Source organism: Orcinus orca, chromosome 8 (genome assembly GCF_937001465.1).
Source record: "Orcinus orca chromosome 8, mOrcOrc1.1, whole genome shotgun sequence".
NCBI lineage: Eukaryota > Metazoa > Chordata > Mammalia > Artiodactyla > Delphinidae > Orcinus > Orcinus orca.
The window spans coordinates 62,480,977-62,718,781 of NC_064566.1; the positions used below are offsets into that span (position 1 = coordinate 62,480,977).

Consider the following 237,805-nt stretch of genomic DNA (forward strand, 5'->3'; position numbering starts at 1 on the left):
ATAAACTTAACAAAGGAGGTAAAAGACTCATACACTCAAAACTACAAAACACTACTAAAAATATCAAAGAAGATACAAATAAATGGAAAGACAGCCCATGCCTGTGGATTGAAAGACTCAATATTGTTAAAATGTTCATATGACCCAAAGCAATCTACAGATTCAATGCAATCCCTATCAAAATCCCAACGGCAATTTTTGCAGAAATAGAAAAAAATCCTAAATTCATGTGGGACCTGACTTGCCAAAACATTCCTGAAAAAGAACAAAGCTGGAGGCCTCGTACTTTTTGATTTCAAAACATACTACAAAGGAACGGTAATTAATACAATGTGATACTGGCATAAAGATAGATATATTAACCAATGGAACACAATAGATAGTCAAGAAATACATCCTTGAAAAATAGGCCAAGTGATTTTTGACAAGGGTGCCAAAACTACACAATGGGAAAAGGACAGTCTCTTCAACATATGGTGTTTGGAAAAATAGATATATTTCCACATGCAAAAGAATAAAGTTGGGCCTTTTCCATACTCCATATCCAAAAACTCTTAAAAGAAGACATGGCAGAGAAACTTGAGGACACTGGAAAATGATTTCTTGACTATGACACCAAAAGCCCAGGCAACAAAATAAAAAACAGACATATGGGAGTACCTGAAACTTAAAGACTTCTGTACATCAAAGGAAACAATCAACAAAATGAAAAGATAGCCTATGAAATGGGAGAAAGTAATTGCAAGTCATATATCTGACATGGGGTTACTTCTACAGGGCTTCCCTGGTGGCGCAGTGGTTGAGAGTCCACCTGCTGATGCAGGGGACACAGGTTCATGCCCCGGTCTGGGAAGATCCCACATGCCGCGGAGCGGCTAGGCCCATGAGCCATGGCCGCTGAGCCTGCACGTCCAGAGCCTGTGCTCCTCAACAGGAGAGGCCACAACAGTAAAAGGGCTGTGTACTGCAAAAAAAAAAAAAAAAAAAGAAAAGAAAAAGAAACTTCTACAACTCAACAACAACAAAATCCATTTAAAATACGGGAAAATGAATTGAACAGACATTTCTCTAAATATTATATGCAAATGGCCAATAAGCACATAAAAGGATGCTCAACATCACTAATCATCAGGGACATGCAAATCAAAACCACTTTGAAACATTCCCTCATACCCATCAGGTGGTCACTATCAAAAGAACAGAAAATAACAAGTGCTGGCAAGGATGTGGAGAACTTGGAACTCTTGTGCACTGTTGGTAGGAATGTAAAACGATGTATCCATTGTGGAAAACAGTATGGAGGTTCCTCAAAAAAATAAAAATAGAAATACCATGATCCAGCAACCTCACTTCTAGGTGTATAGTATATAGCTCAATAGACTTCAAAGTAAGGTCTTGAAGATATATTTACACATGAATATCCATTACAGCATTATTCACAATAACCAAGTGGCAGAAGCAACCCAAACATCCATCAAAAGATGAATGGATAGGGCTTCCCTGGTGGCACAGTGGTTGAGAGTCCGCCTGCCGATGCAGGGAACATGGGTTCGTGCCCCGGTCCGGGAAGATCCCACATGCCGTGGAGCGGCTAGGCCCATGAGCCATGGCCACTGAGCCTGCGCGTCCGGAGTCTGTGCTCCGCAAAGGGAGAGGCCACAACAGTGAGAGGCCCGCGTACCGCAAAAAAAAAAAAAAAAAAAAAAAAAAGAAGGGAATCCTGTCACATCCTATAAAATGGATAAACCTAAATAAAATAAGCCAGTCACAAAAGAACAAATAATGTATGATTCCACTCACATAAAGTATATAAAGTAATCGAACTCATAGAAAGTAGAAAGGTGGTTACCAAGGGCTGAGGGGAGTGAAGAGGAGTAATTAGTGTTCAGTGGGTATAGAGTTTCAGTGTTGCAAGATAAAAAGTTTCTAGAGACCTATTGCTTAACAATGTGACTATACTTAACACTACTAAACTATACACTTAAAGATGGTTAACATGGCAAATTTAATGTTGTGTGTTTTTTACCATAATTTTTAAAACTAGGACAAAATACCTTTTAGATTTCCAAAATGTGAAAGATTTCATCACCAGAGATGTGCTTTCTAAGAGAACACTTTAGGTAGAATTATACCAGATGTAAATGAATCTATAAAAAGAACAAAAAACACCAGAAATGGAAAATATGTGGATAAATATAAATTTTCTTATTTTTAAAAGTTACTTCACAGACAAATGACTACTGATATCAAAAAATGATAACTATGTGATATGTGGTTTATAAAATATGTAGAAGTAAATGTATGACAACAATAGCATAAAGATTGAGAAGAAATGAAAGTACACTGTTGTAACATTCTCATACTATATGTAAAGTGGTATATTACTTGAAGATAGATTGTGACAAGTTAAAGACGTTGTCATGAGTTGAACTGTGCCCCTCCAAAATATATTTTCAAGTTCTAATCCCCAGTACCTGTGAATGTAGCCTTATTGGAAATAGTGTCTTTGCAGATGTAAGTTAAAACGAGGCATATTGGGTTAGGGTGAGCCCTTAACCAATGGTGTCCTTATAAGATAAGAGAAATTTGGGTACACAAACACACACAGTGGGGAAATGGCCATGTGAAGTCACAAAGACACGGGAAGAAACGTCATACGAAAATATAAGCAGAGATTGGAGTGATGCTTCTACAGGTGAAGAGACACTAAGGATTGCCAGCAACCACCAGAAGCTAGGAGAGAAGCATGGAACAGATTGTCCTTCAGCACTTCCAGTAGGAACCAACTCTGCCAATACATTGATTTCAGACTTGTAGCCGCCAAAATAGTGAGTGAATATATTTGTTATTTTAAGCCACACAGTTTGTGGTACTTTCTTAGAGTAGCCTGAGGAAACTAATAGAGAGGTATACTGTATATGCTAAAGCAATCATTACAATTTTTAAAAAGAATTATAGCTAATTGGCCAACAAAGGAATAAAACAGAATAAGAAATATTCAGTTCGTTCAAAAATAAAGGCAGAAGAAAGGGAAAGGGGAATGTAGAACAGGTGGAACACATAGAAATCAAATAGCAAGATGATAGATTTAAAACCCTAGAATATAAAAATCATATTAAATATAAATGGCTTAGACACCTCCTTCATTAAAAGTCAGAAACTGTCAATTTAGATTTTTAAAAATCCAATTATATACTGTATTTAAATATAAAGACACAAATAGGTTAAAAGTGAAAGAATGGGAAAAGCATTGTCATGTTAACACTAATCAAAAGAAAGTTATTGGAGGGACTTCCCTGGCAGTCCAGTGGTTAAGACTGCACTTCCACTGCAGGGGGCACAGGTCCAGTCCCTGGTCAAGGAACTAAGATCCCACATGCCGCATGGTGCAGCCAAAAAAAAAAGAAGAAAGAAAAAATGTTATTGGAGTGGCTATATTAATATTATATAAAGCAACTTTACTCCAATAAAAGTTAATTTAAAAAATATTAAACAAAGTAAATTGTAAAGCAAAACATATCACCAATTATTAAGAAGCTTATTTCATAATGATACTGGGATCAATTCACCTTAAATGTTTATTCATATAATAACGAAGCTTCAAAATACAAGAAGCAAAAGCTGATAGAACTGAAAGGAGAAATAGAACAATTCCCATAAAAGAGAGTTCAACAAGCTTTTCTCAATAATTGATAGAACAAGTTGGTAGAAATTCAGAAAGAATAAAGAAGTCTTAAAAAATGCTATCAACGAACTTATGCTAATTGGTTTTCAAACACTTGGCATAACAGCAGCATATACATTATTTTCAATCACACGTGAAACATTTACCCAGATGGACAAGAGTCTGGGCTATAAATATCAATAAATTTAAAAGGATTCAAATCATACAAAGTATATTCTCTGACCACAATGGAATATAATTAGAAATCAATAACAGAAAGATATTTGAAAAATTTAAACTATTAGCAATGTAACGCACTTCTTTTTTTTTAATAGATTTATTTACTTACTTTTTTAAATTTATTTATGGCTGTGTTGGGTCTTCATTGATGTGCATGGGCTTTCTGTAGTTGCGGCGAGCGGGGGCTACTCTTCGTTGTGGTGCATGTGCTTCTCATTGCGATGGCTTCTCTTGTTGCAGAGCACGGGCTCTAGGCATGTGGGCTTCAGTAGTTCTGGCACGTGGGCTCAGTAGTTGTGGCTCGTGGGCTCTAGAGCGCAGGCTCTGTAGTTGTGGCGCACAGGCTTAGCTGCTCCTCGGCATGTGGGATCTTCCCAGACCGGGGCTCGAACCCATGTTCCCTGCATTGGCAGGCGGATTCTTAACCACTGTGCCACCAGGGAAGCCTAGGAAAGTGACACACTTTTAAATAACCCACAGGTCAAAGAAAAAAGCAGAGAGAATTTTAAAGTATTTTGAACTGAACTAAAATAATGAACAATGTTTCAAAATCTGTGGGAAATAGTTAAAGCAGTACTTGACAGGAAATTCATAGCGCTAAACTCATAGATGGAGGAGAAAAAGATCTTACACCAATAACCTCAGCTTCCTCCTTAAGAAATTACGAAGAGGAACAACTTAAATCTCAGGTAGGAATAAGAAAGGAAAAAATACAGATCAGAGCAGAATACAATCAAACTGAACACAGAAAAAAGCAAAACAAAAAAAATCAATTAAATATGAAACTAGTTGAGAAGATCAAAAAAATTATAAACCATTAGCCAGATTAATCAGACATAAAAAAGAGAAGACACAGATGACCAATAACAAGAAAGAGAGATGTGGCCTCAATACAGATTCTGCAGACTTTAAAGAATAATAAAGGAAAGTTATGAGCAATTTAAGCCAATAAATTTGAGATGAAATTTGACATTTCATCTTGACATTTCAAAAGAACTGATTTTTTTATAAAATCTCAACGTACAAAATTGTCTTTATTACTTCAGAATGGCATGCTACAGACACTGTACAGTATGCACATTTATTAACTTCAAAATTAGCTTCAAACCATTTAAAATTAAATTGGAATAAGAGTATAAAATGGAGTGTGGGGGGAAAAGATATTCTCACACACACACACACACACACACACACACACACATACACACGTTAGAATCTAAAAAGCTGGTTTTCCCAAACTTTCTCCTCATTTACCTCGGAAACTTTCCGATTGGGATGTACGCTGACTTTCCACCTCAGAATATGAGGACCTGTTTTTATTTTCTGGTTCGTTGACAAGCCACGATTTTGACATCAGATAAATCTCTCTCAGCGAAGGAGTGGGGGTAGCGGAGTCTTCTCCTGATCACCTCTTCTATGAAGTTTTCCCCGTTTATCTTTTTTTTTTTTTTTTTGGCGGTACACGGGCCTCTCACTGTTGCGGCCTCTCCCGTTGCGGAGCACAGGCTCCGGACGCGCACAGGCTCACGGGCCTAGCCGCTCTGCTGGATGTGGGATCCTCCCGGACCGGGGCACAAACACGTGTCCCCTGCATCTGCAGGCGGACTCCCAACCACTACGCCACCAGGGAAGCCCCCCCGCCCTTTATCTTGAATACCACTTTCTCCCTAGATAAAGCTCAATGATTTTCCAAGCAACCTTGGTAAGAGCTTTTATAGGATCCTCACAACTTTACAAAATAATTAGTGAGACTGTTTCCCCTCCTGCTTTATAAGTGAGGAAAGAGGCTGCGAAGGGGAGACCTGAAACAGAGGTCTCCAGAGGTTTGGTCCAAGACTTTGATTCTCAATTGTCCTGACTGATGGAGCCACAAGACTCCTTTGCTCTCTAAACAGTTTTTCTTTCGTCTCATTCACCTAATCATCCTTTTATAAGCAATACTCTACAGGGGCCCACAGATCCTCAGAAAAAAACAAGCTCCTGCTTGCTCTTGAGGTGCTCAGATTATGGTGGCACAATCAACCAAATCGTAACATGGCACAAGGAGCTCAAGGTCCAGGGGAGAATATACTATCGATGGAGCAAAGAAATCTCAGGTACTTTTAGACTTCTTTTTAACTGAGTACCTATCTCGTATGCCAAGGGTTGTGCAGTTTTTATATATCCCAAGTCAATACACGAAGTATAATGTACTGGCCAGGAAGTTTTAAGTAACATACCTAAGGTAGATTTTCAACGAATGGGGCAGGTTTAAGATCACTCAATTTTCATCCGGAAATTTCACAATTTTCTGCAGTCTCTATCCTGAGGCGTGGATAGGCTGTAACCAGTACCCTCCGCGGTCTCCAAACCTCATTGCTGCGCGGCACAGCACCTCCCACTGCTAGAAGGCCCTTGAGCGCAACCTCGGTCCTGGAAGCCCAATCAGCGGCCCGGCAGCGACCCAGTGCCCGCCTTGGGCCGTGTCACGTGGTAGCCAAAATGGCTGCGCCCGGGCGACTTGAGCGAAGGTTGGAGTGAGCACTCGCGTGGCTGATGGAGGCAGTGACTGCTGGTCGGAGAGCGTAAGGTACCGGCATTCCGGGTAAAAGGGTGCAGTAAAAGGCGAGTATCAAGAGAAGCACAGCGTGGTGACATGCTGTTCAACCGCAGCGTGGGAATGAGATCCCGGGACTGAGTCGCAAGTGGAGGAGGGGAATCGGTTCTACCGCACCGAATCGGTCCCTACACTTTCCACCCTAGAAAAAAAGATCTTATATTTAAATTAAGCCTACAAGGGGCAAAAATGAAAAGCCTGTGCTTGAATTTAATGCCGGGTTTACTGCCAATTTACAGGGTGACCTTGGCCTAGTTTAATTTTCAGAGGCCCCACTTTCCTCATTTGTCTATCTCGGGAGCTATCTTGAAGATAGCTAGTGCAAAAGCCTTTTGAAATGTTTGTAATATTTAAACGTGGCATTGTCTTTGATAGGGATTTATTATTAACCGGGATACAATGGCCTACTGCGGGCTGCCAGATCAGAACTTTTACCGAATTAAGGGTGACTTTTAATAGCGACACCTTAGAAATGGCTAGTTCACAGGACCAGGAACCTCACCAATATGCAGAGCACAGAACAGAAAACTAGTGATAGCATTAGGCTGGACTTTATGATGTAACAGTATTTCAGACATATACACTATACACTTTATATATACTGAATTTGATTACTTGTTTTTATCTCTCTCTCCACCACACCCCCAACCCCCCAACATAAAATTATTCAAAGTTCCTGTAAGGCAGAGATCTTAACGTTATTGTAACCAAGGCCCTCAAAAAGTTTGAGTCCGGGAAACCCAGACGTAAATTTCTAAGCCTGCATTGTACTACTTATGTTAACTTTAAGTTTAGGGATATGAAATTCAGTGTACTGAATATTTTCCAAGCCATCTAATGGCTACCCAGTAAATATTTGTTAAATTAATGTTATAAATTAATCTTGTAGCAAATGAATAGTGAACTAAGAAAATTAAATTTCAGAGTCATGTTGTCTGTTCTTTCTGAACTTTTTGATTTTCATAACTCTGCTACCCTGAAATCTTATTTCATGAGCTAAATCTTCAGGCTAAGATTAATCATTCACCCATTCCCTTAATCTTTTATTCACCTCAACTAGCGCAGAGATCAACAAACTACCTGCCTGTGGGCCAGACGAAGCCTATCGCTTGTTTCTTTACGGCCAGCCAAAATGTTTTTTATATTTTTTAAGTTTTTTTTTAAGTATTCGACAAAAGACCATTATGTGACCCGCAAAGCCTAAGATGTTTACCATCTGGCCCTTTTAGAGAAGTTTGCTGACCTCTGCTCTAGGGTATACCTAGATGTGAAATTGCTGAGTGTGTGTCTTCTACTTATTAAGTACCAAATCCTTTTCCAAAGTGGTTGTACCTATGCTTCCACCAGCAGCACATGAGTTTCAGTTACCCCACATTCTTGCCAGTAATTGAAATTTAATTTCTATTTTCCTGATTATAGTGGTTAAGCATATTTTCATATTTATTGTCTGACTTTTCTCTTTGTGAAGTGCCTGTTCAAACCTTTTGTCAGTTTTTCTATTGGGTTGGTTGCCTTTTTCTTATTGATTTGTACTATTCAATACTTTACATATTCTGGGTACCAACTACTCCTTTGTCAGTTACATTGCAAACATTTTCTCCCCAACTGGCTTATCTTTATGGTATCTGTAAATGAACACAAGGTCATTTTAATTGGTTACTATTAGTTTAATATTAGCTTTATGTGTTTTATGGTTAGTGCTGTTTGCAAATTTACAATATTTTTAAGGGTTACAAAGATATTCTGTATTTCCTATAAGCTTTATGTGTTGTCTTCCATGTTCTGGTTTCTATTTCATAGAATTGTGGGGGTTTTTTGGGGGGTGTCTAATGCATTAATTTTTCAGATTATGAAATAAAGCTATGGCTGCTTCTTTTAAAATTAAATATTTATGGTCTTCCAAAGGCTTTTTATAAGCTCTTTTGCTGTTTTTCTATAGATACACATTATTGAAAAATGACATTTTAATTTAAGGCTCAAGATGGAAAATCATAAACCAGATGGTACTGTCAAGAAGAACTTAATTGAAATCATAACCAGAAAAATTAACCAACTTCCAGAAGCAGAAAGGTAAGATCCCTTCTTAATTAAAAAATTCTTTTATCAGGTGGACTTTCATCATTGATTCATCTCAAATTTATTTGGTTTGAATATAAACAAACATAGAATGTCAGAAGGAAATTGAGGTTTTTTTTATTACGTTGATGAGAAAACCAAGGCTCAGAGAGATTAGCCATTTTCCTTTAAGTCAAGGCTAAAATTCATTTCTCCCAGTTTTTCCATCTGGCTTAGAGTATAGGCAGATGTATATATTTATGGACTAATTTAAATAACAAACCTTTAAACTGTCTTCTTTCTCAATTCATTTCCATCACTACACTTACCAGTCTAAGAGAGTGCCATGTAACACACATAACTAGACAAGGAATGTCAGAGAAATGGGATCATGGCTAAAAGATCTTTAAGATATTATTAAATTTATATAGGAAACATACTGATCTTCGAAGACAACGCTGAGTGAACTCCAGTACTCTCCCACAAAATGTTCTTCAGGCAGCCTCTCTAACATTCCATTTAAACTGAAAATCTGAGACCAAAAAGGATGAAGAAGAGTCAGCCTGGGGAAGAGGAAGGAATGGCATATGCCTAGGCCACAGAGAGCAACGAGTTTGTCATATTTGAGGAACCAGTGTTACTAAAGTACAAGGGAAGTGGGCATAAGGTTGAAGGAACAGGAGGAGTTTTAAGCAGGGAATGATCCAGCTAACATTTCCAAAGAACATTACAGTTGCTTTTTGGAAAGTAGATTTAAGGTAGGCGAGAAAAGGAAGAAGACCAGTAGGAAAACTGGCATAGTAATCCTGGTGAGTGTTGGTGGCAGCTGAAGTGAAAAAAGGATGGATTTGAAATACATTTTGGAAGTATAATCTTACTATCTTGCACAAATTCCAATCTTGCTGACACCAGCTCAACAAGGGAGAACCCATAAACCAAGAGCAGTAATAAGATGTATATCCAACCTCCCTTTCCCCCCACCACAAACACACAGTGTACATCGTTTTTGTTATTGTTTTCCAGAGGTAAACAAATTTTTTAAGCAAATAAAAGACATATGCCCATGTTTCCAGGCCAGTAAGGTAGGGAAAGCCAGGAAGAATAGAGATGTGACAGCCTTGAAGAGAAGCAAGCAGGCTGTGTTACTGGGACTTTCACCAAATTAGAAATAATAATCAATGGGGAAGTAATCTGGAACTGCAAAGTAAGCTTTAATTTGGAATAAACTGCTTTTGAACAGTGGCACCTAAACAGGGCAGATGACAGCATCTCATCTTTGTTCGCTGTTTTTCCTCTGCTTCTATTTTATCTATCCTAGTTCTCCTAAGTTTGAATCTTCATTTCTTGCATTACCAATTTAGATATGTTTAATAGTTATTTGAAAAGTTCTTAAGTGTATGAAACTTTAGTATCAAACACTTCACTTTCTAATCTACAAAATAATTTCATGTGCCATCTATTTCATTGCCACTTGTTATTTCTGGTCTTATATTTCATGTGTTAGTTCATGTATCTAGTTACTTGATGGGTATTATCTTGCCAAAAAATCTTGAGTTCACGTTTCTAATTGTATAGGCACTTTTTGGGAACACTGACTGGCAATGGGGCTGCTAGATAGTAACAATTTTGTATTGAATTATTAACTGAACAATGTGACTTTAAGCCACAGGAAATTAAAATCTGGTTGGAAGACAGCAAACATTGCTATTCAGATTCCAGTTACACTCCTTGTTATATTTAGGTACTTATTTATGTAATTTTTAATAATATTTAACATTAATATATCAACATATTACAATGTATATAATTATATATATAATAATATTACAATGTATATAATATGTAATATATATGGGCATTTGTTCCTATGACTAAAAATGAAGATAATACATATTTCACAGTATTGTTATGAAGATAAAATAAAAATATTTTAGAGGAAGTGCTCGAGTTTCCCATTCCCTCAGCTCCCACAAGAATACACAGGTCTTTACACATTCATGTGTTTTGTTTGGTAGCTCTCTAGGCCCTCATCACAATTTAAATATTGTCTTATGTACCCTAAGTTTCTAAACTGCCTCCCTTGTACTAACATTACCATTTTAATACTTTTGTTATACTGGGTTGATCAAAATGTTTGTTCGCATTTTTCATGGAAAAATCCGAACGAACTTTTTGGCCAATCCAATATATCAAGTTTACGTATCTTTCATTCTCCAATAATAAACTATGAAAACACCGAAGATAATTTTTTGTGCCTTCATCACCAAGTCTGCGGCATGCAATAAGTGCTCAATGATTGAATGACAAGTACCATTGTGATTGCAAAGTGACAGGTAAGAAAAGTAGTACCTTACACAATGTAGAAAGCTCAATTAGGAATTCCTAGAAAACCTGTCTTGAGTGTTAACCATAGAAGTTAGAGGGGATATTGTGTGTGGCTAGTTTGGCTAATTAAGAGTAATGAGAAAATTAAGAGGTTGACGCCTGTGTTACAGGAAGCAAAGCAGATGGTAAAGAAGTTAAGTGATAGGCTGAAGGCTTTGAATTGGATACTTTCAATATTCAGCAGTTTTAGTTTTTTTCCCCCAAAACTAAAGAATGCATAGAACATGCATTTTAAATCTCATACATGCCTTCCTTAAAAACCAGTTCTACCACTTACTATCCCAAAACATCAATTTATTCTTATTTCAATGAGCTCTTATAAAAAGTACCTAGCATAGAGGATCCCTTAAATGTTAGTACTGCTCCACCCCCTAATCCTGACTCTAATGCTTCAAGGAAGAGTAAAAGGAAACATCAATTTCACCTTATTGAATGCCTTCTGTGTGCCAGGTGCTGTTGAAACCAAGATATTTATATCTTTGTATCCACTGTCTTCAAGTTGTTTACAGGCTAGTTGGGAAGCCTGACAGGTAAATCTGTGATAAGCTAGTACCACCTTATAATGTGTTTTGCTACAGAAGTTAAGTATTGGGTATTGTGGGAGCCTAGAGAGGCATCCAAGTCAGACTCTTCAGAAGCTCTTCCCTGCTATATACTTGGTGGGGGGATGGTGGAATTTCCATACCAATATTCTTTGCAAATTCCCACAATACATTTAGCAAAACTAAATGTATCACTGTATCCTTAAAGTGTTGACCAGATTCAAAGCCTTTTAGAATAAAAATCTATATGTAAAACAATGATTTTAAAAGGTTTCTGTTTTATGGAGCTATAAGATATAAATGTTGGATCCTGTTAATCCTAAAGTCCTGATAAGTTCTGTAACATATGCCAGAATTGTTGGAGAGCTAACACATGCAATACAGCCAAAAAGAGTTACTGTTTTTTCTCACCGTCAGGAATCTGCTTGAAAATGGATCAACATATATTGGACTTAATGCTGCCCTCTGTGGCCTAATAGCAAATAGTCTCTTTCGACGCATCCTACATGTGACACAGGCTCCTGTAGCTGCTGGCTTACCAATGGCAGTGATCCCATTTTTGATGGCACACGTATCTTTCAAAGGTTTTGTAAGTTTACCTTTGAATACAGGTAAATTCTATTTCACTGTCACCAGCAAGTTTGCTTTGGTATATGTACATTATTTGCACCTTACATTAATCCTTAAATAATTGTAGCAATTGGCTATATGCTGTAATACAGTCACTGCTTGGATAAGACAGAACCTTGCTAGCCTCTCTATGTAAAGCAGCAATTAATTCAGATTAGCATGGTCTACCAAACAAGTAAAATATATACACAGTAATTCTAAATACTTTCCTTTGTCTAACTTCTCTCTCCTACAGTGTTTAGTAAGAAATATTTGGAAACTTTATTTTTTTTAAAATGCTGACTGCCTTAATTTTTTAAAAATTATAGAATTTTCTTAAGGGGAAAAAAATTTTTATGGGAACAAGACTCTTTATCTTGTTCCCATAAAAATCACTAAATCTCTAAAAGCACTAAATGTGTATATGTGCAATAGTTATCAAATACATGGAGACTTGATTTCCTTTGGACAGTTCACCATATTTGCTCAGTACTCCAAGTATAGCTAAATCATGAAAGAATTTCTGATTAATAATTAAAAAAAAATTATTACCATAGGTGGTAGTAGGGAGGCAGTCCATTTAAATTCTCTTAAGTGCTACTTCAGATTTGTTTAAATTAGATGAGTATTTGCTTGAATCCCCAAGATCAGTGTGGAAAGAATTTTTATGTGCAGGGAAACCTATTGCACAATAAACTGAACAGAATGAGTGAAAACATAGGTTAGCGTAGCTTTCTATTTTTAATACCTTGTACTAATCTGGAAATGAATAAACAATTTTATAAAAATGAAATCACACTGCATAATGTAAAAATGTAAGATAAATCAAATTGCTAAATTTCCCATGGGTTTAAAGTTTCTTAAAGACAAAAATATTAGCTCAGGTTTGTTAATACATGCGCAAAAAGCTAGAAGCTGTGCAAACTGAGTATTATATTCAAGTTCAAAACAAATTAGGGAATTTTTCCTAAGATGGTTTTATCAGTTATTCCTGGCTGTTTTAGATTATCCATATGTGTAATTATACCTTTTAACATGCCTTGTAGAAATGCATTTGCTGTATTACTGCCTGAAAATTGAGTATCTGTGATACATAAAAGGGGACCTTGCATTCTTTAAATGTTTGCTTGACTATCCATTTGCAGAACTAATTTATTTCCTAGGTGATTTACATTGTGAAACCTGTACCATAACACGAGGTGGACTGGTTGGTCTTGTTGTTGGTGGCCTGTACCCTGTTTTCTTGGCTATCCCTGTGAATGGTGGCCTAGCAGCCAGGTAGGATTGCTTTCCATAATTATCGAAAAACTTTAGTAATATATATAAATGATTGCCTAGAAAATGCAAACTTTAAAACAGCAAGTACATTTTCTATTTTTAAGGCAATGTTACCTGTTTGACTTGAAAGAGTTAACAAGACTTGTTTTTTCTGGGTAATCAAAGAATACTTCTCAAGAATTTGAAAACACTTCTAGAAATTTATCACACTACCTCTTGGGTGTGTAGTTCAGGTTCTTAGCTTTATATATTGAATACTAGCTACAAAGCTGCAAAAAGTACTGTGACTAGCATGAAAACTACATTATATGCATAATGTTCTTAGGGTTTGAGTACTTCCTCTAAAAGAAAATTCCATCAGAAAATGTCTCGCTATAAGCCAAAATAATTCAGTTATTCTCTGATGAACTCCTGTACCAAGCAATCTATACTATATGAGCTTCCAGAGGTGAAACGGAGAAAAGGACAGTTTTTATGACTAATAGACATTGAAGAGAATAGCATTACCTCAGTCTTTACCTAAGCTAGTTTTAAGACTTCTGGAATTAATATGTATTGTACACAGATTTGCCACTTGATACAACTGTCTTTTCTAGTGAACTGTCTCAATGTTTTCTTACAGGTATAACTCAGCCCTGCTACCCGAGAAAGGAAACATCTTAAATTACTGGATTAGGATTTCTAAGCCTGTCTTTAGAAAGATGTTATTTCCCATTTTGCTCCAGACTGGGTTTGCAGCATACCTTGGGTCTAGACAATACAAACTACTTATAAAGGCTCTTCAGTTACCTGAACCTGACCTAGAAATTCAGTGATGGTTAAGCAAATCTGTACACAAAAATAAAACTGTAAAAATAACCTACATCTAAGTATGAATAAATAAGACTTGTAATTTATTACATGAGGTACAATTCTGGGATCTACAACAAAAGGCTGAATAAATTATTCAACACTACCCACTTAGCCAAGAGCCTACTTCTCTAGTGTTCCCAATACCGTCTCTCCCACATTGCTTGCTCTACTCCTTTACATTAGGCAGTTTGGTCTGTAACAGGGAAAAAACCACATAGCAGTTTTCACTGAAAACCTCAAAGAATCCAAACAGGAATGAAAATGGCAGTGGCCAGGGTGGGGAGTATCAACACACTACAGAAACGTTACACTTCATTTTCTCAATTCACTGTTTCCATAGGTATTATTCTTTCATAGAATCTTAGAACATATTTAAAAACATTCCTTACAGAGGGATCGATTCCCAGTATTCTTCACAGATGATTATTCAGACTTAGCTTGAGCTGTCCTAATGATAGTTACCTACTTCAAAAGTCATCTTATTTATATCATTGGAAAGCTATACTCATAAGATTAAGGTAAATTCTATCTTTGAAGCTTTCATCTAGTGTGGTATAGTTCTTTAGAAGCACATAGACCTGAGCCATTTTTTTGGCTGTATGATGCTAAGCAAGTTAACTGATCTCTCTGGCCCTCAGTTTCCTCATCAGTAACCTCACTCAAGATTGGTATCATATATGTAAGTTGACTTAACGTAGCACCTGTCATCAGGCACTCAAATTTGAGGTAGCCATATTCTTCCTATTGTTTCTGGTTTTGTTTTTTGAAATATCCTAGGTCTATTCCTCAATTCCTAAGATAGATCATTTAAATTTTTGAAATGATCTATTGTGTTTCCCTTCCTAAAAGTTTTCATCTCAGTTCTTGAAACCATTTTCTCATGTAACAGCATCTAAATCAGCATTGGCCAACAAAACTTTCTGTGATGATGAGGAAATATTTTATATATGACTGATATGTTAGCACTAGCCGTATGTGGCTACTGAGGACCCAAAATTTGACTAGTGCACCTGAATAACTGAATCTTTTATTTTAATTAATTTAAATTGTTTAGCCACATGTGGATAATAGCCTCAGTATTACACAATGCAGAGCTAGACCAACACTTTCTTATGAAACAAGCCAGTCATACCAAACAATATTTGTGTCATCCAAGACCACATTCACAAGCATCTTAACCATTCTTTTCAAATATAGTGATATATCTGTTAAATAATCTTATGCTACTTAAAATTATATGAAAGGATTTAGCCTGTCACCTAAAAAAGGCAGCTCTGAGAGTGGGACAGGCTTTCAGTGGCCCTTAAAGAAAGCAGTGCAGCCAAAGATGTAAAATTTAATTAATAAAATACAAGGGAATTCCCTGGCAGTCCAGTGGTTAGGACCCCACACTTTCACTGCTGAGGGTGCAGGTTCAATCCCTGGTCGGGGAAGTAGAATCACGCAAGCCACGTGGCGAGGTCAAAAAAAAAAACGAATTGAAACAAATTATAAAACAAAATTCCCTATCAAACTATGTTTGATAAAAAAAATGATCCCAATTATCAGACAAAAGAATCTGTATTTTACTGTGGATATTCTCTGGGTTATAAAATTAAGGCTGATTTTTCTTTTCATTCTGATTCCTTTCTGGATAATCCCAGCTTTCTGAAATGAATATGCTTTACCTTTACAACTAGGAAAAACATATATAAAAGGCAAAAAAAAAAACCAAAACACTTTATTTTACAAGCTAAAATACCACGATAAAGCTGTCTGACCCAAAATTATACATTTTATGTGTGCTGTCATTTTTATTTAAAGCAGAGTTCTACTTATCACAGTAATAAAAAAATTAAAATTCCTAACTTCAAAAATAAGAAACCCAAATTACTGAATTAGACTCCTTTAAAAAGAGAGAATGGTGTAATGAACTTAGATAATTCAAAACCCACTGATATTACTAAATGGATAATTTAGCACAAATTGTTTCCTTACTTATCCTTAAACACTCCCACCGTACTTACTCCCTAGCATACCACCATCTATAAACATACAAAAATTTACAATGGTTTCTGCGACCAAAAACGATTTCTAACATCTGTCTTCTACCGTATTTTTCTTAAATCATCTTCCCAGTTAGTAGAAATGGGCAACATAAGCCAAAGAACATGTTACTTTAAACCTGTTGCTACAAATGTACTTTACCAAAACTTTTGGTCAGGGGGCAAATTTGTGCAAGCCTGCTGTGATCTGCATTACAATTTAAAGAAACAGTCATTTTTAGCTAAGACCTGAAGAACACTGCCTCAGTCAGGAAAACAGTTTATTTCAATTCTGTCACAGTAAACAAACTATTTAAACCTGTCTTTCAGAATTTATTCTGTGCAGTTATTTGGCTTTAAAAAAGAAGGTTCATGTTATACTATACTTAAATTAAGATATTAATTTGTAAACCCCAGACTATGGTACATTAGAAGCCAGAGGGGTTTGACCTCAGTGGGTAAAAAGGAAACAATTTTTTTTTTTTTGCGCTCACTGTTGTGGCCTCTCCCGTTGCGGAGCACAGGCTCCAGACGCGCAGGCTCAGCGGCCATGGCTCACAGGCCCAGCCGCTCCGCGGCATGTGGGATCCTCCCGGACTGGGGCACAAACCCATGTCCCCTGCGTCGGCAGGCGGACTCTCAACCACTGTGCCACCAGGGAAGCCCAGGAAACAGAATTTGATGGCACATATTAAAGGAAGTTGGGCCACCAATAAAATTCAAATCTGTACATATTAACAGCTACATGAATGTTCAAAACACCAAGTGACTAGATTTTTAAATTAGATTAACTGAAAATTGAGCAAAAGATGAATTCCAGCAAATTTTGGGTCAAGAAAACTACAAAAAATTGGGAATTCCCTGGCAGTCCAGTGGTTAGGACTCCACACTTTCACTGCAAAGGGCCCGGGTTCATCCCCTGGTTCAGGAAGTAAGATCCCACAAGCCATGTGGCATGGCCAAACAAAAACTACAAAAAATTATGAAAGCCCACTGTGACCCGGTTTCTTTTTAAAAAGTGGGAAAAACGGCTAACTAAGAAATCCTGAATGTACAAATTGGGGAAAGGTAAAAAACTAGGAATAAAAACACTATGAGTAACCAAAGCAATGAACAGGGCAACTTTCTTTTAACCTTTATCTTTAAAAAATATTTTTCCTCTAATATTACAGGATTTACTGAAAACGATAAAGAAATTTACTTTCTGAATAAAATTTAAATTATCTCCAGTTTAATTTTCCTGCACTTTAAAACTGCATGTAAATGACCACTTGCAGTCTAGGTCAGAGCTCTTGAGCTCAGTCTGGTATTATAAGACAATAGGGAGTGACTGGCAGAGAGTATTGAGGTATTCAAGTTCAAACATGTAAAAAGTACTGTGCTGGCCAAACAAACACTTTACAAGTTTCTAATGGAGGACCTCCCCTTTGTGATCCCTGGCTTAAATGGTAACTACCTGGTTTCTCAACAAAGAACAGTACAGTAAAATATAAAAATATAACCATTTGGGAAGGTCTCAAAACTTTGTATTGATAGCCTGGGGAAAAAAACTAAACACTTGAAAATATTTTACTACCTATTCAACCTTAGTCATAAGATTGTTTAGCTTAAAGGCATACCTCCAAAATACTGAACTAGGTAATCACATACTTTAAAAGGTAATGACTCATTATCAGTGAATTATCCACTCTATTCTATCAAAGCAGTAGTTATAGTCACCAAATAGTGTTGATGCCTACCTGATTTTGGTTACAATACAACCAGCTGTACTGCTCATACTGTAGGAGCATCCATCAATCACATAAGCATAAGCCACTGGGAATGCGCTTTGCTGCCTGGCATCAGAGACACCAAATACACTTACAAGAAACTGAATGGATTTAATAAATTTTTTGTATCACCATACAATAACCAAACTGTATAGTTATTATGATGAATCATTCTGGAAAGAAGATTAAGAGCCTATCTCCTACCCCCTCCCACTTCTATCATCTGCACACTTCCCAAATGAGTCAGTAAGATAAAACGACTCAGTCTAGACCAGGTGAAAGAATGTATTAACATAATCCAACAAAAATGAAATAAAACAACCAGAGTTTTGAGTGTTTTTTCACACTTGTAATGAACTGGAAAAATGTTTCAATTAAGTAAAACAACCATATTCCATGAAAAAAGCCACTCCCATCATCCAGAATACTAAAGCCCTTACATACTAGAGAAATTTTAATATAAAACAGTAGAAACTAGTATACCATTCATTAGAAACCTCAAAATATTTTTAATAAGTCCTCGGAGAAAGCTCAAGAAGCCAAAAACCTCAGAATCCACACATCTTGGCATTACCCTGAATCGCAATTAACTACCCACACATTTAATAATAATCAATTTTTCAAAGATATACAGACAAATCAATGCATCTATTTAAAAAGACTACTCTTTAAAGACTTTACATTAACTTTTATATTCTACTCAGCAACGTCTGTCTGTACTTCAGATTAGTTCTCATGTTCCAGGAAATAAATACAAACTCATTATATGCCTGTGATCACTGATGGCCTGTTTATGTAATTCTACTCCACTAAATCTAATTCCACGGAATGTGCGCTTGATTATGTAAAGAATCTAATATTCCTTGATGAAATACTATCATTCTCTTCTCCAATGGTTGCAATTTTTAAAAGGTATGCAAAGAACTGAGTATCACTCCCATGAAAGACAAAAATAAGTATAATTTTGTTCCAAAATTAACTTTGTCTCATGTATTTCTATTAAGTCTTTCAAGGATTCCAGAGAATCTTTTCATATCTCCATTTCTGGAAAGTGAAATCAGTATAGAAGTAATTTGGGAACTTGAAAATGGCATTCATTTTTTTCAGCAGATGCCAAATTTTTGACCGACATGGCTCCCACAATTACTTTGTTACCATCAGTCCAGTCAGTTAACAGGTTGTAGGAAAAGATTCGTTTTTGCAGACACTGCTAAGCTGTTTAAAGAGAAGAGAGAGAGATTAATTTAGTGATTATCAAATGCACAAATATTTAAAATATTTCGAACACTTTTTGTCGGATTATATCAGAGGTGTGACTACATTTTAACAAACGTGGACTTTTTAGTTAGGTTTGGTCAAGGAAGTGCAGAAACATTAAGTCAATATGATGTGTTAGTTCAATTAATGTATAAATTCCTGTCACCATCGGAAGACAAACATTAAAAGCTACATCTTTAGTACTTGCTGTATCATTTTGCCACAGAGGCACAATTAGGAAAAAAAAAATTAAAAAAAAAGATTCCCCAAACACTAAATTGCTTTCATCCATTACAGTAAATAGAGCCAAACCTGAAAATTTCTAAATCCATATTATATTCCAGAAATCTCCTTTATCCAACTACTAATCATTCAGAACACAATTTTCTAAAAATAGTAAGACAACAGTTTCATATTAATCATAACTTTTTTAATTAACAAGTAGTGAATAGGACACTTTAAGATATTGTTTACTACATACTGAAATAAACATATCTGTTGTAAATTCAGAAACCCAAACATTTACAGTAAAATATGTTTACACATAAATATGACCAAATTTATTTAAAGCCCCTGTTAGATAGGTCCTAAATACATGCAATACCATGTAAAAACAAGACCATGACGTTGATGCAAAAAATGACAAAATCACTAATTTACCAAAATTAGAAAAAAAAGAGAATGAGATGGAAACTAAGAAAAGACAGTTAAAACAGAAGCAACCTAACAAAGCAGCTTTTAAAATAGTCGATACTAATCTCCATTTTCAAAAGTTCTTAATCAAGTATTTCCAAAAACTGCCATTTATAAAATGACATTCTAAAAATCTATACTTGGAATGTCAAATCATCCCAATTCAGAAAGCTTTGACTACTGTTTCTCCCCAGCCCCAAACTTCAAATAATGCAGGAAAATCATTGACGTTAGGAAGAAAATATTCCAAGGGAATGGTATAATTTTTAGAAAAACGCACTTACTGCTTCCAGAACCTTTTAAAACCCACAGCATTAACAACAATCATTTTTCCTATTTTCATCCGTTATTTTCTAATGTCATGTTAGAGATGAATAAATTATTTGAGCCCATGACTGAAAGATCAACAAACCTGGTTTTATTATGACACCATATTTTTGTCATTGGTACTGCACAAAATTATATACAAAGAAATATATACAAAATGTTCAAGTATTAATTAACTTTCAATTCAAGGCTTCTGTTTCAAAAAGCTACATTAACATATTCCATAAAGATAGCACAAATTAGTCATTTCAAATAACTTTTCCAACTACTTTTGGTTTTTATATATATTTATATATATAATTCAGTAGGCACTAAAAATCCATGCAGCTGCATTGTGAGGGGCTTGCTCCTGCACTTAGGTATAAGCAGGTTCATCACTCCAGGTTGTGAGTTTGGCTACTATCCATTCATGCTCAAGTGCAGTAGATGATTTTACAAAATATGCTGTAATGCACTGGAAACCAGAGACCAAGTTAGGTCTCAAAAGTGTATTATCTAGCAACAAAACATTTACAGTTCTGCAAGAACAAGATTCCATTTTCATAACCAAATAACAACAAAATAAAACATTTTATATGTAAGATAACTTACATCTTTGGACTGCTGGAAAATACTTTTTAATTATGAACATTTTAAAATAAAAGCAGAAGCCCTGATATTACCTCTTTTTCCTCATTTCTTATACTACCTTTTAAAATAAAGCAGGAAATGTGGCCAGCAGCTGGTCCCGTCTCTTCTGCCCCAACAGCTGTATCCACTTTAGCACAAAGAAAAACAAGGATGCTAAATACGTATATACTTTATCAAACAGTGATGTTTCACAAAGAATTTCTTAATGTCTCTTACACTGAAAGACACTGTGACTCAATCTATACAACTGGACAATAGATAATAGAGTACTTCAAAGGAAGACTATGTCCCAACTTTGGAAAAAGTGTCAATCGTGTCATTAAGTCACTCAATTTTAAAACTTACTTTTAAATAGGACAAATACCCTTGAAATATGGAGAATAAGATTCTTTGTGAAGCCTCACTTTACACGTTTTCATTCACATTTCATAACCTTCAATATCTAATCATACATAAATTTAACCTAAAATTTTAATACAACAAAAATAAAGGTGTTCAACAATTTATTCATACTCAGTGATAGGGTAAATCACTGTGCTGGTCCTCAAAGAAACATTTCATTAACCATTCTTATTCTTCCTTTAAGTAACTAACACAGGAGTCTGATATGCATGTTAATTTCCAACTTCTCTAATGGTGCGATATAAAAATCTATTAATCTGAATAGACTGTATATCTAGATCTATGAAAACTAAAAGGCATTCTTGAATATTTAAGAGATTTCTGTCATCTCCACAAAATAACTATCACATTTGTGTATGCCCCAAGTACTTATTGTCAACCTCTGAAAAGTTGCTCTAAAATTGGAATTCCAATTTGCACCTTGTACAACTCGGAACTTCCATTCAACTTCACCTGTGTCACTTTCTCCAAACTGTATCTCTATTAGCAGCTTTCAGTGTACAGTTGGAACCGATGTCATCCAAGGCCATGTCCACACTGGGGACAGAAGAGCTAGGTACACGCAAGTCTGAACAAGGGGACACATTAACAGCTATTTCAACCAGAAGAAGCAACTTGAATACAATATTGACCAGCACAAGTCTGTTTCCAGGGTGGACAGGGCCCAAATTAGATTCCCCTCCCACCTTCCAAAAAACAAAAGAAAAAAAAAATCACACACACACACACAAATTGAGATGTTGCCCATTAAAGTAGACTAAGCAGCAGAGCATGAGCGTTACGTGAAGAGATGGATCCTTACCAGGTTGTGAGGCGGGAACGACTGTTCTGTAACCCCTACAACGGAGCCTGGCAGGAAGGAAATCACCTAAAAAAGAAACTGTCAGAGAGATTTAATAGTGACATGTTATCATTAGGAGTTGGTTACAGTGTCACATTCATGCTTTTAGCTAAACACTTAAAGATTCAATATTACTTTTTTTTCCTCCTCTGAAATGTGTCCAGTGAAGATGTCCCACTAAGGTGTTTTACATGGTGTAAGGGAGTTGAAAGGGGTAAACGCGGATAAAGAGCAGATTACTTGACCCTACATTTTAAGAGAAGACGACGCCTTCCGGGCGCACGCCGAGCAGAACTCCACCGACACCTTATCCTTGTCCACATGAAGACACACTCCTCCGGCTGAGTCGTCCTCTTCCAGCAGGTCCTGCTGCTGCTTTCCCACGGGCAGAGCGTAGTCATGGTCACCGGCGGGCGAGTCTCTGAAGAGCGAGGTGGTCAGCCGCAGTCCCACGCCGCTCAGCCGGCTCAGCAAGCGAGCCAGTCCGGTCTCGTTGGCTAAGACGGCCCGTAGGTAGCGACTCTCCTCCTGCAGTGCTTGTACGCGCTTTCCCAGCTCCCGATTCTCGGCCCGCAGCTCCTGGTTCTCGGCTGCCAGACCCCGTACTCGACTCTCCAGCCCCATCACGTACTCCTTCTTCTTCAGCCGATTGAGACGGGCAGCAGCCGCCGCCGCCTTCCGGGGACTCTTTGTCGCCGCCTGGTTGTTGTCGTTGCCGCTGCTGCCGCCGCCTCCTCCCGGGGACTTTCTCCGCCTCTTTTCGCCGCCGCCACTGTCACTGCCGCTGCTGCAGCCTCCGATGCCGTTTAACAGCCTCTGCAGCAGGTCAGAAAAGCGCTGCATCTCGGCAGCCGCGGCCTCGTCGTCGTCGTCCCCTCTCCACAGGCCGCCGCTATCCGAGCCTCCGCCGGACGAGGAGAGAGGCCCGGGCGAGTTGAGCCCGGGCTCCAGATGCCAGTCTGGTTGCCGGGGGTCCAGCAGATCTGCCAGTTCCAGGCCGGACAGAAAGTCCATGTCCTCCGTCTCCTCCCCGGGGACGCTGGCGATAGCCTCCTCCTCCATCTCCTCGGGCGAGGGCGCGCGCGCGGCCACGATGCCGCGGCCCCCCCTCCCGGCGTCCGACTCGCCCTCGTCGCCGCGCGGCTGTTTGCGGCCGGGAGACCCGGCCGCCGCCGTCCCCTCGTCCTCCGCTGCCGCCCGGGTCAAGTCCGGGGGCAGCGAGCAGGTCGCGACCGGCGCCGGGCTCTCGCTGCGGGTTGGGGAGTCGCTGCCCGAGGCCGCCAGCAGTTTGGTCAGGCTATGCCTCATGGGGCCCGACGGCGGGCCCACGTAGGCCCCGGCCCCTCAGACCGGGCCTCGCTGGTCCCAAGGACCCAGAGCGGGTAGCCGGGCGGCAGGCCAGAACGAAATGAAGAGGAAGATCCGAGTCGCCTCCCGCCCCACTTGGCTGGTCGACCCCCCGCGCCGGGGCGGGGGGAGGGGAGCGGTGGAGGGAAGAGAGATGGAAGCGGCGAGGCCCAACGATGACTCGACCGCGCCACCCAGACAACGGCCTGGCCGGAAGTCAGTCGATCTCGTTCCAGCCCCTCCCACCGCATTTCGCGCTCCACCGGGCTCTAGTATCGCGAGAGTTCGAATGAGGTCTGGAGCTGGAGTAGCTCCAGACCTCCAGTGATGTCATAGTAACAGCGGCAAAAATAACAACAAACCTGGGAATTATTGAAAAAGTGGTCGGCCCTCACTTCTCAATACTCTGTATTCTAGCTTCCACCCCCAGTGAAGCCAGTATCGCTCAGAATTGATCTTTTAGATACCTAATTTTTGAATAATCTTCGTTATCCTGGAACTTAAGACTGCTGATCAGATTCTTCTTGGAATTGCTCCTTTCCCCTTTCGCTATATCACAAGATCTTTTCACTCAAACACTTATAGAGTACTAGAAGAAAAAAGAGGTGAATAAGTCATTCATATGTAATTTAATTTTTCCAAGTTTTTATTATAAAAATTTCCAAATATACAGAATATGTGAAAGAATATTACAGTATCCACTCTAATTCAACAATAGTACACAATACCCAGACTCAACAATTCAACAATTAACATTTTGCCATATATGCTTTATCTATATATAAGTGTTTGTAAAACATTTTTTTTTTTGCAGAATCATCCCAAAGTTACAGACAAGACACACCACCCAAACATGCTGCAGTATGCATCTCTAAAGATAAGAACATTCTATTTCATAGTCATAATACTATTATCAGGTCTTGAGAAAATTAACAATCTTGCTAATATCTATTACCCATACCATATTCAAATTTGCTCAGCTTTCCTCAAAAATCAGCTTTTATAGTAGATATGTTCTTTTGAACCAGGATCCAATCATGGCTCACTTATTGCATTCGATTGTTTTTTCCCCCATTTGTCAAACTAGAATAGTCCCTTCCACGTTTTAGTTTTTCTTAATATTGGCTTTCTGAAGAGACAAGGTCAGTTGTCTTGGAAAATGCACCACGTTCTGGATTTGTCTGTTTCCTCATGGTGTTATTTTGTTCCTCTAGTCCCACAAGGTATTTCAAATTTGAAACAGTTCACAAATACATTAGAATACAGTGAAACAACTCAAATTTTTACAGAGCAAGGCCAGTGAAAATACAGATGAAATAGGAAGATAAGGAGTTCTGAAAGGAGGAAAGGTTTGTATTATAATAGGATGGACATAAAATCTTACACAATTCCTCAAGTTGAGCTAACAATAGACTAAGCTTCCTGGTAACCCAAACAAATAAATAAACTTTCCTTTATTTGCTTATGAGTAAAGTATACATGAATTCCTCAACTACTTTTCCAGTTCTCATGTCTTAAAGAAACTTCTCTATGGGATACTGAATAAAGTAACAGATAGCCTCACCAATAGCTACCTTTATATGGCTGTTTCTTAGAACGATAGAAAGCAAGTTCCAGGAAAGCTAGACACTGATAGGTTCCAATTTTCCAGAACAGCACCTGGCACAGGAGAGCCTTCGATAAATATTTGTTGAATGAATGAATGAAGAAGGTCTCCAACTTTTAGCTGAAGGCATTACACAAAGCTCAACCAAATGAAAACAATTCTTCAAGGGGCACAAATAAGCATAACATATGGTATCTAGAAGAAGAAATAAGTGGCCTCCATGTCCTTCTTAACCTTCCCATTAGGAAAGGTTTTGCTAAAGTAGAACAGCAAACAGTTTGAGATAATAAATATTCTGGCATATTTTGATCTACAGGTGTTTTGTGTGGCTGGTAATCCCATCGAACTGCATTTTCTCCTTGGGCAAAATCAAGATCATGGATTGATTTATCATTTTTCCCCTAAATTACAAGATTTTGGATTAAATATACATTGTTTAAGAGCCTCTCCAATTGGATTAAGAGGAAAGTAGGAAACTGAAAGAGAAGAAAGTTTTTACAACGTAGCCTCAGAAGACAAAAAAAGCAACTGAAGCAAGGGTAAAACTCCCAGAAAATGCCTTTCCCTCCCTTTCACCGTTCCTCCCTTTTCTTCTCCTCATTCTTCTCATTCTCTCCTTCTTCAGAGTTGGTTTTTCTTTTTTCTGGTTATAATGATCATTGCAAAAGATTCAGATAGTGCAGAACTGTACAAATAAGTAGAAGGATATTACCCATAATCTACCTCAAAATAACTGTTATTAAAATTTTGGTGTATAATAGAGTTTTTCTATGTACAGACATAGAACAACACATTGTTTATTTTAGTTCTTTGAACTCTACTCTTTTGTGAGAGTAGACATCTTTTGTGGACATCTTTCATACAACTAAATATAGGTCCACATGCTTATTTTTATTTTTATTTTTTTTGCGGTACGCGGGCCTCTCACTGTTGTGGCCTTTCCCGTTGCGGAGCACAGGCTCCAGGCGCGCAGGCTCAGCGGCCGTGGCTCACGGGCCCAGCCGCTCCACGGCATGTGGGATCTTCCCGGACCGGGGCACGAACCCGTGTCCCCTGCATCAGCAGGCGGACCCTCAACCACTGCGCCACCAGGGAAGCCCCTGGCTAAGTTTTTATACATAGGCCCTTATTACATATGGGAAGGTATCTCTCCCCAGTGGTGGTCACGGTATGTAGTTCCTATGCACTCATGAGAGTGGATTTGTTCTTTTTAGAATGTGCCTATCCGAAAATTAAAAATGATATCCTTTTTTGTGAATGTGCATTTCTTTGATTATTAGAAGGTTGAATGTTTTTCACATGACCAATTGATTTCTAATGTGAATAGCCTTTTTACCTCCTTAGCCCATTTTTCTCTGAGGAGAAAATGTTTTTCAGGGAAAATATCTGTCTTTTTCCTTCTTGATTTATATGAACTCTTTACATTATAAGGAAAACATACCTTTGTCTCTTATATATTTTACAATTTTTCCCCCAGTTGATCATTTACTGGGGGAGGAAAGGGGTAAAAACTTCTTGTTTTGCTATAATTTTTAAATGGTCAATCTATGAAAATTTTCTTCCTGGTTTCTGGCTTTGATGTTAAGCCTAAAAAGGCTTTATTAGCCTAAATAATACTGATATTTACCTATATGTTTTAGAACTTCTTTAATTACTTCTATTTATAATTTACTAAGAGTTTTTAACAAGTGATTATTTCATTTAGCTCCAAATGGAATTTATTCTAGTATAAAATGTGACATAGGAATATAATTTATTCAAAAAGTTATTTGCCACAATATAATTTATTGAACAATTCATACTTGCCACACTGATTTCCCAACATGTATACCAGATATTAAATTCTTACATAAAGTTGAATCTATTTCTGGTCTTTTTCTTCTATTTCATTGATCAGTCTAGCCATTCTGGAAGCAAAATCACTACATTTTTATGCAATTTTATAATATATTTTAATATGTCATAGGACAAGTCCTTTTTGGTTAGTCTTACTTTCTCAGAATTTTTAATCTCTATTTGAATATTTATTCTTCCAGATAACTTTATAAAATTTTCCAAGTTCAAAAGAAAGCTGGAATTTTCATGAAAATTGCATTAAATTTATGAATTTATTTTTCCCAGTGACTTCATGCATTTTTTTCCTACTGGACTAAATTATGTCTTCTTTTATATTTTCTAAATGGTTATTGTTGCTACATAGGAAAGCTATTTTTTTTTGTTAAATTTTTAACTGACTTACCCACTCAACTTTCTTAATAGTTTTTATTTTTAGCTTATTCATTCAAATTTCCCGGTAGACAATTATATCACCTTATTATATATAATGACAATTTTGGCTCCTTCTTTGCAATACTTATTTCGTTATCTTGACTTATAATGAAACAGCATTTCCAGATCGATATCAAATAATGTTGTTAATAACCAACTTACTTGTCTTATTCCTGACTTTAGCAGGAATGCCTCTAGTGTTTAGTTGTTGCTTTGAGATGGGTATTTTTATTTGGTTAAGCTCAGTTGCAGGTAACAGAAACCAATTCAGCTATTTTAAGCAGAAAAAGATGTAATACAGAGAAGGTGTTTACAAAGTAATTGGAAGGACTGGAGGAGTGGGCATTAGGCTGGGTGATCAAGAATGCCTCTCAGTACAATGTGGCCAAACAGGCCTGATAGGTCACTGCTATCTCTGCCCCAGTTGGGAAAGTTGTAAATAGAAAGCTGGAATGTTAGCTTCAAGAGCACCGCTGCTGCCAAAACTCTCAACCTGTTGTATTAATTATCTATTGCTGCCTAAAAAGTTACCCCAAACCTAAAAACATCAATAAAACAACAATAAACATGTGCTTATTGTTGCAGCTTAAAATAACAATAAACATTTGTTATCTCTGGCGGTTTCTATCAGTTAGAAATCTGTAAGTGCCTTGGCTATACAGCTTAGCTCTGGAATTCTCATGGAATTCAGCCAGATTTTGGCCTGGGCTGGAGTCATCTGAAGGCTTGGCTAAAACTAGAGGATCCACTTCCAAGGTGGCTGACAGGTTGCTCCTGGGGGAAGCATCAAAAGAAAGAAAGGGGGCTTCCCTGGTGGCGCAGTGGTTGGGAGTCCGCCTGCCGATGCAGGGGACGCGGGTTCGTGCCCCGGTCTGGGAAGATCCCACATGCCGCGGAGCGGCTGGGCTCAGCCATGGCCGCTGAGCCTGCGCGTCCGGAGCCTGTGCTCCGCAACGGGAGAGGCCACAACAGTGAGAGGCCCACGTACCGCAAAAAAAAAAAAAAAAAAAAAAGGAAGAAAGGAAGGACTAATTCGAAAAGATACATGCACCCCATTGTTCATAGCAGCATTATTTATGACAGGCAAGATATGGTAGCAACCTAAGTGTCCATCAACAGATGAATGGCTATATACATATATATACGAATGGATATATAATATATACATATTTATGGCTGGTATATTACTCAGCCATAAAAAGAATGAAATTCTGCCATTTGCAACAATGTGGATGGACCTAGAGAGTATTATGCTTAGTGAAATAAGTCAGAGAAAGAAAAATACTGTATGTTATCAATTATATGTGGAATCTAAAAAAGTAAACCAAACTAATGTATATAACATAAGAGAAACAGACTTACAGATACAGAAAACAAACTAGTTGTTACCAGTAGGGAGAGGGAAGGGGCAAGGGGCAAGATAGAGGTATGGGATTAAGAGATACAAACTACTATGTATTAAATAGATAAGCAGCAAGGATATATTGTACAGCACAGGGAATTACAGCCATTATTTTGCAATAACTTTAAATGGAGTAAAATCTGTAAAAATATTGAATCACTATGCTGTACATCTGAAACTAATATAATATTGTAAATCACCTATAATTGATAGATGATTGATAGATAGATAGATAGATAGAACAGGATGAAAACCCAATGTCTTCAAGAATGTGCTTGGCAGCAAAAACAGCCAAAGCAGAGGGAAAGGATCCCTGCCTCATTTGCATCTTCCAAATATAACTGCAGAGGTGTCTGGCAAATATAATTTGTTTTTGTGTTTCTTTTGTTTTAGTTCTTCCATTTGTGCCATACAGGAAAGCACATTAAAAATGATGAATTGGGAGGCTTCCCTGGTGGCGCAGTGTTTGAGAATCTGCCTGCTAATGCAGGGGACACGGGTTCGAGCCCTGGTCTGGGAAGATCCCACATGCCGCGGAGCGACTGGGCCCGTGAGCCACAACTACTGAGCCTGCGCGTCTGGAGCCTGTGCTCTGCAACAAGAGAGGCTGCGACAGTGAGAGGCCCGTGCACTGCGATGAAGAGTGGCCCCCGCTCGCCGTAACTAGAGAAAGCCCTCGCACAGAAACGAAGACCCAACACAGCCAAAAATAAATAAATAAATTTATAAAAATAATAAATAAATAAATAAAAATGATGAATTGGGAGATTGGGATTGACATATATACACTAATATGTATTAAAAAAATGGATAACTAATAAGAACCTGCTGTATAAAAAAATAAATAAAATAAGATTCAAAAATTCAAAACAAAAACCACCCACATTAAAAGAGGGACTGAAATACATTATGAGTACCAATCTATCAAATCCTCCACAAAGACCATGACTTTATGGTACTTCATCACCAATACATACATTTATTGGCTTTCCTATAACAGAGGGTTGGCGTAGAGATGGTAGGGAATGCAGCTGAATCAGGGTTGGGATTTTGCTGAATAGATACAGCAGAAGGATAAGAGTGCTACAGAGGCCGGGGTGCTCATTTTAATATAGTTTGCCTATGCACTCATGAAGTATAATCTGTAAAAGGTAGGAACTAAGACCATGAGAGGATTTTTATGATTGGATGAACATTAAAGACTCAAAAGATTGACATTGTCTAGGGTACTATAGGATTATGTTTACAAGTGCTACATATTTGCATGGATTATGTTCAATTCTCAGTGTGCTAGCTGTATTTCCATTCCTTTCCTCTCAAAAAACCATTTCTGAATGTAAATGAATGAGAATTATAGTATTGTGGACTAATCTGGAATCTGATTTATTTTATTTTAAAATGACCAACATTTGTAACCAACTAAAATAGTAACAAATTACTGGTATGCCTCCCAACTAATCAACCCCACAGTTGCAGCCCCTGAAGTTGAGATTTGCTGCTCTGTTGGGGAAAGGGAGAGCAGGTGTAGAGGAAGTTTGGGCATTAGAGATTTGGAAGGGTAGGACCAGAGCTTTTCGTGTTCTGTTGGGAAGGACTCCACTTCTCAGGTGGGAAATTGTCTTATCTCTCACCCCAGGCACCCCAGAGCCGGACCTTGGCTGAGCTGCTCTTGCTTCCCATTGCCAGTTTCAAATCATTTCTCTTCCTCTCTCCTTCACAAACCTGAGCTCTTTATTAACTTTGATTTTTTAAATATTGAAAATCTGCAATCATACAGAGCTAGAGAAAAAAGTATGCTGAATCCCTTGTATGCTCCTCCAAATTTAAGAATTATTAAAATATTGCCACACTTGCTTCATCCCCCTGCCTTTTTTTCCCCCTGAAATATTGGAAAATAAAAATTCTTGACATATGTCATTTTACCCCTACACACATCACTATACATTTTTAACAATGAGGTCATTATTTCTGTAACCACAATGTCATGATTGCAACTAGTCAAATTATTATGAATTTCTTGGTATCATCTAAACCCAGTCAATATTCAATTGTGTCAAAAATTTCCAGCTACAGATGGCTTGATTGAATAAGGACCCAAAGAATTCTAATACATTCCTTATATCTCTCAAACCTCTTTTAATCTAAGACAGCATTCCTCCACCCCTTTTCACCAATGCCATTTGATTTTCTGAAGAAGCCAGGTCAGTTGTCCTGTTCAATGTCCCATTATTCTATATTTGTCTGTTTGCTTTCTGGTACTGTTTTACTTTCCCCTCATCCCCATATTTCCTGTAAGCGGGAAGTTAGTTCTCAGGGCTTAGTTAGCTTAAGGTTCAACATTTTTGTCCGGAATACTTCCAAGGAGGCGCTGCTCTTCATGGCGAGTCACCTCAGGAGGCATATAACATCTAGCTTTCCTGTTTTTAGTGATGCTAAGATTGATCAATGTTTTCAAATGGTGACAGTAAAATTCTCCATTAACCTTTCTCCTAATGGTTTCATCTAATGATGATCAGTGCCTGAATAAATTATTTCACTACTTTTATTACCTGGGATTCTTTTATTATCTGGGATTTTTCAGTGAAAAGCAACTTTATCTCACCATGTATGGGCCATTTCCCCTGTGAAATACAGGGGATAGGAAAAGTAGGATAAATGCTCACTCACTGAAAGCTTTAGCTCTCTGATTTCCTCTTCACCCAGTAAGATCTTATTTAAGGATACCCAGTAAGTGACATGATTTGAAACAAGGCAGTCTGATGCCAATGCTCCCCTTCACTCACTGCACTAATACCTTGACTAGTTTGTTGATCACAGATTTGGGTTTCTAAAGGGCGTAGTGAAAGGATTTGAGTGGGGATAGGGCATGGGGAGGATTGAGCTAAGATTTCTGACAGGGATGGAGATAAATATGGATGTGAGCATAATTGGATTAATGTAGCCAGAGTCTCTTGTTAGAGTCTACTGTGAGTGCTTATTCTGCAGCCCTAGGTGGTGTGGCTATTGTGAAAGCAGTTTTCTTGCCAAGAACAGGAAGTGCTATGAAGGCTTCTGAGCTTCTTTTTAATGTTTTCCTCCTCTCTGCTCTTGGACAATTCTTATACATTATATAGGCTTTAACTTAAATGCCACTTCTAGGAAAAGCTTTCCCTAACCTCTTCTACCTTATGTTAAGAAACCCTGCTATGCACTCCCATGTCATCCTATCCTTTAGCATTTTCTTCTTACCCACTAGGATGCAGATTCAGCGAGGATACGGTCTCTGCGTTGCTCACATTGTGCCCAGCATTTAACATAGTGCCTAGACAATAATAGGCTCTCAATAAATATTTGTTACATTAATGAGATATATTAAATAAATTAGTTATTAATTAAAATTGAATATCAGAATGGCTTGGCCTGCCCTACCTCTACATCTTTTTTTGTCTGTTAGGGCAAAACCAAAAACCAACACCCAAAGCCTAAAAACTTGAATAGATGAGAAAATAGGCTTTCCAAAATCTAAAATTTAGGTCTCACACAGACGTGTGAAAATCCATGAGAAAAGTTAATACATTTAAATCTTTATACTTAGGAGAGAAATAGGAATCATAGGAGGCACTCCTTAGGGTAGAAAAAGATACTGTCATTAGCCGTATGTGGCTGAACATTAATGAAATCAGCAGCTTCCAGCTGAATGGCCTGACCCAGATCTGTCAGGCCATATTTGGCTCTATAGAAAATATGTCTTGTCTACTCAGTTCTTGGGGAAAGAAAAATCTGTAGGCTTTTTGAGTCATCTGCTCAGAAATACAGCTTATTGGGAAGCAATTATGCAGAAGATATTTTTTGTTTTTAATTTTAATATACATGTGCATATATATTTTTTTTTTTGGGGGGGGGGGCGGCTGTGCCGTGCACCTTGTGGGATCTTAGTTCCCTGACCAGGGATTGAACCCAGGCCCTCGGCAGTGAAAGCACAGGGTTGTAACAACTGGACTGCCAGGGAATTCCCAATTTTACTATATTTTTAAAGAGGTGATATATTCACATGGTTCAAGAGTCAAATGATACAAAATGGGATAAGTTGAGAAGTTTCCTTCACACTCCCATCCTTTACCAGCCCTGTCCCCACACTCATCCACACCACTAATAAACACTTTCTTTTTAGCATTTCTTTTTTCCAATATTTATTTATACAGATGGGAGTACATATGTTTACATTCTTATCCCCCCCATTCTCTCCCCCTTACACAAAGTAATATATGATAGATATTCTTCACCCTGTTTGTTTTTTTTAATAAATTTATTTACTTAATTTATTTATTTTTGACTGCGTTGGGTCTTTGAGCTGTGCACAGGCTTTCTCTAGTTGTGACAAGCAGGGGCTACTCATTGCGGTGGCTTCTCTTGTTGTGGCGCACGGGCTCTAGGCTCTTGGGCTGTAGAGCACAGGCTCAGTAGTTGTGGCACACGGGCTTAGTTGCTCTGCGGCATGTGGGATCTTCCCGGACCAGGGCTCGAACCTGTGTCCCCTACATTGGCAGGCGGATTCTTAACCACTGCACCACCAGGGAAGTCCCTGCACCCTGTTTTTTTCCCCTACATATATCCTGGAGATATTTCTATTATCAGTGTACAGAGAGCTTCCTTTTTCTTTCTTCCTTTTTCTTGCTTTTCTTTTTCTTTTTTTTTTTTTTGCATTTGCAATGTATTCCAAGGTTTGGAGGGCCCACAGTTTATTTAATTGTTTCCATATTGATGGTATGTAGGGTATTTCCAATCTTTTGCTATTACAAACAATTCTGTAATGAATCATCTTAAACATGAAAGGGAAGATTATTTTACACCAGTGCAAATAAGAGTGGATTAGAAGCATTAAATAGGGAGAGTCTGACAAATAGCTAGGATAAGTCCCTTTGTTGAACTGAGGAGTGAGGGGGTTGGAGAAGGGGCATTGTAGTTAGTTGAATGTGTAATGAATGACCAGGGAGTTCTGTCCAAGGGGAAATTTTTTTCTTGGATTAGTTTTTGCCAAATGGGATAAACAGAAGGTTTGAAAAGAACATCAAGTAGCCCTAGGCCCTTACATTTAATAAGATGTTCTTAATGTTTGGAAAATAATATCCAGTTTGTCCTTAAGGAGATGGACAAATGATTAGAAAAGTCCATTATTGGCCACCTCCCAAAATTCCAACAACTTTTTTAAGAGGCTGAGATTGAAAGAAAAAAAGACTCCCTGCCTGATAAAGCCCTGTCAATCTAAGTAGATGTGGTACAGCAGACACTGTTGGTGGCCCACCCAACATCCATCTCCCTTCAACCTCACTGGCAAAGCCCTGCTTTTGTCAGGTAGCCCCATGTACTATATACCACAGAGATTGGCTTCATTCCTATCCTATCCAGGATCCAGGCAGATCCTGATTGGTCCAAGTCAGTCATGGTGGCAACATTGCCCATGAAGATGTTTGGTTGGGGTATTTGCATATGGCCCAATTTTGGCCAATAATAATGAAGACAAGTCATCTGGTCAGCTTTGGGGAGAGTAGTTAGGGTCGTGGCCCTTTTTCCTTTATTCATGTGCCAAGAGGTAGTATCTCAAATGTCTGCCCAGTTCTCTTCATCTTGTCATAGTGGGGAACAGAGAATCATTCCTGCCCCGACCAAGCCACCGCTACTCCACAGGTATCTGAGTCAATGAGGGCTGGATAGAACAGCAAGCACCCACGCAGGTATTCCTTCAAACAATGTTCTTTAAAGGTCTAACTTCAATGTAGTGGAGTTGGGGAGAAATAGATATTCTATCAATACTTTGTTCATTAGAAACAAATTAACTTCAGTTAATTTTCACTAAGTGAAACGGAGACAGTGTTGTGAAGACATCAGCCAGTCAGTTCATTTTTCCTGTAGTTCTCCTTCCTTTTCTAGCTCTCTTTGATTTTTTTTTGAACCAGACAAGTTCCTTCGAGGCACACTGAAGGGCTTACAGTGTAGGTAACACAAAAGATCACACTTAGCTACACAGCACTAGTCACACGTTATTTGCTTTTAGAATCTCTGTTCTATGGATTTTCATTTTAGGGTTACTGCTTGTGGATGCCACAGACAAATTCACTGGGGATCTAGGTCTGCTTTAGAAAGGTTTGTTGTTTTGTTTTTAAATTTCTCCTCAAGGGCAGTAATTTGGAGGTGGCTGATTTACATTTTGACAGTTTGTTCCAATGATAAGCATGGCTTTACAGATGAGCATACCACAATAACTAATCTAGTTGCCCATGCCCTAATCTGGTCTGGGTCACAGATTAAATACAAGATAAGCACTGAGAGTGGAATTACAAAGTGCTGTGGAGCACAGAGGGGGAAAAAAAACCCAAACAAACAAACAAACACACAAAAAACGTTGCCCTTTTGTGACTGGTTAGAAGGTGGTTTGTATACTGGGAAAAAGCATGGATTTTAGAGCCAGAAAGCAGGTCCAGCTACATAATTTGCTGTGCCCAGCATAAAATGAAAATGTGGAGCTCCTTGCCACACAATTATTAAGAACCTCAAGGCAGCAGCAGTAGAACCAAGTGCAGGTTCCCCGTGCAGGTGGCACGCCCATGAAGCCAGTCCTCCCAGAGGGGCTTGGGTTCAAATCTCACCCCTGCCACCCCAAAACCTGCTGGCTTCGGGCGAGTCACCCTCTCTCTGTGTGTCTCATTTTTATCTATGAAATAGTGATAACTGAACCTCCCTTGAAGAGTTGGTATGAGGGTGACATGAAAAGCACTTGACACATGATAGGTTCCCATTACTCTTACTTTCTTCCTTTGTGTTGTGGGCTCCTTTCCTCAGCTGTTCTCTAGGCATCCATCTTTAACCTTCTATTATCATTACCCACTTTCTTTTCAATATCTTTCAAAAGGGTATTAGAGTGAGCATTATGAAATGGCCCACATCTAATCATTTGTAACCTACAAAGTGGCAATTTTATATGGTTCAACCTAACACAAACTCCTTAGCATGACTGAACAGTATTGTCCTTAGACCCGGGCAACTGAGACCCTTTCTTTGCGCCCACGTTTTAGGGAGCATGCACCTTACCCATCCCCCATGCTCTTCCAGACGCACCCTTCCCTCCTAATGAAGAGCCCAGGTGGCAAGTCCTCTACTAGCCCACACTCCTGTACGAGGATCCTAGAATTCCCTGCTCAAATAGCCCTCAGGACCCGCTTGGCCTTTGCCTAGGAGCCTCTTCCTCCTCCTCGCAGGCTGGGCACAAAAGTTGAATGGGAGAGATCACCACCCCACCCGACAGCTGTTTGGGCGGAGCTTGCACGGGCCAGCGTGGGTGGAGGAGGGGGCGGGAAGAGATGCTGGCACGCATGCGCACCAGTCTCTTCGCTAATCCGCCCGAACCTGCATGGGAGGAGGAAGAGGGCTCGTCTGTGGCTCCTGTTTGTGCACTTGCCAGTCTCCTCCCGCCTCTCTTCTCTTATTTCTATCTGTAGAGATGCTTCTCCGCACCTCCTCCCAACTACTTATGATTTCCAAGTATTCTGGACATTTTTTAAAACCTCTGTGACTTTCTACACGATGCTGTCTGAAATCTTTCTCCCTTTTCAACACCTGATAAAATTCTACTAGTTATTTAAGAACCAGCTTATATATCAACTTCTGTGTTAGTCATCCCGGGCAATCCTCTCTACCATCCCAACCCTTACCCTCAGGCTCTTAACTGGTGTGTGTGTGTGTGTTTTACCCGCTGTGATCTCATAACACCCCTTGTGAAAACACATTACACTGTATGTGACTGCTCTTTTGCCCCTGGGCTAGACTGTGTGGGAGCTCTTCCAGGGCAAAAAACATGCTTCTTCATGCTTATTCTCAGTGCCCACCCCCAGAGCTTGGTACTCAGTAGACAGTCAATAAATCTTTCAGTGTGATGTTGTCATCAAAATCCCGGCTCCCCAGGGACCAACTGGCCTTGAGCAAATTGCTGAATCTCAATTTCCTCTTCTTTGAAACAGAAATGAACACTATTACCTTCTTCAGTGTTGCTAAGGATTAAATAAAACAATATATTGAAAGTGCTTCAGTTCAATGATAAATAGTATGGACTCAGTAAAGGGTAACCTTAATCAGCTCCTATATATTCTGATTCTTGGTAATGTGTAAGAGGAAGTAAATAGTCCTTTCATGCCAGCAAGGTGGATCCTTGGAATTTGTATTTAATACCACAATCTTAATAGAACTGTGAGAAAATAGGTTTTAAAAATTACTTTAGGTAAGGCAAGTGATGCTTAAAATTGTTTATTAAAAAGGTACCAAGTAATATTTTTTAATAAATTCAAATCATTAGGTAACTCTTGGCACTCTTGGCACTAAATGGGTGAGAAAAATACTACACTGCAATCTATTTTGGGAAGTATTCATAGTAATGCTTCTATGTCAACTAAATACAGGGAAATAAGGAAGCATAAAGTGTAGTTTTACATCTACCTCTTTAAGAACTTTGCATAAATATAATAACTATTATCTGTTTTTATCATTACACATTTAAGTATTCCTACAAAAATGAGGTAAGTATACATATATACATTCCATTTAGATGGGTTTTTTTATAAAATGAAAGAGTTGCAAGAAAGTATGTTAAGAGAAACACAATCACTATGTGTTGCTATAGGTATCATATCCAGTGTGCTATGATCTATTACCCCAAACTGGGGACTTTTGTCTATTAGCATATTGTGCAATATTAAATGAAACTACTGATATTTGCTTTTTTGTACCTCTAAGTCCTGTTTTTATTAAGGAGAAAAAACAAGAAAATGGAATGTGATCTAAGCTTGCAGGAAAAATTAAAATGGGTTGATTTTACTTACTTGAATCTTATTGCTCATATAGACTGACTATAATAAAGTTTGCCTACTTTGGAAAAGAATTTAACTGACTATAATAAAGTTTGCCTACTTTGGAAAAGAATTAATGAGCTCAATTTCTGTTCTCCGAGCTAGTGCAACTAAAATAAAATAGAAAGGATACTGCCATAAAGCAGGTGAAGCAAGCAACTGTTTGGTCCGTTGCAAAATCAGACACTTTTCTGCAAGTTATCCATGCTATTAATATGCTATTAACTGTTATAGCTTACAGTCTCAACTACGGGAGATTACAAGCCTACCTATCTACAAGGGCTAATTATGCTAGTTTTTTCTTTTCACAGTAACACATCCCATTGCACTTTTAAGATTCACTCAAGGGGACTTCTCTGGCGGCTCAGTGATTAAGAATCCGCCTGCCAATGCAGGAGACATGGGTTCGATCCCTGGTCCGGGAAGATCCCACATGCCGTGGAGCAACTAAGCCCGTGTGCCACAACTACTGAGACTGCACTCTAGAGCCCTCGAGCCACAACTACGGAGCCTGTGTGCCTAGAGCCCGTGCTCTGCAACAGGAGAAGCCATCACAATGAGAAGCCCACACACCGCAACAAAGAGTAGCCCCCGCTCACCACAGCTAGAGAAAGCCCGTGTGCAGCAATGAAGACCCAACACAGCCAAAAATAAATAAATTAAAAAAAAAAAAAAAGATTCACTCAAGTCCATAATGGCTGCTAATTTTAAAACTTAGGACACATGAAGATACCTGAGGTTGAGAATGAATGAGTTATGGGGGAGGTGGAGATACTGATAGCAAACTTAGGGAGATTTCAAAGGCACAGAAAGAAATTTGGTTAATCTCGTGTATTCTAGGTGGTAGGACTGAAAATTGGTGTTATCCTGACAATGGCAACAACAATGTCATAGTAAAGTAGTTTTTCTTTGAGTGGTCTCTTGTACTTAAAAGTAGAATAAATGGAATCCCATCTTTACTCTTGCCACAAGGCACAAATACTTGATTTCTAAATTGGAGGCCAGAGGAACCAGAAGCTTCCTTATGGAAAGAGATGGCGGAGTTTGGCGTTGAGTTCTCTCTCCTTGCTTAAAAGATCCAGGTTGTGCTTTTTGAAGGCTTCTGACTGCAGCCTGAGTTCATCGTAGGCCTTCTGGATCCCATCTAGCCTGCGCTGGAGTTCCCGGACTCTCAAGTTACTGTCCACGGCCACTGCCTCTTGTTCAAACCGCTCTAGCGCACGCCTCCTGGCCACATCGGCCGTCTCCAACTTCTCCTCAAGCTGGCGGATCTCTGCTTGCTTGTTCTGAAGCACCTTGCCCCTCTCCATGGACAGCTGCAACAGCTCGTCTTTCTCACAAGTGACGGTCTGCAGCCTGGCCTGCAGCTCCTGGTTCAGCTGGCTGTGTGCCTCCTCGGCCTTGGCCATCTGCTCCATGGCCTGTTGGTGCTGCTGCTTGAGGCTCTGCAGCTGGTTGCGCAGTTGCTCTGTGTCCTTGGTGTGGGCGCAGGCCTGCTGGCTCTGGAACAGCTCCAGCAGTTCCTTCTCTCGGGCCTGGGCCTGGCAGGCCTCCTGAGCGCTCCTCTGTTTCAGAGACTCCAGCTCCTTGGTGAGGGCCTCACTCCGGGCAGTGAGCTGCAATACTTTGGCCTCCTGGTCCTTCAGAGCCTGGCTGAAGAGGTGGTCATTCTCCATCCTCAGCTTCTCATTCTCCTCTCTCAGCTTGATGTTCTGACTTTTGTGTTCGTCCTTGAAGCGGATCATCAACTCATGGTTGGCTGCCAGGGTCATAAAGCGTTCCTCCAGCCTCTGGGCCTGCTCGCTCTTGGCCTTCAGCTTCTCAGCATCCTGCATCCTCTTCTCCTCCAGCTCTGTGTTGAGCAGCTCCAGGATCCGGCAGCGCTCCAGGGCCTCGTCTGACCTCCGCTTCAGTATGCAGATGAGCTGGGACTGCTCCTGGATGCGGGAGTACAGCTTCGCCTTCTCACTCTTCTCCTCTTCGGACAGTCCCCGGAGGTTTGCCAAGGCTTCCCTCAGACCATCCAGTTCCTTAAACTCCATCTCCTCTTCCTGGTTTTCTAGATTTTTGTTTTGCTTATCTAAGGGTTCTTCAGAGGGTGGGGTGTCCATCCTGAGAGCCGTCTTTTCCTGAGGCATCAGCACTCTCCTCTACTATCGGCTGACTGCACGGCCTCCCCCTCCAGATTTCAAAAGCCGTGGTGTTGCTAGGGACTCCTGGCAATGTCTAGCAGTCGTTTTTTTCACCCAGTAAGGAGCCCTGTGATTGGTGGACAGGTCTTCAGAATGCTGTGAAGTAACCACAGGGGGACTCCGGTGAGTCCAGAACCAATCTGGTCAGGTTATACTTGCCTATCTAACCAGTCACAGCTCTCAGCCCAGTGTCTGGCCTGTACTGTACAGAGATGCCAAGCCCACCTGATTTCCAGCCAGCATCAGGGGAAGAAGCCTGACTCCACATAATTTCTTGTGGGAGTAAACAAATCAAGCAGTGGTGACATATTCCTCTTCCCTCTCCCGGCTTCAGTGGTCATGAGAATAAAGTCCTCTCTGTGGAAAGTGTTGGCTCCTTAAAAAATTTGCAATCTATAAATACAAAGTAGCAGTAGTACTCTGAGAGCGGTGATCCTAAATGGCTGTGAGTTTGTACCTGTAGTGTTTAACACACCTCTGAGAAAGAGCAAACCCCAGAGAAATTTCTTTTGTTTCCTGAAGCATTGTCCCCAACTGGGAATACATTTTATTAGCTATTCAGCACTCCCTGTTTTACCCACTGGCACAATAGGGTTATGGAGAAAAGCTTAATGGACAATATAGACGTGATAAACATTAAAACAGAAAAAAGAATCAAATGAGGCTTACCTTATACACACCAAAGTCAATTCCAGATGGATTAAACAGTTAAATGTAAAGACTAAAATGAAAACAAAGTATTAAAAATGGAAACTAGAGGAAAACAAGGTAAGTATTAAAGTTTTGGGTCAGGAAGGACTTTCTTAGCTTAAATATTATGTAAGAGATGAATAAGGTAACACTCAATTTGACTTAAACATCTAAAGTTATATATAATTTAAAAAATTATGTGACTCTGAGGTCTGGAGCCCCTTCTTTCTCAAGACCTGCCTGACGTTTTAGTTTTATTCCCTAGCCTAACACCAGCTATTGACGTTTCCCTAGCAGGCCCTGTCTGTAGGTGTTCCCTCTGCCTGGAATGCTTTTTCCCACTTTGTCCCTTGTCGCTCTAGTAATTTACCCAACATTTTATACTTAGATAAGAATCACCTCCTCTGTGAAGCCTCTCCTAGCCGGTAAGTGTAGACGTGACCACTCACCTCTTTTAGTGCGGCCACTCTAGTCTATTTGTACTTCCAACAGAGCATTTGAAAGCCTTACTGCACTCATCATTTACTCCCCTGCCTTCCCCTGTTAAACTCGGAGATCCTTAGGGGCAGGAACTGTGTCTGTTTCATCCTTGATGACTAGACCAATGCCTTGGGGAGACTCAGATAAATATGTGTTGAATGGATGTTGAAGGCAAAAATCGAATAGAGAAAACTATCCACCATAAATATGACAGACAACAGATTTATATTTTTACAAAGAGCCTGTACAAATCAATAAAGCGTTAACATCTTAAAAGAGAAATAAACAATTGAATTCACAGATGAGGGGACAGAAATGGCCAAGAATTGAACCCTATCAGGGATCCAATAAATATAAGTTAACATTAGATATCATTTCATCTATCAAATTAGTCAAAAATTTTCCCCTTCTTTTAAGATGACCCAGATACCTGGTATTTAAGATACCTGGTATTATTATTTAAGATACCTGGTAAGGGTATAGTGAAATAGGTGCTCTCTTATACCATGGTAAAAGTCAATTGATGTATTGAGAACTTAAAACACCTTTATGCCTTTTGAATTAATGATTGTCCGTCTGGGGGAGATCTTTGCTGAAAGAAAGGCCTTTTTCTGAAAGAAAAAGTTTTGCTCCAAGTGTGGTTTATAACGGCTAAAAGTTGGAAACCAAAATGTCCAAAAAAGAGAAAATTTAAAGAAAATTATGATATTTTCATATAATAGAATATTATGTAGACATTAAACATTATCATGTTTATAGGTAATTTAATGGCATGGAAATACTTGTGTTTGAAAGATAATTGAAAAAAGAGAGATAAAAGAGTTAAAATTTAGAATGATCTTAATGATGTGAAAACTTAAGCACAGAGCAAAGAGTTAGCTATTCCTGCAATCACTGTTAAGTCTGTGGTCAGACTTAATTTCTCAAGTCATGATGATAAGGAAAAAGCCTGGGGTGTTACTATACATGGATGGATTTTTAAATGCTTCAGGTTTCACTTAGAGCAAAATAGATCTGAAAGAAGAGTTTGAGATTTTTGCTTTGGTCTCAAAGATCAGGATCTCCTGTCCCAAATCCTGAATCTGTCTATCAGGGAAAGCTTTCACCAGCAAAAGGCTCGGAAAATCTCCTGAACTAAAATTTTAATAACTTAAATTGTAGGTTATTTAGGGTTTATGAAAGTGAATTAAAAAATGTGAGTGAAACTTATTTTTAATTTCCCCCTCACATCTCTTCTTCACTTTTCCTTCAATTTCAAGCTTCGTATACTGAAATGGAACTTGAAAAGTTGAGGCAAGTGACTAGAAAATTAGAATAGTCCTCTTCATTTAAATAAAAGGGTCAGACATACATTGAAAATTTTATTTGCTGATTATCATATATGGTTGTCTGATGTAGTAAAGTGAATTCACAGAATATGTTTCCTAAGAAAAGAAAAGAAAAGAGGAAAAATACTCAAGATGTTAATAGCAGTTGTTTCTTGAGGATGAGCTTACCGACGCTTTCCCCTCTCTTTGTACCTAAGTCCCTTGCACATAATGGCTGCTCAATGAAATCTGTTGATTAAATACATTTTCTACATTAGGAATATTTTATATATCTCTTCTACATTAAAATTATTTTAAATATTAAATTCATAGATCACTTGTCAAGGTTAAGAATCTCAAAAGATCCTAATCAGTATTCATTCACTGATTTATTCAACAAACATTTGTAATGTATGGTGCAGCGCTAGATGCTAAGTATACATTAATAAATTAGGTATATCACTCTTCTCAGAGAACTTTCAGTTTAGTAATAATGACTTTTGGCTCCTTTCTGCCATGGTTTTCTTTGTTATGCCATTTTCCCCCCTACCTTTGACCCTGAAGGTATCCAGTATATATTCCAGAGGTCCAAGTCATGAGCCTTGGCCAATGTTCTCCCTAGTGGTGACCAACGAGTTCCCTCCACTTGTCTTTGTTAAGTCTTTTAACATCTCCTTTTTAAAGCTGCTATTTACAGAGTTCTTCTATATGCCCTACATAGTACTAGGCATTTTTACATCTTCTCTCATTTAATTCTGACAATATTCTTGAAACATAGGCATTATTATCCACATTTTATAGTTGGCAGGGAACAAAGAAACTAATGCACAGAGAGGTTAAGTTGTCCCAAGTCACTCAGAGAGTGATAGAGACAGAATTCAAACCCAGATTTTTTGATACTGAACCCCATGGTCTTTAGTTCATCATTCATTCATTTGCTTAATCATTCATTCGTTCAATTCACATACTGAGAAACTGTTATGTCCAAGGTTTGCAGTCCCAGTTCTTAAGATAATTACCATCTAATGATGGAGACAAATAATAGAAAAACAGCAATTCAGTATGATAACTGCTAACATAATCATGGATCAATTGGACACATCACTCTTCTCAAAGAATAAAAATAGGGGCACAATGATCTGAAATCTGATCCCACATCCTGACTGAGGTGTTGAATGTGAAGAGTGAGAGTCTTCTTTTTGTAAGGCTGAAGAAGAACCAGTTCTTTAGGAACAAGTCAGCCAAGGAAGTGGAAGGAATGTTCTGTGATTGGATCAAATGTGTGGGAGCATTTGTTTTGTAAAACAAACTAGTGAAATTAGTGAATGAGCCTGCGGGGGAGTGGAGACAGGAGAGGAAATAGGAGAGTAATCCCAAAGGAGAATGGGGATTCTTCTTGGGACAAGAATTCTTCTTGGGACAACTTAACCTCTCTGTGCTTTAGTTTCTTTGTTCCCTGCCAACTATAAAATGTGGATAATAATGCCTATGTTTCAAAATATTGTCAGAATTAAATGAGAGAAGATGTACAAATGCCTAAGAGTACAAGAGAAGGCAGATGTTTGGGGACTTTTTACTTAGATGGTGAGTATGGATGAGAGATGTACAAAGAAGTCCAAGCAAGTTCCCTGGACGTAAGCCTAGGCTAACAATAATCATGCTTTGGTGGGCTCCTAGGCCATGTGAACAGGTTATGCAGTTCCCAGGATCCTCACCATCTACTTAAAAGCTGCAGCAGTCATGATGGTTGGGGAAATTTCGGCCTCCCTGGAAACAGTCAGCAGTGACTCTTTGGAATATTATTTCATTTTTTAAATAATGGAATTTTGAAGCATTTTCACCAAAGGGGGAAACAAATTACATGGCTACCTAGCTCTTGATTTCTCCAGTGCCCATGTGTATGATACCCTATTCTTCTGAAAATGGATCACCTCTCCCTGGCCACAGGGCGGACACATAATCCACGCAGGGCCAAGCATAAGATCTTACCCTATCCATTCCTGGCTACCGTGAGTGGTCCAATAGGTGGGGACGTGACCCAAGCCTGGCCAGTTTCTCCCAGAGCTCTCTCAAGCTGAATCCAGGAAAGAGAAGTGCTTTAGCTGAGAGCTTGTGATGCTGGAGCTGCCTGTCCCTGAGGAAGAGGAGAGACAGTATCTGAGTTCCTGGTTCCAGCCCACGAGTCCCCAAAGTAATCTAGTTCCTGTAGTGCTTCCTTAATTCTCTGGGCTAACAGTTTATTTCCAATAAATCTCCCTTTGGGGCTTATTTCTGGTTGGGTTTCTGGAAAAAGAAAAAGAGCCCTAAAACATGCAGTTCAAGGAAATGCCTCCAGTTTAAGAAAATAAAAAATTTCAGCAGGGACTTTGCCTAAAAATCCCACTGGATGAAAAGTCTGTCAACTTGAGTTCACCAAAGAATTCAGGTTGCCTACACTTTATAATGCATGAAAATCCCATTTAGCCTTCCTCTTGTAGCCAGGTGAGATTAAAGCTTTTATAGATTTTTTCGGAAAAACAATGTGACACGACATCCCCTTGGATGACCCGAGGCAGTTGGAAGTTCTGTGGGCAGATGCAACGATGGTTCTATTGTCCCCTCTGGTGTCTTGGGGATCTGGGGATGTGGGAGGCGGGCATTCCTAGTCCTAGATGGGGAGATACTAGGACTCATCTCATTCATGCTTCATAGCTGGCTGGATGCTGGCAGATGGCTGAGCAGGTAACTGAAAAAAGGGCTGAGAAAGTAGCTTGTACTATGAAGTGGCAGGAGCTGGAACAGGATTTGTACTTCTGCTATGGCTCCAGCCGATCTTGGAGATGTGCCTCCTTTCACCTCATCTTGTCCCTCCCTGCAGCCAGAACAGGAAGAGGAAATACAGCTAGATTAACCACCCTCCTAAAAGACCTTGAGAGACAATGAGGGAAGGGCGTTGTTTTAGGTTAGCTGCTCTTACTGGCCAGTGGGTCGAAGGTTCTAGCATCTGTTTCGGGGAAAGGAGGCAAGCACTCCAGATGTTTTCAATGACATTCGTTAGATACCTGTTGTAAGATCTCACCCTCCCCTCACCACCCAGGCTTCCCCCAACCTATATTAAATCAGGGCTTGTTTTGAGATGGTGAGCTAGTGGGGTTCTAAGGGGGAGTAATGCTTTATGTATCAAATGACCCAAAAATGTCTTTGTGGAAAACTTTAAGAATAAATGTTAATGTATCTTCAAAGCTTTTCAACTACTTTTTTTTTTTTTTTTAAATTTTTGGCTTCATTGGGTCTTCATTGCTGCATGCAGGCTTTTCTCTAGTTGCGGCGAGCAGGGGCTACTCTTCATTGCAGTGCGTGAGCTTCTCATTGCGGTGGCTTCTCTTGCTGTGGAGCACAGGCTCTAGGCACGCGGGCTTCAGTAGTTGTGGCACATGGGCTCAGTAGTTGTGGCTCACGGGCTCAGTAGTTGTGGCTCGCGGGCTGTAGAGCACAGGCTCAGCAGTTGTGGTGCATGGGCTTAGTTGCTCCAAGGCATGTGGGATCTTCCCAGACCAGGGCTCGAACCCGAGTCTCCTGCATTGGCAGGTGGATTCTTAACCACTGTGCCACCAGGGAAGTCCCTCAACTACTTTTTAAAAATAAAAGTTCTACTCTTAATAACACAGCTGAAGCTTCCCATTTAGAGGAAATGATGCCCAGAGTTGCAGTAAAGACTCTGGAGAAATATTAGCCCAAAAGTTCTCTAGCCTTGCTAGGGAATTTAGATTTTAGGGTTCTTAACATAAAGTATTTCATTTAAAACAAGAAGTAAGATTAATTTGACAATTAAATCATATAATAATTTATTCTAAGGGTTTTTACAAAATACTTTATGAAAATTATACAGACACAGGAAGTACAGTATAATTTAACAATTTACATTCTAATTAAAACTTTGTTGCAAGGCATGTCTGAGACCACTCTCATGCTCTTTTCATATAGTAGAGTTATAAGAAAAACAGAATTTCATATATGCAAGGTTTTTGTTTTATATACGGCACCCTAGTACAAAATACAGGCTTGAGACTTATCTTAGGAGAAAATTAAGCCCAAAACTAAATTCCACCTATGGCCAGTGGGTGGCACCAAAGCACATTTGGGACTTTAACACTGGGAAAAGGGAAAGTTTCTCAAGGCAAAAAATATACGTACGCAGTAAATATAGTCTCATTGCCCTAACATGGAATTCCATTTTCAATAGAGATTACAGAGTAAATAGCTTTCTTATGAACAAATTCTTCATCATCACTGATATTCTGCCTTTTTTTCCCCTCGTAGGAGTATCTTTCAGTCACTCTTCTACAAACCAACATTTCTTCAGTTCATGCAAGGGTTTTCAATGATCAAGTGGCAGGCCCTTCTAACTGTAGCACAAAACTGTGGTTTGAAACACATGGTGGTGGGACTTCCCTGGTGGTCCAGTGGGTAAGACTCCACGCTTCCAGTACAGGGGGTGTGGGTTCGATCCCTGGTCGGGGAATTAAGATCCGACAAGCCTTGTGGCATGGCCAAAAAATGAAAGAAAAAAAAAAAAGAAAGAAACACATGATGGCAAATTGGAAAACTCTTTTCATTAACAACACCCCACATTTAATTATTTTTGGCAGCTTTTTCTTTGAAGCAGCAGCAATGGTTTGATTTTCTTAACTTTCTCAAACATCTTCTTTAATGTTGGAGTCACAAACACATTACATGTTTTGTTATCATTTAAGTCTCTTGGGCCTTGTAACCAAAGAAGTACATGCAGGTTGACTTTAACATGCTGTGTAGCATTTGTTATGGCAATAGATAGAAGGTGAGGATCTCTGTCTACATAGTAACATTTTTAAGATCAGATTCCACGTGTTTAGTAGTTTTCAGTGGAGGAGCCAGTGGACTTTGGGTTCACTTGGAAATCTTGGCAATCACCAGCATTCTAAGAGGCAGGGTTGCTTCAATCCAAGTGTTGGGGGAATTTACCATCTTTTCCCAGAGAGCAACTTCCTCTGAAGTAGAGTCCATCCAATCCACTTCAGTACCATAGCTTTTCCCTGGAAAAAAAGGGAAGCTTTGCATTTAGAAAGGAATAGCTCATTGGGAAAAAACTGAGTCATTCCCTAATTATAATCACCAATGGAAACAGCTAGGAAGAGTTTTAACATCACCAGGAGGGCAGAGAAAGAACTGTTTAACCATCTGAGATATCCAATAATGGGACCCACCACAATTGGGATTATTCTCATTATTCTCAGAGTAATGATTTCTCTTTACATCCATATAAAAGTTAGATGAGAATCTGTCAGGTGCATAAGGGGATAGTAGGGAGGATTCCAGCATTGCGTTGGAAGTGACAGTACGTGATCTCTAGGGAAGTGTGGTTACAGCTTTAGTGTCTAACAGACTCAATTTTGAATCCTGGCTCTGCCACTTATTAGCTCTGTTTCTTAATTTCTTGGAACATCAGTTTCTCTGGGGCTAACATTAGAAACAACTCATAGAACTGCTGTGAGGATTAAATGAAATAATGCAAATAAAGCACTTAGTACAGTGATCAGTGCTCCATAAATATTAGTTACTATTATTATGCAAAGCACACTTTTAGCCATGAAGGGCCACAAATGTTTTTTCAGGAAAGAGTAGTGATGAAGGCTTTTCTGGTTTCCCCCACAATAACTTAAGCTCTGTGTGGACAGACATTGCATCCCGTTAATCTTTGTATCCAGAGTCCTTGGCACACAGCCTGACATTCCTTCACTCATTCATTTCATTATACTTAACAGAAACAATATCTGTTTTCATTAGGAAGAAGCAAAACAACAAACCAACCAATCTCTAGTGTCTCCAGAAGCATTTGACTCATGGAGAATTAAAAATGTAACAAATGTTACCTGTTCCAAAGCCAATCCGAAGACCTCCCAAAAACTGGTTGGTTAATTTGTAATGGTCCCAGACAGTAAGCTCGACACAGGCTTCCGTCAGGTCCTCAGGCCTGAACCCATCATACACCATGGTGTGGTTGAAGACAGGGTTGGTGGTTTTCCCCACAGCTCTCGTCTTCTGGCGACTTTTCCTACTTGTATCTGGAAGGATGGTACTATGAAAGGAAACATTATTGTGAGAACATTTTAATAAGACAGTAAACTCATGCTTTCAGTGTGCTTCAGCTACTGGGGATTGGCGAGAGGAAATGGAAGAAAAAAAGAGCGTAGAGAGATGGTGATGGTGATGGTGATGGTGATGGTGATGGTGATGGTGATGGTGATGGTGATGGTGATGGTGATGGTGATGGTGATGGTGATGGCGATGGTGGGGCATCCTGCCGGAAAGACTCTCTGCACCAGAGTGGACCACACTTGCTTGGAATCCTGACTTTGCCACTTAGTGGCTGTGTAGTATAGGAAACTGACTTAACCTCTTAGACACTTGCTTCCTCATCTATAAAATGGGAATGGTGATGCCTACCTCAAAAGGTTAATATTAGAATTACATATTAAGCAAACAACTTAGTTCAGTACCTGCACTTAGTGTTTACTATGTAGCAATTGTTTGTGGATTCCTCCAAAATCTATTCCTGATTATCTGTGATAGCCTAAGAAATCAGTCTTGTACAGAACTGCAAAAGAAGAGAAACCTCTCCAATTTGCTAGATTTGACTTTGGGAATGAATTATATTACATATTTGCAATTATTTATATTTACTTTATGGTAATAAGTGAAATTAATTTAACCTACCATGTCTCTTGTGCAGACAAGAAGGGCCGGGACTAGTCTTGGAATGGGAGACTGACCTGAGCTGAAAAACTTATCAGTTGACATCCAGGAAGATTATGTATAGGGAAAATCATAAATAAGGTCATATAAACTTAAATAGCTACAATTGGTCTTCTGGTAGAATCTATATAGATAAAATTAGTCAGAGAGAGTTAGGACAGCACAATAATATCTGTTTAGGTAAGATGCCAAGCATTTATATTACAACAGAGAAAAAGGTTGCAACTTAAAAACCCAAATTGTCTTAAACTCTTATGAGCTAATTATTAGTATGGGCCTATTTAGCAAATAACTTCCCAGATATTTAGAGACTGATGCAAAAGACCTTTTGCAAATGGGCCACAAAACAGATGCTCCACAAAGGATCCAAGAGTTGTGGCATCACCATTAGCCATTTCATAAACTCCTTAGTATTGAATATTGTCCTCATCAGCAGATGTACCTCCTAGAAGACATTACGTATCTGAGTATGTGATCTCCGGTTTCGATTGTATATATTCCCTCTTATCTTTATGATTTTAAAACTAAATGAAGTACTTCCCTGGTGGTGCAGTGGTTAAGAATCGCCTGCCAATGCAGGGGACACAGGACACAGGTTCAATCCCTGGTCCGGAAAGATCCCACATGCTGCGGAACAACTAAGCCCGTGCACCACAACTACTGAGCCTGTGCTCTAGAGCCCGCGAGCCACAACTACTGAGCCTGCGTGCCGCAACTACTGAGGCCCACGCGCCTAGAGTCCGTGCTCCGCAACAAGAGAAGCCACGGCAATGAGAAGCCCGCGCACCACAAAGAAGAGTAGCCCCCGCTCACGGCAACTAGAGAAAGCCCGCACGTAGCAGCGAAGACCCAATGCAGCCAAAAATAAATAAATAAATTTATTTTAAAAACCCCCAAAGCAAAAAACTAAATGAAGCCTTGGAGAGGGTTCATGTCAAAGATCCCTCTAGCTCAAGTCGCCACTGTCTCAAGTTATTTTATTTATACTACTAATGACGACTTTCAGCATCACAGATACAGAAAAGTAAAACCAAGCAGCAAAGGCCAGGCTATTGTAGAACTGAGGGTGGAGAGTTATCAATGCTGTTACCATTTAACAAAAGAATTTAGATGGCTGCCCCTTAGCAGTGGTAGATCAAGGCATTCCTTCACCCAGATGTGCACTTCTCCAGTTGTAGGAAGCTTTTTACCTGTAACAGAAAAAAGAGAGAGAAAATGAAATTCCACTGCCATTCCTCTCTTGGCAGTACTGCATCCAAAGATGCCAACCTAAAGATGGTCTGACATAGCAATGCTAGCTAGTGTTTGATCATATGATCCTAATTGATTATATCTGTTCTTAACTATATCTTTCATAGTCTGGCTGTACTGAGCTCAGATAGCTCTATGAAAATAATTTAATTGATTCCAAGTACAGAGTGTTACATCATTCTTTTTGGGTTTTTCTTGGCTCAATGAGATCAATTATAGATATTAGGTAGGTGAATCATCCATTTACAGTTATATTCAAAACTACTCAGTGAAATGCATATACCTTTCAAATATTAATACCAATATCAATCGGTGCTGATAGGAGGCATTTTAAACATATTTGAGTATAGAGTAAACGAAACAGGTACTGGTTAAGGTATAGTCACTCTTCTTGTTAAAAGTAGTTACAAATTTTGTAGGACTATTGTATAGACACACATAACAGCCAGTATTATGGACAGGGAATTACTGAGAAGTTGGCTTAGTCTGAAGTTGTTGTCTAGGTTGGGTGCACATGGATGGAGGAATACTACCATACATTTCTGGATGGGTGGGCCCAATCAGTCAACCAACCAGTATTTAATGAGCATCTATTATGTGCTCAGCCCTATGCTAGGAATGTCATTGGACATACAAGGAATACAGAAAATCTATGTCGCTGGGAGATGTTTACAGTTAAGCTAGAGAGAGAAAATCAATAAAAACTATAAAAATGTAATATAAGAATGAAATGCAAAGTTATTACTGTAATGTTCTAGAAGATGATGTGATCAGTGAGGGTAAAAACATTCAGGAAAAGCTTTAGGGAGGAGATGGGACTTCATCTAAGACTTGGATAGGCTACTGAAAGCACCTGAGTTTGCAACCCCTGATTTCAGTCCTAACATTCATATAGATTCTTAAGGAGGACAACTTGGGGAACTGTGTGGGAAATGAGAGGGGGGTTAGCACAGATTTCCTGACAGTCTCTTGCTCCTTAACTGTGCGGGAGAACTGAGGCCTTAACATCAAGGATGCAATTAAAAATTTTGAAGAAAAAGCTTTCTCCCCTAATGAGACCTTGAGAGTAGAGGACAAATGAGCTCTAATTTCTTAGGGGCTTCATATGAATTCTCCCAATTCCCACCTATGGGGGAAAAAAACACACCAGTTCCATTTGTATCACAGCACTATACAGGAAAGGCCATTCACGCCATGGAGATACAAACTTTTGGGAGAGTGAGGTAAAAGTTAAAACAAGGGCTGTAAGCTGGACTGAAAAAAAAAATGAGAATTTTTCTCATAGAAACAGAAAATAGAATGGTGGTTACCAGGAAGGGGAATCTGGAGGGAAGGGGAAGAAAGGAATTGTGGTTTAATGGGTATAGAGTTTCAGATATACAAGATGAAAAAGTCCAGAGATCTGCTTCTCAACATTGTAAATATACTTAACACTACTAATGGTACACTTAAAAATGGTTAAGAAAAATTTTATGTTATGTGTTTTTACCACAATAAAAAAAAAGAAAATTTTGTAGTTTACAACTGTGGATTGACTCATTCGGTCTATACGATTACTAAATTAGTAAGTTTATTTAGGGCTTCACCTTTGAAAAAATCATAGAACTCAAAGAAATCCTTGAAGAGGGGAGACATAAGGTTAAGGACATAAATCTGGACAGAAAAATCACTACATACCAGGCATTGGCTCTGGGACATACTGGAGAGCTAACTTCATTTCACCTCTGTTTTCTGCTTCAAACGCAACTGGTGCTGTCTGGAAAATGAAGGAATGTCAGCAGGTATGAGACACAAACCATTTACCCTGTTTGTTGGTGCTCTGTTACGGGACCATATCTGCCTCATTTCTCGGATTAGGTATCACTCATGAGTGCCCTGGATTAAAATTTCCCTCCTCATCAGAGCCAGACTGTTGCTTTTATATTGTGTATCTTTGTGGGGTACCCAGAAAACATTTCAAGGCCTTTAGTTCAGAGAAATCAGAATGGCTTTCTTGGAGACAGGAGTGGTGTTCTGGGATGCTTTGGTTTTTATAAAAACACATACATTTTTTCAGTCATTCAGCCAGCACATAAAACAACTTATTTGTATTCTTTCTTTGAAGGCGTAAGAAGAGTCGGGGGCGGGGGAGAACAAATATTACATTTTCAAAGCTGCATTAACCTAATTATTTTAGACCAAACGAGGAGATGCCTGTAAGAATAACAAAGACTGAACAATAATTTTAAAACATATCTATTATAAGAGAGAGAGAGTTCTACTTTCAAATTCTGGTCTTAAGAGCCTTATTTCCAAAACATGGCTACATGTTAGAAACATAAGGGAAGTTAGTTAAAAATGAGATGCTTTTGACAACTTCTGAGGAATTCTCATCCAGCAAGTCATGGGTAGACCTAGAAATAAGTGCTTCAGGTGATTCTGATGTGATATTTTGGAACCGTTTCTTAAGTGGAACTGTTTTATTGTGTAGATAATAGTTTGTATCAATAATAGTTTGTATTAATTGTATGTATCACTTGCAGCTATGATGGACTAGCTGGGATCACACCAACCCTCCCGATGAGGATAAAAAAAAAAAAACTGGATTAAAAGAATATATTTGAAGGTGATGAAGAATTATTACGATAGACAGGACTCAAATGGACAAGATGTTGGAGGCTGACATTCTCTGCTTTCCACTTTAAGGCATTAGCTGATTTTCGAGTAGTGCCAACTGAGAGCACAACAAGCCTAGCAGAAAGAGACTAAGAAGCTGAGCAGGGCTTCTCACAGTGCTGGAGAGGCAAAAACTGGCTGGCTAAGGAGAGATGGTCTCAGAAAATACTCTAGACCAGTAGTTCTCAAAGTATGGTCTCCAGACCGGCAGCATCAGCAATGCCTGGGAATTTGTTAGAAATGCATATTCTTGGGTCAGATCTTACCAAAACAGAAATCCTCGGAACAGGGCCAGAAATCTATGTTTTAATAAGTCCTTCAGGTGAATTGGATACCTGCTAAAATTTGAGTACTACCTAGGTTTTCAGTTGCAACCCATGAAAGACCACAGTCTAGGAATATGGGCAAAGAAAAACTAGATCAGACCATGTGGAAGCTGAACTCCAGCTTCTAGTCAGTTCATTACCAGACTAGATTAAGGCGGTGTGTCCCTACTCTGTGTGTCAGATGCAAAAGTAAACCCTCTCAAATTATCCCTAGAATTTTTCATATGCAATGTCCAGCACGCAATAAAAAATGAACAGGCGTATCAGAACAAAGGACCAAATGACCAAACTAAGATAAAAAATTAGATAAGAGGGACTCACAAACGTTTAAGATATTGGAGTTTTCAGATACACACTTTAAACAACTTTGATTAATAAATTCATAAAGATAATGTGAAGATGGAGAATTTTAGCAGAGAAATGGAATCTATAAAAAAGAATGAAGTGAAAATGTAAATCTGAAAAGTATAATTGAGGACCTGTAGCTGGGTGTAACAGCAGATTAGACACAGCAGATAAGAAAATTATTAAACTAAAAGATAGGTTAGCAAAAAATAGCCAGCCCAAAGAATAGAGAGGAGAAAAAAAAAGAATAGAAAATATAGAAAAGAGCATAAGAAACATATGGGACAGAGTGAAAAGACATAATGATCCCAAACTATGGGTAAGCATTCTGAATGAAAACGCAATTATACAACAGCTCTCTCCTGTATCCTAGGCCCCAAACCAACCAACCAACAAACCAAACAAAAAGCTCTGCACTTACCTTCCGCTTTAGAGGGTACCACTTCAATTGTTTATTCTGTTTGTTATCCCAGTCCCAAGTTTCCAAATCAAGTTCCACTTCCCCTAGAAAACTATTGCGCTTAAATGTATCTCGATGCCAAACAGACAGGTTCAGTTTCTGTGTCTTTAAGATTTGCCTGTCGATTTTATACTGCAGTTCAAAGAAGGAAATTAAAGTGGTAAATAATATTATTTTATGCCAAAGTTATGACATAGAGATGAAGAAAAAAGTCATCTGTGTAGATCAGATTTTCTCATCTGTTAGGTTTCAAGTCTCAAGAATATTGCAAAGTCATCTTATTCTAAGTGTCTTGTTTCAAAGAGCTCAAATTCATCTTTCACAAAAGCTCATTTTTCTTTCCCCCTCTGGAAAAGCAAATGATGGCTCAAATATCATAGCTGGTAATAGCTCTCTAAAAACAAAAGCCAATTATTCAATTTTTACTGGATGTTTTTAGTTCTAACTAGATATAACATAAAGCAAATTCAGTCTAAAAATACAAACGAAGTTTAATCCAATGGTCTGTTTTCTACCTAAGGACAAAGTATTTTTTTAATAGACTTTATTTTAATAGACTTTTTTTTTTAGAATTCTAGATTCACACAAAATTGAAAGTACAGAAGATTTCCCATATGTCACCTGTCCCATATACATACAACCTCTCCCACCATTATCCTGCAAGGACAAGATATTTTTCAACCTGTTTTTTTTGGCATGCTAATAGTTTTAATCTAAAATGTAGTCAATCCTTGATTATATATAATCATGGAAGGGATAATAGTCTTTCTAATCTAAAAATAATCTCTATTTGGCTTTATGATATACTACTTGACTGTCCATTTTGGTTGTAGCAGGCTTGCCTTTCTCTGAGTTTACCATTTAAACTAGCTGGCTTTTCCTGAGTATAGGGTTGAAGTAGCTGACCTAGAAATAGCTAGGGTTCTGAAGTATATCATAGTCAAGTCATAATTAAAAACTTGCTACAGAAAATTCACCCATGGATGACTGAGGTTAATTTAATGTTGCTCCTTTTCTCAGAGGATAACCAAATACTTGGACAGAATTTTCAGAAAGAGGGAATGAATAATCCTTCTCATATTTGTAGTTTTAAATAATCTTTTACTCATGACTAAGGCAGCATAATAAAGTTTGAAGGAAAAAGGAATATGGGCATTTGAGCCAGGTATATTCTTCATTAATCTATCCATCCATCTATCCTTCCATCTATAAACATTTTTTAAGTACCTATACCAGACACTGTGCTAAGAGCCAGCATTTACTAAGTGTTTAATGCATACTAATTACTTCATACATATTGGTAGGTAGGTACTATTCTTATCTCCCTTTTGCGGATCTGAAGTGTAGATGGGTTAAATCATTTGCGTAAGGGTATGCAGTTTACAAGCAACACAGAGTTGGTCCCTGCCCTCATGGAACTTACAATTAAACCAGTAGTTAAAGTGCTGAATGTTAACACAGCCTATTGTAAAACAAGGAGACTGAGGCAGCAGACAGCAGGGAATCTTAGGGGTTAAGGACAGCTTCTCATAGGAAGAGGCATTTCAGGCTGTGGGAAGTAGTTATGGACAGAATGTGGGGAAGAATATCCCAGTCTGAAGGAACAGAAAGTCCCAGCAGTGTGAGAAAATGTAGTTCCTCCAAAGAACAGAAAGGAATCAGGGTGGCCTGAAGAAAGACTATGAAAGTGGAATGATGAAGCTGGAGCTCAGGTTATCAAGGGAGTGGTATGCGTGTTAAGATGGGTGTACTTGACCCTAAGGATAATGGGAATCCTCAAATATTTTAAGCAAAGAAATAACATGATCAGAATTAGGCTTTTATAGATTGTTTTGGCAGCAATGCTCAACTTTATCAGCTGTGTATCCTTGAGCAAGTTCCTTTATTTCTCTAAGCTTCATTTGCCTCATCTGTGAGACGCAGATAATACTATCCCCCTGGCAGGGTATGGAGGACATGCATGAGATAACGCATACAACAGTCATGGTGTATCATCTCATACAAAGCAGATTCTCAGAAAATGGTTATTCATTTCCTTCTCTCTTGGTGACTGACTTCCTCTGTAGAGACACTACCCAAGATGACATGGCCTTTTAAATGCATAGGTCACCATTTAGGATTTTCCTAGATAGAGAGGTCATAGATACCCGCAGTATCTCATTATACACAGGATTCAACGTTTTCTTCACCACAAGCGTTTTCTTCTTGCCCATTTTGCCCTTGTCTGGTAACAGATAAGTCTTTACATATCTAAAAAGAGAATTGAACAGACAAGAAGGTCAGAGAAAATAAAAGTGATGTGTCTAACCTCCATTTTAAAAAATGCACTGGAAATTGATAGAAATAATTATTTCATGACATTAGGAAAAGCAGTATGTAATAAATGCTCTCACCAACACCTTTACACTTAAGCTTTTAAAGTGATTTCAGTGGAATTGATAATTTTATATTGTTTTGAAGATTTTTAAGGGATATTTCCTGAATTCCTTTCTTCCTTTGACCTTAACTAATGTGGGGCAGGGGGAAGACGACAGACCTCTAACGTGATGCTTAATTCTATTGGCTAGTTTCCTATTAAGAAAAGGCTTTGATGCTTGCAGAATTAAAAAAGTTTTTGTGACTGTCTTTTGAAAAAAAATAATCTGGTACATACCTAATCAAGCCATATGAATATTAAAAAAAAAAAGAAGAAAAAGAAAAAACAACAAAAAGCCTATTAAGCCCAGTTCCTTTTAGGATTGGGCTTATGCTAGCAAAATAATTAAGCATCAGACTTCTGCATAGGGATAAGTAGGGAATACCATTCAACTTTGTAACTAAACTGAAATGCAATTAAACCTGTGATTTCAAAGATGAGTTGGTAATTCCCCCTAAAGTTCTATAGAATGTAATTTAAATATGGAAACTACCCTATTCTAGAATCTTAACTATTTCTGCACCGCAGAGCATTATAAAGTATGTCCCACGTGTCCCTAATCTTAGAGAAAGTTTGAAAGTCTGTGGAGAGAGACTGGGGCTCAATCCATCATTCCTCATTTTGCTGCTGAATTTATGTAAACAGTCGCTTATCTTCTCTGTCCCTTGTTTCCTTATCTGTAAAAAGAAGGAATCAGGACAAAATGACCTCAAAGGTCCCTTCCAACTTGAAACGTTTTGTGCTTCTCTGATATTTTTATAATTTAGTAGGTTTGGCATATGAATCTATAAAGTAAACAGCATTTCCCCCCAACTTTTTTTCCCAAACGTTCCTTTTAATACAGTCACACACATACCCTCCCTTCAATTACTTTCTTTCCTTCCCAATTTCTATAAGATTAAGAGTAACTAAGAGAAAATAGTGACTCCAAAATGTACTTACGGGTCCGAACGCTGTTTTTTAATATCTGCTGCTGCTAAGTCTTTACACTGGGCCACAAACACATGCAACTCCTTCAGTGAGTCCACATAGTCGATTGCAAACTGAATATTTCCCTTCACTTCCAGATTGCCAAAGTCTCCACTATAAACACTCATCACACTGCCGCTCACCTGAAAGCGTCGGAAACACGCAGTGTTTGTCTCTATCTCACTCTTGAACCCAACACAAGGATCATGGATGTAATCTTTGCTTGCCATTATTTCTCTAGTTTGCACATAAAAGCAGTTAATTTAATATGGCATCAAAAAAGCATACCAACACAGACAACCTGACATGATATACATGACATGATGACTAGTGTTTAACAAAAATTGCCTCTAAGAGACATAGACGAAAAGTGAAATGCAAAGTTTTTTAGATGCTGACTCATTTCAAAGCAGGGTGATTTTATGGTAGGGGGCATTCAGAGTTCCATTTTTAGGCATGCTTAGAGTTTAAAGTGTTAAAGAAAGAGGATGTGAGAAACCTCAGGCACACAAATCACAGTGACACATTGCTCTATCAAATTTCCAAGGCACTAAAAAGGAATTTTACTATGTTACCCATCCGCTGAATCTAAGAAAATGCTTACTGAGCCATACACTTTTAGAGGTCAGGAAGGGCAGAAAATGGATGATTGATGAAGGAAGTTTAAAGCCTTCCCAAGGCCATATATTTGATTGTCATCAGCAGAAATTCAATTTAAATAGATTTTTTTACAAAGAGTTTGAAAAATGCAAGGCTAGTAAGAATTTAAGCACAGATTTATCATTTGTTTAGCAGACCTGGTGAGATATGTGCATGTGTATATATATCAGAGATATTTGGATAAGTGTCTGAGGACATATTTACATATATATTTCTACACACATCTTACATGCACACACAAAACTACCTCACTTTATGAAAGTTCTGTGTAAAGTCAAATTCTCTAAATCAAATCTGAGCAACTACACTTAGGGAGCTTTCCTTTGAAAACTCCATTCTGAATCCCGCTATGGGGCAAAGAATCGCCTCTCCTATTCTTCTATGTGAATTAGTACTTTCATTCATCAGAATAAAAGTCTTGCTAAAAGACAGGTACAATTCTATACCTGCACACAGTATATAAAAGCATATCAGATATAAGCATACTTTGTGATAGTTACCCCATTTGTTGCACAGAAAAATTTAGTGGTTCATTTTGTTGGTAATTTAGGTTTATTTTTTAAGTACTTACATCCAAAAAACCATATTTATTTATTTTGGATATGAATTCTCTTGTGATTAAAACAGAGAAAAAGGAAGATTTGGCTAGCCAGAAGCCAACTGTGGGTTAGAGAAAAAGCTCTCATGCCCCTGGAATCTGAGAAATACAACAAAAGGCCCTTTTACAGTAGCAGGAGCATGGTGGAGCAAGGTTCGCAGAAGCAGAGGGATATTAACATGAAGCCTTTGTTTACATACAGAAGACAAGGACGTCATGCCAGAGGAGCTGCTAAGATTGGTTAAAGAGCTCGGGCTCTTCTTGTGTCTGCTGAGCTGGTAACTGCCTTCTGATGTTGTGTCTGTTTCTCTGTCATCACTCTACAAAACATCATACAATATATACAAAATTTAAATTCAGAATGAGTCAAGATCAAAATCTGTTTAGATAAAGATAATATCTTGGTATCCCACTGATCTATGACATTTTCCAAGGTCAAAGTGCTAACTGCCAAGGAATGGTGTTCAAGATGGGGTGGGTGGTCTGCCTTGGACCTCATCGTAGGAGGAGAGCAGTGGTTAGGTACTGAAATAACAAAGCGATTTGTTTCACCTACAAGGTGGCCCCAAGGTGCATTCTCTTAATATTATACATTTATATTGCTTGGAAAACTTTGTTGATACATATGAGAAATTAACTTTACCTAGACAATAAATGGTCTAACATTAACTGTCAAATCATAAAATGTCATGCCTCATTCCTCTCGTTAACATAGGCTTAACTTCCCTAAAAATCAATAGTCTCATTTTACTTGAGACACTATTAAACTAGGGGAAACAAATGCTAATCTGATCTGTGTTTCAAGTTTTTTATACATATGTATATATGTGTGTATATATAATTTTAAACCACCTCTTAGGTATTTCTATAGTGCTATTGTGCTTATCTTTTGTGTTGCTATAGGGAAGTATACTGATTTGTACATTCTGCCCACATTAGATTTTAACAAATTAAAAAAAAAAATAGCAACAAGATACTTATTTTAAATATGTCCCAGGAAATATTTACCTGGGTCAAGAAAGAAAAGTGACAATAATAAATTTTATTATATTTAGATCTATAGTTTATTAGATGGTAGCTTTAAGAATTTATGCTTCAGAATGAGTTCCTTTTGGGGTTAGAGAGTTTATGGAGCAGTTCAGTGGCTCCTGGGGTTAGGGAAACACCTTTATGGAGGAGTGATTAGTTCATGCCAATATATTCCAGGGCCCATGCAATTACATGTCAATATAACAGATGCCAATCCTAACGCAGATTAAGAAAAGGGTTAAAAAATTATGATTTATATGGATGAGAAAAGAATCCTTCCTCAAGGGTGAAAAAAAATCCATACATTTTTCATGTCTCTATTATCATACTCCCTTCCCACATGCTTACAGACCATTTCCCCCTATCATAGCCGTAATACATTCTACCTGGTACATCAGATCATTAGTGATTATTGGAAGGATAGGACCTTGTCTTGATGACCTGGAACACTGATTTTCATAAAGTTGGTACTCAACAAATGTGACTGACACTAAGCCTCAAAGGGACAGTGGACAAAGCAGCAATGTCTGATTTCATCCCACTTCCTTTAACATTCAGTCCAACCCCAGGTACTTTGAAAGGTAAAATGATGCAGCTTAATTTGGTATCTCTGATGTACAAACTCAAACAATTTGGACTGTCTTTTGTGCGGAGCAAGTGAGGCAGCAGGTTAAAACTGAAGGGAGGAGAAAAATAAAAAATCAGGCTAATCAGGTATCATTGGCCTCTCAAATTATTAGATGGTTCATTCATATGACCAACCAAGACCAAAGCATATCTACAAAGGTATAAAACCATAGGAACTCCACAAGGTGCCTATGCTGGCTTCCAGCTAATGAGTTAGTTTCAAAGAATGAGTGATTCTTTCCAAAGGAACTGTAATGTGGGCTCTTAAGCAAATGCAGGGGCTGAATACTTGCAACTATAGTTCATCTAAGGCTCAAGAGTAGATAGAACGGTGCCCAGGCGGTGGGGGAGAAGGGATGTAATTTATATACTGTCCAGAGCTTTCCTTACATTCCATCTACTAAGAGAACACTTAAGGATGAAGCTTTTATTTCGCCATTAAAAATCAGACCAAAACTGCAAAGGGGAACAGCTAACATTAAGGTACTCTGTGACAGCACTGTGCTATGTGTTTTCCCTGCACTATCTCACTGACCCCTCACAATCTAATGAGGTAGGTACTAGGAAAGCACTCAGGGAAGCTAAGGAAATTGTCCATAATCACGTAACAAATTAGTAGCATGGCCAGAACTGGGAGTGCCTAACCTCAAAGCTCAGGCTCCTCACTAGCTGGTGGCAAGAACATGGAATCTTAGTTAAGTCACAGGATCTGAGTTCAAATCCTAGATCTACTTTTTAGTAGCTGTTGGATTTGGGGAAAGTTATTTAACCTCTGTGAGGCTCTTTCTTCTTTTATAAAATGGAGAAATTTGTACCTACCACACTCTGTTTGTGAGAGTTAGACATCAGAGCGAATATCAAGTGCCTGGTACTTACTAGGTACCAAATGAATAATAGGTAATAGTCATGTTCTTACTTGAGACAGTAGGTATAGTAGTTAATAGCATGGGGGTCGGATCTGTACTCCAGTGCTGGTTTAACCCCTTTCTAGCTGAGTGAGGTTACCTTACCTCTCTTACTCTCAGTTTTCTCATCTGTAATATCTGGGGATAATGATGGTGCCCACCTCCCAGGGTTAATGGAGGATTAAATGAGATAATGTATGTAAAGTGCTTACCCCCAGTTGATATCCTTAAAGTTTGCTATGTCATTGTTACTTTACTATTTTAACATATGCTTTCAAGCTAGTCATGCTACCTAGACTTAGCTTTCACAAATCAACTGTACTCTAAAACTACAGAGGAGCTCATGCCAACATTTTTCTGCTGGATTTCTTATTTTGTACCCACTTTGAAACCAAAGTCACATTCCCAAATCTATGCACTTTGACTTCACCACCAATAAGAGTTACTGTATGAGTCAAATGAGATGTGCCTTGCCTTGTTCCAGGACTAACAACACTACCTCTATTGACATGCGAGGCGAAGGTCAGTCCTGCTGACCTCTTCGGTCTCTGCTATGGCTGAATACAGATACACCAACCTTGGCATAGCAAATCCACCTATTTGGTTCCATTTTTCGGACGGTACAAAAGACAAACTTGCCTCATCTTGGAGAAATGCTGGAACAGACTTGCTCATCCTTTTGAGTTTGTCAGGGTGGGAAAACTGATTATCAGGTTGTGAAGGCACTGTGGAAACTAAACAGTAGCATTTCCATTCAAAATTATCCTCACAGTTGTCAGACAAACATAAGGCATAAGTTGAAAACACACTTTTCTTTCGTCTATGAACAGAGATGTTTTTGTAAATTGGTTAAAGGAATAGTAGTTCACATGCACAGGACCATAAGGTAAGCAACATGCAGTTATAGAGAGAGAACTAAGCAAGGAGTTGAACCAAATAGAAAACAAAAATTTAAAAACCACTAGGTTTACTGGACTGCAGGACTGGATTTGAATTATACTGAAACCTACTACCAATGTGAATTGGTTTTAACTGATATTTTTTCACATTAGAGCTTTGAACTGCAAGATCTGTACTTTATTGGTTCATCTCCTTGAGATATATTACATTTTTAACATGCTGCAGGCTGAAAAACTATTTCATCAGATAGCAAGGATCTTTGCACACAATTCAATCATAAAAGTTTTCTGGCTATTGAGTGTCTAAAAGGAGGTTGGTTTCTTTAGTGATTGCTGGGATTACCTGTAAGAGTGTTTCGCCCTCAGAAAGTCGTGAAAGACTACAATTTCAAAACGAATTATTTTTTGAAAATGGAAATTATTTAGATACCTTTCAATTCAGAGAGTTTTCAATAGAGATATCCCAAGGCAAGTTTGAATGGTTCAATTTAAGATACTCTAAGAATTTACTATGAAAATGTAGCATATGGTTTCTTTCTGATACAGTAAGTATGTGTGTGGAAGTCACAATAAGATGATGAATTCACTTCCTTGTTTGTGTAACTCTAGTTAGAAAACTTTCTTCTTCTTTGCCTAAGAATGACAATGTCTAAGCTTTTCTTATGGTGAATCAGAGCTTCTATATTGAATGGCTTAATATTTTTCAAGGCACTTAGAACAGTGTCTGGCACATATTAGGCCTTATGTAAATATTTGCTAAACAAATAAACATTATCTGATAGGAAATCTTTAAATTATCTTTTCAATGTGATATAAATATACTGACTTGACTTTCTCATTGAAAGAGATACTAGGAAAACAGATAAATAAAAATCAAATTGTATTTCTACATATAACTCAAAAGGCTCAAATTTAGTCCTGAGCATTAGCTAAGTTCATCTTTAGTTAAAAGAAATCTAATGAAGGAATACAGAAACTTGAACTACACATATTAAATATTTGCTCATTCACATAATAGTTCTCACCTAGCTTTAGGCTCACAAATGCATCAAAATACATTCATGGTGTCTCACAAGATGAGACCTACTTTAATTACTTCCCATTAAACAATAACACATGTGTGGGTGTATTCAGGTGACTTATACTGAAGCAGTATAAAAGTAGGTCCCACAAGGGCACAATGTAGCCCAATGAGTATGTAAAAAGTATATATCTGTTACTCAAATGTAGTCAGTTTTACACTTATTGGGCTTTAGTTATTTGTGTTTTGATCATGCATTTCATTTTGTCTTGTGGTAAGAATACACTCTTTACTAGAGAAAAGGAATAACCCCAGCCCAGACGTTAAGAGTCATCTTGGAAAATATCACAAAAAAGAGAAATTAATTTACCCAGAATTTAGCACACGATTAGCCTATTTCCCTTGACCAATAACTAAGCTAATTAGGAGGTCATATATGAAGACATAGACATATAGGCATACATTGTCTATGCCTATGTTTTGTTTTCACTCCTCAAGTTAAATGTTGAACAAAACACCGAAAGATAAACTTGGATGCCCAAACTTAAGTATTCAGTTGCCAGTTCAAAAGCAACTGGAAAAGCCTCTTTACCCAACACCCCTGAGGGACAGAAGTCTTGTTTCCTCTGCAGCAGCCGGACAGAGAACACACACCAAGGGCTGAAGCCTGGATTGACTTCTTTCCTAGGTGGTTCTTAAGAATTTGTCAGGTCATGTGCCAAAGCTCAGCTCCTTCATCTCTGGCAGGAGAACCTCATGAGCAAAGTTTCAGATTTCGGATGAGATGTCACAGCTTTCAAGCACCAGCACTTCTCTACCTAATGGCTCCTTCCTTTGGCTGCTCTTCTCTTTAAGAATCATCAGCACATCCAAAGACTGTTGGGAAACTGTTATTAAAAATTATGTGGACTCCTGAGGGCAGGTGTGTGTATCATTATCTTCAACCCTCCAGTGCCTAGGATTATGAAACCACCTCAAACAGGGACGTCAAGAAGACACACATGCATATCTGCATGCTTTGCTAGCCTCCACAAACACCTTTTTAATGCACTATTTGTACTCAAGACGATAGTCACAGTTAAGAACAGCAGTCTTAAGATTGAACAGAAAATGGTAAATAATCATTATCTTTTCTTCATGGTGGATATTAATTAGTTGATGCATATTAGCTACCACATACAATATTATGTTGTGTACTAATTAATAACTTGACATTTGCATATAAAATAATCACCATAAGTCTAGCAATCATCTGTCCCCATACAAAGTTATTACGATATTATTGGCCATATTCCTTACGCTGTATATTATTACATCCCCACAGCTTTTTTATTTTATAACTTAACCTTTTAAGGTTAAGTTATAAAATAAACTTAACCTTTTCCCACCCACCATGCCCCCCAGCAACCATCCGTTTGTTCTCTATATCTTTCAGTTTGCGTTTTGTTCCGTTTTTTTTAGATTCCACATGTAAGTGAGATCATATGGTGTTTGTCTTTCTCTGACTTATTTCACTTAGCATAATACCCCCCTAGATCCAACTATGTTGTCACACACATTTACGACTTGAGATTCAGATGTTCACTTGCTTCATATTGAACTATACTAGAGTTTAGTTTTGAACCTCAGAGCTTAAACCCTGCGCATTATAAAATTTGCTCCTATAGATAATGTAGAGAGGCATATATGACCATACTACATACTAATCGTCAAAGTACAGTTCTTTCTTAGGTCCAGATACATTATAAATTGCTTCATGTCTATAGCCTTGCGTAAAGGCCATAAGAGATCCAGTACTCCAGACCATACTGCAACATAAAAGCCAAGTGATATTAGAAGGTGCCAACTTCATTTTAAGTAAAGATTCAAAAAGCAGAGAGACTGGCAAAAGTATAACAGTACTAAGCAATAACGTGTGTATATATAATACATATACATATGTATACATAAAAATTCTAAATATATATAACTATCCCTCAGTGGAATCATGAATTAATCTTTCAACACAGATAGTAGTAAAATATTTTTAATAAAACCCTTGTCAGAATGAAATAGTTTTGTAAGCTGCAAGAGTTTAGTATAATAATAAATGCTACATTAATGGGGTTAGTTATTTCAGCACATTTAACACCATGTAGAGCGGCAACATTCAGTCATTTGTGAGAAAGATCCTGCTACTCACTTCCTGGAATGCATTCATTTGTATCTGGTTCCTGATCTGCTTTTTGATCTACTCAGAAGAGCAACATTGAGAATAAATACCATTTTAACAGAAAGATGAAAGAGACACGAAAATAAAGCTCAAATGTCAGTTTCACTACTAAGACTGCAGAATACATCTGACAGTTTTTCAGCTTGCTTTCCTCCATTCCCCAGTGCAATTCTTCATTAGCCTCTTTGAGGTCTCCTGTTCAAGTAAATATCCGACATCCAGCACAGGAGATGTGCAGTGTCTTTCCTCTCACTCAATAAGCCACAGCATGGAAAATGGAACGAACACTGTACTAGGAGTGGTGAAGCTGAGATGCCAGTCCCCACCCTCCCACTGACTGACTAGCTACAAGAGCTTAGACAGATCACCTAATTTCTCTGAGCTTTTCTCTGTAAAATGAAGATAAAAATCACTGCCCCACCTACTTCAGTGAGGTGGTTGTAAACATAAAATGAGAACGACAAAACGATTACATAAAAGTAAGGAATGACCTTTGAAGAGCTCTGTTGCTGCATTTTACATGAGAAAGCTCAGTTAATATACATTTTTATCATTATAGTGCAGGCAACTTAGAAAACAAAATTCTAGCATACAAGTATAAATTATATTTATGTTTGCATAAATGCTGAACCATAAAAATCAGACTCATTTCCATCCCTCCCACCACTATTACCCTATTCATTTTATAACTGAACCAAGTAACACCTGATACATTGACAAGCTGCAAGACCTCCTGGCTCCTAAAAATTCAGAATCAGTTAATTTCACCCTTGGTCTATACTTAGTTATTTACTTGAGAAGAGGCAGGATCCCCACTCTTGTTCTGGGACCCTTTCCTTTGACCTTAAATCTTTACCAGTTACACCTAGAGAGATCTAAATGCTGAGACTTGAGAATCAAATATAGGAATAACTTAACCCAGGAACCCACTCCACTCTCCCTGCCTTCACAAGGAGTTTTGCAAGTCAGAGTAGCAAAAATCTGTTCATACCCATAGAAATACAATTTCCTATTTTTAGAAACCCTCGCTTCCCAAGGGTCTCTGATGAGATCCTCACAACAGTATCACCAGCAGAAACCTTAAGAATACAAGCAGTATTAAATGCACCAAGTCAGAACCATTTTATAATAACTTAGGCACAATTCATCACATAGCAGCAAATGACGTTCTTCTATTTCTCTAACAGCTGCATCCCGGTGACTGCCCAAACCATCCCAGAACCTAATACACAGACAGACATGCAAATACATAAAGATATTTACCATCTTCAGCACTACGCACTAATTCTTCTGGCAGATTATCTACTTTTGCTTGATCTGTGCAGGAGAAATTAACAAATGGTTAAAACGACTGACCCTTGCCGAGACAGAACAGTGAGATTGTCCCTGGAAGCCCCCGGAGTTGGAAGCAATCAGTCAAGATGCGGTGAGGGGTGCAACCAAGATGTCTTCCCCAAAATACTTTCCCTTTAGATTAGCTAGTTGAGCCAGTGCCATAGCGGGAGCTCCCATTTCAGCCCCGATGCAGCTTACATCAGCACACTGCTGCACACGGACTCCCAAGGGTTAGAGGGTTAGCTCAGAGCAAGCAATCGGCTGGCAGCAGGAGAAAGCACAGGGCTGCAACAGCCTCTTTATTCTTCTGGAAAGGGTAAGATGCTAGCCATGACTAACACCTTCTCAAACCCATGGTCATTAACAAATATTTCTGTGCGTGCATCATCATTTGTGTATGCCTCTGGGAGCCTTGCTTGGGAAGTCAACTGAAGAGATGTAACTGGGGACCAGCTGCTAAGTGGAATCTTGGCAGGCTCGTGTGAGAGTGGGTATCGGTATTTGGAAAGGAGCATGCAGGAATACCCGTCAGCTGATGGTGTTTTTTATTTTAACTCTGCGCATTCCTGAGTACTTTAGAGCTGCACCATGGAAATAGCCACATGCTTCTCAGGCAAGAGGTCTGCCAAATTGGACAATTGTTGCTGAGTTTTGGGGTTTTTTTTTCCCCTCAGGGCCCATCACTAACATCAGGAAGAACAATCAGGGCTGTCCAACAAAGGACTGGACTCGCCTTCTCTGGAAGCATTCAGGCGGATGTGGGGGGTTGGCCACCTGTTAAGGGGGCTTTAGAGGGAATTCCTGCACTGGGGGGAGTTTGGAATGGGTGACCTTCAAGGTCCCTTCCAACCCTGAGATTCCAAGATCTTTGGTAGGGTGAGGACTGCATTCCAAACTGGGACTCTATTGCCCCCAGAGCCCTGAAAATCTCTGAATTTTAAGAATTGTTTAGTGGCGTAGTTTTTTCTTTTTTAAAATCTGAGTTTTCAGTCTCAATTGCAGATGCGTAAAAATATTCTAAACATGACAATGGTCAATTTTAATCATATGAGTTTGGCAGTGGTTAACTTGCACTAAGTTTTCGCATGACCATCTATAATCCCAGGGGTGCATTTTAGCTTAAAAATATTAAGAACAAAACCCCAAGAAGTCACAATCTCTAAGTCCCTATATACATTATGCTGTATGTTAGTACTCTAGAAATCCTTCACCAGTTAAAGCAGCAGCCAGTGGGGAATAGTGTGCCTGAAGTGTTGCATGTCAGATAGCCTTTGGGCTTATAATTCCACTATCCAAAAGAAATGCATGAAAAGGGATAAAAGAGAAAGCAAAGTCCTTGAAGCCAGGGACTAATTCATCTCTATATCATGCAAAAATTCATCAGACATCCAACACTGTCATATGTAACACAGTCTCTTCATAAATGCTCTTGTTAATAGCCTGTTGATTTTGAGTCCCAGCTCTGCTGTATGATAGGAAGCAAACTACTTTACCTCTGTGAACTTCACTTTCCTCATCTGTAAAATGGGAGTAACAATTTGTCCCTCACAGGGTTGCCTATGCCAGTTAAATGGGAAAATGCATGTAAAACACTTAGCCAAGTCCTGGCACACAGTGTTCAATCAATGTTAGCTATTACCACTAGAACCACTAGCTACCACAGTCTTTTAAAACTCACTGTACTTAATAAACACTCAAACTGGGATTCTTCAAGGAAACCTAGTATTCTAGTAACCAAACCTCACGCGTTATTTTAAAAGCAAAGTTCCAGCCACTTTAGGCTGAGCCTCTTCAGCTCACTTGGGAAAAGTTATTCTCATCTGTTATCCCCCTTTAGGGTTTTCAGTGCACAACAGCATGCAGTGAGGCCACAGAAGAGCACATACGCATTTTTAAGCTGAGATGGGGGCATGAACAGTGGGGCAAACTTTATTCTCACTTGATGGATCTGATGCAATATCTTCTAGACTTTTGGAAGGCATTTTCCTAGCAGCACTCCTTTCCAAAGTTTTCAAAACAGGACTGGGTTCTTCTTCTGAACCTGTTGCAAGACAAAACCGATGAATACTGCACAAAAGAAAAAAGAAAACAACCAAACTCTTAATAATCAATGGACACTGAAATGGTAGGTTGAAAGGAGGCATTATGCCATAAGCCTCTACACTTTTATTCACTCTGTGAAGCACTCCAACAGAAGAAAATAAAATTTCTCCACTAAAGAATATTAGTATATTCTTTAAGTAACTTTCCTGGTCAAGAAACATTTGTAAGCATAAATGATACAGAAACAAGATTAACAAGATTCCCACATTAATAGAAATGTGCTCTCTTAGTCTTTTACACCTCTATTTTAGGCACATGACTTGTTCTGTGCCAGACTTTGACTCTTTCCCCTTCACTTCTAGCTTTTGAAGACAGCCACAAAATGGTTTTAGGAGCATTAAAATAATTAGCTGAAAACCATAGAAGGCAGGATTCAGATGTTTTAACATCTGTGTATAATTGGGTACACAGATGGGTGAATTCTCCAGATCAACAAATGTAGGCTTTTTGGGTTTCATGAACTGGTGAAATTTCCAACAAAATGTTGGGTAATGACATGAGGTAGTCAACTTTTTATTTTACTAAGGCATTTGTGTGTGTGTGGGGGGAGGTCTCTATTATCTACTAATGCCTTTATTTTATAAAAGGAAAGGCATTTTAGGACCACAAGGGAAAAAAATAGGAAGAAAAAAGCGCATAACCAGAAAATAAGAACAGTTCTTTAAATACATCTAATTTTATAAAAGTTTTTCTCTAGATAGTCCTTAATTGTTCCATTTTGACAGTGGAAACTCCATCATGGATAAGCCCTGGTCTGAGTACTCTCATTCATCACTGTTGTAGTCTCAGTGACTAGAACAGTGGCTGGCAACAGGCACTTCGAAAATGTTTGCTAAATCAACGAATGATTCCATTAATGAGTTGATGAATTTGGAAACTACTTCTCTAGACAATACTTTCCTGAAATGCATCCCAGTTCTGCCCAATGTTAATAGGCATTCTCCAGTAAATGGATCCTAAGATGAATTAGATTTGGGACGCTCTGTGTTCAAACTTAAATGGTTTCTTACTGCAGACCTTCTTAGCGACTTTAATATGCTTTAGTGTACTAATTATGTGCATGATCTCCCAGCATTCCCTCCCCCTTTTTAAAGGAACATACTGAGGTATTGGTTGGTTAAGAGCTCAGCCACAAGTCAAACATGTTAGGCTGCTCATCAAAGTTATGGTGCCTTGTTGTCAGGTTCTTCCCTACTCTCACTCCACCCCCACCCATTTATTTAAAAAATAATAATTTAGGTTAGAAGATACAAAACTATGTACTATTTTATACCTACTACTTGGCTTATAATTTTAAAATATCTTCTCTGGGCTCTGTCTGTCTGGGTGGTTATTTTTTTGGTGGTTTATTTATTATATTGATTATTTCTTTTTTAGATAGGCTTTTTTGCTGTTCAATCAGTTACGCTGGTATACTTTAACACAGCCATATACATTAAGCAATAGTCTGTAAAGTAAGTGCAAATTTACAAGCCCTTCGCCTCCTATAGGTCAATTTGGCCCAGTAACTCATGGGGTAGCTTAGTAAAAGTCTACTTCAACAAGTTTAAGATGTTGCCTTAACACTCTTGCATATGTCTGGTTTGAGAGACTGGTATTTCATTTTCCTTTTCTCACCAGTTATAAATGTTAAAGGGGCTTCAGCTTGATTACTTAGGATTAAAGGTGGATTCTTTGGTCACTTTTCAATAATAGGCCCTACAGCTACTTGCAAAGGAGCCCAAACCTCACCAATCAGCCACTCAGTAAAGCTCATTTGTTCTCATTGAGACTGAAGGGAGCCAGAAAATGACAAATTCTATTAATTTTCTACTAAGGAAGGTGATCAACATTAGTCGTTGTGCAACTTTGGTTAAAATGTTCCAGCCAGAGAGCATCCTTTATCATTTCATCATTCTAATCAGCTAACTTCTAATCCCTATTTGTCCCTGGGTTTCTCTCCCAAAATAGCCAGGTTGCTCAGAATAGCAAACTGAGACAAGCCCTATCTTTTATAGCCTGGCTGAAACCAGAAGCCCAAGTCCACTTAGGTGACTATGGTAATTGATTAAGATCTCCATCCACTTAGCTAAGGCTGGAGCCAAAGAAATGCAGCAGGCCAGGCAATGCCCTTATAGGTGGAATCAGGTGAGGTCATCAGACTGAGGCATACCCTAGAAGGGGAGGATCCTGCAGATAATTGCAAACAAGAGGGAGAGAGTGGCAACAGAAACACCACAGCCCAAGGTATCTCAGGGAAACTTCCAGCCTTGCACTTTGTTCCTGGTACTTAGCCACTAATGTGGTAAACTACTGTTCTTAAAAGGGAAATGTGTGACCAATATGGGAGTTTCTTGCCACAAATCTTACTAGAGACTCCTGTATGGACTGCCAATTAGGAAATTCTAATTAGCTCCAAGAGAAAAGCACACTTGGATGTTTTAGAGGTACTCTCTAAACCCCAAAAGTTCTTTAAAAAATATTTTTGAAACCTAAAAATTCTATCACTGATCAGTGAGAATAAAGTCAGATTCTGAAACACTGCCTGATGGGTAAAGCTATCTCTATGTAACTCATTTGATTAAAGAAGATAAAAGGAAATGTAGTTTTTTATTAAGAAAATCTAGGGAGAACTGAAGTACAAAGAAGAATTTAGTACTATTTGGGATTGTCAAATTAATCCCAATTCTAAAAACTACACCATCCTTTATGTCAGCATTACATAAATCAACTCATTAACCAATCAGTTAAAAACTTCAAAATGCTCGCTGGAGGTATTTCTGCAGCTTTCTGCCTTAGAACTGATGTTTCCATCTGAAATATCAAAGTCAGAGAAACCTTCCTTTTCTTCCTTTTTCTCTTGTCTCTTATATGGTGATGCCAGAATCAATTCAACTTTACTTATTTTTGTAGAGTTTTCTTTGTCTGTCAGGAGAGGAATGGGTTGCCTATTTCTGGGCACGTTCATTGCTTCAGGAGCCTCTTTGAAACCAAGCTCCTGAAAAGCCCCTTCTCAAACTACTGCAACCTCACTTTCATAATTCCTGTCCTCTGGGGGTTTTATAGTTTCAGTGGTCCCTATTTCATGGTCCACAGAAAGTTGTGAGGTTCCAGGGATCTCAACCCCACTTTCAAAACCACAGAGATCTATTGGTAAATCAGCCAGCTTTGTCTCTTCCCAACACTTTATCACGTTGCCTGACTTGAGATTTGAAAACATTACTCTTAAGTTTCATTTCCGAGGCCTTTGAGGCTGTCCAGTAAAAAGAGGGCACTTTCCCCAAGAACCTGGCCTGCTTTGACTGTGAAGGCTCCTTCTCAGGAGTTTCTTCCTTCACTGACACTTGGAGCTGATAAGAAGGACCGTTAGATGATTCTTTAAGGAGTTTCTCAAAGCCAATCTCAAAAGCACTCCCAGTAATTGATGGAGCCTCAGGCTTTTCTACTGTTTCTTTTATTTCCTTAGGATGGAATTCAGAAGCAGCCTGCCTGGGCACCTCAGTACTACCTATTAACTTTGATGAATAAAGGGTCCCTGTATCACTGTCATATTTTGAGCAGGGGGTTTCAATTGTTTCCTTCAGTAGTTTTTCTAAGACAGCACTGAATTCAAGGAGCTCTGATTTAGGTTGAATAATTGTTTCCCTCACAGTTTCTGTCACTTCCTGAGATAACTCTTTGCCATCCTGAGCAACAGTAGAAGCAGATGAGCTAAGGGTTTGCTCTGATGGAGGCATTTGGGCAGCTAAATAAGATCCAACTTTATGAGTTTTATCAGGAACTACACTGAAGGAATACAAATCCTTTCTGTCTGGAACTATGCTGTCCATCGTAGTCTGTGATGGGATAACTCCCAGAGAATTTGAGGGGCTACCTTCTACCTGCACGCCTTCAGGAAATTCTGCTTTTACTCCTCCAGAAACTACTTCCCTCCCAACTGGATAAGTCAACAAAGCTTCTCTAAGTAGCTTTTGTAATACAGACTTTACATCATTCAGTGCAGGTTTGGGTAGAAGAAGAACTTTTTCTACAGTCTCAGAAATTCCCTTTGAGAAGGTAGTGCCTTATTCTGAGGAACAAGATGAGCATCCTTAGAAGAAGGCACACCTTGGGGAGTGTTGGCCACATCCCCAGAAGAACCCTTTCTGTGGTGATAGGAAGGTTGATCCAATGGGTAAGAACCTTCTGCAGCCATCTGAAACAAGTTCTCCGTGTTTAGCTGGCACTCACCGCTTTGAGCTTTCTGGGAGAGAGCTGAATTTCCCAAAGTTCCTGCCTCTGGAAAAGAAGCTAGTATCTCTCTCTGATAGGCTGATGTGTTCTGACTCCATTCTATCCCTTTTTCATAAACTCTACTCTCTTCAGACTCAGAGTCGATCCTAGTGGTTGCCGGTTCACATTTGGTTTGCGAGGGAGAGGGTGGAGGTCCAGTGGCTTCCTTCAGGAGTTTGTCTAGACTAGCAGTCAAAGTGTTCGAATTGACCTTTGGAGGAGCTACTGTTTTGTCTATATGCTCATTAACGATCTCCTTAGGTCTTTTGGCTTCTTCCTCGGTATCAGCGAAGTCTGTCTTTCGAGGCCATGTCCTATTTTCAGAAATACCTGGTTCAAGCGCTTGTTTTTTATGAACTTTTCCACCACAGGGCTGGATGACTGGTGATGAGGCTTCTGAAAGCAGCTTCTGCAAGCTGTCATTAAACGCGTCTCTGTAGTCTTTAGAGAAAACACTTGTTTTCACGAGGGATTCTTGAATCTCTTGAATCTCTCGGTCAGAGTAATCCTTTTCTTCCTTGAACACTGGAGTAACAAACCCTTCTGTATTTTTTCCCATGTTTTCCTTTGATGACTCATATCCTGGCAACTGATGAGTGGACTTTCTGGGTGGTCTCAATGGAAATGTGGTTTCATTTGGTAACACCTGGAGTGTGCCCTTTGAATTTAATTTCTCTATTTCCTCTCTTTCCGGAACTTTTTTCTGGCTTAGAAGCGTCTCTCTTTCATGGGTATTTTTTCCTGATGATTTAATGTCACTGAATTCTTCGCGTTTCTGGCTATTATAAGGCACAGAATTTTTTTGGCTTGTGGTAGTATTCTTCTCAATATTATCTTGACTGTTTGGATTGGCTCCTAAGTCCCAAAACTTTCTCAAATTCTCAAATTGAGAGTGATTATAGACCTGTTCTGTATTGGGTTCATCCATTCTTTCTTTTAGGGATATAACTTTAAAGTTGGGATTCCATTCACCAATTAGAGATCTGTCTTTCTCCAAAGAGGTATGTATTTCACTCCCAACATTTGAAGGAAGTTGCAGTGGTGGAAAAGTAATGTCCTTTTCATAATGCAAACTGTCTGTCACTGGTAATCTTCTTATAGGCTCAGTTGTCTTACTCTGAAACAGAGACACTTTACCTGGTTGGCCAGCTGAAGGACCATTTTTGGACGGACCTGATATTTGGGGCCTGGTCTCTTTAGTTTTATTTGAGGAATAAAAATGGCAGAGATGGGCTGCTTGACCATCCTTATCTAGGACCTCTTGTTTGGCAGTGACTTGATTATTATATTTACTACAGCCTGTAGATAAACTGTCCATGGACTTCACAGGCTGATATGCTTTAGCAGAAAGTCGTTCCTGACAAAATGAAGATGTCGGTTCTTTATGAGTTAAGTTAGCAGTAGCTTTCTCACCTTCCCAGAAGGATATTCTGTCACTCACTCTTTTGTATTTCTCTCTTTGCACTTGGTTTTGGGGAACCCCACCTGCTTCTTGTAGTTGGACCTTAGGCTCCTTCCAAGGAGATTTATTGTTGGTAGCCTCAGGGGGTGACTCAACAGTCTCTGATTCTGAAGAAGCTTTTAGGATGTAACTATCTCTTCCTTTGCTCTCTCTCTCTGCCTTCACGTTGTCTTTCAAACTCCATTGTTCGATAACTGTTGAAGAGTCCAAATTCACTTCTGACTTTCTTCTATTTTTTTCATAAACACAAAGCATGGGCTCTTCTTCACTTAAACTGTCAACATCCTTAGTGTTGCATGGAACTTTGCAAACACTGTAGGAGTAGTTATTGGTTGGAGGAAGTACCCCAATTCCTTCTCCTACGTTTTTTGAAACTTGGCTATAGTCCACAGTTTTACTCTCTTGATTTGGACTGGAGATTTCAAATGGTTGCAGTATGCCTGGACTTTCCTTGCCTTGTGGGGACAAATTAATGGATTTGGGTTTGATATTCACATTTTTGCCATTTCCAAAAGGCATATTTTCCTCTACCTGGAATGTTGAATCAGATCCCACAGGTGTCAATTCAACTTTGGTGGATAACAGAGCCTTTGAGTCATTTTCTTTTTGACTGGTATCACCTGTCACCAAGGCAACAGCAATCCGTGACTTTGAGTCTGTTTTTTCTTTGGGCTCTATTTCTTGGGAATATTCGAGAGATGATTTCTTGTCATCTGAATGAGAACTTCGGTTAAACCAGTCTAGGACTTTAGATATGGAATCATCGGTTGTCTTCCTTATCTCAGTGGCATGTGGACCAGAGCATGAGGACGTCTTAGCTTTTAGGGACTTGAGAAGAGGGGGCTTACCTTGCTGATGGTCTCTAGAACTGAGATCTGGCACCTGAGATGACTCAGGCTCAACGTTAGACAGTTCATCTGCAACACAGAAATACTTTTCTAAATAAGAAAAGAGAATGCTTAAAGAATTATTATTCAATCACTCACATTATCTTTTAAAAAGGCACTTTGTGTTTACATTTTCTACACCATTAGCTGTTTTTATCAGCATTTATCTGGAGTTATAATGTAAAGCATCCTAAATAAGATATTCTACCAAAGATGCCCTATAACAGTAAAGGAAGGTAAACATAGGCCCCTGGAAGTATGGGATGTAAGCCAAATTGGGGAATTTCTTTCAAGTGTCTGTTTTATTCTAAAAAATCAAGTAGATTTTGTATTCTGACCCGTGTTACATTTTAAACATTAATTTTTCTCAAAGCTTTGCATAAAATAGACACTCCAGGAAGATACATCATGTTGATTTTATGACGCCACCTATCTACTGGCCCACTCATAAACCCTAGAGAGGGCTTATACTCAAGTTTGAGAAACACAGACTTAGGAGATTTCAGAAGTTAGAAAAACAACGTTCAAGGAAGATTAAACAAGGGGCTCCCTCCAAAACATCAGAATGGCACAAGAAGGATATTTGCATCCAAGGGCCTTACTCCTGGTATACTGAACCAGAATCTCTGAAGATGGGGCCCAGGAATCTTTCCTACCAGCTATCCCAGTAGTTGTTTTGCATACTTCAGTTTGAGGACCATGGTCTCAAGAGGCTCCCCCATGATCCCCTATTTCCCTTCTACAATCTGTAAGCTGGAGATAGTCTCTGTGAGACAAAGTAAAATGAGGACTGATGGAGAATGGGATTTCTACCTGTTCCCTGATGTTTGCCAACCAACGGCTAGGAGGCTAGGGAAGGACACTTAAATTCTTTCTAGTCTACCAAGAAAGTAGGGAGAAATTATACTCCAATAAAGATGTTAAAAAAAAAAAAGAAAAAAGAAAAAGTAGGGAGAGAACTTTCTGAGCCTTAGTCACAGGGCACATGGCACATGTGGATGAGGGAACTCAGGCATTCTTTCCCTTTAGTTAAGACTAAAGGTGTTTCAGCATTTCTTGCTCTTCCTTATAAATGCTAAGCTACACAATACATGTTCTTGAAAATTACGTGAGCTGAATTTTTATGACATTAGCTACATCTGAAATGCACCAGAGGAGATGTCAGTTAATAAAATTATCTCTTTGATTTTGATCATCAACTCTGGCTAAATGCTAAAACAACAAAGGCTTATACAATAATTGGCACATAGTGGATATTGGTTTCCTTTCATAACTACACATTATACTATTAAATATATGTCAGTGATGATAAAGTTCCTTTGAGAAATCTTTAAGAATTCTTTGTTAGTCTGTTTAACAGAAGACTAATAATGAAAAAAAATGCTTGTACTACACTGTTAGTGAAAAAAAAAGCAGTCTGGACAGTATAAACATAATTTAAATTATATCCATGCCTGAAAATTATTGGAAGGTCCTACAATTAAACATTAGTGATAGTTAGTGCTGGGTGATATCACAGATGATAACTGTTTTATTCTGTATGCATTTCTTCTTTTCAAATGTTTTTACACTTTTCAAATGAAAGTATTTTACTTAAAAATAAGAAGAGTTTAAAAATTTGATGCCAGATAATGTTTTGTTTCCTTTGAGGAATTCTTTTGTTTTCTTCCAGTATAATATAACGAGTGTGATAATGACTGTCCTAAAGCTCAGAGCTCAAGTCAAACCCTTATAATTCACACAATTAGAGTTTACCATTCTTTTTTGGTCCTGATTTTCTTCTTATGCTCCATTATTTACTTGTATATATTTCTGTGGTAAGCAGGGGGGAAAGCAGGGCATTAATGAGTAAGCAGAACTTTGTATATAAGCTCTGAGACCAGAAGGCCTATCTGTCAACCAAAATGGGTTTAGCTGATGATGGCTTCTCCCCAGACTTCACGGTGAGCTGAGATTGAGATTTAAAAATCAGAAAGCAAAAATAAATAGTTAATACAAAATTATAAAGGTAGTCTGTGGGAAAGCAGGTGCACTTTGAAAATCAGGAAAGGTTTACCATTTTTCTTCTATGGATTATAACAAAGGAAAATATTACCAAAGAAATTTTTTTCATCTTTTGGATAAACATTTACGTAAGCATCACCCAATTATTTGCTAGTGTTTATTCAAACTTTAGTAGTTTCCTTAAAATGAGTTCGTTTATATCTTGAAGAAGCTAATTTTTAATTTTTTTAAAAAAATATTCTCTTCTGTTCAAATGATTTAAAATACCCAGGGAGAGGGGTGATGGAAATGCTTTGTCCTTTAAGAAGTGGATTGATTTGAATAAGTATGAAAGTGTACGGCTGAGCAAAAGTGACTCAGGGTCAACTTAATATCGACTAATAAGGGAGGAGGAGAGTAAATGAGTTAGAAACTTGACTGTTGCTACTGTAAATTTTCCTGACTATAAAAATTATCATAGAGTTAGATTAGGACTTAGTGAAGATGGGAGAGAGTACATAAAATGATTTTTCCCATTGCTTCTGTTTTAAAACATAAGAATTGTGAAGTAATCATATAGGCATAGGAAAGCAGTTTGAGGCATCCCCTGAGAGTTCTAAGACCTTCAAGAGGGGACTAGTCAGCTAGTTAGCAGGAAAAAGCAGTACTCTCATTGCCTCTCAGCTCACACCAGCTGAAGGAGAAAGTTCCTTCAGAGCATTTAAAGTCTAAGAACAAATGGATGGAGGCCCTGGGCAGGCCAAAGTATGAGGCTTTTTCATAGTAAGAATTTAAAGTCTAGTTTCCCATCCTTTGAGGCTAAGAAGGTGACGGTTCTCCTGAAATTAAAAGAGAAACCGAAGTTTGGTTAAATGGTAATTGATAAGTTTGCATTAGGTGAGTAATAATATATTTACTCTGTACAAAGGTATTAGCATATGTTTATTTCTCACTCTGTATATACACCTTGATTTAACTCAAAGTGCTATAATTTGTTTAGTTAAATTATTGATATGATTTTTTTTTTTTTTGGATTAAGCATAATGTGCCGGAAAGTGTGCTATCCTGGTTCTTTTAGTTATTGGTGATTGAGGAAAACATGCAAACCCATTAAGAGGCATAAACATTCCCCAGTGGCATCCGCTTGAATTTTAGCGGGAATACCTAGAAAGCAAAATGGGTTTCTACCAGGCTGGCTGGCTGGCCTGGCCATTCCAAGCCCACTGGCTCAGTTTTTAGAGCCTGGTAGTGACGAATCTCTTACCAGCAGGGCTTCTGGACAATTTTGATTCAAGCCTTGACAATTCTGATGAGTTAGCTTTGTGTTCATTGATGGTGTGTGAATTCTCAGTGGACTGTGCTCTTGTAGTTAAAACTTCTTTGGGAGAATGGTGCTCATTCATTGGAAAGGAACCAGAAGTCGTTGGCTGATGCGTTTCATTTTTTGATGTACTCGGGCTTGAGGCTGATGGCTGAAAAAGCGAAGGCTTTCTGTATTGGGAAGGCTTAGGATCACTGCAAAACTCATCTATGTCCCCTGCATCTTCTGTTCCATTCTTCAACCTGTCAGATTCTAAAACACTAAATTCTCCTACTTCCCGGCCATGGACTAGCCCCAGACTCTGTGGGAGTTCATCCTTCACTGCAGAGAATCTCACGTGCTTTAATGGCTCCAGTGAGTTTGAGGAGGAGTCATCTTCTAAAGAATGCTCCTTCTCAGAAATTCTCTCATGGATGGTTAGGCCAGGTGACACAATTTTGCTTTTGGGTTCAACGTTCTGAGGAAAACGAACAGTTTCTGAGTCTGTGCTACTGGAACTGGAATTGCGTTTCAGGATCCCTCTTGGAGCCCCTCTTGTGTTCAGGGAGTCTGTCCTTTGTCTAGGAAAAGACTGGTTATCATCTTGCTTTAAGTCATGCGATTTATAGATCATTTTCCTGGCTGTGGGGATTGGAGCCTTGATTTGGGACCCATTCTCAGGGCCTGGAAAAGTCTGCTTTGTTTTCTCTAACTTTTGGCTTGAAATATCCAGGATAGATGACTCTTCTTTGGACTCTGACAATTCACCTGAAAAGTAAAACATATTAGATGATATACCAAATGCAGAATAACTCTGTAATTTAAAACACCTATCATAAACTTAATCTACATTTAGCAAAAACACTAAGTATTAAAGACAATGAAGCATGAAGCATAAATACAGACCTAATTAAAAAGCCTTAAAAAATTCATGCATGAACGTCATTAAATTTAAGATTGCTGTGCTTTACATACATACATAGTTTGTGGTATTTTATACTCAATAAAAATTTTTTTTAAAAAAGAAACTTTAAAAATTCCTCAAGGAGGGTAAAGAAAAAACACAGAAGTCACTTTAAAAAATTCACGTATGGAAACCAGAAAAGGGAGCTCAATTTTTTAAAATCTCAATACCTAAGACAAAAATTAATTTTGTTAAAAAGTTAAAAAAACAGGTAATATTCCAGTGACTTCTTTTCTGTAAAGTATTTTATGCTATCTAAAGTGTATCCAATGGAGAGGAAAATACACTAATATCAGAACAGGCTAATTGAAACTCCTAACTCTACTGTTTGTTAATTTTCTACCCCTTGTCCAATCTTTGATGCTTGTGGAATCTTCTTACAGTTGCTTTTGAAGAGATTAAATTGTCTAATGTTTCTTCTTAATGGTGAGAATGGTAAAATTCCATAAGAGGCAGGCTTCAATCAGTTAAGCAACAAATCTGATCAAATGCTCCTGGAAGACTAGGCTGATAATTACAGATTAGAGGATTGTAACATTGTCAAGTGGTCTTTTTATCTTGAGGCAAACTCTCCATTTTAAACAGAGAACTGTGTCTGTACCTGGTAGACATCCAATAAAGACTGTTAAATGAATGACTGAATGCCTCTGGTCAAAAAATTTCCCAGGTCACTGGGGGGGGACCCAAGACATGGAGGTCACACAAGTGTCAGCTCCAAGACTGGAATGCATGAACTTCCGGTTTCTAAAATTTCTGCTTCCTTCCCTCAGGCAGGAAACCAGTGGGCAAAGTAGAAGAAAACCATCAGGACTTTTCACTTTCTCTTGAAAGCTATTTTGGTTAAAGGAACTCTGAGAATTTCCCTTAGTCCATAGATAACAAAGATAAAAATATCTACCCCATAAAAATAATATTTACCCTCTTTTGAAGTCTGAAAGAAACCAGCCCATCCATTTTTTGACTGCTCATTTTTGATTTGTTGAGATAAGTGATCTTCTGGCAGCATGGAGCTATTAAATGGATTCTTCCTTTGCTGGGGAAAAATATTGTTTATTAAACTCATTTTAAATGTCACAGCAGCAACTCAGTGTCAGCAAATGCTTATTATCTCCAATAGTTGGTAGTTTTATCCAGTAAATTCTATCTGGCATGTTTGAAAAATGATGGTCTTAATTAATCTGGTTAGCAAAGAATTACCATATATATGCCATACCAAAAAAAACAAAAAAAACAAAAAAAAAAACACAGGACAAAATTGTATAAAGTATACTCAATTCCAGAGTCCTCCAAAGTTAAACCAGAACCAGGCATTCAAATCTAAATCTCACAGAAGTGGAATTTTTACAGATGTGAGAAAACATGGGCCTGAACATATCAAAGAGGTGGTCAACGTCGGGGTAAACCTGAGACTCTAATTAGGGCAGATTCCCACCCGTGCTCTTCCTACTGTATGAGACTCACTGTGATAGATTAAAGCTGTACTAAATATAATTGTAACTGACCTTTCCTATAAGGATTTAAAAGACAAGGTATCTTGAAGTGGTTCATAGTCACTATCATGATCATCAATTGTAATGACAGAAAAGCGTATCAGTAAATAGAATTTTTTTCAATTGAAGTATAGTTGATTTACAATGTTGTGTTAGTTTCAGGTGTAGAGCAGCGTGATTCAGTTATACATACATACATATACATATATATATATTTTTTTAATTCAGATTCTTTTCTCCTTTAGGTTATTACAAAATATTGAGTATAGTTCCTTGTGCTATACAGTAGGTCCTTGTTGGTTATCTATTTTATATATACTAGTGTGAATATGTTAACCCCTAACTCCTAATTTATCCCTCCCCCCCAGCATTTTTTTATTAATGTAAGACTGAATATCAATATTTGCTATCTGTTGTTTCATAAATTGACAATTCCCTCCCCCAAGCAGACCTCTAACAGAGATTCAGGAAGCCAGGAATAGGAATAAGTTGGTTCCATGATATGGAACCAACAAGCCACATTCTTATGCTTCAAAGAAGCAGCCCCCAACAGCATTAGACTTTTCATTCTTTAGGACAAAAAATCTAGGTCTTCAGCAACGCAGTAACATGATATTCATAAAATTTTCCACCACAAGAGTGATTTCTTATATTAAACAGTAAAAATTATCTATGTTTGGTAGGAAAAAAGTACTACGAAATTCTCTTTATTTCACGGTGCTTTGAAAAAATGAGAAAAATGGCACTCCTTCCCCGAATGAGATTTTCAAAGTCTGAGCTCAATCTACCTTGGCTGGAGATACAGCTGACTTCCTTGTGCTTTCCTGGGATGTATCAATCATGGTGGAAGCTGGATTTACCATGCTGGAACTGCAAAAGAAACAATTCAGCGAATAAAAACTTACCCTTTGAGGAAGCGTAAATCACGCCTCTGAAGCCAGAAGCTATTAAGGCAGGATAGGAGAGGAAGTTTGTAAAATCAAACTTCCAGGAAGGTAGAGGGAGTTGGAGCCTAGAGATGATTAAGCAGCGAAGCAAAGGCAATGGGAGAACAGAAATGAAAACAGGCAGACAAGACGAAGACCATCCATCAGAAGAAGCCTTGAAGTTTTTATCACGGTACCAGGCACACAGGAGGTTCACAGTTTAAATCTGTACAAATAAACTCACCTCAAAGTCAGGACCTAACATCAGATGCAGACTAGAACAGTGAGCGGTTGTTCTCAAGAAGGGAACATCCCTGCTGAAATAAGGCCCCAGAGCATTTTAGAGATTCCGTAGGCCAGGACCAGAAGAGCACTGCTTACTCTAACTCAGGTAGAAAATAGCTAAAGAAAAGACGCAGGTGAGACAAGTGATTGGGCAGTAGAACAGAAGAAACAGCAGATCTAAGAGATGCTGTGCCGGGAGGATGGTGGATTGGGGCAACTAACTGGGAACTTTCAACCCAACTCTACAGGCTGGCCAGGTGAGTTCTCGTTCGAATACAAGAGGAGTAAAGACAAGCAGAGCATCCAGAAGATGGTGGGAGGTCAGAAGCCTGGAGCTGGCTTAGAAGGGAGAGGAGAATTCTCTAGACCATGATTCCCTACCGGAGGGACAGGGCAGCCCTAGGGTGAGAGTGCAGGGAGGGTGAATGGAGAAAAGTGAGTTGAGCCAGCTCCCTCCTGAACAACTACTCCCTTGGCTGTTGAGTAAGAAGGGCAAAGAGGGTCATAGTGGCCCCCGAGAGGAAGGAAAACGACCCACTCAGACTTCCTCCTCCAGTGGCCCTGCCTTAGGCATAAGAGGGGAAGTCACTATTGGCTGAAAGCACCGTGCCTGGTTAAACTCCACCAGTTCTCCTAGTGGCATCACAGAGTCAAGGACTTGGAAGAAGTACCTCGGAAGGTGCTGGCTTTTTACCACGAAGCTAAAGAACTGGAGGGCGGGAGGGGAGCATTTTGCCCCAAGGCCACAGAGCCTTGCCCAAGATAGTTGTCACTAAAATTATGGACTAGATGTTCTTGCAAATTCATTTCTTTTCCTTCTCTCTGCACGCTGATTGCTACTTTTGTAGTCCCAGGAACAGGCTGAACACTTGAGGAAGCCATGCTCCCTTTTGTTGCCTTCCTCACTGTTCCAGAAAGGAATTACAGCAGATGAGGCAGCTGTATATGGAATACAGCCTGACCACAGGGCTGTGAGAAAGGGGGAGGAAAGGGATGGGGAGGGGAAGGGCAGGGAACAAGAGGAGGAACTTATAATGGAGCCAGAATTAAGGCTAATAGAAAAACACATGGCAGGAGGCCTCTGTTCTTGAAACAGGTGAGCACAAACTTGAATCAAGTTATCTAGTGGCCAAGGTGAGACAAGAATCCTGGTCACTGATAGAACTCACAGTAAAAACAGCCAATAGCTCAGGACTAGAAAGTAATGTCTCTTGAGTGTCACTTTAAGAAGCCAGTGAGTGATACGAGGAAGCTTATAGCGGATGCCATGTTCAGTTTTCTCAGTGTTTTGTATCATCTCCTTTAGTAAATAAATCAGTCACACAATGAGAGGACCTGGGCCAAATGCTGATGGTTGGGGTCTCCATGGAACAGCCATCTTCTCCTGTCATCTTCCTCCTTTCTCCTTCCCACTCACCAAGAACAAAGGACAAGCAGAGTCTCTACATCCTCCTCCCTCTGCTCCCTGGAAATCCAGTTCCTGCGCCTCTAGCCACCAGGCCCACAACTGTCCACACTGCATATCATGTTGTCCCCTCCTGCCCAGAGATGAAACCAGTCTCTCTCTACTAAACTCTACTAAACTCAATCCATGCAGCTGTGGATTTCATGTCTGCTCTGCAACCTCATTCTGTGCATACATATCTTATCTCTCATAGTAAACTGGCAGATCCTTAAAGAGTATCTTGACCATTTTTCTATTCCCCATGATGCCTTGTACAGTGCCTGGTACACAACTGGTGAACGACTGAATAACTGAAGGCCAACTGAGCCAGTGCCAGGGAAGGCAGCAGCACACAGGTGCCATGGTTTTTAAAAATATCTATGTTGTTTGCCAAATTACAATGAGGCACATTATTTAGGTTTTAAACAAAATGTCTTTGTTCCTGCTATTCAGAAATCAAAAGAGAAGAAGAAATGAGGTATTCAGAGCACGCGATCAAACACCAGAAACATACAGTATTCACTGGGTTACCTTGTGGTTGGGATTGGCGGGAAATGGGATGAGGGTGAGATACTTGGCTAAGTATAGTTCACAAGTCTGCTTACTAGAAAAAAATAAAACAAGAGTCTTATGCCTCACACTGTCTCTGAAAATATAGTTACTTCCTCAATTAAGCTCTGGCTTTGCTTCTCTTGAGGAATGCATCAATGTTTTGTTTGCCTGTCTTTTATCTCACAACCATCAATACAGCAACCATCTTATTCTCAGTTGATCTTTGCAACATCCCTGTGAGGTATGTATCCTTCTCCCCATTTTACTGGCGAGAAAACTGAGGCTTGGAGAGCTTAAGTTAGTGAAAGAGCTGGGGATTTGCACCAGATGTGTCTGACCCTGACTCCAAAGACAATCATTGTAATGGCTGGGCTCTACTGCCTCTGATTTCTCACACGAGTAAAGCAGTGGTTTATGCCAAGAGGACTGGAGTGAAGTCTGGGCGATTTCTTCCTTCCCAGTTACTCTCACATCTGTCACTTCCTTTCCACCCCTACTGATTCCTCCTTTATTTCTGTCATCTGTACTAGCCTCATATCCGACCTCCTGACACCAAAGTTCCACTTCTCTAATCCATTCAGCATTCCACCTCTAAAATGGGATGGTCTAAAACAGAACTTTGATCATGTCCCTCTTCTGCTCATTACCTTTCCTGGATCCTCAAGGCCTGTGGAATGAAGCTGAAGTCTGAACTCCTCAGGAAGGAATTGGAGACGCTCCACCATCTGCCCCACTGTACCCTCCCACTCCGCCTTCCTGTTGACCCTCATGCCAAACATGACTCACTGTCCCTCTTTGCTGTCTCCCCCAACCTATCCCCAGTCCTTCCCTCAAGCGTTTGCTCTACTCTCTTGACCCAAATCCTCACTATCACCTCCAAGTCCAGTCCAAATCTCACCTCCCTTGTGATGCTGGTCACCTATCAGCTCAGCTGGAAGTGGGTCTCCTTGTCTCAAGTCTTACTGCACATTTTATTGGTACCTTGGGATTGGGATTTGCTCTCTGCCTGGTACTATTTGTTATCATGTGATCAGATATTCATATATGGAAGCATTATTTTTCCTAAGAGAATATAGTCTCTTTATAGCCAGATACTGTGTCTTTTGTTTCTTAGAATCCCTCTCAGAGGGATCAGATTTCTATTCGCAGGGTGTGTCCTGCATACATAAGATATTCAATACATTCCATGTGATGAGTTCTTAAAACTGTACAGCAAGCCAAGGTTCACACCTTGAGCTCTGTAATTTCTTCCCTCAGGTACCCTTCAAAAACTACCTGCAATACTAGATGTAGCACTTAGCCAAAATGGGTTTACTTCCGTAAGAAGATTATTAAAATATTAGACTACGAAACTACTGTTAGGGTTCCCCTCCCCAAAGTGTTTGCATTTTAATACAAGTCTTTGAAGACTTAACTAAAAAGAAGAATAACGTTAGGTACCGTGGTAGGGACATCTGGGGAAGAGGGAGGGCTTTATAGCAGTCTTAGAACTACACCACGTGGGCAGTGGGACAGTCCATCTGCTTCCATGCCTAGCCATAAAATGTTTCCAAGCACATGCAGCAACTTTTAAAGCTTTTGAACCTTAACTAGCCTTTCCCTCTAAAGCAGTTAAAAATGAATTCCCTGGAGGTCCAGTGGTTAGGACTCCGAGCTTCCACTGCAGGGGTCACGGGTGTGACCCCTGGTCGGGGAACTAAGATCCCACTAGCCTTGTGGCACGACCAAAAAATTAAAAAATAAATAAAGCAATTACAAATAACACCAGACATACCCTCTTCTGAGGTATTTTTCAGCTTAAATATGAACTGTGTCTGGAATCAGAAGCAAATTTTGCAAGTGCTTTTTTTCCCCCCCGTGTTTTTTGTGGTTGGTTTCTCCCTTTGGATTGTTGATTTCTCCCTTTCTCCTTGGCAGCCAATGCTGTGCCCATGCCCAGTACCCAGCGCTGTGCTAACACGTATTACACTCAATGAGGCTTCAACACATCAACAAACACATGAAGAAATGGCTCAGGGATTGAGTGAAGCAAATTCAAAAATATGCTATGCCTTTTTTTAAAACCCCAAACACTGGTCCTTTACCGCTGTGTGTGCCAATACCACCATGCTGAAAATCAGTAACCAGAACTAGAGCTGGGATCACTTGTACTTTTCTTTGCCACTCGAAGGGGAACCTCATTTTCTGCTGCTCTGTTCATCAAACCTCTCTCTGCTTCCCCGTGCTACAGATGCAAACAAAGATGAGTTCCAAAATAACGCAGGTAGCTTCCCATGCTTGAATACACACTGAATACCCACAGTGTTTTAACTATTCACAGGCAGAAGCCCACAGAATTGTACCCACAACGGAAGAAGGACTCTTGCCCCAGAGTTTATTAGAAAAAACTCCTTCAGAAGCTCCAATATCCAGTCACTACTGGCTTACACTCCCCAACTCCTGACTCCTGGCTAACAAAATATTGACAGGTATTGAGTCATTCTATTGAAGTTCACTTAGTCTAAAAGTACAGGCCCCAAAATATACTTAACACACCCAGTTCCCAAATGTTAAAGTATAGGTGAAAAACATGCTGGAACCTGATACTGAGTAAAGCAGTAGTTTCTGACACGGAAAGGAGGAATTAAACAATAGTTCCTTCTGCAGTTCTGGGTGATTACCACCCGTGCCACGTAATGAGCAAGGCATGCTGGATACATCTAACATTTTTATTCCTGCCTTCTCAACCTACCTCATCTATGTTATAATAACATAATTATAAGGCCACCTGCAAATTGCCAATTTTCTTTCTTCCTGAGAAATGCCAAGTGGTTCCCATACCTCATTTCATTCAGTCTCATAACATCCTGGTGAGGCAGCTTAGTTCTGATGTACATACAGATGAAACCCGAAAGACTCTTCTGAGGTCACGTGAGAAATGTAGCAAACAATGGAGATGCAAATGTGGACACTATATGCTCTAAGGGCAGTGACACCTCGGTCCCTTAGGTCCTTTGAGATGAAATGAGTTCCTGGGAGAAGGACAGGAAGTCTGACCCAGATAAAAGAGTACAATGAGCTAAGTTTGTGTCTGACACCCTCAAATCTTCTCTTGTCCACCTCTTCCCTCAGTCAGTCAGCGCTCTGGTGTCCCCATCAAACCCAGCTCTTAGGAGCTGCTCTCAGTTCCTTGAAGGGGAATCTAAATGCCTGTGTTCTCACTCCCAGAGTTTCTAATATTTAAGGTGTCCTCTTGCTGTATGGAAGGAAGGCAGGCCTTCATCCCATTAGGGAAGTTGCAGGCAGCTGGAACATGGGGAGGCACAAGGAGAAAGAGGTAACGTGTTCTCACATCCTTTCCTGAGCTCCCTGAAATACCTGTATGTATGTGAGAGCCCACACTTCCATTCATTGAGCAACTACTATGCGCTATGAACTATGTGTTGGGAATTCTACATGTACTAGCTAATTAGAGTCTCAACAATCCTGCTAGCAAACTATTTCATTCCCATTTTACAGCCAAGGAAACAACGGCCCAGGAAGTTAAGTCACTTCTAGTGCAAGGTCACAGAGTCAATTCACAGCTACTGTTAAGGTGTTTCAACCTCTAGCCGACATGGCCTCTACAGATATAACAGAACATTACAAATCATCCTAGAGGGGAAATAGTGCCACCTACCACCCAGGAAAACAAAGCAAGTCCTCTCCAAAAGGGAAATGGATAAATAATGGGAAACAATAGAATCAGTATTCCATCATCCATGTGACATAACTTTACTTATATTTGACTCTGAAATGCCTGTTGGTGCCTACAGTATAGACCTTCTCCCTCACCTGTAAATTATGTTGGAAACATCCCTATTCCCCAGGTGCCTCAGCCTTGGATCCTGGATCACTGACTGTCCCACCAGCAAATTCACTGACTTCATTCCAGTTGGAGATTCTGAATTGAGTTGTCTTCACTGAGGAAGTAGAGATAAAATGCAACTGCTCTCCCACCAAAGGGTAACAACTATACCGCCAAGGGACAGACACCAATGGGAAGATCCTTAAATACCTAAAAGCAAATCATCATGGTTCCAAAAGGTCTGTGACAACGAAACCCCATAATCAGCTATATCACTGGAACCATGTACTGTACAAATGCACGTTTTGATTGGCCAGCTGATAAAAATGTATGGAAAACACAAAAAATCAAGACTGAAATATTGAGGACAATCTACATCCTTAAGAGACATCTATTGAGTGCCTACCATGTGCCAGGTATTCTACATACGTTACCACTAATTCTCAACATAACTTTCCTATATAGTATGATTCCTATCTATAGTTAGGAAAAGAGATTCAGAGAGATTAAATGACTTGCCCGTGGTCAAATGGCTAATAAGTGGCATAGTCAGGATGTGAATTCATGTCTGCCTGGTTCCTGTGCTTCAGCTTCTTCTACTGCACCAAGCTGTTACAATTTGATCATCATTCATCTCTTTCCTGAAATGACTTATTCCCCTACATTCATTTTGGAGTATCTCTTCACTGACTCTATGGAGATATCCTTAGCACAAATAAAAAAACAGCTCTTGTTGGTGCTGGAAGAAATCACCACTTAACATTTTAGTTTTATTTACTATGCAGATCTGTTAGAAATTCTGGAAGCTGAGAAAAAGTACTGCGCAGGCTTTGTCCACATCAGGGCCCAGAATTCTCTCGTACATGCCCCCTTCCCATGCCCGTGAGACCTGTCTGGCATTTGCACTCACACAGCAGGACCAAGCCACGAATCCCACGTGCAGCAGCGCTCCCCATGAGCTCAGTCTTACCTTGGGTTTGCAGGTGCTACATCTTCTTCTGGCTCTTCTACAACACCGGTTAGCTCCGGGGGGAGGAGAGCATCTTTGTTGACATTATTCACCCAGCTTTCCTTTGCCCTGTTTGCTCTGTCCTTACTCTGCTCAGCTGAAACAGGAAACGATAAAGACAAGAAGGTTATCTATCTCTTACCTCCACGACCTACAACTCTCATATCAGCTCTTATCACTGAAGGCTGGAACCTGAACGTCAGGCCTCCTCTGAGTGCCCAGGCAGTCACTAATGAATCTGAGCACTTGGGATCAGAATTGCATCTGCAAGAGCAGTCAAAACACAAAGACCTGGGCTTCCCTGGTGGCGCAGCGGTTGAGAGTCCGTCCGCCTGCCGATGCAGGGGACACGGGTTCGTGCCCCGGTCTGGGAAGATCCCACGTGCCGTGGTGCGGCTGGGCCCCGTGAGCCATGGCCACTGAGCCTGTGCGTCTGGAGCCTGTGCTCCACAACGGGAGAGGCCACAACAGTGAGAGGCCCGCGTACCGCAAAGAAACAAACAAACAAACAAAAAAACACAAAGACCTGTATACAAGACCTAGTTATATTACTAAGTGGCTCTGAGGCAGAGGGAATGTTTTTTGAGCTCTATGAGCCTAATATTCCTCTTCTTAAAAAGAAGACACTTGTGAAAATTAAAAGAAATCACGCAGGACTTCCCTGGTGACGCAGTGGTTAAGAATCCACCTGCCAGTGCAGGGGACATGGGTTCGAGCCCTGGTCCAGGAAGATCCCACGTGCCGCGGAGCAACTAAGCCTGTGCACCACAACTACTGAGCCCGCGTGCCACACTACTGAGCCCATGTGCCACAACTACTGAAGCCCACGCGCCTAGAGCCCATGCTCCACAATGAAGAGGAGCCCCCGCTCGCCGCAACTAGAGAAAGCCTGCGCTCAGCAACGAAGACGCAACGCAGCCAAAAATAAATAAACAAATAAATAAATAAAATTAAAATAAAAGAAATCACGTAATTAAAAAAAAATTACATCTGCGAGAGAAGTCAGTAGATTCCCATGTTGTTACCTCCCTACAAGTACCGTCTCCAGAGAGCATGGGTGCACCTTTAAATGTGCAGAGATGACTAAAGCAAAATTCCGACTGCCCTAGGTGATTCTGACCTGAACTGGGGTCAGGACCAAATGTGTACGGCCAGGGAACGCTCAGGGCAGGGAGTCCTCACTGGGACAGACACACCATCATTACCAAGTATTTACTGAACAGCTACAATGGGCCCAACTTGAGGCTGGGTTCTGGGACACAAAGGGGAACAAATCCTTCTATTCTGGAATGTCCCTCTCCATGGCCTCCTCCTCCCCCAATCTCTACACATCCAAATTCTATATCTTTCTTAATAGCCAGCTCAGATGCCAGGGCCCCCTTAAAACCTCTGTGATCCCTCTTCAGGAAATAACCTCTTTTGCCTCTGAACACCCAGAACTCTTTACCTGAACCTCTTAGATAATTAGCATCAACTGAGTGATGACTGAGTGCCAGGCATAGTGCTGAGTCCTTTGCATGCATTATCCTGTGAGGAGGTAACTATTTTCCAAGTTTACAGATTTGGAAATTGAGGATCAAAGAGTTCAAGAAACTTGCCTAAGGCCACATAGCCAGTAAGTGCCAGGAATACTTTCATCGGTGTTAAGAAGAGGAAGCAACATAAAGGCTCCCAATTTCCAAATACTCACATCCACAGGTCTCTTTACACATAAGTCTATTTTCTTCAGCTGCAAAATGGAGTCCACAGTACTAACTTGCACCCTTCAAGATTTCTGAAGGTCTGGGTGGTTTTGGAAATCAAGAGGGCTGTGAGCAATACACAGCACATCATAAGAGGTCAGCCCTCATCTGTAAGGAGCGTGGCTCTGAGTCCGAAAGACTGAAATCCAGGAGCTGTCATTTGCCAACTATATGACCTTGGGCAAGTTACTTCCCTTCTCTGAACTTCACATACCCCACATATAGAATGCGGATAATAAGACCTACCTTACAAGATTGCTACTACAATTAGAAATAATAGGGACTAAACGCCTATCATATATTAGATACTGAAGAGGTGACAGCTATTTTCCTTACTGAGTACAGGCTAGAACTAGACAATGGCTGTTCTTAGGGATAAAGGTTTATACTGGCTAGTGCAGAGTTAATTAGAGAGAAGACACTCGGTTAATATTTGATTAATATTTTATTAATTAATTAATATTTGATGAACTCTAAAGAAGCCCTCAAAATGCTGTCTTCACAGTCCCTTAAATGATGTACTTGGTTTTTAAAGAAGTACCAGGTGTCAAGGTCATTGAACAGGGAGGCTAATCTCTTCCTGTCACCCTACTCAGGAGAAAAGGTTCCGAATTTTCAGAATTAAAAGCCAAAGAAAGAGAAGGTGGTAGATCCCTTATAACCTCCAATTGTCTAGGCTACTCCAATTCAACATGGCATCTAAGGGGCTTCCCTCATCCTTCTTCACCACAATAAGTCACTTAGTCCTGCCCTCATCCATCCAAACCCAGGGCAAGGAGATTACGACCTAGAGGACTATGCATGGTGCAAAGCACACCCCTAAATGATTGACACCCTTCCTGTCTCCTAAGGACACCTTCTCCCAAGGACAAATGCTGGCTCTAAAAGTACTTGCCCAAGCGACTCACCTGCTCCCTGGTGCCTCTTCTTTCTCATGGATGCTCTGATGATATCTGCTCCGTGGATTTTCTCTCTGTGCCTTTTTGCCTTGGCTTCATAAAACCATTGGCCACTCATATTCTTCAGCTGCTGGTCATCCTTAATTTTTTCAGGCAAATGTCTACAAAAGAAAAAAAAAGCTTTACTTTGCTAAGAACCCACAGTAAATAAATGAGTTTATTATGACACTGCATAAAGAAATCTGTAAACATACAGCCAGAATGAAGTTCTCAATATCTTACAAGATCCCACAAACCTCCCAGATGACTAACAAATGTATGCTTTGACTGAAAGGTCAGAGAAGCCGAGGCCAACACTTTTTAAAAATTCAAAGATTTAAGCCATGATCCCCAGATGATGCCTGAAATTTCTCAAGAGCAAATTCACTCTTTGGCTGCAGGCTTGTTGTTCACTGTTCAAATGTAAATACCCCAGAGAAAGATGACATATTAAGCTTCCCTAAGCTTTGGTTTCTTCATCTTTAAAAAGGCGTTAATAATAGTAACCCACCTGACGGGGTCGCTATGAGGATTAAATTAGCTAATGCATGCAGACCACCTCTGCACATGCCTGGCACCTAATAAACACTCACTGAATAACTGGCTCATCAGTTCTTGCCATTTCACTGAAATGAGCTTATCAGAGACTTTCCTGGAAGCTTGTAGGGGACAGTGCATGAGGTCCCTGGTTCTTAATGTTATGAATGAATTGAATTCAACAAGAAATGAATTCAACAAGACTGGCTGGGATCAGGAAAGATAATATTTATATGGGGTGGGGAGTGGAGGCAGACATAAATTCCATTTGTGCAGATACTGCATCTAAGTGTTCCATGTCATTCATGCTCATTGAAAAGTTAAAACCTAAAGAACAAGCCAAGTGCCACTCTCCTAAAATCTCCCTCATTTACAGTGAGGGGAAAACACTGTTCTACATGACAAGTCCTATAATCTCTGCATCTCTCTATCCATGTCAATAAAATGAGAATCAAAAAACCTATCTTTTCTTTTTGATAGAGCTGTACTTACAATAAAGTGGAATAAAAGCCTTAAGGGGACTTTGAACTCTTGGAGGGTAATGTGTCACAAAAATCCAAGAGGGTTTTATGATTGTCATTCGAGCCAATATGCACGCTTCCTAAAGTAGCCAATCTAAGTGTTTTAGCCAGAGAACGTGTATGGCAGCCACACCCAAGGTGGTGGCAGGGCTGTGTGTGAGGGTTGCACGCAGGCCTACCTGGGAATGGGGAAGGCAGGAGGGGCAGTTACCCGGGTTCTGGCAAGTACCTTTTCTCTCTCCCAAGTGTGCCTGGAGAGATCTTTCCAGCCAGAGTCCCACTCTCTGCTGGAAACTCCTCTCCTCCCGCAGTTATCTAGAAAGAAGTGACCCTACGCCAAACATGTCCAATCACAACCCTTGGACACACCTTGTTGTGACAGCCCATCATCAAATCCAGACAGGGACAGTGTCTTCATTTCATGGTTCTGAATCACCAGAGAGGTCATGGTTCTTATAAAATGTTTCTAATGGTTTCCCATTGCCTAAATTTTTTTTTTATTTTTACTGGAGTATAGTTGATTTAAAATGTTGTGTTAGTTTCTACTGTACAGCAAAGTGATTCAGTTATAGATACACATATATCCCACATAGGTTATACAGAGTATTGAGTAGAGTTCCCTGTGCCATACAGTAGGTCCTCATTAGTTATATCTTTTATATACAGTAGTGTGTATATTTACAATAGCCAGGACATGGAAGCAACCTAAATATCCATCAGCAGAGGAATGGATAAAGAAGATGTGGTACATACATGCAATGGAATATTACTCAGCCATAAAAAGAACGAAATAGTGTCATTTGCAGCAACATGGATGGACCTAGAGATTGTTATACTGAGTGAAGTAAGTCAGACAGAGATAAACAAATATCACATGATATCGCTTATATGTGGAACCACTGCCTAGATTTTCAGCACAGCAAAAAATCCACCCTGAGCTGCTGGTGGAGCTTTTTGCCTTCTCTTCCCAAAAGGACCACATTCAAGTTCAATTCCAGAAAAGAGAAGTCCTTCCAGCTCTCCTTGACTAGACAGTGAGCCCCTAGGGGCAGGGCCTGTACTCAATATAGCTTTTCTTGGTGTCTGGAAAACAGTGGGTGTTTATTCAGCGCTTTTGGAGTGAAGGGATATCATATGAGGTCCCTGACCACCTGGCTTCAGGATACCTGTTCAGATTCATTTCCCAGCACTTGCTCCCATACTCCCCCACGTGCCAGCACACTAGACCTCTTACTGATCTCCACACTGCTCTTACATGACCTCTGTAGACATTAAGGGCAGGAAGGTGTGGCAGAAAGACTATGGGCTTTGATGTCTCCCCAAATTAGGTCCAAGTCCCCGTTGTGACCCTTCCTAAATGTGATCTTTGGCAGGTTACTGAACCCCTCTAAGCTTCAGTCTCCTTGTTTATAAAGATAGGGGAAAATAAGACCTACTCTGCAGGACTTCCGGGATGATTAAATGCCGTATTTACCTGAAAGTACCTAACAGTGCCCAGATCCTGGTGAGAGACCAATAAATGTGAATTCTCTCCAGATGTCTTTCCCTCACTTCTCTGCCCAGCACGTGGCCCCTCATCCCTCAGATCTAGGTAGCACCTCCCCAGGGAAGCCTTCCCTGATCCTTGAGGGCACTGTGTGGCTTGCCCTTCTCCGTGCTCCCACAGCTCCTCCACGACAGCACTCACCACACTGTGTTCCAATGATCTATTTGCACATCTGTCTTACACACTAATCTGTGAACTCTGCAAACTCCCTGAAGGCAAGGACTACCTCATAAACACCTTTGTAACGCCAGCATCCAGCACGGAGCCTGGCACAGAGCTGATACCCAGAAACTGTTGAGTGAATAAATCAGTTAACAAATAAATGCTCAGCAGCCAACCTAGCCTGAGTAAAGACAAGAGATAAGAGAGAACCTGTCGCTGCTGGGGTTAAGTGAACCACGCTCCATCACAATGGCAGTGCCTCCTCCTAATGAGGCAGGCCACCTCATCTCTTGGTGGATTAGGGAAAAGCATGATGAAATACGGCATCAGCCACCATCGTGTTGAAAAAGACCACAAACCCTCACAGCATAACAACTCCCAATTTCTCTTCATGAGATTATTTATTCACTTATCTTTGTTGTTCAACGGAAAGGCACTTTGTAAGGGTCCTTATGCAACTCTTGATCCGCTTCTGCCTAACTGACTGTCTGTGAGCCTCTGATCCCATTAAGCTTTCAGTGCACAGTAAGCCCGCACCACGTGAGTCGGGCTCATTGAAGCACATGGCCCTTCATAGTAAAGCCGTTACAGTAAAGAATTGAGGTTGGGTTTCTGGCTCATTTCTTTTCAGGTGGCAAAAGAATAGGAAATTCTTTCAAATTCAGTAAGTGCTATTTATATATCTCCTATCATGATAATCACTACTAGGGTAAATCAATCTCTTTTTCTAGCTTAGTCATTTGGAATATTTTACAGATGAACCCATATGTATGACATCAAAGCCCAAGTTTTATAAAGGTGTAGATTAAAAAAAGAAATCCGGCCATCTAGGTGGTGCTGTCAAAATCTTCTCTGGGGCTTCCCTGGTGGCACAGTGGTTGAGGGTCTGCCTGCCGATGCAGGGGATGCGGGTTTGTGCCCCGGTCCGGAAAGATCCCACGTGCTGCGGAGTGGCTGGGCCCATGAGCCGTGGCCGCTGAGCCTGCGCGTCCGGAGCCTGTGCTCCCCAACGGGAGAGGCCACAATGGTGAGAGGCCCATGTACCGCAAAAACAAAACAAAACAAAACAAAACAAAACAAATCTCTGTACCTAGAGAATATTATGCTTAGTGAAATAAGTCAGAGAAAGAGAAATTCTGTATGATATCACTTACATGCGGAATCTAAAAAAGTAATACAAATGAGTGTACATGCAAAACACAAATAAACTCACAGGCATAGAAAACCAACCGGTGGTTACTAAAGGAGAGAGGGAATGGGGGAGGGGCAAATTAGGGGTACGGGACTAAGAAATATAAAGTACTATGTATAAAATAGATAAGCAACAAGGATATATTGTACAGCAAGGGAATTATAGCCATTATCTTGTAATAACTTTTAATGGAGTATAATCTATAAAAATACTGAATCACAATGCAGTACTAATATAATATGAAACATAATACTGTAAATCAACTATACTTTGATAAAAAAATTAAAATAAAATCAAATCTTCTCTACCAGCCCATATTGATCTCTCAATTTTCTTGAACTCTAATTGTACCAACCAAATTAGCACTTGATTCTCTCGTTGTTGTACCATTTAGTTGAAGTGGGAAAAAGGTAAGTTTCTTGACACTCACACTTTTTATACCTTACCATCCTCTCCACACGTGCATGTTGTACTTAGTAAAGAGCTAAGGATAAAGAAGATGCTCAATAAACACCCATGGGCTGCCACTGGGCAGAAGTGAAGGCAGAAGAACACTCAACCCAGAGAAGACACTGTCCAGTTGGTCCTCCAGGCAGAACATGCTGGTCACACCCCATTCTTTCAGCTAATACATACAAAGCATGTGTTCGGTCCTGGGCCTCACGCGTGGCACTTAACATGCATCATCTCATTTAATCCTTACAATTTCACCATGATGTACAAAGAATTCAGTCAACTGCAAAAGATGGCCATCTTGCTTTCTCTGTATGGTAAAGGCCATATCTGTTCATTTTTTCGTTCAACAGTTCATTAATTCCCTATCATATACCAGGCATATGCTTGGAATTGTACATAAAAAAGTTAGTCCACAGCCCTAACTGCTAACATCAACTCCTGCGGTGCAGAGAGAGTGTGAACACTTTCAGAGGAAAGCCAGAAGAGCAGTGGCACCCTTCATCCTGCGTTCAACATTTTTCCTGCTTGTACTCACGTAGCACACCCCAGCTTCTAGCTATTCATCATGATGAGGCAAAGGCCTAACATCATAGACAGGACCTGGTCGATATTATCTGCTCAGCTATGCATAATAAGAATCAGCAGACTGGCCAGAGAGGTTGATTGATCCATTCCCAGATTTTTTTTTTTTAACCTTTCAGTATATTCTGGGCAAGATGGTTAGACTACGAGATTTGAAAGTACTCTTAGATGTCTGTTTTGAATGAGAGAATGTTTGTTTTGAATGGACCTTAGATAGTTACAAATGGCCTCACTTTATAGATGACATGAGGCCCAGAGAGTTTAAGAGGTTTGCCCAAGGTCACACAGAGCGGGGACCGGAAGCCAGCCTGACTCCTAGCCGACATTCTTTCCACTGCCCCATCATCCTGCCTGAGAGAGCCAAACATGATTTTGATTTCTAAGATGGCTATCACACTTCACTCTTTCTACAAAGGCATTCAACCTTTGATAGAGAATCTGAAAACAAACACGTGAAAATGAAATAAATTGCAAAAGTTCTTTACAGCGGAAAACAAGAAGAAACATGCATCACTTGTGCTGTGGACACACCACAGATCCCCACAATCTGCTGCGAGGCAGCACAGTGTGTGGGAAGCACAGGCTTTGCAGTTGCATAAGCAAGGTTTCAATCTTACAGGGCACTTAACCTCCTCCACTCTATTTCCTCCCCCTTGTTGAGTGGGTTCAGCTACACTGCTGTGCGGATGAAAGGGGAAAACGTGAAGCTCTGTGTACAGTGTCAATCCTGGACAAATGTTGGTTCCTTTCCCCTTTGCTTTCACAGAAAATGCCATCAGAGGTCCTAGAAAGCAGTTCTTCAATGACAACTGCCTTTGTTTAAAAGAAAGTAGGTCTTAAGGCAGCAGCTGAGGATCATAAGATGTGGTCATGGGCTTCCCTGGTGGCGCAGCGGTTGGGAGTCTGCCTGCCGATGCAGGGGACGCACGTTCGTGGCCCAGTCCGGGAAGATCCCACATGCCACGGAGCGGCTGGGCCCGTGAGCCATGGCCGCTGAGCCTGCGCGTCCGGAGCCTGTGCTCCGCAACGGGAGAGGCCACAACAGTGAGAGGCCCGCGTACCGCAAAAAAAAAAAAAAAGATGCGGTCGTGGTTGAGATGGTGTCTACTGCAAGAACGCCCATCACCCTAGATGTGGTTGTGTGTTTATGGGATGGGGGATGTGGTGCTGGCGGTGTACAGACACACAGCGGCAATGATTTCCTGCTGGCAGTGTGATGCAAAGCACAGGAAATACCACCTCCAGAGTGTGTCACTTTCAAACCCTAAGAGACTAAAGTTACATCTATGTATGTATGGTGGTGTTTCTTTTAAAAAGGAGGACAGAGAGGGAGGAGGCAGCGGGGAGCGAGAAAAAGAATCCATCCTGATGTCTGCTTCACTGCTGGTTTGTGAAATGTCTCCAGCTGGTAGTTAGGAAAGCAAGCTGGGTAGTGAGGCATGGTAATAACTGGGCCTAGCACTGTGGTACAGGTAGGGAGGCAGCATGAAAGACAGTGACCTGGAATTGCTTTCTTCTAACAGAACCCCCGAGATACCACAGTAGATATTCCCTTGGGTTCAAACCCACATTCTACTATTAACAGGTTGAGTGATTTGGGAACTGGACGCTTCCCCTGTTTGACACTCATTTTCTCATCCACGAAATCAGGATGGGAGGTAGCATAAAGGATAAATCATCTCCAAAGTGCCCTGAAAGAGCTTGGATGTGAACAAGTCAAAGCACTGGATAAATCAGGAATGGCAAACAGATTTCAATTTAAATCCAGCTCTCATCAACAGCCATATTGTAAAGGACTCTGAGGCAGTGTCTGGTCTTAGTGGGCAGCAGTGCTATGATCCATGAGTAATGTCCTCACGGCTACAGGAGGGTTCTACCCCAAAGCCCATAATGAATTAGCATTTGAAATAGCAGTCTGAATTTTAGTGGCAGATTGCCTTGCTAATGATGTTTTCCTTAGGCTAATATCAGAATTATCTAATTTATGTTTCTAAAGCCATATACTAACTTGGAGGAGGACTGGGGCATTGTAAAATCACGTTAGGGAAACAAGGTTGAGATTTTAAATTTGCGATTGATAATCCATTAAATGGTTAAATGGTAAATTCCTTGAGCACTGGGACCATGTTTCAATTACCCTAAAATTCCTTCCATTTGTTCAGAGAAGTTCCCTAGACTTAATGAGTACTCAATTAAATTTCACTGTATTAAATAGTTGAGAGTTTTAGGAGTAATTTCCTTCTAAGGAATCAGACCACTGACCAGAGAATTCTGCCCTTTTTTAGAGGCATAGGTGGAGTGGTGAATGAGGGAATTAAAATGTATCAATCACCTACTATGTGCTAAGAAGATGAAGAATTATCTTACTTAATCCTGACTGTAATTCTTTGAGTTTGGTACTAGGGTCATTCCCAGTCTCTGAGTTGAGGCTCAGAGAGGTCAAGTAACTTGCTGAATGAACCATAGTTGATCAGTGGTGAGGACAGGATTCAAACTCACTAAGTTTTGACTCAAGGTCCACGCTAGGGCCCTTACTGTTCTTCTGAAAAAGCAATACCAGTGTGCAACATGGGGCAGAAGGAAAAGCAGTAGACCAAGAGCTTTTCTTATCATGGCTTTGGCACTGACTAGCTGTGTGACCCTGGGAAAGTCACTTCCCCTCTCTGGGCTTTTCCTTCATTATCTGTAAAGTGACTGATATGGACCCCAAAAATCTTTCCAGAGCTGTCAGGCTATCACTCTGATGGAAGAGCTAGAGACAAACAGCTGCGGGATGGTGACGGGGCTGAAAAGCAAAAGCCCATAGAATAGCATTTTCAGAGACCAGAAACCTAGTCATGGTTCTACCAGCCCAGGAGCAGACAGCCTCAGAACCAACCCAGGTTCCGTCAGTCCTAAAACCAAGGGTGCCAGAGTTCCATTCCTTTTGCGTGGAGCAGGTTACGGGTTGGGCCTCTGTCAGTGTCCACAGGCTATGGGCCTCATGCCCATCTGTGCCCCCCCCACACAGTCACTCAGTCCTGGACCTGCCTGTGGCCAAGTCCACATGAGCTGCTTGGTGACTAATTAGGAAGGCCCCCAGAATGGTAGCAGTAAACAGGACTTGACTCACACCAGATTTTCACCACCCCAAGCCTTCTTCCTATCAGTTTACAAAAGCAAGAAACAAGGGCAGCACCAGCAGCAGCTTCTGAAGCATCCTCAGAAACAGTGCATGGAAGGAGAATCTGCAAAGTCCCTGCTACAAACGGACTCACAGCATTCCTGCTGTGGCTGCAGACTGGATGGTGTTAGTGGCTACACACACACCCCTTACAAGGCCCAGTTCCAGGCAGAACTTTGAATTTTTTTTTTTTTTTTTTTTTTGCTGTACACGGGCCTCTCACCGTTGTGGCCTCTCCCGTTGCGGAGCACAGGCTCCGGACGCGCAGGCTCAGGGGCCATGGCTCACGGGCCCAGCCTCTCCGCAGCATGTGGGATCCTCCCCAACCGGGGCATGAACCCGCGTCCCCTACATCGGCAGGCAGACTCTCAGCCACTGCGCCACCAGGGAAGCCCAGAACTTTGAATTTTTAAGTATATTTTCAGCAATTACTATAGATGCCTGAGAAACACCTCCACTCATCTCATACAGAATCAGAGAACTACAGGGAAGACCCAGCAGCCTGGAATCTCTGGGGTCAAGTAAATACAGAAGGGAGGGAGAATGAATCTCTCTTCGTAACCTGGCTAGATAGAGGAAACAGAATTACAGACCACACGTAAGGTCTTGTAAGTGGGAGGAATCAAAGATCGCAGCTCGCCAGGATTCAGAGTCCCCACATCCTGAGGCAGGAAGAGGGACAGGACCCGGTGCAATCCCAGCTCCACTGCTTTCTTTCCCATCCTCTGCATCTTATCTTCTGAGAGACTAAAGGAATTCCCATTTCCCACTGTGCTTGAAAAATCAACTAATATTCTCTCTGTGCTGCCCCCTCCCCTTCTTTCTAAAATAGGTCTAACGGTCTTCCCAGGATGTCCTGTCTGCTATAGTTTTCTTAGGGAGGGGAGGTGGAGTTAGTGAATGAGTACCTGAGGGCCAGGATTTAGTTCTCACTTCTGACACCTACGGACTACATGAGCTTGGGTGAGTCACCTGACCTGTCTCAAGGTCAATTTCCTCACACATCAAGTGGGTGTAATTACATCCCACCCTGCACCCCCAACTGCACGAGTGCTGTGAGCTCAGAAGAAATAAAAGTCATGTAAGCTCCTTGCAATCTGTTAAGCACTATCGATATATGAATTATTGCTAGTAGCCATAGTTAGACACTCTGGAGTGCTTGAAGTGAATTTCAGCATGTTCTTTTATAAAGCACCCATGTTCAAATTAGGGTCAAAATATGGATAACGAAATATGGGCACAAATAACTCCATTATTCATGATCCTGCTATCCTAAGAAGTAAGAACAGGGCTTATGTTCCTTTTGGATAACTCCTAGGTTGGGGATCATGCAGTTACTATGACTAACTCACATTCAGGAAACCTTTCGCTGCCTTCAAGGCCCCAGATCACAAAGGCAACAGATGGCAGGGCTTGGACTCAAGCCCACTTCTTCAGCATTCTGACCTCACGCTCCTCCAGCCCCGCAAGTGAGTGAAAGTGGTGGGAATGCTGATGTGGAACATTTGGGTTCCTCCCAAAATGAATAGCGTGTCAAAGTTGCCACTCCTTCTTATGGAACACAAATGAAAAATTGGCTCAGTCAGAACTAATTTCAATTGCTGTTGAAACCAATTCAAACATTTCTGAAGATGGGCAAAAATGTGAGCTACTTCTCAATTTATTTTCTTCTGAAAACTTTAGAAATTAAAAATTTTTTCTAATTTCACACATGATCCATTTTTTAAGTAGATTCAGTTAAAAAAGTCGATATATATGTGTGTGTTTATATATATATATATATATATAGAGAGAGAGAGAGAGAGAGAGAGAGGTAGATGTATATATGTGTTTGTATACATTATTTCATTTTTAATCCAGTGTTTAATAATTTAAAGGAGTTTAGTTAGGTTTTTAATCAAAACTATTTCTGGCAGGAGTCCTATGGGATAAATTAAGAGATACGGGGCTTCCCTGGTGGCGCAGTGGTTGAGAGTCCGCCTGCCGATGCAGGGGATGCGTGTTCGTGCCCCGGTCCGGGAAGATCCCACGTGCCGCGGAGCGGCTGGGCCCGTGAGCCATGGCCGCTGAGCCTGTGCGTCCGGAGCCTGTGCTCCACAACGGGAGAGGCCCCAACAGTGAGAGGCCCATGTACTGGAAAAAAAAAAAAGAGATATGGAGGAGAAAGTTCTGTCCAGGAAATAAACTTACAATTGGAATCCATTAAGTCAGGCTCCAAGTCAGAACTACCACTTAAGGTTGAGGAAAGAAAAGTGTCCCATCTTCTTACAGACTGCCCATCCTCCCATGCCCGAGGACCCGCCCGGCCTCTTACCTGACTCTCTCCTCCTCAGCCCTCTTCAGGGCAGCATCCCGCTGCAGAACCTTCATGATGGCCTCTTGCTCTTCCTCTGTCAGGAAGCTTAAGTCGATCATTTTGAAACGTGTACACAAAAATGACAGAAACAAATATGACTTAAAATTCTCAAAGCTAAACAAAAGTTACTGTAGCCCAGATGATCAGAAGATGCAAAAATGAAATGAAACGATATCTTGTTCAGTTCTTCAGCAAAAGTCTTCTATTGGCTGGGTAAAAGTTTTAGGTGGCTGATAGCAAAATCCTCAGCGCCCTTTCCCTCGAGAAAGCAGTGGTCTGTGGGATGATGTCAAGAAGAGGCTCTCGGGATGCTGCATTCCTTGCCAGACAGGTCACTTGTACCTACAGCGGCATTCCTGCTCACGCCCCCTCTCCTGGACCAGTCTGAGCACAGTTTATTCTCCTTCCGTCCAACGTCAACTTGATGAGAGGCAACAGCATCTGAGCATCACCTACCTGCAGAACCGTGAGACAGTAAACACCACACAGTGAGAGGCAGTTCCTATAAGCATTGCTCATTATTTTAAGATTTAAAGCATGTCTGGGGGTAGAAAACTGACCATGTGAGATGGTGTCTGAGATCAGGGAAACCAGTTCTGCCAGCTTCTTGAGCAAATAGAAAATGGGTCATGAAATATGCTTCAACTCAATTCCGGACCGCCAAGATGGAGAGTGCACAAAAACGCCTGTCAATGTTTAACCATCCACAGAGGGAAGAGATGGTTGCAAAAATGCTCACTTCTTCTTGCATAGGGACATTCCACTAGAGTATATCTGTGCTCGGTAATGACAAGAGAATTAGTATTGGGTAGAGGTAATCTGCACAACAATGGGAATCGTTATTCTCCACTTAGTCCCACCTCTAACTTTTGCTCAACCTGGAGCAACTCAACTAGCTTGTCTCCCTTCATTTCCAAGGAGAAAGAACGCTTACTGGTGTTGTGTATATAATCTGGGGGAATGGAAGAGGCAGAATTTCAAAACTCCTCAACATTCAAAGTGAGCATTTTTGCGTAGAACCATGGGCAAGAATCCTATTTTCTTTGAGGCATTTTAAATCCATGAGCAGTGAGAAGATGAGACCTACAGAATGCCACAGCCAGGTGGAACTTCAGAGATACTCCAGGATCGGGGCCCTTTAACAAGCACAGTACTGCATATACAGTAGACACTAAAAAACATGGGTTTAGTAAATTTTAAAGCAGCCCTACTTAAGAAAATACAGTGTGTACACTAGTAATTTTTATGAATAAATTCTTTGCTCTTTGGCAAAACAGAATTACTAAGAAGTACTCGCACCACTACTTGCTAACTACAAACCATTAGGCAAGTTACCTAACCACTCTGAGGCTCAGTTTCTCATTAGGACATCCTTCACAGGTTGTCAGGATTAAATGAAATAATGAATATAAAAGAGCGCATAGCTTGCATCCTGTACCAAAAATAGCTAAAAATATATTCTAGCTTCCTTTCTGAGTTCACACTTTTGTCCCATCCAGCTGAATAAGAGTGTACTGGTTACATAATTTCCTTTTCTCTTTTGTATCTTTCTGATCTCCCCCATGAAGCTTGGACTTCGTAGGCAGGTACTCAGGTGACCTTTGTTTTATCTTCCTGAGATCTTTGCATATTGCCCACAGTGATGACTCAAATAAATATTAAGACAACACTTCACACTTATTTTTTTTAATTTGCACGCACTTGCATATGTTACTGCCTGCTTGTTTGTCTTGAAAAATAACTCATCCTTCAAGATGAAAGTCACCACCTCCAGGAAGCCTTCCCTCACTCCCATAGCCAGAGTTAAATGCTGTAGTAGATTCAATTATTACTAACTCTTCACTTCCTCCCTGAAACAGAACTATACAATCATGTTGCCACTACAGTAAGCAGAGTATTCATCCCTATCTTTCTGGAGGTGGGATTGGCCTGTGACTTACTTTGGTCAATGGAATGTTATAAATGTGATGCAAGCATAGTCTGTGGATACGCTTGTGTGGTTTGGCTTGGCTTCTTGTACTCTGGCCATAGACCACAAGAAGAGCTTGCCCCAGGTAGCCACTGCCTCTTCAGTCAGGGTCTCAGAAAAAGAGATACAAGAACAGACCAGAACCTCATCCACCTGAAGCAGGGCCACCTTAGCTGGTCTGTAGGTATTGAAGCAAGAAGTAAATATTTTTTGTTGGAAGCCACTGAGGTTTGGGGTTGTTATACAACGAACACTTTTGTAGCAGGAACTTGACTAACACAAAAATTTTCTCCTCCACCTACGTATCTTCACTGTTATAATTATCTGTCTGCTCTCCATCTCTCCCATCTGACTGTGAGTCTCTCAATGTGAAGAAGTAAGTGAATGAGTTGGGACTTCCCTGGTGGCGCAGTGGTTAAGAATCCGCCTGCCAATGCAGGGTACATGGGTTCGAGCCCTTGTCTGGAAAGATCCCACATGCCATGGAGCAACTAAGCCTGTGCACCACACTACTGAGCCTGCACTCTAGAGCTCACAAGCCACAACTACTGAGCCCGGATGCCGTGACTACTGAAGGCTGCGTGCCTAGAGCCCATGCTCCGCAACAAGAGAAGCCACTATAATGAGAAACCTGTGCACTGCAACAGAGTAGTCCCTGCTCACTGCAACTAGAGAGAGCCCATGCTCAGCAATGAAGACCCAATGCAGCCAAAAATAAATATATAAATTAATTAATTTAAAAAAAGAAAAGAAATAAGTGAATGAGTAAATGAATTAGTAAACCTAATCCAAATAGACAACTTCACCACGGGATGGCTATCTCAACTCTTTCATGCACAGTAGCTTCCTTTCATGTGCAGTAACTTCCTTAGATCTCAAAGGCTGGCAAGGAAATAGATTCAGGCCACATTCTTGGAACCATGTCCTTCGTGAGGCATCGCACTGCCTCCCAGGTTCAATGGGAGATTGTTTTTAAGTTCAGTGAGTCGAGGACAGGAAGAGAACAAAGGAGAAAAACAACTTAAATTTTCCAGCAGTGGTAATTGGCAGGGGGGCTAAAGGGAGAAATGCTGGTTTCCACACCTTCAAATAGAACTATAAGCTAACCAGTGCTTCTGTGTAAAAGCTTCTAGGGTTAAGTTTTTCCTAAAACTAGGCTATTTGGTGAGGCAAAGGGCAATGTCCTTATTTTACAAAGAAGTGAAGGGCTCGAACCCTTGACTCCTAATTGGGTAGTGGGGAGTTACTACCCAGCCAGATCGTGGGAAAGCCCTCAGATGGCAATCAAGCCTCTTCAGTACCAGGTGACCCCCAACTCCCAATATTCTGGATGATATCTATCATGAGAGCTAGTCAATTTCATTCATTCATTCAACAAACATTTGTAGAGAGCCTATTATGTGCCTGACACTGTTCTAAGCCCTGGAGATACATTAATGAATAAGACATTAAAAACTTCCTGTCCTTGTAGAGTGTATATGTCAGTTGGAGGTGATAATGATCAAACTAAATAATAAAAACATAAATAAAAAATAAAAACAATTATGTAACTTTTGGGAAGGTGATAAGAGCTCTGGAGGAAAACAAAGCTGGGAAGGGAATAATAAGGTGAGGGGCATTAGAGTTTTACAGAGAGTGGCTAGGGTAGGTCTCATTGAGAAGATATTTGAGCAAAAACTTGCCAGAGATGAGGGAACGAGCCACGCAGGTATCAGAGGGTCCTGAGGTGGGAGTGTATTTGACATGTTCAACAAACTTCAAGGGAGCCAGGGCTGGAAGGCCAGTGTGCCAGGAGGAGAAAAGGATGGAGCGGGCCAGAAAGGAAATAGGTCAGACTGTATCGGGCTTTGCAAGGACTGTAAGATTTCTGCAGCAGCAGTAGGGAGGGCAGAAAAAAAAGAAGGTAATAGGGCTTCCCTGGTGGCGCAGTGGTTGAGAGTCCGCCTGCCGATGCAGGGGACACGGATTCGTGCCCTGGTCCGGGAAGATCCCACAAGCCACGGAGCGGCTGGGCCCGTGAGCCATGGCCACTGAGCCTGCGCGTCCGGAGCCTGTGCTCCTCAACGGGAGAGGCCACAACAGTGAGAGGCCCGCGTACCGCAAAAAAAAAAAAAAAGAAGGTAATAAATATTTACTGGGCACCTCCTAACGCCTGGCACTGTACATATATCATCTCATTGGATCCTCACAAAGATCTGAGGGAGGTATTTTGTTACCTTTGTTTTTTAAATGAGGACCATGAGGCCCAGGGAGGTGTTTGCCACCAAGCTTGTGTGTGGCGGGGCTGGCATTTGCCAGTGGCTTTGTTAGAATAGGTCACTCCGATATTGACATCTCATTTAATTCTCCCCTGCACACAGATGCTCAAACTGGGGAAGCAGAAAAACGCTCTTCTGTCTGGCTGTGGACCTTCTCTGCTTAAGCATAAAAGAATCACTGGCCCAGAGCTGGCTGTCAGCATGGAGGCAACCTCAGTGCAAAAATTCGGGAGGGATGAATCTTGGCAACAGGGATGCCTGACGTGTTTACAGAAGGAGTAGCTCCCGGGATGAGCAAACAGTTCTCCTTAGGTTCAGCCCTCCCTCCCATCCTCCTCATGCTACTGAATATGAATGCGACAAAGCCATATTCCCAGGCTTAAAACCCTTCACCAACTTCCCACTGTCCACTGGCTAAGGCTCAAAGTCCTTGCGGTGGCCTGTAGGGCTCTCCGTGAACTCACACCTGCTTTCTTCTCCAAGCTCTTTTCCTGCCCCACTGAACTTTTTCAGCTCCTTTTGCCTTCAGGCCTTTTCATATGCTTGTCCTGGCTCCTAGAATACCCTTTCCTGAGAAAATACCTCTCGGGTCTCAGGTGAGATGTCACTTACTGCACAGAAGCCTTCCCCATCCTCCCAAGGCCAGGTTAGGTACCCCTCTGGGGTGCTCCATGGGCACCTAACTTCCTCACTCAGGATACTCACCACACCGCCTCAAATCCCATCTACTCACATCTGTCCTCCACTAGTTTATGCGCAAGGCCAGGGCCTCTAAGTGCTTTGTATGCCCACCCATCACCTGCCACTGTGGCACCCATCTACGTACGAGGCACTCAGGTATTTCATACGTGAACACGGGTGGCAGGGGACTGAGCTTCCACTTCCGCCTTAACGTGAACCTGGCTCTAGGGTCCATCATTGAAAAAGCAGGTCCATGTTATTCACTGGGTTCCAGCTCCAGGTCCTTCACCATGACTGTCTGGTTTAAATAAATTACCTGACTTCTCCAAGCCTCAGTTTCCTCACCTGTATGATGGGTCTCTTCACTCCTACCTTCCCTTCCTTATGGAAATACTGTGAGGCTCTGGCGAGAAGGAAGAAAGTGTCGAGGACAAGTAAGGAATGGGCAGCAATAGGAACAGCGGCTAAAAGGGAAATGTGAGGGCTCCAAATGCAAAGTGTGCTTAATTCAAATTTTCCTTTCTCCTTTTGAAATGCATAGAAATACCGGATGACTATGTTGTATAACAGGAACTATCATAGTATTGTAGGCCAATTATACTTCAAAAACAAACAAACTCACAGAAAAGGAGATTTATGGTTACCAGAGGCGGGGATTGGGAGAGGGGCAATTGGAGGAAGGCAGCCAAAAGGTACAAACTTCCAGTTACAAGATAAATAAATACTAAGGAGGTAATGTGCAACCTGACAATTATAATTAACACTGCTGGGTGTTAAATATGCAAGTTGCTAAGAGAGTGAATCCTAAGAGTTCTCATCACAAGGAAAAACACTTTTTCTATTTCTTTAATTTTGTCTCTACATGAGGTGATGGATGTTCACTAAACTTACTGTGATAATCACTTCATGGTGTATTTAAGTCAAATCGTTACGCTGTACACCTTCAACTTATACAGTACTGTATGTCAATTGTATTTCACTGAAACTGGAAGAAAACAAACAAAATATTTTGCATGTGTCAGCCCTGCTATGCCACATCTGTAAAAGCCTATACTCTTCTCTTTGTCAGCTGTCCAAAAGGCCTCAAACAGTTGGTGTTTGCTTTTGACGGCAGCAAAGAGAAGAGCTAGGCTTGCAGGCCTAATCTCCAACATTCTGCCAACCAAACCCAGGTTAAAATCTGATTAACAGCAGCATTCGTTCCCCCAACTCTCTCTGCACCTTCTCCTTTCCCAGATGGCTGCTGCTGTACCAAAGCCTGCGGGCCTCAAGGAAGGGAAGGAAAACTTAAGTAGTGACTCTCACATGATGAGGTTTTCAGAAGAGAAGCAAATTGTTCTGACAGCCCCATGACATCACAACAGTCTGAAAGCAAGACAGCGTTCATGTTCTCCCTGAGTCTGCTTTGTTGAGAGAAAGATGAACTTCCTCCTTCCCTCAGGGGTTCCTCACATGATGTTTTCTAAGCCTCTCACTATCTTGGTCATTTTTCTCTGGGCTGAAAAGTGAGTAGGTGGTGTTAAGACCCTTCATACACAGGAGGTCAGTTAATCACTCTGCCCACCCAGTACGGCAGGTCTTCTCCACATCGTGCAGATAACACGGGGCTTGAGGAGTTAAGTAACTTGTCCACAGTCGTTCAATCAGAATGTGATTTGGACCCAGGGCTGTAGGATTCTAAAGCTGCCACTTTTAATCTTTCATTACACCCCTCCCCCCCTTATTCTCTGAGAAGTCACACAGCTAGTTAGGCACGAAGATGAAACTAGACCCCCAGGTGTCCTGATGCCCAGCCCAGTCCTGTTTTCACCCAGCTGTCCCTCCTTCTGGACGCCCTATTTTCTTCTTTGTCATTTCCTATGAGTGAATTGCACTGGCCCTCAAAGCACGGCATGCTCTGCAGAACTTGTCAGCAACAGGAAAATGATTGGGCCCTTTGGGTTTGTTTTACGGATAGACATGGAAAAGAAGACAAGCATGGATAGAGGAAAAAAGGCACCTGTGTCAATATGCGGGTGTTTATATGTGCTCATTAGACTCTGAGAATGGTAGCAATCCCAGGAACCAGAAACTATCACTAAAAGAAGTTTCTTCAGGGCTTCCCTGGTGGTGCAGTGGTTGAGTCTGCCTGCCGATGCAGGGGACGCGGGTTCGTGCCCCAGTCCGGGAAGATCCCACATGCCGCGGAGTGGCTGGGCCTGTGAGCCGTGGCCACTGAGCCTGCGTGTCCGGAGCCTGTGCTCCGCAACGGGAGAGGCCACAACAGTGAGAGGTCCGCGTACCGCAAAAAAAAAAAAAAAAAAAAAAAAGTTTCTTCAGATGTGTTTAAACTCAATCAGAATGTTGTTGTTGTTGTTTTTAATAGAAATGTGCTTATGTGAACAGCAAACTTTGTCCACAGCACTGTCAGGAAACAAGGCTATGTGAATATTTTGTTTCTGCATGGTCTCTGCTTTCATCAGTCTACTAAAAAACATGTAAATTATTTACTCTAAATTGCCTAAATTGGGCTTCTTGAGAGGAAAGAACAATTGTCTTGTGACTCGTTCAAAGTAGCTTCTCAAAAACAACCTGAGTTGAATGAATAAATGAAATCAATCTAGGAAGAAGTGAACAAATGAAAAAATATAGATGGAATAAGAAAGAATAATTTATCCAATAAGTTTCTGTTTTATTTTTTCACAGGGGAACAACTGAAAGTCAAAATTGACAGGCACCGCAAGATACAAAACTTTCACTTTTGTGAGGATTTTTCCAAAAGTGGAAGAAATTTTTCTACTTCAGTCACCGCCTTCAGCCCCGCGGCTGTTGCAACTGACAGGTAACATTTCCCATAGACTGACTTGGTGATCTCAAACTAAGGATGAAGAAAGTGCAGAGAAGGAAAGACTACTCATATGTGACAATGCTCCCTACACCTTAATCTCCTCTTCAAACCTAATGATAATGTCTCTGGATTTCTAGAAAAGCTCACCTTCTGCCATTCCTAGGCAAGTTTAGACTTATGGTACCCATAGGAATCAAAGAGTTTAATCAAGTCCCAGTCAAGGGTAAGATAATGGGCCACGTGAAGAAGACAGTATCACACACAACTTACCTTCGTACAAGTACTATGTCAAGTACTAATAAAGGAGGCACAAACCAAGTGTCAGGGGCCACAGGGATTTAGGAAGGAGATCAAATGATGAGAGCCTTGGAGGCTGAGAAGAAGGGAGTGGGCATTCTGGGCAAGTGCACTGGCCATGAAACCATGAAGGTAGGGTGTTCAAAAAGAAGGCTGGTAACTGGAGTGTAGGGTACAAGTGGGGAAACTGTCTGGGGTCAGACCCTGAGGGGCCTGAAATGCCAAGAGAGGGAACTGGAACTGGAATTTTTTACATTTTTCAGTCTCGATAAATGTGCCTGAACCACCCTTTTAATCTGTATTGTCTTGGAATATCAGGATTTCAAAAGATAAAAACAGTAAAGAGAAAGGAGCTGGGGAAATGGGTGGCTGAAAATTCGTATTAATCTTCACACTTGGGCTGACATCTCAAACCTAAAAAAAGGGATGACAACCTACGAAAGGGATGACTTACAACACATCCAGAAGCTTTAAGACAGTATGACAAGGTTCATCGGACATCGCACGGAGCTGCTGTAACACAGTGTAAACACAGTTATGGGCTCTTATTGGTTACACACCTTGGGAAGCACCTGGAGCCCTGCCTCAGTTCAAAATGCCAGATGGAAACTTCCTCTCCCTTTGCCATGGCAGCATACACCACAGATCTCAACTCTGGAAGAGATTAGGTTGTATGTCCCAAACGTTGGAATAGTGTACACTGTCTCTGACCTTAGAGAACTTATATTCCAGAAAGGAAGACAGATATTGAACAAGCCTGAGAAGTCCTACAAAACAGAAGAGCAGGGTGCCTTAAAACTTTTAACCAGGAGGCTTATAATGTAGTTTCGGGGGGCCAGGGAAGGCTTCCTTGAAGAACTATGATCTCTGTCAACGGTCAACTCTATAGTGATATCTAAATTGGGAGTTCTACCACTTTAATCAAACTTATCATTGCTTGTATCAAAATACGGCCGATGAGCAGCAGATTCCCAGACATTGCTTAAGACCCACTGAATCAAGATCTTCAGGGACAAGGCCCAGGAATCTGCATTTTCTAAAATGTTCCCACAGGATGCAGATGTTTGGCCAGGTTTGGCAATCACAGCTATAAAGGATTCCCAGTAGGTCAGAAATGGCTGACGACTGGTTAAAGAGTACAGCAAAATTAAGCATGTTCATTTGTACATCAATTGTTTTCCAGCTGTAACAAGAGCAAACGCAAAAATGAAGTAATGGCTGAATCATGGAGTCATAACCAGTTCTTTGTGCAGATGAGGAAGCTGAGACACAGAGGGGTTAGACCAACTGCTTAACGTCACACAGCTACCTAATGTGAGAGCTGGGACACTCAGAGGAGACCTCCTTTATCTTCCGGGACAGATACAGATTCAACCCACATAAGGATTTGCAAACGGGCTAATAAAATGGGTTGAGATACATTTCCCAGCACCCCTGAAACCAGCACATTGATGATAACAACAGGCATTGCAGATGAATTCTAGATTTAATTATTCTCTAGGTTTCAAATTCAGAGGAAGGGAGTGGAAGAACCAGCTGATTTATTAACCAGGCTGGAATTAAACCCAGGATCATAAAGTTAACTGAACTGTAGCAATCCTCAGCTCTGACTAAAAGGACTACATAAACCCTCACTTTTGGTACAATCATGTACATTCCTACTCAGCCTGGCAGGGAGGGACTCTCTCCAAATGTACAAACTCAGGGGTTCCCAAACCTGGCTGTATATTAGCATCACCTGAAAAACCTTAAAAAAATATATCCGTGCCTAGGCCTCTTTGCCTTCCTTCCACCCCGTGCCAGTGATTCTGATTTAACTGGTCTGTGGTCAGACCTTACCCGAGATATTTTTTTTTAAGCTACTCAGGGGGTTTGAATGTGCAGCCAGCACTGAGGTCACCGAACTCACTGGTCCTCTCCCCTTTCTGGCCCCTGCTCAAATTTAAGACCTAGGGTGAGGCAAGCCAAGATGCCCGGGGCCCAAAATTCAAGGAGGCAAGGTTGTGTGAGCACAGCACACTGCACTGCAGCACCCTGAGAGTGAGACCTCCTTACCAGTCAGGCACCCAGGCACATGATGTAAGCAGACGCTCACTTGCAGGGTATGGCAGGTGCAGTGCCAGTGCTTGTGTGACCTTTTCTCCATAGATTTGTGCCCTGGGTGCCTTACGTGCCTCACCCTTGGCCCAGACCTGCTCGAATCTCTCTGGTCAGGCCATTAATTATCCCATCAAAGATACATCAAGTTCTTTTTTTTTTTTTCATTGAATGTATTACTAATACTATTATTATTATCATTAAGTAACATATATTTTCTTTGTTAAAAAAATGTTTGAAAATCACAAAATCATACAAGATATAAAATAAGTGACCTCTTTTTCTCTCACACTTACCAACTTCATTTCAGAGAAGTAATCATTGTTTTACACTGTATTATATGTCAATTCAGGCATTTTCTATTCAGATACTCATATCACATATCTCAACAAAAAAAGTGGATATTGTTTCTGTGACTTGGGTTTTAAAAATTTAATCATACTCTTTCAATGTTTTTGTTTCTATGTTAGAATAGATAGATGTGTGCCATTTTTCTTTAATTTTTCCTTTTTTTATTTTGAAATTAAAAAATTAATTTTAAGCTCATAAAAAACTGCAAGAATGGCACAAAGAATGTCTATATACTCTGCATACATTATATTAGTTTGAAAGTGCTGCTATAACAAAATGCAAAAAAAAAGGGCGACTTCAACAGTAGAAATGTATTTTCTCATAGTTCTGGAGGCTACAAGTCCAAGATCAAGGTGTCAGAGGGTTTCATTTCTTCTGAGTCTTTTTCCTTGTCTTGAAGATGGCCACCTTCCCACGATGTTCTCACATAGTCTTTCCTCTATGAAATACCAACCTAGTGTAAGACATATCATGTTCCTAACTGTGTGCAAGGTCTTTCTTGCTCCTCTCCAAGAGACACTTGTTTTTTGTTTTTTTCTTTTTTTGCGGTATGCGGGCCTCTCACTGTTGTGGCCTCTCCCGTTGCGGAGCACAGGCTCCGGACGCGCAGGCTCAGTGGCCACGGCTCACAGGCCCAGCTGCTCCGTGGCATGTGGGATCTTCCCGGACCGGGGCACGAACCCGTGTCCCCTGCATCGGCAGGTGGACTCTCAACCACTGCGCCACCAGGGAAGCCCGAGACACTTGTTTTGAAATGGATTCAGGTGAATAATGCCGACCACATGCATTAACTATATACCCCTTGACGTAAGAGGCTGCTGTGATGGTGCAGGACACTCTGGTTTTAGGGTCAAAAGATGCTTGGAAGGGGACTGATCTTTCATTAGTTCTTTGGCAGTTCCCCTACGGGCTCTGGGTTTGTTTCTTGGTCTGTGCTGCATAGCCAGTAAGGCCTACCTTACAGGGTTACCGTGAGGATGACACTGGGCTGTAGGTTAAATGGTCTGGGACGTAGTAGAGGCTTCATAAACACCAGCTGACAATAAATCTTCAACATGTCACCAACTCAATCACCTTTCTAGGCTACCTTGAGGTTGGAATGTTACTGCTGCTGCTTTTTCTATTTTCTTCATTAGACTTGTCTCCCTCTTCTAACCTCCCACCCTATTGTAAGGAGTCAAATTCCTGGTTTCTGCAAACACCCCCATCCCCAGAGGCCTTTGAGTAGATAAAAAAAATCTAAATTGGGGGTTGGGATTTGGCAGTAGAGAGGGTGGGTAGGAGGATCCCATTTTGAAATTTTACCAAAATTCTTCTAAACCTTCTCATCTTAGGCCTGGACCTCCGCTTTAGAAAATCAAGAGCCAAGAGCCTGACAGTTTGGTCTCTGGTTCTACATTAACAGCCCTTCTCTGATTCTTCTTCCTCTAGAGGTGGGCAGCGAGGTGCCTCGGCATCCCCGTGTCCTCAGCACCTAGTACGGTGCCTGACTTACAACAGGTGCCTCATTGATTGAATAAAGAGAAGAACAAAGAGATTGCAGGGACAAAAAGCTTTGTCAAGTTACCTTCCATAGATGTGTTTGTTAACTCTCTGGTAGGCAGAATAAGGGTCCTCCAAAGATGACCACATCCTAACTCCTGGAACTTGTGAATATGGTAAACGGTAAAAGGGACGTTACATATGTGATTAAGGATATCGTGATGGGGAAATTATCCCGGATTATTTCAGCAGACCCAATGGAATCACAAGGTCCTCATAAGGATGCAAGATGGTCTAAAAGAGAGAGAGCAGATGTGAGGACGAAGACAGGTTGGAGTGATGAGCTTTGAAGATGGAGTAAGGGACCATAAGCCAAGGAATGCAGACAGCCTCTAACAGCTGGAAGGGGAAAGGAAACATGCTCCCACCAGAGCCTCCAGCAGGAACGCAGCTATGCCAACTCCTTGATTTTATCCTGTAAGACTCATTTCGGATTTCTGACCTCCAGAACTGTAAGATAATAAATTTGTGTTGTTTCAAGCCACTAAGTTTGTGGTAATTTGCACTGCAGTAATAGGAAACTAATACAGCCTGAGGATAGTTAATGTGCCTTATTCATCTCTGAACCCCCAGTTTGCTGCCTGGAACTCTGTTGACTAAATACATCTTTAAAAGCAACACTGAGAGTGGATGCTTTCCTCTCCTTGCCATATCGCCAATCAGTTTCCAGGTTCGGTTGACTGAACCTCTGCACTCTCCCTCCAATTCAACCCCTTCTCTCCTTTTCTACCACTCATTTAGAAGGGAACATGAACTGAACGTGGCTTCTTCACTTCCTGGTTCACCCTCACTTCTGGTTACCGTATACAGTCCAGCTGGACTCATACTCCAAAGCCCCACTTCGAGCATGCCATACTCAATTTAAAAACCTTCCCTAGCTCTTCCCTGATGGCAGAGTAAATCCAAATTCCTAGTACTGACATACTTCTCATCCCAAGCTCCCTATCTAATCTTATTTTCCATGGACCCTTTCTCACCCTGTGAATTCCAGCCAAATCACTCCTCAATATCAGCTCTACACTATCATCACCAGACCTCTGTTCTTGCTGTTCTCATCACCTAGAATGTATTTCCCTTATTTCTGCACACATCCAAACCTTACCAATCACTCAAGCCCCAGCTTAAATGACACCTCCTCCATGAAGCTGCTCCTGCAGCCCCCTGCCCCTCAAAAATATCCCTTCCACAAGCTAGCAATAATTACTTCTTTCACTGAGCCCTCATAGGCTCTTATCTGTACATCTGTCATCTGAAGTAGGAAAGAGCACAGGCTCCAGAGTCAGACCTGGGTACAATTTGACCCTCTTGTGCAAGTTACTTAGCTTCTCTGAGCCTCAGGCTTCTCATCTGTAAAATGGGCATCGTACCTGTCTTACTGGGTTGTTGAGAAGATTTAAGCTCATATATAAGTGCCCAACACAATAAGCATTCAACAATTACATAAACATTACAGAAACTTATAAACATATCAAATTCCCACTTCTAGACTCTTTAAGGGAAAGATTTATGTCCACTTCATTTTTGTAGCCACACAGTACCTTGCCCATAGTAATAGTAAAAAAAAAACAACTCTTAAATATTAAGTAACTCACTGAAGTGTTGGGAGTATCTCCTCAGGCTTCCTGTTCTGTGAATAGTAAGGATAGTCTCATTTTTCTCCATTTAAGAGAGAAGGGGAGAAGTATTCTGGTTCTCTTTCGGATCATCTGTGTTAGACAGAATTCTTAAGATAGAAATTTTGTAAGACCTACTCTCTTTGGTTAATGCCTCTCAACTACTCTTCAACCCTACCAACGATTTTAAATGAGTACTGTTTTCATTAGCATAAGTTATACACTGTTATTTTAATGTCACTGAGTTCTAGATCAGAAAATAGCTGTTATTCCGGAGCCAGCGGGACAAAGTTCACTTTTACTCCATCATGTCTAGAAATCCCATGCTGGACATGATCCTTCATTCCTCAGTTGGGTATGCAACAGTTACCTTCCTTTAAAGGCATTCTTTAAACCACTTTTATGCTAGAGGAGAAACTTGGCCCTTTATTTCTCAATCTAGTTGGCAGCATCATGAAGAGGAAAGAACATGAGATTTAAAGTCATACGATCTGGTTTGAAAACGAGTCACCCACTGACTAGCTTGGTGACCACGAACATAGCACTTACTTGAGTCTCCATTTCCTCCTTTCTAAAACTGATTCTAACCACTGCCCACCTCCCTTGCTGAATTACTACAGGGGGGCAATGAGACCACACATGGAAAGACAGTTTGTGAACTGCAAAAATGCTTTACAGCTATATTTATCCATTTACCTTCTAACACAGCGTGAGCTCCAAAAAGACACCCATAAGATTAGATAGGAGTAAGGGTTCACAAAACACTCCAGAAGAAATGAAGAATACTTTCACCTCACCTGCCTTCATATAGTCCCTGACCCACAATAGAGAGGTAGTATTCTAACTGTAGATGCCAAATAACCACAGGCAAGTTCCCCTCACAGGATTCTTAAGGAATATCTGACTTGATATCTGTAGCGTGTTCCAAGGTGACAGTCCTGAATGAAAGGTGCTACTCAGTGTACTAGGATGCAATTAGTCAGAACTCTACCCAGGCATCATGTCAGACTCTACATACATGGCATCCCTGAATCTTCAAAACCCCACAATCCTTTGAGGTATTTGCTGTAATCCAGAAGGACCTTCACTGTGATTGAGAAGGTATGAGACCAACCACATAGGTATGTGAAGGTATGAGACCAACCACATCTAAGACAGCACTTAACATTAATTAGCACTTAATATTAGTCAGTGCTTAACATTTTTAAAAAAGGGCAGCAGCCATCCCAACTCCAGTCTAGTTTTCCCCATACTCTCGTCCCTTATTTCCCAGGACAGGCTGACTCAGACTCAGTACAATGCCTCACTGAAGGGTAAAAGCCCTAATGAGCAAATCTCATGAAAAATTCAGCTGGTCTTTTGGAGAAAAACAGCTGGAGCTGACCTTAAGAATTCCACTAATTCCCCCTACCACACAGCCTAAAAATAGTCAAAGAGCATTTCTAGCTCGTGATGGCCTTTCCTTTAAAGGACATGATATGCAAAAAAGGCATGCTGGGGTCATTAGCCCAAATCATGCAGTCCCCATGATAAATCTTTGGCTAAATGTTCCTATGAGAATCTGCCTTCACAAGGTCAACACTGGAATTTCATCGTGAAGGCTCCCCTCTACCCTACTCCCCAGGCACCACTGGGTCTATACAAAGATGTACGTTATCAGCCACTGACTAGCTGTGTGGCCACGAGTACGTCAATTTCCATTCTTCGGCCTCAGTTTCCAAATCTGTCAAATGAAATGCTAGACTCTGACCTCTAAGGTCTCCTTCTGGTGTAAGACTCCCTGGGAGGTCCATTCAACGGCTCCTCATTGCTTTCAGGATAAAAGTCAAACCCCTCAGTGTTCCATGGGCCCCTCCAGATCTGGCCCCTGCCTTCCCCTCCATTTTCCCCAACATCATACCCTGATGGTCCTTAAATTTACCTCTGACACTTCTGTGCCTTTAGAACACAGAACTCCCTCTGCCTGTAATGCCCTTTCCCAGCTTCTTAGACTCCTCTTCATCTTTCAAGTCACAGTCCAGTTGTCACCTCCTCTGAGAAGGTGAGTCTAGCCCTTTCCTCACAAGTTGGCTACAGTCTTCTCCTCTGTGGTCTCACAGGACTGTATGATATAGCAACGGCCTGCTGACTTGTCAGTCTCCCTTACAAGGACCCTGGGTGCTCCCTGAAGGTAGAGACATCGTGTCCATCTCCTCTGTATTCCCACTACCTGACCCTGTGCCTGCCATATAGTGTTTGCTGACACTGGACCAAATTCCACTGAAGTACCACATGCATTTTAAAGCGTTGTTACAAAGGACCAGAAATTGATTTTTTTAAAGGAATGTTTTCTCTATTCAAAAAGCACGAAAGTAAACTATCTGCAAGGCTTTGCCTTATTAGGAAAAAATATATATAGCGGTTTGGAATTGTGACATAATCTTCGTGGACATGAAAAATATACACTACATGTGTTTCTGAGAAACCTCTCTTTAAACTAACTGAACCACGGTTTTTTTAAAAGGAGATTCAAATTTAGAAATGATGTCCAACTTGGTGGGTTTTGGTTTGGGGTGGGGTTTAAAAAAATTTTTTTTTTAGCAAGAGGAAGGAAAATCTCCAAAAGAGATAAATTATACACTAAGCCTTCTGAAAATTCTCAGCCAGACCCTGGAAAAATCAGATGAAAGGATGTGATTTTGTATAGAAAAGCAAAACGCCTTATTAATAATACTGAAAGGTATGTATGTGTGTTATAAAAGATAAAAACTAAGTTAATGAAATTAATAGGTAGAACTTGGACTTGACAGAAAAGTTGGAGAAGAAACAGACATTTTATCTTCCTTCAATACCTTCTTCCATCTTTACACACATTACCTCTACACCATAAGGCGAACCAGCAAAGTAGGCAGTATTGTCTGTGTTTCACAGATGAGGAAATTGAAGTTCATGGCGGTTAAGCGACTTGCCTAAACATATCTTGCCTCTAAGCTACAGAGTTGGAATATGAACCCAGGTCTACCTGGCTCCAAAGTGCTGTCCAACACACCGGGAAGAGAGTGGTAAAAGTGGAAGGAAGGGCCAGGCACACAGGTTCCTATGAAGGAACTCAAAGATGCAAAGAGGAGCTGCGTTTCCCTCAATGCCCACACACCCAAGACACTGAGCTTTGCAGTACAGAATGTTGTTAAGCCTGACGTGTAATGCAACTAGTTACAAAGGGATTTTTATGCTTTATGTGATCCAGTTTATCAGCATATATAAATAAACTCCTGAAGTGTGGACAGCAGGCAGGGAGTATGATGATCCAGCATTAGCAAATCTTTTTTTTTCTAAGCCCTCCTGAACAACAAAAATTCTTGCACTGGGCTTCCCTGGTGGCGCAGTGGTTGACAGCCCGCCTGCCGATGCAGGGGACACGGGTTCGTGCCCCGGTCCGGGAAGATCCCACATGCCGCGGAGCGGCTGGGCCCGTGAGCCATTGCCGCCGAGCCTGCGCGTCTGGAGCCTGTGCTCCGCAACGGGAGAGGCCACAACAGTGAGAGGCCCGCATACCGCAAAAAAAAAAAAAAAAAAAAAAAAAAATCCTTGCACTGATCCGAGAAAGAGCTTTATAGTGTCAGTCAACACTTAAGATACCCTCCAAAGGCAGGCAAAAATGATCACTGATACTTCACTATTCAGAGTCAGCCTGGAGGAATAGCTGAAAACCAGTTCTTTCTCTGCTGCTAATGACTGAAACTTTTGGTGGTTTCACTTACCTCCCTGGGTGATCTCACCTATAAAATGAGGCATTTGATCTCTGATCTCTCAGATATCTTCCAATTGTATAAGTTTTTTTCTCATGAGCGTAAAATCAAATGATCAGAGTAAATTCCAACACCACTACCCAGCTAGCTGAGGGAGCAAGAGATGTAGAGGAAGAATATTGGAAGAAAAAAAAAAGTCATCCTTCTGCCCAGTGCAAAATGTCTTTTTAGGAAAAAAAAAATCTTTCATAAGATATAGCTATATTGAAGGAGAGAATGATAACTAGTAAAATAGGGTATAAAAACTGACAAAAGTCATCCTTCCCTTCTTTGTGCCCCTCCGTCCTCCTTTCCTCTCTCATTCAGAGTGTTCCCTGTTTGGGACTGGGTGAGGCACTACAGATACAACTATTAAGTAGTAAGACCTGGTTCCTGTTGTCAAGATTTGGCTCCCAGCAATAATAACAGCTCCCTTTTGTACAAGGTTGGGGGTTTACACTATACTCTGGCATATGCGCTCTTCACAACAACCTTGGGAGGGCAGGAGGGCAGGTAGGAACAAGTATCATCATAATCCTTCTTTCATTGATGTGAAAGCTGAGGTTCAGCAAGGTCAAGTGGCTTGTCCAAGGTCACACAGCTGCTAAGTGACAGAGCTGGGCAGACAACACATCTGCAGAGGAGGAAAAGGACTACAGACAAAGGGGTATATTTGTGACAACTGTGTGACGAGTGGGGAAGTGAAGAGATGAGGGCAAGAACTGGGAAGTGGTGAAACTTGAGTGGAGCCTTGACTATGGGATAAGATTTAGACAATTCACAACCTACACTCACTGAATTCAAGGCAGAAGACAGCATAATGCATAATACTACTTTAGAGAGGGTGGAGTGCAGAAAAAAACAAAAGGATGTCTATACTTATACACACACAGAAGCACACTGTCTTTCATTTAAGAAGTGGACATTCTTTAGCCACCATCAGTAATCAGCGTGTGTGTGCTCTGAGTATTTTTCTCAGGAGCAGAAATGGGTGGCTCTGAGCCTTTTCCCTTGGCACTCGCAGTGGGCATCGGGGAAAGGGCCATGTGGGATCTGTACCCAATGAGCCAGGGTGAAAATCCTTGAACTTGGCACTCTTGACCATTACAATAACTACCTGAGCGAACTGGCCTTCTCAGTCAGGTATTCTTCTCTGTGAGTGAGACTAGTCACATGCTTGCTTGTACAGCCAGCCTACCTTCCCAAACTGCATTCATTGCTACCTAGGCTCAAGAATGTAATTAATGAGCAACCTGGACCCGGTCCTGAAGTGGGAAGCAAGAGGAGGAGAATGTCTGAGAAAGATTTCAAGGTGATGATAGAGCCTCAAAATTACCTAAGTGTGTAATAACACAGGCCCAGGCTCTGTATATCAGAGAGAGTGGGATTTAAGTCAAAAAACAGGAATTGGGGAGATTGTGGATTCAGGATAAAGGTCCTTGAGAGGGGAGACTTTGGACATAAAGAAGAGTGAGATTAAAGTTAAACCACAGACCTATTTGGGGTAGGGATTTAGGGGACAGGAATTCTACAGTTTACTCTTTGTAGAATCATAGATCTTATTTCTTACTAGTAAGACTTTAGTCAATCCTCCAGAATTCTGATTCCAATTTTATTTCATCAGGTAACATTTCAAACAATACCTATTTCATCAAGGGTTCTGAGATGGAATTCACAGGTGTAATTCACACAATAGAGGATATTAAACAAATCCCCCCTCATCTCCAACCCTAAGCAACTGGAAAGCAGTGGGGATGGGATGGAGGCTGGGACTATATGATGATGGTACCCAGGAAACGGTTTTGGAGTTTTGACTTGAAGCTGAAAGTGACTCTTTTCCAATCAGAGGGAATTTAAACCTTCTCTTCCATCACATGAACCCAGTACTATTTGCAGAGTGGATACAATGACCAAAGACAAACAGAGCTCCAAACTGGACAGCAGAACCAGTGCCAGCATCTTTTCAGCCTTTCTGGCATCTTGAGGAGCTCATCAGAAGGCGGAAGAGCCTTCCACAGACGTCTACCAGTGGAGTCTTGAAGACTTGTCCTTGAGCAAGTGCCGAGTAATGACTAAGCTTAGTGAGGAGGAACAAGAATAGACACACATATACTCTATCTACCTACCTAACCACCTATCTAAAATATAGTGTGTATATATACAGATATTTTCAAATATATATACACATTTGAATATAACAGCATTTGTATACATGAATATATGCTATAAATATATATATATATACACATATATATATTTACTTCTCAATCATTTGCAACCAATTTATGAAATCCTGAGAACTCCTCATCCTATTGTTATATAAAGAAAATTGTTGCTAAGTGACTATAAAGCCAGGATTCTGATGCTCAGGTAGGGGGTAAAATCAGGCACCTCTCCCCAGTAAAACAACGTCCTAACAAGGCTTATTTTGGTTCAGATGTAGTTGGGGTTTTTTTGTTTGTTTTCGGGGAGATTAGCAGGATTATATGTGAAGTTACTTACTGCTGTTGTAAGTAACTATGAAGACCCACCATGTTAGAAGACGTACATACACTGTAAGGAAAGTATCATTATCATTCCTATTTTACAGAAGAGGAACTGGGCTCAGAGGAGTGGAGAAACTTCACCCCCGTCTGTCTTCTTAAATACTAATTCACACATAGATATGGGTATATGTATTTTATAGATAACAGTTACCTTCTACAAACTGATAACAGAATTTCAAGTTTTCATTTCAAAAACTACAAACAGGGCTTCCCTGGTGGCGCAGTGGTTGAGAGTCCGCCTGCCGATGCAGGGGACACGGGTTCGTGCCTCGGTCCGGGAAGATCCCACATGCCGTGGAGTGGCTGGGCCGGTGAGCCATGGCCGCTGAGCCTGCGCGTCCGGAGCCTGTGCTCCGAAACGGGAGAGGCCACGGCAGTGAGAGGCCCACGTACCGCAAAAAAAAAACAAAAAAACCCTACAAACCTATGGGTCAGGTAATACTTATAAATTCTTATTATACTGGTTTTTTTCCTAGCGGAGGTAGATCTTAAATAAATGGTCAAGCTATAATGGAAAGCTGAAAATATTTAGGTAAATCAATCTTACCCATAACTTTGATTACAGAAGAAGATGAGCACTCATTTTATAAATTCTTAATCAATGAAGACTGATCAATAAATACCTCCTAAGGACATCTGTGTGAGAGAGACTTATCAGGTACATTACACTTCAGAGGAGGGCTGTGATTGTGGAAAACCCGAATGTACTGGAAAAAGAACAGTCATGGGAATTAAGGTCAATCTCTCTCCCAGCTCAGACACTCCTGACCTATGTGATGTTGGGCAAGTCACTTAACCTTCTGGGTCTTTGTTCACCTCATTTGCAAAATAATGGCACTGAAAAAGATGATCTTTCTTTTCCAAAGAGGGATCTCATAGAGCCAGCAATAAAATGCTCTGATTCATACTGGTGAGAAGAGCAAAATTCAGACCACAGCAGAATTTGGCTACAATAGGCCACGGCCCCAAAACTCACGAGAACACTTTTCATCTCAAAGCCCAGAATGACGCCACCCCAACCTGGCAGGAGCAAGTTAACATAGTCATTCAGTTGTGTTCAGCCTCCTCTAAAGAGTAAGATATTTTACAACCGAATTAAATACCCCTTATTCTTGACAGTAAATAGCAAACTAGGCAAAATTCGTTATTATTGACTAATAATAACTATAAGAATATCAAAGGCTTAGGCAGCACTTACCATATGACAGGCATTGTTCTAAACACTTTATATCATTAATTCATTAATTTCTCACAACTATATGCCAACGTAAGCATTTTACAGATAAGGAAACAGAGAGACTTAGTAACTTAGTAAGTGGCAGTGCAGGACTCTACTCAGCTGTTCAGCACCAGTGTCCACACGCTTGACCTCCATGCCACCCGGCCCCTCTTGGACAACGGTGTCACCCTCTAGATGCCTGGACTGTAGCCTTATAAGTCTTTGGCTCTTCCTGCCCCTTTCTCTCTGACCCTCGCGGACTCTCCGGCTTGTTTCATTTTCTAGTCTCCGGCAGATTCTGCCCACAGGTTTCCTCGGACTGAACTTTCTGAAGCAGCCCAAGGACAGGAGGAGCCAGCAGGCCTCCAGCAGCCTAGTGGACGCTATTCAGCCACAACAGCCATGGGTCATGTGTCCCAGAGCAGACTTCTTGGTGACCTGACACAGTGTCCTAAAATCAGCCTTCACAAGGTGACTGAAAATTCATCTTTCTGAAACCCAGGGAGAACTCTCACCTTCACCAAGAGACAAGTCAGAGGAGAAAAGAAACATTTCCCCAGGAAAAGCATTTAATGAACTCAGATAAATTAAGACTAAACTTTGTAAAAGTTTAATGGTAGAGATGGTGCAACACAATGGTCTGAAAATAGAGCTTGGGCTTTAAGGGCAGGCGTAACCACCACATGCCTCAAATTCCTTCTGCCTTATTCGTCCATTTGGAAGACCAAAGCCACCAAGAAGAAAAAAGGAGTGTGGTGAACCTCATGAATGCGTTGCAAAAAGGAATTAAGTAAATTAATAGAGATGTGAAGAAAAAAAATCTTATCTAAAGATATGATATTCTCTGCCTGATTTTTTTCTTTTTTCATCTTAGATACAAGAGAAGAAAAAAGAATGGCAGAAAAGACTGAGGAGATCAGAGAGAACTAGTCAGCCTGCAATGCTCTTTCACTTCAAATTCTGGGTCCATAATTATATTATTCCCCAAAATAATAGCTTTCAAATGCCACCACTATAGGCTGAGATACAAGGGAAATAAATGATATCATCATGGGGTTTCACTTTATTACATGTTCATTGTATTACATTCATGTACCTCAGAAGCACAGAAAACTACCATCCTTCAACATTCATTAAAAAAAGAATTATACAAAAAAAACCCCACCACCTTAAATTTTAGTGTTTCATTTCTTCCCACAATCCCACAGAGCTGGTAGGGGGAAAATGTTTCCATCATCTACATTTACAAACTTGTTTCTATCAGCCCTTGGAATCTCTAGTTACTCACATCACAGCCTTCTGCCTGCTACAACACACCCGTATTTGCATGTATTTAATGCAGTATCTTCTTATTTGGGTGTTACTTCTTACTTGGATCAGTCAGAAGAGGTTTCAAGGTAGGGAGGAAAGAAGTAGGAGGTGAGAAAAGGGCAATTTGAGTCAAGAGAAATCCCACACCCACTCCACATTGAAATCCCAGCTATATACGATGTATGGTCCCCGCTAAAGGGAAAAGCACCTGGGGGCCCCTAAAAGCTAGAAGGCAAAACACCAATGAGGTCTATTCTGTGGGACTCAGTCTCACCTGAGGACAGAGGCTTCTGTAATTCTGAACAAAACTCAAATGAAATGACATATGCTAAATAACAGAGGGGATAGAACAGACTTTCAGTATAGGCTCAAACTAACAACACAGCTCATTTGAGGGCAGATGGAAATAAACCCCCTTCACGGATGTAAAACAGAAGGAAAAGTGGGATTTCAACTTTCCCCTTAACTAGCTTTTATCTGGCAAATGTCTAATATCTTCCTAGGAGTCAAAGTCCTTGTCTACCAGTCTTATAAAAAGAAGAAGATTTTTTAATTAACTTTTTAAATTGAAGTACAGTTGATTTACAATGTTGTACCAATCTCTCTTGTACAGCAAAGTGACTCAGTTATACATATATATGTGTGTGTGTGTGTGTGTGTGTGTGTGTGTGTGTGTGTGTGTGTGTATACACACACACACACACATTCTTTTTCTCTTAGTATTCTTTTCCATTATGGTTTATCCCATGAGACTGGATATAGTTCCCTGTGCTATACAGTAGGACCTTATTATTTATCCATTCTAAGGGTAATAGTTTGCATCTACCAACTCCAAACTCCCAGTCCATCCCTCTCCCTTCCCTCCTCCCCCTTGGCAACCACAGGTCTGATCTCTATGTCTGTGAATCTGTTTCTGCTTTGTAGATAGGTTTATTTGTGCCATATTTTAGATTCCACATATAAATGATATCATATGGTATTTGTCTTTCTCTTTCTGACTTACTTAGTATGATAATCTCTAGTTGCATCCATGTTGCTGCAAATGGCATTATTTCATTCTTTTTTAAGGCTGAGTAGTATTCCATTGTATATATGTACCACATCTTCTTTATCCATTCATCTGTCGATGGACATTTAGGTTGTTTCCATGTTTTGGCTATTGTGAATAGTGCTGCTATGAACATAGGAGTGCATGTTTCTTTTTGAATTAAGTTTTGTCTGGGTATATGCCCAGGAGTGGGATTGCTGGATCATATGGTAAATCTATTTTTAGTTTTCTGAGGAACATCCATACTGTTTTCCATAGTGGCTGCACCAACTTACATTCCCACCAACCGTGCAGAAGGGTTCCCTTTTCTCCACACCCTCCTCAGCATTTGTTATTTGTAGACTTTTTAATTATGGCCATTCTGACTGGTGTGAGGTGATACCTCATTGCAGTTTTGATTTGCATTTCTCTAATGATTAGTGGTGTTGAGCATCTTTTCATCTGCCTACTGGCCATCTGTATGTTTTCTTTGGAGAAATGTCTATTACAGTCTTCTGCCCATTTTTTATTGGGTTTTTTTTTTGTTGAATTGTATGAGCTGTTTGTATATTTTGGAGATTAAGCTCTTGTTGGTCGCATCATTTGCAAATATTTTCTCCCATTGTGTAAGTTGTCTTTTCATTTTTTTTTTTTTATGGTTTCCTTTGCTGTGCAAAAGCTTATAAGTTTGATTAGGTCCCATTTTTAAATTTTTGTCTTTAAGGAAGAGCAGATTTGCAAACAATTTTTGCAGAAAATTCTTCTATTCTTCTGTTTCCAAAATAATTCCAAAGGCTGACTGGTAAGATTTTCAATTAAATTTTTAATCATTAAATGCAACAGAAAGTCTGACTTGGTCCAGAAGAATTCAGAGTAAAACCCTGAAAATTGAATTCTTGCAGCCTGTCAGAGTCCACAGGAGCTTAATGAGGTCCACACCCTGGACTTCCAGCTTGATTTTCCAAAGAGGCCATATACTGAGAGCCGTAGGCCACTGAAGTCCAAGAGTCAACAAAGGTAATTTTCCTTCACCTACTTCTTAGTAGAATGTAAGTCGTATAATGCTTAGCTCAGAAAAGTACTCACTGAATGACTGCTAAATGAAAGAACAAAATATCCCCAGGGAAGGCACGACAGTGACTCCCACTTCATGCTCTACCTGAGGTTAGACCCAACTATGCTACATAAATAGTGTAAAAAAAAAAAAATCTTGTTCACAGCAGCTTTATTGTAATAGTCAGAAATTAGGAATAATCCTGATGCCCTTCAAGAGGTGAAGAGTTAAACTGCAGTATATCCATACCATGGGATACTACTAAGCAATAAAAAGAACTATAGATACACACAACAACCTGGATGAATCTTAAGGGAATTATGCTAACTGTAAAAAAAAGCCAATCCCAAAGGTTATATACTCTATCATTCCATCTATGTGACATTCTTGAAATGGCAAGATTATAGAAATGGAGAACAGAAGAGTGGTTGCCAGGGGTTGGGAATGGGGACAGAGTAGGCAAGAGGAAGATGGAGATGGTTGTAAAAGGAAAAAGGGAGAGATCCTTGTGGGGATGGAACTGATTGGCATCTTGATAGTGGTGGATACACGTGATAAGATTGTACAGCACTTAACACACCCAGGTGAGCACTCTTGTGCTCACACACGTGAGTACATGTAATACTGAGGATATCTGAATTGTACTGATGTCATTATCCTAGTTGTGATTATTATACTATAGTTGTGCAAGATGTTACCATTGAGGGAAACCGGGTAAAGCGTACACAGGTCTCTCTGTATTATTTCTTACAACTATATAAGAATCTACAATTATCTTAAAAGTTTTCTTAAAATCTTAAGAAATCTCTCCTCTGCCACCATAAGCACCACCATTTGAGACTGATGTTTAACACACGAAATCTTTCCTCACCACCTACATAGATCTCTCCCGCCTCTAAATGCACCGACTGTTTTTATCACATAATCAAACTCCTCGTCTTACATTAAGGACAGGTGTTTCAGGACTCTTATCTCCTTATAGGATAAAAGCTCCTGCGACAGGAGCCATGTCCTCTACCCCTTTGATACCCTCTCAGTGCCTAGCACAATGTTGAACCAAGAGCAGAGACTGAATAAAAGTGGTTTTAATAAATATGTGAATGAAGGAACGTACACATTTTCTACTCCTTATAGTAGAGCTGGGTAAACCAGTAATTCACAATCCTTTTGCTCCAATTTTCTCAACTCTGAAAGGCCTGTGAAAGCTGTGCTCCCCACCCCAGCCTTACAGGCCTACAGTGAGGTTAAAGATCACCTCCCACCGAGGCTGCAGTAGTAGCTGTATTGATTATTTGCTGTGTGATCTTGTGCCAGCTAATTTCTCCGAACCTCAGTTTTCCCATTTGTAAAATGGGGGATACTGCTTATTTTTGCAAAATGGTGGCCAATTCTTAGTAAGTTTCTGCCTTTTCAATAAATAGCGTTTTATTCACGTAGCACGTTTCTCTCAAGATCGAACTTTACTTCCATTTACAACGGCAAAAGAAATGTGTGCAAAGTAAATGGAGATAGAGGATGGAGAAACAGGAGACCAGTTCAAGTGGAAGCTGACAAGGGAATTTACCGGTAGCCGTTAGGACAGTGCACCACAAGTACCCCTCCCTGCAAATCACTGTGGAAGAAGGCTTACCTCGGGCATGGCCTCCTCCCCTTGGTTTCATGCCTTGGTCCTGTCCAAAGGCAGCACAGACACTAGGGCAAGACACCCCAAAAGGCTACGATCCCTAAGAATAGTGGGCTGGTGGTACTGAAGAGAAGGAGAAAGGGCTTCTGTTTATTTTCTCTGCCAGGGAAGTATTTGTTTTCAGGGTAAGTCTACTGCTTCCTTCTCAGGGCTGGGAGTGCCTTAGTACATTCTTACCCAGAGGGTGATTAACTTTTCCCCTAAGTATGCAGCTGTCTGAAAACATATTTGCTCTGGATGTGTCACTGGGTTATGAAGAGTTCTATGAGAAACACTTTACACATGGCTGTTTCCAAGCCCAGGCAGTAGAGATACTTGCTGACCCATAAGACAGAGATGGACAAACATTGGATATAGTTCCAGGGTCCAGGTTTTAGAAGAATACACTTAGTCGGTTGGTCAGTCATTCTGAGCCCTGACTATACACCTGGCCTCAGCTAGAAACTGAGGAGGAATCATGCATGACTGTTACAGAAGAGACCCCGTTCCTTAATGGAGATCCTGGTCGAATTTTGCATATTCACACGTTTGCTTTACTTCTCCCATGATGATCTTGCATGAAACAACAGCACGTTTTGTCAAAGCCAAGGTCTTCCAAGCATATTCCCTATAACCAGCAGAAGTGTATGAAATAGAATATAAAGATATGTCCAAGTTAGACAACAAACGTATGGCATAACCCACAGGTTTCAGAGAAAAAGAAATGAATGTGCTGTCTAGAAGGATTAAAAACTTTAAAACTTTATGAGTTCTATTCTCTTCCTTATTAATGCAATGAATAATAGCATATACTCATTAAGTAATTACTACGTGCCAGGCACTATATACTAAGCCTTTCAAAGAATCAGTTCCTTTAACCTTTAAAACAATCTCAAGAGTGATGTGCATAATATTTTTTCTATTTTATAGATGAGGAAACTTCAGCTTAGAAAGACCAAGGATATAAAACCAGGATCATCTGATTCAGAACCAGTATTCTTGATCCTCACACTAAGCTACACTGCTCTGGGCTTGTTTCACAGAGAAGGCCAAGGTTGTTATTGCTATTACTGAGAAGAAAGTACACTTAGTATTGGTCCTTCAAACATATTAGGTGGAACCACACAAAACTGCAATATGCAAATGTTCTGATCCACAGAAATGACAATTTCACTTGGTTCAACGTAATACAATATCAAGACAGAGAATGACATGTGCCTGGCCCCGGCACAGTCCCTAACTAGCTGTGAGACTTTGGGCAAATCACTAGTCTTCACTTGTCTCATCCCATAAAATGAAAAGGTTGAGCTGAATTTGTCTTTAAGTTCCCTTCCCGCTCTATAATTACAAGGGAAGGAAGAGAAGCACCATAATTCATTTGTTCAATAATTATTTCTTAAGTGACAACTACATGCCAAACACTGTGCTTTCTCTTTCATCCTAAATTCATCTGCATTTCAAGGACAGCCTCCCAGCAGCTTCCTCTGATCCCTGGGCTCTCACTTGTTAGATGTAAAAACCCAGCTTGAGGATTCTTGCTTGCCTTCTATTTAGGGAAACTGGCAGGTGCCACAGGATGCTAGCAGCTCCTGTCCCATCACCATTCCACAGCATAAGGGAAAACCAAATGCCCTAGAAACTACTTCAGGGTGAAGAGATAAAGTATGGTGTGGCAGCGAAATGGTACGTGTGTACAAGTGTGCATCTTCCAAAATAAAGAACTCTCAGTAAGTATACTGGCTCACAGTGACCTCCAGAAAATATTCTTTTTTTCTGGTCTTTACTTGCACACCCCCTCCACCAGGAAGATAGTCATCTAGTCTTTTAAATTTAAAAAAATCCAGAAGGAAGAGACCTCAGTTTTGCTGGGTAGAGCACTTGAGCATCTAGTCACAGCGTTTGCAATGATTAAAGATTGGGAGTAGAGGATTATGGGAAAACAGCAAGCCTGTTTTGGGATTATGGGAAAACGGCAAGCCTCAAGACATTAATTCAACACTGACTGTGCTACTCAGTAGCTTTGTGAGCCTGGATTCATCATTCAACCTGCCTTTGCCTCAGTTTCCTCATCTGTAGAATAAAGACTGGGATAGACAACTTCTAAGTTCCTTTCCTATCCTAAAGGTGGACCAGCCCTTTATCATCTAAGTTTTTACCATCTAATCTGCCATCTGTTCCCTTTTACACGTCCATTGTGGACACAGCAAACAGCTGTCTTCCAACACGCCTAAAACAGCTCTTCAAATACATACTTGAAGTCTCTCATGTGTGCCCACTTCAATCCCTCTCTTCTGGCTTAAGTCGTGTGGTTAGCAAGATGTTGGGAGTAACTCATGTGGAGTCATATAACTAAACTTTGAGCTCATAAATAAGGGAATACATGCAGCAAATAGCTGTTTGCTTTCTCAATTTCTTGAAATTGAGAAAGACCCATAACTCTCAACCTCATTCCCTGGGAATCCTACCAGCTGTTACAGGAATACAAAAGCTGCAGGAGAAGGGGATGAATAACCTTGACATGCTGACAGTCTAGCTGAGATCGAACCTACACACAGTATGTAACTGGTGAATTCTATAGGAAAGATTATTATTATGTGCTAAATTTGGGTATGTACCCAGTATGAGTCAAAAGAAGCCAGATGAGCAAGGTCCGATGTGGGGTATAGTCTGCTTCAGCGAAAGCCCGTTGTTCTATAGATTGGACTCTGAATCATTGAAAAAGACACAACTCACCAGGGAAAATGACACCAACCCAGCCTCTAACCTCTTCAAATTAGGGGTGACCTTGGGCTCTACCAATAGAGCTCCCTCAGACCCTTCTGGGATAGATCAGAAAGGGTTATCTGACAGGGCAGTGGAGGCCATTGTCAGCCACATGTCCCTTGCCCTTCTGTGTTCTATTCTCAGTCAGGGCTGCTCATTTCTCTCTTAACCTGTAGCTTAACTTAATAGTCCATTTAATGCAAACCATCGCCAAATGGGGCTCCTATGAAATGTGTCACTTTAAGTACCTTGAAGTCTCCAGAAGGATTTTTCCTCCTCCTCGAACAACTACCTTTTAGAAACCAAATAAATAAACCAAAGAATCAAAATGATTTCACAAGAGAAGTAATCACAAAAGCTATTTGTTTGTTAATAAACTGCTACTCCACCTGCCCAGTTTCATTACAAAATACAAATACCTATGAGGAAGAAAGTAATTTGAGAACTGTTATTAATCAAATTCTGTGTTTTAGAGATAAGCAGTTTTCTATTTTCTCTTCAAGGATTTTGAATTATAAACTTTCTCCAAGAGACAGACATGGAGAAAAGTTTCAGCCACATCAAATTTTGAAAACATCCATGAAATGTAAGCTGATATATCTCATAACTGATGTTTTTATAAACCTGTCCTTAAAAATCAAGGGCATGCTCTCAACACTTTCTGTCATGGAAATTGTTCCAACAGGCAAATAAATAGGCATTTCCATGGTTAAGGCCTCACAGCTGTCATATTATTTAGTTCTGCACAAATGAAAAATCCTATTACCAAAAAAAGGTTGGAGGATCTGTGGCTGGAATCTGGCAAGCAATTGCATTTCCATTTTGTTTTGGTCAGTACGCTCCCTCAATGCAAATATGAACACCACAAAATATTTAATTAAAACTAACTATGTGGTCTGAAAAACAAGTCCAGCACAACTGGAAACATGTCCAAATGAGAAGTTAACGCTTTTCCATCTTTAATTAATGATGCTATGAAACTCATTAGAGAAAAGAGCTCACAGTTCCTCAACCCCCATGCTCCAATGACTCAAAAATGCACATTCAACTCTAAAAGACAACAGAACAAGCAATAAAATCTGCCATTTCCTCAAGGTCACAGAATAGACTTTCATATCACAAAACTCAAAAGAATCCAAATTCCCAACCGGTCATCATATTTCTCCATGAACTGGTCTCCCAGTGGGGGAACTTGAGTTTATAAAGTCTTTACTGCTTGTTTGAACTCGATTTCTACTATTTGCCTGGTATTTGAGGGAAGAAAAAAACAACATTATGTTAGGGGGAAAAGTATGAAAAGACTCAAACATGAACTTTCATTTCTTTCTGATTAAAAATTTAAAATATTGTTTAAGGTTTATATAGACCTAAAAGAAAAGCAGAATTTCCAGAAACTGCTCCAGGAATTCATGGAAAGAGAAGCCTTTCACCCATACTATTCTTTTAATATAAAGCAAAGAAATAGCAAGGACTAGATGGCCTTTCAAAATGCCTAGGTTCCCTCAAATGATTTTTGACAAGGGTGCCAAGACCACTCAATGGAAAAAGGACAGTCTTTTCGATAAACAATGCTGATAAAACTGGATATCCACATGTAAAATAATGAAGTTGGCCCTTTACCTAACACCATATACAAAAATTAACTTAAAATGGATCAAAGACCTAAAACATACAATTCTTAGAAGAAAACATAAGGCAAAAGCTTCATGACATTGGATTTGGCAGTGACTTCTTGACTATGACACCAAAGGCACAGGCAGCAAAAGAAAAAAATAAATTGGAGTTCATGAAAATTTTAAAGTTTTGTGCATCAAAACACTATCAACAGAGTAAAAAGGCACCCCACAGAATGAAAAAAATTTGAAAATCACATATATCTGATAAAGAATTAATATCCAAAAGTTATAGAGAACTCCTAAAACTCAACAAAAAATCCACCCAATTAAAAATGGGCAAAAGACTTGATGTTTCTCCACAGAAGATATACAAATGTCCAATAAGCACATGAAAAGATACCTGACATCACTAATCACTAGGGAAATGCAAATCAAAACTGCAATGAGATACCATCTCACGTCCATTAGGATGGCTACTATGAAAGAAAAAAAAAACAGAAAATAGCAAGTGTTGGCAAGGATGTGGAGAAATTAGAACCCTTGTACAGAGCTGCTGGGAGTGCAAAGTGGTACAGCCTCTGCGGAAAACAGTACGGCAGTTCCTCAAAAAATTAAAAGTAGAATTATCATATGATCCAGCAATTCCACTTCTGGGTACATACCCAAAAGAACTGAAAGCAAAGACTCGAAGAGATATTTATACACCCATGTTCACAGCAGCATTTTTCACAACAGCTAAAAAGTGGAAGCAACACAAGTATCCATTGATAGATGAATGGATAAACAAAATGTGGTATATACATACAATGGAATATTACTGGCCTTTAAAAAGGAAGGAAATTTTGACATATGCTACAATGTGGGAGATCTTTGAGGACATTATGCTAAGTGAAATAAGCCAGTCCCAAAAAGAGAAATACTGTATGATGCTACTCACATGAGGTACTTAGAGTAATCAAATCACAGAAGCAGAAAGTAGAATGGTAGTTGCCAGGGGGCAGGAGTAGGTTGAAATGGGGAATTATTGTTCAATGGGTATAGAATTTCCGTTTTATAAGATGAAAAGAGTTACGAGATGGATGATGGTGATGGCCGCACAACACTGTGAATGTGTTTGATGCCACTGAACACTTAGGAAAGGTTAGGATGATAACTTTTGTGTATTTTACCACAATAAAAAAAAATGGGGGAAAATGCCTAGGTTCCTATTCCTTTATATCACTGAAGAGCAGTTAAGTGGCTGCTCTTTGGTATCCACATGCACATTTCAGAATTACCACTTATATGTGACCTTGGGCAAGTTACTTAGTCTCTCTGCATTTCAGCTTCCTCATTGGTAAAATATCTACTTAAAGGTATGATGTGAGGATGAGATGGGTTTGTATGTGTAAAGCATTTAGTCTCGCATAATAAACACTACCTAAGTACTAGCTCTTATTATTACGACCTCCACCACTAAATCTATTCTCAGCATCACAAATAAAATCTCATCCCACCAAGGAGAAACCATTGGCATTTCATTCTCTGAAATGATGATGGCCTGGCCCCAGGTTCAACATCTGATCTAAAAAAAGTGAATCTTCCCTTCCTCAGCAGGAGCACACTAATGGGAACTGGGGTCCAAGTTACTCTGTCCTTTGGGCAGCAAAAGAGGTAAGACATTTACCCCCAGTTGCATTTATTCAACAAATGTTCATTGTGTACCTAGTCTGTGCTGGGCCCTGTACCGGATGCTAAATTTATTTGCTCACACCCAGCACTTCCCACTGTACTCTATGGAGCCCAAGGCCTTGTTTCCTTACTGAAATATGCTTATCATCTAAAAGCAATGTGGTATAAAAGCATTTCCTAGGATGAAACTAATAAGAATAGAAGAGGGCACCCCAAATCACCTATTTCTATTTTCCTCCTTCTAGTTCTGTTCTTTAAAAAAAACACAACTCTCCATTTACTTTCAAATTTCATAAAGCAGATTGTTCCCAGACAAGCTTTTATCCAAGATTATCAGAAAGAAAGATTTCAGGCACACTTGCTCTGAAACTGACAAAATGACAGAGCAGGCCATTCCTGCCTCCACCCACTCATGGACTGCAGCACACTCCTGGGCCCTGTGAATAGAGCCAGGACCCTGGAAAGGCAATACACAAGCCTAGGGCATGCACAGGAGCCACCATTGCCAGGGAAACTTCCTCCTTCTCTAAACCTTCCAGCTAGGCACCAGAAGATAAAACTTCTCAAAACTTAACATTTACTGAGGCCCAGGTAAGGCTTAGCCACTTGTAAAAGAGCTGATATAGTGATTGATTACTAATTATTTTATGAAGTCATACCATTGTGTTCAGGCAGCACAATGGGGGAAAAAAAAAAAGAGCACTGACTTGGGAGTTTGGACCTAGGCTTGAATTCCAGGGTTAGCACTCACTAGCTGTGTGACCCTTGACAAGTATTTCACTTCTTCTAAGTTTCATTTTCCTTAACTATATTTGTACAGCTTAAAATTCCTACCTTTGAGGAACTTTGTGAGGACTAAAGGAAATGATTCATGTTAAATACCTAGCTGATGTCCGACACAATAGAATCTCAACATTATGGATGCCCTCCTGCCCACCCCTTATTTTCAGGCAGGAAAAATGTCCCAAGGAACTCAACTCCTGATTTAGAGGAATAATAAGAATGCGTGGATCCCAGGCTAATACTGCCCCTAGTTTTTCTAAGAGCCTAGTTCTGATAACTGATACTTTTAGGACTCTGACAGTACTTGAGATGTTATGAAAAATCCAACCAAGCCTCCTCCAATAGCTCTTTCTCACCCAAATTTTACAGAGAGCAGTCAAGAAGCCTTCAGCTTTATCTCACAGAGCATTATGTTCATTCACATGCCCACATGCATACAGTCTTAAGAACTGGGTTCTTCTCTTATGTGAGGACCAATAACCTCTCCAAAACTTTAATAACTCTGAAGTCTTAGCTAAAAGAAAAAAGAAACAAAAAGGATTGGGTCTGCATTTGTGGCATTTCATGGTGTGTTGAGTGGATCCCCAAGAGCAGTCCCCGATTTCTGATGGTTCAGTGGGAGGACTCATAGGACAGCATACAATCATACAGCCGTGATTTATTACAGTGATGAATACAAAGCAAAATCAGCAAGGAAAAGAGGCAGATGGGGTGAAGTCTGGGGAAAACCAGGCATGGGCTTCGAAGAGGCCTATCTCAGCTGAGTCATACACACAAGTTGTGACAACATGTGTGAAATGTTAACAACCATGGAAGCTCATTAGAGAGTCAGCGTCTAGGGGTTTTTACTGGGGACTGGTCATGTAGATACCCCCTGCCTGCATGTACCCAAATTCCAGACTCCCAGAGGGAAAGCAGGTGCTGAACATAAACTGCATTGTTTGCACAGTTTAGATACAGTGAGCTACTGGTATCATTTAGAGTGGTGGGAACCCTTCTGCAATCCAAGTTCAGATACCAGTCAAAGACCAGCCTTGCAAGCAGGCATTTCTAAGGACAAACAGTCTCAGGCTCACTATGTTAATCCCTTCCCGCACACACAAAACAAAAACCCAAATATCTAATTAATAACTGCCCTATGACCACTAAATTCTTATAGCTAATTGACATGTTGAAATTCGTATATAAAAAAAAAGATAGTGAATATAACTCAGTGCTTCAAAATATATTCATTCAGCACATTTGTACTGTGTCAGCCTGCTGGGCTCCAGACAATAAGGAAATAACAATAAGTGCCTGCCCTCTAAGAAATTTCAGACCAATAGAGACGATAAGATGAGTACACAAAGAGCATTAACACAAGGTGGTATGCGATGACGACCATAAAAGAGGTATAAGCCAAACACTAAACCAGTTAGAGAAGGGAGAGGAAACTTCCTGCTGTGATGAACCAGGAAGGTTTTGGTAAGAATTACCACAGAGCTGCAGTTTTAAGAACAGGTAAGATTTTGAGAGTAAGTGGCAGGGCAGGGAAGAGCTCAAGAAGGGGAATAAAAGTATCGTTCCAGGGCTTCCCTGGTGGTGCAGTGGTTGAGAATCTGCCTGCTAATACAGGGGACACGGGTTCGAGCCCTGGTCTGGGAGGATCCCACATGCCGCAGAGCAACTAGGCCTGTGAGCCACAACTACTGAGCCTGCGCATCTGGAGCCCGTGCTCCGCAACAAGAGAGGCCGCGACAGTGAGAGGCCCGCGCACCGCGATGAAGAGCGGGCCCCCGCTTGCCACAACTAGAGAAAGCCCTCGCACAGAAACGAAGATCCAACACAGCAAAAATAAATAAATAAGTAAACTCCTACCCCCAACATCTTAAAAAAAAAAAAAGTATCGTTCCAGGCACAGACAGGAAGCTATGTGAACAATGCACAGAGGCTGCTATAGGGAAAGGGGAACACGATTTGTATGGAAGACTGAGTTCATAGAAGGGGATAGTGGAAGATATGAACCTAAAACACAGGTCTCAAATGTCAAACTAAGGAGTCTCAAATGTCAAACTAAGGAGTCTCAAATGTCAAACTAAGGTGTTTTATGCAGTGGGTAATGGGGGAGTCTGTGAGTTTTGTTACTTTTCTAAACATGTACTTTAGCATGAATGAGAGGAGTCACTATAATCAAAAGGACCAGGGCTTTTGCCATAGATGTCACAAAAGCCGCAGAGAGCTAGAAGGTGCAAAGAGGTGAAATATAAATGTCATCTGGGAACAACATTGAGAAGGAAGCAGTAACAATGCTCCTCAGGAGATGCAGGAATCAAACAAGACTCAAAGTTCTTAAGTCAATTGCAGGATTAGTGCATTCAACCACAAGTGCCTGGAAGGGCAGCCAGGTTAAAGGTAAAAACTAACAGCAGGGCAGAAAATTCAGTGGCTGTGTCTAGAACTCCAGTGGAGATGAGGAACCAGTGCTCAGGAAGGAGGTGGCGACTTGAATGGCAAATGTGGAGGAAGCCAGCTTAGAGGCTCAGCTGTAGCAGAGGAGAAGCCAAACACTACACAGGGCAAGTCAAGAGCTATGCACTTCTTCTGCCTCAAGCAAACATAACTAGGCTCTTAAGCTTGACAGAGAGATAGCACTATAAACATAAGCATGCATGCACACACACATACACACACATACATACACACACACACACACACACACACACACACACTACTGAGAAGTGCTCTGTGGCCAGAGTGCCTCGGTTCAGATCCTGACTCCACCATGTATTAGCTTTCTGATCTGAGACAAGTTACTTAACTTCTATGCCTCTGATTTCCCATCTATAAAATGGGCTCAATAATAGTACCTTATCTCATAAAGTTGTGGTGAGGATTCAATGAGTTAATTCATGTAAAGAGTTTAATGCAAAGTCTGTCTGGCACACAGTGAGTGTTCAGTAATTGTTGGCCACTATTATTATCTTGAGTCTCACTATAATGTCATGAGATAAAGCCAGGCAATCATTATCATCTCCATATTACTAATGAGGAAACTGAGGCTCAGAGAGGAAATACTTGCCCAATTTTCACACAGTGCAGAATACAAGTTAGGGGTTTATAAAGTCCAGTCTCCTTAATGAGATTTACAAAGCTCTCCACGTTCAGCCCACCCGCTACCTCCCTGGCCTCAGTTCCTGCCAACCTTGCCTTGAATGTGAAACTGTGCCCGCCACACTATTTCTTGCCCCTCTTAACTTTCTGATCCCTATTCATCCCTCAAGTCTCCTCTCAAGTGTCACCTCTTCCAGGAAGCCCTTGGCACTTGCTCCCTCTTCCTTCTCACCACCCCACCTCCTTCTATACTCACATCTGACTATTAACATCACACCATGTGTAATTATAGACATCTGCTTTCCCCACAGGACTCCGAGCCTAAAACAATTTCTGGCACACAGTAAACACTGAGTATTTATTGAATGAACTAACTCTTGTCTCTAAGTCTGATATTCTTCCCCCCAGAGCATGCTGCCCCTTTATCAACAAACGTTCGCTGTTTAATAATAGTTTAAAAAGAGTAGCGACAAAATTTCACCAAAGATCAACCAGTCATACTATACTTAAATATCAAACTAAACTTAAACACGTGGTCATTGTACCTATAGGGAGTGAAGCACACAAACACACCCTTCAAAGAGCTGACCATTCCCACCCACAGCTCATCTGTCTTGGTGCCTGTGGTCTCAAAGGAGAGGGACCAAACCCGAATCTATCAAAGGAGTCGTCTTCCGCTTGATTAACCCACTGAGAAGGACCTGGGGCTTGGCATGTGAGGAAGACAGGTTCAAAGGTCTCACATCCAAAAGCCCAAGGTGAGGTGCCTCTATGAAGTTAAAGGGTACATCTTGCAACCTGTGTTCCACCTGTCAGCCTGAGACTAGCTTTCAGTTCCCGACGACTCAGAGTGATCATGGGGAAAGGTTACCAGAGAAGGGAGAAAGGGAGCACGTCCACTGCATCCGCAGTTCCTCACACACCAAGCAAACACCTGTGCTCCATTCCACGAACATCTGTTCCCGGAAGCTTCTGACAGGTGGAGCCACGTCGCCTCCACACCCTTGGCTCGGGCCACCACCCAGTTCATGTGGGAAGCGGGTGATCCTCTCCACATTTAGGCAACTCTAGCAACGGAGGCTGATCTCCCCAGGGGCTCTTCCCTGAGGAACTCCGGGTATATGTCAGGTTTCCCCGTTGGTCTGGATAAAGCCGACAACACTCAGGGAAACAGAAACACAGGCCCAGAAACATACAAACACACACTTGTGTGTACTTGTGCCTGACGCTGACGGCTTGGGGAAAAGGGCCACTCAGTTTCTTGCGATTTGCCCACAGATGAGAGTTTTGTGGCCCACGCCTCCCTGCTCCTCCCCCGCCAGGAAACTCAGAGACTGCTAACCGCAGCAGTGCCTGCTGAGCATGAGAAATTCTGCAAAGCACGAACCAAATTCAGCACGTACTGGGTTTCAACAATTCCCAGAACTTCAATTCTGGAAATACGGCCCTTACACATTCTTACTGGGTCCAAGCCTCAATCGTTTGTGCCAGAAGGACACCTGGGTCCTTATTAAAAGTGGTAAATATGCTTAACTCCAAGGCAGGCATAATTATCGTCTTGGAATTCATCCCCAATGTGGTCCAGTCCATAAATTAGTATATGGAGCCACTGTTTTCCAACACATGTGTACCTTCCTCCAGAAGTCTTGAATTAAACAGCAGCACCATCTCTGCTCCTACAGGTACCTTTTACCAAAAGCTTTAAAATATCTTATCTGTTCCCACAAGTCCAAACAAGCGTGCCTTCGATCAACTTCAAATCCACCTTCCATACTGTGGACAGTGTTACTGTCCTAAAGTCTAGTTATTTCACACAAGATATTGAGACACTTCCATTAGTTCCTTCCTGCCTTCCAGATAAGGGACAAGTTTTTAGCCTGGTTTCACCTTTGGGCATCAGCCCCCCACGTTAAATATATGACCATTAAATATACGCCCTCATTTAATCCTCTGAACAAACTGTGAGGCAGGTCTGATCTTTCCCATTTTACAGACACATTGAGGAAGTGATATGCTATGGTGATAGTTGCAGACTTGGGGGACAACCAAGGTCTCAGGATGCGCCCTTCAACATGTCCCAAGATGGCAGACCTAAAACAACCCTAGAATCCATTCTATAAAGAATTAAAGAATTAAACTGAAAACCCAGACCCTTTATTTCTTTTTTTTCAAATTCTTTTACAAATTCTTTTCCCATTTAGGTTTTACAGAATATTGAGCAGAGTTCCCTGTGCTCTACAGTAGGTCCTTGTTTGTTAGCCATTTTAAATATAGCAGTGTGTGCATGTTGGGCTTCCCTGGTGGTGCAGTGGTTGAGAGTCCGCCTGCCGATGCAGGGGACACGGGTTCATGCCCCGGTCCGGGAAGATCCCACGTGCCATGGAGCAGCTGGGCCCGTGAGCCATGGCTGCTGAGCCTGCCCGTCCGGAGCCTGCCCGTCCGGAGCCTGTGCTCCGCAACGGGAGAGGCCACAACAGTGAGAGGCCCGTGTAACACAAAAAATAAATAAATAAATAAATAAAATAAAAATATATATATATGTGTGTGTATATATATATATATATATATATATATATGTGTGTGTGTGTGTATATATATATACACACAGTAGTGTGTGCATGTCAATCCCAAACTCCCAGTCTATCTGTCCCCCTCACCATTCGCCCCTGGTAACCGTAAGTTCATTTTCTAAGTCTGTGAGCCAGACCCTTTATTTCTAAAACTCAAATGATTAGTCTAAAACCAGCAGTGGTGAAGATTCTGACCTAAAGAATCTAACATGCCAGAGTTCAGTCTTCCTCCTAGCGCAGATGGCTGGCAGAGGGGGCAGAGTGGTTGAGGCACGGATATGACAGGGCGCCTTGGCTTGGCCTGGGATCCAGCCCATGCCCTCAGCCTCAGAGCCCTGTGTTTTAATCAACTGACTCAGCCAGTGGCAGGAGAGACCAGGCGCCTGTGGCCGTGAGTAATGGCAGCACAAAACACATCTGTCTAATCAGAAGCTGACGGTGTCAGTTACACCAGGAGTTACAGTAAAACAATGCTCTACAAGGGAAAAAAGGATGTCTATTCACTCAGAAGTTAAGCAATGCCCTTCTTTCTCCCTCTAACTCACAATGCAAATTTGTGGAATTGTTTACTAGGTCTTATACCCCCCTCTCAAATATTTCTTGATGCATTTATAGAAAGAAGACTTATCTATAAATAGCAAACCAAATCTGTTCCACTAGTTGCTACAAAATATCTAGAAAGCATGACATTAGGAAATGCTTTTATCTTGGCTTTCTTTAATCTCTATCAACATTTTGAGGAACAATGCATAGCAACGTGTTTTTGTAAGTGGTACGTACTTCACATATGTAAAGCCACTGCAACCACCTGAGGATCATTACACCACATTTCAGCATAGACTTCATTTCAGAAGAGTGATTCATTCATTCTTCCATTTGTTCATTTATTAATTCATTGAAAATACTAAGTTCCCATTGAGTGCCAGGCAATTGGATGCAGAATTAAACCAGAGATTCCAAGCCCTTAGAGCCTCAATCTTTTCCCGAATTGGCCTTTTCATCTCCAAGGTGTTCCAGCCACACCTGGCGCTCTCTCCTCTCTCCGGTCTCCTCTCTCCCTCCCTCGTCCTAGCCTATGGTTCTAAACCACTCTAGAGTGTGCTGTGCTCTCTCACGTTCTACAAGGGTCCCAGCACAGGACCAATACCCAGTGGGCACTAAAGAAAAGTACTGTAGTTAGTGATTTCAGAAGTGAGTACTTTGTGACACACACAGCCTTATTAACATAAATAACCTGCTTTCATTAGGCTTCCGTCAACCTACCTTCCCACAAGTTGCCTCAAAGCAGTTCTCCCTCCTACAATCTGAGGATGTTCTAGATTAACAGTAACAAATAGATGAGCAGAAACAACTCTCCTCTCAATGATCTATGGATCATGTGTTCTGCATGAGGGCAGTCAGCTGGGGAGACCCTTAGAAAATAATGAGGGCGCACTGAAAGCAACAGGAAGTGGGAACATTTTCTGACACCTGATTCATTTAGATGCTCTACCAAACTTTTATGTGGGCAAATGTGAATGAAAAATAACCCAGAATCATAGATTTTTAAGACTGGAAAGAACTTCATCTGGTCCAACTCCCTCTATAGATTAAAAAAAAAACAAAACAAGGCTCCGGGAGAGGACATGACTAAACCCAGAGCTCACAGCCTATCTGTGAGATAGGAGTAGAAGCCAAGCCACCTGCCTCCCAATACAGGGCCCATTCCTCTCCGCAGAGCTGCTCCGAGCTGGGTGAGTGCCGCCAGGGGTACATGATCACCTTTCCGGCTGCTCTTACTGCTTCCTCCCAGCATGCTTCGGCCTTGATTTAGGCATCTAGAGACAGCCCTCAGGAGCTCTGGGACTCCCTGTGCAAAGGCACAGCTCCCTTGAATGGCAAGCCTGTTTTTATTCTGTGAAATGGGACTATTTTCTGTCCTTTTCTTCGCTTCAGGACTGTGATGAAGATCAGTGAGACGCCAGCCACGTAGGAATCCTATATTCTTTGAAGAAAACAGAGTAGGGATCCAACAGAGCATCTGCATCATAATTAAGTCCTACTAACGTTAGGCCCAGGAGTTAGATTTCGGCATTTTTATAAAGACCGACAATGTTTTTGTTTTATTCTACCTTTAAATTTTTTTTAAATTGCATACACACTGACATGCGATTCAAGTAACAAACAATAACACCTGCCCCTTGGTCCTCCTAGTGACTTCGGTGGAGAAAAATCAAGTAGGTGTCATTATTTCCAATTTACGGGAGGGAAAACTGGTTCACAGAAGCTACCCAAAGTCACACAGGTACTAAAATGCAATGTTGGAGCAAGGACCTTACCTAAGGCTCTCTCCTCCTCACTGTGCTATTTAGCTTTAGAACTTTCTGCTCACGTGTTGCACATCAACAACACTGAAGAGCTACCTTTTTGTTACATCTGAGACATTTAAGATACTTGAGTCACTTTAACAAGGAGCACAACTAGACCCCGTAACTTCAGCAGCAGCCCCACTGCCGGCACTTCTTTCTGCTGGAAACTAAATGACACAGGGGAACTATAGGGGGTGAACTTTGGGGTTCACAAACAGGATTAACCTTTATGATGTCTTTAATTATTCATGATTTACTCTCAACATTCTTTCAAAAGCAACCTGAGATGGCTCTTAGCCCTGACAATAATACAATCAAAAGTAAGGGTTATATTCATTTGTTCTTTTTCTTTTTAACGTACAGAGAAAAGATTTGGAAGGCTGTATCCCAAGTTTTGCATTAGTTGTTTCTGAGTACAGATGTATTATTATTAATGCTAATCTGTATTTTATCTTTTTCTACAACAAATAGGTATCGTTTTGGTAATAAGAAAACAAACAATAATGATATCACTAAACTCATAGAAACAGAGAGTAAAACGATGATTGCCAAAGGCTGGGGAGTGGGGGAAATAGGGAGATCTTGGTCAAAGCATACAGATTTCCAGTTATAAGATGAATAAATTCTTAGGATCTAATATACAGCATGGTGACTATAGTATGTATTACATACTTGAAAGTTGCTAAGAGACTAACTCTTAAACGTCCTAGAAAAATAGTAGTGATATATACATGTATGAAATCATCATGTGTACACCCTAGACTTATGCAATGCCATTTATATCTTAATAAGTCTGGGGGGAGGGAAAACAATGATTGTTTTTATTTTTTAAATATGTTCTTCACTCTGAAAAACGGGAAAAGAGGTTATCGCCACAGGAGGCTGGGAAGCTCTGTCACTATGAACCAAGTGACTAGAAAATGCAAACAATACTTAAAGCTCCCAGACCAGAACCTTTGCCCTGTTTCTCCATTTGGGTACTCGCAGCCCCGCAAAAATATAAAGCAATATGCCAGGACACCAATCTTACACAAATATTTTGGAGAAGAAAACTATACATAAATATACATAAATATATCAGAAAAACTAAATTTGACAGACATATGGAATCAAATGAAAAAACCTGCATAAATCCTTAAAACAATTTCCATGCTCACTGGGGCCAATTTGAACTATAACCCAACCCCCAGGAGCACTTGTCAGGCTTCTTTTGCTATTAGAGACTCTTCTAATGGAGAAGTTTGGGAAGCCCTAAGGCAAATAGTATCATCTTATTTCCCCCCCTTTTTGAGAGAGCAGAAACCTGATTAAAACTAAGTCACTTTTCCTTTTAATTTTTTTCAAAAGTCAAATTTGTCTTCATCTACTATCTTTAAAAACTCGTTTATAGAACAGGTGGCAGCCAACACATCAGGGAAATCTGTTAAGCCCACAGCGGCACAGTTCACCCTACTCTCCTTGCCCGAGGGGGAGAACGATCTGGCCTGGCATCCTGGGTTCTGAGGATGGTGAGGGCCCGGGCTGCCCCAGGGGCCGCCTCACATTTCTTCAGGACAGCAGACCACTCTGCACAAGGTGCTAATTCATTCATTCCACAAATGTTTATTGAGCGAAGCCTGAGAAAGGCCTCTTAGGGGACAGTGGGATCATTCACAAGCCAACGGTCAGGTCTAACGGATCAGCTGTGGACAATCAATCTTTCATGAGACCTCAAACCACCTCTAGGATAAAGCAAACAGGGCCCTCACCCAACCCACTCACCAGCAGCTGGGTGGGATCAGGCAGGCGTTCTAGAACGGGACTGCTGCTTGAGAGAGGCTAAGGCATCACTGATGCCCACCGGAATGACTGAAACGCCTGCACCATAAATGACATAACACCTCTAGAGTGCTTTGAATGGAGTCTGTCACCTCGTGAGAACTCAATAACAATCATTTTTGCTGTCACTATTCCAACTTGCCCTTACTCAAGGAGCACCAAAAAAGGGAAAAGAACACAGGTTTTAGAGTCAGAGAGATTGGATTTGAATCCCAGCTCTGCCACTTACTAGCTATGTGACTAAGGGAAGCCATCTTTCTGAGCCTCAGTTTCTCATTTGTAAAATGGGGTAGATATCAGGATACCAGCCCTCACGTGGCTTTGTGAGAATTAAGGACGTGTTACATGCAAAGAAGAGTGTCTGGCCCATAAGTGCCCCCAAAAAAGTCAATATTGCCACTGCCCTGCCCCCCTCCTCCGCTGCTCTTGATGGACCCTGGAATCTACTTTCACCTGGATCCCACACTAAGGGCTGAGGGAAAGAGAAGGGAGAGAATTGCTGGAGACCTTCCATAGAACCCACCAAAGTCCTCTGCTCCTTTCAAGCACCCTCCTCTGACAGTTGGCTGCCTAGCTGAGGATGGCTGCCAAGAAGGGGACGGGAAGCTGAACAGCAGTTGGAATCCATCCCACCTTCCAGTGTTGTCTTTCTGTCTGTCTGTCTGTCTGAAACCCAATGGGGCTTCCTCTGCACATCCTTGCATGGTAGAGGCTGACAGTATGATTCATAGTCTGTTCTTATCTAGGCTTCCATCTCAACCCAGAACCCAAAGCCCTGGAGGCTGCTGGTCACAAACCAGCACTCCACGAAAATGAGGACTTTTCATTCAGGCAGGAAGTGGAGCCCCTCAAAGTCAAAGGGGATTTAGAAAGGGAGGAGGGAGGAAAAGGAAGAGGGAGGAGGATAGCTGCAGAGAGAGAGGCCCACTTCCTACATGCTGGGAGAGCCCTATGTCCTAGCTGCTGAAGCAGTTGGTTTTCTACTTTGAAAGATAATAAATCTCATTCCTGTAATTTATAACTCACCACGGGACAAGGTCTGGGTGTAGGAGGAGAACTCCAAAACAAATCTGCTTATTTTCCAGGTAGAAATCATCGGCACCCAACTCCCCCTTCCCAACCCCCCGCCTGCAGATAGGTCCTAACGCCCTACCTTACTCCACCTGAGCAATCTAGGGACAGTTACTCTGTAGTCAGGGCCACCCAGCAGCCAGTCCCAAGCCCAGGCTCAGTCCTCGAAAGCCCCAGGAAACGCGACAGCCCACGGAACCGCCGCCTACCCAAGCACCTCGGCTTCCTGGAGACCGCCCCCTGGGCAGCGGAGCCGGCTCTTTCGTGAGTGCGAAATTGAGAAAGGGCGCTTGCCGGGTGTCAAAACGAAGTTCACGTTTTAGAACTCAGAAGACCAGAAAAGCATCACCATTCAACACCAACTCCCTCATTTAACGGAGGAGGAAACACAGACCCAGAGAGGGAAAGAAAGTTGCCCGAGGTAACACAGCGAGTGGGCAGATTAGTCGAGGCTAGAGCCGGGCGCGCTGACAGCCTTTCGCCGCCTCCCTCGTCCTCTTGGCCGCAGACCCCGGCCGGTTGGAGCAAACCCCGCAACCCCGAGCGCGGTGCGGCGCGTTACCTTCCTCCGGACTGGGCGCTGCGAGCCTCCTCTCCCCCGGCGGGGTGCTGGCGGCTCTGCCCGACTTGCTCGCCCTGCGGTCCAGGTGCCGCCCGGCCGCTGTCAGCGATGGGAGGCGCGTGCGGGCTCCCCGTGGAGCGGCGTGCGGGCGCTCAGGGGCCACTCCCCGATGCACGGGCCAATAGCTCTGCGCCCGCGCCCGGCCCGCCCCCGCGCCCCGCCCCGCCCCGCCCCGACCTCAGTTCCCTTGGACTCCAGTCCTCTCTCGGGTCCTTCTCCCACTCCTCCCCGCCCCCCTCCTGTTTCTTCTCTACCCCTTAGCTCCCCATCTTGGCTTCCTTCTCAACAACTTTTACCCCGAAACAACTTTTTCACTGTGCAGATAAAGAATGCAATACATTTTTTGACCACTCTGCTTTAGGGGTCCTTGGAGCCCGAGAGCGTGGAGCGCCGGGACCTCTTCCACTCAGAGAGCGGGGTCAGCCCCGGCGCAGTGGAAAGGGGCGCGCAGTGGTACGGAACAAGGTGCTTTCAGCACTCCGAACGTTAGTTTCCTCACGAGAAAAATAAACAAAAATATCTCACAGGTTGTTGAGAGGATTAAACGAGCTGATGATTTTAAAATATCTAATACAATAATACCTGGATAAACGGTGAGGGTGATGTGTACGGCCTGAGCCACCTAATGGGTGCGGAGTGAGGACTGGTAAACTGCTGGAAGGTGCTGGCTGGTGGAAAGGCAGGCACGCATATAAATACAATATAGTATCAGGGCCAGCTGAAAAAAAAGTTACCGATGGTGGAGCCAGACCCGGCAGATTTCCGAAATTGGTGAACTTCAAGGCCTTCTGCTTCCTCATCATCTCCCCAGTTACTGTTGAACATCCAGTTGAGCGTAGCCCAGGTCTGCCTTGGGTCCTTCCAAAGATCTTTCTTCTCCCGAACTTACAAGTACTGATCCCCAAGTGCCTTCGTTTAGCGCTGGGTGCAGGACTACTAATCGACCTAGGAATCCTTGCATGGGGTTAATGTGCGTATTTTGGCTTTCACCCTAGCTTTGAGAGCCTAGTGTGTCCCCCGTGCTGAGTGAGCACTCCGGATGCAAAAGAGGATTAAGCCTTTGAAGAGACAAATTTGTAAACGATTTCAATTTAGGGTAATAACTGCTATAATAGGTGTACAAAGTGTTATAGAGTCGCATACACTGGGGAGAGGAGAGCAGTAAAAGCTTGAATACAAGTGCGACCAAGATAAGTCTTGAAGAAGCGCTATAACTTAGGTCAGGTGGACGCAAAGAGGACATGAAGATGCCTGTCATATGCCTGGCTATTGCACAGAGTGAGTGACAGGGGGGCAGAGATGAAGCTAAGAAGGAAGACAGACAGATGCAGGAGGAGTAGCTGTGCCTGTCTTGCTGAGGGAAGCAGGCTGTCATCATCCTCTTGGTGATGACTGCTGGTGAATGATTTTAAGCAAAGGAGTGGCATGACTTCATTTGCTTTTGGTACCTCAATTTCAGTATCGATTGCACCTGCCTTGTTTATCTCCTTCCTGCTCCTCTCCAGCCTAGAGGGCAGGCACTGGGTCTTGCCCTGCCCGCTCCCCCGCCATCGTTGCCTTGCATCACCTGGTACAGGGCTTTGAGGGAAACCGATGCTCGCTACTCCCAGTGTCACTCCTCTCCAGCAAACAAACAGCAACTCCCAACTGCAAAGGAGGATCTAAGGCTTCTCACTTCAAGTTCTGGGGCAGGCAAGTGGGGGAGAAATTTTGAAGTAGGGTCTTGTCAGGGACCCTCAACTCATCCGAAGTGGCCATATCGCTCAGAGCTTAAAAGCTAGAGCTCTGACATCAAACGGCCAAGGTTCAAATACTGTCCCCACCACTTTCTAAGAGGACCTGAGCTCAGTTGCTTAACCTCTCTGTGCCTCAGTTTGTTCATCTGTTAAAGAGATGATAATTATGCCCCTCTCTAAGGCTACTGTGAAGGTTAAAATGAGAAAGTGCCTGTGTTTAGCAGTGTCTTGCACATAGAGAGTGCTGAATAAATCTTAGTTAACATGATGCTAGCAAGTCAGGGGCGGCTTCTTCCTCTTAACCTACAGATTGCCACCCTTCAAAATGGTTTGCATACAAGTGACACTTAAGTTTCACAGAATTCTCTGTTGATATTGAAGAGAAAGACAAGTGGGTAGGGATAATACAGTGCAGTGGTTATATGTGCGTGTCCTGACTCCACTGGACTCCAACACTAAACTAGCCAGGTGACTTGGGAAAAGTTACATAGCCTCTTTAAGCCTCTGTTCCTCTGCAATTAAATAGAAATAGTAATATTACCTGTCCTGTGTAAGGGAGATGTGTAATACGCATAGCACACTGCCTGGCCCAAGGTAAGATCTCAATAAATGTTAGCTAATAGTATGATAATGGTTAGAAGAGAGTTCTTATACTTTGGGGAAAGGGAAAAGTAATCTAACAGTAATGAATTGGAAGGGGAAGTGTAATCCCTCCCCCCAAACTAAACTCAAACATAAAGGTTGGTGCTGGATCTGTGAAAACTGACTGGGACACAAGCAGAAGTTAGCTTAGAAACAAGCAGGTGGAACTTAGGCCTGGAGAGTTCTCCAGCTGCGCGTGGGTTATTTAAATTTGGAACCTCCATTTGAACAAAGATTAAATTCTTGCAACTCTATGGAACTGAAATAAAATGAAGTGTTGTTTGCAGAGGTGTGTATGACTGTCCTCTGAACAGGCCTCCTGGGATGGTGGAATTCCAAAGGCTCTTGCTTTCAAATGAGAATCTGGGATTTAACCCCAACACCACCCAGCTGTTACTTTGTAGAGTCACAGGCACATTGCCAAGCTGTTTAGTTTTATCAGCCAGTTAGCGGGTAAATATTTGTGGGATAGGCTAGGTATGGTTCCTGCAGGCTCAGGACATCCTCACCTCTATTTCTGACCCAAGGAATCCTTCTCAGGCATCAGGACCAGGGACAAATCTCACAAGATTCTGCCCTCCTAGTTGAATGAATCAATCCTTTGAACATCTCAATCAATCCTTTGAACCCGCATGATGTATTACTTAAGCCTTTTCTTTTTCTTTTTTTTAAAAGAATTTATTATTTATTTATTTATTTATTGGCTGCGTTGGGTCTTTGTTGCTGCGCGTGGGCTTTCTCTAGTTGTAGCGAGCACGGGCCACCCTTCATTGCGGTGCGCAGGCTTCTCATTGCGGTGGCTTCTCTTGCTGTGGAGCTCAGGCTCTATGCACGCAGGCTTCAGTAGTTGTGGCTCACGGGCTCAGTAGTTGTGGCTCGCTGGCTATAGAGTGCAGGCTCAGTAGTTGTGGCTCACGGGCTTAGTTGCTCCGCAGATGTGGGATCTTCCCAGACCAGGGCTCGAACCCGTGTCCCCTGCATTGGCAGGCAGATTCTTAACCACTGCGCCACCAGGGAAGCCCCTTAAGCCTTTTCTTGGCATTGATTTCATTGTGTCTTTATAGTTAGTTGTCACAGATATGCTACTCCCCACCAGTTTTAAATCTCCCCCAATTCAAGGACCCCTTTTTGCTTTGTGTTTCTTCTCATGACCTCCACCCTTCCTTCAACCCCATCTCTACCCCAAATGACTGTACACCATAGGCACTTAATTAATGCTTGCTAAATTGCATCTCATAGTAGACATGTTACAGAGAGTAGCACTGTTGCCACCATGGAAAAGTAAAACAAATTAAAAACCAAATCTTCTAGTGAAGACATGAGTTTGTCTTTAAGCTATGTTGATTTATAACCTCTTACCCACCAAAAATGGAAGATATTGCAAAATGCTGTACAATTACATCCAGTGTGGTAATGTGGTTATGTGACTTATAGCAAGCAGTAGGTATCAAATGTACAGCATTTAGCATATAATTCAGTCATAGTACTGGGTCGCCACAGCAGGAATTTGGTTTTCTAAATAATTTGCAAATGCTGAATATCTTTTTAACTTTTGGAAGTACAAAACTTTGGCCTTGAATCAAATTGTGTTAGCAATCTCTCCACAGTCTTTAATAATGCCTTGCATTTCTACAGGGCTTTGTATTTGCAAAGCTCTTTCACTCTGATTATCTTGTTTGATCTTCACATCAACCCTATGATGTAGGAAGGGCAGCTATTAGTATCTGCATTTTACAGATGAAGATAGGAGGGACTTGAGAGGATCAGGTCCTAAGCTTAGGCCAAATGGCACACTAGTGACACAGCCAAGGTTGGAACCCAAGGATCTGTAAACCAGAGAGATTTCTGATATTCATGAACATTTTGATTATTTATGACATTTATGAGCAATGGTCTTATGCAGACGTCCTAATTTATATTCATGTGCATATATTTTCATAGAGTTCCTTTTAAAAAGTAAAGAAGAACCTTCATGGTGATCATCTCCCTCAGATATGTATGTGTAATAGTCATAATTTGTTACTTCAGTGCCTTTCATCTGCACATATCAACATGCATTCCAACATTAATTATTCTTTAAAAACATTTCTTGGTTTACTCTATCTGTAAGAACATATTTTCTTACTTTAATGTTTAAAGAAATAACATGTTACTTCAAAAAATAAAGACCTCCAGGGACTTCACTGGTGGCACAGTGGTTAAGAATCCACCTACCAAGGCAGGGGACAGAAGTTTGATCCCTGGTCCAGGAAGATCCCACATGCTGTGGAGCAACTAAGCCCATGCACCACAACTACTAAGCCTGCACTCTAGAGCTCGCGAGCCACAACTACTGAGCCCATGTGCCACAACTACTGAAGCCTGTGCGCCTAGAGTCTGTGCTCCACGATAAGAGAAGCCACCCAATGAGAAGCCCACGCACCACAACGAAGAGTAGCCCCCACTCACCGCAACTAGAGAAAGCCCGTGTGCAGCAACGAAGACCTAACACAGCCAAAAATAAATAAATAAATTTATTTTAAAAATAAAATAATAAAGATCTCCATTTATATGAAATACCTAGAATAGTCAAACACAAAAAAACAGAAAGTAGGCTAGTGTTTACCAGGGACTGGGGAAGGGGGTAATAGGAAATTATTGGATACAGAGTTTCATTGCGGGATGTTGAAAAAGTTCTGGAAATGAATGATGGTGATGGTTATAGAACAGTGTGAATGCACTTAATGCCATAGAACTGTACAGTTACAAATGGTTAAAATGGTAGATTTGTTACCGAACACAAGTTTGTGTGCCCAACACACAGTGAGGCCAAACAAACCGAAAAGTTGGAGCTTGGAGCAGAGAAGGGATTATTGCAGGGCTCGTGCCCAAAACCCCCCCGAACTCCCTGAAGCATTTCAGCAAAGCGTTTTTAAAGGCCAGGTGAGAGAGAGTCATCCCAAACGGTATGTGACCCACTCCTGCACAATTCTCTGGTTGATGGTGATCAATCCTTAGTCACCAGCAGGTCTGGGGGCTGCGTGCTCATGATCGTCAAGTAGTTAATTTCTTCCACATGGTGGTGGTTTTTAGCAAATGAAAAACTCAGGAAATATGCATGAGATACTATTATCTAGGTAGTCAGAGAGGAACTACAGCAGAGGATATGGGGGAGGGGTCTGTCCTGGGAAGGCCCCATAGGGTGCTGCTCCGTTACAGATTTTATGTTATGTACATTTTACCACAACTTTAAAAAAGTAGAACACCACCTTATTTTATTAATATGATTCCCTCTAATAGAATAAATCTAGTTATAATGCAACTCATGACCATTTTTGTTTCTTTACATTTTTTTTTTTTTTCCAATTCACCTTACCTAAGAGCCCCTTTCCACCTGCTGCGGAAGAGACGATAGCAATCCGTAGGGAGCCCTACTAACCTTTTAATAAAACTCTAAAATGAGGTTAAGGTTTGTGTGATAAGGTGGGATCCTAGTAGATTTTTATAGCTGCTACTAATCAAGTACTTCCTACCTGCCAGGTATTGACTAAATGCTTTTACCTATATAATCATCTGAACAGCTCCAAGTGACAACAGATGAGAAACTGAGTTATATGAAGGTTAAGGTACTTGCCCAGGGCTGAAGAGCCAAACACGAGGTAGTAGAATCTCCCTTCAAACAGCAGTGGTTTGGGTTACATGATTGGACTAAAGCAGGCTAACTTCCTCAAGTGCTCCTTAGGAGACTACTTCCTCTGTGTTGTGATTACTGTCACCTTCCTTTTACAGAATCACCATGTCCTGTGTGGCTAGGCCTGTGCTGTCCAAAATGGTAGCCACTAGCCACATATGGCTACTAAGCACTAGAAATGTGGCTAGTCTGGAGTGAGATGTACCCCAAGTACATCTCAGAAAAACAAAAAAAAAGTAAAATATCCCATCAATAGTTGTTGTGTTGATTCGATGTTGAAAAGATAATATTTTGGTCATATTGAATTAAATAAAACGTTATCAAAATTAATTTCATCTGTTTTCTTTTATTTTACTGTAGCTACTAGAAAATTTTAAATTAAATACGTTGGACTTCCCTGGTGGCACAGTAGTTAAGAATCCGTCTGCCAATGTAGGGAACATGGGTTCAGTCCCTGGTCCGGGAAGATCCCACATGCCGCAAAGCAACTAACGCCGTGTGCCACAACTACTGAGCCCGCGCACTTAGAGCCCGTGCTCCACAGCAAAGAGAAGCCACTACAATGAGAAGCCCGTGCACAGCAACGAAGAGTAGCCCCCGCTTGCCGCAACTAGAGAAAGCCCACGTGCAGCAACAGAGACCCAACGCAGCCAATAAATAAATAAATAATTTAATTAATTAATTTATTTATTAAATAAATAAATAATATGTTGCTCTCATTCTCCTTCTACTGGACAAGGCTGCTCAAGGTTGCCTGGGTCACTTCTGCTACCTTAGTTCTTCACTGGGAGAAGGGGAGTAACCTTCATTTCCCGATGGCTCAGTAGAAAGTTCTCCCTTCACCTCCTTCCCACCATTGTGCCATGTCCAGAGAGGGCCTTTTGAGTTATTATGTACAAAATAGGAGAGACATATTGAAAGAGCTTACCTTTGTGTCTAATACTCTGCTTTTGAATTCAAAGCACAATAATTACAAAATGTTGTCATTACTACTGACTGGGGGTTTTATCCCCTATTCCTTTTCAAGTACAGAGGGGTCTTGAGTAATCATACATTTCAAGAACGGAATGTCTGGTTAAAATGAAACATAATCCTGGTCTATCCTTTGTTTATTCAGTTGTTCATTCATTCATTCATATATTCATTTCATATTACAAATATTTACTGAGTGAATGTCTGGTTAAAATGAAACATAATCCTGGTCTATCCTTTGTTTATTCAGTTGTTCATTCATTCATTCATATATTCATTTCATATTACAACTATTTACTGAGTGAACATTATGTACATGGTATATTGCTATGAGGAATTCAAAGATGAACCACATTAGTGTCTGCTGCTGATTCTCTTTCAAAAATATATTCGTTTATTTCTTTGCTTATTACACTGGACATCACAGGCAGCCTGATACAATAAAAAAGCCCTGGACCAGGGGTCATAAGGCCCAGAATCTAGTCCTGGTTTTATGAGTTATGTGAAATGAGCAGGTCTCTTCAAATCCAAATCTCAGGTTTTTTCATTTATAAAATAGGGAAGTATAAATATACCAACTCTGCCTATTGTGAAAATAAGATCATGAAAGTGGTAATCTACAAATGACCATTTCTTACTTATTAAAAGACACTGCATTAGAAGCCAGGAGACTTGGCTTCCTTTCTGGATCCTACTAACAACACACTGTGTGGTTTTAACCTCTCAAGCCTCAGTGTCCTTAAATTAAGAGGTTAGACTGCATAGATTCCAAGATGTCTTCCTGCTCAAAATCCCAGGTTTTAAGAGTTTATGATTTAAAGTAATCATTCTCTGAAGATCAGCATTTAAGTTTACCAGAGTCATAATTTTCATATCAATTCTCTAGCCATAGATCTTATAGGATTTAAAAGTATGAAGCACTAGACACTTCCCTGGAAATTGTGCCTATTTGTTTGTAGAAAAATCTCTGCATCAGCTTTTTTTTTTTTGTAACAGTGTTTTGTCCTCTGCATTTTTATTTTATTTTATTTTTTTTTGCGGTACACGGACCTCTCACTGTTGTGGCCTCTCCCGTTGCGGAGCACAGGCTCCAGACGTGCAGGCTCAGTGGCCATGGCTCACGGGCCCAGCCGCTCCGTGGCACATGGGATCTTCCCGGACCGGGGCACAAACCCGCATCCCCTGCATTGGCAGGCGGACTCTCAACCACTGCGCCACCAGGGAAGCACGTCCTCTGCATTTTTTAAAAGCCAAATGGAAGAGGACAGAAAGTAAAGAAATTAAAAACAACTGTTTGGGACTTCCCTAGTGGTGCAGTGGTTAAGAATCCTCCTGCCAATGCAGGGGACATGGGTTCGAGCCCTGATCCGGGAAGATCCCACATGCCGCGGAGCAATTAAGCCCAGGCACCACAACTACTGAGCCTGCACTCTAGAGCCTGTAACCTGAGCCGCAGCTACTGAAGCCTGTGTGCCTAGAGCCCATGCTCCGCAACAAGAGAAGCCATGCAATGAGAAGCCAGCGCACCGCAAGGAAGAGTAGCCCCTGCTAGCTGCAACTAGAGAAAGCCCGTGCGCAGCAACGAAGACCCAATGCAGCCAAAAGTAAATAAATAAATTAATTAATTAAAAAAAATAAAATAAAAACAACTGTTTCAATCACCAATTGGTGTGTAGCAAACCACTCCAAAACATAGTGGTTAAAACAATGATTTACTACTTCTCATTACTCTGTAGGCTGGGCGGTACTGCTGCTGTTCCCTCACTACTACGTGGGATGTCTGAAGTGACTGCATTCAGCTGAGAGCTCAACTGAGGCTGGAACATCCAAGATGGCCTCTCATCCTCTGGGGCCACTCTCCACATGGCCTTTCCTCATCCAGTCTTCTAAGTCCAAGCTTCTGAAATGGCAGCTGAAGCCCAAACATTACAAGAGACAAGCCCCCATGTGCAACTATTTGTGTCATGCTTGGTAATATCCTCTGGCCAAAGCAAGTTTTGTGGCCAAGTTCAGAGTCAATACAGGGGATCTGAATATGTGGAGGCATGTTTCATCAAGGACCACCGAGGTAATAGTCTACCACTACAACTTCCATTTGACCGAGTTCTAGATCTTATCCCCATCTCTCACACTTCTGCATAAATCATTCCATTCTTTACTTCTGTGCCTTGTTCATACTTCTATTTCTGCATATGTCACACTCCACTTTAATCATCAGTTTATATTTTTATATTTCCCACCAAAATGGGAGGTACTTGTACAGAGAAGAGACAGTGTCTTATTCCTCTCTGAATGTCGATCATCTAACAAAGTGTCTCCACATAGGAGATACTTAATTAATAATATTGAACCACCAAACTGAATTGTTTGGAACTTCACCAAATGTCAAGAGTAGAGTGCCCCTTGGGCTTCCCTGGTGGCGCAGTGGTTGAGAGTCCGCCTGCCGATGCAGGGGACATGGGTTCGTGCCCCGGTCCGGGAAGATCCCACATGCCGCGGAGCGGCTGGGCCCGTGAGCCATGGCCGCTGAGCCTGCGCGTCCGGAGCCTGTGCCCCGCAACGGGAGAGGCCACAGCAGTGAGAGGCCCGCGTACCGCTAAAAAAAAAAAAAAAAAAAAAAGAGTAGAGCACCCCATTTCAGATTGCACAAGGGCGAGTATTCCTAACCTAGGTTCTTTATTTTCACTAAACTCTATCTGAAATTTACCATTTCTTTCAACTGGAAATGTATGCAACAAACCACAGTAGTACGAACGGTAGGTGTGGGAGTTTTTCACCAAAAGAAACCTCAATTTTTTTAATATCACATCACAGCTGACTTGTCACAAATATTGTACATATTACAATTTTTTAAATAATTTGAACAATCCATTTTAATATAATTGGTTTTCTTTGTAGTCCCAAATATTTTACTTTATTCCATTTAGAAATATTATTCTAGGGAGTACATGGGCTTCACCACATTGCCAGGGCTTTCAGAAAGGTGAAGAACCCCTGGTTAGAATGAGCATATGACTAGGGAGAATTTAATACCTTTGGGAAGACACCCCCCCACTCCATCCCACTAGAGCCACGTCAGCACTACCTTGTTAGAAAAGCAAATTCTCAGGCTTACCACAGACCTTCTAAATCAGAAACCTGGGGTTGGGGCCCAGCAATCTGTGTTTCTACAAGCTTTCCAGGTGATTCTCCAAATTCTTGCAAGTTTGAGAACCACTGAACTAGGGAAAACAGTAGTGAGTTGAAACTGAGCAATACAAGGGTAGCTGAAGACCATTTAATCAATCAGTAAGTATAGACAGATACCTCCTATATCCTCAGCACTGGGAAAAGTACTGTAGGAAAATGTTCTATATCTTAATTTGAGTGATTATAATGCAGATGTATACATATATAAAAAGACTTCAGGCTCTACCCTTAAGACTAGTGCACTTTACGTGTGTTACATGTCAATTTTAAAAATAAGCATACATAAGAGTGTAATACATAATTCTTGTCTTCGAGGAACTTTCTGTTCACTTTAGAAATCTACTGATGCAAACATCTGTTGAGTACCAGAGGTGAGCTGGATAGTAAGTGAATGGTCAGGCATGAACTCTGTCCTCATGAAGTCCTCATTCTAGTAGGTGAGTCAGAAAATAAACAGCAATTATGAAACAGTGATAATGTCCATTATAACTATAATAAGTACCACTAAATAATTACCATATTTCATTGACTCTAACATGTCCTTTTTTTATAGCTTAACATTTCTGAAATCAAAAGGTGTCTTACATTCTCTAGTTGCCAGTTTAATTAGAAGGGTTTTCCTAATGGCACATAAAATAATGGTGCATCTGTAGTTGATGGCATCTTAGATTTTGTGTAATTTGATAAATTCTAAACTATTAAGTGTCACAGGTGCTCAAGGATATGTAGATCTATAAGCATTCCAGGATTCAAAAAGGGTTTCAAGAAAGAAATCAGATTTGTCGTTCCCAGAGGTAGGAGGTGGAGTGAGGGGAATTGGATGAAGGAGGTCAAAAGGTACAAACTTCCGGTTATAAGATAAACAAGTACTAGGGATGTAATGTACAACATGATTAGTATAATTAACATTTATAATTAAATGTTGTTAAGAGAGTAAATCCTAAGAGTTTTCACAAGGAAATAACATTTTCTTTCTCTTCTTTTGTATGTATATGAGATGTTGGATGTTCACTAAACTAATTGTGGTAATTGTTTCACAATGTATGTAAAGCAAATCATTATGCTGTACACCTTAAACTTATAATACCGTGTGGTATGTCAATTATATCTCAATAAAACTGGAAGAAAACAACAAGAACTAGAAAAAGGGCTTCAAGGGCAAGGACACTTGAGCCTGGTTGAAGGAAGAGTAGGATTTTAGAGAGAGGAGGAACAGCAGGGGCAGCTGGAGGTGAAGCACCCAAGGGGGAAGGAGAAGCTGTGATGAGAGACAGCTCTGGGTGAGACAGAAAGGGGGAGCGTTAGGAAGCAGAGGGAGCTCAGTGGCTAAGAAACTGAAGTCAGATTCTAAAAGGCCTAGAAAATTGAACAGATGCAGTTAAAAATAAGGAGCAACCGGGCTTCCCTGGTAGCGCAGTGGTTGAGAGTCCGCCTGCTGATGCAGGGGACACGGGATGGTGCCCTGGTCTGGGAAGATCCCACATGCCGCGGAGTGGCTGGGCCCATGAGCCATGGCCGCTGAGCCTGCGCGTCTGGAGGCTGTGCTCCGCAACACGAGAGGCCACAGCAGTGAGAGGCCCGCGTACCACAAAAAAAATTAAAAATAAGGAGCAAACGAAGATTTCTGAGCAGAACAAAAGGTTAAGTCCAACACTGGTATACGGAACAGACTCAGCAATAGAAGTCATATGTATATGCCCATATTCAATGTTGGGTCAACGTTGTTTGAGTTTAAAAGAAGGAGGCACGCTGGCTCAGGGCTCAGGGAGGTTATGAGCTGACAGCAGAGCCATGCAAATACAAGAGCACTGTACACATGAGCATTTGGTAGAGACAAATGGGCCAACACTCAACCACTCCCCCAGACCCAGTGGGAGGGCACCCCACTGGGTGTTAGTCTCTCCAGCAGCCAGACCTGAAGGACCATGCTAGACTACTGTTGAAACCAGAGCCGGCCGTGCCAGCGTTGTGCTGCTGACTGTTGTCTCCTCCCCACTTGCCCCAGATGCTCAGAGACTTGTTTACTGGCCTTCCTTTTTGAGGAGGCCTCATAGTCTTCCCCAATTCACTCATTTAATCCTCACCACATCCATGTAAGGCAGGTGTTACCACCTCCATTTTACGGGTAAGGCGACTGAGGATCAGAGAGGTAAAGCAATTTGCCCAAGGTCACAGAGCTAGTAAATAGCAGAGTTGGGATTCACACCCTCTTCTGTCTCCTCTCAAAGTCTGTGCTTTGAACAAGTACTCTCTGTGAGTCTCAGCCCTAACCAGCCTGTCAGATCAATAGTTTTAGACCCCCAGGTATGGAAGCTGGAATTAGTACTAATACAGCCTGAGTTTGGTGTGCCCCCTGTGCTCACCAAATTGCAGCCTTGTCCCTAGCCCCTGTTATGCTTGCCTGTCTATAAGACTGGATCTTACCGTAACTTTCTGCTTTGCACTTTAGTTACCCTGCCGGGCGGGGAGCCTAGCCTGAATCCCTGACCCCTTGACCCTCTCCTGCCAGTCTTGTCCTCCCAGTCATGATCCTGCTCCAAATTAGATAAACCCCTGCAACCCCAATCTTGTTTCTTGCCTGGATCTGACCACCACCACTGTCTGTAAACTGCTGCTGGGCCCCAATCCCTGACATCTGATTTCCCCCAGTTACGTCAGGTCATGTCTAAGGCTCCAACCTAGAAACTAGAGCTGGGCTCAGACTGAGATAGAGCTGGCCAATAGCTGTGGAACACAGAGGTAAGAAGGGATCCAAGGAGAGTATCTAAGGATGGAGGCAAAGAGGGGAAGCAAGAGCCAGGCCAAAGAAGTATCAATTGCAAGGAGGCTGGCAGAGGGGGAACCAGCCAAGAGGGGGTTAAGACTGTAACCAGAGCCAACATTACAGAGGAAATGGGTGCATAAGGAAGGACAGAGGTGAAGGCAGCAACAACTTCCCAAGCATTTAAATATGGAGACAGGGCTTCTGATAGGGGCTACCAGTGTATAAGGTCGCAAACTGGTTCAGACACCCAGAACGGACCTCCTTCTGGCTCTGTTTAAGCCCTCAGGCACTATCAAGGATTGTTGGTTGCTGTGACCACAATCCAGCCCAATCCCAGCCTCTTCCATCTCTCCACTTTCATTCATTCATTCACTCATTCAGTTAAACATCTGACCCTCCACTAGAATATAAGCTCCATGCAGGCAGAAACACTGTCTATCTTTTTTCATCATTTTAAGGCCTAAAACCCAGAACAATGTCTGGCACGTAGTAAGCACTAGCTATCAATTAGTTGAACGAATGAATAATAAATGAATGTTTGGAAAATGTATTGAATTCTAGAGTATTTTCCGAGTTGTGACAGTAACTTTACTTAGAGTGCCAAGCACATGTTGCCTACTGATATTCACCAACAATAAAATGAGAGATTTGAATAGGCTAGCAGCCATCAGCGTGTGTAGTCTTCTGTCAGACACTTAATACACTGAGATCATTTAAAAATTTGTAAGAGACAAATAGCACATTGACTTGAAAAAAGGAAAAAATACACTTTAATTAGTCAGGTTTTAGAACATCTAAGACAAAATAATTTTTTTTCTTTTAAGTTTAGAACTAATTTGTGGTCAATATTATCAATGCTACTAAACACTTGCCAATGATTTCAAAAGAATTTGCAACAAAGAATGCCTGCAATTTGCCAAAAATTATACAGTCAACATTGTAGGCAAAATAATTATGGAGTCTGACCACAAAATTTTCTAGACTTGAATGGAGTCCCAAGAGGAAAATATTGATGCAAAGCTTTGAAATTTTACTTTGTATTACTTCTTAGGGCACTAGATCAGATAAGACTCAAAAGTTTTCAAGATGCAGGTAAACTCCACATAAGCCCCAAATCATCTACGTACTGACTTCAGGATGCTGTTGTCAGTCAGGTTGGAGCTCTATGGGTCACCTTCATGTTCAGAGTAAACAAATAACAATCCTTGGACTTGTACAGAAACAATGGCAAACCCTGAGTGGGGCTTTAACTTTGAATTAAAGGAAACCACAAGCCACCAAACTGCTGACCATGAACATGTTTACATTTTATCTGATGGGGGGGTGAGTGCAAAAGAGTTTGAGTGACTTACAGAGCTGTTGCCTGTGGTGTGGCCAAGGGAAAGAGGACTGGGGGATATGCAATAAAAGGATCCAGCTACACACAGTTAGAGGCTCAGAAGGTCCAAGGCAAACTTGAGCTTGGGTTGGGCAGGTATGACTGTCTGTTGGGTATGTGAGTGGAGGGAAGGGACGCTAAAGTAAATAACAGGTGTCAATCAGAGTGACATAGGGTCTATAGAAGATTGCTGAAAGTCTGGTTTATGATCATCAAAAGTGTCAGTCTGAATATGGGGAATGGTTGACAGAATTTTGTTAAAGATTTCTCACTAAATGTCATACTGAATGTCTTGGGGTCGAATGGATTGCGTTGAGTAACATACAGAGAAAATGTTACAACCATCAGTGAGAACTTGCAATGATACATTTCAATACCTAAATTGAAATTTAATTTCAATTTCAATACCTACATTTCAATTTCAATTTAATTTCAACCTAAATGCTCAATTCTGCCATTCTAAGTAAGATAAAGCGATTGAGGCAGCAGCAAATATTACCCCTCCCCCTGCACTGGGTAATTCAATGGGAATAAATGAGCCAATAGGAAGTAAGCTCCTTGCTCACCAAGGAAGCAGGCTAAGAGGGGCAGGGGGAGGACTACAAGAATTCAAAGCCGTGACCACAGACCAGGGCTCCCGTGGTCTATGTAATGTCTGTCCCGTGCAGATGACTCCCTCAGAGTCTATTCCACTCTTTCTGCTCTCTCCAGAGACTTGACAGAGACGGGCAGAGCTGAGATGCGATCTGGGATGAGTCACATCATGAGCGCTACTGTCTGCTACATCCATTCATAGGGAAAGGATGCTGGGACCATTAGGTATACTGCCGTGGCTAAGAGGTCAAAGAATGAAGTTTGCATAAATCAGTGCCACTTCCTTCTTTGTTTACTCTTCCTATTACATAGCTTATTTACTTTTTGAAGTGTCTGATGCTGAGTGTGAAACTCAAAAGAACCATGAGGGTGAATTATAGATGAAAGGGAACATTCCTCTGGCTAGTTCCTAGAAGCTATTTTGCAACATGGAGCAATGCTTTTTATTTCCAGGCAAGTGGACTATCTATAGCAGAACCCTAACTGGGGGATGTGTGGATGGGGAGGAAAGAGTTGGGTGCATGATTTCTAGCCAAGTTGTCTGGGGTTTGGAGCAGGGCTCAGCCTAAGCCAGAAAATGAAATATTAGGCAAGGAAACTGAGGCAGAAGCCCAACTGTACAGATCTTGGCAACACAAGAAGATTAAGGAAATGATGCTCAGAGTCAGAGAGCTGAGAACTGAAATCCAGGCTGTCATTCCCCATGAGTGTAACCCTTGACAAGTGTCAACTCAACTTCTCTAAGCCTGTTTCCTTATGTGTAAAATGGGGATAATAATAATCTCATAGGTATATTGTGAGAACTAAGCTATATAAAGTGTATAGGATAAAAATAAACACTTCTTTTCTATTAGATTAAAAGCTCCCTGACAAAACCTGAAGTCAACAGAAGGAAGGAAAAAATAAAGATCACAGAGGAAATAAATAAAATAGAGATTTAAAAAAATAGAAAAAAAACAATAAAACCAAGAGCTGGTTTTTTGAAAGGATAAACATAATCAACAAACCTCTGGCCAGGCTCACCAAGAAGAAATAGAGAGGACCCAAATAAACAAACTAAGAAGTGAAAGAGGAGAAATAATAACTGTTACCACAGAAATAAAAAACCATAATAGAATACTATGAACAATCATATGCCAACAAATTAGACAACTGAGAGGAAATGGACAAGTTTCTAGAAACATACAGCCCACCAAAACTGAATCGAGAAGAAATAGATAATTTGAACAGGCCAATTACTATAAGTGAAATAGAATCTGTAATTAAAACAGCAACAACAACAACAACAGCAACAAACCTCCAGGCAAACAAAAGTCCAGGACCAGATGGCTTCACTGGGGAATTCTACCAAACATACAAAAAAGAGCTTATATGGATCCTTCTCAAACTCTTAGCATATAAGTCTTTCACCTCCTTGGTCAGGTTTATTCCTAAGTATTTTATTTTTTTGATGTGATTTTAAAAGGGATTGTTCTTTTACTTTCCCTTTCTGATATTTCATTGCAAACAAACAATCCCTTTTAAAATTGCACCAAAAAATAGAAATAAAATACTTAGGAATAAACCTCATCAGTTTATCAGAATAAACCTCATACAGTTTCCTGTATTAATGTTTTGTAGTTCTCAGCATATGTCTTTCACCTCCTTGATGAGGTTTATATGATAAAGGAAACTGAAGATGATTCAAAGAAATGGAAAGATTCCCTATGCTCTTGGATTGGAAGAATTAATATTGTTAAAATGGCCATACTACCCAAAGCAATCTACAGATTTAATGGGATCCCTATCATATTATCGATGACATTTTTAACAGAACTAGAGCAAATAATCCAAATTTATATGGAACCATAAAAGACCCAGAATTGCAAAAGCAATCCTGAGGAAAAAGAACAAAGCTAGAGGCATAACCCTCCCGGACTTCAGACAATACTACAAAGCTATAGTAATCAAAAGAGTGTGGTATTGGCACAAAAAGAGACATATGGATCAATGGAACAGAATAGAGAGCCCAGAAATAAACCCACACTCCTATGGTCAATTAATCTTTGACAAAGGAGGCAAGAATATACAATGGAAAAAAAGCCAGTCTCTTCAGGAAATGGTGTTGGGAAAACTGGACAGTCACATGTAAATCAATGAAGTTAGAACACTCCCTCATATCATACCCAAAAATAAACTCAAAATGGCTTAAAGACTTAAATATAAGCAAGATACCATAAAACTCCTAGAAGAGACCACAGGCAAAACATTCTCTGACATAAATCATAGCAATGTTTTCTTATGTCAGTCTCCCAAGGCAATAGAAATAAAAGCAAAATAAACAAATGGGACCTAATCAAACTTATAAGTTTTTGCACAGCAAGGGAAACCATAAACAAAATGAAAAGACTACCTATACACTGGGAGAAAATATTTGCAAACGATGTGACCAACAAGGGCTTAATTTCCAAAATATATAAACAGCTTATACAACTCAATAACAAACAACCAAATCAAAAAATGGGCAGAAGACCTAAATAGACATTCTCCAAAGAAGACCTACAGATGTCCAGTAGACACATGAAAAGATGCTCAATATCGCTAATTATTAGAGAAATGCAAATCAAAACTACGATTGAGGAATCACTTCACATCAGTCAGAATGGCCATATCATCAAAAAGTCTACAAATAATAAATGCTGGAGAGGGTTTAGAGAAAAGGGAACCCTCCTACACTGTTGATGGTAATGGAAATTGGTGAAGCCCCTATGGAGAACAGTATGGAGGTTCCTTAAAAAACTAAAAATGGAGTTACCATATGATCCAGAAATCCCAATCCTGAACATATACCCAGAAAAAACTCTTAATTCAAAAAGATACACAGGGCTTCCCTGGTGGCGCAGGGGTTGAGAGTCCGCCTGCCGAGGCAGGGACACGGGTTTGTGCCCTGGTCCGGGAAGATCCCACATGCCGCGGAGCGGCTGGGCCCGTGAGCCATGGCCATTGAACCTGAGCGTCCGGAGCCTGTGCTCCGCAACGGGAGAGGCCACAACAATGAGAGGCCCACGTACTGCAAAAAAAAAAACAAAAACTGGCATTATGCATATTTTCCAGGCATCACTATAAAAAGCAACCATCAATTCTGAAATGGGGATAAGTTTCCTTTTGTACTGTCAAAGCAAGATGAACTTTCAGCAAATATTTACATTTAAGGAGTGCAGTTTCAGCAGTGATGTCATTGACATTTGTCAAACTGCAGTTCAAATCTCAATTAAAAAAAGAACTGTCTGAGAAACAATTAAATTGTCCTCAAATAGAAGCCAAATAATGGAGACAGATCCCTTTGGTTAAAAAAATAATTATATTAATCAAACTTCATCCTAAATAATAGAGCTATTTCATGTATTTAATTCCACTCGTTGGTGGCTTAATTTTTTAAAGAAAACAGCCTGATTGCAATATAACTGACGTATAATAAACTGCACAAATTTTGACATATGTATGCACCCATGAAACCACTGTGCTGGCTTATTTTTGAAAGCAATTCTACCTAGTTTTAAGTCTATATCATTTTAAAATCCACTTTCTGGAATAATCCATTAATTATCACACTTATGCAGTGATCCATTATGGGCTAAAGCTCTTTACATTACTCCCTATTTGAAATGGCTATATGAGTATATTCCAAAGTGCATACGTGTAAAATAATACATTCTAATCCCCAGAAATTATGAGGCATGTCTTACAAATAGTAGTAAAAGCTACCACTTATTTACCATCTATCATTGCCAAGGTCTATTTTGTAACTTTTTAGATACATCATCTGTAACCCTCACAACAATCTTATGAGATCAATATTATTAACTCTATTTCACCAGTGAGCAAATTGAGATTAGAGACATTCAGTGATTTAGAGACATTTACATAGTTAGAACATGACAGAACTGGGAACTAGATTCATCCCACTATGCTAATATTTCCCAAACTGTTAATTTATTCAACAAGTATACGCCAGCTCTAGGTTAGATGTTGGAGATATAGTAGTGAAGGTCATGGTTCCCAACATCATAAACTTTACAGGCAGGGGTAAAGAGATATGCCATTTCATTGAAATATGTTCTGACATATGTATACACCTTCGAAACTGACAGCACACTGAAGATTATGAACATACCCGTTACTACCATAAGAGTCTTATGATCCTGTGTAATTCCTGCCTCCTGACCCTACCCTGCCCACGACAAAGCAACAATTGATCTGCTTTCTCGCCCTATACATTAGCTTGCATTTTCTGGGGTTTAACGTAGATGGAATCATACATATGTATTATTTGCCTGGATTAATCTCTGGGTATATTTGAACTGTATTCAATTTTTAAAAATCAGCTTTACTGAGGCATAACTTACAAACTCACCAATTTTAAATGTAGAATTTGATGAGTTTTGACACATGAATATCAGCAAGTAATCACCACTACGATCAAGATACAGAGCATTTGACGAGGAATATTTTAAGTTTAGACAAAGTTTTACCCTTAAAAGCACAGAGTTTATTAGTTTCAGAGAAAGTCAAGTGCGGTACACATGGAACATTCGTGCATTATCCCAGGAACACACCAAAATCAATGCCATTTTGCCTCCTTTTTAAACCTACACAGCTATGGGAACTTGCATTCTTGATTGTTTACAGGGAACTTTTATGAGTGCCTATTGCTCTTCTTACAAACACCCCGTGGCGCTTTAGGAAATAACTTCAAAGAGAACATAACAGGAAGGGGTATACTTTGATTCATTCACCACAGTGATTTCTCTGTCCCCAATCAGCCTAGTGACCCACAGTGGAAAGTTTCACACAGCTCAAAAGTTTCTGTCAGCCACGCTGTCTCAGGCTTCTTTCCTCTCTTTTTGTTCCCCAGCCTCCAGTCTCTTCCCATTCCATCCCTGCCTAAATATCACTGTTCCATTCATTTTTCTAAAGTCTTGCTTTTGGCATGCTGGGAAACATTCCGCGGCTCTACAGTGCTCACAGGATTAAGTCCAAGCTCTATAAGGCCACCTGTGTATGCTCCACCTGTTTGCACTCACGCTGGTGAGCAGCTGGGAGCCAGCTCCCCGGGCTGAGCCAAGCTGCTGCCCGGCCCCAGCAAAACGTGTGGAGCGTTTGCATCTTCCCTGGACCCAGCACAACGTGTGGAGCGGACCTGGGTCTAGAAAAAAGATATCGGGACTGTATTTGCTGCAAAGGCATAAAAATGAACATCCTAAGCTTTATTTAGAAAGCCTAGTAAGGCCGTTAATTGGCATTGTTAAGAAATTTCAGTGATTTATGTGAATATAGGGATTCAGATATAACAATAACTTAGAGGTTTTTTTGCTGCATGTGTAATTTCTCTGTCAAATACAAAGCATGCAGTGACTGGGTTACTTTCTGAAAGGATCACCATATTTCATTTATCCACACATTCACTAAATATCTCTTGAGCACCTATTACATATCAGGCTCTGTGCTTAGCCCTGGTGGTATGTTGGTGAAGCAGAGAGGTATCATCTGCACCCTTATAGAACTAACAGATTAGCTGATGGGTCACTGCAGGGTAAAGAGAACCACAAAGCAGAGATAAAATGCTTTCTGGGAGCTATGGTAGACACTATTGCCCTGCCCATATCCCTTAGCGCTCACCAGGCAAGCCAGAGGCTTCTTCCCACCAGGGACTCTCAGGCTGAGTGAGAACTTTTCTGGCTCAGGGGAACAGGAGCTCAGCCCTTGCGTGGTGCAGGCCGTGATTGCTGGGGAATCAGTGCCTTCAGGTGCAGCCCTAAACCAATGGCAAATGAGGACTGAGAGTTAACTACCTGGCTTCCACCCAGAGCACCCTGGCAACTCTGAGGTTGTTCCATGCTGTCTTAGCTTGAGCTGCCATTAACAAAATGTCATAGACTGAGTGGCTTAAACAACAGGAAATTTTTTCTCACAGTTCTTAGAGGCTGGACGGCTGAGATTAGGGTGCCAGCATGCTTGGTTTCCGGTGAAGCGTCTCTTCCTGGTTTGTGGGCTCACGTGACCTCTTGTGTGCAGAGAGAGAGAGAGAGACAGAGACAGAGAGAGAGACAGAGACAGACAGACAGACAGAGAGACAGAGAGAGAGAGACAGAGAGAGAGACAGAGACAGAGAGAGACAGAGAGAGAGACAGAGACACAGAGACAGAGAGACAGAGACAGAGAGAAACAGAGAGAAGAGACAGACAGAGAGACAGAGAGATAGAGAGAGAACTCTCCAGTGCCTCTTTTTGAAGACACTAATCCTATTGCATCAAGGCCCCACCCTGACCATCTCACTGTAGGGTCTCCTTGATGTTTAATTACCTCCCTATAGGCCCTATCTCCAGACACAGTCACATTTGGGGTTAGAGCTTCAACATACACGTTCTGGGGGGACACAGTTCAGTCCATAGCATACACTGTCTCCCAGAGTTCTCCACTGAGGCTGAGCCCCAGTTACCCATCTCCCAGTAACTTGTTCATCAATGCATGCTAAATTGGCTTCTTTTCCTTCCCTCCTCATTTCCCCATCCTCCTACCAGAGCTCCCTGAGACTACCTCCTAAATTAACAACTTGCACTCAAATCTCAGTCTCAGGGTGTGTTTCTGGGGGAACCCAACCAGTGACTGGAGCACATAGCAGGGAACCTGCCCTAGACCTGGGGGGCCTGGATTTTAGAAAGCCTTACCAGTTGTGTCAGTAATTCTTTCCTGAGGGCTCTGTGGGAAGCCACTTAAGGTCTTAAGCAAAGGAATGAATCTCTGGAAGAACGTGGAGAAAAGATTAGAGGAAATAAAAAGTAGATTCAGGGCAACTAGTTGGGAACCTATTTCTTCAGTCAATAGGAGAAAACTGTGACCCGGATTAGGGAGAAGGCAGTGAAGACAGAACCTGACATGGTGCTTAGTTCAAAGCGAGCTGCTCAACAAATATTTTTGATTAAAATTAATGAATGGGTTCAATCTACCGAATTTCTAGGTAGACTGACAGAACTCGAAGGTTGATTAGGTCTAGGGTCTGGGGAAAGGAAAGAGTTGAGAATAACTCCCATCTTCAGGCTTGAACAGCTAAGTAGATGCTGGTGCTATTGACTGAATATGGACACAGCCTCGAGGAGAAGGGGCAGGTTAGAGGGGGTAGGAGATAATGAGTTTGGGGCATGATGTGCCTGTGATACATCTAACTGATGTTGAGTAGGCAGCTGGGTGTACAGGTTTGCAGCTGGGTCAGAGATGCATATTTGGGTCCCACCAGACCAGCCACATGGGAAATATGACCCAGAAGAGCTCCACTTTTCCTACTTTCTGGCATTCCCTCTAAAATAATATTTTAGAAGGAGTATGATGGAGAATTAATATTTATTGGGAACCTACTAAGTGCCAGGAATTGTACCAGGCATTTATTTAATCTTCCGAACAGCCCAGAGAGGTATGCAATATTATCTCCATTTACAGATGAGGAATTGTGGTACAGAAAAGAGAAGTAACTTATCCAAGGTCACACAGCTGGTAAGCAGCTTCAGAAAAACTCTGGACTTAGTCCAAATTTCATGTTCTTAAAGAAAATAAGATCAACAAAGTGTGGTTCTGTATCCTATGTCTCTCAGTCTCTCTAGACACCACAGTGAGCAATTCGCAAAGTCAAGTGCATTCACTAGAAGGATCTTTCAATTTCAGCACCCAAAGACTTCTCTCCGCAGCGCCCTGTTGAGCTACACATCCCTCATTTGGACAGTTCTCTCTCCAAGTGGTCCCCCTGCTGGTGACCCTACTGTGTACAGCCCTAACTGAAGTCTCTCAATTTTTTTTTTTTTTTGCGGTACGTGGGCCTCTCACTGTTGTGGCCTCTCCCGTTGCGGAGCACAGGCTCCGGACGCGCAGGCTCAGCAGACATGGCTCACGGGCCCAGCCGCTCCGCGGCATGTGGGATCTTCCCCGACCGGGGCACGAACCCGTGTCCCCTGCATCGGCAGGCGGACTCTCAACCACTGCGCCACCAGGGAAGCCCCCTCTCTCAATTTTTGTCTCTGGAAATCTTTTCTTTTTCTGGAAATATCTTCTAAAAGGAATCACATAATGTGGTCTTTTGCAGTGGTTTTCTTAGCTAGTGTGCTGTATAAAAGGTAAAATATTTAGTATTTTTCAACACCATATGAAGTGTAGGGAGTAACCCAAAACCTCATTATTTCTTTTCATTTAAAAATACAGCACACTACCTTGGATGTGCTAATATTGATTTATAGTCCTGAAAATGTCCCAATTATTTTCCCTTCTGCAAACAAATACTTTTTTGTAGATCTGCATTAAACTTATACATTTCTTTGGAAAGAATTGACATTCTTCAATGTTATATATTTTCTCTTCAGGCACGCATTTCCTTTCCAATGCAATATGCTAAGTCAAAAGTTTTGAGAACTTTAAAAAAATTATTATTTAGGTTTTGAACATATGCTAGCAGTATGTAGTTAAACACTTTGTTCTTTTTGTGATATTTTTAAATGACACATTTTCCCATAGTCTATTCTAAATCAGTGTTTCTGATAGACAGGAAAGCTACTGAATTGTGAATTTAAAATTTGGGAAAAAACGTATGGAGGTTCTTCAAAAAACTTAAAATAGAACTACCATAGGATCCAGCAATCCTATTTCTGGGTATTTATCCAAAAGAATTGAAATCAGGATCTCAAAGAGATATCTGCACTCCTGTGTTCACTGCAGTATTAGTCACAATAACCAAAATATGGAAACAACGTCAATGTCCATTGAAAAATGAATGGATAAACAAAACATGGTACATTCATATAATGGAATATTATGTATCTTTAAGGGAAGAAGAAAATACTACCATTTGCAACAACATGGATAAACATGGATAAAGCCAGTCACAGAAGGACAAATACTACATGATTCCACTTACACGGAATATCTAAAATAATCAAGCTCATAGGAGGGGGAAATGGGGAGCTGCTATTCAACAAAGTTTCATTTATGCCAGTTGCATAAATTTTAGAGATCTGCTATTAAATATAGTGCCTATAGCTAACAATATTGTATTATAAACTTAAGATTTTGTTAAGAGGGCAGATCTCATATGTTCTTACCACAATAATAAAAAAATCAAGGGGGAAAAATTATATGAATACAGTCCTTAAAAGGTGGAAATTATTATCTATACTGCCCTATTCTCCAGATATGAGGTAGTGTTACTCCATGAGAGAGTGGCATGGACATCTATACACTACCAAGTGTAAAATAGATCGCGAGTGGGAAGTAGCCGCATAGCACAGGGAGATCAGCTCCCCCTAGAGGGGTGGGATAGGGAGTGTGGGAGGGAGATGTAAGAGGGAGGGGTGGGATAGGGAGGGTGGGAGGCAGACGCAAGAGGGAGGAGATATGGGGATATATGTATACGTATAGCTGTTCACTTTGTTATACAGCAGAAACTAACACAACATTGTAAAGCAATTATACTCCAATAAAGATGTTAAAAAAATAATAATTCCTTTCATATGTTTGCTGGAGGTGGAGCTTCATAGACTACTTCCTGGTGTGGAGGTAGGCATCTCACCTGAGTCATAGAAGGCTCCAGAGATTAGGCAAGCTGATAACTTGAGCCAGGAAGATGAGGTCATTCTTTTTGCCAGTCGCTGCAATCTGGCAAAAGGCAGATCCTGAGACATGTTTCTTGGACCAGAAACTAGACCTAAGGGAGAGGCTCTTAGGCAGAAAAAGATTGGAACTGTGGTCAGTGGAGTTCATCCTGGAAACTGTCCCCATCCTGACTTCTCCCATCCTCCTCCACACTGGGGCCAGAGTGAACATTTGTTATTATAAAAGAGCGTGGTTCAGAGGACCCATCAGGATCTGCCCCTGCTTGCTTCTCCAGCCTCCCCTCTCGCTCCTTTCTTCTCTCTGGGACCCTATGATCTAACCATTAGTAAATTTCTTTCAGCTCCATGAGAAACTCGTCATGTTCATTTTCACCTCTAGGCCTTTGTACATGCCCAGGCCTCTGTCCCAGCCCCTCTCACACCCTCCAAACTGACTCATTCTTGCCCACTGTCAAGACTCAGTTTAGACCTCACTTCCTCTAGGAATTTTTCCTTGACCCTCAAGGCTGGGCTCGGTTTTCCCTTAGCACTCTGCTTCTACCCCTGTTCCAGGGGTTATCTAGCCCTGTTGCAGTTGCCTATTAATTTGTCTGCCCCTCCCTCTTCCTAGACTGAAAGCTCCTTTAGGCAGAGACAGAATCTGTCCAACATCTGCCCTCATGAGATACTCCAAGTTAGAACTGCCCAGTCAACTTGCTCCTAAATTCCTGATGCATAGAAACCGTGAGATAATAAGTGATTATTGTTGTCTTGACTCACTAAACGTTGGGGTACTTTGTCATATAGCGATGGACAACTAATGCACTATCAAAGCTCAGTGGCTTAAAACAACCGAATCTCAGATTCTGTAGGTTAGTAATTGGTGATCTCTTGCTCCTTGTGGCATCAATGAGATCAACTCAGCAATACTCAGCTGATGCATGGGCTGGCTGGGAGGATCCAAGGTGGTTTCACTCACAGGCCTGGCACTTTGTGGGCTGGAAGGCAGGACTCAGTTGGTTAACCACAGAGCCTACACGTGCTCTCTCTAGCATGGTCGTCTCAAAGTAGACTTTTTACGTGGCAGCTGGCCTCCCTCAGAGCAAGTATCCCAAAAGAACCTGGAAGAAGCTGCATGAGTTTTTATGACCTAGCCTTGGAAGTGACGTACAGTCATTTCTGCCATATTCTCTTGGTTGAAGCAGTCATAAAGACCACCAGATTCAAGAAGAGGAAACAGAGACCCCATCTCTTGATGAGAGGAGTTGTCAAATAACTTTAGCTATTTTTTAAATTAACTTTTAAACATATAATTTATATACAACACACCCATTTAAAGATAATTTGATGAGTTTTAACAAATACATATACCCTGTAACCACCACTGCAATCAAGTCATAGAACATTTCCTTCATCCTAAAAAGTTCCCTCCTGCCCCCTTGTAGTCAATCCCCTCATTCCCCCCATCAGCACTAGGCAACCAGTGATCTGCTTTCAGGATTTTCTAGAAGTTCATGTGATGTAGTATATAATTTCTCACACTCGGCTTTTTCACTTAGCTAAGTTCTTTTGAGACTCATCATGCTGTTGATGATGGGTCAAAACATAATCTCCTCTATGAGTTTGTCACCATGCCTGCTTAAAGGTGATGTAAACTTTTCCCCTCAAGAGAATATTTTACTTGATGACTTTTTTTTTTTTTTTGGCAAAACACCAATTTAACTGTTTCAAATTTGTCAGGAACAAAGGTTTTGGATAAGAAGTTATAGCAGGAATTTGATATTTCTCAAAAATAACTTTGGGGCTTCCCTGGTGGCGCAGTGGTTGAGAGTCCTCCTGCCGATGCAGGGGACGCAGGTTTGTGCCCCGGTCCGGGAAGATCCCACATGCCGCGGAGCGGCTGGGCCCGTGAGGCATGGCCGCTGAGCCTCCGCGTCCGGAGCCTGTGCTCCGCAGCGGGAGAGGCCACAACAGAGAAAGGTCCGCCTACCGCAAAAAAAAAAAAAAAAAAAAGTAACTTGTTGTCAGTAAAAGCTCTGATTTACTAGAAGTTTGAACTGGTTAATGGGTTAATCACTAGCTTGTGTTCCTAAAAATTATTGTGAGATTTAATATTAATACATTTAGTTGATTGTCTTACGGTCTATTTGCAGAGGTAATGAAAATAGATTTTAAAGTATAAAATGCTTAGCAACAGAACATACCAAACAAGTTCTTTGTGTTTTTGCCAAAATCAGACAACATATTTGGCTTTTTCTACCACAGAAACTCTCCTGCCTCTATTTCTGCCTCATTCCACATGGCAAGGCTAACAGAAAATCAAGGTCAAATGAGGAAACTCTGTAAATGGTTTTTATCTGGCTTCACTGTTTGACCACAAACTGGCAAACACCATAAGAAAAACTGCACAGGAGATAAATGATAGGGTAAAAGTACATTTTTGACCATGGGCCCAGGCTCTAGCAAAAGAAACTGGCCTAAGATTTATAGAAAGTGATTTAGGAATGAATTCAAAGGACTGAAGAATCACAAAATTGTTTTTCCATTGAACAGCAACAAAAAAATCCCCATGCTTAAAAAAATTTGTGTGGTAGCTTTTTTTGTCCCTCTTGCATCGAACTCTATTCAGTAATTTTACCCCATATCCCCACCTGTTGTTATTATTATAATTGGCCCTAAAGAAATATATAACACTAATAGAATAAAGGGCGGTTCGAATGAGATAGGAGACATAAATGATCTCAAACTGGCTAGGTTTTGGATGACTTTTTACTGATGAGAAAAACTACCTTAACCAAAGGTAATTAATATTTTTATTCACTGCTTCAGTTCCCTTCCTTAAGTTCTTAATATGTATTAATGTAACAGCATTAATCATAAAACATGAAAATGTATTTTTTAAATCAAATTCAAGAATGCCAAACAGGAGACTTATGCAGAGAGTGGAGGCCCAAGAGAGCGCCTCATTTTTGTCTTCTGGGGACAAAAGGATGAATAATTGACTCTAACTAAGTGCTCTCAGGATGTAAGAAATTGTCTTGAGGCAGAGAATGAGAACGAACGCAGATGAGGAAAAGAGGAACGTTAGCGGTTGTAGGTGTGTGATATTTTTTCCCCCTGAATTAGGAGAGAGCTGCCAAAAGTGGAAAGAGAGGGAAAGACAAAATCTATACTGGTTTTCTTAAGGTTTAGAAGCAAAAAAGTAAAACGAGAAAGAAAACAAGCCGGATCAAGGACTTTTAAAGCTGTAAGTTACCTTATAAGCATTTAGTCCAGGGGTTTGCACTTCTGTTTGGAGTTAAAAGAACTCTTACACAAAACAAAAGTAGACAGGAGAAAAGCTGCCCAGGTGGAAGGGGCTGGTAGGGGTGGCGGGGGCGCGCTGAATCCCCGTCACGCGCACAGATCCCAACATCGTAGGATGCTACGCGCTGCTTGAAAACCACAGACCAGTCCTGACGTCTCATTTTACAGGGGAAGAAACAAGTGAGCGGCTTACGGTCACAACACAGAGCCCGGACGTCAAGTCTCTACACTTCTCACCACTTCCCGGTTTGCCACTAGAGGGAGGCAAGGTGGGCGAGCGCGTCTTATGGAGTAAGCTGGGTGGCTTGCGGCGGTGACAACCCCGCGGGAAGAAGGTGGGAGGGCGCGGTACCCTCAGGGAGGCAGCGCGAGACCTCGGCCTGATTGTTCCCCTTGCTGCCACCAGGTGGCGCGCCTGGCCCGCAGCTCGCGGCTGTTTAGTGGTGGGCGGGGGAGGCCCTAGCTCGCCGGTCGCCTTGGAAACGGAGGGCGCCGCGGCGACGGCTGTGGAGTGAGTGGGCCTGGTCCGCCGGCCTGACGCGAGTACTACTTCCGGACCCGTTACTGTATCCGCACCTGGAAGCCGTCGAGGGGAGGAGGTCAGAAGGCTGCCTAGCCTCCTCGCTCGGCCCCGAGTCCTTCCAGTCTGACACTTAAGACTTTACGAGCATCTCCGCCCCACCCCAACGGCCCTGCTGCTTACTCTGCCGCAAAATGGTCCTGGGGTCCCAACCTTCTGGGGTCCCGCGCCGGGCGAAATTCTGGGCGGTTAGGAGCCGCTGAGAAGGATTCTCATAGGCCGACCCCTCCTTTTCACCCAGGAGACACAGAGGGAGGAAGAACTTTTGATCTGATCGGAATATTAACCCATCTCTTTTTCCGCCTTGCAATAGAACCCCTGGATACATTGCTTATTTGCCTTTCTGGATTTTCAGATCTGAATTTGATTCAGGTTTGCCCTCACAGTCTCTAGCACACAGTAGGTGCTCAGTAAACTAATGCCTTCCATTTGTATGGGGCTTTATCACTTGACAATTTTCCAAAGCATTAGAGCCTCATTAATAACTCCGACAGGAAGTAGGAAAGATGGAAGAGAAACTGAGGGTCAGAGCGGGTTAGAGACCTGTCCGAGGTTATAAAACTCCCTGGTGGAGGAGCTAGGTCTAGACTCATCTTCTTAGTCTCTTCTCACTGAATTCCCAGTCTGGTGAATGCCTTTAGAATGACTACCCCGCAAACCCTGGAACCCTTCTCCGTACCAGCACAGAACCCCTCCCACTGCAGGTACCTTATAAGTGCTCCGTGTGGGCTTGATGGCGTTTCACCCTCACCCACCCAATCCATAGGCTGGTTTCGGCTTTTTGCCCTGGCTGCTGGCAGCATCCTTCTAAACAGAACACTTGGTTTCTTTCTTTTATTAACTTGTTAGATTTGTATAGCGGCCTATTTGTTTCCTCATTCCCCTTCTTACCCCATAATGCTCTGCTGGGCGGAGAGACTTGAGGAAACGGTTGGGAGGTGGGAGGAGATGTCCCATCTGAGAGGGAAGAAAAGGTTTCTGTGAAGTCAGAGAAGGAAAATAATAAGACTGGGTGTCTATCAGTGTGTGTAATAATTGCTCTGGATTTCCTTTCCACCAGCCCCAAGACCCAGCCCCAGCTGGTCGTCTTTATTCACCGCTGCTCTTTGAAGGAGAGAAGGCTTTTTGTTCTCCTCAACAATCAGAGTGTAAAGGTACTGCATGTATTTCCATTATCCTTACAATATTCTCTTCAGAGTTATGTTTGTTTTTTGACACTTCTAAAATTGAAGGACAGTAGGAGTTGAAAAAAATGTAGTTCCGGTTGCTAGAAAAGTTAGTATAATATACTGCGTTTCCAACTATTTGTTATTAGCAATTCTGGATCAAAAGACACCAATTTTTAAGCTAAGAATCCAATATAATTTGAGATCTGTAGTTCAAAAATGTGCCACTAACCAAAGGATTTGTATTGGTAAAGAAAATACATGCTAACGTAATGCACATTGTCAGTCGTGCAAGTGAAAGTTGAAAATGTCATCCATCTAGATATTTTTAAATACCTTGATTTGAATGTATAGTTATTTATCATATCTCAAAACTGGCTCTATCTTACATTTTAAAGCTGTTTGGGGCTATATATACATAATCTATACAAAAAGAGATGGGTCTGAAATTTTGTAAAACTAACTGTTAGGTGATATCACTACTAAGAGGCTTTAAATGCATTCAGGTTTTTTGTTTTTGTTTTTTTTTTAACACGTGCTGGAGAGCATTTCTAAAATGTTTTCAATTGTATTGAAAATGTGTTCTAGCCAAATTGAGAATTTGAGTTTAAAAGTTATTTTACTTTCCAAATTCAGGGTATATACAACGTTATGAGCAAATAAATAGGGCCACTAGGAAAGAAAGTGAGCATGCATTATTTATTTGCCAGTCAGTCATTTACATCAGACATTTATTGAACATCTAGTTTGTGCCCATGGGAGATGCTGACCTATGTGCCAACATCTGTGTTTGAATTCCCAAAGATATGAGTTGCTGAAGTAGTTACTATTCAATATTTAAGGAGTTATGTTTTGCTGAAGATGAGTGCCTTGATAGTTAGGCGTGTGCCTTTTAAGTTTGCTCTTTAACAAAGGCTCTTGGAAGTACTTCATTATTATTGTTGTTGTTGTTAGATTTACATAATGTTATAGCTTGTTAATGGTAAAGCCATGAATGAACTTTAAGACTTCCGGCACCCATATAGAGACCTTTTAACTAAATTGTGCTGTCAACCCCTGATGGAATCTTTTTCAGAACTTTTGTCATTACTAATGCTATTAAGTAAACATCTTCCATTTTAATCTACATTTATATAAAACATTAGCTAAAAAACAGGATCCATTTCAAACGTCTGGGAAGGTATTAAGGCAGAATTGCCACCCCTCCCAGCCTCCACAAGATTTGAAAGGAGTCGTTAGGAGGCTTCTGGATATTCACGGCTCCACAAAGTCATGAGAAAAGTCATTAGGAGCTTTCTAGGTATTGAGCCAGGATCCTGAGACTGTGCAGGAAGGGACGCACTCCTTGTTTTTTGGGTACTTTTGCAGTTAAGTAAAGCATTATGGGATAACAGCTCATTTGAAGAAGTTGGCTACTATATGTCCCTTTTTACTAAATAGACTTCTTACTTTTCACTGAGAAGCATTTGGGGAATATTTTTTGAAACATTTCCTGACAGAAAATGATTATGAAATAGTCTCTGAAAAGGCTGGATACCTGAGTCCTTCAAACCCACCCTCCTCACCTGCCCTCACTATATATAGTGTGTGTTATTGATGCCCAAACAGAGTTGGGAGAGGAAAAACAGACACGCACAAGAGGTCATGCCCTGGGTGAAGATCTCTCTAGCATTCATTACTTGTATGGTTTTCTCAAGCCTTTTAAAGTTGCTCTTTTTTTTTTTTTTAGGTTCTGCTGGAGTATGCTACTTTCTTCCTATCAGTCTGAGTAGAGTTCTCACCTCTTCTACATTTTATAACCAAGGGCCAGGAAAATTGCCACACAGAGAACAGGCACTAAATAGATGTTTGAAATTACTGACAAAGCCGATTAGGTGTCTGTCAGGAATTATTTTAAGTGAAATCTTCCTGGAAGATAATTACGTTACTTTGTGACAATTTTTCTAGAATTCTCACCTTTTACTGAGATAGAAGTCTGGGACTTCCCTGGAAATCCAGTGGTTAAGACTTCACCTTCCAGTGCAGAGGGTGAGGATTCAATCCCTGGTTGGGGAGCTAAGATCCCACATGCCTCAGGTCCAGAAAACCAAAACATAAAACAGAAGCAATGTTGTAACAAATTCAATAAAGACTTTAAAAAAATGGTCCACATCAAAAAAAAAAAAGATATGCTGAGATAGAAATCCTCTAGGTGGTCAGGAACTGTAAATCCTTGTAAATGTTTATTAAAATCCCCGTTGTTTGTAGTACATTAATGCAAAAGTACATTTTGAGGCAATGTCGTTAGCTCATTGCAAAAAGGCAGCTATTAAGCAGGCAATCCAATTGGCTCACTAATTTTCTGTAAAGTGTGTGAAACAATGAATCTTAATATAGTTTATGCACAAATCATTTGTGCTTAATGGATCTACATTTTCACTCATATTTTATTAAAATCCTTTGCCGTGAGCTGCAGTTAGTTAGGTAACTAATTGTACATTGGTCAGAGAGTTGAAAACATTAGAGCCAGGTAACTGAAGTAATTTGGCAAGATGAGGTCATTTTTCCTCCAGCACCAGATGGGTACCATAGGTGGGAACCAAAACTCTTGATCTCTTCTATATGACTCAGAAAAGAAATTAGAAATTAATGTTGTTTTACCTTTTAAATAAAATATTTTATAGTAAAAGTTTTTGTTAAATACTGTTATTATAAAATGAAATATTTGACAACATGCTATGTTTTTGTGCAACAGTCAATTTAAACATTCAAATTCTAAAATAGAAAATAATATAAAAATTCAATTCTACATCTGAAACAAAAGAAAGCAAATTTTTTTCCTAGCTGATAAGTTTCTGTGACCTGTGATGGTATAATGAAACATTTTGGTGTGTAGCTTATAGAATTATTCTCAATACTTTCATATCTGAGAAGATATCCCTTAATATATTACCGTGTCTTAATATATTAAATCTTTTTGATGTGTCACCTTTGTGATTTTCAGTTAAAAAGTATTGTAGTATATTTGCATGCATGAATACTAGAATCTATTAGGATGCAGAGATGAACATGCTTGGCTAGAAAAGAAAAGTCTCAGCCACAAAGACTGAGCCTTGCTGGAGGTCTGGTTATGTAAGCAGCATGTCTGCGGGGGAAAAGTATGTTTTCATTTCAGAGTTTCTCCACTTTGGATCTGAATGACCTGTGTAGATTGCCTATTCAGTGATCCAAATCAGCGATGAAGGCTGACAGCAGCAAACCACTTGGATTAGTCTTTACACCTCTCATCATACTTGGCAGCAGGCAGACATCCTCTGCTTTAGTTACCCGAAATTTAAAGAAGCATAATCTGGAGCCATAACTAAAGGCGCAGAATGCTTATTAAGCTCTTTCTATATGTCAGACACTATGCTAGGTGCTTTAAATATTAACTTATTTAATCCTTACTACAGCGTTTAGAATAAGATTTTTTGTTTTTGTTTTTTTGTGGTACGCGGGCCTCTCACTGTTGTGGCCTCTCCCGTTGCGGAGCACAGGCTCTGGACGCGCAGGCTCAGCGGCCATGGCTCACAGGCCCAGCCGCTCCGCGGCATGTGGGATCTTCCCGGACCGGGGCATGAACCCGTGTCCTCTGCATTGGCAGGCGGACTCTCAACCACTGCGCCACCAGGGAAGCCCTAGAATAAGATTTTTGTTCTCACTTTAGGAAATGATGGAACTGAAGCTCAAAAAGATTCAGTAACCTACTCAAGGTCACACAGGTAAAAGATGGTGGATCTAGGATTGAAATATGTCTGCCTGATTCATCCACCTGTCCATTCATTCATTTGACAAGGACTGCATCTACTGTGCTAGGTGGGGAAATACAGTAATGCACAAGAATTACATCATCCCCACTCTCATGGAGTTTCCAGCCATTTTAACAAATAATTACAAAGGTTATGTTCTTTCTACCACACCCAACTACTAACACACTGATTGAAGGTTAGGCACTTATTTTCTTGAGATTAATAAAAATCAAAAGATAAAAATCTGTCAAGGAAGACTATGATCTTAAAAGATGTGCATTAGTATCCATACCAAATCCACAAGGTATTTCTGCTTCCCATAAAAATCTAAGAAACTTGGGCCTGATTTTCTCGTTTAAAAAATATTAGTTTTGATAGTTTTTATTATTAGTTACAAAAGCAATTAATAGCTGATGAACAGTTACTGTTAATGATAACACATTATTATTATCATTCTTCTTATTATTTTGCATTTGTAAACCTCTTAACCATTTAAAAAACACTTTAATGTGTCCTTTTATTTGTTCTTTATAACAATCCTGGCCAAACCTAATTCTTTTGGATCCCAGTTCTAATTCTTTTGGAGCCTAGTCTCTTGGTGCTCATAGAAAGTTGTGCTTTTGTTTTGTCTTACTTTTTAAAAACTAAAAGACATATATTGAGCTGCTGTTACATGTGGTGCACTCTGCCAAACACTGTGGAGACATTAAATGATTGAAAAAGTTTAGCCCTTGCTCTTAAAGAAGCTTGACAGGGGCAACAGTTGTTGATGGATAATGTAAGAGAGTGAGTCTCAGACAGTTTTGGGTGGGGGAATGCTGCACCTGGGCTAAGCATGGAACTCACCAGACTCAAGAATCCAGTTGATTCGTGAGGTCCCAGCATTGTGGTGGATGTTAGCTCTCGGGACGTGGAAGCAATCTGGATGGAAGAGCCAGTTTTAAATTAAGTCCCAGCAGTGCTTTATCTCGTAAATACAAGTAGAGGGACAGAGAATTTATTTATTCTTCCTATGTCTCTTTTTAAAACAGGTATTTTTCTTTCTAGCTAAGCAACACAATGGAAAACACGTCAAAAACAAATAAAAAGGATATTCAAGATGGACCGCCAAAAGAGGTCAAATTGCCTATCAGTGAAGCACTTCTCGACTATCAGTAAGCTAAGTTTATGAAATCCCAAAGTTCCCATACATAAGTGGCAATCATTGCTGCTAAGACTCATATGACTCCAATGGAAAATGAAGTGCTCAAAAGCACTTCAGTAGTTGTGGCTCACGGGCTCAGTAGTTGTGGCTCACGGGCTTAGTTGTAACTGAAGGACTTGAAATAGATCAGGAAAAGCTTGTTTGAGGAAGCGATGCTGAGCTAACCTCTGAAAGAGGAACAGGTGTTAAGGAGACAGAGAGTGATGGACAGAAGGCTTATGGAAAAAAGGCTGGGGTGAGGAAGAGCTTATCACAGCCTAGGAAGTGAGAAATGGCAGATTGAGGGAGAGAGGGCAGAGCAGACTCTAGGGGTTTAGGCAAGGGTCAGATAAGCAGACCCCTGTGGAACACTTGGGCTTTGGAAATGGGAAGCCATTTATTGGAGGGCAACAAGGTTGAAAGTCAGGAGTCCACACTGCTGGTGACTAGGCCTTTGTTTAAGAGAATTGTTTTTAACAACATTCAGGGAAAATCCATCTCCCTGCAAGACTCCAAATCTATTCATATATTCTTTTTAGAAGATAGTGAGTAAAAGGGTCAGAACACTGAGAGAGAAACATCCATGGGAAGGGACTTTTAACGAAGTTCCCTTTATTTTCTAGATAACAATTAAGTGATGACCAGATTGTACCTGCACTCATTTCTCAGCATAACTGAAAACTTCGCTCATCTTGTCTTAGCAGAGGTGGACAAAAAGTCCAGCTCTGTGATTACACTCTGGTCTCTAATCTGCTTCCACGGCTCACAGTGATGACATCCACTTACAGCTCCTTCTCTCTCTTCTGGGTCAACCAGAGGGCAGTCTTTCTCCTCTTTAACAGAGGTTTACAAAGAGGCACACGTTTAAAAGTTCTCATGATCTAGTGAGAGACGCAAGTTGAACATTCCCATGCTTTTGTTCTCTTTCCTTTGTTAAAACTAAATAAATAATCTCATGGACTGAACAGCCTAGGCCTCACTGTGCTCTTCCGGTGACGCTTTACTCATTCCATGTGTTCCGAGGTAACAGGACTTTTGTCACATGACAAATAGCCAGGACACCTCCCTCCACCATCTGAGGAAGGATTATCCAAGGGTCCCCTGGCAGTATCTTATACTTCTCTTATACAATCTCAGCTCCTGACAAAGAGCCGAGGGCACACAGTAGGTAGTCAATTCCAAACAGTTAACTTAAAACAAAATCTATCTCAAGAAAATAAAGTCATGAACCTATATGGTTGTTTGTGAAAAGCTGAGACTGCCAGTGTTGAACCTATAAAGTGATCATCTCTTAGTCTCTCCCCCACCCTGTATCCTCAGGGATTACGCTCCTAGACTCCCAGTGGATGCCTGAAATCACAGATAGTACCGAACCCTTTATATACTATGTTTTTTCCTATACATGTATACCTATGATAAAGTTTAATTTATTAATTAGGCACAGTAAGAGATTAACAATAATAAGTAATAATACAACAGAACAATTATAACAATATACTGTATTAAAAGTTATGTGAATGTGGTCTTTCTCTCCCTCTCTCAAAATATCTTATTACATAATGCTAAATCTATAAAGTGATCATCTCTAGGTAATGGTGGTTTTTATTTTTTCCTTTATACTTATTCCCCCAAACCCAGTTTTCTATAATGAGTATGTATATAGAGATAGAAATAGGTATGGATATAGTTGTGGGTTTAAAAAGATAAAATTGTAGATTCTTTTTTGGAATCCAACTTTGTTTTCTTTCTCAGAATTTTCAATGAAATTGCATGGAAGAAGGAAGTTGACACATTACTATGTTGAGGCAAATACTCAACAAACAACCTGTAATAAAAATAGAAAAGAGTTTTATACAAGCCAAACTGAGGACTATAGCCCAGGAGACACAGATTCAAGAAGCACTTGAATTGTGTTCCACTGACTATGAAATGGGGGGGCTTATATAGGCAAAAAACCACAGTTACACGTTGTTTGTCAAGAATTAGGATTGGAGCTGGCAAGAAGTAAGGGTGCTTGTTAAGCAAGGATTGGTTGGGGTCCAAAATCATCACACAGTTATAAGGGGAGACCTTGAGACCATAAGGTTGCGGCTGGCAGCTGCTGGCAGATACTATTTTGAAAACGTCTGGTGGTGTCTTTGAGTTTGATACAGTTCAGAAAATTCAGGTTGTCAGTGATGCAGGAATGTATATGAAACCACATCCACAACGACAAGTTTTAAAAACTTGAAGTTATCTCTCTAATACATATTTTAGTGAGTAAAATATACTCAGAAACACAAAATCACTTAAGATTCTTATCCCTAAATGGGTCTTTATAATAGGTTTAATACTTTATTTCAATTCAAATTAATTTAGATTAATTTTTAAATTTTATCTCATTAGTTTTTCCTAAGGCAAACAATTGTAAAATACATCTTGTCTTTGTTATCAGCTGTCAAATAAAGGAAAATGCAGTAGAACGATACATGGCTCAAATAAAGAAAATGAGAGAAAAGAACCAAAAGTATCAAGAAAGAGTAAGTATAAAATTTAAAGCCAATATCTAGTCATTAAACATTTACACAAATGCTTTAAAAAATTGTGAGTTATGATGAAATGAACTCTAGGAAATTATCTTCTTTAGCTCTTCGAGTTGATAAATTTACACTATATTTAAATACATTTTTGTACATGGGAGACAAGAGGATACTGCTGTTCTTATTATATTAATTATAATGTCAAAGGAAGTCAGCTTGAATTGTGTTATTTAGATCATGCGGACACTGAATCTTATGTTGAAAATTTTAAAGCTCTGCAACCACATTTATCTTTTAAATTCTTATTTAACTACACTATAAAACATTGGTTCTCTATTTTAAATTTCTGTATCTGTTTTCCTTTAGATTTTCAGAGTGTGTGCATATGTAAATATTATCTGAAAAGTACAATCTCAGTTGTTAAAATGACTAATTTATTGTTTAAGTGATTTATTTTTATGAAATTAGAATAAAATGACTATCAAAGGGGTGCTGTATATGACTCTCAGGACCAACAGAAATAAAGTTAGGAAGCAGTAAATGATGGCGCATACAACTTAGCCCTTAAGGGGTCTCATGAGTGAGGAAATACTGAGGGTGTCCGCTATTAAAACATTTATTTTATATGTACCCTGAAATTTCCACACCTGTTTTATTTGGCTTTTGTCTAAAAAGACTACAAATTTTAACAGAATTTGGGTCAGAGACCTAAATTTGCATCCTGACTGTACAACTTCCTGCTGATGTCATTTTGGCCAAACTGGTGTAAGCCTCAATTTCCCCCTTGTAAAATGAGGATTCCTGTCTTCCTTATAGGGTGAATTTGTTCATTTGTTCAGCAAGTATGTATTGGGCAAGACAAGCCCTGGTGGTGATATAACTGTGACCCTGACATTGTCATGATTCTGAAGAATCAAATACTTGCAATAGGATCTAAGAAACTGAAGTCTGTAGATGAGAGTGGAAAGGGGAAGTCTGGCTTAGGCACTTGGAGGCAGGTTCCGCATGATGTGATTCCAGAGCACATGAGTGTGAGCTGCCATCAAGGGGCCAATGCACATCCCCTAGTGGTCAGCATGGGAACTCCCAGGCCAGCTTTGGGATTTCCATTTGGTTGTGGAAAGGACAACAGATCAGGACTGAGGAATCACTTTCCCATAACCCATCAATTGGAGCCAGAAACAAAGTTCTTGTTTCCATGAGGATTAGCTCAAAATGCGATAGGTCTTGGAGTCATTAGTGGACCCAGCAGTGAGGAGCATGGTAATGCAGACTCTAGCTCAACCGTATGTATCTATTTCTTTCCATTTATGCTGCTATTGCCACAGTTTAAACCACCATCTTCTCTTACCCATCCTTCCTCTAACCAGTACATTTTCCACAGTGCAACCAGAATTATCCTTGGAATACGGTAAACTTTTCAGTGCTTAAAACCCTGCAGTGGCTTCCTACTGCACAGAAAGTAAAATCCATAGTCCTTCCTAAAGTCTTCAAGGCCCTGCAAAAGCTGACCTCTGCTCACCTCTCCAATCTTGTCTCCAGCCGCCCCACCCTTTGCTTACCCCTGCTTCTTTTAAATATTAGAAAACCCAATCTTTTTCTTACTATGGTAGCTTTACAACAAAAAGGCTGTTTCCTCTTCCTGAAATGCTCTTCTCTTGGCTAGCCCCTGTTCATTCCCCCCATCTGAGCTAGGATGTCATGTAAAAATATTTCTCCATTATTCACTTGAAAGCCCTTTAGGCAGCAGCAATCAAATCTTACCTTTGTTTCTCCAGAAAGGCCCAGCATGAGTAGATGTTCAATAAATATATGTTGAGTTGATTCACACAAACACCAGTGGGAGGAAAAAAATTTGAGGTCACAGATATTTAAATTGCTAAGTTAAACATGACTCATTAGCAAGATATATTTTTCTCTTCAGTTATGTGGAAATCGGAAATGCCTCTCTCCCTTCCTACCCATCATCTCTTCCTATGTGTTTAGTTCTGTTTAGATGTTTATTATCTTTCTTTCTCTGTTTGCATTCATTGCTCCACTACATCATTAGATATTTCATAGTTCAGTGTGTCCACATCCTTACTTCCCGACACATACTTTCACTCCTGCTATTCCCCTACAGCCGCTCTAGCAAAAGTTGTTAATGACCAGTTAGCCAGGTTCAATGGACTCTTTGTAGTCCTTTCTTTACTCCTTACTCCTTCAGCAGTCACTCCTGTCATCTTGAAACTCTTTTTCCTTTGGGTTCCAGGATATCACTCTTAAATTTCCTTCTACTTCTCTGATCATTTCTTCTTGGTTTTCATTGTTTTTTTCCTAGAACCACCCTTTAATTAGGGTATTTATCAAGGTTCTGATCTCCATCCTTCTCTTTCACTCTAAACTCTCTCTGGATCATCTTATTTGACATCATGGCTTCAAATGCCATCTTCATGGTGATACTTCTCATATGTATATGTGACAGAATTCATAATCCTATTGAAAGGGTTCCCGACCCAGTTCCAACTTGTATGTGTGGAGGCTTCCTCTCACCAGCAAGAGAATCTCAGACACAAACAGGGTGTCTGAGAGTTCAGCTCAACTCTGACACTACCTACCGGGAGACAGAATCAGATTCCACAGGTAAAGGGCTCAGTCCCACAAGACCACTCTCCACTTCAGACGCCAGCTGCAAGCCCAGGTTGTTATTTGTGCTTCTGACTGACCGGCTATAAATCAGAGGCTCGCACAACCCCTTCCTCAGGTTCAATTAATTTGCTAGAATGGCTCCCAGAACTCAGGAAAACCCATTTACTCACTAGATTACTGATTTATCATAAAAAGGATATTAAAGGATATGAATCAAAATCAACAGCCAGATGAAGAGATACATAGAGCAAAGTCCTGAACAAAGGAGCTTCTGTCCTTATGAAGCTTGGGGCCTAACACAGTGTCACATGGAAGCTCTCTCAAAAAGGACGCTCCTTGTTCCGGTTTTAATGGAGGCTTCATTACATAATCATGATTGACTAAATCATTGGCCAATAGCGGCTGATTCAACCTCAAGTCCCTCTCCCTTCCCCGGAAATCAAGGGGAGGGAATGAAAGTTCCAACCCTCTAATAATTTGGTTGGTTCTCCTGGCAACCAGGCCCCTTCCCTCTCTCCCCACCTGTGGGATTCAAAAGTCACTTTCATTAACATAAACCCAATTGTGATGGCAGAAATTCCAAGGGTTTTGGGCACTGTGGACCAGGAACTATGGGTGAAAACCAAATATAGCTAAGAAATATGTTTTAGTCATCTGAATGACCAAATAAATATATTTTTATAGATTACAATATCACAACTATACACTAAAAAAAATGTAAAAACTGGTGAAATCCAAATAAAGTCTCTAGTTCAGTTAATAACATTGTACCAATGTCAATTTCCTGGTTTTGATACTGTACTATCATTAGATAAGATGTTATCATTGGGAAAAGCTGGGTGAATAGTAGATGGGAACTGTGTGTCCTATTTTGGCAACTTCTATTCTTGTTCTTGTGAGTCTTAAAAAGTTAAAAAAAAAAGACCATGAGATGGCCTTATAACAAAACAAAATTAATCCTTTCTTTGTAGCTTAATTACTAAATTTCCTTTCTTCTATTTTATAATGTGATAATTATTCTTACCTCAAATAATAAATGTACTTCACTTCGTAAGATAAATGTTTTTTAGCATATTGGTGGATATATTTAAATAAATTTTATTTTGGTATGTAGCTCAAAATAATTTTTCAGACATAGCGAATTTTATAACATTGTCAGACACATTTCCTTTCTATCTGAAATTCATACAGGATTTGGGAAGCTTAATATAGATGTTATTAAATTTATATATATGCCCTATACATGCATATGGCCTTTTAGATTCCCAGGAATATGTCAGAGCTTTCAAAGCGCTCTACATCTCATCTGCAGCTTTCTTTTAAAGTTTTTTGGTCACCTTGTTGTTTACCTCAACTTTTATTACCGCCTCAGGGAGCTGTAATGTTCAACAATTGTTGATTATTTTTGACAAACATCTGCCTCTGATTGTTTTTGACCAACATCAATCTGGGAAAAGGCTGGTCACACATTGGGTAAGCTCTGACTCAGGTCAAATAAAGACAAGGTTTCCCAGTGGGATTTTTCCAGGGAATTACCAGGTAGGTCAAATAATGACTGTTATTTGGGAATTGAGCTTTGGAAGAGTTCTGTTCCCCTCACTTCTCTCCATGACCCTCAACCCCAGGCTGCTAAGTTGCTGGTTTTTACTGTAACCTTGGGCTTTTGGTTTTTAGAGCACGTTAAAATGCCACAAAGCTCACTTGTCCTTACCAAGATTCAACCATTTTTCTTGAATAAACTCTCCCTGGAAGTTACTGCAAAGACTTTAATTTCAAGAGTTCTGAAAAGTTGATTTTGACAATTTTTGCCAACTTTTTCTCATTGCTTTTATGAAGGAGAGGATTTTCAGAAGTCTTATTCCACCATTCCTGCTTACATCATGCCCAATAAGATTTTACACAGAAGGAAAGAGATTCAGTTTTCAGATATATTATGAACCCTTCGGTACTAAAAATTCTTCAGAGACAGAATTATGATACTTTAGAATATTACAAACAAAAGATCAGAGAAGTTAAACGACCAAATTTTGAATATCATATCTTTTTAACCTTTTTTTTTTTTTTTTTTTTTTGCGGTACGCGGGCCTCTCACTGTTGTGGCCTCTCCCGTTGCGGAGCACAGGCTCTGGACGCGCAGGCTCAGCGGCCATGGCTCACAGGCCCAGCCGCCCCGCGGCACGTGGGATCCTCCCGGACCGGGGCACAAGCCCATGTCCCCTGCATCGGTAGGCGGACTCTCAACCACTGCGCCACCAGGGAAGCCCATATCTTTTTAATCTTTATTTCCATTTTTTTGAAATCACTCAAAGCCTGTCCAGTCCCAGTCTTTTTTTTTTTTTTTTTTGGCCTGTATTTCTCAATACTGAGCATCATCATAAAGTTAATTGTCTGTTGCTTTCTTTCAGCTTATCAAAGTTTTAAATTAAAATTCTAATGCACTGAAATGGCAATAATGTCACGCAGCCTGTGGAATAACTTAAAGAGCACTAAGGTTACATAATCCTGTCTAGGGAGTTTATTAAACTAGAAATCAAATTTTTCAGCCCTCAACTTTAAAGTTTGTTGGATTAAGTGTTAAAGAATTGAGTTTTAGTAGGCCGTAGCACTATCAATAAATCACAGATATTTGGATTACCCAAACTGTGGGTTGCGGGCCAGCAGGCTTGGCATCACCTGGAGCTTATCAGAAGTGCAGAATTGCAGGCTTCATACCAAACTTACTGAACCAGAATCTGCATTTTAAAAAGGTCCCCAAGTGTTGGGTATACACATTGAAGTCTGCAAAGCACTGGCCCAGAGAATAAATTTTGGGAAAGAAAATACTCTTACAGTAGAGTATCCATGTAGGTTAAGAGGATAAAAGATGTGAATATCAGAAATAAAATATAATGTTGAAAAAGCTATAGTAAAGAGAATGTTAAATTATAGGAAAAATAATTTTTAAAAGAAGTATTAGAATATTTTAAGTTTGTGCATTTTATTAGGTTTAAGAAATTGAAGGAGAGGCACCAGGAAAGTGAGAATTAAAACTTAAAGGGAGGCTAAGAAAATTACAAGGAAAAGGTATTAAGTTCACACACAGTAAAATATCTCTACATATACATAATAAGCTAGGAAGGGCAAGAATAAACTCTAAGTTGATTAAGTAAGAAACTTGGAAACATAGGTGGGATATTCACAAAAGGAACACAGTCCATACTTCAGGTGTGGAGTATTGAAATAGTAACCATCACCCCAGAACAAGAGAATTAGGGTCATTTGTGAGAAAAACAAAGAATAATGTAAATTCCACAAGAGCAGTACTTTTGTCTGTTTTGTTCACTGATATATTCCTAGTGTCTAGAAGACTACCTGGCATATGGTAGATGCCCCATAAATATTGACTAAATGAACGATGTTTCCTAGAAAAGCAAGGTGTTTGTGGGAGTTGAAGAAACTGACCTCTGAAATCTAATTTTAATGTTCACCAATCCTATGATAGGGTGATAGACTAGCAGATTAATAACGCAGGTTTTAATATGTAACTTTCTCTTCAGTGATTACTGTATTGATGGGTTTAATTTTGAGTCTTCCATATTCCATATGTTCTTTAGACATGTTATTGAATAACTTATTTCATTAAATATCTGTCATTTTGCAAACCTCAATGTGTAACTCTATTTGAGGGAAATCAATGGAAGTACTTCAGCAGATGTAATTAACAACTGTTGATATTCATGACAGAATAAACGCTTAAAGGATGAACAGATTTGGCACATAAGGAACCTACTAAAGGAACTGAGTGAGGAGAAGTCAAAGGGATTAGCAGTTGTAACAAGAGAGGAAGTTGAAGAAGCAATGAAGGAAAAATGGAAGTTTGAAAGAGACCAGGAACAAAACTTGAAAGGTGATTTAGAAACTTAGAAAATTATCATAAAGCTGTATCGAGTTATTTCTTGAATGTATTAATGCTTTTGTCTCCTAATATGTTCAAAAGGCTGTGAACACATTTCAAATGACATCATCACCACAACCACAAACACATATAAGTAAGTGGACGAGAGAGGGAAGTAAAGTGGGTGGAGATACTGAAGCCAAGCGAGGAGGAGGAGTAAGGGCAGTGATTAAAAACAAAGACAGGGCTTCCCTGGTGGCGCAGTGGTTGAGAGTCCACCTACCAATTCAGGGGACACGGGTTCGTGCCCCAGTCCGGGAAGATCCCACATGCCACGGCTGGGCCTGTGAGCCATGGCCACTGAGCCTGCGTGTCCGGAGCCTGTGCACTACAACGGGAGAGGCCACGGCAGTGAGAGGCCCGCGTACCGCCAAAAAAAAAAAAAATCCTATCCCTTCATCATAAACTTGCTGTTCAGATTTCTAAAACTTTTGCCAGAACCTCTACAAATACCATCTCAGCTAGGAAGCTGGAAAACAAGGGAGAGACTTGAGTGCTCTCAGGAAGCAGTATTAGAATCTGAGAGGCGAAAAAATGGACTAGATTTTCTTGAGTTTCCCCAAGCATTTTAGAGAGCCTCCTTACCCAAGCGCTTGGCGCAGAGCAGGCATTCCCTTTGTAGATATTTGTTATTTTGAAAGAAATAGTTACCAACGCCAAAGGTCAATCAGCAAATTTCATTTTTGGGGGGGGGGGGTGTCTCTAAAACTTTCCCATAAGCCTCCTCCTGCCAAGTCCCTGTGTGAACAACAGTGATGTCATGAGGTGGTAGACGTATTTCCTGGTCGGGCTCCTGTCTAGGAGAGTTCTGCTTATGTTCGGAAGGAATGCTTTAAGAAGTCACACCCTTGAGATGGGTGTGAGACCAAAGCAGATACTTAGATGTGCTCCCTAAACTGCCTTCAAAGGGAATGGGCCCGGTTAGTTAAGGTGTGCCTGTCTGTGGTTTGGGCTGAGTGCTGGGGTATGTGTGTCATACAAGACTGGGGACATGCTGGGTGACTAAGAACAGGAGGGCTGGGCATGTGCAGCGGTCCAAGGAAGAAAGAAGCCCACAGATGCTGAGGAAGAGAAGGAAAGAGAGAACAGATGTGTCTACAAAGGATCCCTGAGGCAGTGACATGTTGTACCAGGTAGTCAGTCACTTTCAACTCAGTTTGGTCCGTGGAGCAGCAGCTGGAGCTTCACCTGGCGCTTGTGATAGTACAGAACCTCAGACCCCCATCCGGACCTGCTGAATCAGAATCTGCATTTGGACGGGATCCTAGGGGAGTCCTGCGCACAGTAAAGTTTGAGAAGTGCTGACAAAACTCCCTTCTTCCAATGTTTAGTTAGGACTCTTTCAGCTGCAAGGATAAAAATCCAATCCAAACTAGTCCAAGCATAAAGAAGATGTTAATTTTTTCTTGTAACCAGACAGAAAAGGCAGAGTGCTACTGACCTGGACCCAGAGCCTCACATGCTGTCAGATCTCAGCGTCTTTTTGTTAATTTCCGTGTCTTGCCCTCCTCTCTCCCCCTGTATCACCCTCCCTCTTTTTCCCACCTCCTCTCCCTCCACCCGCTGCTCCTCTTACACGTCTTCTCTCTCTGCCTTCCCCCTGAAAGTTGGCTCCTTTTTCTAAGAATGTTCTCCCCGTGAGGCTGGAATTCTGACCAGAGACACCTCTGAACTTACCTCCTTATAACCTCAAAGTGGAGACAAAAGAGACATGTTTTCCACCAGTGAAAATATTTCTAGGGGAGGACTCCGAGCATTTGCCCAGCTTGGGGCACCTGCTCAGCCCTGGACCAATCCCTAAAGCCAGGAGAAGGGGCGACTGTAATCGGTCTACTTATATGACAAGGGACAGGAGACATGTGTTACTAGAAGGGAAGAGAGAAAGGGGTTCTGAGAAAGTAGAGCAACAGTCACTACACCCCCCTCTCTTTCAAAAGCTTCAGTGACATCAATCAACCCTCCCCACAAAGACTGAACATGGTGCAGGGCTGAGACAGCAACAGTCTGCCCACATCGGAGGACAGCTGATCACTGGGGTGCAGTGTTCTTAATTGTTTAATGATAATAACAAGTACCATTTATTAAGGGAGTTTAAAATATATTATCTTATATTCTTAATATATTAAGTATATATTAAAATAGATATATTAAAAATATATTATCATGTCTTGGAAAAAGACATGTCTGGAGAACTCCTGGACCTTTGGACTGAAGAACACCTCTCTGGCCTGAATGGGATGCTTCAGTCATAAACATCGATTGAGCACCAACTAAATGCCAGACTCTGTGCCAAGTGCTGGGTGGACAGAGATGAATAAGACGTGGTCTTGCCCTCAGGGGCTCTCAAACAAGATGGTGCGTGGTAGTGCGTCAAATAGCCATTCAGTTCATCGGACCTGGCTTTTTGTAATGCTGCCTTTTCCAGAATATTCAGCAGCATGATACTCAGCCTAAAGACTGAGTAGAGTATCATGTGTAGGAAGTACACCAGGGCAAGCTGGAAGTCTATATGATTGAGAGGCTCCATATTTGTACACACGTAACTGGGGAACTTACCTTTCACTCTGAAGTCTCACTGTGTGGGCTTAGGGGAAGGCAGGTTATTATGACTATCATATGCTATCATTTCACACAAGGGAAGCTCAAACAATTGAAATTTAAATGATGGAATCAAACAACTTACCTACAAAAATGGTCGCCAAGTACTGTGGAAGGATGTTAAGTTGAAATCACTTTGCCCAGACACATAATGACCAGAAAAATGACAATTTACTAATAAAAAGTATATGCGACATAATATATTGTACAAAACAGGACACTTATCAAGCTATCACAGGCATAATTTAAGCTTGTGGGTCCCTAGGCATATAGGTTGATTGCATGTTACAGCTCTCAATCACAGCCCCCAACCACACAACTACTTTATAATTGGAAGTCTAATTTTACTTAGATTTTGAATCATGAGGGATAAACAATAGTTTGAATAGTTTAGATTTCCCTAAATTATAGATATAAAATAGTATTTAAGAGTTGATATTTTCACATCAGACCTTAACTTCACAAAAACAGATTGCAACATATAATGGTTGCAAGGACAATAGAAATGACAGAAAGTCTCGATTTTCTTTCAACAGATATGCGCATCCAAATAAATAATGCTGAGAAACTGTTTCTTGAGAAACTCAGTGAGAAGGAATATTGGGAGGAGTACAAGAATGTAGGGAGTGAACAACATGCTAAACTCATTACCTCCTTACAGAATGACATCAACAGAGTTAAAGAGAATGCTGAGAAAATGTCAGGTCAGTTGCAAGAAAGCTGGTTCAGATTCAATAAAAAAAATCTTCCAGGGGCAGACATTTGGTGGAAGAAAGAAACGGGTACCCCGAATCATCCGTTACTCTCAGCTGTCAGCACAAGCACTATGCGCCTAAGGATTAGGTGAAGGGAGGAAGTAAAGAAACTATCCCAGGACCACCTATGGAACTGAGAAGGGGAAGTAAAGGGATGGGAGTGTGTGCCTCTGTGTGTATAGAAACACTGCAACCGACTTTGAGAAAGAAGCTTCATTCAGTGGGTGGGTGTCTGCCTGCTCTCACACCTGGGTCTGGGCCAATTCCACCAAGGTGGGAGGGTCCTGGGAAGGGGTTATATTAGAGAAGGAGTTCACCTAAGGCAAGCTGAGGCAACCCACCCAGGCTGGACAACCAGAATCGTTATAGAAAAATGGCCAAGTAAATGCTAAGTTGCAGTCGGCGGGGGGGGGAAAAAAACTGGAGAACAAACATAAGACAGGAAGTGCAGAGGGTATGGAGCAGGGCGGCCTCGGGCATAATAAATCTTACCAGGATCAGAGCTGGGAACCATGAGGCCGGCCAGCTGTCTGTCACTGAGGCATAGTGGCTTAAAAGAACACCAGCACTCAGAGACAAGAAAGTCCTAGGGTAGAACAAACAGGAGAAATCTGGCCTGAAAGAACACTGTGGTTGGATGGCAGTTCTGAGCCCAGCTGGTAATGGTACCCTGTTTTGTGGAAGGAGCGTTCATTCGGGGTCGTTCCCACTATCCCCTCTGAGGCTCTGTACAGTCAGTCTGCTTCTAGACCAATGTTTATGTAAGTTTCTCAGCTCAGCGCCTCTGTACCACAGTGGTAGTGTAAATTTGGCCCCAAATCAGTTACAATTTTTCAAAAGCTTCTCCTCCCCAAAAGAAGAAAGTAAGAGTGACACCCTCCTACCCCTGTCAATCCCCCAGCCACTGAGATCCTTCCTCTAGATAAAAACACTATTACCAGTTCCTTATGTAACCTTTCAGAAAGAGTCCATGCATGTTTCAGTATGTACATATATGTCACAAGCAGCATGCCACAGATGCAATTTTTCACTTGCTCTTTCAGGTAACAATATGGACATCCTTATAGATGAGTACATATTAATACTTCCTCATCTCCCAATGGCTACTTTGTTTTGTTGTACCATAATTTTTTAAAGTCCCCTACTCAAAAGCATTTAGGTTGTTTCCCATCTTTTACTATTACAAATAATACTGCAGTGATTATCCTTACACAATCTCATTTTACTACGATGAATACCCTCATATGTATGTAATTTCAGTTATGTGCATCTCTAAAGGGAAATGGCTGGCCCAAACAGCCTATTCATTTTTACACTGATAGGCATGGCCCTGCGTAGAGGTTGTACCAAATGTACTCCGGCTGGTGGTGGTGAGGATGTCTGTTTTCCCACTTCTTCAACAACAGGGGTTGTGATCCACCTCTTTGTTCTTTGCCAGTCTTATAGGTAGAAAATGGTATCTCATTGTAGCTTTAATTTCCATTTCTCTTACTATAAGCAACAGTGAATATCTTTTTGTAAGTTCAAGAACCATATGAATTTCCTTTCTGTTCACATCTTTGCCCATTTTTCTATCGTGCTGTGGAGCTCTTTACATTTCAAGGAAATTAGCTTTTTAACTGTGATATAAGATGCAAATATTTTTCCCATTTGTCATTAGTCTTTTGTTTATGCAGTGTTTGTATGAGGAAATTTTATAGTTTTATAGTGCCTAACTTATCACTTTGATTTTATGATTTCTGATATTACAAATACATTCTCTAATATTTTTCTTCTAGAATTTTTATGGCTTCATTTTTATATTTAATCTCTGACTCTTTTGTGTGAGATAGGAAACCAACCGTATTTTTTGCCAGATGGCTTTCCAGTTGTCCCAACATCACCTATTAAATAAGCCATTTTTACCCTATGATCCAAAATGCTAACTTTATCATACTTTCATTTCCCATGTGTATTTGGATCTCTTTCTGTCTTTTCTATTCTGTTCCATGGATCTATGTATTTGCGCAACAATACCACACTTTAAAAATTGTTACTGTTCTAGTATGCTTAAAATTTTTAAAATAATTTTTCCAGCATTCATTTTATGGTTTTTAAGTAGGAAGAGTGATCTTCTCATATAAACTTAACCCGTTGTCCTGATTAGAAATTTGGATGATTTCTTTGAGCTGAAAATTTCATGCTATTGTATCCAACTTTGTGGTGGGGGTAATAACATTTATATGCTGCTGGTTGAGCCTTGGCGTATAGCCTGTTTTAAGTGTCATGGGATAATGGCTGTTATGGGCTTATCTTATTTGCCATTAGTTTTAGGCACTTCTCCTAACCATACAGCAGTAATTCTGCCTGGGGATGATTAAAGCACCTTGGGAGCCAGTAACTGGGCACAATGAATATGAGTAGAACTCCTAAATTAAATTTATCTGAAGTCTTACTACCACCATCTCTTCTTTTCCTCTCACCTCTCTCCTTCTTCCATGACTTTTCTAGAATTCTCCTCCCACACCCATGATCATGGAGTTTGTGTTAGCTAGACTGCTTTAATTGCAAGGAACAAGTACTTTAGTCGAAAGGGGCTTTATTGTAAGTGAAACATGATATTAAAATGAAACTTTTTTAGTCTCGGTTTAAACCTGGTTGTCTATATAATGGATACCACATTTCAAAGTAAAGTGAGATATCGCCAGGCAGACTGCCAATATGATGAGGCAGAAAACTGGTTTCACACCTTCAACCACTGAATTCCAGTCTATAAAAGAAGTTGAGGAAGCCATGAAAAGACTGTTGGAAATAAGGAGACAGGTTTTGGGAAGAGCTCTTGGTGTGCTGTAAGTTGTACACAGTCCCCCAAAGGGGCAGGCGAAGGGTAATTCCTCCTTCATCTCAAATCAAGTCGGAAGGTCTTTAAAGGAAATTCTTCAGATTCTTCAACATGTGTTCCCTGCAGTTTGGGGTGGGGGTGGGGGGACATTGAGATCTAGTTTATGACTCATCCCTGAAAAAAATCTATGGGCTAAGTGGCTGACCAGGAAACTGTTCTAACATCAGAGCAAAGAAGAGGTCGGCAGCTGCTGCCCTGGGCTGGGCCTGTGTCTTAGTCCACTCAGGCCTCTATAACGAAGTACCATAGACTGGGTGTCTTACAAATGACAGAAATTTATTTCTCACAGTTCTGGAGGCTGGGAAGTCAAGATCAAGTCACTGACAGATTCGGTGCCCAGTGAGAGCTTGCTTCCTGGTTCATCGATGCCTTCTATTTGCTGTAACCTCACGTAGCGAAAGGGCGAGGCAGCTCTCTGGGGTCTCTATCATAAGGGCACTAATTCCATGCATGAGGGTTCCACCCTCCTGACCTAACGACCACCCAAATACCAGTACATTGGGGATTAGGTTTCAACCTAAGAATCTGGGGCGGGCGGGGGTGGGGGGTCAGAGACTTTCAGCCTGTAGCAGCCTGCACTTCCAGAGTTTGTTGTGGCAAAGCGAGAAGGAGTGTTTTCTGTGGACCGGTTGTGAAAGAGAGCTGGTACGCAGTCCTGTTAAATCTTGCCTGAGGGCTGATGAGAGGGGCCATGGTGCCCCCAAAGAGAAACAGGAGCCTGTCTATGTGGGAGGGAGGAGGAAACTGAGACCCAGAGGCCAAAGGAAGAGTCATTAGCCAACCTCCAAGGGCAGTATTTCCCCTGTATCAAGAGCATGCAGGTAAAATATAACTAGCAATGGGGGAGGCGGTCCTCCAGAGAACCTACAAAAACCACCCCCACGAGAGGAGAATCAATCTTAAATGCTAACTAGACCCAGAAAATGGGACATCAGCTTGAGATAGTATCAGTCAAGTGAGTGCTTTCCTGTCCCTTTCCAGGCTCCCCTTCAGCCCTGAGGAAGAAGGCATAGAAGTTCAAGTCAGAGGAAATGGTAGTAGGTTTAAGCTAGGAAGGGAACAGCCATAACTTTAAATGAAGCTTAAAATTTCAATTATTATAAAGACTAGACATATTAATTTCTGATTGGAAGATATTTTGTTATCACAAAGGAACCAGAAAAGTCATAGGATTGCCATGTATCTTACTGAGAGAGAGCTTCTAGCCTCACAGTATGAATTTTAAAGGCAAGAGAGAAAAATAAGGTTTCTTGATGTCCCATGATCATGTTTGTTGGATGTAACACTTGTACTGAAGGATGGGAGGACTGAAGATGGAAACAGAAGGCCATCAGATCAGTGGTGGCTCTAGGGATGCTCCTCCCTACATTTGTCACTCATGGTCTGTGACTGTCCCTCTTGTGGCACCTCTGCTTTGCTCTTTGTGCCTGTCCCCATTCTCTTCTTGCTTCCCACAGACCAATTCTTGCAGTATTCTACAACCCAGATTCTGAAAAGAGCCAGTGTGATCACCTACCTAGTCAAAGGTGACCAAAGACCTTCGTCCATGCCTCCTCATGGGTCATCGGTTGGCCCCAGCACAAACCATTCTTAGGTCAGCTGTCCAACCTATCTTATTCAGTAGCCACCCTGAGCCCTAGGGGCATGGGGAGGAAGAACCTGGAGCTGCTTCCCTGAACTTCAGCTAGAAGGAGATGTCGGGATATAGGGTGTAGAAAACACAGTCACTGATAAAACCAGGACAAGGCTCTTTCTCTCAATAAAAGGAAAGGGAACCTTAGATTAGGCTCAGGAACAGAGAAAGTATGGGTTATTACAAATCATCAGATATTACAGTCACAGAGAGTTTTTACTTTTGTCCTTGACCAGGTGCATGGGACAGGGATCCTGAAAAGTTTCTTTGTACACTAACAGTGAGTTAAAACACTTGGGTTCATGTCCACCTCTTTGAATGCTAGTTTCCTCACCTGTAAAGTGAGAGTACCTCAGAGATCTCCAACAGAACTCACAGTCCCAGCACCTGCTTTTCTATACCTTATCTCATCCAACTCGTACAAGTTCCTTTGAGTTGGATACCATTGTGCCCAGTTTAAAGATGAGGAAACAGAGGCCTGGAGAAGTTAATTGCCTTAACTAAACTCACAGATTTAGTAAGCAGTGGAAATGGGATTTGAACACAGGTGTGTGTCAGACCCAAACCCTTATGCTTCAAATAAGTCCTCCCAGCTCTGTGATGCAGTGAGGTAGGGAGGGCTCTCTAACATGCACTCTGCCTGAAGAAACCGCTACATGGCCAGTGTTGCCACCTGCCCTTGCTTGGTTTTCTCCAGAGGGGGCTCAAAGGAAGTCACTGGCACAGTGAAGCTGGGTGACACCCGGAAGTGTGTGAAGAGTGAACAGACTCCTAAAAAGCCGTGGAGCAGAGCCAAAGCAGAGCCACACACAACAAGGAAAAGAGAACAATGCAAAGCAAGCTTCAGCCTCTGAGAAGTGTGGTCAGCTTCTGAGAAGTCACCATATTAGACCGGGCATCTGAGCAGCCAGGAGTCTAAAGGCACAAAGTCATAATCTCCCAAGCTCCCATTTGCAGTGTTCCAAACTTTTCTGGGAAGGAGACTTTTACATACTCCCAGTTTCTATGGCCGTATTCACAAATGTGTGGTTAATAGTTGCTACCTGAAGCATCCTCTGAATTTCAAAGGATAACAGGGAGATTTTCACATCCTCCCTTGTGCTAGCTACTCTGCTTTTGAGAAGAAAAACAGTCCATAGAGTTGTATATGGAATTTGGAACAGAGTTGGATGTTATTATCGCTTTTTCAGTATTAACATGAGGGAGAGCTACAACTTTACCCAGAGCATATTTGGTAATCTATTTTTTATGATTTATAGCAAATAATTAATATATAATGTTATCAAGCTCCAGTTTTTATGTTTTCTTTCAGATGCTAAGAATGTAAAATCCATTATAGCTCAACTCCTGATGCACTGCAACTTTCAGATTGATTGTTGTATTTTGTGTGGTAGAAATTTTAAATAAACATCTAGTATTAGTCTAGTGGACTAGATACTGAACTGAAAAAAACAATCCATCAGAAATGAGATTGGAATGATTAAAACATTCAAGCAATTACTTTGAATGGGATTAAGAAAAATACAGGTTTTATACAGATAGATTGATATACACACACATACATACCTACACATATACATATATATACATATCCATATATATATCCATATATATGTGTAGGTTGGAATAAGGAAGATGTCCATTTTCTTATTCTCCAGATGTCAAGTTAGACTAGACCCGAAACCCAATGAACTCTTGTTTATAAACCTCAGCCACTCTTGTTCCAGCTCTGTTAGAGGTAGAAACTGATGGTTCCCAGCCTCCTTTCTGGCCACTCCACACCTGGGAGAGCTCGCCCCTTCCCTCCTTCGACTCTCCCTTTCCCTCACCAAAGTTGCCATTGTTTGCTGCTTCTATCCTGGCACTGAAGGCTCAGATCACTGCCCGCCAAAGACGTGCAGCTGGCCAAAGTTCATTTTCTTCAAAATATTTTTCAGTATCTGTTGTGTTCCAGTGACTGCGGTAATAGAAAGATATGGAAGAGAAGTTTTTACACTCTGCTTAGAGTTTTCCTTGAATAGGGGAAGCAGTTATGCCAGTACAAAATACAAGGAGGGCTGAATAACTCCTGCCTAGCTCCCTGCCCCGCTTTCCAGAGCCTTAGATTGGCTCTAAACTGTGGAAAGATCAGACCAGCAGATCTCCTTCCCTGTAGCCTAAGATCCTCAAGAGTTCTTAGAGTTGGCTTTGGTTGACTTGGTCTGTGAAGAAATTTTTCCCTTTGAAACAATGTCCTAAATGGCAGCTATGTTCCACAACACTCTCAGTACAATACTATTGTTTCATTATAGAATAAGTTAAATGGGTCTCTGTGGACCAGTCCGGAAATCTAGCAACCGTAATTGTCAACATCATTTGTATGGGAAGATACTTTCTGACTTCCAAGTAATTATGCTTCAAATGTTATAAATAAAACACATCTAATGGGGACACATAACATAGATGTTATCATAAAGCACAACTAACTTTGGCGATTCTTAAATTTGGAGGGTACACTGCCCTCCTGTTGCACACTACTGACTACCTCACTGTATTCAGTCTTTGCTCAGATGTTACCTCCTCAAAAGAGCCTTCTCTGATCACCCTATCTAAAACAAAGAATTTTAGTTTTTCTTCATCACACACCTCACCACCTGAAATATTATTCATTCGCTTCCCCATTAGGATGTACATGTCATAAGGGCAGGAGTTTTGTCTCTTATTTGGCAATATTCCCAGTGCCTTAAATAGTGTCATGCACATCAAAAGAACTTGATGATGATTCATTGAATAAAAGAATGAACAAACTGGTCTCATTTATCCAGCTTTATTTCTCTCCACTCTCTAAAGCAGCCTTCATGTCACTACATCTTGCTTTCCTTAAACAGAAGTGTTGATTATATGATCTCTCAGCATCTTTCAAGGCCCCCAATTTTACGATCCTTTGCTCTCTCAATTCTGACATTTATGATGTAAGAAAATCTGGAGAGGATAGAGAATCCTGCACTTCTTCATCTCTGTTCTCCCTTCTTGCTCTGAACCCAACTCAGAACGGGTCTACTGACTTTCACAGCCCCTCTCCTACTCTCTCTCCTTATTCTGTCTTTCCTGCCCCAGGAAATGCATGCCAAGAATATTGGAAAATTAGTTAGAAGGAGTTAGATGTACAGGATGCCACTCAAGTGTGTAATCAAATCTCTTCATATTTATGTGGTAGAATCAGAAGTTGTGTGATATGAAAAGTAGACGGCTGCATAGGTACTAAAGTGTTAGAAATTCTCCCTTTGGAGAGACAATCCTTTAAAACTATGACTATTCATGAGACAGATATCATCGTAAACGAATTCACATTAAGGTGTTAGTAAATTATTGGAGCATTTCTTCTAATTGGAGGTACTAGATGCTTCAGTAAGAACGTACCTTGAAAATTCAGAAAAGAAAAAGTACATAGAAAGGAGAGGTGGGGATCATGGAAAATAAAATTTATAACTTCATAGTTTTACCTAGGATCTTAAGGTTTCTAATTTTCTTTTTAAAGAACAGTATAAAATCACCCTGGAAGATGACAAAAAGAGAATAATCAGAGAAACTTTGTTGCAACTGAACCAAAAGAAGGAATGGGCCACAGAGGTATATCTCAATTTTCTTTCTTTCTTTTTTCTGATAGTAGATTTTTATTCTTCTCACACAGAATTTCAAAATTTTAACTGAAATGTTAGTTTCAGGTGTACTACCGAGGGGTTTGACATTTGCATACGTTATGAAATGATCACCATGATAAGTCTCGTAACCATCTGTCTCCATACAGAGTTATTATTGACCATATTCCTTATGCTGTACATTACATCCCACGGCTTATTTATTTTATAATTGGAGGTTTGTACCTCTTAATCCCCTTCACCTATTTCACCCTCTCCTGTCTGTATTTCAATTTCCTTAGAAAACAAAGCTCCCCCCACCCATTTCTTTCTCATGGTGTATTATAACGGTCAGAAACTTGTGTTTTGAAATTAGGCAGTTTAGTTTAAATCACAGTTCTACCACTTACTGGGTGTATAAACTGAATTTATACTTGACTTTTCTGGGCTTCGGTTTCCTAATCTATAAAAAGGGGACAATAATAATATTTAACTTTAACGAATAGTATGAGGATTGATAGCGCCTCATAAGAGCAAGAGCTCAGTAAATTAATATTCAGTTATTTTTAAGTATAATAATAATGGCTACAACAAATTATTAAATTAGATTTTGGATGAATTATAGGATGAAATATAATTTGTCTAAAAAGTACTTTCTTACATATGCAAACCTAAGAGAGTACACTTTACATTGCTGGAGCTTTAAAAATTGGGGATATAAAAAAATGTTTGAGATGTAATTTCCAATTCATGTTTTCTAATCTTTGTTTTGCCCCAAATGCCTGACTTTCTTTCCTTTTCACTGCCCTTCCCCTGTCTCCAGACTATCTCCTAAATCAGTGAGGTCCCTGCTGGGATTGTCTCTTTATCTGGAACATCCTTTCTTCAGAGTCGTAAACATCTGGTCTTTTCTTCACTGAATTTCAGTTGCTCTTGTTTATTGCTTCCCTGTTGGTTCAATTGTTCTTTCAGTGTTACTATTCTACTGCATGATTTTACTGATTAACACAAATACAGAGGATGTGGAGAACTGACCAACGGTTTTGTCTGCCCATGCAATTCAGACCCTTTGTTACTGAATATGATTAAATGGTGAAATCAATTAAGTAATCTGATCATAGTTAAGATGATTAAAAATGCATATGTAGATCAAATATGCCCTCAGTATGTACATTCAATATATAATGAAGACTGTTCCCAATACTGTTCCTAACATTTTACATTAAAGTCTCTCAACAATCCTGTTAAGGGGAAGACTTGCTAATAAAAACACAGAGGCACAAAGAAACTTTGTAACTTGCCCAGAGCATGTGGCAGAATAGAGAGTTAAGACAGCTTCTTCAGATCATTACTCTTAATCATTACATTGTACATTTTCTTTTCCCCACATACTGCCAAACACCCACACACGTGAACGAATTTTCCTCATTTTCTCTGGCCATCTTATGTGTTAACTTCTAAAATCTACTACTTTTGTGCAACCTTGGCTGCTTATTGGAGTCACCTGAGAAATTTGTTTAACCCAGGTGGGTCCTGGGTCCCACCCACAGAGATGCTCATGTAATTGGCCTGGGATGTTGCCTGGGCTTTTGGATTTTTCAAAATATCTGGGAGATTCTAATGTGTAGCCAAAGCTGAAAACACTACTCTATTGTTAGTGAATTAAGCCATTAGTCAACTAAATTCAATTATGAGTGACTTCCTACTTTTGTTCAAACAAAATTCTATGTTCAAATAAACTTTAGACTTATCAGTTGGAGCTGAAGTATAAAAATTCCTGGTTCCTAGGAAATGGGGGTTCACTCTTAGGTCAATTACCATGATTTAAAGAAAAGAAATTTATTGCACATCTTCCTACTTTAAAGACTTACACAAATTTACCCTTAACATAGTTTTAAATTATTTCAATCCATGTTTATGAACCAGAATATTTTTCTTAATTTTTCTTCTTGTGGTTATGTCCTTCAGTTCCTGCGTTTGTAGCACGGTATCCATATAAAAGTACCTCACATATAACTAGAATCTGTCATCCATTATAAAGTTCCTTTGGGTGAAACTGTAAATATCCTAGTAACTGAAGATGAATTTACATTTTAAGATCCTACTGATAAAATAAGGATTTTCCTGTTTGCTTTGTCTAAAATGCCTTTCTCCAGGAGACTATCTAGCTACAGCCTGCTATCCTGAAACTATTGGCTGTTAGGTTTGTAAGTATGTATATTGTTATTGTTGACATGCAGAAATCTTTCAAATTAAAAAGGTAGTTATATAATCTATTCATGCCTTTGCTATATATTGAATTATGTCTGTGACCATAAACTTGAAGGAAGTTTGATCACTGCAGTTTAACCATCTTAATTGTGGAGGAGATCAATTAATGACTGATTTCACCAAAGCAGTCAGATTCAGTCACGATAGAGGCCAAATTGAATGGACAACCATTGTCCAGTTCTCTCAATCACCTGTGTTAGGCAACGTAAATCAACAAAAACAATACAATAGGATAATAAAGAAAGAACAACTGCACCAAAAGTTTTTAGGTATATTTCCAAAGTAATTGCAAAACATAATTTTAAATGATCAGATAAGTTGATTGTGTATCCCCATTGCTAAAACTCTTAAATGTTATGTGGCAGCTCTTCTTTAATACAGAAAAGTTTTTTTTTTTTTTTTTAGAATGCTATAAGGTTCATTGACAAGGGCAGCTATCGAGAGATCTGGGAGAATGACTGGCTCAAAAAAGAGGTACGTGGAATTTTTAGAAACAAAGCCAATTTCTTCTTTCTCATTTTTTTGAACTGGAAATGACTTTTATTTATGAGCTGAAGTCATGGGAAAAGCATGGAACCATGACTGACTGAGGTAAAATGAAATTCAAGTGGAGTCCTAATCTTATTACAAGTTGTTACTCAATGAACACCATAAATAATCTCAATAATAAACAGAAATCATTTTTGGTGTTACAGTTCATACAACATACTCAAGTGTGCAAAGCTGCTTTATGTCCTAAAACTGATCTGGCCTTCCTCTGGACCCTACTTCCTCATGGGTGATGGGAGCAAGGTTTAAGGATCATTTTAACCTCATTCTCTGCTGTTTTAAATTGCCTCTTTAGGTATTCAAATTGGTAGGGAAGAGGTAAAGTTGTCATTATATGCAGATGACATGATACTATATATAGAAAACCCTAAAGACTCCACACAAAAACTACTAGAACTGACAAATGAATTCAGCAAGGTAGCAGGATACAAGATCAACATACAGAAACGGGTTATATTTCTTTACACTAACAATGAAATATCAGAAAGGGAATGCAAACAAACAATCCCTTTTAAAATTGCACCAAAAAATAGAAATAAAATACTTAGGAATAAACCTCATCAAGGAGGTGAAAGACATATGCTGAGAACTACAAAACATTAATACAGGAAACTGAAGATGATTCAAAGAAATGGAAAGATACCTCATGCTCTTAGATTGGAAGAATTAATATTGTTAAAATGGCCATACCACCCAAAGCAATCTACAGACTTAATGCAATCCTTATTGAATTACCCATGACATTTTTCACAGAACCAGAACAACTAATCCTAAAATTTATATGGAAACATAAAAGACCCAGAATTGCCAAAGCAATCCTGAGGAAAAAGAACATAGCAGGAGGCATAACCCTCCCAGACTTCAGAAAATACTACAAATCTACAGTAATCAAAACAGTGTGGTATTGGCACAAAAACAGACCTGTGGATCAATGGAACAGAAAAGAGAGTCCAGAAATAAACCTACACACCTATGGACAATTAGTCTTCAACAAAGGAGGCAAGAATGTACAATGGGGAAAAGACAGTCTCTTCAGCAAGTGGTGTTGGGAAAGCTGGACAGCTGCATGTAAATCAATGAAGTTAGAACACACCCTCACACCATACACACACACACAAAACTCGAAATGGCTTAAAGACTTAAATATTAAGACAAGACACCGTAAAACTAGAAGAGAACACAGGCAAAACATTCTCTGACATAAATCATAGCAATGTTTTCTTATGTCAGTTTCCCAAGGTACAAGAAAGAAAAACAAAATGAACAAATGAGATCTAATCAAGTGTATAAGCTTTCGCACAGCAAGGGAAACCACAAACAAAAAGAAAAGACAACCTACAGACTGGGAGAAAATATTTGCAAAAGATGTGACCAACAAGGGCTTAATTTCCAAAATATACAAACAGCTCATACAATTCAATAACTAAATATTTCCACATAGATGTCACAAAGGCACTGCAAACTCAACATACCTGAAGCATAATTTATTAAATTTCTTCTTAGATATTCTTTTCCTTCATTTCCTTTTTTGCCATCTGCTCAGACACCCGAGGTAAAAATGTTACCATCAGCTTCTTTTCCATTTTCCTTGCTCCCATTTGACTGAAAAGAGTTGGTTAGCCTAGGAAACAAAAGAATTTAAAAATCAATATGCTTTCTATGATATTGATAATTATCTTGAAATTGCCTTTATAAAGTCATGGTGAGTAGGAATCCATACTATTTCCAAAACTAATCAAGATGAATCCTCAATTTTAAAAAATAAGTATTAATTTTAAAAACTCAAGGTGAGCTCAATAGTTAAAGAATATTAGGGAGAAACTTGGTTCTTATACTTTTATTAAATATAACAGTTTGATCCTAGTGATAATAATTTAACAATTCAAACCTTAAATTTTATAAGATATCATAGATGTTAAGTTCAGAGAAAATAACTACAAAAGTTTATATTCAACTGAAAAGAAAGGCCATTTTGTGCCTTGGTCCTTCCTACTAAAGCCACAAATTACATTTTGTTTTGTTTTATTTTTTAATTCTCATAATTCAGTGGAAACAAAAGACAGAAAAAATGTCAAGTTTAACTGAATCATGAGCAAAAAGAGCTCACTAATAAAGAACAAATCATATAATTCAATATATTTAATTTCTCTTTATTTCAATAAATATTCATTTTTGTTGTCATTAAATTTACTCACAAAATTAATTAAAACCAGTTTTGGTTATAAGTACTATCACAATAATTGAAAATTGCCTGGAAATAGAACAATGTATGTCAATTAATTTCTTTGAGGAAGGCTTAGAATGAGTAACAAGGGATATTTAACAGTGGAACTCCCCCAAATATTTCTCCATTTAACTGTCTTTCAACAATAATCAAAAACTGACATCTCTGGGAAGAATGAGATGTCCCATTGCATGACTTTTATTATCTGGTTTTATTTAGCATGCTTATTAGGAACATGAAGAAAATTCAAATTTCCAAATAACCTGGACTAACAACAAATGGAAAGCTGGAAAAACTAGGCAAAGGGATTCAAAGAGGTTAGCAATCAGAGTTTCAAACGTGAGGAGGCATAAAGCTAACTTGGATCTTGCAGGGGAAAATTTCAAGAGCATGCATTTTATTCAGGATCCGAGGTCCCTGACTTATAATAGTTTTAACTAAATTATCTTGCCCAATTTCTTAAGTACATTTCTTGGGTATCTGGGGAGAAGCAGGGGTGGGGAAGGAAAAGAGGTCTTCTACTTCCTTCTTTATACTTTCTTACCCCAGAAACTAAAGGTATTTAGACGGCTATAAAAAGGAACTAGTTTTCATTTCCCTAACATTTCAAAAGACTGGGAGGGAGATAGCAATTGATGAGAACCTTACTTAGCACTCTACAGGGATAGGTGATGTCACAGGATATCCATAGCTTGAAAGATTGGACTTAACTCCCCAAATGGGCCCTCATTCCCAGCTTTGGCAGGAGACCAAGAATTGTGTGTGCTGCCTCCCAAGTATGCCAAACCCTTAGTCACACATTCTATTAATTCCTTCTTTTACAACCTCTAACCATGATTTTTCCTCATCCTTTGACATCTGAAAATTATAAACTTTTCCTTAAGGCATTCAGGCTTGTAATCAAGCTGATCATATCTTAAAAACATGAGATCCTAAAGCACCAACACCTAGCTCTGTAATGTAGAATCATGGACTTAAATGGTTTTGTGAAATTGTTTAAGGCTGGTAAATAATATATGCTTTTCTTTCCATCTCTAAGCCAGCAGCAATATTTGAGCCTTTTCTATGACACTGGTACTGTTTTATATTATAATTATTTGTATATTTGTTCACTGGTTTGTATACTTGTTCCCTCTTTTGAGGGAAGGAGCCACACTTTATTGGATTTTGTATCCGTCTACCTCCAGGACAGAGCCTTACCCATGGTAAGAATTCAAGCATTTAATAAATGACTTATGTGAAAGGGATATCCATCTGGTAATATACTGAGTGCTTCCAGATTCCAAAATACAATAATTTCAACTACAAATCAAAAATGTTAGTCATCTTTTTCTAAGTTCTCATCTCAGTTATGCTCTTGGCAACTCCTAACAAGAGATACTGAATCGAAACCCCTACCCTGTGCCTTTATTTCATCATATTCCCTGGAGACACGTTACTTTTTCCAGTTTATTCTCACCAGCCGATCACTTTCTATTTTATTGTCTTATTTCTAATTCTTCTATTGTCCTGACTTCTCCACACGAGCACCTCTCAATCCAGCTCATGCTGTTTTGGGGGGCAGAGAGGGAAGGTGGGGATTCTATCTAGTCACATTCTTCTATATATTCTTCCCACAATCAAGCCTTCTTTAGACAAAAGTTATCAAAATACATTTCTTAAAGATTGATGGGAACTCTATCAACAGAACCAGCAAATTTTGCTCCTGTTTGAGTTAGCCACATTTCTTCAGTAAACGTTAAGCCTGCTATGTCCACGAAGGACCTTCCATCACCTGCGAGATAGAAATAAGACTCTTTAGCATTACTTGGCTCCCCTACTTGTCCAGTTCTTCTACTTCTCCCCATTCCCATTTTATTTCTATCCACACCAAAATGTGGATAGAAGGCACATGTGCCTTTATCCATGTGACTCCTTCGGCCTAGAATATATCCTCTCTTGTCTGCTAGAGAATCTCTACTTGGCCTTCAAGATCCAGAAGAGAGGTCATCTCTTCCATTAACTCCCCCTTACCCCCTCACACCTGGCGGACATAGGGTGAACCTCTCTCTCTCCCACAGTCCCTGGATGGCTTCCATTATGATTTTATCACACTATTTTCTGTTGCTATCACTCTTGACCATTAAACTAACAGATCCTTGAAGGTTATTGTATCTTATTGATCCTTTGTTCCCAAAGTGTACTATAGTTTTTGACGCATAGTAGGCATACAGTACAATTACATGAGTGAATGAACAACAATTCATCTCTCTGATGTTTCTCGGAATGACTCCAGCACACTCAAGAGAGAATATAATTGTCCTATAGAGGCTGATAGAAAGGGCTCCTAGGCCTGTACTTCTCTTTTTTAAATGCCATAATAAAGATTTTTTCCCAGTGTTATTAGTTTTCATTATGTTGTTTATAATTAACCTTAGATAGAGCCTCATTTAGCTACTAACACCAGAGTGATAAATTAGTCTTATTTTCTTATTTATCTCTGCCTCCAGCTCAGATAAATCCAGTGATGTTTCTGAAGAGTAGGAAAGGACTGCTCCTGCCATTCAGTAATAATTGCCTAATCATGCAACCAAGTTCTGCAAATGACCAGGAAAAAAGTCCCACCTGTTCCTTCTTAGAGCAAACCCAGTAATAAATAATACAGGATAGATCTTCCCCTCAGGCAAATGCACTTTTTTTAAAAAAATTAATTAATTTATTCATTCTTGGCTGCTGTTGGGTCTTCGTTGTTGCACGGGCTTTCTCTAGTTGCGGCAAGTGGGGGCTACTCTCTGTTGTGGTGCATGGGCTTCTCATTGCGGTGGCTTCTCTTGTTGCAGAGCACGGGCTCTAGGCGCGCAGGCTTCAGTAGTTGTGGCACGCGGGCTCAGTAGTTGTGGCACACGGGCTTAGTTGCTCCACGGCATGTGGGATGATATTCCTGGACCAGGGCTCAAACCCGTGTCTCCTGCATTGGCAGGTGGATTCTTAACCACTGCACCACCAGGGAAGTACCACAAATGCACTTTTAAAAGTTGAGTTTTTTATAGAGGACTAGATAGAACTAAGTCCATAAGTACTAACACCCACTCTCTTTTCCTGAGAATAGATCGCAAATCACAGGAAGGAAGTGGAAGAACTGGAACATGCTATTCATGAGCTGGAAGGAGAAAATTTGGTGCTTATTGATCAGCTGTTCAACTGCAGACTTGTGGATCTCAAAATACCCAGGTGAGAGTCATTACATATCTAGAAAGTATTTTTTTTAACATTTGTATCTGTAAAAAGTTATTTTTTTTAAGATGACAATTCTTTAATAGTTGAAAAGAAAGGAGCTCACAAAATGGCCATGGGGAAGGTATAAGATCATTACAACCGACCACTGGTCCAGTGCAGACTTTGACTTGCTTTTTCTAACAATGCACTGTGGTCATAGTAGCAAACACTTAACATGAATGTCACAACTGCTGTCCTTCAGAAGCCTCTGGGCCAGCAGGGGAATTGGGCATAAAAATAAACGCATAACAGTACAGCGGAAGAGGTACGGGGTTCGAAGCCAGCACACAGGAGGGAGTGATCAACTTGATGGGAGCTCCTGGAGTGTTCTGAGCAACTGGTTACCTTGTGGATTATAGAGTGGTTTCCTTTGACAGTTAATGAAAGAGGCAAACTACTTTCTAGGCAGAGAAAATAGCCTGGCATTCCAAGTCACATTTATTCCTGCATGAGAGAAATCAAATACGTATATGGCTTTGTAGTTTAGGTTATCTCTTTTTCTTACCTGACAAAAAAAAGTCTTAATATACCAATCTTGATGAAAAATTAGAGCCCTGGAATGTGGTATTAAAACCCAAAGTGGCATTCATAATTTGGACAAGTAGTCAGAAACAAGAAATAACCTAAATAGTAACATGCTTAGGAAGATCGAGGAATTAAATCACACAAATGTAAGGTGTACATGTGCAAGATGGGAGAGAAGTTCAACATGGTGGAAGGGTCAGGAAAACACTTCCACCTGAGTAGGTCTTGCTTGTGTGGCATGGAAAAAATACTATTAGAGACATAATAAAGTATTTATTGTTGGCAAACTTCCTCATGTGCTTCAAGAAGGGTAGATACAAGTTGTGGGGTTTTTATTTGCTGAGCTAAGTGATGGGTGTTGGGATACAAGATTGGAGAAACAGGAGATGGTGCAATTACTCTATAGGCTGAACACTGGGTGGGGCAGGACAGAGAAAGAGGCCACCTGCCTCCCTTTCACAGTCTATGTATGCCGCCCTGGAGCCACGGATACCAGTGTAAGTGAGGCAGGCAGTCAGGCTGAATGAATTGGCTGATTACTGGACTCCTGTACTTCCAGTCTCTTGAGCTGATGCCCTTGAGGGTCCCTAGGGGGTGGCGGGCCTCACTGTCACCCCAGCAGGCAATGCTCTCTTTTGCCAGCCTCCCTCCCTATGATCAGGTCTCCAGCTCCACACTCCCGTCCCGCCTCTACCCCGAAGCACCTGCTACTGCCACCACTTTGTGATCACGCTGAATCTCTGCCAGCTGTGCCTTCCAACCACTGCTCCACCTGCTGTCCGCTGTGTTCTTTTTCTCTCTTCCGAACCAGCCAACCCTTAGGAAAAGAGCTACCCTGTAAACTGCCAACCCCACTTCCTGCTTTGGTCAGCTCAGTCTAGTGCACCTGATTTGCTGCTGATGTGGATGTGAAGTGCTCATTATAATAAAGGGGAAATCTTTCATCGGCCAGAGAGAGCTTGGCAAGGACAGGAAAGGGAGATGGGAAACTTTTAATGGCGATTTTCATTAAGTTGTTTGCTGTATTGTATGCAATTTAAACCTATCCTCTAGCTTCCCCACAGAAATCTTCAGTAAAATCCACATTGTTCATCAATGCTTTGTGGGTTGGTTTTCTTTAGTGAGAGACCTGAGTGCTTAGTTTTGCTTCAGAGTTGGGAGAGATGAATTCAAAATCTGTCCGAGGGAAAAGAAACAGCATGGGCGACGTTTATAAGAACTGGGTTAGGGGCCCGGTATTTGCCTCCATGGCACACTGAACTTTTCCTTTGTAACTAGCATTTATCACAGTAGGGACTACTTTTTAAACATCTGCTTCCTTGCTAGATTGTCCTTGAGACAAGTGTTTAGGACATCTTAGAAAGACCCGAATAAAGAAACAGAAATGTGTAAACCCTCAATTATCTGTTACAATGCTTATCTAGAAGAAAAAGTTCAGGAGCTTTTCCTGTATCCATTTTCAAGTCAAAGAAATGTTAACACATACTGTGTAATTTATGGTAACTGCTCTTTCCACCTCTTTGTTGAGAATTTAGTCCTGTATATTCTGGTAGGGTGAGAAATAGACATGAACAGTACCCAGTAAACATATAAAAACTTCCCTATTTGGATGAAGAATGGGGTATTCTACCTAATAGAGTTACTGTATTTCCCATCCAGAGCTCCCCAAACTTCTTTCCTTCCTGACTCCCATAGAACATCATAGTATTTGTCTGATACATTAGATGAGCTGAATAAGCTAGAGGTGACTGCCCAGGGACTCCCATGCCGCAGAGCTGAGGCTAGGTGGACCAGTACCTCAAATCTAACGCTAGTTTCATATGATAACGTTCTGTAAAATATTTTCTATAACAAGTGTTGCCGCCCTGTGGTGGTACAAAAGTGACAATAAACTAATGATTAAGAGAGAAGCCAGACTTCAGAAGGTTACGGCGTTTACTAAGATCTTAGTTATTCAAAAGAGTAAAACCAGGAAAGAAGAGAACTCTGTAGCCTCAGACTTGTTCACCTGCAGACCAGAGCTTCACTAAGTTAACTCTTAAGAAGGTTTTAAGATATAAATATTGTATGTAGTTACATTATTTGCTTTAAGCTTTAAGCATCTCAGATAACACTTCCTTCGTGGTCTTTAAGTAACTGACAGCCTGTAATCCAGGGGATTCACTCTGGTTGCTAAGCATGAAGTATGGCTGGTGCATCTGCCAGGGGCACTTGCTTCATGCTATAGCTTCAGGCAAACTTCATGGCAATGCTGTATGGAGCTTTCAAGGTATCATGTCTTCTGACTGAAAATTCCACTGGCCTCTGCAATGCAGAGAGTTGCAACAGCAGACGCAAACTCACCAGGTTTGTAGCTGGAACACGCCGCTCAGCGAGAGCCAGAACCTAGGTGTCATCTTGGATTCCTACTGCTGTCTTTCTCTTTTTCTCTTTATTTCAAATCCCATCCCATTCCTCATCTGGATTCCCTGCAACAGTGACGTAACTGGTGTCATGATCACTCTCATTTCTGGGACTTTAAGCCTGTTATTTCCTAATCATGGGATGCCCTCCCCTCACCCCAAGCTCTTCCCTGGCAAACAGCCCCTGGTGTTTCAAGACTCAACGCAGGTTTCATCTTCTCCTGGAAACCTTTCCTTACCTCCTAAGGCTAAATCCGGTGCTGCTTCTCTTTGCCCCGTGGCACTCCTGACACTGTGCTCCTCACATAATTACCCACCATGGTACAAACCACCACCATCAAACACTGTAAGCCTGTCTGCCACCCCACTGGGCCTGATGCCCCTTTCTCATCTGTGTCTCCAGCACCCAGCAGAGAGATAAGACACTACTGAGCAGGTGGTACAATATTTGCTGACTGACAGACTACTTTTCTTATTTGTTTTTAGGCGACTATATCTTGCTCAAGCTGTTGGACAGGAAGTGGCACAGGAAGAAATGCCTTTGGAGTTGCCAGAAACATATATAGGTATTATTTTATTGTAATGGTGATTTTTAAAAAGTTGACAAACACTTAATTGCGCTTCTTGTTATGGACAGGAACCTTATATCAGAGAGCTATTCAGGGAATAATGCCTGCCAGCTCCTCCATATTTCTCTGTGCTTGCAGAGCTTACCTAACCCATCTCCCTTCTCTAGTGACTTTTCAAATCAAAGTCACCATGTGTCACAATGAATTAAATAGACACTAGTAGAGAGGGATGGAATGACGTCTACACTGGCATGGTTTGTGCTCCAATTTAGCCAACCAACCAAAATACCAACACACTCACAGGTCCCCATGTGATTATTATAACTTATTAGCTAACAGAAGGAAATACAACCTAGATGTAGTTTCGAATAATAGGACTCTCACTTTAATACCTAGATTCTACATTTCTAATTCTCAAATTTTTCTCCTCCAGGAGATTCTCAAAGGTCTTTCAAATTTAAAATGTGACAAAGGAGCGTGTATATATATATATATATATATATATATATATATATCTGAGTCACTACACCAGAAACTAACACAACATTGTAAAGCAACCATATTTCAATTCAAAAAAAACTAAAACTGAAAAAATAAGTGACAAAGTATGTATTGTATTTTTAATCTGTTCAAAAATTGTACATAATTAATTTCTTTGCACTCATCCCAGAAAAGTCACAATTGCAACCTGCAGAAGTAAAAAGTAGAGACTTGTTGAGCTTAGCACTTGGGAGCAGTGCTTTACATCTTAGTCATGAGGATAGCAGCAGATACAGCCAGCAGCTGAAGATAGATGAAGAGAGTTCAAGCATAGAGTTTGGAGCCTCTGATATGAAATACTTACTGTATGAGGATGAGCGGGATTTCAAGGTAAGATTCATGAGAAAACATCTTGACTACTAGAGAAAATGTTGCTTTATTAGTTAGTGGAGAAAATTAACCTGAAGTATGGATGCTGAAAAATTCTATTTGCAATTATTAGTAAAATTTGCCAACCATTCACGTCTGTCACTAGATACTATTTTCACTCCTACCTTTGCCCAACTTACTACATATATTCATTTATAGACATCCATTACTAGTATACCATGTAAGTTATCTAGTGCTACATAACAAATTACCTAAAGAATTAGTGCTTATAACAATAACTCATTTATTCTCTTTCAGGGCTTCTGTTGGTTAGAAATTTGGGAAGGTCTCCAGTGGACAGTCCTCACTTGGGTTCTCTAGAAGGTGCAGTTATATTTAGCTGAAGCCTTGATTTGGGCAGGAAGATCCACTTCCAAGGTGGTTCACTCACATGGCTGGCAAGTTGATGCTGGCTAAGCTGGGGGCTTCAGTTCTTCTTCACATGGGCCTCCTTACAGGGCACCTTTATTTTCCCTTTGTTACAGTATCTGGCTTCTTCCAAAGCAATCAGTCCCAGAGACCAAATGTTTCATATGACTTAGCCTTGGAAATCGGACATCAACACTTCCATCATATTCTATTTGTCGATGTAGCTACAAAGTTCCACCCAAAGAGAAACAGTGCAGGTCCTGCATCTTGAAAGAGGAAGGTCAGCATCATATTGTAAGAAAAGCACGTGGGATAGGATGTATATGATAGCATGACCATCTTTGGAAAGTACAAACAGTCACATATACCAGTAGGTGAAACCTAGATTATCAAGCCTTTTAATTTTAAAACCTTTTGGTACATTCCAGTCACTTTCACATCCACCCCTTGCTGTTTTCCCTCTTGGTACTACCAATAACCTTGAAAGTTCTCCTAGAACTTAAAGTCTGGTAGGAGAAAGAGTAATTAAGAAAGCAAAAGAAACTGAATAAATCAACAAAAACCGTTTTAACTAAGTACAACTCAGTCCTGCTACCATCAAGTGATAATTTAAAGACTAAAGCTCTAGTCTCTATAACACTCAAACACCCCCATGAGTATATTGGAATCATGACGCCTTGTATGTTACAATAACCTCACGCTAGTGGACAACTGTCTATAAAATTCCAAACTTGCATACCATTTGGTTGAATGAAAAACCTTCTTACTTTCTATGTTTTTATCCGTTGAATTTATTTAAATTTCTTTTCTATTTGACTTACAATGTTGTGTTAATTACTGCTGTACAGCAAAGTGACTCAGTTATACATGTATATGTATATATACATTCTTCTTCTTCATATTCTTTTCCATTATGGTTTACCACAGGACATTGAATATAGTTCCCTTTGCTATACAGTAGGACCTTGTTGTTTATCCATTCTATGTATACCAGTGTGCATCTGCTAACCCCAAACTCCCACTCCTCCCTTCTCCCACCCCCTCTCCCCCTTGGCAAACCACCAGTCTATTCTCTATGTCCCTGATTTTCTGTTTCATAAATAGGTTCATTTGTGTCATATTTTAGATTCTACACGTGATATCATATGGTATTTGTCTTTCTCTGTCTGACTTACTTTACTTAGTACGATAATCTGTAGTTGCATCCATGTTGCTGCAAATGGCATTATTTCATTCTTTTTTTATGGCTGAGTAGTATTCCATTGTATATATGTACCACATCTTCTTTAACCATTCATCTGTTGATGGACATTTAGGCTTTTTCTATGTCTTGGCTATTGTGAGTAGTGCTGCTATGAACATAGGGATGCATGTATCTTTTTGAATTATAGTTTCGTCTGGATATATGCCCAGGAGTGGGATTGCTGGATCATATGGTAATTCTATTTTTAGTTTTCTGAGGAACCTCCATACTGTTTTCCATAGTGGCTGCACCAACTTACATTCCCACAAACCATGCAGGAGGTTTGCACCCTCCCCAGCATTTGTTATTTGTAGACATTTTAATGATGGCCATTCTGACCAGCATGAGGTGGTAACCCATTGTAGTTTTGACTTGCATTTCTCTAATAATTAGCGATGTTGAGCGTCTTTTCACGTGCCTATTGGCCATCTGTATTTCTTCTTTGAAGAAATGTCTCTTTAGGCCCATGTTTTGATTGGGTTGTTTGTTTTTTTGTTGTCGACTTGTATGAGCTGTTTGTACATTTTGGAAATTAAGCCCTTGTTGGTTGTGTCGTTTGCAAATATTTTCTCCCATTCCGTAGGTTATCCTTTCCTTTTGTTTATGGTTTCCTTTGCTGTGCAGAAGCTTGTAAGTTTAAGTCCCATTTGTTTATTTTCACTTTGATTTCTATTGCTGTAGGAGACTGACCTAAGGAAACACTGGTATGATTTATGTCAGAGAATGTTTCGCCTACATTCTCTTCTAAGACCTTACTTTCCACGGAAGTTTTTGATGTGGTGGAAATGGTACTGTATGTGCTACAGACTGAATTTTGTCCCCACCCCTCCCCCAAATTCACATGTTGAAGCCCTAACACACAATATGACTGTATCTGGAGATACAGGCTTTAGGAGTTAATTAAAGTTATATGAGGTCATGAAGATGGGCCCTCACCTGATAGGACTGTGGCCTTATAAGAAGAGGCTTTGCCTTGTGAGAACGCTGTGAGAAGGCAGCCATCTGCCAGCCAGGAAGAGGCTCTCACCAGAACCCAACCATGCTGGCATCCTAATGTTGGACTTCCCAGCCTCCAGAACTGTGAGAAATAAAGTTCTGTCGTTTCAGCCACTCAGCCTGTGGTATTTGCTATGGCAGTTCAAGCAGACTAAGAGAGTCTATTACTTCAGAATCCTGCTCCAGATGGTTCTGAAATATATGGTAGACTTCCATCAATTTACTTTTCTCCTATCTCGCATTTATTGTAGCTCTGCAATTACGTATTTTAAAAGCTACATACAGTTATATGAATTTTTGAGAAATATTAATAAAACATTGCTTTCCTTTTTCATTCTTTGACTCTCCTAAATTCTAATAAATGTTTATTGAGACCCTCACAACATGCCAGGTACTTGTTAGATGCTTGAGAATTTAAGGGGAAGAACAGGAAGAAATGAAGTCTCAAAGACGCCTATGTGGCAGGCCCTACCCTAAATAGTGTACATGCTAGTAGAAAACTGATAAAATCATTGATTACTGTACAGGAGGAATGTCCTACCTGTATCTGTCTCCCTGACCAGTCTTTTGTCCCAGCACTTGGTACACAGCCTGGCACATAGTGGGCACTCATGTTGAAGTGTTGAAGGAATCCAAAAGAAGGAGTTACAGCTTGGAGAAGCTTCCAAGAGGAAGGCCCATTGGGTAGGGCTGGAGCTGTTTCAAGTCAGTTTGGGGTTAGCTGTGGGATTTCATATAAATTAGACTTCTAATTCTGTTTGTTGATATCTGAAACTATATTCAGTTTGACAGAATGTGGTAAGTTTTATATCTACAGTAGATCCTGTGAAATGTGCAAAACCCATGTAGATTTGCTCAATATTAAGACATTTATCGTCGGGCTTCCCTGGTGGCGCAGTGGTTGAGAGTCTGCCTGCCAATGCAGGGGACACGGGTTCGAGCCCTGGTCTGGGAAGATCCCACATGCCGCGGAGCAACTGGGCCTGTGAGCCACAACTACTGAGCCTGCGCATCTGGAGCCTGTGCTCCACAACAAGAGAGGCCGCAACAGTGAGAGGCCCGCGCACCGCAATGAAGAGTGGCCCTCGCTCGCCGCAACTAGAGAAAGCCCTTGCACAGAAACGAAGACCCAACACAGCCAAAAATAAAAATAAATAAATAAATAGATAAATTTATTTAAAAAAAAGATATTTATCGTCAAAGATGTTTGCAGATCACTCATTTTGTTCTTGATTAATATAAAAAACTCTGCTGTGGTTATATCCTGGCCAGCAGAGGGCTATATAAATGCAGCCAATACTTCCTACTTCCTTTTACCAATTAAAGAGCTTGCAGAGAATATATCTCCCTGCTGTAGTTGATGTTCCCTCCCCGGCTCAAGCCCCCAGAAGACAAGCCTGCAAGGCTTGCTGCCTGCTCTTTGGGAGGTTTGCCTACCATGCCCCCACTGGGTATATAACTTTACTGAGTGGTTTTTATTTACAGTAGCTCTCATATTTCACATGTCATACAGCATTCAGATAATCAGGAGGGCAATGAAATCTGTCATATAGAGGCCAACTATAGTAAATAAAACCTGATCTATGAAGGCTGGTAACTTGCTGAATAACCTCTCCTATTCTCCTCTGTGTCTGTTCACCATAGGATTATGTAAACTTGGGCCCCCTGGAAGTGAAGCTCATGACTGTGGAGAGCAAGAAAATGCCCATCCATTCCCAAGAGGAGACTCCAGTCAAATTCTATGATGACGTCAGGAGCCCGGAAAGCCACATCACATATAAAATGATGAAGTCTTTTCTCTAAGACTGAAATCTGCAAAGTAAAAACAGCTTCTTATACATTTCCTTTGGGAACTGAGGTATATCAGTCACCCATTTTATTTACTCTTTGGTCCATTTTCAAAGCAGTTATTTCTAAAGGTCATAATTACATTTAAAATCAAAGATCTGAGTATCCAGCTATTCATTTACTTGCATGGTCTGAGTGACAAAAATGAAAGTACACTTTGTATTTCCATATTCAAGTACAGAGGAGCATGACAGTGGGCCAAGATGGTCTCTGAGGTTGCTTACCACTTAAAAATTTACTGATCAATCTAGGATGCCAATATGAAATAGTTCAATTAGGAATTTTCTGAGAAAATTTAGAGGTCTGCATAGCACTGACTACACATCTTTCCCTCTGAGGGTGCTGAATGATAGATAGCCAGTCCACAATTCAAGTCTACTCTTCTTTAACCTAACACTATAATGAAAATCAAACATTTTAGAAACAAATTTGAGGGTGGTAATTTCTTTTACAAAAATATTCCATCAACAGGGAGGTCCATCTCCCATCAGCTATATCAAGTCTAAACTGCTGAGTCTCTATCCAAGGTCATCACTCCTTCCCTCTTATTGGTACCACAAGCCAAGGACACTCTGACTGTGCCTGAATTTGGCATCAGCTTTCCATTTTAAAGCTAGTTCTACTTATAAAGCTTTTTACAAGAAATGCCTTTTTTTTTCTTTCTTTTGAAACACGTTTTAAATATAAGGCCACAGATAGATTGAAAGTAAATACACCATGCAAACATTAACCAGAAGGAAGCTGGTGTGACCAAACTATTCGACAAAGTAGACTTTAAGGTAAGAAGTGTTAAGAAAATGAAGAAATATATGTCACAATAATAAGCAGATTAATTCATCAGGATGATATAACAATTCTAAATAATAATATAATCTCAAAATATATAAAACAAAATTTACCAAACTAAAAAGCAATATGGTAAACCTTATGTATATTTTACCACAATAAAAAAAGAAAAAAGAAAACAGGCAGAAACAAATTCACCATTAGACTTGAAGGTCTTACCACACCTCTCTCAATAACTGATTAAAAAACAAAACAAAACCCCAATCATTAAGGATATAAAAAGTTAAACTGTAGATTACACATACTTTTCAAGTGTACATAAAATATTTACAAAAATAGACTATATCCTGGGCCATAAAGTAAGTGACAACAAATATTCAAAAAGTTGAAATGCATGGAACAGTTCTCTGACCACAGTAGGAAATAACTAAAAACAACAACAAAAACAAAGCTGTAATTTTCAGGTAAGCAAGATACTTCGGAAAAGCCTATGTGTGAAAGGAGAAATCACAAGGAAAAAATACTCTGAATTATAATGAAAAATATGACATCAAAACTTGTGGGGACCAGTTAAAGTGATGTTTAAAGGGAAATTTATAACCTTTCATGTATTAAAAAGAAGAAAGTTTGAAAATTCAATCATCTAAGCTTTCATCTCAGGAATCTAAAAAAAGCAGCAAAAATAAACCCAAAGAAAGTAGAAGAAAGGAAATAAAGAGCAGAAATTAATTAAATAGAAAGTTGACATATAAAAGAGAAAATCAACAAAGTCAAAAGCTGGTTCCTTGAAGGGTTAATTAAAATTGATAACCCATAGTAAGACTAATCAAAAAAGAGAGGAAATAAATGAAAAAGAGACATCACTACAGAATTACAGACATTATTAAAAGGATAAAAGGAAATTAAGCAGAAAAAAACTTTCCCCATAAATTTGACAATTTAGATGAAATGGACACATTTCTTGAAAAATATTTCTACAAAACAGGAGGAAACAAAAATTCTGATTTAGGCCTAGATATGTTTTTAAAAATCCAATCTGCATTTAAAAAATTTAAGAAGCCAGCTGGCTTGCTTCACTGGTGAATTTTTCCAAACATTTCAAAAAGATACAATACCAAATATACACAAACTCTTTCAGAGAACAGAGAAAAAAGAAACACTTCCAAATTATTCTATGAGGTCAATATTATTCTAATACCCAAACCTGGCAACATCATTACAGGAAAAGAAAATTAAAGGCCAGTATTTCTCATGAAGATAGATGCAAAATCATTCACAAAATATTAGCTTATTGAATCTAGCAATATTATAATATATAATATTTCATGAATAAAGAATGCAAGGTTGGTTTAATATTCAGTAATCAGAGTGGAAACATGAATGAGATCAATGGATTATATCAATATCAATACCCTGGTTGTGACATTGTACTATAATTTTGGAAAAAATGCTTATTTTTAGGGAAACTGGATAAAGAGTACATGTGATCTGTCTGTATTATTTTTGTACAACTGCATGTGATTCTAAAGTTATCTCAAAATAAAAAAATCAAGGGTAAAATGAACAGAACATAGGTGGTAACTCATATGATCATCTCACTAGATACAGCATTTGATAAAGTTTAACAGTGTGATAAAAATTCATAATAATATGATAAAGCTCTCAGCAAAGAAGGAATATCTTTTTTTTTTTTTTTAAAAAAAAGAAAGCCCTGTAGCTAAAATTGTATTTAATAGTGAAATATTAAACATTTTCCCATTGAGGTCAGGAACAAGACATATATTCACCATCACACTTCTATTCAACAGTGTTGACTAGAACTGGAGTGTTCTAACCAGGCAAGAAAAAGGAATTAAAAGCATAGAGATTAGAAGAAAGAAGCAAATTGTCTTAGAGATGTCAAGGTTTTGTATGTAGATAATCCAAAGTAATCTACAAACTACTAGAATTTACAAGTGAATTTAGCAAGGTCACAGAGTACAAGGTCAATAAAGATCCAATGTATTTCTTTATACTAGCAACAAACAATTGGGAAAAATAAAATAGAATCAATAACGTCAAATATCAAGGAATTCATGCAATGAAATATAAGCAAAATTTCTATGCTGAAGACTTCAAAACATTGTTGAGAGAAATTAAAGAAAACTTAAATAAATGGAATAAACAGAGAGATACACCATTATCATGAAGTGGAAGATTCAAAAGAGTTAAGATGTCTGTTCTTCCCAACTTGATCTATAGATTCAGTGCAATCCAAATCAAAATGCTAGCATTTTCTTGTAGACGTTAACAAGTTTTTTGTAACATTATTATGGAAATTTATAACCTAGGCAGAAGACTTAGGATAGCCAAAACAATCTTGAAGTAAAACAACAAATTGGAGACCTTAACACTACCAAACTGCAAGACTTAACATAACATTTCAGTAATTAAGACAGTGCACTACAGGCCCAAAAATGAAGAATCAGTCCGGTGGAACAGAATAAAGAGTCCAGAAACAAAGCCACACATTTACAGTCTCTTGACTTCTGCAAAGATGCCCCTATAATTCACTTGGGGGGGGGGGCATGGTCTTTTTAATAATAAATGATGATGAGGCAATTGTGTAGCTGGGAAAAAAATGAACATTGACTCTTACCTCATACCATACACAAAAATCAACTCAAAGTGAATCTGAGACCTAAATATGGAACGTAAAACAATAAAGCGTTTAGTAGAAAATATAAGAATATTTTCATGCTCCCCTGTGCACATCCAATAGATCCTCAAAGCCTATGCCTGAAATTTTAAACTACATCTGGTATGTGGGTAAATGTGGATTTGGTAGTGTTCCACATGGCTCCATCAAGCCTACTGCTCCCTGTATCAACCACCTCCCTGGGAAAAATAAAAGTCATAAAAATAACCAATCATAAAAAGACTGATAAACTGCATTTTATTAAAATTAATATCTCTTTTCATTAAAAGACACCATTAAGAGAGTCAAAAGGCAAACCACATATTGGGAGAATTTATTTACTATACCTATATCTAACCAAAAAATCATATCCAAAATATATAAAGAACTTGTACAAATCAGTAGAAAGAAAGATTTGAGGAGGCACTTCACAGAAGAATATATCCAAATGACTAGGAAGCCTAAAAAGGAGATCAACACTATCAGTGATGAGGGAAAAGCAAATTAAAACCACGATATACTATACACCCACTAGAATGGCTAAAACTTAAAAGTTGAAAATAGTAAATACTGACAAGGATACAGAGTGATTTGAACTCCTCTCATAGTTGTTGATGGGAGTATTAATTGGCACAAACACTCTGGAATATGTTTGGCAGTAATTATTAAAGCTGAACATATATATGTATGTATATATGTATACATGTATACATATATGTGTATATGTATGTCATGCTCCAGCAATTTCACTCTTAATATGGAACAGAAACAAGTGGTTATGTTTACCTGAAGACAGGGATAAGAATGTTCCTAGCAGCTTTACTGAAAATAGGCCAAAACTTGAAACAGTAGTAGACTATCAGCAGTAGAATATGTAAGTAAATTGTGCTATATTCATGCAATGGAATACTATACAGTAATGAAAGAACAAACTATTTCCATATGCAGCAATGTAGATCAATCTTATAGACGTAATACTGAGTGAAGGAAGGCAGACACAAAAGAACACATACGGTATGATTCCATTTACACAATATTCAAAAACAGGACGAGCGTGCTAATCTTGATGATAGAAGTCAGAAGAGTGATTACTTTTGTGGAGGGGAATGGCGAGGATGGTACATGAAAGAGTTTTCTGGTAATTTTGATGAGTGGCAGTTAACATGGACATGTTCACTTCGCAAACATTCATCAAGCAGGACACTTAAGATTGGGTACGTGACTGATATGTTTTATACTTCAGAAAGATTAAAAAAAAAAAGCCCCCCCACACACACCCAGGGAATTCCCTAGCTGTCCAGTGATTAGGAATCCCATGCTTCCACTGCAGGGGGCACGGGTTTGATCCCTGGTTGGGGAAATAAGATCCTGCAAGACGCGTGGCACAGCCAAAAAAAAAAGTCCCCCCAAATAACCATATTCCAATCCACTCCATGAAGTGACAGTGTGAATGGCAGCAAGAGTGTTTCCTGACAGGAAGGCAGAATACTTTGTTAGGACAATCTTTCAAAGGTCAACAGAAACAGAAACGTCCTTGGAAAAGTTAGTAACAATATGGAGTGAACTGGCCAATTTTCTTTTCAAGAAAGAAAGGTAAACTTTTTATAGATAAGATCTTTACTTTTCTTGGGTAGGAAAAAAAAAAAAAACTTACTGACCTTCCACTGGGACAAACCAAAGAGCTCCCAGTAACCAACAAATATAGCCTATGTGACAGCTCATTGGTTTCAGTAGGTCAGCAGAAACTGACTTTCACATTTGGAAAGTTCAGACCATGAGATTATTAAAACAAGCCAGGCATAACATGGTAGGATTCCAGCATTTATTTATTAGGTGTGGCAGTTTCTCCTTCACAATGTGAAATTGAATCAGAAGAAAATATCAAATGACTAAAAGTCCTGTTTGCTGCCAAGATGTCAGAGTGGAAAAGGCATCCTTTGGAAAAAGGGAAGAATTTTCTTTTCTTCTGTTAATATTATTCCTTGCGTTTAGAATTTGCAGATAGCAGTATCTCTAAAACAAATCTTCGGGATTTTCCTAACAACCTAGATTCTTAATAGCTTAGGGTGGTAGCCCTGTTAGGTGACTACATTACAAGGAAATCTCAATAAAGTTGTACCACTGTGAACTTCCCATCAGTGTCACCTATCCAACAAAGCACTTATCAAATGAATCTTTGCACCCAGCCACTGTGTGTAGGACATGAGGGAGGCAACATGAAACTGCCCCTTTCCTCAAGATATTCATGGTCCAGCAAAAGTGCCTGATGGGTCAAGGAGCCTCTCAGCCTTGGTGTAACCTGCTTTCACTCTTAAACACTAACAGCAGAGAAGGAAGAAAGGAAAGTGGGAGATGGCAGAACAGGATATTCTAGGTGGTGCGGTGGTTGTGTTTAACTCAGAATACTTTATTTTTCACACCTTTAGCGATAGGTTTGGAAAAGAAATTTAAGATGAGTTTTGGAGAATTTTATGTTGGTTTCAGTTCTCAGAAAAACCAAGCATGTGAGTTCTATATGTTGTCATTCAAGACTGGGGAAGACGGGACAGGGTGTTGGCAGCCTTAGCATCAGGCTGGGAATGTGCTTACTGTGGCCCAGGAACAAGATAGGTTTGAAGAAATTAAGGTGTAAAGAGACTGGGTGGCGTGTGGGGAAACACTCTGGGATCAGGCTGGCTGCCTTGAATCTCGGGCAGTCACTTCACCTCTTTCAAGCCTATTCTCCTCAGTATTACATGGACCCAATTCCTGTATTGAAGGATTGTTTCAAGGATGACAGAGACTGCATGTAACCTGCACACAGTAGATATGCAATACATGGCAGTTGAAATGATAACTGAATTTAACAGCAATCTCTGGGAGAAAGGCCTAAGACTTCTGCTTGTCTTTACAGTACATTCACTCAAAGGTGCACAGAGTGTGCCCGTGTCTGATCCATCACATGCTGTGAGGCGCCGAAAAAGCTCTGATGGCAGCTGGGCCCTGCGTGCTTGTATCAAGGGGCTCACTGAACCAAACTGGTTGTTACTGAACCAAATTTGGGTCCACTCACCTGTGTGCAGTAAAGGCAATCTACTGACACTAGGTTGTGGTGAAGAGAAGTGCAGCATTTATTGCAGGGCCAAGCAAGGAGTATGGGCAGTTAATGCTCTAAAGACCCAAATTCCCTGATCGCTTTCAGGGAAAGGTTTTCAAAGAGAGGGTGAGGGAGAGGGTTGCAGGTGTGGACAGGTGATCAGCTGTGGACATTCTTCTGATTGGTTGGTGGTGAGGTAAGTGGAAGTCAACGTCATCAACCTTCTGGTTCCCACCAGTCTGGGGTCTATGTGCTTGGGGTCAAAATGCAGTTAACTTCCTCCACCTGGTGGGGGTTTCAGTATCTGCAGAACAGCTCAAGGACATGGCTCAGAATATTATCCACAGCCCTGGAAGAGGAACTAAAGGTCCTGGACTGTTTAATGGCTAAACTGTTATTATTTTGTCTTGCTTGTTTTCCTTTCTGCATTTTCTCACTTCTCTGATTAAATTTGCTCTGATTAAATTTCCTAGGGACTCTGGGAGGGCCTAGGAGGCTAAAGTTTTTCTACAAACAAGATGCAGGCGGAGAACATAGCAAGAGTCTGTCCTGGGAAGGCACCATAGAATCCTGATCAATTACAATCTCCCCTTTTCTTTGATACTCCTCAATCTTGAGGGAGAACAACTGGAGAACAAGGAATAGAGTTTTGGATAGAGAGGTTAGTCAGAAACTCAGCAGAGGAACTCACTTCTAGGGGGGAATTTGTTTCAGGGTGGCTGGAAAGAGGGCTCAGCCACCCACTCGTGTGAGGACTCTAAGAAGCCCTGCCCTGGATCTGCAGATCTACAGCAGTAGGGACAAGTAGTAAACCCAGTTCCAAAATTCTTACGAGTGCAGTGGAGGAAGGGCACTCCGCACTGTGGGTCAGTGGTAACAATTTTGTTTCTTTCTGAATCCTAGAGTCAGACACTGGAGTGATTCAGGGTCAGGGAGACCAAGGGGATTTTTGTGGCAATAAAGGGCTGTTTGTTAAAGGCCTGCTTGATCCTTGCTTGTTTTACTAGATCTCAACACAACAGTTCTCTGTATTTTTCTTGGAATAAAACTGGCTTTTGCACTCGACACAAGGAACTGTGCCCTCAAGCAGCGGAGGCTTTCTAAATATTAGTGACTTTAACTTGATTAAGTATTTCCATTTCCTGCTCCTGTGACTTTGTGAGGCTCAAGTTCCCAGAAAGGCTGCTTTTTTGACCATGACTCTTTAGATTGGTTATGTTTTAGGTCATTCTGTTCTTATGATCTACGTAAGTGCTAAAAAACATCCAAGATACTTTTAAAAGATTCTTCACATGGAAATGTTTCCAGACTTCCAGCCAGCAAAAGTTTGAAAGGACTGCAGATGCAGATATACTCAAAGATTCTTAGTAAAAGGTTTTGTCAGCATTTCCTTCCTCAAATCCTTTGCTCAACTCACTGACCTCTCGCCTTCTTGGGTTAGGGCCATCTTTTTGTATAGTCTCAGCTATAAAAATATGCTAGGCCTTGCAACATTTCCCTCCTCCTAAGAGGAATGAAAATTAACTCTGTTGGATTCCCCTCTGCCTGACTAACAGAGGCCAGCGAAGCGTTTTTATCTTTAAGGCCCTCAGACACCAAATCAGAGGGATGGTGGGCTCTGGCCTCACTTGAGGTTCTGGTGCAAGTGTGCAATTAACTTCAGATCTTTGATGTTCTTTGACTGCTACATTTCATTTTGCATGGGTCATTTTCTCCTAGCCACTTAAAAAGTGTCCTCTGTGGCTTTTGCGCTATTTATGTAAAAATGTCAACTTGGGATATAGCAGGGCCTAAAATCTATTCAGAAGGTACACATTTCCAACGTGCTTGAAACATTTGCCGAACACTAAGAGTTTGGATTTGCTTATTTTTCCTTTTATAAGCTTTTAACTTTTTTTGCATTTAACTCCTTTGAAATATTTAAATTCTACAACTATAAACTATAATTCTTTTTTAGGATATCTCAGATCTCAAGTTACAATATGTGACATGGTAGGGTTTTGAGGTCATTGAGCAGAAAAGGTTCAAGAAATTAGCAATTCTTTTAATAAAAAATGTACGACTACGATAGCAGCTGCTAGTTTTCCTTCAAATCTATTCTCCCCGTTTCAATAATAATACATTCATTTAGTTGTTGAGAATACGGTCACCCCAATTAAAGTCTCTGTTTCCCAGCTTCCCTTGCAGTCACGTGATAAAGTTCTGGCCAATGGAAGGTGAATAAATGTTGTGCACAATTTCTGGGTCATCCCTTTCCCTCCCCTTCTCCCCCCTTCTTTCATCCTGCTGCTTGGAATGTAGTTCTGCTGCTCAGCCACAGTGGACTGTGTGATGAGAGGAACACCTTAAGGCCCGTGGAACAGCAAGACACCCAACACCTAAAAGTGGACACCTAACAACCTTGCAAAGCTGCCATGTCCACTCAGACTTTCACGAGAGAAAATAAACTTCTGTCTTGTTTGAATCATTGTTGGTGTGAACTGTTACACACAGCCAAACCTAATCCTAAAACAGAGACTGACATGAATATTAATCTCACTGAAGTCAATGTTTTCAATAGTAAAATGTAGTCTCCAGGACACTAAATAAGTCTTTGCGGTATCTATTCTCTTATAAATTTTAAAAAGGGCTCAAACTACTTTAGAAAGTATTCTGCTTTATCTGAGGGCACCTAAAACTGCCGACCTAAGTATACTTAGATTTGTCGGGCTTGCTGTTTTCAAAACAGTGTTCTGTCACACCAAACTGAAGTATTGCTGAAGCTGCCTCAGCACCCAGGACTCCTGCTTGAGGTCATGTGGAGTCAGGGGCTTGCGGTTCTGCTTTGGAAGCAGCTCATGGAACCTCCACCAGCACTGCGCTGACATCAACTATGCAAACAGAACAGCTTGGATAAATCCAAAGCCTGATATTTTCAAAGGTTCTTTAGTAAGACTAATAATGGCAAACACTTAAATGCACTTATTAAACGCACTTTACTTACATTAACCTAGTTGATCCTTCTTATAATCCTATGAAGGTAGGGTCTCTAATCATTCTCATTTCACAGATACAGAAACAGGCAGAGGGAAATTTAGTAACTTTCCCAAAGTCTCCCAGCTAGTAAGAGACAGTCAGGATTTGAACACAGGTATTTTGTCTCCAGAATCTAGGCTCTTAACCACAAGCTATTCTGCATTCCAGTAAGAATAGTAAGTATGTATTGAACTTCTATCATGTGCCAGGCTGTTTTAAAATGCTTCCATTTATTAATTCATTGACTACATTGGCCCTATGAGGTAGGCACTATTATACCATTTTATAGATGAAACTGAGGCACAGGGAGAGTATGTAACTTGCCCAAACTAGGGTTCAAACTCATAGCAAGGCTGCAGAGTCCACAGTGTTACAGCTATGCTGCATTTTCTCATCAAGAAGCAGGTGCTTTCCTCAATCATGGAAATGCTTTCAGAAGGGAAAGAAAATGCTCTTCAAAAAAAGAGCATTTTCTACACATTGTCCTCCGTATACACCTGTATTCCAGGCTCTCCATTTGACTTTCTTCCACCTCCCAGCCCATCTCACCTCCACTCCGGACCACTCAGCTTTCCCCTTCCTCCCACTGATTTTTCAGCCTATCTCCTCTCTCTTTTTTTAAACTTCCTTAACTCCTTCTACTCTAAGTAATTAATGCTGTTAGTACATTCTTTTTTTCGGCTCTATTAAGATATAATTGACAAATAAAAATTTCAGGTATTTACAGCGTATAATGTGATGATTTGATACACGTATCCATTGTGAAAGTATTCCCTGCCATAAAGTTAACACATCCATCACCTCACATTCTTACCTTTGGTGGGGGGCAGGGTGAGAACATTTAAATTCTACTCTCTTAGTAAATTTCAATTACACAGTATAGTGTTATCAACTATAGTTACCATGCTATTCATTAGATCCTCAGACCTTATTCTTTTTCACTTTGTATCCTTTTACTAACCTCTCCCTATTTCCCCCACCCTCCAGCCCCTGGAAACCAATTTTCTACTTTGTTTCTATTTATTATTATTTTTTAAATTCCACATATAAGTGATAGCATCCAGTAATTGTTTTGCTTTTTCTGGCTTATTTCACTTAGCATAATGCCTCACAGTTTCATCTATTTTGTCATAAATGACAGGATTTCCTTCTTTTTAAGGATGGAATATTTCATCATGTGTGTATATTTATCACAATTTTTTTTATCAGTTCATCTGTTAACAGACAGGTCGTTTCCATACCTTGGCTGTAGTGAATAATGCTGCAGTGAACATGAGAGTACAGTTGTCTATTTGAGATAACGGTGCTGTTTCCTTTGGATGTACACCTAGAAGTAGGATTGCTGGATCATGTTCTATTTTTAACTTCTTGAGGAACTTCCATACTGTTTTCCATAGTGGCTGTACTAGCTTACATTCCAATCAACAGTGCACTAGGGTTTCTTCTCTCCAAACCCACACCAGTATTTGTCATCTCTTGTCTTGTTGATAATAGCCATCCTAATAGCCTCACAAGTGTGAGGTGATATCTCACTGTGGTTTTGAATTTCATTTCCCTGATGATTAGTGATGCTGAGTACATTTTCATGTACCTGTTGGCCATCTGTATTTCTTCTTTGGAAAAATAATTATTCAGGTCTTCTGCCCATTTTTAAACTTTTTTTTTGATGTTGAGTTTATGAATTCTTTATATATTTTGGATATTAACCCTTATTAGATGTATCATTTGCAAATATGTTCTCTTGTTCATTAAGTTGCCTTTTCTTTTTGTTTTGTTTAGTTTCTTTTGCTGCACAAAAGCTTTTTAGTTGATGTAATCCCACTTTTTTATTTTTGCTTTTGTTACCTTTGCTTTTGGTGTCAAATCCAAAAAATAATTGCCAAGACCAATGATGAGGAGCTTACCCCCTATGTTTTCTTCTAGAGGTTTTCCAGATGCAGGTCTTACATTTAAGCCTTTAATTGAGTTGATTTTTGTATATGGTGTAAGATAGGGGTCCACTTTTATTCTTTTGCATGTGGCAATCCAGTTTTCCTCACATCAAGTATTGAAGAGACTATCCTTTCCCCATTGTATATTTTCCGCTTCTATATTGAAAATTGACCATATATGCTGGGGTTTGTTTCTGGGCTCTATATTCTGTTCCACTGATCTATGTGTCTGTTTTTATGCTAATACCATACTGTTTTGATGACTATAGCTTTGTAATGTAGTTTGAAATCAGGAAGCATGATACCTCCAGCTTTGTTGCTCTTTCTCAAGATTGCTTTGACTATTCAGCATCTTTTGTGATTCCATACAAATTTTAGGACTGTTTTCTCTATTTCTGTGAAAAATGCTATTGGATAGGGCTAGCTAGCATGGAATCTGTAGAGTGCTTTGGGTAGGGTGGACATTTTAACAATATTAATTCTTCTAATGCATGAGCACAGAACAGCTTTCCATTTATGTCTTCAATTTTTTTCTTCAGTGTCTTACAGTTTTCAGTGTATAGACCTTTGACCTCCTTGGTTAAATATATTCCTAAGTACAGTTGACCACTGGAAAACATTTATATGTATATTTTTTTCAGTCAATGTATACTACAGTACTACATGATCCACAGTTGTTTAAATTTGATTAGCTAATATTCCATTGAAGTTTTACATCTATGTTCATCAGGCATATTCGCTTCTACTTTTCTTGTAGTGACCTTGCCCAGTTTTATTATCAGGATAAAGAGTTTGGAAGTATTCTTTTTTGTTTTGGAAGAGTCTGAGAAGTGTTGGTATTAATTCGTTATCTGTTTGATAGAATGCACCAGTGAAGCCATCTCATAAATTGCCAGTGCTGTGGATCTCATAAATGCAAGCCTTGTTGGTGTTTTGGGAGCCCATCCCTTGTGTGGGAGTCTTAAAAGTTGAGGTGCTAAATGTGGGATCCAAACCCTTCACTCCTCAGGGAAAAGCTGGAACTAGACGTTCCCTCCCAATTGTTTGGTGCTGTGCTGGCGTGGAGTTTATGGTGAAAGTGTGTCTCAGCCTTACCTATGTGTTTTGATGTGGGTATTTCTGTTCTCATTCACTTGATGTGTAAGGGTTGCTCAGCTATGACTACATTTCCTATAGAGGTAATTGCTCCACGTGTAGCTGTACATTCAGTGTGCCTGTGGGACAAGGGGAGTTCAGAAGTCTCCTGTCACCTTGGTCAACCTTCAGTAAATGCTCCTTCTACTGTTTGTGTCTTACCTTTGGTCAGCTCTTCCAGCTAATCCTCACAGGGCCTAAGTTTTGCTCATACTTAAGGACTATTACCATTGTCTCCTGACTGATTTGCCATTTCCTTCTTTTGTCTCTCAGTACAGCAGCCACAGTGACCTTTTTGCCAACAAAAGTTCTTAAAGAATCCTCTGCTCAACATGTGCAGTGGCATCCCAGCTCAGAATGAAATCCAAACCTCAGCATGACCTAGAAAGCCCTGCCCACTGCCACCTCTCTGACCTCTGCTCCCACCAAGCTCCCTCTCACCCACTCTGCTCAAGCCTTCCTGGTATCCTTGATGCTGCTCAGAGAAGCCAAGCATAGTCTCCTTTAGGATCTTCGGTCTTTCCTCTGCCTGTGTATGTGGGGAGGGCAGCCAGTCACCACATCTTACCCTCTTGCTTCCTCACTTCATTTGTCTTTGCTCAAAGGCCATCTCATCAGAGGTCTTCCTTGATAACTTATAGAAAGTAGCACCGTACTCTGATCATATCAGTCTATCCCTTCACCCTTTTTTTCAGAGTACTCATCATGTCATGAAATATTTGTCCACTGACTATTCTCACAAGAACATACACTCCATAAAAGCAAAACTTTTTTCTGTAGAAACACGTTTATTCAAATGATGGGCAGGAAGCAGTGGCAGCAGGGGGTGAGGGTGGCCAGGTGGAGGCTGTGCAGATTAGCACTGCTCCCCTGCATCCCTTGTGACCCTGGCTTTGATAGCCACCCAAGCTATTGGCATCAGGGTCAGAAATACTTTCCCTCCTCTCCCAAACTGAACAAATAGCATCCCTCTCCCGAGAGCCGGGAGGAGACTCATGTGCTGAGCTTGGTGCCCTGCCACAGTCCACAAAACCTTTGTTTATTGTTTCTCACACCTAAAACTACTGGCTCATAGAAGGCTCTCAAAGTGTCAAGTGGATGAACAAAGTAAATTTACTTTCATCTTAAAGAAAACTCTTCCTTGGCCTGTATGCCCTCTGCTTATTGTCCTTTACCTTTTTTAGTTCATAACCAAGCTTCTCGATACCTCTATATTCTTCCCACCTCCTCGATTCCATGTAATCTGTCTTCGGTCCCTGCAATGCCTCGGTATAGCGAGGGGTAGGGTTTAAATTCCTACCTGCTCAGTCCAATGGGCAAGTTTGAGGCTTTATTTCACTTGAGTTGACTATTCCTGACTTCAACTATGTCTTTGACATCTCTTTATTGGTTATTCTCTAGTTGACTGTTCTTTCCTGGTCTCCATTAATTCTTTACTACCCTTTAATGGAAATATTCTCTGGGACTCATCACTGAACTTATCCTTAGCCCGCACAGTTGTTCCTTTGGTAATCTTGATCACTGTGCTGTATTCTTCCACGTATTTCCCATACTTTGGGTTAATTTCTTTAGACTTCCAGAAGTGGGATAACAGGGCAAAGGATACAAATATTTTTATGGCTTTCTGAAAGGACTAATTTACAGTGCCCCTAAAAATGATGAGTTGCTAGTTTTCCCTCCCAGGAGTGACAGGATTTGTACAGTGAAAATAGGTTAAACGTATAGATGCAAAGGGGCAGAAAACTCGAGTTCTATTCAGTGAAGAGAAAATGCCTGAGCAGAAGTACCTAGAATGGAGGTATGAGAAAGGTTGAAATTGTTGTAGACCTTGAATACTTGATGAGCATTGAGCCATACAAGCACACTGAAGGATTCCAGCAGTTAAAGTGCAGGATTGAAAGGGAGGGGCTGGAGCCAACCAGACAGATGAATCCAGCATGTGATGGATAATCCCCACCCTTCTCTGGAAGCTACAAATTGAGGAGAAAATTGTCAAGTGGCGAAACTTCGTGAAAATGTATGGTAAGGCGGCAATTGAGAAACTACGCCTGAGAAGCTGCTTGTTAATTGTGAAACTAAAAATGCCTGTGGGTCCTTTAGTTTCCCATAACACAGGACAAGTTTCCTGGGCAGTTCCACTTACCTTCTAAATTTCATATGAAAGTAGAACTCCTGCCGATGAGTGGGAGCCCCTCTTCTCTACTGGGTAGCCGGCAGGGAATCTTGTTCTCCTAAGCACTTCAGACCAGTATTCCTCCTGTCTTCAGTGGAGACTCCTTCCCTCCACCTCATTGTCAGCAGACCAACCCTTCCCTGAGGGTTGAAAACATATCTTACCTTTGGTTGGCTTGGCAACTGGCAGAGCTTGGGGGTAGTGTACACTGGCTTCTAATCTGGAATGATAACAGTAAAGATCTGAGTCTCTAATTGTCTACTATCTGCTGATGTAAACTAATCCATGACACGCTGCTTTGTGTTGCAGGGATGGGGGGGCGTGGCTTCAGGGAGGAATGCATTCCATTAACCTGATCTCTTAGTCTCTGATATGAACAATTCCTATTTTCAAACTTATGTGCTATACAGCAGTTGAAGTCCCCTAGCTAAAACCCCACACCCAGGTTATTCATCTGGGTACATTTTCTAAAAGTATAATTGCTGGGTGAAGGGTAAGAACTCTCAAGTCTTCTGACAACATATCACCAAAAAAAAAAAACAAAAACAAAAAAGGTGTACTGGTTTATACTCACTTCAGCTTTAGATTAGCAATCAAACTCTGTGTACTCTTGCCCATGCTGTTATACAGATGCCGTTTGACAAGCAAAATGGCATCCTCCGTAACAGTATACAGCACAGTGGTTATGGCAGACCTGGAGCCAGACCATAAGGGCTCAGGATTGCAGCTCAACCACTTAGTTGTTAAGGATCACACAGTAAGTGACTTACCCCAGCGGCTAGGCCTGTACCCTTATCTATAAAATAGGTATAACAAAGGTGCCTCCTTCACAGACTTGATTAAATGAACAATCTGTCCAAAAACACTCAGAACAGCCTTACACTTGGAAAGCACTGTTGTTTTCATTTGAATTTTTCAGTTACTACTAAACTCTTTTCATTGGTCATTAGTATTTCATCTTTGGTGAACTGTTTTTTTAAATCATATCCTTCCCCTTTTTCTATTTGACTGAGATAGTCACCTGTATTTTCCTTCATCTTTATAGTTCCTTACATTTATACTTAACTCACTTGGAATTTATGTTGGTATTTGTTGGAGGGAATTCCATCCCCCTTCCCCAAATAGATATATGATGCTAGTAAAACTGGCTTATATAAATACTCTTTTGAAATGCCATCTCAATCACAGAAACACCTCAGTTATTAGGTTCATTATTTGTATGAGAAAAACACTTGTTTCTCCTTTACTCACACTTACAATATACACCAGATGTGTGGGTTTTCCACACAAATTTTAGCACAAACCCCATAGGTTACGGGCTCAGTCCCACGAGATTGCCTCCCCCCACAAGACTTCAGAGGCCAATTACAAGTCCAGGTTGTCACCTGTACTCCTGACTGATCAGCTATAAATCAGGGCTCCTGTGACTGACCCCCTTCTTGGTTTTGATAATTTGCTAGAATGGCTCACAGAACCCAGGAAAACACTTACACTTTACCAGTTTACTGTATAATAAAGGATATGATAAAGGATACAGATGGACAGCCAGATGAAGAGACACATAGGGCAAAGTCTGGAAGAGTCTCAAATGCAGGAGCTTCTGTCCCCATGCAGTTGGGGTGCACCACCCTCCTGGCACATGGGTATGTTCACAACCTGGAAGCTCTCTAAACTCCTTAATATTAGCATTTTTATGGAGGCTTCATTCACAAGGGCACAACTGATCATTAACTCAGTCTCTAGCCCCCTCCCCCTTCCTGGAGGATGAGGCTGCAGCTGAAAGTTCCAAGCTTCTAATCATCTCTTGGTCTTTCTGACTGGCCCCCATCCTGAAGCTATCCAGGAACCTATCAAGAGTCGCCCCATTAGAACAAAAAACACTCCTATCACCCAGGAAATTCCAAGGGATTTATAAGCTTTGCGTCAGGAACTAGGGTCAAAGACCAACTATTAGAACAAAAGATGCTCTTAGCGCTCGCCTATCACTTAGGAAATAATAGGGGTTTTAGGAGCTCTGTGCCAGGAACCAGGGACAGAGACTATAATAATGTATTTTCTATCATTTCACATGATGCTATTTCGTTCGTCTTCCTTTTACGTCAATATGACACCAGTTTATCGTACCTTTATCGGACGAAGCAAATTGTCATTCCTTGATTTGTACTTTGGACCCGTAGTGATGCAAATTCTGTCCACCATGAATTCCAAATTCTACATTTCAATATAGTTGTCAAAAGGTCAGCTCCTAGCAATAGCTGTTACGAGCAGCAAACACTGGCGTGGCCATTCCTGCACCTGCCTCTGAAGACTGCTGGCTGGGCTCCTTGGGCTCTCTCCCTGAGTCTTTCCTCTCCTACAGCAGTGCCTCTGCCTCCTCCAGGTACGTGACACCTGCCATCAATGAGTAATCACACAGAAGTGAAGAGCTTTTCAGTGGCTACCCTACTTCAGGACAAAAATGATGAGAGAAACGCAGACTTCACTGCCGTTTAGGACGCCACTGAACTAGATGGCAGCGCCAGTGCAGTGTGCTTGATGCTTCCATTTGAAGTGTTCTTGAAATGTCAAGCGAATCAACTGCAAGTTCTGCACATCAGTGCAGACCCTGGAGTCCAGGTTCGCGAAGGAGAGAGGGGGCTGCTTACTTCTCTTCTGATATTTCTTTACCTCCACTCCAAGCCAAGGTCACAATAATCCAGTGCTTATTTATCAAGAGCACAGGACAGCTGCCAAGTGCCCAGGATCAAGGCAGACGGGCAGGCGCCTGACTGCAGAACGCTCAGACAGGTTGAGGTTTAGCTCCCCAGGTGATTCTCACACAGAGACTTATTTCAAAACCAACTTTGGAATTAGCTTTTGCAGCAGATAAAGGAAAAGCTCTTTGGAATGAGAACTTATTAGGAAGTGAAGCTTCCATAAAGCTTTGTCCTTGCTTTTCTCTCCTTCTAGGTGTATGCCTAAACCCAGCGTAACCTACTCTGCCTCAGAATGGTCACACCTGCCCCAATAGTAACACCACAGAAAGACCTTAACTTTTGACAATGTGGGTAGTTTCATACAGCATAAAAACTACACCTGCATGCTGCATCAGTTAACAAAGGGGACATTTCCTAAGTGCTTATAGCAAAATTAGACTAAAATACTAGCTAGAGACTTAGAAAGCATTTCTGGTTGGTGACACACTAAATAGAATGCCACTTCTTAGTAAAAGCAAGGAATCAGCTTGAGGTTTTCTGAGAGAGACTGCATGGAAGATGATACAGCAGCCTTTCCATCCAGAGCCTATTCAGACTGCAGAATTCTAGGTGTAGTCAGACCCACGGAAGGTAGCAAATGTGACAGAACAAAGATCTAAGCTAGATGCAAAGGCTGTGGAGCCATCTTTTCTCGAGGATAAGATAGATGAAGTTCACCTGGCTGAATGCTGTGGCCTTTCCACATACTGTGAGCTAGCCACTGATGAACACACAGGGGCCACCCTCCCCTGAAGAGAGCTCCCTCCCCTGAAGAGAGAGATTCTGTTTTTCTCCATGGAGTGCTGGAGAATAAGCATTTACATCAGTACTCTGAATTCTCAAGAATTTGGAAACATGTTTATTAGTGACAATAAACAGGAGAAGAGCCTTGGAATTACTTTAGTTCAAGGACAAACTTATCCCATAAAGGCCTGCTTT

The 237,805-nt window shown here is 40.6% G+C and overlaps 5 protein-coding genes, 1 long non-coding RNA gene and 1 pseudogene across 33 annotated transcripts; 2 read left to right on the forward strand and 5 right to left on the reverse strand.

Moving 5' to 3' along the window:
- Positions 1-6,348: 6,348 nt before the first annotated feature.
- Positions 6,349-14,324, forward strand: TMEM126A (transmembrane protein 126A). Of its 3 annotated transcripts, none has more exons than XM_049713465.1 (5): positions 6,349-6,508; positions 8,475-8,570; positions 11,900-12,093; positions 13,237-13,369; positions 13,992-14,324. In XM_049713465.1, exons 2-5 carry the CDS (start codon positions 8,482-8,484, stop codon positions 14,182-14,184), a joined length of 609 nt encoding a protein of 202 aa, XP_049569422.1. In that variant the 5' UTR covers positions 6,349-6,508; positions 8,475-8,481; the 3' UTR covers positions 14,185-14,324. The 3 variants fall into 3 exon arrangements, with proteins under 3 accessions (XP_049569422.1, XP_033287746.1, XP_049569423.1); XM_033431855.2 differs by having other exon boundaries at positions 13,255-13,369; XM_049713466.1 differs by having other exon boundaries at positions 6,355-6,508; positions 8,440-8,570.
- A 3,955-nt stretch (positions 14,325-18,279) lies between these two features.
- On the reverse strand, positions 18,280-23,725 carry CREBZF (CREB/ATF bZIP transcription factor). Of its 8 annotated transcripts, none has more exons than XM_033431862.2 (4): positions 22,415-23,725; positions 22,126-22,203; positions 20,980-21,048; positions 18,280-19,229 (listed from the first exon to the last, which is right to left on the reverse strand). In XM_033431862.2, the coding sequence occupies exons 1-2, from the start codon at positions 23,470-23,472 to the stop codon at positions 22,188-22,190; spliced, it is 1,074 nt and encodes a 357-aa protein (XP_033287753.1). In that variant the 5' UTR covers positions 23,473-23,725; the 3' UTR covers positions 18,280-19,229; positions 20,980-21,048; positions 22,126-22,187. The 8 variants fall into 8 exon arrangements, with proteins under 8 accessions (XP_033287753.1, XP_049569420.1, XP_033287752.1 ...); XM_049713463.1 differs by adding an exon at positions 21,777-21,891 and having other exon boundaries at positions 18,280-21,048; XM_033431861.2 differs by having other exon boundaries at positions 21,777-22,203.
- Positions 23,726-33,441: 9,716 nt separating this feature from the next.
- CCDC89 (coiled-coil domain containing 89) lies at positions 33,442-46,048 on the reverse strand. Its single transcript, XM_049713461.1, has 2 exons — positions 36,378-46,048; positions 33,442-34,518 (listed from the first exon to the last, which is right to left on the reverse strand). The coding sequence occupies exon 1, from the start codon at positions 39,796-39,798 to the stop codon at positions 38,683-38,685; it is 1,116 nt and encodes a 371-aa protein (XP_049569418.1). The 5' UTR covers positions 39,799-46,048; the 3' UTR covers positions 33,442-34,518; positions 36,378-38,682.
- An 824-nt stretch (positions 46,049-46,872) lies between these two features.
- LOC101274348 (synaptotagmin-like protein 2) lies at positions 46,873-147,152 on the reverse strand. 15 transcript variants are annotated; one of them, XM_004271850.4, is made up of 20 exons: positions 147,000-147,152; positions 102,444-102,941; positions 91,941-92,092; positions 89,252-89,387; positions 82,037-82,118; positions 80,677-80,791; positions 78,759-79,562; positions 75,473-75,541; positions 68,748-68,849; positions 66,737-66,790; positions 65,444-65,491; positions 61,981-62,075; positions 58,981-59,100; positions 57,496-57,665; positions 56,285-56,387; positions 54,099-54,269; positions 52,029-52,107; positions 50,191-50,290; positions 48,218-48,423; positions 46,873-47,380 (listed from the first exon to the last, which is right to left on the reverse strand). In XM_004271850.4, exons 2-20 carry the CDS (start codon positions 102,542-102,544, stop codon positions 47,235-47,237), a joined length of 2,853 nt encoding a protein of 950 aa, XP_004271898.1. In that variant the 5' UTR covers positions 102,545-102,941; positions 147,000-147,152; the 3' UTR covers positions 46,873-47,234. The 15 variants fall into 15 exon arrangements, with proteins under 15 accessions (XP_004271898.1, XP_033287760.1, XP_004271899.1 ...); XM_033431869.2 differs by lacking the exon at positions 75,473-75,541; XM_004271851.4 differs by lacking the exon at positions 65,444-65,491.
- Positions 68,879-73,113, reverse strand: LOC117202144 (uncharacterized; annotated as a pseudogene). The gene has a single exon (XR_004484330.2). The product of XR_004484330.2 is annotated as an uncharacterized LOC117202144 (transcript).
- Positions 147,153-166,593: 19,441 nt separating the features above from the next.
- Positions 166,594-173,266, reverse strand: LOC125965181 (uncharacterized). The gene is made up of 4 exons (XR_007478773.1): positions 172,592-173,266; positions 171,591-171,739; positions 168,712-168,784; positions 166,594-167,798 (listed from the first exon to the last, which is right to left on the reverse strand). It is a non-coding gene; the product is annotated as an uncharacterized LOC125965181 (long non-coding RNA).
- A 1,755-nt stretch (positions 173,267-175,021) lies between these two features.
- CCDC83 (coiled-coil domain containing 83) lies at positions 175,022-223,559 on the forward strand. Of its 4 annotated transcripts, none has more exons than XM_049713458.1 (12): positions 175,022-175,187; positions 176,559-176,652; positions 181,479-181,585; positions 184,049-184,133; positions 190,485-190,647; positions 193,830-193,997; positions 202,080-202,171; positions 204,856-204,924; positions 210,312-210,433; positions 213,892-213,971; positions 214,645-214,844; positions 219,136-223,559. In XM_049713458.1, the coding sequence occupies exons 3-12, from the start codon at positions 181,491-181,493 to the stop codon at positions 219,292-219,294; spliced, it is 1,233 nt and encodes a 410-aa protein (XP_049569415.1). In that variant the 5' UTR covers positions 175,022-175,187; positions 176,559-176,652; positions 181,479-181,490; the 3' UTR covers positions 219,295-223,559. The 4 variants fall into 4 exon arrangements, with proteins under 4 accessions (XP_049569415.1, XP_033287772.1, XP_049569414.1 ...); XM_033431881.2 differs by having other exon boundaries at positions 175,023-175,187; positions 181,463-181,585; XM_049713457.1 differs by lacking the exon at positions 175,022-175,187 and adding an exon at positions 175,806-175,897 and having other exon boundaries at positions 181,463-181,585.
- Positions 223,560-237,805: the final 14,246 nt, after the last annotated feature.

What these genes read in the sequence shown, in the direction of transcription:
- LOC101274348 (XM_033431863.2), bottom strand. Translation starts at nt 74,879, where the DNA reads ATGCTTTGTGTTTATGAAAAAAATAGAAGAAAGTCAGAAGTGAATTTG. An exon ending in GGTACCCTCTAAAGCGGAAG is followed by an intron (nt 52,108 to 54,098) that starts GTAAGTGCAGAG and finishes TTCATTTTCCAG; the next exon opens with ACAGCACCAGTTGCGTTTGA. An exon ending in CTAAATTCTTTTGTTAAATG is followed by an intron (nt 48,424 to 50,190) that starts GTAACAGCATTG and finishes TTCCTTTCATAG; the next exon opens with TACCATCCTTCCAGATACAA.
- TMEM126A (XM_049713465.1), top strand. Translation starts at nt 8,482, where the DNA reads ATGGAAAATCATAAACCAGATGGTACTGTCAAGAAGAACTTAATTGAA. An exon ending in CAACTTCCAGAAGCAGAAAG is followed by an intron (nt 8,571 to 11,899) that starts GTAAGATCCCTT and finishes TCTCACCGTCAG; the next exon opens with GAATCTGCTTGAAAATGGAT. An exon ending in AATGGTGGCCTAGCAGCCAG is followed by an intron (nt 13,370 to 13,991) that starts GTAGGATTGCTT and finishes GTTTTCTTACAG; the next exon opens with GTATAACTCAGCCCTGCTAC.
- CREBZF (XM_033431862.2), bottom strand. Translation starts at nt 23,472, where the DNA reads ATGAGGCATAGCCTGACCAAACTGCTGGCGGCCTCGGGCAGCGACTCC.
- CCDC89 (XM_049713461.1), bottom strand. Translation starts at nt 39,798, where the DNA reads ATGCCTCAGGAAAAGACGGCTCTCAGGATGGACACCCCACCCTCTGAA.
- CCDC83 (XM_049713458.1), top strand. Translation starts at nt 181,491, where the DNA reads ATGGAAAACACGTCAAAAACAAATAAAAAGGATATTCAAGATGGACCG. An exon ending in GAATGCTGAGAAAATGTCAG is followed by an intron (nt 193,998 to 202,079) that starts GTCAGTTGCAAG and finishes TTCTTTTTAAAG; the next exon opens with AACAGTATAAAATCACCCTG. An exon ending in AGAAGGAATGGGCCACAGAG is followed by an intron (nt 202,172 to 204,855) that starts GTATATCTCAAT and finishes TTTTTTTTTTAG; the next exon opens with AATGCTATAAGGTTCATTGA.